Raw genomic sequence first — 244,362 nt, 5'->3', positions numbered from 1 at the left:
AAATAGAACCAAGTGAAAAGCAGAGCTAGTATAATTTAAAGTAACAGATTGTCTTCTTCTCGAACGCTGACATTCCATTCGGCATTCTACATGAACAAAGTAATGTTCCAGATTTTTTTTTTTATTGTACAGTTACACTTAACTGTATTTATGTGATGAATCTTATTCTAGATATAGGTATTAACGATTGGAACCATGCCTCAGTTACCTCCCTTATGAAAGATAACGTAGGAATGTTATAACAAATATTTAGTTAAAAAACTGAAAAGGGCTTTGAAAATATAAAAGTGTAATATAAATGCTAAATAAAGATAATATATTCTGAACAGCAGGCTCCTTTGAAATAGGGCCTATGAATTCCATTAGCACTCTCTGTTTACATGCTTTCAGGAACTTTTAGGAGGATGTTGTCCATGGGCACGCCTGTGACATGACACCTCTGGCCTAGTAACCAGCTGGGAAAGGGGCAAGTAAAAGAGTGAACCTAATAATTCACATGATAGTATTTCCTTAAGTCACTGAATAAATATTCATTGCATACTTAACTGTGTGTAGGTACAAGTCTGGGTGTTAGGAATATTGCAGGGAACAACTCAGGCAAAAACCCCCAACTCACAAGCTAACATTTATTGATTACTAACCACATGCCAAGGTTTAGTCTTCTATTACTCCATTAAATCCTAACAACCTCATGAGCTAGGTACTGTAAATATTCCCATTTTACAGACGTGGAATCTGAGGTAAGAGAGGTTCAGCAACTTGCTCAAGATCACACATCAGCAGCAAGTGATGGTGTTGGGATCTGATCCTTACCGTCTGGCCTGCATGTTCCACTAATGGGCACAAGGTGATTGGGTACTGGGCTGACTAAACTGACTTTCTAACATGACCCCTTTAAATCTGTAGGATTAAAAAGAAGAAGTCATACGTTCTGCTGTTGCTGGGGGTCTTTTGTTTATCTACTCAATTCAAAAAATGACTCAATTTTTCATAAGGGATGGGGAGCTATCATGGTGATACTAGTGAAGACAGAAATTCTAGCTATGTAGGTGGTTTTCATGATGTCCCAAAGTGGCCAGGCCTTTCCAAGACTAGAATGACGTTTGGGGATAGGAGGTCATGTAGAGCCCAGGGCGGCTCTAGCACCTTTATCTGGCTGGCTAACTTCTGCTCTGCCCTACCGTATGATTTCTACTTATGCATAGTTTCTAATGCCTAACAGCCAAGGTACCTGCACTCTACCTTTTTCTCTTTGTGAATCATTTAGTTTAGTTTTTGTAATGCCTATCAATTAATTTCATCTTCAATATTTCCGGTTCAAGCGTGAGAATAGACTGTTCCATTTCATCACTTTTACTCACATGGGGAAGCACTCCCTGCTGACTCATAGGCCACCCCTACTTGATTCAGTCCTTGGATTAAATGCCCACTTCTGGACCAGTCAGCTGTGGCCAGGAGGCCAGGTCAAATGGAAAGAACATTCTAGAACCAGGGTCTAAGTGTATCAGAGGCTACTGTCACAGACATGTTCTGAAGTCTGGCTTGTTCCTCTAATACTGTTTAGTTATAAGGCTCTTAAATTTAGGCTTTAAGTGAGTAAGTGTGTTATGGAAAATTATAAACTCTCTTTCCTTTTAATTTAGAAGTCAGTTTATAGTCCCATATTATTCCACTCTTTTGAATATGTCTGTCATATTTCTAACTTTACCTTTGCATCTAAACAAAATTATAATAAATATTCACATCTATCCAGAATTAATTTCCTCAAGATGTTGAGGATTTAAGATTTACGTTATGATCCTTTCCTTACCTGATGAGTAACAGATCCTTTTTCTTTTACTCTCAGCATTTCAATTACATCTCACTATCACAAGCTCTCTGCTAAGAATGTATACAGATGTGTCACAGTAAAGATTACCAGTATTACATTTCAGTGTTATCTAGAACACTAACAAGAAAATCAAACTCAGCTCTTATAAATAAATATCAGTAATAAGAATCTTGACCAAATCAATGTTAATGTCATTTTTATACTTGGAAAAACATGGAGCACACAATTATATAGGCTAAAAAAATAAATAACGTGACTCACACTTAAAAGTAAGATAATACATTGAAAGAATGATTTCAAGTATTGTTCATTTTAGAAAATTTCTGTGGAAAGATTCAATTTTACCTTAAGAATTGTGACCAATAGCACATGTTACAACATGGGAAACTGGGGTTAGGAAAGAAGTTTGTGGCTATGAAACAGATCAAAACTAACTAGCCATTAGGGAATGGAACTCATGACCTTCATCTCATTAGTACCGGGCCTAAACCAACTGAATGAGCTATAAACTGATAACATGCGATTAAGGGATGCTGGAAAGAAGGGATTCATCGTGAATTACTAACCAGTGACTGAATGGTGGAAGTGTGAAGGAACAACAAAAAGCTTCTACTAGGATATTACCATTTAGGGAACAGATGGAGAAAGGTTCTGTAAATACTACCAATTTATATAAAGAATAATGCAGTGTTATTTAGATTCTAATATCTTATTCTGCCTCTGTTTCAGGTGGTAACACTGATGAATTCTTTGTAGAAAAATCTGGTAGCATTACCCTTACATATGAGTACCTTCAAAATATTTCCCATCCAGAACCACATCTTGGGAACAATTTAGATTAAATCTTTGAGATTTTACTGATGATCTCTGGGGGAGAAAGACACATATTGTAGAGAGCCTCAACTAGACCTTATTTTTGTTAGTGAATCTCGACATGTGCATGGGTCTCAGGCAAGCCTTGCTCTCCAAACCCTTGGACCTTTACTCAGGCTTCCTCTGATTGGATCATCTTCCCAGAGAAAAAAGTAGAACCACATACCCTGGACACTTGTCCTTCACAAATCAGGTTAGTTACCACCTTTTCTGGAAAGCCTTTCCTATTGCCATAGGTGCTCCTCAGTTATAATTGTTCTGCATACCCCTAGTACCACATCTTCCACACTGTACAGCAATGCCCAGTGCACTAGACTGTCCCCTTTGCCAGACTGAATTCCTTGTTGCCTAGTTTTGACCATCTGTTTATCCCCAACACCTTGTAGCATGATTAGCACAAGGTAGGCCTTTAAGGTAAGTTTATGGACTGTGGAAATCTCTGAACATATATGTGAAGTAGAAACATCATCCAGAAATTATCTAGAGAGAACAAATCTAAAATGGATTTTTAGAAAGAGGAATCTAAAATTAATTTTAGTTTCTTTTGGGGTAAGGTCTTAGTTTTGCACATAGCCCCTGGCTTTGCTTCCTTTCTCCTCCTGTAGTCTCTCTCCCTTTGGCCATTTCACTGCTTATTCAAGGGCTAGGGAGAAAAGGAGAGAAGCTGAAATTCAGATCAGTTAATTAGGCTGTTTGGGAGCAACTCAGAAAAAGGTTGGATGTGGTGGGTGAAATCAATGATATTATCTATAGTTCCCACTAACCCAGCCTTCCCTACTTCACATCCCTAAACCAATTGTTTCCCAAAATATGAAGCATATTTTATGAACTCATTTCAGCTTCACAGAGTTTGTTCCTTTGTTTTGAGTACATGTCAAGCCATATATCCTGGGTTTTGGTTTGGAGAATTTGGTCACTATACCAACAGAAGACATTGTCGGGTAGTCTGCTTCTCTAGGGTAATTTCATGGTCCTAAGGAAAGAATTTAACAGTTTATTTTCTGAAACTGGTTCAAAGAACATTCTTTAAGTGAAAAAATTCAATCAAGAACATTATTACTTACATTTTGGAGAAGGATTTTTAATACAGAATTTCCATCTGTGATATATTTAAATTCTAGGCCTCAGGCAGCAATTTTGGAAAAGGGCCTCCTTTACCCTTTATTAGATGCAAACTAAATAGTCCATTCTGAGATGGGGGCATTACTTTATCTCCCTACCCCAGCAAAATGTAAGACCTGCTTCCACCACTCCTGAAGTGCTACTTTTTTTCTCGCGAAGCAAGCTCCGTTATTGACATAGAGGTGTTGATCACAATTTCAGTTTCTTTAATTATTTTCTAAGTACTTGTATCTAGTAGAAAAGGAGAATGGTGAGCGGCCCAAAAGGAGGCCTGTAGTCAATAAGTGGAAAGCCGTCAATACCGAAATGCAATACCCTCGCTTGATCTAGTTTTGATGCCTTAGCAAAGACAGGTTTTGCTATTTAGGACCGCTCAGCAATCTTGACTGAATACATTCAGAGGGTCGTCCTCGACCTGCTTATTGCCAGAGGACAGAGGACTTGAACACTGATTTCTAAGTTGACATACGTGTCCCAACATATTTCACAACAGAGGCCTAACACGTTTAAGCTGTCAATAAAGACCAGCACTTAAGAAACGCAAAGCACGTGCACACTTTATAATGTATTCTTCCAGTCCTAAAAGCGGGGGAGGTTCTAGGGCGTAAAAACTTCAAACTTTCTTATTTTTCATGACCTGTAGCATGCATTTAGCCTTTGGGTTGTGTTCCTATAAGACTAATCCCACTCTTTAATGGCTGAAAGCATACGTTTAACAGTATATGGTGGATTAGCTGCTCTGAGAAATGCCTTTTTAAAAAAGTAAAGTGAAAAATACACAAAGAAATTTATAACCTTAGCAGTCTTTCATATTTGTTTTGATTGTTCTTGAACCAGCCCCGAGCCGGTGACAAGGGTATTGAAAAGATGCACCTGAAACAGTGTCTGCGGGCTGCTGCATTTGCCAACCCGCTTTAATGCTGCTTTCCAGCGGCGAAGGCGCAGCAGCATTAACAGGGAAGCCAGAGCGAGCTTCCCCAGCAGTGGCGGCGGCGGCGGCGGCGGCGGCGGTGGCGGTGGCGGCGGCGGCGGCACCGGCACCAGCGCAGTTTCCCCTCTCCCCAGCCCTGACTCTACGCGCACATGCGCAGTGCGCCCGCAGCCCTGGACCATTTGTCAGGACTACTCGTGAGACGGAGAAAAAAAAAAGAGAAAATTTGGGGGTAAGAAGCGGTTGATCGGATCTAATCTCTTATTAATCTGAAGATTTGTCCGTGCAAAAGCCATTCATTTATTTTTCTGGGTGAGGATGAAAGTTAAGAGACCTATAGAGAGAAGGAAGCGCACCCTCGTCTTGTGAAACAGATCAGGGGAGGGGAAAGGACAGAAGGGGTTTCTCCCCCACTTCTCTGCGCCTCTGGGAAACAGAAGAAAACTTAATCCTGGGGAAAAAAGTGGGCAAGTGACTCGGAAACGGCTGGAGGGGGAGTCTCTGGGCATCTCACTCTGAAGTAGTGAGTGCGAGTGTGAAAGAGGAACAAAAGAGAGAGAAAAGAGAAAGGAAAAAATGGGGGGAGGAGAGACTTGTATTTTTTTCTTTGCGCGCACACGGGGAAGGGTGTGGGGGGCCGTGCGGAAAGGAGCCGGGGCGAGGCGGCCGCGTCGGGCTCTCGCCCGCGCGCAGGCGGCCAGATGCGTGTGTGCCCCCTCCCCCGCGCCCCCCGAGCTTGTCACTTTGGTCGCTTTCATGACACCGGGCGCGGGGTGGGGAGCGCGGCGGCGCCGGGCTCCGCCGGGGTGCGTGCCCGAGTGGGCGCCGCGGAGCCGCAGCCCGGGCGGCGAGCGCGGCGGCCGAGGCTGGGGGCGCCGGCGGGGGCGGCCGGGGCCGCGGATCGGTGCGGCGAGAGGCGCGAGCCCCGCGCGCCGCCCCTGCGGCCCCCTCCGCCCGTGTGGCCTTTGTGCCGGGCGCGCACCGGAGAGCGAGCGAGCGAGCGCGAGAAGTACAAGTACGGGAGACCGAGGCAGTGGGAAAAGAGGCCGGGCCACTTTCTACCCGCTCGGGCTGCGGAGAATGGACTGGTTGAATGTGCAGGCGCGTCTCCCCGGCGTGTGCTCTGTGTGTGTCTGTGTGTGTGTGTGTGTGTGTGTGTGTGCGCGCGCGGCGGAAAGGCCTCCCCGACTCCCACCGCGCACACGCACACTCACACGCACGCACACACTCACGGACCCGCGGCGGGCTCGGCGGCCGAGAGTTTGCGTTTTCTTCCTCGCCGCCTCCCCCTTCCCGACCGACTGTGTGAGAATTTCATATAGATCAGCTCCAATTTCCGCCATTTTGGGAAAGTTGCACAAAAATAAACCCTCCGGTTTATTTCTGCCCGAGGCAGGAAAGTGCTTCGGGAAGCGAGGCGGCGCGGGCCCGCGGCGGCCGTCCGCGCGGGGGAGGGCGCAGGGCGCGGGCTCGCGGGCCGGGCCGGGAGCCCGCGCCGTCGCTGCATTCGCCCCGCGCCGTGCCGCGCCGGCCCGGGTGCGGGCGCGGGCGTGTGTCTGGAGGCGGCGGCCGCGGCGGCGGTAGCGGCGGGCGGCGGTGGCCGCCGCGCCGGGGAGGCGGGCGGGGGTGGGGGGGTGGAGGCGCGGGGCTGCTTTTCCTGCAACTTGTTTACGCTGTGCTTATACTGGGGAGGCAAAGAGGGGTCCGAGGCGGGGCCGCCGCCCGCCTCGCGCCGCGTGCGTGTGCCGTTCCGGGATAATGGGTTTTGCACACTAGCGTCCTGGGCCCGGCGGGCCGTCCTCGCGCCGCGGCGGCCCGGCGGGGGGAAGTAGAGGCCGGCGGGGGTGGGGATCGGGAAGCGCAGGAGCCGAGGCATCCGCCGCGCGCCCCGCGAGCTGGTGGGGCGGGTTGGGGGGGGGGAGGAGCGGGAGGAAAACTTGTGAGCCCTGGCAGCGGGGGAGGGGGGCGCAACTTCTGTGCTGGTGGTAAAACTTTAATTACCTTGAAAGAAAAAGGCCCTCCAGTCTCCCCCACCCTTTCTGGTCAAAGCCCGGCCCAAGCGCGACCGTGAGAGAAAGTTTAAAAGCGGGCACTTTCCTCCCCGCCTTCCCCGCGGAGGGGTGGGGGTATCTGTTTGTCCGTCTGCGCTTGGAGAGAGGTGGGGGTAACGAGCCGCCCTCCGGGGTCGCGAAGATCGTGGCTGTTACCCCACCCTTACACGGGGAGACGAAGGTAAACGTCGCTTCGGTTTCCCTCCTACCTCCCCCCTCCCCGCTTCCTTTTCCTCCCCCTCCCTGCCGATTTTTTGAGGGGACCCAAAAAACGGAGTCTCTTTCCTTATGCAACTTCCTCGGGCGCTGTGAGCACGGCCCTTCCCCCTCCCTGCATCCCTCGGCCCGCTCCTCTACCACCTCGGGTCTACCGCCAGAAAAATGCGTTAGAGATCCTTCAGAGTGCACCGAAACAAAAATAGATTTTTGATTGTTCTGAGTTTAAGTTCAGGGAAACTGAGATGAGAAATAAGAATGGGGCGGGGGGGGGGAGCGGCTGGAGCGAGTGCGTCGAATATTAATTTTGATTTTCCTAGAGGGTTGTTTGTAATAGCTTTATCGGTTTGGGGAGCCCGAGAGTCTCTGTACTGGCTAGCTCGGTCGCGTGGATTTTTGCGCAAGTTTTTAGAAAAACACTGACTCGAGTAGAGCATTTCTCCGGAAAGTTTCAAGTGCAGCAAAATAGCGAACGTACAAAACTGGCCAAGGGGAGACCTCTAGTGGTTAAACGCATCTTTTTAAGTTCGGAAGGCCGAGAGCAAACTTTGGCCTTTACTTTTAGCTACGTAGTCCGTTCAGACGTGGAAGTAATTAGACGACCCGAGCGAGCAGCCAGATGTTGTATGAGAGGATGCTGATCAGAAATAGAAAGTTTAGTACATTGGAGAGCAAATGAGATCTGAGGACCCAGACTCTACAACTTCCACTCTTCATTACTTCTATGGGAAAAAACACTTTGCTTTTATGCTGGGATTTGAGATTGGTCACTCTCTGGATTAGAAGCAATTTGTTTGTTTTTTATATTTATCGTTGTCTACACATTTGATCTACTTTTAATCAGGAGTCACAGCAGATAATTTCATTTGAACGTTAATAAAAATGCAAAGTGCAATTTGTGTTTAAAACTTCGAAAAAATGAGAAAGACCTTTGGTTGAAATGTGCCTTTTATGTGAGCTGATCATTTTATTCTCTAATAAATATAATTTAAGGCTGATACTTAGTTGCTTAAACATACAGTTATATATAGTCATAAAATAAATGGCCCCTTTTAGTGCTAAGAGTGTAATTTTGTTTCACTGCAAAATACATTATTTCTGAACGCTTTGTATAGTTTGTGATTTAAACGCTTAAATATTTGATATACGGACAAAACTTGCTTACATAGAATCTATTCTTTTGCCAGTGTGTGTTCTGCGTAGTAACTTTAGTTTTAAGAAAAGCAATGAGAGAAATGGAAGTTGAACCAAATGACCCTTGTAACTTTCATCTGCTTGTCATACAATGGGAGAGACTTTAATGGGGGAATTTAGGGGAGGGCAATGATATAAATGATAAAATCTAGTTCATCTCATCCAGAACTAGTTTTTTTTTTTAACATATCAAGTGGTAATATATGAAATCATGCAATAAATCAGCAATTCAAAATTTATACATATTAGTTGTGGGTTTGAAGGCTTTTTTTTATGACAATATTTTGATTTTATTTGTCCTCCTTTTAAATCAATGCTAGACCTCCGGAAGAAGTCTTGAGGGTGGACGACAGTCTTAAAGACCATCAGACAGTTATTTCTTCACTGCAACTAGGTAAGAGTTGCATGTTGAAACAAATTCCTTGATATACTTGCAAATGTTAAAAGCTGCATTTGGGGATGAGGGAGGAGAGTGTGGAACAAGGTTGGCAGAAAAACATCATTTTGTGAGGGCCGCTTTGAATGCATGGAAGTCTTGACACTGAGTGGGCTTGAGGCTCTACTTAAAACATCAGGAAAAGTTAAGAGATTGTTCTGGATAACCTTTGGACTGGCTTTTTGCTAGATTCTTAATTCACGCTCCAATTGCACCTGTTTTCTGCTGAAAATAAATAGTTTTATTCTTTGGAGTTGAGAAAGTGGGAAAACTAGAACAAAGCAATTGTGAATTAATATAACTGTTGTATAAGTACACAGTGATATGGAAGGTTCTGGAACTTGGTAAAATTTTGTAGGTGAAATTCACAACAAGATCTTTGGGGATATTTAAGTAACTTATATTCTGTGACTCAAGTCCAACGGTGGTCTGACTTGTGCCAAATATCGAATCATAGGTTATAGTGAGTTTCCAGTGTGTTAGCATAAACTTGTCAACTTTTAAGCATATCACCACAGGGAAGACAGCTGTTGTCCAGTAAAGATCCCTTTGGTAATTTTGGAGGGTGCTGGTTTGTCTCCAATAATCCAGGGCCTACTTTCAGGACAAAGGTCATTCTCAGGCAAAGGGGGGCCCTCTCTGGGTAGAGCATCAAAGTACATTTGTGCTACTGTAGTGCTTTCTACTATGTATACCTTTTTTCTTTTGATCTTTCCCTTTCTTTTTCTGCCTTTCATTTTCCTTCTCTGTCTTGAGTATTAAAGGAGTTACTAATTCTTGTTTGGCAAAAACAAAAGAAAACAAAATAAATTAGCAGAACTAATAATCCCTATTGAGCCACCTTATAACCAGGGTAGATGTGGTCTCGATGTCATAACTGAATAAATACCAATATAAAAATGATTGTTAAAAGGGAATTTATTGTCATTTTCTGCTTGTGGATCATCTTGAGTAGTATAATTTAGCAAAATAAATAGATGTCTACGTAGGTGATGCAGCAGAGACAAGGGGGCAAGAACAGCTCCAAGAAGATCACCCAGACAGAAGTAGAGTTCAGGCAGAGTGAAATGTGTTTCCTAGGGTGGTGAGTTTCATGTTTAGATGTGCTGAGTGGAAGACAGTGATTATTTTTTCTTCAATTGGGGAATCACCGTGAGTGTAGATAGAGTACTAGAATAGGAATCAGAAGACAGTTTAGCCACTGAATGTACCACTTTGTGTAAGTCACTTTAACTCTTTCAGCCTAGATTTCCCCATCTGGAAAAGTGGAGCAACAATGCTTGCCTTGATTTCTTTGTTGAAGGGATCAAATAAAATAAGGTTTTGAGCGCTATGAAGAGCTATTCAGATGTTTGAAATGGTTGTCATATTACCATTTCACCTTAACCACGTTTTCTGGAAAGGGCAGGAGGTAGGTTTTTAAGAGCCGAACAGAGTGATTTAATTCCTGGCTAAAATTATTAGATTAGTTTTTGGTGTATATATTATACGGACTTGTCACAGTACTTCTGGGGGATATTTCTTTTCTATAGGAAATTAGTAGTTTCTCTTTTACAACTTTGGCTCCTTGAGAGAAGGGACCATGTTTTTAACATGGTGTTGAATACGAATTGATATTTATTTATCCCAAACTAGTCATTTGCTAGGTAGGAGTAGATGAAATAAATACTTTTAAATATAAAATGATGCCAAATTGTGGAAATGGTAGGGTGATGAAAGTAGAAGGGTTGGTGTGAGGGGAATTCATGTGCTGTAATTAATAGTTTAGTTGTGTGAATCTGCTGGGAAATGAGGATGAGAAAATAGGTAACTGGAGTAGTAAGTATTTAAACTCTCGGGGCCAGAAAATGGGTACTGCAAATGACTGGATTTAGGGGAAGCTACCTGTAGGGCTTCCCCCCACCCCTATGTTTTCTAGACCTCTTTGCTGCTTTCTTCTAATTCTAATCAACTGTTATCTAGATAGAAAAAAGAAAACCACAAGTACTCTCTGTCATTGTTTTCAATTTGATGATACTGAACTTGACAAACTCTGAAAAGTTTTAGTTTATCTCACTTCTCTTGTAAATTATCCTATCAATATGCTAAGAACCCAAAAACCCAATAGTGAAGGAAAGAAAAAATATATGTCCTGTTTAATTCATCCCTGAGGAATTGAAGGTTGGTTCTTGAAAAATTCCACTGGTTTGTTTTGTTTGGTAGTTTATTTCTAAGAAATACATATATCAACAAAAGCTGTTTATAATAGGATGAGAAACTTACAAAAGAAGTTACTTTATGTGGTGTGGACAAGGGTACCTTTGGGGTCCCAAGGCTGGGTAACCTGAGTAATCTCTCTAGTGATGTTTCTACTAGTTAACTCATTTTTATTGAGCTCTTACAGTGCTGAACACTGAAAGACTAGGTCTTTGCCCTTGATGAGTTCCCTACACGCTTACCCCAGGAGTTTGATTTATGAAGTCGAATTGAAAAAAGCCTTTAAGAGAAGTCCTTTTGTAGGAGGCAGGGTGGTTTGAAGGAAAGAACAAGGACTTTTGAGAGGAACTTGTATAAAGTTGGGTGATCCTGGATGTGGCTCCAGTTTCTTCCTCAGAAGTGGACTTATAGTTAATGACTTGGGTAGTGATTAGAAGAATTACATGTGTATTATAATAAAACCTTTTTATTATTATCTACTATTCTTTCTGTAAGTCAGTGTTTTATGTCAGTCCACAAATATTTATTGGTATCTATTTTGTGTAAGTCTCCATTGGGAAGTGCTTCACATAATGAATACTGAGAATAGGGTGAAGTGAATGAATTTGTTGAGGCTACAGAGAAAGCAACAGTCTTTGGCCTCAGTGTGTTCATAATCTAGTTGAGGAGATGATCTATACACATACAATGGTAATTACCAAAACAAAGCCATGGTTCAGTGCCAGTGAAAGGTAGATAGAGGTAAGTACTGTGGTGGTACTACTGGGTGTGTTTCCTAAGGTAGCGTCCTGGAAGGTAGGGTGTCTCTGCAAAACACTGTGAAGTGTTGATATAGTCAATGTAATTGTGTATCGAGTGCCTTCTGAATGTCAAGCATTAAGCTAGATATTTTATATTCATTCATTGATTCACTCATTCATTCATCTAACAAAAACTTAGCGAGTGCCTTCTGTATGCCTAGGTATTGTTCTAGACACTGAATATTATCCCTAATACTTTCATTAACCTTGAGCATTTGGTATTATTAATTCTCTTTTAGAGCAGACTGGTGCTCAGAGATACTTAGTAACTTGTCTTAGTTCATATCATGTACTTTGAAAGGGGTGGGACCAGGGAAAATGACACTAGCTTTTGTTTTGTTATGTCTTTAACTTTCTAATATTCCAAATAGTAATTCTTAGAATATTTCTAAGAAAACACATTTCCAGATGAATGTATTTGCTCTTATACGTTGGTTCACTAAGATGAGCAATAGCAAACTGGTGTAAGAAAAAATTACGGGAAGAAAACACTATCTCTTCACTTTCCTCTTTTTTTTTCCTTTTTTTAAAAGTTGGGGAAAGACTGAGTTATACTGAAAAGAACACCTTGGTCTAGTTCATGGCCTTGAAATGATCACTAACTGTTAATAAAACATTACTCAGATTAGTTTTGGGAATTACTAGGCTTATATATAAATAAGATTTCACTTGTTCTGTATAGGAAGAGACCTGATAAGGCAGTAGGGTGTGTTATCAAAAAGTGTAAATCAATCAATCATCAATCAAAAGATTGGGACCTAAATTTACCATTTTGTGAACTCAAAACATGATGGAATTTATTGTGATTATAAAAGAAGAAAATTAAAATGAGGGATAGAGATAATGGTGGTGAGAAGCTGGGGGTAGGGAGGAATGTAGTGTTAGGATCAAAGTTTAATAAAGATAACAGGGAATATGACTAAGAATATACTCACCAAAATACGATAACTACTGACATTATACTCTTTAACCAGAAGAGTAGGCCCATTTACAAAATGAAGTGAAGAGCTTTTGATTCATTGGGTGGTTCTGGATTACAGTGGGAGTCACATAATATTTCTATCATCTGAGTCGTGGTCCATCATGCAGAGCTTTTGTCTGACTTAGAAGGATGCTACTGCAGGCATTGATTATAGGGTGATGGGCTGTTTCTCCTTTGTTTTTCTTTGTTTGTTTTTGTTTTGTTTTTTACATTTGTATTGGGGTATAGTTGATTTACAATGTTGTGTTAGTTTCAGGTGTACAGCCTGTTTCTCCTTTGTTGAAACACTGTCATCCAGTACCTTTTTTTGAGTACCTGCTGTGTGCCAGGCCTTTTCAAGATTGGACTATAGCTTTATGTTATGTGAAATTTTATAGAATTAAACCAGTTCAGTTCCTAAAACACTTTTGGTAGGATGGTTCAGGCACCAAAATCAGTTGATTATTTTTCTCCCATCTGTTAACACTGCTTGAACCCTGAACTGTGAATTGAAATCCCTGGTCTGGTTGTTAAATGGTCTTAGATAATTTCACCCCATTGGTTTGTGGTCTTATTTGGTAGATTGGAGGCCTAGCTGTTCAATCTATTGATAAGGAGTTTAGCTACAAATGGCTATCAGGGTAAGCCCTGTAGACATGACTTCTGTGACAGAAATAAAATCTGGTCAAATCTAATTTATCATATACAAAAGAGAAATCAAGTGTAAATCTTTTAATTCTAGCTCTATGTTCTATAAAAATATGAAGCAGAATAAGAAAACAGATACTACTTTTAGCATTTAAAAAATTACGAAGTGAAATAAGAAAAAAGAACAAGATACTACTTTTAGTTTTCTTTTTTAATTTAAGTTCATGCATATTTTGCATAAGCAGGGAAATATCTGTGTGAGACAGGTTCTTGCTCTTTTTATTCCCCTGAATCCCTCTAATGGGTGTAAAATTTCTGTTATTACGCTACTAGTGTAATATGTTGATGACGTGATAGCACTTTTCAGGATATTTTTGCCTCAAATTGAGATATAGTCTGTACACTGAAAATGAACTTCAAATAAAAGCATTTGAAGAGAGTGTATTAAATATGCTGTAAGACTGTTAATGTCAGTTTGTGATTTCATTTTCTATGTACATTTTTTTTTCTTGAAAGGCATTTTTAATTTTCTGTTCCTCCTTCAGAGGAAGTAAGTAGGTTAGGCCACAGACTCTCAAATAATTCATCCTTCTTACAGTAACAAACAGAAGGGCAGGAAGTTGAGATTTCGTAAAGGTTGCCTTCAGTGACTACCCCTTCACATGTAATCTCCGTGGCAGAAAAGGTAGCATATCAGAGAAACCGTCAATACGTTATAACTAGGGTCATTTTCATTAAAACATGACCAGTAGATGACTACTGGTGGTGGTGGGGTGTTTCTGAAAAAGTATCAATAAGAAGGAACTGTCCTAATAACTGATTTCATATTTAAAGGAAGGCATCTACTATATAAGCATATATATGGACAGGAGACCCAGATTCTCAAGGATTTGTTCTTGATGCTACCGAGATTTCAATTCTCACATTGAAATGATCTAGAGTTTTACCTGCCTAAAAATCTATGAACTTGGGCCCTCAGGGCAAAATTTCACATCTCTCCTCAACAATCTCAGTTCCAGTATGTGTGCGATTCAGAGTTCTTGCCAGTCAGGGTGAGTAGAATATCAAAGCTGGTATCTGTCATGCTTGATTTGAAAGGAAATTTTTTCTTTGTAGCAAAATGTGTTTGTTGAGAGATGCTTCAGGTGTGAGTTTAGATTTTTCTCTTATCCTTATTGAATAAGCCTGTTTAAGAGGTTTGAATTTAACTTCTTTTCATGTATTCTTCACTGACACTTAAATAAGGAAGGTTTCTTGGAGCAGGAATGCTATCCTTCTGCCAAAGAGGTAAATAAATACTTAGCAGCCTCGTTGTTAGTTAGAATTTTCACTGGAGAATAAGAGATAGATGGACAAATGAAGATCGTTTCCTGATTTCCTCTCTCCCCAGTGCCTGCCCACAACTAGTCTGTTATATTTTTCCCTTCTATTTTATTCATTCATCTGATAAATTTTTATTGATTCCTACTGTGGATAATCACATGGGATAGCGAAATGAAGAAATCCAGTTTTCTTTCCTCCAAAACCTCCTGTAAGTAAATGATCATGATATGATGTAATAAGTATTATAATTGGGGTATAGATTCTGCCTTTCCAGCCCCTCTTCTCCTGGCATCTTACGTACACATATTCCAGTATTTGTACAGAGAAAGACTCACTGTAGTCATTTGAGTCCCCTTTGGAGAGGATCCATAGCGTTCATCACTCTTTCCTCCTGGCCTCTTGCTGCGATCTCTTACGGTGCTTTCTGTTGGCCTCTACACTAGCTTTCTTGAAAGCAGGTCCTGGAACCACAGTTGGTATGCAAGGAAGCTTTTATGCCTCCTCAGCAAAAATGTCACAGTAAGGTTGCCAGTGGCTTAGTCTTGGGTCGCTGTTCAGAGATTATGTCCTTCATACTTTGTTCCTTGTTAACATGTTCTTTGTAAGAGCTTGGGAAAACTAATACTTATTGACCTTTCATCAGCTTCCCAAATTCATTTTGAAATTTTATTTGTCCATGAAATCCCAGAATCCTACCACAGTTCTTAACTTCCACTTTTCTCCACCTTCACCCCTGGACTCTTAAGAAATCAAATAGGACTTTGTGGTGCAAAGGTATTGGCTTTTGCAGAGTTATCAACTCCTCTGCCCTGGGATACTTCAGACATCTGGTAAACCCATGTTTGGAGGGAATGTGGACACTGGAGAGCAGCTTGTTTCTTTTCTTCAAAATAACCGTAACTGTTGTGGACTGAGTGTCCAAAAAGTACAAACCACTTTAACATGCATGATTAAAACATTTTTTAATCCATATGAAGTAGATATTTCTATTTCATTTTTTTAGATGAAGGAGCTGAGGCTCAAGAGAGGTTGGGTACCCTGCCCAAGATTATACAGCGAGTAAACTGTGAAGCTAGGATTCAACCCAGGCACTCTGGCTGCTGTGCTTTGCACCTTTACATTAGACTGGCTTCTTTATTGACTAAAATACAATGTGTTGGGCAGTATGGTATAGTTTGAGGGGCACTGTCTTGGGAGGTAAAAGTCTGTTGATTGGTTGGGTGATCTTTTCTTATCTGTAAAATGAGGCTAAGAATTCTTGGCCATCTTAAAAGGTAGCTGTGAGGGTCAACTAGTCTAGTATTGGTAAGAGCCTTTAAAATGGCAAAGCATAGAAGAAAGCCTCCGGCTCCAGTATGTTTGTGTCTCTGGAATGGGTTAGGCCTATTGGCTTTGTGTGACTACCCCTACATGGCCGTGTACTTGTGGGTATGTGAGTTCCCCCGTTACAGGCTGTGTACGTCTCTGGTGTCATGAAAGTACATAGGAGGGCATTAGAGAATAAATCAGAAAACCCTAGATAGACCTTAGGAGGCAGAGGTTTTGCCTGTCTCAGGATCACTTTCTCCAGCCTGGGCTCTAGGTCCTGAGGGCATTCCCCAGGGTTAGACACTACAGATCTCCACACATGGGTGCAGATGGCGAGCTCAGCCAGGAGGTAGCACCTCTGTAGTCGACTCTGACCTGAAGATGGATAAATTCTACCCTGTAAAATGCTGCCTGCTCTCATGTTGTTTCTTGAATTTATTTTCTGTAACTCAGCATCTTCCGAAAAGGGGATTCCATGGACCTCGCTATACTGTGATAACAGAGCCACAAGGCTAAGTGACTGTGGGAAACTTGGGCTCAGACAGCACTACACAGATTGCTGCGCTGCTGCTGACATGCGCCATCCTCCTCCTAAAGACCCCGGGGGGGTTACACATCTCCCTCACCACAAAACTTTTATCACGGGACATGCAGAGATGGTCTAAACGTTTTAAGGGTCAGACTTTGAGAAATGTGGCCCTAGCCTTTCATCTCGTCCTGTTTACATGCCTTAGCCTGGTGCACAGTGTGGTGCCAGCCCAGCATGGTGGCCGAGAGAGCCTGGCCTTGGGGTCCAACTCCCTGCGCACACAGCAAATCCCTCTCCGTTACTTCAGAGGTATTGTTCTATGAAGAAAGCTAGTCATTTCTGGAGCCATGTAAATATAGGCATTATTATTATTAACAATGAAACATGTACTTTTATGTAGTGATCTTGACATCTTCTGATGGAGCTTTGAATACAGGTGGCTTACTATAAGAGATGCCATTGAAATAAAATGAAGGGAAAGGGGAAAAAAAAAGCCACTGACTAATCTTTTGAGGTCACAGAGCGACTCTCATGAGCGCAAATAATTGTTAGACCAGGTATTTAGAGCAGAAAGTTAAGATTTTATTGGCTGCTTACTATGGGATGGGCACTGTGCTGAGGTATTACCTGGCTTCTCTCATGTAATCCTCACCATTGCCCAATGAAGAAAAGTTCTATTATTTGCCACATTTTACAGGTGGGGAAATTGAGGCTTCAAGGGATTAGTTGGTCTTATGTCACAGAATAGGTAATTGTTAATCTTTGGAAAGTGAATTGAAGGGAGGAAAGGAAGGCTGTGGTTTGTTTAGGAAAGGGAGAGGGATGGAAAGAGGAACTTGAGAGAGTGTGGCAGGTTTTGAGGATGATACATGACGTGTTTGATTTGCGTCTGTCTATGAAAGGATGACCAGGGGCAGGGTGAGTGGGGATGCGGAGGCCCAAAACAGTTTTATACGCCACTTTAATAACGTGTTTAGCAGTGGGCAGAGGCCTTCTTGATGATATTACCGAAGACGACGCTTAGGACGTTTTTGAGAACGTCACAATGTGCCGACGGCGTTTGGTTAGTGATCGATGATTTCTACAAAGTACACCAAAAGCCAGCTTCAGTTGATGGTATTAATGTGGGCATCAAAGCAACAAGGCATTGGATCCCCACAGTGAAGGCTGACTTTTCTTATTGCCGTCTTACTCTTCTGCATAGCTCTCACTTTTGTTTCTTTCATGGTCATGGTTTTAGGGTTAACATTCCTGACTTACACTTCACAAAAGATAACATTGCCCTCTTGAACCCCAAACTGATGAGTTTAGTCCGTTGACACCAGGCACTGAGATCTCAGCCCCGGCATCTCTCTGAATGACAGAATTTAAATCTGATTCTCAGATGCTGCTTCTGAGGTCATGTCTACCCCCGTTTTACAACTACTACCAGCTCTTGGCCTTGTCATCTCTTTAACTTATTTTTGAAAAATGCACCTGTTAACTGTAAAGCTGTAAAATGGAATTCTAAAAAGGCAACTTCACGTAAAATTATTAAAACTATTTAACTGGTCTTAGTGAACAGTAACTAGCCGTTCTTTTAAATACTGTAATATTTTGAAAACAATAGTTTGAGCAGGCATGGCCAGGCTACAGTTAGTACACTTTCTTTAGTAATCTTTAATTCTCACCTTATCTGCAGATCCAGACTTTTGGTTTATAGGCAAGGCCCACTCTCTCACTTTATGTTGGGACGTACTAGATTGGGTTGCTTATCTTTCAGGGGACTGTTCTCTCCATCACAGCCCCAGGAGGCCTCTTCACCTTGAACTCGCTATAGAAGTGCAGCCCTGGGGGAGTCTCTGCTCCCACTCTGAGCCACCATTTTATCCTCTCCTGGTAGATGTGAGGGAAGGAATCATATGAAGGGAGGATTGTGAAGGACTCTGTTTATCTCCAGTCAAAATAAGATACAGTAGATTCTTGACATTTGTGAGGGATACAGCCCAAGACCATCGCCAAGCCTCAACCTGAAAAAAATCATTGTAGCGTGTAATTCCTCCCTTCAAATTACTAAAGTATAACTGAAAAATGTAAATGATCTCTCTAGACCTTAAATACTTATCTCACTTGATGAGCAAATTTTGTACTGTCGAGAGCACTTGTGGAAACAAATTCACACATCTTTTCTACTTATTTCCTTTTGGAGCATTTGGTAGTTTTGTTCACATAGTGTGTCTGAGTCATCATTGCATTTGACATTTCAGCCTTTGATTTATCCGAAACTTCTGTTTTGTGGCTGGGACCTATCACTTTCATAAACATTTCCGTATTCTCCTCGTTGTGTCATCAACACTAGAATCAACTAGCACTTGCTTTTGTTTCATTTCTTAACAAGAAACAAAGTTTTTATCACTTTATTTAAAGTGGTCATAGCACTCAGACAAAGCACGGTGACTCAGAGCACACCTGGACCTTGGCCGGGACTCCCAGTTTATGGAGTGTTATTCAGAATCATGTCTCTGCAAAATGGCAAATTACTAAATGTCATGGGAACTTCAGCTGTCACTCAGGAATGGTAGAAACCATAAATAGTCTGTGAATGCCAAGGTTCTACTGTATGTTTTTGATACCTCAGTTGTGGAGAAGTGAACCCGACCCTTTCTCTCTTCACCCATCTGTGGAGCTGATACATTTGCATATATAGTTAAATACCTACTAGTTAAATTACCCAAGAGCTTTGGGGAAGTTGATTTTCCTAGCACCTTCTAGTCTATAGCTTCATTTGTTGGCATCAGTAACAAGCTAAGTATTTTTCGTAAGAAGACATGCCTTTCAAAACATGGAGTACTTTAAATAAATGTGAAACAGGATTTTAAAACATTTTTTTTTAATGTAACTTTTTTTCTTCGAAAAACCCCACACGTTTAAACATTCAACAGGTACTAAAGGGTACACTACACAGAGAGAAGGTTCCCTCCCTTGGTTGTCTTTCAGTCAGTCGTTGCTCCTTCCTGGATGCAGCCAGTGTTACCAGCTTCTGACAAATCCTGGCAAAGAGAGGCTATGCATATATAAGCAATACACGTATTTATATATGCCCCATTTGTTTTACACGAATGGTAGCACACAGTTTTTATACCTTGCATAAAATTTTAGTATTAATAGAATCTTGGAGCTCTATCTATATCAGAATGTGAAGAGTTTCCTCATTGTTCTTTGGGGTTTTTTTTGGTTTTTGTTTTTTTATTTATGGCTGTGTTGGGTCTTTGTTGCTGTGCGCGGGCTTTTTCTAATGGTGGCGAGTGGGGGCTACTCTTTGTTGTAGCGCACAGGCTTCTCATTGCGGTGGCTTCTCTTGTTGCGGAGCACGGGCTCTAGGTGCACAGGCTTCAGTAGTTGTGGCGCGCAGCCTCAGTAGTTGTGGCTTGCGGGCTCTAGAGCACAGGCTCAGTAGTTGTGGCGCATGGGCTTAGTTGCTCCGTGGCCTGTGGGATCTTCCCGAACCAGAGCTCGAACCCGTGTCCCCTACATTGGCAGGCAGATTCTTAACCACTGCGCCACCAGGGAGGTCCCCCTCATTGTTTTTTAACCATTGTATATGGCTGTACCACAACTGTCCTTTACTGATGGACAGTCAGGTTGTTTCCAGTTTTCTAACATTACAAACAGTGCTGTAGTCCATGAATCACCTTTTACCTTTTTTTATACATGTAAGTATCTATAGGATAAATTTCTAGAGGTAGAAGGGCTGAATTGGAGGATATGTTCTTGAAAATTGATCTCCATGGAGGTTGGTTCAATCAATAGCGCCACCATCGGTATATGAGAGGGCTTGCATCTCCATATTCTTATAACATAGGATGTTTAAATGTAAGGAGTTAACTAATTTCATCACCGCCTAATGTTTCTAGATTACTAGTGGTACAGGGTAGGCTAGGGCTTCCAGAGATTTCTTTGCATGAGAGATGGAGGAAGTGCATCCATTCGATACAGGATTCCCAGGGAGAGCCACGTTGCACAGCTTTGGTTTAGAGACAAAGAGCGGTGCAGGAGAGAGAGAAGAGGTAATTCTGAGGACAGTGTTAAAATGTCATTTAGTCTGTCCTCCATCCCTTTTGCTGAATTCTTAGGGCAAGGAAATTGTAATAAAAATGAGTAAAAGCTAAAGTGAACTGTTTCACAAAAGAGGGACTTTGGGAGTATAATACATTTGCATTGGTACCAACAGTAATGGTCTTCACCTTCAGTAAAATTATCAGCTCCTTGATGAGGCCTCCGCAGTGGGCATTGGTGGGAGCACATTGGGTGTCAGTACCCTTGATATTAGCCATTGTCAGCCATAACATAGGTGAGTGGGAATCAGAAGCTGCGTGGATGCAGTTGCTGGATATCTGATCTCGAAAGCTGTCGCTTTTGACATCAGCAGTGGCTGGAGACCATTAGCCTTTAGAAGAGGTTAGGAGAAAAGTGGTAGATCTTGGCTAATAACACAGAGGACCCATCATGGTACATACTTAAGATACTTCCTTAGGAAATCTCAGCAGCATTAACAAGAGATTTGGCATATGATTTTCTGCAAATGAGAAATACTGTTTGTGACTTGTATTGTGAGTGACGTTATCTACCTGGTTTTCAGGCCCGTGGAATACAGGTTACACGTGGGATGATGGAATAGTACCAGGTGAAATTTAAAGAAAATATAAAGCATAGCATTTCTAAGTACTAAAAAAAAAAAAAATTGCTTAACTCTTAGAAGCACAATTTGTTGAAGTGAAAAGGCTTTGTATGTTTGTATACAAGTGCACACACTTACAGAAGGTGAAAAAGGAGGACGACTTAGGGTGTCATAAAACCAGCTTCTGTTCAAATAATATTGGTTGCTGGTTGTTCTACCTGATTAGGAGATGGTGGGAAAATGCCTAATCTATTGTAGCTGTTCAGACTTCATGCGATAGTGAAAGTAGCCAGTGGCTTCAAAATTGGATAAAGGAAAGGAGAATGTAGTGAATATTTTTATGCTATAATATTTTATACAAAATGTCCACAAGCCTTAGAATGAAACAATGGATGGAAACAATTTTTATAAATTTTAGATATGTGCTTGCAGGCAGAGCATACTGTGTAACATTACCAGTGTTTTGTATAGCAAAAGCATATTCTAATTATTTCCTAAAATATGTCATAAACATTTTCTGCAGCTTTTGTACAGTGATAGCTTTTAGATTACCCCGATTTTCTATTCCTCCTCCTGGTCACAGACAGCATTTTTGCTCTTGTAAATTTCATACCTTTATGGTTTTTAGGTAGGAAAAGACCAGAAATCTACTTGTGTTGAGTATGTGTCTCAATGACATTTTGTTAATGAGCGTGTATTTGATGGCACTTAACTAAAAAGGATACGTGTTGTACTGATGTACATAAATCGAGAACTTGGGACCTAGTAAACTGCTTTCTGGACTTGCTGTGTTCCAAGGAGTAAAATGGGGAAAAGTAGGCTTAGCCAGATTCTCGGAGGGGGTAAGACTTTGAGACAGCACAAGACGGTGGTTGAGAAAAAGCCCAGGGTTGGAATCAGACTGACCTGGGTTAAAATCCTGGGTGTGCCACCAAGTGTGGTTTTGGGTGAGTTACTGAACTCTGCACTTTTTTCAGTGTCGACTAGAGGGATGATAGAACCCATCTTTCTGTGAGAAACAAATAAATGAAATAGTTTGTGTAAGTTTTCTGATGTTTTGAATGCTTTTCTGGAAGAAGATGCGATTGAATTAATAAATGAAAAATTTTTCTTATTAAAGGATCACTCAGGTTTTACCTGGTTTATCCACCAGGGGGAAAATTATTCTGTCACTCTACTATCTATCAGGAAAAGCTGCCACTCCTACCTTAGAAAGTCAGGTTTGTTGCTGATCTTTATGTATTTAGTGAGGTAGGAGTCATAGAGAACTTCAGTATGAGTCTTAATTTATTTCATATTTTTACTGTTTCTTAGATTAATTCTTCCTCAGGCCTTTACAACCTATTTCCTGTTTTGAGGATTAAGTCTTAATGATAAAGGAAGAAAGAATATTGAAGCATCTAGTAAACTCCAACAGAAGATAGCTGTAATTCAAAGAAACACAGGGTTTTGTTTTGTTTTTTTCCTATTGACTATTTAAAATGTGGAATGTAGTGTAATAACCACCCTGGACCCTTCACTCGTCTTTATCTTCACAGTTCCAACATGTTGCCAGTCTTATTTCACCATTTTACCCCTTAATTAATTTGTAGCAACTTCCTCACCTTATATCACTTCATTTCACAATTTCAGCTTGTATCTCTAAAATACAAGGAAGACCTCCTCTCTTTAAAGTATGTATCATCATCATCCCTCAAAATAAAGCAATGGTATTTCTCTAATATCATCAAATAGTCAGTTGGTATTCATATTTCTCCTCCTGTCGAATCATCTTTTTTTTTTTTAAGATTTTTTGATGTGGACCATTTTAAAAAAAATTTTCTTTCTTTCTTTTTATTTTTGGCTGCGTCGGGTCTTCGTTGCTGCGCATGGGCTTTCTCTAGTTGCGGTAAGCGAGGGCTGCCCTTCGTTGCAGTGCGTGGGCTTCTCATTGCGGTGTCTTCTTCTGTTGTTGCAGAGCACAGGCTCTAGACGTGCGGGCTTCAGTAGTTGTGGCTCGCGGGCTCTAGAGCACAGGCTCAGTAGTTGTGGCACACGGGCTTAGTTGCTCTGTGGCATGTGGGATCTTCCTGGACCAGGGCTCGAACCCATGTCCCCTGCATTGGCAGGCGGATTCTTAACCACTGCGCCACCAGGGAAGCCCGATGTGGACCATTTTTTAAAGTCTTTATTGAATATGTTACAGTATTGCTTCTGTTTTATGTTTTGGGTTTTTGGCCCCGAGGCATGTGGGATCTTAGCTCCCCAAGCAGGGATCAAACCCACACACCCTGCATTGGAAGGCGAAGCCTTAACCACTGGACTGCCAGGGAAGTCCCTAATAATCTTTTTTTTTTTTAAATAATTTAAATCAGGGTTCAAGCAAGATCTATGAAATGCAGTATTGCGATTGGTTAATATGTCTCTTAATCTAAATTTCAAATTTCCTCTTTCATTTGTTTATTAGTTATTCCTTACAATTTTTTGTATGTGCCGAAAACAAGTTTTTAATCCTGTATAGCAGTGGCTTTCAGACTTTTTGGTCTCAAGTCTCTTTTATGCTCTAAAAAGTGAAAAACCCAAAGATCTATTGTTCGGTTATATGTATCAGTATTTACTGCCTTAGAAATAAAAGTATATTGGTTATTTATTATGACTTATAACATAGTAAACTAATTACCTTAGTATGTATAAGCACAATTTTTATGAACTATAATCACAGTTTCCAAAATTTAAAAGAAACGGTGAGAGAAGTAACACTGTTTTACATTTTTGAAAATCTCTTTAATGTCTGCTTAATAGAAGAGAGCTGGATTCTCATACCTGCTTCTCATTCAGTCTGTTGCAGTATTTTGTTTTGGTTGACGCATATGAAGAAAATCTGCTTCACACTGGTATGGGGTTGGAAAATGGAGGATTATTTTAAGTTTTTCATTTAATGATGGACACTCTTCTTTAATATTACACCAAAACTTGACATGTGGTAGTTTCTTAAAGGTTAGTTGCAGTGTGCAATTTGAAATCCTATCAGTGAGCTTTCTGTACGCTGTCACATTAAAATCCATCAGTCTGTGTTGCACTTTGAATGGATCCTTTGGCCATGCATAATTTTGTAACTGTAAGCATTGGTCATTTGGAAAAATCACTTCACTGAGTTATGTAGATCTTCCAAATGTTGACATATTTCATTATGAACTATTTTAAAAAATCATATTCATGAATATCACCACCCATCTCCTTAGAAAAGTCTATAGCTTTGGGGAAGCTGTCAGGCTCATGGTGGTGGATACAGGTTTTCCAAAATGCTGAAATTGTATCGTTAGTAACGAATGCTGTCAGTGTGACAGAATATTTTCCAAATATCCAAACTTGAATAAACATCGTTTTTTAAGTAAAAGTGGAATTCCATAAAAAAAAAAGCAGCTTGTTCAGCTTGCATCTCAAACAGTTCACAAGTGCTTTCCCTTGAGGCAGCCTTGGTATTTTGCCATGCCCGAGCACTTTGTGCATACTTCTGTTTCATCACACAGAATATTAAAAAGATATATATTCAAATATCGACGTAATAAAATTTATTATTTTACTTCATCACAGGTGGTTCTTAGTGAATCTGACATTTGTTTACTGTGAGTGCATGCTGCTGAAGAATAAAATGACTGCTACTGCAGCTGGGTACCACAGCTTCAGCAGTTTTATCCACTATTGCTTTGCACCATCAGTGTAAATATCAACATAGTGAAGAAGGCAAATAACGTGTTAATATTTTCATGAAAGTAATTTTGACTTCTTGGACCTTTTGGGAAGGTCTCAGGGTTCCCAGTACAATCCATGTTTTGCTTCTTATGTCTTTATGGTGTGATTTCACATGTTCCTTTGTCTCTGGTATTTCCTGTAAATAGACTTGATCACAACAGATTTGATTTAGTTTTTTCCTGGCAAGAATACTTCATAGATGGTGTTGGGTTGGTAGATATTCTTAGAAGGCATTGATGATCGTTGCTAGAGTCATTATTTTAATGGTTGCAAATGGCTATGTTTCAGTTCTATCATTCCTTCTCTATTTATTAGCAAGAATTTTTTTCTGAAAGGAAACTTCTTCTCACCAATGATTTGGTTACCCTGAGATACACTTTTTATCGATCTCATGCAATATGGGCAGGATAAGTCCTTGTTTATTTTTCCAAATAATAAGTTGGTTGGTTCCCTTGTATAATCAAAAGGTGATCAATGAGGTGTTCTTGGTTGGTTTGTTTGTTTTGAATATCGTTGTGAACTCATAATGATTTAAACTTATTTGATGTGTTTCAATTCACTGCAGCTAATATCCTTACTTTGGCCAACAGAAGCCTCTTCAAGTTTGCTTCTGAGTCCCTTTGGTATGACCTCTGCTGTCTTTGATAGCTTCCTTGCTTTTTTATTTGACAAGATGTTCCAGGCTCACCTTGCACATTTCCTGCCACTTCTGGGAAGGCCTGGGAGAAATGGTATTTAGAGACCACAATCTGAATACTAGGCTGTTAATTACTATTGATTGGTGGTTGTTTCTAGAGTTTGTCAGTGGGCAAAGCTAGAAAATATGCATATTTTTTAAACATAAAATGCATCATGAAATTATACAGATACTTCCATTCAGATTTAGGACCCATTGATCTTCGATCACTTGTCAGTGACACCAACATAATTATTTATTTGTTTTATCCCATACCACACAGACAGCAGTTTCAGAATAACAATACTACCTCCAATGGATATATGATTACGAAAAAGTTTGTTTTGAAAATGAAAATTAAGAGCATTATCACAGTGTAGCTAGCCAAATTGGTTATCTTAACATAGCCTAATTGTGTTTGCTGTACATTTTGAGACTGTTTTCCTGTTTCTCAGAACATCAACTTGGCAGATATTTCTACTGAGTTAAATAAATCAATTTCATGAAAGAATCAATCATACTGTATATTCATTGTATTGATAGAACAGACTTACCTGTCAAATTTAGTGTAGATGGCATTCAATAATGGACTGAATTTTCTTGTTTTTTTAAAGTCTAAATGGCCTCTTTTTCAACATTTTATACTGGATACTATCCTTTAGCCACATCTACTCTCTTTTGAATGTCTTGGGGTGGGGGGAACTCCTTAGAGGGTGAAGAATTCTATCCATATGTCATCATGATTTTTTGTTCTAAGTGAATATGCTATGAAACAGTGAATTCCTCTTCTAACAAAGCAAAAATTTACCACGGCACTTTTTGTTTAACCTAGAACTTTTATTTATATTTTCTCCTGTAATTTACCATGGATTGCACTAGGAAAAATATGTTTGAAGCAATTATTTCTAAATCTCTGGGTATGGGATATTATGATCAAGAAAATTATGTAATTAAGGGAAATTGAAGCAATGACCACTAAAATAAAAACTGATTTGTATGTAGAATATTTAAGTGATATGCCCTTTTTTCCTTTTCCAGGTTAAAAACAAATCATGACTGAATCTGCCTCTAGCACAAGTGGTCAAGAGTTTGATGTATTCAGTGTTATGGATTGGAAGGATGGAGTAGGTACATTACCAGGAAGTGATTTAAAGGTAAGCTGTCTTTATTACATAAAATTGTGTGTGTGTGTTTATTATTAAAATGAATTTGAGCACATATGTGAAATAAGGATTAAAAGCATTAAGCATAGTGGCTGTAGTTTTTATATGATGCTTGGTCCTCAGCATCTCAAGATGATAAACTGCTGGTGGTTTGGCAGAAGCCTTTGTCAACTGGAGTAGGGGACTTAGAAGTATTTCTGCAGTCTGTATGCATTTTGTAGAAATTCATGTATAGCTTCAAGGAAGATGGTTTCAGGTTTTAGTCTATCAGGATGGCCAATAAATGTAAAAGTGGTAGACTTAGAAGGTCTAGCTTTGTATATTTTTTGTAGTAATGGGCTTTGTAGCTTGAAGTGAAAAACCACACTCCCTGTGTCCTAGTTTTCTTATTTTAAAACTGGATAATGTTAGAATGTTGAATAAACAGGACTGTTCACCTCCCTTAAATTATTTATACTGTAAACTGTAAATATGGATTTTTGTGTAATCACTTGTTCAGAAGCTGGTCCTTCCTGTAAATGAGACTGCTTTTGTATAGCTGAGAACCCTCCTCAGAGAGCACTGCTTCAGTCTGCTCCTTTTCTAGGTGCTCAGCCTGCCCCTTTTCCCCAGCCCCCCAAAGCCACTCCAGGACCACATCTGCTGCACCCTGGGACAGGGTTGTGCAAGCACCCACCTGGAAAGTCAGCCACCCCACCTCTCATTTCTAATTTGCTTTTGCTCTGATCCTGTCTCTGGGACCTTGAACCTGTCCATGGCCCTTTAGACTTTGTGTTTGTACTTAGTCACTCAGGTGTTTGAACATCCGACCTCCCTAACTGGCCGTCTCTTGGCTTGCCTTGCTGATGCTTGGCGTTCTGGCCTGTTCTTGAATAGAAATTCCTGCCCCCTAATATTGACTTCTTGGAATCCAATCCCTTTTAGTGGCCACTTGACAAGTATCTGAGCCAAAACTGTTCTAGTCCATCCTCAGTGGTGAGATTTGGACAGTTCACCTCTTGTTGGAAAAATACTTAGATTTTAGTTGGTTTAGGTTTAATTAAGTGCAGTGTGCCAACACATCTATCTGAGTTTAGTTTAACAAAAATATTGCAGTGAGGTTTAGTGAAATATGGAAAGGAGATTCGGTTGTTAGTTTTAGTTCTATGTGACCTTGAACAAGTCAGTTAATCTCTTTGGGGCCAATTTCCTCTTTGGTAAAATAAGGAATTAAATGAATGCCAAGGGTTTTATCTTCTCTAACATTCTCCAAATGTTCATCTGGATTAGATATGATGGAAATAGAGTGCTGAAATTTTTGAGAAAGAAAAACTCTTCAAGATTCTGTTAGTGTCAGCCTAAATGAGCTTTGTTATTTAAATTCTAAGTTTCACAATCTTTATCTGTAAAATGGGGTTATAGGATCTATGTCATAAGCTGGTTATAAGGATTGAAAAACATATATGTAAAACACTTAACAAATTGTATCTTTTCTTGCTTTATGGTATATTATGTAAACTGCCTTTTTTTTTATTGCTTCAGTGTCTTATTTTTCTTGTACATTTTTATTCCTTCTGAATGGCTTATTTTTTTTCCCATGTAGGTGGATGATGAAATTTATAATTTTTATTCAGTTAGATTTTGACAATAGAGTGAAGTCTCCATCCCTAAGAAATTTAGATTGCCTAAAGGTTTTCTAAGCAATGGATTTTAGGAATTAACCTATTACTTTTATAAAGGTAATCAGATAATTAAGCCACTTAGTGGGTATTATCATCTGGGTTATTTGATTTGACTTTTAGACTCATCTAATTACTTGGGTAATTGCCATGTATCCAGTTCACTTTATCTGCTGTTGACAGATACCCTATTTAAAAAAATAATTAAAAAAAATTTTCTACTTTATAACCCTTTTTATCCGAGGAGATTCAAAGACTAGCCAGTTGATTATATTGCTTAGGATATCTGATTCATTTGCTCCTCGTATTACAATTTGAGCTGCCTAAGAGAACTGATTAAGCAATTGATTTTTCATAATTAAGTTATTGGAAAGAACTTTGAATAAATCATGCAGTTTACTCTCCCGCATCATGCTCTGCCTATTTGACACTGGAAGCTTCTCTTTTTTAATGGGCGAAGGCATGTGGCTTTCTTAGTGTGCGATCCCTAAGACAACCCAGCTGAGGTTAATTCAGCTAATACGTAGAAGTTGGTTTCTTATCATGGGAACAGGTTTTAATATGCTTCAGTTTATTGCCATTTTTTTTTTTATTGCCATTTTGAAAGAACTTTTCTCTGTAAAAGCCTCATGACTGCTGGCCAGTCAAGTGATATCGCTCTTCTGCTTAAAATCCTTTAGCAGTTTCCTGTATCCTTCGTGATAAAGTTCAAACCCCTTAAGTTTACCACAAGAATTTTTTGGTGGTCTAGCCCCTACTTTCCTCTCCAGCTGCATCTCATTTCACTCCTCTGTGCCACCCTGTTTCCAGCCCAGCCAACTAGCTCGCACCTTGGTCCCTTTTTACTGGTCCCTGTTGCTGGCATCCCCATTCCCCCCTTCACACTGGGCTAACCAACCCTTATATAAAACAGAGCACAAAATCTCCTTATTTGGGTGCAGTAGCAGAAAGAATAGAGAATTTATTCTCTGGTGGGCACTTAACCTATGTCTTTTAATTCTCTTATTTAACCCATTTGGGGGAGTTTCTGTCACTGTTGTCAGTTTACAGATGGGGAAACAGAGGCCCGGAGTGCTTAAGTCACTTGCTCAAGCAAGGTCAGACAGTGCGTTACTGGGAGAACTGGGTCTTAAAACCAGGCTTTTCTGATTTTAAAACTGATTTACTTACCACTACTATTCTACTAACAAGAGAAACGTTTTCATATCAAAAGAGATGAAAGGGAAATGTTACAGCAATTTAGAGGAGGTATTATGTTAGCTGGAGGGATCAGGAAGGCTTTGGAAGCAGATGTCATGTGAGGTTTAGGTGCCTGAAAATAGGTGGGAAACTGTGTGAAGACTTTTGGGGGCAGGGATGGGAGGAGGGAGAGAAAGGGGCATATAGAAGAGGGGCTAGCATCCGAAAGTATAGTGTTAGGGAAGAACAACAAGTGTCCACCGGACCTCTTGAAAATATTGTAGTCATTAGCAAGACATTTTTACTTAAACAAACTTTGTAAACTTTACCGTTGCCTAATTTGTTCCTTTAAAATGCAAATCTGTGTTTGTAGATTAATATCTCAGGGCCAGCTGTAAGAACAGGCAGGCGACTAAGTGGTAAGGCTTGTGGAAAGATGCATGGTAGGGCTTGCTGTCCCTAAGCGATTCTCTGCCTAAACTTCTTATGATTTCTGAAATTTATCTGCAGAGAATTATTCCTCTGGGTTATAAGGATTTAGTCTTCCGGAGTCCCTCAGTAAAATGTCAGTACACTCCTGAGAGTGATAGCATCTTATCTCAAAAGAATAGTTGCCACTTAACCAAGAGCAAGACCCAGCACCAGTGATGCAGAAACCCAACTGGAAAATTCACTGCGCTCTTATTGCAGGGTTTTGCCTTGTCTTGTTTGACGTTCAGAACAGTGTAGTTACTAAATATCTTTGTCCTTGAAACAGATTGCTAAGTAGAACTCCTATTTCAACACTGAAAGTAATGAAAACAGTAATCTCAGCAGTGTCTTTTAATGATCTGTTATTAAAGATAGGCACAAATAGGCTAAAGATCCTTTGCCTCTATAAGCAAAAATAAAGAGAATGAATCAAATAAAAGGTAGCTTAAGCCAAGACAAACAAACGAAACCTTTTCAACCCCTTATATACTTCAGGCGTAATTGTTTTCTGATTGACCTACATGTATCCACTAACAGAAGTTACAGTGTCAGCTGATATGCTTGATTTGCTTAATAAAGCCCTTTTGTAAAGTTTATAATTTTGACATTCTTGATTGTAGAATGGAGTCAGTTGCTCATTTTTTATAGTGCTTTTTAGATGTCTAGGTTAAAAGAACTAATAACTTTTAAAAAAGTGATTATATCTAGTTTCTATAGTTGCAGCACCATTCATAAAAGCATTACCAATTTCAGAATTTGAGTATTTTATTGGGGAAAAAAATGTTAGGAAATGTGTCAGCCTTTCTGGAATTTCATCAGTGGAACTCAGTAATGTTAGCAGCACCTAACTAACAGCCTATGCTGTCCAACATTTTTTACAGTAGGAATATTGTGGAAGACAAAAAAATTGAGATGTCAAAAAATTGATCCCTGTGTCTTTTTTGCATATGATAGGATACTTTAAAAACACTTTGAGGTTAATTTTTTATTATAAGTTACAGGTGTACACTATAGTGATTCACAGTTTTCAAAGGTTATACTCCATTTATAGTTAATATAAAATATTGGTTATATTACACATGTTGTACAATATATCCTTGTAGCTTATTTTATACCTAATAGTTTATACCTCTTAATGCCCTACCCCATGTTGCCCCTCCCCCCCCCCACTGGTAACCACTAGTTTGTTCTCTATATCTGTGAGTGTGGTTCTTTTTGTTATATTCACTGGTTTGTTGTATCAATATTTTTTAGATTCCACATATGAGTGATACCATATAGTATTTGTCTTTCTCTGTCTGATTTGTTTCACTTAGCATAATGCCCTCCAATTCCATCCATGTTGCTGCAAATGGCAAAATTTCATTCTTTTTTATGGCTGAGTAGTATTCCATTGTGTGTGTGTGTGTGTGTGTGTGTGTGTGTGTGTTATATATATAATATATAGTATGTGATATACATATCTCTCTCACATCTTCTATATCCATTCATCTGTTGATGGACACTAGGTTGCTCACATATCTTGGCAATTGTAAATAATGCTGCTATGATCATTGGGTTGCATGCATCTTTTCAAATTAGTGTTTTTGGGTTTTTGGATATATTCCCAGGAGTGGAATTATTGGGTCATATGGTAGTTCTATTTTTAGTTTTTCGAGAAACCTCCACACTGTTCTCCACAGTGGGTGCGCCAATTTACATTCCCATCAACAGTGTAGGAGGGTTCCCTTTTCTCCACATCTTTGCCAACATTTGTTACTTGTATCCTTTTTCATGATGGCCATTCTGACAGGTGTGAGGTGATATCTCATTGGGGTTTTGATTTGCATTTCCCTGATGATTAGTGATGTTGAGCATCTTTTCATGTGTCTGTTGGCCATTTGTATGTCTTTTTTGGAAAAATGTCTATTCAGTTCTTCCGCCCATTTTTTAATTGGGCTGCTTGTTTTTTGGTGTTGAGTTGTATGAGCTGTTTATATATGTTGGATATTAACCCCTCATTGGTCATATCATTTGCAAATATTTCCTCCCATTCTGTAGGTTATCTTTTCCTTTTGTTGATGATTACCTTTGTTGTGCAAAAGCTTTTACGTTTAAATAGGTCCCCCCTTTTTTGGCCTTTATTTCCTTTGTTTTAGGAGATAGACCCCCCAAACTATTGCTATAATTTATGTCAAAGAGTGTTCTATGTTTTCCTCTCGAAGTTTTATGGTATCCAGTCTTACATTTAGGTCTTTAATCCATTTTGAGTTTATTTTTATATATAGTGTTAGAGAATGTTCTGATTTTTGAAATAAAGTAACTTTGGTTAGAGTAGATTTTTAAATATTTTTCAGGGTTATAGGATGCCTTTGAGAATATGATAAAACTTATAAACTCTATCCCCAGATAAATATATATGTGCCCTTGGGCTTCCCTGGTGACGCAGTGGTTGAGAGTCTGCCTGCCGATGCAGGGGACACGGGTTCGTGCCCCGGTCCAGGAAGATCCCACATTGCCGCAGAGCGGCTGGGCCCGTGAGCCATGGCCGCTGAGCCTGCGCGTCCGGAGCCTGTGCTCCGCAATGGGAGAGGCCACAACAGTGAGAGGCCTGCGTACCGCCAAAAAAAAAAAAAAAAAAAAAATATATATATATATATATATATATGCCCTTAACCATAATTTTGCATATATTTCCTGAGATTTATCAACCCCTTAAGTCCGTCCATGGGTCCCTGGCTTACGGGAGTTAACTGTTTCCCTAAGTGCACTGCATCTTTACTTTGTGCTTAGACTGTAGGTCAGTTACTGGCAATAACTATCACGAGAGGGAAAAGATAACTGGAATTAAGTGTTGTGATGTGGGAATATTACCTTTTAACTTTGAAAGTATTGGAACCTAAAACTCCCAGGTGTCATAGGTCTGAATTTTGATTTGAAGATTCCACTCAGCTGTGTTCTCTTTCTCAGTGTTTGAAATGCCAAGGTATAGTTTAGCAGCAATTTGGAAATTTAAGCCACAGGACACTTTCTGTGTAATGTAAATGTTTTGTGCTATTTCCCACATTTTGTATTTGTCAAAAAAGTTTAAATTAGCATCAGCATATAATAAAAGTAAACTTACTTACCTGGGCTGATGCCAGTTTTTAAAAATTTTTCATTCAGAATTGATTTTCTGCCATAGTTTTTAACATCATCAATTAATAATCATGATGGCTTGGCTTTTCTACTCTTGCCCAGTAGATGGTACTGTCAGCTTTATTTTGAAATATTCTGGTTTCAGAGTTGGTCATTTAAAATTTTATTTTTTTTCAAAAAGTAAAGTTATTTTTAGCTCTTTCCCTTCCAATTGACTTTTTACCACCTCCTAAACAGACATTTTTAGGTGAACCCACTAGGTTTAGTATATACATGTTACCTGGGAACTTGTATCTGGAATATGAAATAGGGAGAAAACATTTTCACCTTCCGTAAGTATGTCACTTGTTCAGTCTAGAAAGCTTTTAATAATTGTAGACTATGTGCAGAAAATTGTTTAAGGTGCTATTTTCACCTGGTGGAAAGAATAATTAGTTGTAAATTTTGCTTATGATGTTTCTGACTTGTAGTCTGAATCTAGTTTGGTAAAATAAATCATTCTGTTGGCATGTTGACCAAATAGATTTTTAGATTGGGAAGTGGAAGGCCTTATTTAAATACTTCATATTTGCATGCTCATCTATATTTCTGTGAGAGATCTAAAAACTTTAAGCCGAAAGTTTTATAATCCTTTTGAATTTTGAACTTTCTGGGCTCTTCATCCCCTGTCAAGATTAGTGGATCCCTAATGTCATTCTGTTTTATGGAAAAACAGAAGGAATACAGAATAACTTTGACCTTCATGAAAGTGAGAGTAAACCTAGCTGTTTCAAAGAGAATGGGGCCCCTGCACACAGGTAGTGGTTAAAAGTCTTCAACACGTAAACTGTATGTCCAGGAGATTGCAGAAGAACACTTGGTTTGAGGCTCTCCATGAGGTGAGAGGAAATTTTCAATATTTGGGGTCAAAAATGCCCATGAAATCAAGATGCCCTTACTTTTTAGTGATAAAATTGGCCTGAAGCTAGTAAGCTTGTTCACATCTCATAGATATTACCAGTGGTTTAGTTTAGGAGGACTAGAAGTGAATGAATATAACAGAGAATTCTGAAGAGCGGTGAAAGAAAGAGGAGGTATAGGGCCGGGGGTCCCATGACTCATGCTTAGCCTTCCTTCCTCATATCTTGGAATATGGGGATAGGGACATGCAAGTCACAGTTTCTAGAATGATGATATTCCTGCTCTTTGAACTAGGTGAACTTGGGTGAGACAAGTTGATTGCTGGGAAAACAGTAATTCTCCTTTTACTAACTTTGATCATCAAATAAGCAGTAATATGAAACAAGAAAAACAGTCTTAGCAAAAAAAAAAAAAAAAAAACAGTGTTTGAAATTATAAGCCATATAAGTGAGCTGGCAACTCCATAGGACAGTGCAGGGGTGGTTGTTTGTATCCTTAAGAAGTTCTTTGTTGCATTGTTCTGTTCCCCCTTCCTGAAATTCCAAAATTGGTAAATGCAAAGGGCTTAATAGTGGTAGTGGGCTTTTCTGGATATAATTGTTGAAATTAACTTTATAAAAACGTAGTTCATTTGCTTAAAGACTACATGTGCCAGCCATTAAATGTTGACTTTTCTGAGCACTTTTGTAAATTTTGCCTCTTTCTACTGTTATCACTAGTTCCGTGTAAATGAGTTTGGCGCCTTGGAAGTTATTACAGATGAGAGTGAGATGGAAAATGTTAAAAAAGCAACAGCTACCACAACTTGGATGGTACCAACTGCTCAAGAAGGTAAGAACAGGTCATCTGCATTGTCCTTTCTTTTTTTTTTTTTGAAGAGTTTTAATGTAAGAATATCTAAGGTTTTATAATAGGCTGGAACTTTGAAAATCCTGGGTGATCTTTGTGTCACATATTCTTAGGTAAATTTCTATGACGAAACTAATATGGAACCAGCTTTTATATTTTAAAATAACTATAAAGTGTCTTCTTTCTTTATGCCAGATCTGTCGTAGCATTAGGTTAATTGGAAATTATCAAGTAAATCCATGTTGTGATAGCCTACCCAGGTGATTTAGCCAAAAGCCTGCCACTTTTTTCTCATCTACTCCGATGGTTGTAACTAACACCTAGATGCTGATGACTCCTAAATCTATATCTCCAGCCCCGACCTCTCCCCCGAGCTCCAGGCCCGTATTTCCACCTGCCTACTGGACATCTCCACCTGGATGTCCCACAGGTACCTCAAACTCCACATGTCTGAAATGCGATTCATTTTCTATTTCTTTCTCCCCTCCCCCCAACCTGCTTTTTCTTCTGTAGCCCGTAATATCAATTGATGGTAGCACCATCCACCCAGTGGACAAGCGAGAAGTCTAGGAGTCATCCTGAATTTGTTCTCTCCCAGCCCCATAGCCTGTTACCTAATCCTCTTGGTGTTTATTTCCTAAATACATCTCAGATCTGGCCTTTTCTACCTATCATCACTGCCACTGCCTTAGTTGAGGGCCTAATCACCTCTCACCTGAATTACTGCAGACGGGCTCCTAAAGAATCACTCTGCTTCTGATTTCCCCCAATTTACCCCGCACACCGAAGTCAGAGGACCTTGTGTAGATTGCTTATCTGACACTTCACCAACTTCTTATTGTCTCTTTAGCAAAACAGACAAAGATCCGGGTGACCCGCACCCACCTGCTTGCTTTGTGTCTTTGCTCTCTGTTCTGTTCTTTGTATGCTGTGTTCTGACAGGGCCAGCAGCACTGAATGACATAAAATTCTCCCAACGTATCATGCGGTTTCATACTTTCTTGCCTTTTGTGCTCATGCTGTTTCTTCTGGCTGGGATGCTGTTTCTCTCTTTGTCCAGTTGGTAAATTCCTCTTTGGCCTTCAAAACCCTGTTGAGGCTTTATATCAGAAAATCTTTCCTTGACCTCCCCCCGGGAAGGATGAGTCACTTCTTCCTCTGTACTACTTCTGGAACTTGTTCATGCTTCAATTATTGCATGTGTCACATTTTATTATAAATATTGGTTTTCTTGTCTGTCTTCTCTTCTAGACTGTGAGCTCTCTTGGGCAAGGTCTATACTGTCATCAGTGTCTAGCGTAAATTGGTGCCTAATAAATGTTTGCTGAATGAATGATTAGCCTAACGATTCAAGCAAAAGGAAATGTGAGCTCCTAGACAATATGGATAATTATGATTTAGGAGATCTTCTGCATTAAAAGTAAAATAGAAAGATGTTGATTCAGCCCATTAAGTAAAAGAGTCACTCATCAAAAACACGATAGAACATAGATAACCCTTTTAAAATTTTGTCAGAAAGATACAGCTGTATAGGAGTCTATGGATGGTTGGTTTCATCTTCCGAATTTAGTGACTAATGAAATTTTCTTCATTTTACTTTGAACTCTGTAGAAAAGGCCTTGGACAAGCTTTTGTCTACCTGTTCTGAAGAATTTTTTTGTGTGTTATGTAAATAATTTGAGTGATTCCTGTCAAGCCCATCCTCTTCTCCCTCCCAAGCGCTGTGTGGTTTGATCATGCATTCATTCATTCAACAAACATTATTCTTTTATTGTGTTGCTAACAAAATTATTAGAAGAAAAAGTCTAAATGTGTTTTGCAATGATTTCTGTCATGGTTTTAACTTTTTTTTCTTCTTTTCGTCTTCTAGTCTTTTCCGAGAAGACTGGGATGCCTTTCAGGTTGAAGGATCCAGTGAAAGTAGAAGGGCTTCAATTCTGTGAGAACTGTTGTCAGTATGGCAACGTAGATGAGTGTCTTTCTGGAGGAAACTATTGCAGCCAGAATTGTGCTCGGCATATCAAAGACAAGTAGGTTTTTGCCCCCATTCCATCTATAATATGAGTTTTAGAGTCCAAGGTCCTGGTGCTTGGGAATACAGAGGTTTTGTGCTCTCTGATGTCTGTCATCCAAAAATATCTTTTTTCCCCCAGAGACTTTCCCTTTGGAGACACTTGGACCCTGATCCCACTACTGGACTGGTGTCTTTGGTCATGTCTGAACTGAGTTGTGCTGTTCACGTCCTAGCTGCAATACAACCTCTGCCTCTTTCTTTATAGCCTTTTGTTTACATTAATTTTATCGCTCCCCAGCCAAGAGTATTTAGATTTCTTTGGGCTACATACACATTTTAATGATACTCATGTTTGTGGAAACACACTTTTGTTTATATTTTGGGAGGTCTTAGGTAATTCAACTAAAACTCCACAAATGGACTGAAGCTTCCCCTGACTGAGAATCCGCTGAATGGCCATAGTGAGTAGTGTGGTAGTTGTGTTACTGCTGACCTCAGGATGGACTGAGGATTCCGAGTCAGGGCCGTCAGCTGTGACTGACGGTGGTGTGACTGCCATTGGGAACTGTCTGACGAGGTCAGCTCATCACCAACAAGGTGTATTTCCTGTGCATACTCGTATACTACAAGTAAATGACTTGGCATTTTATGTTTGAGTGGAGTTTCCCATGTGTTTCAGTCAGAACAGGCTGGAGAATTGTCTGTTTTCGTTAGCCACCTGATGTTTTACAAAGTTACACTTGGCCTTTTTCAGTTGGACTTGGCATTCTTAATAATTGCTAGATCCTTGCTTTAATTGCCCCTGAAGACTAGAATATCTCTAAATAATCGATTCTTTCATTAGTATGGATGGCAGCTGTGGAAGACAAATAATTTTAAACTTGTTAGAACCTGTTTCACCTGTAGTGCTGGTGCCCTTTTAAAATTATATCACTAATTACATAATTATAATAATTATATAAATTAATACGTAAGCTGATTTCCACTTTCTGTCTTGACAGTGTTATACATGAGGGTGGTTTGAAGTGTCTCTTATCTATGATATGTACACCATTCTCCTGGTGGTTAAATATTTTTTTAATGAGTTTTGCGTTGCTAATCAGCATGCAGATATTTGATGGGTATTGTCTCCTGTCACTTTTTTGGGTTTATAAATTCAGCAGAGATCAGAAGGAAGAAAGGGACGTGGGAGAAGACAATGAGGAGGAAGATCCTAAGTGTAGTCGGAAGAAGAAGCCCAAGTTATCTCTGAAAGCGGACTCCAAGGAGGAGGAAGAGCGAGATGAGGAGACGGTTAGTACCCACAGGGCCGCGCCTTCGCGGGTAGCACCGCGGCCCAAGGCACCGGCTCTGGAGCCAGTTACCCGAGTTCACATGTTGGTTCCGTGACCTTGTTTTACCATCAGGAGGTTACCCACCTACCCTCTCTATGTCACTGTCCTCATCTCAAGGTGGGAGTTATAAATAGTAGTACCCCTTCCTCAGGGTGAAGAAGTAGGATGTTCTGGAATTTACTGCTGCAGTGAGAGAGGCACCAGGAGAACCTTCAGTTGCGCGAATGAATTTTAGATTCCTCTTGACAGCAAAATGCCAATCCCATTTTGGTAAATTGCAGACAGATCTCATAAAACGATGTGGGTAGGTATAAAATGGCAGATGAATGTCAGGTATATTTAGCTAAAACTAATTCACAATATGCTAATTAAAACATAAACATCCCCTCTCTAAAATATTTATTAGTAACTCTATATGAAAAGAGAGCTTTGAGGTCTCAAAGCATTTTCCTTAAGATCAATATTGAGCAACGATGATTGGCTAGTCACTGTTTTAGGAGTTGGGAATGCAGGGATGAATAAGACAGCAGGAAGACAGGGTTTCTTTTCTCAGGGACATTACATTTTTGTTAAGGGGACATAAAATTAACAAAATAAACAAGGGCAGTATCAACCTGTGCTGAGCGCTATGCCGAGAATTACAATAGGGCATTAAGATGATCTGACTGCTTTAAGTTGGGTTATCAGGGAGGCCTCCTAGGGAGGGTGGCTTGGACAGTGTGATCTGAATGATAAGAAGGAGCCTGATGTAAAGTTGGGAGTGAGAAGCCCCGTGGGGCAGTGGAATTGCTAGGGAAAAGACCATAAGGTAAGAATCCGTGTAGCATGTTTTGTTTAAGGAAATAAAGAAGACAAGGTAGTTGAGCCTTGAGGGCTAGGGGAGAATGGAGTAAGAGGAGGCTGAAGAGTTCTGTGTGGTCCAGGGCTTTATGGTAAACCAGAGTAATGGGTTTGCACTTTATGCTGAGTATGATAGGAAGCCATTGGAAAGTTGAAGGCAGGGGAATACTTTGATACGATTAATGTTTTAAAATGATCACTGTAGCTTTGACATGTGAGAGCAAGAGTAGAATCAGGGAAACCAGTCAGGAGTTTATTGCAGTGACTAAATAAGAGGGCTGTTTAAGACAGAAGTCGGCGGATTTGAGATAGATGCTAAAGGTAGGGTTGTCGGGGTGTATGAGGGAAAGAGAGGAATCAGAGATAACCCTTAGCTTTTGGGCTTGAACTACGGACTGGCTAATCATGCCATTACTTGAGACTGGGAAGGCCAGAGTGGAGTATAGCGTCTAGAGTCCTTTGGCCGTCGTGAGTTTGAGATTCTTATTAGACATCCAAGCGAAGATCCCAAGTAGGCATCTGGATACATGACTGTGGAGCCAGGGAAGAGGTCAGGGCTGGAGATATGGATGAGGGATGTTCGGCAGACAGACGATCTTTAAAACCTAGGGAGAATGATTAGATAAAGAAGAGAAGGGGATTAGGTTGCAGGAGATGTCAGCAGGGGGACTGCGAAAGAGGGGCCAGTGAGGTGTGAGGGAAGCCAGAACAGAGTGGTCCAGGAGCTGAAAGAAGAAAGTGTTTCAAGGAGGTGGGAGCTGTCTCTGTACTATAACAGAGTGTAATTCTTGGAAATGTTCTTATTTTGTAAGGACCTCAGGCCAAAAGCAACACAGTTCTCAAGTGACCTATATTCTTACTTTCTTTTAAAAGTTATGAAGTGAAATTGAAGAAGAGTCCAAAAAAAAAATAATGCTTTCTGACAGCTCTCTAACTTTTCATCGGTGCCAATTTCATGAACTTTTTAAAATCATAAACTTTTCTTCCTTATTGTAGGAAAACAGACAAGATGGAAGAATCCTGAGGGGTTCGCAGAGAGCCCGAAGGAAAAGGCGAGGTGATTCGGCTGTATTAAAGCAGGGTGAGTTGATGAAAGGAAGGTTTTATTTGTAACTTTATGAAGCTGAAAATATTTCACACAGGTACACATTTTAGTCTTAATTGTAATGCACACTATGGCAGTTAAAGGATCGTTTGGGGGTTCTCTTTGATTAAATTGTGTCAATAAAAATTAGAGTTTAGAAGAAGTAGATAAGGGGGAAAAGTGGAAATTAGCAACTTTTGAGTAGTGTCAGGGCAAACTTGAGACCACTTTCCATTATTTATTTTTCCATCCAGTAGATATCTTTCACTTACGCACTTTGACTAAAACCTCTGTTCTTATTCATTTCCTAAGGTTGTAGATTTTTAAAGTTTCCTCTCAACCATGACCTCCTGACGTGGTACCTTTTTTTTTTCTTTGTTCCTCAAGGAACACTTTATTCTCATGAGGAATCTAGTCCTTTATGCTCATGAGGCCCTGCCCTTCAGTACTTGGTGGATGAACTCGCTGCCTTATTCATCGTGGACCTTGGGTCATCTCCATAGAAGCCTCCGTGTGCCCCACTAGGCTGTATCCAAAGGAAGGACCTGCCACATCTGCCTGGCCGGTCCTCCACGTTAGGTCACTGTACTTTGCACAGTCCAGTTCTGACCTGCCAGTCACATTGTCCCTGCAGATCAAGGCCTGAACCCAGCGCTCCTCTTCAGGGTTTGGCTGCGTTCCTTGCTCATTCTGCTCTTAATTCCTCAAAAAGAGTTTGAGATATTTCTACCTGCGTCAAGCACACAGCCTAACTTTTACATTTGGGGGCAGATGACCTTCTATCTTATGTCACTGAAATTAAAGGGAGTAAATTCTCAGTTACTCTGCACTCTGCCTCAAAAGTGTCTTTATCCTGACTCTCCCTTCCCCTTCATTTCTACTCTCAGGGCTCTGGCCCTTCTGTGACCTTGTTCCTTCAGTCATTTCCCCCTCTTAGGTGTTCCTTTTTTTTTTCCTCTTCATGAGCTTCATCATTGCCTGTTGCAATCTCATCCCCAAAATACCATTCCCCCAATTTTAATACCCATCAAGCTGTTATACCCTTCCTTTCATTTTCATTTTTTGTCAAATTAATCCCAAATAAATTTGATATTAGCCAACTCCGTATGTTTATCATTTATGTATTCTTTTGCTACTTCAATTTGGCCTTTGGCACCTTGATTCCCCCCTCCCCTTTTTTTTTTTTTAATCTTGGAGAAAGATTAACAGTCAGTCCCTAACCACTCAGTGCACTGACCTTTTCTCAGTCCTCAACTTCCTGATTGCTTAGGAAAAAGAAATTTGAGCATCCTGCTTCTAGAAGAAGCTCTTACTTGCTATAGCTTCCATGGTACTATTCTTTCTTGGCTTCCTACTACATCTTCTTCATTAACCTTAAGTTCTTCTGCTTCTTTTCTCTACACTCATACCTGGATATACACACAGTTCACTTGTTAGCTCTCATTTCTTTGGAAGAGGAGCCAGGAAAAGAGATTGAGAAATACCAGCCATGAAAGTAAGAGAAGAGCCAGGCCTGGGGATAGTTAGGGAAGTGAAAGTTCATAGCGTACCACTCTGATTTCTTAGATTTGGAAATTCTGTCATTTTGGTTTCATTCGCTTTTCAGGTTTGCCTCCTAAAGGAAAGAAAGCTTGGTGCTGGGCGTCCTACCTGGAAGAGGAAAAAGCTGTGGCAGTGCCAGCAAAGCTGTTCAAGGAGGTACAGGCCCTTCTAGAAACACTGTCCATAACGCTTCCCTGGAATTGGTACTGCCGTTTCTACTGTCTGTTTAGGAAACGTGACTTGGGATAATTTCTCAAACATATTATTTTTCATATGTGGAGGGGTGCCTCCGAGGGCAGCTAGCATTTATACGCACACCTTCCCCAGTGCCACGTGCGTGAGCACACCTCATGCACGCACACGCGCGTGCGCGTGCTCTTTCTTCTCAATATTTACCAGGCTTTCTCACTGATTTTAAAAGGGATGTTTCTACTACTACTGAAAAACTAGTAGATGAAGAAGAACTAGCGTAAAATTTCATGTCAACATCGTGTCTTTGGGAGAATAAAAATGAGTTACTGTGGTTTACGTAACATCACAACAAAACATTGAAAGAGGGGTTACTGTATAACTATGGAAAAATATTTTATCATGAGTGAGTTAAAATCAATAAAAGTAGTTCTGAGTGGGAACTGCTGTCTCTGGGCTAGACCACGGGTCAGTAAACTTTTTCCATAAAGGACAATAGAAAATATTGTAGGCTTTATGGGGTATGTGGTCTCAGATGTAACAACTCAACTCTGTTCTTGTAATGAAAGTAGCTAGAGACAATACATAAATGAGTGAACATGGCTGTATTCCAATAAAATTTTATTTACAAAAACAGGTGGTGGGCTGGATTTGTCCCTTAGACTGTAGTTTGCTGACCCTTGGTTTAAATGATTTAATTATATAGAATCATGGTATGTAATAAATCTGCCATCAATACTTTGTTATATATATGTATGAACACAGAGTTTTTAAGAAGTGGTGAGTATTCAATAAAATTTTTTTTAAAAGTGGTGAATAGTAAATGTTGGGATGATTACATCTACATTAAAATATTTAATATGTAATAGTAATTGCATATGACTTGTTCTGTATAATTATTTTCTGCAACTTTGGTCCTTTGCAGAATAGACTTTTTTATAATTTATTTAAAAAAGCTTAAATACAGCTAATTACTTGAATCAGTAATACATTCATGTGATTAAAACACGAAGGCGCTATAAGAAAATTGTATGCACATATAAGCAATATATAGACACAAATCCTCCCCTCCCTGTCTTTAACCAAATGATAACATATGTCACATACTGTTTTGGACTTTGCTTTTTGTCTACCTTAGCTTGGAGATTATTCCATCTCAGTTCATCTAACCACTTCATCAGTCTTTTATACTGATGCATCGTATTCCATCTTATGTTTGTTCCATAATAATGTAAGCTGATCACTATGGATTGACATATATGTCATATATGTATGTCATATATATTACATGAGTATGACACACATATATGTGTCAGTCGGTAGGGACCACCTTAAATTATCATGGAACAGATATAAGACGAAATGCTATCTGTATGTATGGACTATATAATATATATACATGAGTCTTTTGGTAAGTAAATGCCTTGGTGAATAACCTCGTACACCTCTCCTTTAGCACATACGTGGCTATCTCTGTTGGATAATTCCCCAGGATTAGAATTGCTGAGTCAAAGAGAATGTTCTTTTTTATGGATATCATGAGATTGCTAGAGGTCGTACAAGTTTATGTCCCTGTTAGCGATGTATGTGTGCATCTCCTTCCCTAGAGCCTTGCCAAAGCACTGCAACCAAACTTTTTGCTCTTTATCAGTCTGACGGGTGAAGTATATTTTACTGTAATTTTACTTTGTATGACTCTTATGGGGGAGATTCAGCATCTTTTTAAGTCGATAAGACATGTAAATTTCCTCTTCTGTCACCTGTTTATAGTCTTTGTGCATTTTTCCATGAGATGACCCAGTGATCCTTTTCTTCTGGATTTTTAGGAGTTGTTTATGTATTTGGTTATATAGTCTTTATTGAAGAAAGGTGATCACTCACTGAAACTGCTGTCATTTTGCATTTTAGTATCAATCTTTTCCATATAACAAAAATGGGTTTAAAGTTGGCATGAAATTAGAAGGCGTGGACCCTGAGCATCAGTCCGTGTACTGCGTCCTCACTGTGGCTGAGGTAAGCTTTGCCTCATCTTTATTTTTAAAACAAAATAGTGATTATAGGGATTTAATAATGGGAAAAGGTGCCATTTGTTGAGTGCTTACTTTATGCCAGGCGCGGTGCTTAGCGTTTTGTAAACATTACCTCATTTAATCTTTGCAAGAACCCCTTCTCATCCCTGTTCTATAGATGAAGGAACTGAGGCTCAGAGAGGTTAAGTGAGGTATACAAGGCCACACAGCTTCAAAGTCGTAGAACCAGGATTTGACCCCTGGTCTGTCTGACGCCATAGGCTTTACCATACCATGTTCCTTAACATAAGGAACAGACCAACGGATATTTATATTAATTTCAGTATTTCAAGGTATCTCTTTGAAATTTTTCACGAAAAGATGTCCAAGTCAATTAGATATATCTTAGTCCAATATATTACTGAAAGCTCTTAGAATTTTTTTTTCCTTTATGTGCTTCCCTCCTTGTTCTCTTCCTTGAGTCAGGGGTATGTATCTTTTAAAATTTTCCTCAAAGAATAAGACCATCACGTGTATTAGTTTTAGTTATCATAGTTTTCCTGCAGTGACTTAGTGGATTTGTAAGAAGTTTGGCTCCTACACAACACAGTCTCATCTGATAGCTGGATGATGACAGTCACCATAAATAATAACATACCGTTACACAGTGTGTACCATGGGACAGATGCTGAGCTGAGTGCTTTCCATGTATTAGCTTATATGGTTCTCAGAACAATTGAGATTTATGAAAACATTCAGTAAGTATAGACTACTTTTAAGAAGTTGGCTGTAAAAGACAAGGGAGACTTTTTAAGGGAGGGGTGTGTGTGTGTGTGTGTGTGTGTGTGTGTGTGTGTGTGTGTTTCAGCACTTGGTTTTCAAGGAAATTTATTTTAGTTTGTCTAGTTTTTTTTTTTATCATTACAGTAATGTTTGCTCATCCTGGAAATGTCAGCTGGTGTAAGAGTATATATAATTAAAAAACAGAAGTTCTGTGTCCACCCTGTTTTCCTCATTCTGTATTCCAAAGATAACGACACTTATGAGTTCATGGTGTTCCTTCCAGATGTTTTCTCTGCATGTAAAAATATGTATAAATATATTTTTCTCTTTTTTACATGTAAGTGATATACATAATATTATGCAACTTGCTTTTGTGACACTGTATCTTATATATTATATTATACATATATAATATTTTTAACCAGTGAGTAGTATTCCAGTTCACGAATTGCTGCAGTTTACTTAATTGTTCTCATATTGATGAACAACTGAGTGGTCTTCACTTTCTCATTATTACAAACAGTGCCTCTGTGAGCATCCTTTTATATTTCGGTGTTTTTTGTTGGCTTTTTTTTTATTTGTTTTGTTTTGTTTTTTGCATAGTGAGTATGTCTGTAGGAGCCATCCCTAGAATTACCAGGTTGATAGTTAAGGATGTTTAAATTTTGATGCATATTGCTATTTTGTGCTCCAAAAAAGTTTATCAGTCGTTAGATTGTCACCAAGAGTGTACAAGAATTTGTCTAAGCCTAAAAGATAGTTTTTTCTTTGCTTTTTCTCGCTCTCTCCCTCATCCCTCCCTTTTTGTTGTAATGAGAAGAGACTGGCTAGAGAATGCTTGAATTCTGAAGAAGTCATTGGGGAGCAGAGGATTGGAAGGCTCAGAGAGAGCAGATAATTGACAAAGAAGGGATGGGAGAAGATGGGATCCAGAGTATATGAGGAGATCCAAGCCTTCGCCAGCAGGGGGAGTCTCTCCTTGGGTTCTGCAGGGGAGAGCAGGAAAGGATGGGTGTGGTGGGCGGGGGCAGGTTTGCCAGTTTGGAGGCAACTTCTGGAAGTAAAGCGTCAGCTGAGATTGACGATAGAGATAGTGGGATTGGTAGCTGAAAGAGAGGGAGGAGGTTTAAAAAGGCCATTGTGAAGAATGGGAGAGGGAACTGGCCAGGCACGTCTAGAAGGATTGCTGTGCAGTAGGGAGAGTGCGGTAAACAGGTACATTTGATTCACGTTATTTATGGTAGTTATATTCCGTAAATACTACTGAACCATTGCGCTTAGGGGAAATACAGGGTTAGGTTCCTGGGAGCCTCTGGTCACAACATTCTCGTCAGCCGATCAGCACTAACCTTGTTTTATGTTTCTGTGTGAAGACAACCTGTATGTCTATTGTTGATTCCGTAACATTGAACTCATGGCCACCAGCGCTGTAACTTATGCCTGATGAAGCTTATCTGTTACACAGATCTTCCCTGTCAGGCACTTGCCGGCCTTCCTGTACTTAGAAACACTTCCTAGCACTTCAGTACTAGGCTTATGGGCGGTTTTAAATAGCAAAATCACAACAAAAAGCACGAAACATGAAAAAACGTGACACTAACTAAGTAGGTAACATAAAGGACACTTGCTCGTAGGGTGAGGTACGAAACACGAAGGCAGAGCATCTTGCCTTGTTCAGCCTCAGCTGGAAACTCGCATGATGGGTGAGTCAGAGTTTTCACCACTCTGTGCATGCCCATGTCCCAAGACCCCACAAATATTATTTTGGGGTTACAAATGTATGTTATCAAGGTGAATTTGCAAATACGGAAACCATGAATAATGAGGATTGACTGTGTGTCATCTTCTTCCCTTAGCACCAGTTCCTAGACCAGGTATAGGTGCAGACTGGGTGGATCCTTGAGATAATGGAATTTTGTCAGACAACATTTTAGGGCAACAATTTAAAATGTTGATAAAATATTTTAAGTGACTGCGAAGGAAGGAGGCTCCACAGAAAGGAGGATGCTAGGGAGAAAGTAGAGGAATCAAGGTGAGATGCTAGAGTTTTCATTGAGATTCAGAAGGAAGTGTATCGGGAGTAACTGGGTTAGCAAACTGAATGGATGTGTTAATTTAATCGTTGAAAGGCAACGCAGTTTCTGATGGGACAAGATCCATGGGAGAAGAGGAAGTGCAGGGAGAAAGAGCTGCAGTATTGGCTGAGTCACCCATGTGCCTGGTGGAACTACTCAGGATGGAAAGGAAGAGAGTGAGCCAATGCTTAGTGTGATGAGTGACAAGGGATGTGTGGGAGGTAGTGTGCAGGATGATGAGGGCGAAGTGGTGCAGCCACAGGGCACAGGCCTCAGAGGAGCAGGGTGGAGAACAGGCCCAGGAGTGTGGTGTGGCCTGAGGCAGGAGGCCACGCTTGGGCCTCGGAGGGATGGAGAGTAGGAGAAAGAGCAGCCTCCACTTGAGGGAAGGCTTCAGAGGGAAGAAGCAGATGTGCCTTTGAGCAAGGAAGTTGAGGTTGGAGAAGGCTGTTTACCAAAGGGTTTCGGAGGGCGTGAGCTATAGTAGAGAGATTACAGGGGGAGTAGTGGGAAGTTGACAGCGCATGGGGCAGAAGCTCAGAGCAGTATGACCCTGAAGGATTGAAGGGATAAATTACTGAAGGGGCTTGTTTCTTAGGCATTGACCAGAGACAACTGAGGGTAAGGCAGGGTGGGCCTGCCTAGCTCCATGGATTGTAAGAGAAGCAGCCCCTGAGCTCCTCCTTGGCATGGGATGGGTGGGGGGCAGCCACCTACCCTTCTCGAACGATCGTGCTTCTAGAGACTCCAGTCTCGGCTCTGCAGGGTGTTCTTATCTCTCTGGGGGGAGTCAGCTTATTTTCACTTTTATATATGTAGCATTAATACCTTCTATTTTTTAATTTTTATTAATTTTTATTTTTTTTTTGCGGTACGTGGGCCTCTCACCGTTGTGGCCTCTCCCGCTGTGGAGCACAGGCTCAGTGGCCATGGCTCACGGGCCCAGCCGCTCCGTGGCATGTGGGATCTTCCCGGACCGGGGCACGAACCCGCGTCCCCTGCATCAGCAGGCGGACTCTCAACCACTGCGCCACCAGGGAAGCCCTACCTTTTATTTTTTTTTAATGCTAATATATAAGATAAAATATTTAAAAATCCATCTTTCCCTTTTGCCTCTTCTTTCCCACTTCTCAAAACAAATCATTGTTAATATTTGGCATCTGTCCTTCCAGACTTTTTTTTTACTGTGAATTTACATATATATGTAAGTATTTATATAAGTGTGTGTGTCTAAATACATATACTTTTGTGTGTGAGTCCATATATGTATTTATATATGTGTGGGCATATGTATATATGTATACACACATAATAACATACATATACCCACAGAAACACACAAATACATACATGGACTCACATGAATATCATTTTTCTCACAAACTGTGACTCACTCTGTAAGTTTGTTCTGCCACTTGAACTTTAACAGTATGCCCTAGAGAACTCTTCATGGCAGTAACTGTACAGCTTCCTGATTACTTTGGGATTGTGAATTGCCCTGGCTCCGTGCTCTAATCTCAAGCTTCTTGTTCAGACTTCTGCAAGGCAGGTGCCCTGGAGTGGTTAGAGGTCTGATGTGGCGTGTGGTTCCACTTGAACACATCTGCTGTGCTAGTGGGAAGGAGACTGAGAGGCTGAACTGTCTTGAGAGCCCAAGGCCAAGTGTGACCCAGCAAAGGCCCCAGAAACCCACATAACCTTTTTTTTTTTCAACTGAGAACTCCCCCGAGTGGGGCCCTAACTTAGGCAGATATGTGGCATCAGCATTCGGCATGCATTACACAGAGTGAGTTTTCACTGGATTCCAGGGAGCCTGTCTCATCTGAGTATGAACTGGGGAGGCTTTTCTTTCTTTCTCCCCACTCTGCTACTAGTGGAGAGGAGAATAAGTTGACTTCTCCCCGTGTCTGCACCAGCCATGGTCTGGCTGGATATCGCTGTGTGTGGAGCTTTATAAAGGACAGAGAGCTAGCACTGAGCCAGTGCACGGCAGGGCACCCACTCCGGCACCCTGCAGGAGCTGTGCGCCCTGTGCTGCCAGCTCCCCTTGGTAGCATGTGCTTGTTCAATGTAGGGAGTGAACAGAGGACTTGTCTGCATAGGAGAATTGTCACCCAGGATGCATGTGCTCCTGGTGGAACTGAGGATGATGCCAGAACACTGTAGCTCAGCTCTTCCCAATGTAATAGCCTTTGCTTTTAGATTTTGTTATTTGTTCACTTGTTTTTGTGGCTGTTAACAAGGGTGCTTTGATTAACATAATCCATATCATACTTGATATCCATGTTAATGTATTTTTGTACATGTGCAGAAATATTCTGGGCTTTTTGTTTTGTTTTGTTTTTTAATCGACCTCCTTTACCTGTTTCAGGTTTGTGGGTACCGGATAAAGCTGCACTTTGACGGATATTCTGATTGTTACGACTTCTGGGTAAATGCAGACGCTCTGGATATTCACCCAGTTGGGTGGTGTGAGAAGACTGGCCACAAGCTCCATCCTCCAAAAGGTATTGTCACTTTTTAGTTTCACATTTTATATTCTGAAACACTTATTTTCTTATATCTTAATTTAGATTTTTAAGAATTCAGACTTTATGATTATTCAGGTGGGCCCAAATTTAAGCTTATTGTTAATGATGAAAAATGTTTATTAAAGTGAAGGAAATTTAGGGCTTCCCTGCTGGTGCAGTGGTTAAGAATCCGCCTGCCAATGCAGGGGACATGGGTTCGAACCCTGGTCCGGGAAGATCCCACATGCTGCGGAGCAGCTAAGCCCATGCGCCATGACTACTAAGCCTGCACTCTGGAGCCCGTGAGCCACAACTATTGAAGCCCACGCACATAGAGCCCGTGCTCCGCAACAAGAGAAGCCACCGCAATGAGAAGCCCATGCACCACAACCAAGAGTGGCCCCCGCTCGCCGCAACTAGAGAGAAAGCCCGTGCGCAGCAACAAAGACCCAACACAGCCAAAAATAAATAAATAAATTAAAAATAAAATAAAATAAAGCGAAAGAAATTTTAAAAATAGGATCCTACTTAAGAGAATAAACTATGTCCATGTACTTACTTGCATGTCACATAACATCTGCTTGATACTTAATTTTGACTACAGGTTTTAGCTACAGATTTCTATTTCATACACACACACAACACACGCACAAATACATCCTTGAAATATGATTGAAAAGTTAGTTCTAACCTGTTTACATAGCTAACTGTTTACTGACATTTCAGTAAATAAAAAATCTTGAGAAATTATGCATTGAACTTACATATCTGAATATTTAGGAGACTGGAAAGGAGAATATAACACTGAAAATCAGTTCAGCTGGGGGCTGGACTAATAGCAGTTATTCTTTTATTATTAAATTCTTTATATTACAGTCTGCCAATGCTTCTGTCTGTTTCATGTATACAAAACATCCAAGAATAACAGATCCTATCTTTTTCAGTTCATCCCTAATATATTTAATAATTTCTTATTTCCTTCCTTTTCATATTACATTCAGTATTTTTTGCTTGATGTCAAAGAACCAGGTTACTAGTTTGATATTTTTGGCCTGTCTCAGGGTTATTGGGTTTTAATGGACAAGCTCTCCTTTGGTTTTAAGTGAAAAATTAATGGCAGAATGGCATTTTCAGATAACTGAAGGATCAAACAGAAGCACCTAGAAAAGTTAAGGATGAAAAAGAGAATCTGTAAGCCTTTGTATAAATTGGCCTGTTATACATGGTGAATTATTAGCTGTTCCTTTCACACCAGCCTCTGGACTTTGATGGAAGTAGAAGCGAGCACATGAGTAGATAAAATTAAATGCTCAGTTTCCTTTTTGAAGAAAATGTTGGTTTTACCAGCATTAAACATGAAATTGTGAAAATTAAGACAAGGACGTTTCCATTGTTGTAATTTGCCAACATGCTTACTTCATAAATCTTGAATTGTCCTTCTTGTGGTGACAGGCCAGAAAGATTTTATCTGTTGTTATTACCATTTTTTCCAGCTTCCCACTTGTTCCTACAAGTTAGTCTCCCAGAGTAGAACGGGTGAGGGAAAAACAAAGAACTCAACTACTCTAGCTCACTGCTGAGGAATTCTACCTAAATACTGGTAGAAATGGTCTGGTAATAAAAAGAAGTCCATCTGAGTACAATATATGTTTGCTTTCTTACACCTTTTCTTTTCATCCATTACCATTCATTCAGAATTGAAAAGCATAATATAATTTGTTGGAAATCAATGCCCTGTGTATAAAAATACATAGATATAAATTATAAGTTAAATACTGTCTATTTAAAGAGTCACCTGATTGCTTGATTTTGGCATGTTGGAGTTACAGATAAAAGTAGGAAGGGAAAGCTAAAGTGTGAAATATTTTGGTATTTTACTGTGTGTTTATATGTGCTTACCCTAGGGTATAAAGAAGAAGAATTTAATTGGCAGGCTTATCTCAAGACATGCAAAGCTCAGGCTGCTCCCAAGTCATTATTTGAAAATCAGAATATAGTAAGTACCTCCAAAATACTTCTCCTTTCACAGGAACTGGCTTTTGAGTGTTTCACTAGATAAATTACAAGGGATAACAAGAAACTATAATAAATTTTATAGCTTTGGTAAATACAGTGCTCTTATCTTAATTAAACTTTAAAATTAGCTTAAAATCATCCTGAATAAATATCTGTTTTTGGCCATAACATGGCTGTCTTTTTTTGTTAAATAATAAAAGGCAACATAGTATAAAACCTAGCTATAATTTACAATTAAGGTGCATAAGAAAAATTGTGACATTTCATTGTTATTGTCACTCGGCTTTAGGAGTGCTGTTCAGATGGGATTCACATAGTGAGATGCATGTAGCCCCATTTAGGTTTGCATGCTAGGGACTATCATTTAAATCTTCTCTCCAGCTTCTAGCTCTGTTCCGCAGTGTAACAGAAGCAAAGTCTGGATGTGTTTGTATTTTCCACTTCTTGACCTGTTGGCATCTCTGAGGAGGCCTGATATGTTAGTCTTCTTCCCTGCCCTAGTTCTGATCTCATTGGAAAGAACAGAGAGCAAGCAGGTGGAAAACCAAAGTCTCATCTTCATAGTTGGTAAGGGCTCAGTTGGAGTACATGCATGGCCTGTATCTGCTGGCAGATGCGTTTCTTGATTCTGAGCCCTGGGGTTGAAGAGATTTACTGGCCCTTCCCGCCTCACCAGCCAAGCCCAGGAGCACTGGACCAGGGCAGACTACCCTCTTGCAGGACAGCTCTTGCTCCTAGAGGGGCAGAGTGGAGACTGTTATGTCCTGTAGGCCAGCTTACTCTTAAAGGTGTGACCAGTTCCTCTTTCCAGATTCACCAGTTAGGGACAGTGAGTGAGAGCGTAGAGAGAGGCAGCCATGTTTCACTAGGGATTCCCTCCAAATAAATATCAGGAGTGGGGAAAACCTTCTCACACACCCCAAATACCCTCATTTGGGAAATGACATTAACCGGGTGTTTTGAGGGCATCAGTCATGGCTGAAACATTCTCTAATCGAATTGTGAACATAAGCCAGGTTGAGTTAGAGAACTGGAGAGGGAGTGTGTGTGTGTGTGTGTGTGTGTGTGTGTGTGTGTGTGCATTTAGGTAATTAATAGAGATAATGAGCCAGGCTATTATTTTTAAATGTCTTAATTGAGAGGATAACTTAATTGCTGAAATGTAAATATTGCGTAGTCATTCGGCATCATTCTCTGTCAAGACAAGGGAGGAAGATCAGTCAGGTGGAAAACTCAGCAGCCTGCTTGCTGTCACTGCTCCAAGTTTCCTAATCCTTGTCTGGTTGTCTGGTGATGAGTTCAGTCAGGGATTTGATCCACTGCCTTGAACCATCGTCTTAAATTCTGTGCATTGCTAGCGCAAAACTTAATCTTGGGCTGTGTGTTCGGTATCTAAGAGGCAATTAATTTTTCTATTTCTAGATTCCTCTACCTCAGAATACTCAAATATTTATGGTCAGAACATTGATAAATAATTTCGGGGTTAAATATGTAGTAACAGTATCTGTGTAGCATTAGTGCCTGATCCTTCGACTCAGACAGAACTTCACTCTAACATATTCAGATACATGGCTGTCCACGTTTTTCTGATGATAGCTGTATAATTATAGTAAAAAGAGAGATAACATCTACTTTGCTTAAAGTGATTAGAATAGTATCTGTGCGCTTCAGTCTGGACAGAAGGATTTTTTTTAGAAGGGCTGAAGTGATTTGTAATGTGTTGTGATTGATATAACTGATATTCAGGTACTTCTCTGAGATTCAGATACTTTTCCTCACAAAAGATTGTAAGGAATGTTTACACCTGCAGCACCTCAAGCACTAAGTCTTACTGAACTTATTATTGTCTTAGTCTCATGTCCCAGATGGCTGATAATCTGTGGATTTCCATATGTTACAAACTATTTTGAATGGCTGTATGTGTTAACAGCCAGTTCTTTTCGTGCTATTGTGAATAATATCTGTATTGTTGAATCAAAGTTGTAATAATTTGTAGCCTTTTGTATAGGAAGATGACCTACTTTCAATAGAGTACTCTTTTGAAAGACCTTTTCAGAAGTGGGAGTGAATTTATACTGACTTACACACATTTTTAGCGTAAGTGCTTATTTTGTGTGAAATAATTTTCATTGTTAAGTCTGTAATAAAGGAAAAGAAAAACTGAAAGTAAACTCTACAGTAAATAAAACTTGCCTAACTTGTGTAGTAATCTAAAGTATCAGGACACATGTTAAAATTAATTAACTTTGTGAGGTTATGGGTGTGTAAGTTTTAAAGGTCCAGATAGTTAATTGGGTGTAGCAACAGGACACTTCTCTTATTGCTACTTGCTGGAAAGCAACTCTGCTGTAAAAGTGGTTCTTGATTTTTAAATTATGTGAATACGGTTGATGGATGCTAGGCCTTCAGGCAGAGGTGCAGAGAGGGTGCAGGTCCTTGCTGTTAAGTGTGTGCTTATCTCTAATTAAATCTGTATGTTTCATAGACAGTGATCCCATCAGGCTTTCGAGTTGGAATGAAGCTTGAAGCTGTAGACAAAAAGAACCCTGCATTCATCTGTGTTGCTACGGTAACAGATATGGTGGACAATCGTTTCCTCGTACATTTTGACAACTGGGATGAGAGCTATGACTATTGGTGAGACATTTTTTCCATTGCTGTGTGCTTTATTAATTGAGTGTTTATCCAAGTACATGATTTAAAAACAGTAATAATGCAAAGCTTATGACTAAAGTAACAGTGCTCTGTCCCACTCTTTCCCATTTCAGATTTTTAACTTTTTACCTGTTCCATATGGCGTATATTTCTAAATAACATCCTTTAATTCTACTTCGTGATTTGTATTTTAGTTGACTTCCTCCTGTGGAAGTGCAATTCATACCACACTCCCAACAGATACTCACACGTGAATGTATGCACGGACTCACACTTCCCCTTCATCTCATTTTTCAGGAAAATATTTTAATCTTCCTTTCATGTTTTCATGCCCAGTAGCTAACTTAACTATTTATAATTGCTGAAATACAAATTATTAATTGAGGAATATTGTTTTTAATCCTTATGGGTGTTGACTCTACTACATAAAGTGGTGGGAGCAACATAATTCTAAAATTACATAATCATAAAATAATTATAATAAAACCATGAGATTTTGATTAAGCAATTGAAATAATGACTTTTCATACCAAATTCATGTTCGTTGATGAAACTACAATTCAGTTTGCTGGTGAAAGTCATTTCTGCACTGTTTGGTTCCTTCTGGAGAATACTTACAACGAGAAGTGACAGACATCTTTATAAAATAAGGCTAATGTTACAGTAGCAAATGGAGTTTAATTTTTATAAATGTAGCTCAGTTTCAGGAAAGCTTGTTTCCTGTCTTTTTCAGTGTGTGTATATTTAAATATTCAGTAGAGCCATCAATAATTTCCATTAATCCTCAAATTGGATTCTCAGACAGGCATCAGTTTTACTTGCATTGTTTTAAAAAAGGAGAGACAGTGAAAGCCATTTGCTATTCAGACTTTTAAACGGTGAATTTTAAAAATCTGAATTACATGTTACATATGGTTTTCACAGAATTTTTTAAAGCAGTTCCATGATCACATCACATAGAGTCAAGTACTTGTCAATATTTTAGTATGTTTAACCCAGCTTTTTTCTGCAAAGCCTAATTTTCCTCATAGGATATCTTTTTATTCAGTTTGCTATCAAATTTATTATTGAAACATAAACCATTTCAAGTATATACAAAAGTGAGAATAATAGCGTGACCCTCCTGCAGCCATTAACTACCACCAGCAGTTACCAGTTTACATCAGTCTTGTTTCCTGTGTTTTCCTACTCCTAAATTCCCAACACCAGGATTGCTTTGAAGCAAATTCCAGATACCATGGCATTTCATCTGTGAATGTCTCTTCTAAAGATATTCTTTTTCTTTCTTCAAATATATAAAGTTATAAATGGCATAATGTCACTAACATACTTAAACATTCTCCCCCAATTGTCTTGGTTTTCTTTCTTGCTTGCTTTAGGTCCAGATAAGATGCACATTTTATGATTGCTTTGATGTTTCTCTTGATCAGTTTTAATTTATAGATTCCTATTCCTCCATCATTTTCTTCCCCTTGTAACTTTTATTGAAGAAACCAGGTGGTTTTTCCTGTTGAGTCTCCCGCATTCTGGGTTTGCTGATTGAATCCTCATCGTATTGCTTACCATGTTCTTCTCTTTCGTATTTTCTGCAAACTGGTGGTTTTTGTTTCATTTAAAATTATGTGTACCTATCTTGAGTGAGTGAATAGATGAGAAAACTGTAAATTTAGAAATATTGTAATCTGTCCTGGGAGGAACATATTTCTCCCTCCTGTGTTTGATGTGCTGTGATGGTGGCAGTACCAACTTGATGACTAGGATCCAGTCCTTTTATTAATAAATGATACTTTAAAACAGTAGTTAGAATTTGTTGAAATGAGAGCTTTTTGTTTTTAAAGTTCTGATTCATTTAGGGAGAACTTTTTTTAGAGCTTTTGCCTGATTTAAACAAAATGGGTGGATGTTAGTTCCAGTTATTTTTGTGGTCTTATAAGTATTATAGGGTTTAAAAGTTAAGTTGCTTATTTGACGTAAGATGCATTTCCTTTAAAAACATTCTTCTGGAAAAAAGTAATGAGGAATTCTAGAAGAATTTGTCACATTTTTCTTTGATGGCAAATGCCTAGGGACTAGGAAGCATCCTGGGTTCTTATTAGAAAGAGCAGGGGAAAAATTGATCTCTTTCAGCTCTGATTTTGCACTCTTATGAGCACAACCAAATTATTTTTAGAATGGAATGTACTTTGAGGATATACTTATACTTCTAACTCTTGAAGTTATATTTTATTAATTGTCAGAAAAGGAATAGCGGTGTGTTCTCTGCCTCAATATACAATTAAGGCACATTGAAAATTGCTTAAGTGCACTGGAATTTCTCCAGCCTTATTAAATATTATGTTCTTTGATCTTCGAATTTTCGAATGGTTAGTATCTGCATAAATTACTTAGGTATGTAATTGAGGATACAAATTGGATTGTTTCCCAATTTAAAATAGTTTGGAAATGAGATTTTTTCCCTTATAAGTGATCTTATCTCTTTTTACCTTAGTGGGAATTTGAAAGCGCTCACGCATGCATGCACACACACACACGTGTGCGCGCACACACACACACATTTGTGGTACTGCATGTTTAATTGCAGTAAAACATTTCTTCCTTCCAAAGAGGAGTGCTACGTGGGATTTAAATTTATGTAGGATTGAAGTAGTTTTTAATGAAAGGAAATAATATACATATATTAGAATAATAATTGGTTTACCTCTGGGTTTCCTCTGTGCTTTTATTACTGGTAGTTGGTAGTCGTTTAATTCTATCCCCTTGACAGTGATTAGACTTAGGAATAATCCTAAATATCACAGAATATTGGAATATTGGAAAGAACTTTAAGGATGGCAGAAGGAAAGCCCTCCCAGTGAGGATGCCACCATCCTCCCGGCGCAGCGTGTGGCCTCTTTCCCTCAATCATCTTCCGATGCCTGAGGGCTGGGCTCCACAATGAGGAGTCACCCCCTCTCTTCCCTCAGGCCCTGGGAAGGAATCTTGCTTTTAAGAAATGTTATCTTCGGAATAGATACATGTATTTGTATAACCGAATCAGTCGCTTTGCTAGCACAACATTGTTAATTAACTATACTCCAGTATAAAATAGAAAGTTAACAAAATGATAATATTAATAATAATAATAAATAATAGCAATATGTGACCCAATCCCACCTCCCCCAAAAAATGTTATTTTCACGTGACCTTGTCTTTTGGGAACCAGGAAGCCATGACAGCAGGACTTAGGCGACTGTGGACTAGCGTGAGGTTGCCACTTCAGCCGTCTTTGAATTTCAGTCCAGTATCCCAGTGAGTTAGGCTGAAAAATCATCAAACAGATCTATGAAAAAGAGAAGCATTGAGTTAGTGAATTAGAACAAATATGGGGCTGGGACCTTTTACTGTTGTTTCCAAGTGGATTGCACACTTCTTCTATTTTTTTTTTAGAGATGGGGCTCTTTCACATTTGTACAGTGAGAGTAATATTAGTTTTATGTATCTGCCCAAAATAATGTTGAAAAGCTGCATTGCGTTGTCAGTTTCTTAGAGCGTTGTCAAAGTTAACAGGTTTGTCATCAACCATTAAATTTGGAAAGCAGCCCTTGATGGTGGTGATGAGTCACAGAGATGACAGGGACCCAGGTAGCTCTGCACTTCAGTCTTGAGGGGCTCAGTGTCTGGGAACGGAGAGAAACGCAGCACTACTGTCTTGGCTGCTGGAGAGAAACGCAGCACTACTGTCTTGGCTGCAGAGTTGATGGTGGTTAGTGCTTAATGGAACCAACTGCTTGCTGTCTCTGGTGGCAAATGGAAGGAAAGGCTGACTGACTCACTGGAGTGTTCTCAGGGAGGTCTTCCTGGGGACATGGGATTTGAACTGGACCATGAAGAATGATAGGAATTAGTACTTAGATGTTGGGATGAAATATTCCCGGAAAGCGCTGCTTATGTTTAAGCCCATGGGGCAAAAATGGTATGTTTGGGGTATGGCAGCCCCGGGGAGTCAGTAAGTGACTTAACTCCTCTAAGCTTTAGTTGCCCCCTTTGCAGAAAGGATTAAATAGTCCCTATCTCACAAGGTGGTGTGAGGATTAAAATAAGAATTTTAGAAACAGAAACCAGTTTGCAAAAGGTTAAAGAGATAGCTGTAAAGGACATCAAGCACAGAAGTTTGGCCATGAAGGTGAAAGTGGATTATTGCCTGAGGGGGAGTCAACCCTTGAGGAGGGTTTCCTGCACACAGAGAGTGTTGAGCTTAGTTGAAGGAAGGAAGCCACCGTAGAGGGAGAGAGGAGATATCTGAGACTGAATAATTGAGGATACCGCGTCCTGTAGGAGGGGCTAGCCTTGGGAAGAAATAAGCTTTATTCTCACTCATGGAGGAAATGAAGACAGGAAAGGAAAATTGACGCTAGAGTGATGAGGTGGTGGGACCTCCTTTATCTGTTCCTAGTAGTCACTGTGTTAGTGAAATCAGGTTTTAATCTTGAAGCAAATTACGAATATTGAAAACAGCCACTGTGGGGAATGGGTTTGGAAATGAGTTAGGGATGAAAAGAACTACGATGACTCCGTATGATGAGGTTTGGGGTTTAGTAGTAAAACAGAGTGTTGGAAGCCCTGAAGAGTGAGCGCAGAGTGGGAGCCAGGAAGGTGGGCCCTGGGAAATAAATTGACAGTCGTCATGCTCTGGATTTAGGGATTGAGAGAGACCAAGTGTGCTGTATTGCTTCAAAGAATCTAAACCATAGCTTGAATGAAGACTTTGAGGTTTTCCTTAAGTGAGCGTCTTGAAATGTTCTTGTTTGACTCTCTGCCGAGATCTGGGGAGCCCAGCGTGTGCACGTGACTTTCGTTTAGCTTTTGGCTGTGACTGATAGAACCAGGGTCCCTTTCTTTTTAACCCCAAATCGCTTAACCTCTCAGTGTTTCCATAAAATGAGGATCTTAATGTTTGCTCGCTCTATATTACAAACATGGATTTTTCATGAATTATTATTTCTGTTATTATCTACCAGTCTAGGTCTGATTAGATCTTAGCAGCCTTCATAAATAATTTGCACTTACTTGTGAAGTGGACTTAAAAAAAATATTTTTTGGAGATAGAGTTCTTTAACAATACACAGAAAAACCCCAAAGAAAGAAAGGAAAGGCACAGGGAGCAACGATTTGCCAAACTTTTCACCATTAGTTGTTCTTCAATATATCTTTTCTTGGTTACATTTCTGCTTCTGAACACTAGATGGGACTAAGAGATGACTTGTGTTTCAATAGTAACAAAGGATTTCACAGCCTTCCAACTTCTGAACGAAGTGGTGTTTGTTTATTGAGGAGCTATAAGTAAACTAGATAAAAATAGGGCTATTTTTATTTTCATCATTGAGACAGTTTCCTGGTTTATTTTAGACGGTGACTTTGACCAATATTTAAATAATATTAAAACCTTATATAAGATTCAGGCAGTACAGGAATGAGTGGCCAAAATACGCTACAGTATTTTCCTCGCTTATAATTTATAGAGAAATCCAGTAAAATCAAAAGAGTTAATTATGTCTAATGCTTGTATTTCAATCAACGCGAACCTGACAGTTAATTAGAAGTACTTGATAGTTGTCTTAAATTGGGAAGGAAAAAATTAAAGTATCATATACTTATTTTTTCATTTTTAAGGATCCCTATATCAATTAACAGCTTTCCCTAGAATAAAATAAAAATTTCCCTAAAATAAAGGCTGCATCATTACTAATAATGCATAACCAAATACTTGTCTAGGAAAGAATAGTACAGCTGGAAATCGAGCGCCACAGTTTCGCTTATACAATTTATAATAATGCCTCGGAAGGAGTTGGGTATTCAAATATCTTTTATGACAATGTATAGTGTAAGAAATGTACCAATTGCCATATGAACTGGGCAGCATTATGTCTTCCTTTCACATTTCTAAAATAATGACATACACATACACATGTAACCCTATATAGATTCAGAAAAATAATAGTGTCAGGGAGGGTGGGTAGGAGATATTCAATAAGTGAATAAAAACCTTCAACTATAAATTTAAAGGTATTTTCTACTGAAATAATTTTGAGAAAAATCAGCATTAAGCTGGGGTTCCATCAGCTCATCTTGTGTTACTGGTCAGAGCTGCTCACTTGGAAAGATTGACTTGGAAAGTGGTGACTGGATGTTAGTTCACTTGCAACATTTCCTAGAAAGTTCTCTGTAGTCTGTTAAGTGTGCAATAGCATTATGTCTAAAAAAGCAATGTTGTATATACCTTAATTTAAAAATACTTTACTGATAAAAAATGCTAACCATCTTCTGACAACACAGCATTGCCACAAACCTTCAATTTGTAAAAAAACGTGATCTTTACAAAGCACAGTAAAGCAAAGTGAAATAAGGTGAAGTATGCCTGGTGTAGAATAACTTCAGTCTTTAATATGCCAATGATGTATTTTGTAAATCTCTAAGAGGGAGATGTGTTATTTTCCTCAAATATTTGATCATAGGGTCCTGACTTTTTTTTTAAACTCCATGATTCCTATCATCTTTGAGAACACAGATGGGAAATGTTCTACCAACTTTTTTTTTTAAGGTTTTAATTGTAATATGCCTCTAGATGCTTGTATATTTTGCAATACTGTTATAACTACTCCCTTGTAAGTATAGCCTCTACTTCCTTATATTGTGTTTGCCTGGCAAAATCCCAATTCTGGTTGAATCTGACGTTCTGCCTACTCTCTGCCTGTGCCTGAGCGGTTGAATATAGCTGGAGAAAGACGCAACATGCTGACTGGCCTAACTCACTTTCATGACTGCTAACCTCAATGGGGCCCTTGGTCCTGCCCCATAATCCTGCTACATGTCCTTGTCTATTCTTCCAGTAAATTTCACTCCCCTTTTTATTCCCTCAAATCTTTCACAGCCCCTCTCGTTTTCTCCCACTCAGTTGATAGGTGTGCTTCCTGTATCACTGACAAAATAGACATGGTCAAAAGAGAGGTCCACATGCTCCCACCATGTTGTCTCCCCACCTTTCTGATCTCTGTGGAACCTTCTCTCTAACTGTGCGTGATGTCCCCCTGCTCTCACGCTTCTCTGTTCCCTCGCACAGAGTGAGTTCTCTTCTGCATTGATAGGTCATCCCTCTCTTTTGAATTATTCCTACGGTACCCAAGCAGGAGAAAGGATTTTTGTTTGTTTTGATAGTTGTTGTAGCCCTAGCACCTAGAACAGTGCCCTGATCATGGTAGTCGCTCAGCATATATGTCTTGAATAAATGAAGTAATATTTCCCATCTTTTAAAAAAAAGTTTTATTTTGAAGTAATTCCAAACTTAATGTACAGAGATTTCCACATATGCCTAATCCAGCTTCCCCTAAGTATGTCCCAAATTTTAAAAAACGAACAACCTCCCTTTTTCTAATTTCTCATTTCTCTGCTTCCTTTTAAAACACAACCCCTTAAATGTATTTTCTGAGTTAGCTATTCCCATCTCCTTCCACTCTCTTTTTTTTTTTTTTGGCTTTCCATTTTGTTTATTTATTTTATTTTTTATACAGCAAGTTCTTATTAGTTATCTGTTTTATATATATTAGTGTATATATGTTGCTCCCAATCTCCCAATTCATCCCATCACCACCACCACTGCCCCCTAGTTTTCCCCCTTGGTGTCCATATGTTTGTTCTCTACATCTGTGTCTCTGTTTCTGCCTTGCAGACTGGTTCATCTGTACCATTTTTCTACATTCCACATATATGCGTTAATATACGATATTTGTTTTTCTCTTTCTGACTTCCTTAACTCTGTATGACAGTCTCTAGATCCATCCATGTCTCTACATATGACCCAATTTCGTTCCTTTATATGGCTGAGTAATATTCCATTGTATATACGTACCACATCTTTATCCATTCATCTGTTGATTGGCATTTAGGTTGCTTCCATGACCTAGCTATTGTAAATAGTGCTGCAATGAACATTGGGGTACATGTGTCTTTTTTCTTTTTTTTTTTTGCGGTACGTGGGCTTCTCACTGTTGTGGCCTCTCCCGTTGCGGAGCACAGGCTCCAGACGCGCAGGTTCAGCAGACATGGCTCATGGGCCCAGCTGCTCCACGGCATGTGGGATCCTCCCGGACCAGGGCACGAACCCGTGTCCCCTGCATCGGCAGGCAGACTCCCAACCACTGCGCCACCAGGGAAGCCCTACATGTGTCTTTTTGAATTATGGTTTTCTCTGGGTATATGCCCAGTAGTGGGATTATGGGTCATATGGTAATTCTATTTTTAGTTTTTTAAGGAACCTCCATACTATTCTCCATAGTGGCTGTATCAATTTACATTCCCACCAACAGTGCAAGAGGATTCCCTTTTCTCCACACCCTCTCCAGCATTTGTTGTTTGTAGATTTTCTGATGATGCCCATTCTAACCGGTTTGAGGTGATACCTCATTATAGTTTGGATTTGCATTTCTCTAATAATTAGTGATGTTGAGCAGCTTTTCATGTGCTTCTTGGCCATCTGTATTTCTTCTTTGGAGAGATGTCTATTTAGATCTTCTGCCCATTTTTTGATTGGGTGGCTTGTTTTATTAATATGGAGCTGCATGAGCTGTGTATATATTTTGGACATCAGTCCTTTGTCTGTTGATTCATTTGCAAATATTTTCTCCCATCTGAGGGTTGTCTTTTCGTCTTGTATGTAGTTTCCTTTGCTGTGCAAAAGCTTTGAAGTTTCATTAGGTCCCGTTTTTTTATTTTTGTTTTTATTCCCATTACTCTAGGAGGTGGATCAAAAAAGATCTTGCTGTGATTTATGTCAAAGAGTGTTCTTCCTATGTTTTCCTCTAAGAGTTTTATAGTGTCTGGTCTTACATTTAGGTCTTTAATCCATTTTGACTTTATTTTTGTATATGGTGTTAGGGAGTGTTCTAATTTCATTCTTTACATGTAGCAGTCCAGTTTTCCCAGCACCACTACTGGAGAGGCTGTCTTTTCTCCATTGTATATCCTTGCCTCCTTTGTCATAGATTAGTTGACCATAGGTGCATGGGTTTATCTCTGGGCTTTCTCTCCTGTTCTATTGATCTATATTTCTGTTTTTGTGCCAGTACCATATTGTCTTGATTACTGTAGCTTTGTAGTATAGTCTGATCCTTTTAATGTGCTGTTGGATTCTGTTTGCTAGTATTTTATTGAGGATTTTTGCATCTATATTCATCAGTGATATTGGTCTGTAATTTTCTTTTTTTGTAGTATCTTTGTCTGGTTTTGGTGTCAGGGTGATGGTGGCCTCATAGAATGAGTTTGGGAGTTTCCCTTCCTCTTCAGTTTTTGGAAGAGTTTGAGAAGGATGGGTGTTAGCTCTTCTCTAAATGTTTGATAGAATTCACCTGTGAAGCCATCTGGTCCTGCACTTTTGTTTGTTGGAAGATTTTTAATCACAGTTTCAATTTCATTGCTTGTGATTGGTCTATTCATCTCTTCTGTTTCTTCCTGGTTAAGTCTTAGAAGGTTATACCTTTCTAAGAATTTGTCCATTTCTTCCAGGTTGTCCATTTTATTGGCATAGTGTTGCTGTAGTAGTCTCTTAGGATGCTTTGTATTTCTGCCTTGTGTGTTGTAACTTCTCCTTTTTCATTTCTAATTTTATTGATTTGAGTCCTCTCCCTCTTTTTCTTGATGTGTCTGGCTAATGGTTTATCAATTTTTTTTATCTTCTCAAAGAACCAGCTTTTGGTTTTCTTGATCTTTGCTATTGTTTTCTTTGTTTCTATTTCATTTATTTCTTCTCTGATCTTTACAATTTCTTTCCTTCTACTAACTTTGGGTTTTGTTTGTTCTTCTTTCTCTAGTTCCTTAAGGTGTAAGGTTAGATTGTTTATTTGAAATTTTTCTTGTTTCTTGAGGTAGGATTGTATTGGTATAAACTTCCCTCTTAGAACTGCTTTTGCTGCATTCCATAGGTTTTTGATCGTCGTATTTTCGTTGTCATTTGCCTCTAGGTATTTTTTTATTTCCTCTTTGATTTCTTCAGTGATCTCTTGCTTATTTAGTAACATATTGTTTAGCCTCCATGTGTTTGTGATTTTTTCGTTTTTTTTCCCGTAATTGATTTCTAATCTCATAGCGTTGTGGTCGGAAAAGATGCTTGATATGATTTCAGTATTCTTAAATTTACTGAGGCTTGATTTGTGACCCAAGATGTGATCTGTCCTGGAGAATGTTCCATGTGCACTTGAGAAGAAAATGTAATCTGCTGTTTTTGGATGGAATGTCCTATAAATATCAATTAAATATATCTGGTCTGTTGTGTCATTTAAAGCTTGTGTTTCCTTATTAATTTTCTGCCTGGATGATCTGTCCATTGGTGTAAGTGAGATGTTAAAGTCCCCCACTATTATTGTGTTACTATCGATTTCCTCTTTTATAGCTGCTAGCAGTTGCCTTATGTATTGAGGTGCTCCTGTGTTGGGTGTATATATATTATAATTGTTATATATTCTTCTTGGATTGATCCCTTGATCATTATGTAATGTCCTTCCTTGTCTCTTGTAACATTCTTTATTTTAAAGTCTATTTTGTTTGATATGAGTATTGCTACTGCAGCGTTCTTTTGATTTCCATCTGCATGGAATATGTTTTTCCATCCCCTCACTTTCAGTTTGTATGTGTCCCTAGTTCTGAAGTGGGTCTCTTGTAGACAGCATATATATGGGTCTTGTTTTTGTATCCATTCAACAAGCCTGTGTCTTTTGGTTGGAGCATTTAATCCATTCACATCTAAGGTAATTATTGATATGTATGTTCCTATTACCATTTTCATAATTGTTATCAGGGTCTTTTGTAGGGTCTTTTCTTCTTTTGTGTTTCCCACTTAGAGAAGTTCCTTTAGCGTTTGTTGTACAGCTGGTTTGGTGGTGCTGAATTCTCTTAGCTTTTGCTTGTCTGTAAAGCTTTTGATTTCTCCGTCAAACCTGAATGGGATCCTTGCCACGTAGAGTAATATTGGTTGTAGGTTCTTACCTTTCATCACTTTAAATATATCGTACCACTCCCTTCTGGCTTGTAGAGTTTCTGCTGAGAAATCAGCTGTTAACCTTATGGGAGTTCCCTTGTGGGTTATTTGTCATTTTTCCCCTGTTGCTTTCAATAATTTTTCTTTGTCTTTTATTTTTGTCAGTTTGATTACTGTGTGTCTCGGCGTGTTTCTCCTTGGGTTTATCCTGCCTGGGACTCTCTGCGCTTCCTGGACTTGGGTGGCTATTTCCTTTCCCATGTTAGGGAAGTTTTCGACTATAATCCCTTCAAGTGTTTTCTTTGGTCCTTTCTCTCTCTCTTCTCCTTCGGGGACCCCTATAATGTGAATGTTGTTGCATTTAATGTTGTCCCAGAGATCTCTTAGGCTGTCTTCATTTCTTTCCATTCTTTTTTCTTTATTCTGTTCCACAGCAGTGAATTCCACCATTCTGTGTTGCCGGTCACTTATCTGTTCTTCTGCCTAAGTTATTCTGCTCTTGATTCCTTCTAGTGTATTTTTCATTTCAGTTATTGTATTGTTCATCTCTGTTTGTTCTTTAATTCTTCTAGGTCTTTGTTAAACGTTTCTTGCATCTTCTTGATCTTTGCCTCCATTTTTTTCCCGACGTCCTGGATCATCTTCACTGTTATGATTCTGAATTCTTTTTCAGGAAGGTTGCCTATGTGCACTTCATTTAGTTGTTTTTCTGGGGGTTAATCCTGTTCCTTCATCTGGTACATAGTCTTCTGCCTTTTCATTCTGTCTGTGAATGTGGTTTTCGTTCCACAGGCTGCAGAATTATAGCTCTTCTTGCTTCTGCTGTCTGCCGTCTGGCGGATGAGGCTATCTAAGAGCCTTCTGCAAGCTTCCTGATGGGTGGGACTGGTGATAGGTAGAGCTGGGTGTTGCTCTGGTGGACAGAGATCAGTAAAACTTTAATCCGCTTGTCTGCTGATGGGTGGGGCTGGGTTCCCTCCCTGTTCGTTGTTTGGCCTGAGGCGACCCAGCACTGGAGCCTACCCGGCTCTTTGGTAGGGCTAATGGTGGACTCTGGGCATGCTCATGCCAAGGAGTACTTCCCAGAACTTCTGCTGCCAGTGTCCTGTCCTCACAGTGAGCCACAGCCACCCCCTGCCTCTGCAGAAGTCCCTCCAACACTAGCAGGTAGTTCTGGTTCAGTCTCCTATGCGGTCACTGCTCCTTCTCCTGGGTCCCAGTGCGCACACTACTTTGTGTGTACCGTCCAAGAGTGGAGTCTCTGTTTCTCCCAGTCCTGTTGAATTCCCGCAATGAAATCCCACTAGACTTCAAAGTCTGATTCTCTAGGAATTCCTCCTCCCGGTGCCAGACCCCCAGGTTGGGAAGCCTGATGTGGGGCTCAGAGCCTTCACTCCAGTGGGTGGACTTCTGTGGTATAAGTGTTCTCTAGTTTGTGAGTCACCCACCCAGCGGTTGTGGGATTTGATTTTATTGTGATTGTGCCCCTCCTACCATCTCATTGTGGCTTCTCCTTTGTTTTTGAATGTGGGGTATCTTTTTTGGTGAGTTTCAGTGTCTTCCTGTAGATGATCGTTCAGCAGTTAGTTGTGCTTCCGGTGCTCTCGCGAGAGGAAGTGAGAGCACATCCTTCTACTCTGTCATCTTGAACCAATCTCCTCCTTCCACTCTCTCTTAAACCCACTCTATTCAGGCTTTTGCCCTTTCCCATTCCCAGCTCCACCAAAACAACTCTTTTCAACTATACTAATGACATTTATGTTGGTAAATCCAGTGATCAGTTCTTGTTCGTCTCTTCTTTGACCTAGCAGTAGCATTTGACCCAATTGATTTCATCTTTCTTTCTCTCTCTTACTTTACTAGTCATTCCTTCTTGGACTTCTTTGTCTCTTCTCTTCTCTTTTCTGTTCTCTGTACTCATTTTCTGGATGGTCGCATCTCTGCTCATCTCTGCTCATCTCAAATGCTCATGACTCCTAAATATGTGTTTTTAGCCTTGATCTTGCCCTTGAACTCCAAATTTTTGTGTTCATTATCTACTTCTTGACCTGTTTATTAAACATGTTAGTAATAGAACTCTTCATTCACTGTTTGGAATGTCAGGCTGTGTTTGCATTCTTCGTGTCTCAAAAAATGGTAAGTATACTCTTCTAGTGGCCATGCCCAAAACCTTGCAAATGTCCTGGACTTCCCATCACTCACACTCACACAAATTTATTATCTTTTAATTTTTGCTATTTTTGAAGTTGCGGAATATAACACAATTTGTGTGGGAACAAAAACTATTTCCCTGGTATCAAGTTTATACGATATATATGTATCTGATAAAAATCTACTTGGTACTAATATATTGGAAGAGTGAAAAATCCTTTGGTATAGCAAATATTTTTTTCAAATTAGATAGATTGTAAAAAATAGAACTCTGTATAAGGTGTTCACAATCTCTAACATTTTTGAACTTTTACTAGTATTTGAGAATTTATCCTGATAATTACGATTTTTAAATTTATATAACCTACAGGTGTGAAGCCTCTAGCCCACACATTCATCCAGTTGGTTGGTGTAAAGAACATCGAAGAACCCTTATTACTCCTCCAGGTTTGTGTTGATTATGGGTCTACTGTTTGTTATGTCAATTTGAGTTTATTTTCATGTGCTGAAGAGCAGATTCTGTGGCTTTCATCATAAGGCAATGAGTTTTTGAGCATATCACTAATGTGCCGTGGCTGCTGCTTATATGAAATGATGGGGTGGTTAGCTAACACAGAGCATCACTGTGGTATATGTGGTTGCTTGTGGATACTCCTGTGAGTGATGAAGACTGTCATTATCACAGGGAAAGGATGCCTCCTTGGTTTGTTACAGGAGCCGTTGTGTGGTTGTTGCCTGCAGCATGTAAGCATAAAGACTCAGCTTGGAGCTTCAAATACTTGTCTTATTCCATTCTGCCAGCTGGTGTCAGTTTTAGGCTTGTCCCCAGTTCCTTGATACTGCGTCTCAGTTAGTACCTGATCATTTACTCACTCAGGGCACCAACCATTCCTGTGACGGGAGAGGCGAGTCCCTTCCACTTTCTGAGTTTTCTTCTATGTTCACAGATAAAAGCTCCTGTCCTTTACTGATTTACAGAGCTGTTTTGAAGATGAAAGAGCATTTACATAAACTGTAAAGTGTTAAAGCAAGGTATTAATGGTTTTGTGGCCCACATGTGTTGCTGCCTGGAAGATTTCTCCCATTCAGTCCTCCTGAGTCCTGTGGCTTATGTCATATTAGGAGTGGTGAATAGTGATTGCCACTATCACCATCTGAATTGCTGTGAGGATTCTTTTGGATTTCCCAGTTTGATAATGATCTTTTTTTTCTTATCATCCTTTTAGTGATCATCAGGGATCCAGTAAGTAAACAGGACCAATGAGCAACAGGTTCCTGGCTGTGTTTTCACAGCACTGGGTTAGGTACCCTGGGAAGGGGTGGTGTGAGGCATTATTAGTGACTTCTGATGTGAGGCAGATTACCAAGTCTTCTGTCTCCTTTCATGGACTTTTATAATTCAGTAGAATGAACAGAAAAGTTGCAAGAACAGTAAATGGCCCATCTATACCCTTGAACCAGAGACCCATTCAAGTTTGGCAGTTGTACCAGTGATGTCATTTATGGCCAAAGGATCAGGCATGTTACTCGGTTGTCATATTTCTCTGGTCTCCTTCACTTGGCTCTGCTTGACTTTTATGACCGCCATATGCTTGAGAATTAATGACTACAGAGTAGTTATTTTGTAGAATATTACTTAATTTGGGCATGATTGGTGCTTCCTCGTGATTAGACCCGGGGTATGCATTTTTGGCAGGAATATCCCAGAAACAGTGCTGTGTTCTCATCGCATCCTCTCACGTGGCAGCTGATGTCCGTTTGTGTCATTACTGGTTGACTTTTACTAGTAATTGACCAAGGTGGTAGTTACCAGGCTTCTTCACAGATGTCATTTTTTTTCTCTCTGTAATTGATAAGTATTTGGGAGAGACACTTTGAGATTGTATAAATATCCTGCACTTCATTTCCATCTCACTCACTAGTTGTAGCATCTGTTGATATTTCTAGTGTGAATTATTATTCCGACAGTTGCTAAATGGTAATTTTTCTTATTCCATCATTCCTTGTACGTAATTAGTTGACATTCTTCTGCAAAGAATAGTTTTCTCATCTTCCTATTTATCATTCAGTTTATTTATATCAGCATGGACCCATACATTACTATTGTCATCAATGGGTTATAATCCATTACTATAGTACCTTATTTATTTTTATGGCCAGATTTTCTCAGATTTGGCCAGTGGGAGCCCTTTTAAGCTGGGTTCTGTGTCCTTTTGACATGTTTTTTTTTTATCATTTTTTGGAGAATTTCCTATTTTCTGCTACAGCTAGGCTTATCTTGTGCTTTCCCTGACCCAACCCTGAAGTCACCCATTTCTCCCAGACTCCATGGTTCCTTTTCATAGAGAATGCTATTTAGACACTAAGACCTAGACACTAGGTGTGCTCACTGCTACTGGACTAATGCTGCTTCTGGCCTCTCAGTAGGCATAGGAAATACAGTTATGTAAACATATAAAAAATTTATTTGTATTTCTATATCCATTTGTAGATATTGAAAACCTTGAATTTATACCATTAGCTTCAGTTCACATCCAACACCACTGAATTCATTCTGGTTTTCCACTTATCATATTTATACCTCTCTTTTTAGCTATTGAGAAATCTGGCTTCTATTGTCTCCAGTATATTTACTTATTTTTTCAGTCCCCATAAAGGGGACTATATAAAGTAGCCAATTTCCTACCCTGCTGGGCCAACATTAATTCCTACTCATGTCTTCCTACTGGGTTTTGGACTCTGGAGGAAGCAAAAGGAGGGTGGGAGGGAGGAAGGATATTTGTTTTTAGACATTTTGTTAATACTGTTCCATGATTTATTTTAACTTATTTGTTTGGCCTAACAATATGACTATCAGGAATATTTCACATATTGATATATATAAACCTGCCTCATTCTTTTTAATAAATGCTTTCTATTTTACACTTACTGTATATATATATATATTTTGCACATTTCTGTATTGATGGTCATTTAACTGATTTTTACATTTTCACATTTACAAACAATGATACATTTTCTTTGTATACACATATGAAATTTTTCCTAGATTATTAGAAGTAAAATTGCTAGATTTTTTTTTTTTTTTTTGCGGTGCGCGGGCCTCTCACTGTTGTGGCCTCTACCGTTGCGGAGCACAGGCTCCGGACGCGCAGGCTCATCGGCCATGGCTCACGGGCCCAGCCGCTCCGTGGCATGTGGGATCTTCCCGGACCGGGGCACGAACCTGCGTCCCCTGCATCGGCAAGCAGACTCTCAACCACTGCGCCACCAGGGAAGCCCAAATTGCTAGATTTTAAAGGGTAGTTATGTTTGTGTGTATTTTGTGTTGTAAGACTCTCCTTACCTGAGAATGAAAATTGTATATATTAAATTTTCATTTAAAAGTTGATAAAGAAATCATGGTCTAGATGAAAATGATTTCATTATTACAAGTAGCTCTGAATGTGTAACCAGTTTAAAGTTATTTTGTGTAATATGAACATAATTTTATTCATTATAATGATAACAATATCTCATAATTTTATAGGTCAGTTTGTGGTTCTCACTATCATTTTGGTTAAACCTGACAGGATTTACTGTTTTTATTCTTAGGTTATCCAAATGTGAAACATTTTTCTTGGGATAAATACTTAGAAGAAACCAATTCTTTACCTGCTCCTGCAAGAGCTTTCAAAGTGGTGAGATATTATATTTTACAATATTTGATTAATTTGTGTTGATGATAGTGTTCAGTCATTGAAATTTAAGAACAGAAAGAGTATTGGTGAACAGGAATAGGAGAGAAACAGAAGACCAAAGAAGTTGTTTCTGAATTTTTACAATTTAGAAAAGCAAAATTGTTACTGGGGGTTTTGTTGTTGGCATCTAAAAAATACTTCCATTTTGGACTTTAAAGTCTCCTTGGAAAATACTTACATTTGAATTGGTTTGCAGTGAGTTGGTTGTACAGCACACTTCTGTTTTTCCAGCTAGATATTCTGAAAGACCAAACAGGACGAGATATTGCTTTATAATGAAAATTATATTTGATCATTCCTTTGGGTTTGTTTATGGCAAGCTGAGATGCTGGGTTTTTTTTTTTTTCTTTTATTGCTATAAATCAGCATGTTTGACTACCAAAATGCAAGGTCGTCTGTTTTTATAATAGTAACTTTCTAACTCAGGGTCATTGCTTCTTCCATATTAAGATTCAGAGTTAATCTCAGTTGTGTGCAAGGGAGGAATAAGAAATGAAATGTATTTAAAAAATTTTTAAATCTCATATATCTTTATAATTTGTATTTTCCCATGAATTTAAAGGGAAAGAAAGATATTTTAAATACTTTATTTAAAAAAAATGTGAACAGTCTATCATAAACAACATTTTTATTTAATGGATCCTTTTGTGCATAAATTTCTAGGATGTTTAATGATAAAATTAATTAGTAGGCATGGACCCAAATACATAAGAAAAGAACATCAAAATTTTTGAGAGAAAAACTATATTACATGAAGAAAAGCCATATCAAAGAATATGTATGATTCCATCTGAGAGTAAATACTCCATCTGAGAGTAGATTCAGGATTTATAAATGAGTAATGTTTAGAGTCATGTCATATTTATGGATTTTACCTGACTCTCTGACTTTAACATAGCCTCGTACAAAGAAGAGCTTCTTTGCACTTTGCTTTGAACTGGATAAAATTGCATCAAGCTCAGTCTGCATATCTAGTGTCACAGTGATATCAGAGGGAAAATTAAGATTTCTCTCGTTTGGTCTTTAGGTACCTTGCATTAATTGTTCTGCATCCTTTACATAATTTTCACACTTGATTTTCACAGTAACACTTTTATTACACCCATTAGCAATCACCTTGCCTTCTGCCTGTAAATTTTTCAGAGGCTGATGGGTTTTTGCTGAGTATTGAGGTGTGGGTAGCTGTAGGTCCTCATTCTCATTCTTGTTCTTAGTAGAGCAATTCCATCTTGCATGTCTTGATTGCTAATTCTCTTCTTAAAAAGACATCTGTTGCTTTTTGGTCCCACTACCACCTCTAATCTCTGTGTCTCATCTTTGCCACTTGAAGCTTCTTCCCTCTTTTTTAAAAATAATTTTCATGTTTGTTGATTTTTGCCCAGACACCTCCGACCAATGAGAAGAAACTCGTCATCCCTGTGGCTAATCAAAAAAACCATAGTATTTTGAATTTCATCTTAAGCTCTTTGGCTTTCTGTTTGCTCCTGTGACTAGTTGCTCAGGCTGTTGCTATTGCCTGTGGGCTTGACCATGTGATTTGGGATTATGTTTTCAACAGGGAGAGTGAGGTCCAAAGCCATTCTAGGAACTTGAGTTTGAAAAGCTAGTTCCCTTAATAACTCGTCTTTTTTTTTTTTTAATTCTGTCTTTGTGACATAGAGCTCACCTTCCCTTCCTCTGAATCTCACTGTATAAAATTTTCTGTTATGGCAGAAACCTCCACATGGATTCCAGAAAAAAATGAAGCTTGAGGTCATAGACAAAAGAAATCCCATGTTTATTAGAGTAGCAACAGTTGCAGACATGGATGATCACCGAATAAAAGTAAGTGTTCTGTTGTGGTTTTGTTTGGTCTTTTTTTACAAGAATCTTAGACGAAAACTTTAGCAGATATTTAATTTGTGAAGTCCGAGAATTAAAGTAGGAAAGCCATAGAAATATGCAAATTAAGTGGCTGCGCACATCCTTGTGAGTCAGTATTTTTCCACTTTTTCACTTTACATAAGTATTCTCTTTAATTATGACTGACTTTTAATATTTTAAGTATATATTTGGAGGAAAAAAGTAGATACATCATATTAAGGTCATCTATTCAGGAGAAGATATAATACTTCATTTTCCAGTAGTGTGTTCTTTTTAAAAAATATTTAAGGTCAGTGTTTTCTTATGGGGTATAGTGCATGTCGACTTTTCAGAATATCCTGTTTTTTAATACAGGACAAGTTAAGAGAAATATTTTTATAAATAAAGTCAGATTTTATTAGAGTTGGATTAATAAAAGTCAAGTACCTCTCATAAAGTAAACAAACGTGTAAGAAGATGGGTTCAGCCCACGTCCAGATGTGATAAAGTGAAGTGTAGTAGCGGTTCCCGGTGAGGAGCCTCAGGCTCTCGTCTCTGTTTCTGGCTTCAGCGTTAACTTCACTCTCGAACCAGAATGATGTGCCTTCTACTTACCTCACAGGATCATTTAGAATTTCTGTTAAGAATAATACTAGTTATGAGAGCAGCAAGACATTAGATTTACATGGAGTTTTACAGGGTAGGAGTATTCTTCCATCATCTGATATTTGTGGTGATAGCAGTGTGGGAGATGTATGTTATTGTCATTACTTTATCAGTGAGGCTGAGGCGCAGAATAAATTACTTATTAATTATGGGCAGTGGCAGAACTAAGTCACGGTCCTAAGCTACAGGAGTCTAAGTTCATGTTCTTTAAGTAATAATAAATCAGATCTTCATGTATCTCTAATGAGATAATATATAGGAAAATAAATTATAAAATAACATGGAAAACCTGTACAAATGTAGTATTTCCATAAAATAGAACTTTTAGCATTTAATTCACTGTTTTTAAGATTGTGTAATCATATAACATTTTAGAAAATTTTATAAGTAATGGAAGACCTGTGTTAATCTTTTTCAAGTGTGTTTTCTTGTTAGTTTTCCTTAGAAATTTAGAATTAAGTAATACATTATTTTCATAAATCAAATTGGTCAGAATTGAAAAAAAAAGTGTTTTGGCTTGGGTGCAGAAAGTTTATTCCCATATACAGCTGGTGAAGGTATAAAGTGTCTCAGCCTTTCTGGAGAGCAGTTTGGTGATAGGCATCAAAAGTCTTAGAATGTTGTTTATCCTTTAATTCAGGAATTTCAGTCCTAGGAATTTATGTTAAAGGAATAACCAAAAGGAATATGCAAAGATAAAAGCTGCAAGGAGGGTATAACAGAGCCAGTGGTTTATGGTATTTAGCATTGAGAATAAGCAGAGTGGGAGATGGGTAAATATAAATGACTATATGTCTACATGCTGTTTCATATTTTAGAAAAATATTTAATTTTGGCAAGTGAGAAATTCGAGTTTAATACTATATATAACGTCTGGTATTGTCTTTTAAAAGAATATATATATGTATGTGTGTATATATATATATGTATGTGTATATATATGTGTATGTGTATATATATATATATATACACACACACATAAGCAGTTATGGAAATAAACAAAGCAAAATAATGACAGTGATTTTCTGTTAAGATTATACGTGATTAGGTTTTTCTTTTTAATTATCAGGTTTCAGGAACACGTATTACTTTTGTGATTTTGATCCAGAGGGGTCAAATACTCTAAAGTGGATGGTTCAGTTAGTTAATGAGAAAAGTTTAGACTAGAAATCCAGCTCTTTTTGCTTCTGGCTGAATTCTCTTTCCAGTGCAACATCCGGGTCAATCTTTACTACACAAAAAAGAACTGGCTAGTGAGGTATATAGTTGACAATCATCTTTTAGAATACTGGAATGAATTTCATAGCTAAACATAAACCAGTGGACAAATATCTGTGTTTTTATGAAGTCCACAAAAGGTTAGTGAACAGGTGACAGTAACTCAATTTGAGGATTCATCAGAGACTTGTGAAAATACAGGACGCTTTCAACAGTAGAAGTTTTTCTAATAATATGGGAGATGATGTAGCAAGAACGCTTAGTTTTTCTTTTTCAGGAAGGACAAGAAAGCGGAAAATAGAGACGAAGTCATTAGCGTAGTATAATATTTTAAGTTTCTCAAGAATAAAAATCAACTCTTAAGTTAAATAAAATCAACTTTTTAAGTTATGTAATACATAATATTTCACACTGAGTTATTATGGTTAAATTTTTTTAAACCTGGTATATTTTGCTGTTGAAGAAAAATGACGAGAATATTTTTGCTCTTGCCTTTTATGTTTTCGTGACAGAACGTGAGATTGTTCTGCCCTCCCCATCCCCACCGCCAGGTCTGGTTCCCCAGAGGCAGGAACTTCCACCTCTTTTGGCTGTTGCTTATGACATTTGATCGGCAGTTTAAAAAAATAGTAGCTGCATTCTGCTGTTTTCTGAATCCATCAATTTTAAATATATTTATTTCCTTCCTGTTTTGGTAGTTCAGGATTTAGATCTTGTCATCCTTCCCTTCCGCTTATCCTTTCAGTAATTATTTCACAGTGTTTGTTCTTTTTTTTTCACTCTTCCATGTTTACTGTTGTAAACAAATCTTGTCCACTGCTGAGCAAAGGAGTCTTTTTCTTATGATACTTTGTTTTTCCTAGAGTCAGTAATTAATTTCTATTTTGATTTTAAATTGTCTGTGTTCTTACTAGATTTTAACAAATGCTCCAATAAATCTGACAAGTCTTTTGGTCAAAAAGCTCAAGTGTATTTTTGAATCTTGCATCTATCTTTCTTTTTTTCCTGAACCCTTCTTCCCACAGCCTAACAGCCACCTATTCTGATCAGCGTGGTTACCCTCTCAGCCTCACACACAGCTTTCATCCTGAGACTCCTCTTTGCCAACACACTATATTGTATATTCATTTTTCCTGAGTCTCATGCTTTATACTTCTTTGTATACTCGTTACCTTGCTGAAACACATCTTCTGTAACTTTCTGAGGAAGGGTGTATGAAAGGCATATTTTTCGACTCTTTGCATATCTGAAAATGTCAATATACTAGCCTTTCACTTGATTCATACTGTGATGGGGTAGAGAATCATTTCCCCTCAGAAACTACAAGCATTGTTCTGCTGTCTTCCCACGTCAAGTGTTAGTTTTTTTTTGTTTTTGTTTTTGTTTTTGTTTTTTTGCGGTACGCGGGCCTCTCACTGTTGTGGCCTCTCCCGTTGCGGAGCAACAGGCTCCGGACACGCAGGCTCAGCGGCCATGGCTCACGGGCCCAGCCGCTCCGCGGCATGTGGGATCTTCCCGGACCGGGGCACGAGCCCGTGTCCCCTGCATCAGCAGGCGGGCTTTCAACCACTGCGCCACCAGGGAAGCCCAAGTGTTAGTTTTTGAGACATCCAAGGCCACTGGGTTCCTTCTCTCTGGGTGATGTACCTTTTCTCTCTGGAAACTCTCATGACCATCTTTGTCCCTGATATTCTGATGTTTTGTGGTGACGTGCCTTGGTGTGAGGGTCTTTTTTCATTTATCATGCAGGGCACTAATACCCTTTCACTGTGGATTTTCATATCCTTTGGGTTTTAGAAATGTTCTTACATTATTGCTTTGATGACTTCCTTCTCTCTCACTGCTCTCTTGCAAGTCCTGCTACACTCTGGTATTAAACCTCTGAGATGGACCCCCTATTTTTCTTATATTTTCTTTCTTATGCTTCTCTGATTTTTTTTTCCTCTTGCTTAGAGATATCCACTGTTTTTTAAATCCTGTATTGCACTTTTAATTACAACTATGTTTTTTTTAATTTTCAAGAGTTTTTTCTTATTTTCTAGTTTTCTCCCTTCCCCCCTTTCAAAATGGCATCCTCTTTTTATTTCCTGAAGCAATATTGTTTCTTATCTGAGGACACCAGTAATAGTTTTCCTTCTGTTTCCTTTTATTGTCTCTAAATTCCTCTTTGAGTTAGTTTGGCTTCTGCTTTCACATTAGAGCCTCTCTTCAAACGTCAAGTCCTTGGTTGGCTGTTCACAGTAAGAAAAGGCGCTTAACATTAGTTGTTTTTAGTCAATAAGGTGGGCTTTATTGGCTGTTGGGCTTCATGTGGGAAAAGAGAGCAGAGAGTCAGCTTTTTCATAGGGAGGTCCCCATTCTTCAGCGTCTGGATTCTTGGTCTAGAGCCTTTCCGTTTCTTCTAGTCTCCTCCCTAGGGAGGGGCAAACTTGGTGGCCACTGTGTGAGGCAGGGAGAAGGATGGGGTTGGAGGATACAGGCTCTCACTCAGTCCGTGTGCTTTCTGTCCTGCCCGTCACCATTGTCCTGGAGTTTAAAACCTCCATGCTTATGTCTCTAGAAAGTAAACCTCTACTCTTGCGGGGTTGCTGAAGGGGCAGTTACTTTGGTGGGTGGCATAGAGAATCAGACCTAGAGGTCTAACCACTCCATATTCAGAGTTTGAGCCAATCCTGTCATTTTCCAGACCTCCTCACATACCTGCTGCCTCCACATTGAGTCCTTCTGGGTTCTGCACTGTGAGCCAGTTCACTCTGGGCCTGCATTCCCTCTCTAGGCATCTGGGTTGCAACCCACCCACTCTCTACCAGTGGGTCAGCACTCGCTCATCTGCTTCTGCCCTCCACATACATCATTGCCACTTCTCACCTATCAGCTACTTTCCTTCTCCATTTGTCCTTTGTTCTTCTGGGTTTGTACCTTTTCAAACATAACTTTCATTTCAGAAGAGCGCAGAAATAAGCACCTGGGTCTAAAATGTGTTTTACTGAGTTGCCTTTCACCTGAACAGAAAATACAACCAAATCATTTTTTTAAAAAAGAAATAGTGTGCTTTCTAAAAATATTATCTGTCTTAATCTTGAAATTTTCAATAACGAGTATTAAGTTTTTATAAAGCGTCCAAATTACACTCCTAGGTTAAAAAATGTATTCAGTTTTCTAAACTATAATTTTAAATATGTGTAAGTTAAATCATCTGTACTATGCTTTGATACATAATAGTCTATTTTCTTTAGAATTTTAATTAAATTCAGCCTTGTTGCTGAGTTGCTTTTATATTTAATTGTTTTTATACTGGGACATTTCTATTATAAATATTTTTGGATGTCTTTTTATGTTCTGTACAATGTTTAAATATTTCGTGTTGTATGTTTATGTATCTTCCTCTCTTGCTGTTTGTCAGGCATTTGATTTCATTTCAAAATGGGACCCAGCAAGAGAAAAGCTATCAGTTACCATTACTAGAGTGTCTGATTTTTTTGTTTGTTTAAAGCCTCTTAATGTGCCAGGGACTGAAGTAGTAAAGATGAAATGAAATTATATAAACTTTAATAAATTTATTTCATCTGGGCTTCCAGAGTAAGAATATTAATTAGGGCTAATATTAATTTTGTATATATTATTAATGTTCGCATAATTTCAGACAGCAGTTTTTTAATTGAAGTATACTTGACTTACAATATTTTATTAGTTTCAGGTGTACAGTGTAGTGATTCAGTATTTTTGCAGATTATACTCCATTAAAAGTTATTACAAGTAATGGCTATAATTCCCTGTGCTGTATAATATATCCTTGTTGCTTATCTATTTTATACATAGTAGTTTGCATCTGTTAATCCCATACCCCTAATTTGTTCTTTCCCCCTTCTCTCTCCCCTCTGGTAACCACTAGTTTGTTTTCTATATCTGTGGGTCTCTTTCTGTTTTGCATATATATTCATTTGTATTATTTTTTAGATTCCACATATAAATGATTAGGTAGCAGTTTTTAAGTGCATTTGCTACTTAGGGAATTGTATTGTTACCTCTGTTCATAATATCTAAATTAAATTTTAACTCTGAAATTTAACCTTAAAGTACTAGGATTCTCCCGATTGCCGGCCAACCTAGTTTGTAGGAGATGTTAGACTTATTTACAGTAGTAACTAAGGTATATCTGTCATCTAAGATAGATGACTTTTCATTGCCAAACTGAGAGGTCAGTTCTAATGAAAAGTAGGAAGGGGTTATGGTATCGCCAGATATAGTAGCTCCAACATATTCTTGAAGGTATATGGGAGGCAATTTTTTAAAGAACCCTGTTATTTATGATGATATTAAGATTTTTGGAGTCTATATTGCTGTACAGTAGTGTCCTGTTTAGTGTCAGTGGGACTCAATTCTGAGTGCATAGCAGAGTTACTTAGAAGTTAAATAAACATATAGGTGCACAGAACCCAAGCTATAAGTTCAGAACCTCCTTGGTGGGCTCAGCCATTTTTGTATTTTTTTTTCTTCTTTTCAATAATCATGAGTAATTCTAGTGTATATCCAGGTTGGAGAACCACTTACTTGTTAGGATTGAGTTTGTTTGCTATAGGAAGATAGCTAAATTTTGTAAAATTTAACAAATGGAACATGAGATATGGGGACATTGATTCCAGTATAGAAGAAGTGAAATTCAGGAACAGCAAGATGAGAAAACATAAGAGTTTCGTGTATCCAGTAAAATAGAGCATTATCACTTGATGTTTAGTTGAGAATTAGAATGCTTAAAACTTAACTATAATGCTGTGAATTATGACTGCTCATTTATTGGTGGCATTGATAGCATAAACTTTGGAAAATTACCATGAATATCATTCTGTGTTATTTGAACATTATTTTTGATCAGAGGAAAGGAAAGCGTTGTTTCAAGTTAAACAACTTTAAGTGCTCCTTTAATATGCAATGTATGTGAATGATGAATCAGTTTATTTTGGATCCATGAATTTTAACCTCTTACTCCTCCTAACTAGCTCTGTGATCTTTTCTCCTCTTTAAAATATTATCCATGATTTCCTGCAGGTGTGGAATTCTGTGGGATTTAATTCTAGGATTAATTAATTTCTAAGCTTGAGAAAGTGGAGTCATTGCAATGGACATTATATTGAACCCATATATACATACCTTAGTAACTCTGTACTATTCCATCATATAAATATACCATAATTTATTTAACCAATCTCCTGATGGTAGACACTCTGGTTGCTTTCTACTACAACGAGTTGAGTTATTTAGATTATCAAGTCAAAGATGATATATTTTAAGTGTTGATCCATTATTGCCAAATAACTCTCCAGAAATATCTCACCAGTCAACACTCCTGTCAATGGTCTATGAGAACGTCCATTTATTCTCATACTTATCAGCTCTAGAAGTCACCAAAATGGAATATTTTGGCATATTGAAAGAAGAATTTCATCCTGTGATTTTAATTTGTAGTTTTTTAGTTATAAGTGAAATTGATTGCTTTTTCACATGTTTACTAACAATTTATTTTCTTGTTTATGAGCCATTTATCTTTTCCATCTTTCCTGTTGGATTTTTCATCTTTTTATACTGATATATGGTGTTTTTACAAATTAAGGAACGAAGTACATTGTCACATGTTAACAGATGTGTTTTTCAGTTTTCCTTTGGGTTTTCCATCTTGCCAGCAGTAATATTTGCCATTGTGAATATTTAAATTTTGATGTATTCGAATTGATACCTCTTTTCTTTTATGGCTTTTGAGTTTGGTGTCTTCCTTACAAAGGCTACTGCACTCTAAGATAAATATATTAATGTACGCTTTCTTCTAGAACTTTTATTGTTCAGTTTTCAGTGTTCGGATTTTTTTATCCATCTGGCATCTATTGTGTTTTTAGTAGTAAGAGATTCATAGACTTTAAGAAGGAAATCTAGCTGGCAAACTTGATCTGAAATACAATATATATAACATTTTAGTATATCCTTTCCTTCTAAAAGATAAAAACTATGTGATACTTGAAAGAGATGTAGCTGATCCTTCGTAACCATGCCTGAAAGACTAACTGCCCTTTTACATGGTGGCCAGTAAAGTTGGTAGCCCTGACCACCCTGTAAAATCTCTTTGAGAGATATTGTAGTTATTTATGAGAAAAAATATTTTAAAATGCATTTGATGGAGGCATATTTTGTAAATTGGGTGTCCATCTGCTGAATTTTTTTAAGTCTTCTTTAGCATAATTCTAGGAGACTTGACATTTATATGAAAGGCCCTGCCTCTCTACTCTCCCTCCTCCTCCCTCCCTTCCCTGATTTATTCATCACTCAGTAATATTTATTGGGTGTTTAGTGTTGCTCATGTGAAGATGTTAGGTACTCAAACTGCTTATAGTAGTGGGAGATACATGTAATATGTCTGTAGAAGTATTACCCAAAAAGTGCCCTTGGCAAGACATTTAATTATGGTTAGATAATGTAGTTCAACAGCACCTCTTTTTTTTTTTTTGCGGTACGCGGGCCTCTCACTGCTGTGGCCTCTCCCATTGCGGAGCACAGGCTCCGGACGCACAGGCTCAGTGGCCATGGCTCACGGGCCCAGCCGCTCCGTGGCATGTGGGATCCTCCCGGACCGGGGCACGAACCCGTGTCCCCTGCATCGGCAGGCGGACTCTCAACCACTGCGCCACAAGGGAAGCCCCAACAGTACCTCTTTTCTCATACTAGGATGAAGTAATTTGGATAATTTATCTGGATATTAAATGTACTAAATAAGTTAGAAGAGAATGAAGATGGTTATGGTGGGCAAAACTTTTACTGTAGGAATTCTCGTGACCTAAATTATACTATTAATTTCTTTTTGTTATCCAGGTTCACTTTGATGGCTGGAATAGTTGCTATGATTACTGGATAGATGCAGATTCTCCTGATATTCACCCCGTCGGTTGGTGTTCAAAAACCGGGCATCCTCTTCAGCCTCCTTTGAGTAAGAGACACAGTGATGACCTAAAGAAATGTTTCCATTTTCTTGTATAGTGTGCTTAATATTTTCTTTTCCTCTACCTTCTCGTTCTATTGGGTTGGCCAAAAAGTGCCTTCAGTTTTTAAGTAAAAATAAAAGACACATTTTTCATTTTCACCAAGAACTTTATTGACAGTGTATTCACCCTTTTTTTCCACTACCTTCTGCCATTTTTCAGGCAACTTCGTAATTCAGTCTTCCCAAAACTTAATTATCTTTTTGAGCAAAGAACTGTTCCAGGTGCCTTTTACAGTCTTACAGTGAATTGAAATTTTTTCCATTAAGAGAATTTTGTAAAGACCTAAAAAATGGAAATCCGAAGGTGCAATGTCTGGTGAATACAGCAGATGAATCAGAACTTCCCAGCCAAGATGTAACAGTTTTTGCCTGGTCATCAAAGAAACATGCGGTCTTGCGTTATCCTGATGGAAAATTATGTGTTTTCTGTTGACTAATTCTGGGCGCTTTTCATCGAGTGCTGCTTTCAGTTGGTCTAATTGCGGGCAGTACTTGTTGAAATTAATCATTTGGTTTTCCAGAAGGAGCTCATAATAGACGACTCTCTTCCAGTCCCACCATATATACATCACCTTCTTTGGATGAAGACTGGCCCTTGGTGTGGTTGGTGGTGGTTCATTTCACTTGCCCCACGATCTCTTCTGTTCCACATTATTGTACAGTATCCACTTTTCATTGCCTATCACAGTTTGTTTTAAAAACGGAATGTTTTCATTACGTTTAAGAAGAGAATCACATGCAGAAATATGGTCAAGAAGGTTTTTTTCGCTTAACTTATGTGGAACCCATACATCAAAGTGATAAACATAACCAGGCTGGTGCAAATGATTTTCAATGCTTGATTTGATATTTTGGGTATGTCAGCTATCTCCCACCTGGTATAATGTTGATTGTTCTCAATTAATGTCTCGATTTGATCGCTGTCAGCTTCAACTGGTCTCATGGAGCATCGTCCAGTGAGAAATCTCCAGCCCGAAACTTCACAAACCATTTTTGACATGTTCGATCAGTCACAGCACTTTCTCCATACACTACACAAATCTTTTTTTGCATTTTGGCTGCGCTTGACCTTTCTTGAAATAATAAAGCATAATATGCCAAAAATGTTGCTTTTTGTCTTCCATCTTCAGTATTAAAATGGCTACACAAAAATTCACCAATTCTGATGTCTTTTTTTAAATACATGCTAATATGACAGCTGTCACATAAAATCTAACAAAATTGTTTTGAAATAAGTTAAAGACAACTAAGTACTACTAGAGCCATCTTATGGGAAAAACCGAACAAACCTTTTGGCCAACCCAATACTTCTCTACTGTACATTTCTTCTTTGGTTAATCCTTTTGCCTCTTACTGCATTTTTAGTTACCTGATAGTCAAAAATACATAAAAGAAAAAATTTAATATTTGAAAAAGTAGAGTGTTTCTAGACTTTAACAATATCATCATCTTTTAAAACTAGTACTAAATTTTGGAAGACAATTTGTCAGACTATCAAAATTTAATGTATCAATGTCAATATCCTAATAGTGATTTTGTCTTGTAGTTTTGCAGAATAGTACCATTGGGAAAAACTGGGCAAAGTGTACAAGGGATCTCCCTGTGTATTATTACTTACAACTGCATGCGAAGCTACAGTCACCTCAATAAAAATTTCAGTTAGCTTCAATTTTTTAAAAAAGGTACACTGAGAACTTGACATGCCAGATCTCAGTTTTGGAGGAAAATACATACATTGTAGAAAGAAAAATGTAGCAAATACATTATTGTTGGGTTTCTTAAAAATTTCACATGCCTTCCCCACCTGGTGGCTTCACTTCTGGATGCCACATAGAAGCTACATAAGGGCACCAGAATACACAGACATGGTATCGGTTACAGTATGTTTAAAGTAATAAACCTTGGAAACAAATATTGGTTAAATAAATTATAGTGCACTCATGCTACAGCTACAATGCAACAGTCATAAAAATATTACTATTGAGATGGAAAGATTTATAAGACGTGAAGTTAAAGACCAAAGAAGAATGTTTCAGAATCGTACGTATCTATGTTGTGCCTTTTATGTGGCAAAATAAAACAAAACCAAAAACTTGATACATGTATATATACAAATATAGATACATGTGGGAATGCTTGGAACATCTAGGAAGGTTACACATTAACATGATTAGTCAGGAAAAGGAATGAAATGTGAGGAGAGTTGCTTGAGGGGATCTGTAACTGTTCTGTATTCTGGTGTATTCTCTGAAGTTTTCACAGTGTGCAGGTATTCATATATTAATTATGTTATTTACTTGATCAGAATGTTCAGAATCATCTCATTATTTTAGATTTCGGTATCTCTGGAATTTGTGACATTTTGGAAGAGGGTTGGATCAAAGGTTACCATTTCACTGTTGAAGTGTGAGCAAAGTCCTAGGGGAAAACCTTTAGAAGTAGAAACTTTAGACATATTTTTAATTTTGTAGGACCTTCTTTTTCTGTTTATACATGTTGATTGAAAAATTGAATTTTTTTCCCTATTCTGATCCAAGACATTTGACTCTTATAGCCTTAAATTTTTGCTTTTTTTTGGCTTTTTAATAGGCCCCTTAGAATTAATGGAAGCCTCGGAACACGGTGGATGCTCAACCCCAGGATGTAAAGGGATTGGCCATTTTAAGAGAGCAAGACACCTGGGCCCTCACAGGTATGTGGTGCTGCCACTCAGGTGGAGATTCCTGATGTGGTCAGAGGGTGCCTGTCCCTTGTATGTGGAAGATAATGATTTCCATGTATACTAAATAGATATTAACTAATTCTGCATTCAGATCCATATGAAATGTAGTTACCATGGTGACCATGTAAAAATGTAGCGTGTATCTGTAGTTAAGTTTGCCTGGGAAAGAATGCGTTCATGATTTAAAATAGATTTACTCTAGGTACTTGGCTTTTCTTGGCAACCTGATTAGTTTTATAGATACTGAACTTCTGAGATAGTCATTTTGGGTTGATTATTAATAATGAGAAGGGGGCAGGCCTTGTTGAAAGTCTTTGTTTGGTAGAATATTCTATGATTGGGTGACTCAACAATTTGAATAACAAGAGGTGAGATTATTGTAGATTAGCAGCAAAGATCACAAAAGGCACAAATATAAGTAGACAAACATCAGAATACATTGTCAAAAATAAAGTTTTTCAATATTTTTCTCTCACATCTAAGTAACTTAAAAGAAAGAAACCAAATTTGTACATTTGAAATTTGATGTATTGTTTAGGCAATTTGGGATCTTTGTAGACACGTTAAAATATTACTGAAATAGTAAGAAATTTCTGTGATTTAACTGGGATTTTTAGAGGACAGAGGTATCACCTAATTCACGTACATATTAGAATAATAATTTGTTGGTATAAGTATTCTAACTGTATGTTAATTGGATGGCCCAGTAATAATAATGATTCCTTGTTTACCTAGTTTATACAGGTTGTGAATCTAGGTCTTTAAAAAATCTGAAGATTTCACTACCTGTTCCTCTAAGAATTAATAGGAATTGTTAAATTGGTGTGATTATTTTATCTTTATATAATTTCCTCTTTCTTAAATCTCTGCAGCCTCAAATGCTGCTTATCTTCCTTTTGCAACACTCCTGACAAGTTTTTTTAGGTTTTTTTTTGTGTTTTTTTTTGCGGTACGCGGGCCTCTCATTTTTGTGGCCTCTCCCGTTGCGGAGCACAGGCTCCGGACGCACAGGCTCCGGATGCGCAGGCTCAGCAGCCATGGCTCACGGGCCCAGCCGCTCCGCGGCATGTGGGAACTTCCCGGACCAGGACACAAACCCGTGTCCCCTGCACCAGCAAGCGGACTGTCAACCACTGTGCCACCAGGGAAGCCCATGCCAAGTTTTTTTATGGGGTTCAGTGTGTTCCAGAGTAAAAGTCTATGCATAGACAGAATAATGATTCCATTTGCAAATATCCATTTAAAAATCCTTTTCATGGCTTGTATGACTGCAAACCAAAAACTGTATGATTAAAGGGACATAAAAATACTGCATCTTAGAAGTGATTCAGTATTGGCAAGTGAAAGCAGCTGGATTACTTTTAGGCATTACAGTAGTATCTCCCTTACCCCCCTTATCCCTGTGGGAGATATGTTCCAAGATCCCCAGTGGATGCCTGAAACCTCCGATAGTACCGAACCCTACATGTACTATGTTTTTTCCTATACATACATACCTGTGATAAAATTTAATTTATAAATTAGGCAGAGTAAGAGATTGGCAACAATAATAATAAAATAGAACAATTATAACAATATATTATATTAAAAGTTATGTGAATGTGGTCTCTCTCTCTCTAAATATCTCATTGTACAAATTTAATGCCTTTTCCAGTTTAACTCAATGCTTATTATACACTAACTTTCGCAGTTTGAGGTGTGACAGCAGTACTAACATGAATTTCTTTTTCTTTCTTCAAAATTTCACAGATAGAAGATTTGTTCTTACTGTAGAGTTTAGCAACCTCAGCATATGACTTTTTCTTTCTTCATGAAGTCAAGAACTGTCACTTTTTCACCTAAGGAAGCACTTCACGGCTTCTCTTTGGTGTACCTGGATTGCCAGCATCACTACTGTTGCACTTTGGGCTGTTATTAAGTGCAGTAAGGGTGACTTAACACAAGCCCTGTGATACCTCGACAGTGGATCTGATAACCTAGGTGGCTACTAAGTGACTAACGGGCAGGATACACTGGACTAAGGGGTGATTTGCTCCCTGGCAGGTCAGAGTAGGACAGCGTGAGATTTCGTCACACTACTCAGAATGGCGCACAGTTTAAAACCTATGAATTGTTTATTTTTGGAATTTTTCGTTTAATATTTTCGTACCTTGGTTGACCTCAGATAAGTGAAACCACAGAAAGCAAAACCACGGATAGGGAGTGACTACTGTATATAAGTCCAAAAACTCATTAGTATGCTAAATTTCCATTATATATCTATAAATTCTTCCATTTAGTACATATTTTTGAGCAGTGGGTTTTTTTTTTAGTAAGATTTATTGAGCATTTATTTACTCTCTCTGAGCTTTGCACTAATTGTTTTACATGTATTGGATAACCTTCAAGCGACCCTATAATACAGAACTATTATTTCCGCCATTTTTTTGATGAAGCCACCATGGCACTCTAGAGGTTTTTCTAACTTGCCTACTTGACTGCTGGTGACGGGGGAGCCAGGAATGGTGCCCAGTCTAACTGTGCCCTTGACCACCCCCTCTCACTGACTCTCAGGGCACGGCTCCCTGAATTAGTCACAGATCCAGCCTTCAAAGAACTCAGGGACTAATGGACCTATAAAAGCTGTACATAATTTTATTAAAATATAAGATACAAAATAGTAACTAATATTGAAACTTTGACATATGTACCTCTCTACTGTACAACCCCAAGATGTTCACTGAACCAAAGGCAATTTGCTCAAATTATGAAGGAAAAAAAGAAATCTTAAAAACGGGTGAATACTGACATTATGTTTTGGGGGGTACAATGAAAAATGTACAAAGAATTTTTTTTTTTTGGTCTTCTGGGAAGAAAATCCACCTTGTAACAATGTCCATAATCTCTTTAGGAGTGCTGTAGGTCTGAGCAGAGAGGTTTGCCTGTCACAGCGAGGTCAGTGGTGACAGTCCTGTCCCCTGCCTGATGGCAGCAGCCATTCATTAAGGCTGCCTTTCCCTAAGTGTGCTGTGGACCTCTGAGGGTCCTTCACCTGGTCCACACCCATTTCACAAAGTTTCAGTGACTGTCTCTGGAATCTTTTTTCAAAGATGCAGTGTTGTATTTGCTAAATGAAGGGAGAAATTATGGGGAGGATCATGAAAGATGTTATGGAGAAATGTGATCCAAAAAAATCTACCAGTATAATTGGAACCATAGTGGAGAATGACTCATTGTTTTCTGGAATGAGAGAGGAAGAAGTATACCTCATGGCTTAGAAGCCATGCATTGATAAAGAAGTCGTGTTCATTGTGTTCATTTCCTTGTCACGTATCAGACATAACCGGCAGATCTGTATATAACTCTGGGGCAGGGATGCGATCCAGAGAACTAGTGTCAGCTCCTGCCTGTGTCCTATATTCCCTTCTTTTCAGCCCTCTCAGCTGGCTTTTCTTAGTCTCCCTGAATATGCTGTTCTCTTTTCAGCACTCAAAGCTCTTTATCTGGCAGGATATTAATCCTTACCAGTCACAGCCTGTTTTCCATTTCCTTGGTAGGCTTGTGGACGAACTGCTGCATCATGGCTGTTCTTTAAAAGGTTCATTTCCCTGGCGCTTAGTTTTGTCCTTACTGAGAATGCTGTGCTTAGGAAAACAACGAGAAAATTCTGCTTGGATTAATCTACTGAGAAACCACATAAATCAAAACATGCATTCTTTGCTTAGATAACAAGGAAAGTTGCTCTTTGGGCACGAATAATCAATTTTATGAACGTGTAAGCAAAAGCCTGTGTTTTGACTAGCATGTGTTGTTAGAGTCTCCAGAAATTACAATAGTTGAATTTGATCTAAGAAGTGTTAGAAACAGAAATGTGTTCTCAACAATGAAATGTAAGAATGTGATGTTTTTCAATGTTGAAATGTAAACAATCAGTGAGTGAGTTGGATGTGGATACGGTGTTCTCATTTCTAGGGATGTTCAGGAGCCAGATGACTTAATTCTGTCTCTAGCAAGGCAGCATTAATATTGGTTGTGTCATGGTGTTTCCCTTTGTTGATTCATTCATTTGGCCTACCGAGAGGTCATAATGGGAGGAGATTAAAGGATAACTAAAGTTATATAAAACTAAATGTTCTACATACCTAATGCCTTCAGAAGGAAATGTTTCCTATGTAAGGTTTATCTTGGTGAAATTAAATAAGAAGAGAAAAAAACAGAGAGTACTTCCTGCAACCTTAAAGGATATTTATAAAGTCCATGGAGAGTTTTAAAAAATTAGTAACTCTGGATTTATACCTGCAAACTAGAGTCATCATGTTCGTTCAACATCCATCCATTTGTGGAACAAACACTTACTGAGTGTCTGCTGGGTTAGGTGATGGGCTGTACAGAGGAGAGGGCCCCTACTTCTAAGGAGAACAGTGTGGTACAAACAGATTTTTGGAGAGGCATGAATGAGTAGCACTCGGAGGGAAGCATCAGCTTTTCCTGAGGGAAGCAGAGAGCCTCCATAAATGGGGCATATCATGGAGTTTTTAATGCTATTGTTTATTTTTGCTGATGGTCTTTTACACAGTAGGGGTTAAGTGTTACTCTTCTCCTTTTAAAATAATAATCCTAGGCAAGATTTTTTTTGTGGCTTCCTATTTGTGAGGCACTTAGATCTGTTATCTCATTTAATTCTCTCAGCAGTTCTGTAAAGCTGGCACTGTTCTAATCTCTGTTTTACAGAAGTGGGAGGAGAGATTTAGAATGCTTGAGAAAGTGCCCAGGATCAGAGAGTGGCAGACCTGGGATTCAGCCCAGGCTTTTTTTTTTTTTTTTTTTTTTGCGGTACGCGGGCCTCTCACTGTTGTGGCCTCTCCCGTTGCGGGGCACAGGCTCCGGATGCGCGGGCTCAGCGGCCATGGCTCACGAGCCCAGCCGCTCCGCGGCATGTGGGATCTTCCCGGACCGGGGGCACGAACCCGTGTCCCCTGCATCAGCAGGCGGGCTCTCAACCACTGCGCCACCAGGGAAGCCCGCAAGTTCCCTTTTTAAAGCCTCAGTTTCAGCATCTATAAACTGAGCATTAGAATAGGAGTGACTTCCCAGGAGTTAGACGAGGTCATGCAAGTAAAGCACGCAGCCCGGGTAACGCGCTCAGTCTGTGGTAATGTTTGTCGTTGTCATCTTCGTTTTACAAATGAGAAAACGGAGTCCTCCAAGTTGTGCCTGCTCGTTGTGGATAAAGCTGCAGAGCACATCTAGAATCCTGAGTGCTTATTCTCAGTTGTAAATCAAACCATATCATTTCTTTATTCAAAGGTCCTCCAATGGCTACACATTGAACCTAAAATAAAAATATGAACTGGTGACTAGGACCTGCTAGGACCTACATAATACTTCCCTGCCTGCTTCTACACCATCTCCTGCCCTTGATCACTTCACTCTAGCCTAGCCGGTCTGTCTTTCCCTTACTCATGCCTGGCTTTCCCTGTGTTGTATTACTCTTCCCATTTCCTGGAATGCCTTCTTCGGAGAGGCCCTTCCTCACCGCCCCCCCTGCAGCCCCACAGTCTCTCTTACGTTATATTCTGGCTTTTGTCACTATGTGGGGTTGTCCAGTTTATTTATGTAGATCATGTATAGCCCATCCCCTTCTAGAATATCAGCTCCATGAGAGCAGACAGCTTGTCTTTTTCATTTTGACTGTGTTTCCCATGGCTAGAAAGGTAATTAGCACATCGTAGTTACTTGATAAATACTTGTCGATCAAATGAATGAAATAATTCAAGAGTGAAGTTATCTAACCATTTTAAACTTAGTTTGTCATATGAAAAGCCTTCCTTGTGGGTTACTGTAAAGATCAAGTAAAATACTGAATGTAAAATACTTAGCATGGTGTTCTATATATAGTAAATGCTCCGTAAATATCACTGGTTTTGTTTTTGTTATTGTTGGGTTAACATTATATACATTTATGTCAACACATGATCAAATGTTATTTACTTTCCTCTTTTGCATAGATATCAAAGTAGCATGTAAGTAAAGAAAATAAAGATTGTACTTTTGCTTACAAGGTATCTGTGATAAATTTTATAGACCATTATCAGAATCACTTGGGAGCATTTGCAGACTCTTCTCTCCTCCCAGGAGGATGTGTCAGATTCTCTTGGTAGAGGGCAGAAAGTCAGTGTTTAAAAATTTTCCCTAGGTGATTATCAACATTCCAAATAGTACCTAACCTGAGGAAAAGAATATGCAAGACACTAATATAATTTACCTAAGTCCCAATCATTTCCAGATTTCAGGAGGCTTCCTAAAAACCAAGGGGCAGGGCTTCCCTGGTGGCGCAGTGGTTGAGAGTCCGCCTGCCGATGCAGGGGACACGGGTTCGTGCCCTGGTACAGGAAGATCCCACATGCCGCAGAGCGGCTGGGCCCGTGAGCCATGGCCACTGAGCCTGCGCGTCCAGAGCCTGTGCTCCGCAACGGGAAACAACAAAAAAACAAAACAAAACAAAAAAAAACCAAGGGGCAAGATAGGGAGTTAGTTGGAGGGGCTGATTATGTATTGAGATAGAGGCTGCCCAGTTTTTCTGGAGACTGGAAAGCTGAGGCCCAGGCACAGGAGTATGCTGACTTAATGCTGAATTAACAGTTAGTGACCTAGATTCCCTTTGCTTGGATAACAGGAGTGATCCCCCCATGGAATCTGAGAGACGAACCAGTGGTCACAGATAGAAGGGAAGGGAGCTAGATGGGTCATTATCCAAGTTGGCTTCTGGTCCGTTTTCATATTAGGGATGGGAATAGCTACAGATTGATTTTTTTTTCCTAGGATATCAGGTATACATATGGGCCTGGAGACAGGAAATGGGGGGAACCTCCTTCCTTTGTAGGGTAGCAGCTGTTATAAAGGAAATTAAACAGTTTGTGATGGCCCTGGGCGTGGAAGATCACTTTAGGAAGGGATCTGCTCCATCTGTCAATCACTCTGTCTCTGTCCCACCTCTGTCACCCACCCTTCTATGTTAAGCATTTCTCTCTTGGGCTGATGGTTCCTAGAGATATGCACAGGCCCTGCCCTTGGACAACACAGGAGGGAGTCCTTCGGTGACCATCGCACACTTCCAAAGACTGCATTTAAAAATCTAATGCAAAGACGTATTTTCTATCAGAATATACTTAAATTATGTTTGTTTGTTTGTTTGTTTGTTTTAATTAATTTATTTTTGGCTGTGTTGGGTCTTCGTTTCTGTTCAAGGGCTTTCTCTAGTTGCGGCAAGCGGGGCCCACTCTTCATTGCGGTGCGCGGGCCTCTCACTATCACGGCCTCTCTTGTTATGGAGCACAGGCTCCAGACGCGCAGGCTCAGTAGTTGTGGCTCATGGGCCTAGTTGCTCCGCGGCATGTGGGATCTTACCAGACCAGGGCTTGAACCTGTGTCCCCTGCATTGGCAGGCAGATTCTCAGCCACTGCGCCACCAGGGAAGCCCTTAAATTATGTTTTAAAGATAAAATATTTCATACTGTATGTTTAATCTATGTAAATATATATATCCAGTTAAATTTTTGCATTTTATATTTTTAGCTTGTCATTTTAATTGGAAGAAGTAATTATACTCTAACAGGAGTGTTCTTTTCTTTCGTTTTTTTAAAATTTTAATGTTTTAGTGCTGCCACCTGTCCCTATTCAGAAATCAATTTGAATAAAGACCGAATTTTCCCAGACCGCTTAAGTGGTGAGATGCCTGCGGCTAGTCCATCATTTCCAAGAAGTAAAAGGGCAGACACAAATGAAATCTCTTCTTCTCCTGAAACCAGGTAATTAAAGTGGAAATATTAGCGTTATTTAGAGGTACTGTAGTTGGAAGATTTTTTTTCCTTAGGTGATTTATGTTCTGTAGTGATGTCTTCTAGTACATTATTGAAAATGCACCTGACTTAACGTGAGGCCGATGGTACTTATAAAAGTATGTCCAAATCAGGCAGGATATCGTATTACTTGTTCATCTTTTAGTTGAACTTGCTTGATGTTAGAAGTTTGGAAATCCCCTTTTTATTTCATGCCAATTCATACTCTGAATGAACGGATCAATATTTGTATAAAAGCATCCTTTACAAAGAAGATGGTAGATTCCCTGTGAAAAATGGACACTATTTCTTTTTAGTGTTCATTATATGCCAAGTACTTGCATCTACATTATTTCATTTAATGATTAGGATATTTGTTGTACTGTATGCCCAGTCATTTGGTTTTGATATCACTTGTAGAGTTGAGTTGGAATGTTTTAACCTCCGTGGATTATTAGATAAAGAACCAAGTTTTGTTTGATGTTTTAAGTAAATGGCCTCTGCCTTTATATTAACTAAAGATATTACTAAAAGAAAGCATTAATAGAAAGATGATCCTTAGGTTTTGGGGCTTTCTTTTATGGAGAGTTTTTAAAATCTAAGACACTGTAGTTCTTTGATTAATATTTTGTAACTTTTGTTCTCATGGATGAACCAAGTGAACATTTGAATTAATAAAACATTTGAATTAATAAATTCTTGGACTTCCCTGGTGGCCCAGTGGTTAAGAATCCACCTGCCAATGCAGGGGACATGGGTTCAATCCCTGGTCCGGGAAGATCCCACATGCCACGGAGCAGCTAAGCACGTGCACCACAACTACTGAGCCTGCGCTCTAGAGCCCTCGAGCCACACTATTGAGCCCGTGTGCTGCAACTACTGAAGCCCGCACACCCTAGAGCCTGTGCTCCACAAGAGGAACCACCGCAATGAGAAGCACATGCACCACAACAAAGAGTAGCCCCTGCTTGCCGCAACTAGAGAAAAAAGCCCGCGCACAACAATTAAGACCCAACACAGCCAAAAATTAATTAATTAAAAAAAATTTTTTTTAAATCTTATTCTCAGCTCACAGCAGTGTTATTGGAGTAATGGCACTTAAAGTATCAAAATCCTTAGAGAAAAGCAGTTTCGCCCTATGGATCGGGGAGAGCTGAGAGCTGTAACTTCTTTAATTATCAACAACAGTGGTTTTTTTTTTTTTTTTTTTGGCTGTGTGGGTTCTTCGTTGCTGTGCAAGGGCTTTCTCTAGTCATGGCGAGCGGGGGCTACTCTTCATTGGGGTGCATGGGCTTCTCATTGCGGTGGCTTCTCTTGTTATGGAGCACGGGCTCTAGGCGCGTGGGCTTCAGTAGTTGTGGCTCAAGGGCTCTAGAGCGCAGGCTCCGGTTGTGGCGCACGGGCTTAGTTGCTCCATGGCATGTGGGATCTTCCCAGACCAGGGATCGAACCCGTGTCCCCTGCATTGGCAGGCGGATTCTTAACCACTGCGCCACCAGGGAAGTCCCTGATGATTTGTTTTTAATCCTTAAAACCATGACTAATGTAACATAAATTCATTTACCCAACTCAGTGCCCTGTAATGATGGCATATCACTTGAGGAAATTTACTTTAAGACAAATAAAGTACTAATTCACATAGTAATAATTGCAGAAACAGAGTTCATTGACTCACAAGGAGGTAAGGATATCTGAAGTTTAGATTTCAAAAGCTGAGATATTGTTTACAATTTTAACAGGATACTCTGAAGGGCTAGCAGTTTCATCTCACAGGCTTTTCAGTAACTTTCTGGGCTCTGGGCTGGATACCTGGGTCCAATTTCCTCACAGCAGAAAGACCTAGTTGGTTTAGATGATTTTTGTGGTCCTTTTTAACTCAAAATATTTTTAAGAAAAGTAATTTTTTTCTTTCAGTTTTATTGAGATATAATTGACATGTAGCACTGTATAAGTTTAAGGTGAACAACATAATCACTTGGCTTACGTATATTGTGAAATGATTACCACAGTAAATGAACATCCATCACCTCACGTACATCCAGAAAAAAAGAAAAAAATGTTTTTTTCCTTGTGATGAGAACTTTTAGAATCTACTTTTTAGCAGCTTTCAAATACACCATCCAGCAGTGTTAACTGTAGTCATCATGCTATACATCTTTAGGACTTATTTATTTTATAACCAGAAGTTTGTACCTTTTAACTGCCTTCCTCCAATTCCCCCTCCCCCATCCCCTGCCTCTGGTAACCACAAGTCTGATCTCTAGAAAAGAGTGACATTTATAGTGGCTCTAATGATTCCAGGGATCTGTCTTCTGTGAGGATGTGAGCATGGTTCTTCACGTCATCACCCGTCATTAAGGAGACAGTCTTAGAGATTTTAAGGTTTCTATCGTAATCCATGGCACATGTTTGATATCTAAATAATTTTTACATAGATTTTTAGCCCATACTGTCTTTTGATTCAGTGAATTTTAACTTGCCATTACTTCTCTGTGAATTAATATTTACACTTATTTGTGTTAAAGTTAAATTGCTTCAGGGGTACCAGGGTTTGGTAAATGAGCGTTATGTTATTCATGGTTTTGAAGACTTTGTTCAGATTTCTTCTCGTCTTCAACTTTCCAGGTTAACTATTTTTATTTTATTTATTTATTCTGACTCATTTATTTATTTATTTGGAGGCTAGTAGTAACCGGAGAGATTTGATTAGTTATACGTTGTCGAAGGAAACATGAGGGAGACAATCCCTTAATGATCCCAGACTTTTTAAGGTGAACATTTTTGACCGAGATTTTTTTTTGCTTTACTTTTTATGCTAAGTATTTTTAAGAAATGATTACAGACATCATGATATTTCAATCTAAGCACTTCATTATGCACAAAAACAACATTTCCAAAATAGCCAAAATAACATCGATTTATTTACTTTTCTAAATATAGATTTTATTCTTTTAAATTTTAAAAAGTTGGCTTCAGATTATTTTATTTTTTTTCTTCTCCAGGCAGTCACTAGTTCTCAACAACAATCAAAATGATACGTGGTATTTTAGGTATAAATGATCATGGGGTAGCAGCACAGCAGATGTTAACAAATGAAAGGTTGTTAACAAAGAAGCCTCATCTTACGGCTTGAGGATGGTTGATTTAATGTAGAATTAATAGAGTTGCAGTTATCTGGCTTCTTTGCTTTAAGTGAATCTGTATGAACATATTTAATTACTTTTTTCCTTTTTAAAATTAAAAAAAGTTTTTTATTGAAGTATAGTTGATTTACAATGTTGTGTTAGTTTCAGGTGTACAGCAAAGTGAATTAGTTATACATAGATCCACTCTTTTTTAGATTCTTTTCCCATATAGGCCATTTCAGAGTATTGAGTAGAGTTCCCTGTGCTGTACAGTAGGTCGTTATTAGTTATCTATTTTATATATAGTAGTGTGTATAGCAAACATAAAATTTTTTGATCACTGATTCTTTCACCTGGACTTAAGAATGAAATCGTGAGCTGTGCAAAGCTCTGAGAACAGTGACTGATAAGCAATAAGCCCTCAATAAATGTTAGTTTTTATTAGTGCTGTTGCAAGAGGAATAGGTTGCTTATTTGTTTCACAATATTTATTTCAGAGGAGCAAAGTAAGGCTGGCCCATTTTTTTTTTTTAATATTCCTAGGTTAAACTTTGAGTAGAGAGTACTCAAACAAGATGATTCTCGTAATGTCAGATTACGGTCTCTCCTCTTTTTCCATAATCATTGCTCACGTAGATGGAATTTCCAAGTCAGGTTTTAACACATTTTCTTTGCATCCTTCTTAATAACTTGCTAAAAATTGGTTGCCAGACTCTACTTTTTTTTAAAAAAAAAAAGGCATTTGGCACAGCAGGAGACAGTTGCACCCGCAGAAGCAGACCTTGAGACAGAGATTTGACGGCAAGTGGTTTACTTGAGAGGTGAGGAAAACGCCACTAGGGGAGTGGAGAGGTGAGACCGGGAAGGAAAGGCAGCCAGTAAAAGCTTCATTGTCACCCCAGCTACCACTGTGGACAGCGGGAACACAGCCCTGCTGGGGGCACTGTGGGAGGCTGTGTAAAACACACATCTCAGGTTTTCCCACCATAGGGATGAGGGAGCTGAGCTATTTTAAAACACGAGTTCCTCTTCGGTCACGGAGCTAGGCTTCCAGGGGAGGAAGGATGAGTTAATTTCCCCAGCACGTCCCCTGCCGCACAGCAGGCAGAGCGGTCAGAGCCCCAGTAAATCCTGTGGGAAGGCAGAGCAGGTGAGAGGTAGGTAGGAGTCGGCCGCTGTGCACTGAAGGGGTAGCGTGTGGCTAGGAGATATGGGCCAAGCCCTGACAATGTCTGCCGCACCAGCCCATTCACCCATTTCAAATGCCAGCCGGTCCCCAGAATGAAGTATGCTGGCGTAGCTTGTGATCCAGGAGCAGACATAATAGGGCCAGATAAGTGAACAATGCAAGGAATATGTATGTCCTTTCCATACCATAAATGGTATTTTAAGGGCCAGTTCACAGGCCACCTGCTTGGGATAGACCCGTGGACAACCAGTGTTCCATAGCAATGCTTCCCAAACCTGACTCCACGTCTGATTCCCTGAGATCTCTAAAATTCAGATTACAGGGCCCAGCCCAGGCCGCCAGAATCTTTCAGGCTAGAGCCTAGGAGTCTGCATTTAAAAAATTCACTTGGGAGTATATCTTCCTGCTTAAAATTTTCCACGACTTCCCCTTACCCTTGGAATTAAGACCCTAATTCTGAACATGGCCTACAAAACCAGTGTTATCTGGCCCCTGCCGAACTCTCCAGCTTTTTCTCTACTAGGCTGTTTTTTTTTTTTTTTTTTCACGGTACGCGGGCTTCTCACTGCTGTGGCCTCTCCCGCCGCGGAGCACAGGCTCCGGATGCGCAGGCTCAGCGGCCATGGCTCACGGGCCCAGCCGCTCTGTGGCATGTGGGATCTTCCCGGACCGGGGCACGAACCCGCGTCCCCTGTATCGGCAGGCGGACTCTCAACCACTGCGCCACCAGGGAAGCCCTCTACTAGGCTGTTTTTAAACTTAATGCTTCAGCCACCTTGGTCCTCAAACATTCTTTTGTCTCTACCTCGAACCCCCATTCCTACACTTTCCTAGCGAGTCTCTTACCTCTCAGGCTTCAGGTTAACTCCCGTTTCCTTAGGGAAGCTTTATCTGATCCTCCAGACTGTGGGTCAGATTCCTCATTATTATGTGCTTTTGTGTCACACATCCCAACACAACTGACACCTCTGCGTAAATACTTTCTCTGAGTCTGTGTACTTTGCTCGATGATAAGCTCCATGAGGGCAGAGGCCACGTCTTCTGTGATCTGAGATGCCCTCAGCACCGAGCACACTACCTGGCACTCAGGTTGGAAGGCCACCATGAATCACCCACCAGCCTTCAAAGGAGATGTTATCAGTCACATAGCCTAAGAGGCAACTGCTTCATAACCTTCTTTTTATTCCAGTAGAACTTCCTACTTTCTCAACTTTGTAAAATCCCCACGCTGGATATCTAAGAGGTAAATCCCCCAAACACATACCTACACTTGTATGAATTAGGGCAGTGTTTCCCAAACTGTTGTTTAACTACCTGCCCACGGAGAAAATGCTACTGCGGAAATGACCACATTTGTATGACACAGAGGGCTGCCTCTGGCTGTCAAGAGCTGGGGCCACAGGCAACAGTATCTCAGAGCACTGGTACCCAAGTGTCAGGGCATCCTAGCTGGGAAGCTCTGCCTCACATTAAGAGGGCTCTACCTTGAGTCCTTTTGTGGGTGTGCTGAATGTTTGAGTCTATTTTCCTACAGAGACTCGTCAGATGGGTGGTCAGCTGATGAATGAATTCCCAGTGTGTATTTAGATAGAAATGTGAGGATGTAATCCTCTCCCAGTTATCCATTCATTCATCAGACGCATAAGAAGTGTCTGTGCCGCATCTAGAGCTTTCAGTGAGATGTTCTTACTTGGGAGAGCAGCAGCTCATCTCTGCCCTTGCCGTGCTGCTGGCAGCAAGGTGGTTAGTCTGGGCTCTGCCAATCAGTGGAGGAGCTTTTCCTGGGGACCAATAACCTTAAGTCTCTATGTGTCTACAGCTGAGTAAAAGAAAGTTTATTTTTCTCTGTATAGCTGTATAAAACCTGTGGGTTTCAAACTTTGTGTTGCATCAGAAGTATCAGATGCTTGTTAAAATCCAGCCTTGGACGTACCATCTCCAGAGATACTGATTCAGAAAATGTAAGCTGCATCCCAGTTCATTTTTAACAAGCATCCCCAGGTGATTGGATGCAAGTGATCTATAAACCAGGCCTTGAGAATCATTACTGAATATAAAGATCCTTTTGCGGAGTAATGATTCACAATGTGTTACCAAATAGAGAACATCGGCGTCTATCCCACATAGTCTTGTACTCATGAAATATATTCTAGAGGTGCTTGTAATTGTGTTTCTAAATTAGGTGCTATCGCAATTAAAAACCACATCATGTTTTAAGGTTCCATGTTGTTTATGCCTGCTTAGGGATAACCACAGAAGTACAATAAAGCATTTTAAAAATACCTGCTAATGCTTGTATTACCTTGCAAGGCAAAGGTAATTACTAACCTATATCCAATGAAAAAATTCAATTCACTTCTTTATAGGCCATTAAAACCTACAGCTTTTCAGGTTGTAGGTCTAGTGTTTGTACTCTCAGAATTACATGGAGCAGTGACAGGAATTGCAGCTTCAATCTAATTCATATATTTAGGATGAATCAGATTTGCCCATCTGTACCCCATGAGAAGGGCCCTGTGAAACAGATGGGAATACAGGCTAACATAAAATATGGAACTATAAGCATATATACATCTCTTTATTTGCAAAACTGTAAAATCTAGTAGTATAAAATTAATTTAGAGCCAGAAGTTCTAAAAGATTACAAAAGTTAATTAGGACTCTTCAGAAACTTTGTTTTGCTTCCTAAGGTTTTCTGGTCCTGAGGGCTTGATGTTGACTACTCAGAAAGTTCCTTTAATGATTGGTCATTCCCTGCCTATTGTAAAGCCTCTTCCCCCCTTTTGTTGATGGGCTGCCAGATATGGATTAGGAGCTGTGGAAATTTTCAAATATTCCAGTTCTTGGGAATCTGAGTCAAAACTATGTAGTTGTTTGTGTGCACCAGGGAGAAGCTGGGTTTTGGTTAAAACACTCACAGTCCTGATGCCAACGGCTGTGACACAAGGCAACCATTCAGAGTGTAAGGAAGAGATGACTGTGTTACTGTTGATGCCCGGGAAGTTGTTAGAACAATATTGTAACAGAGTCTGATTTTCTCTCCTTGAATAGCACTTATTCTTGACTCAGGAGACTCTTTTATAAATAGTAGAAAAGCAATGATATCTGTTCTTTTTCCTATGACAGCAGCGTGAAAGCAGTGCAGTCCTGCTCTTATGCTACATGATCTTTATGTCCCAGATCTCACCTTATTGGTTAGGGCTTTTCATTTTATAAGAGAACTGATTAATTAATTGATGAATTCATTTTACTGGGGAGTTTCCTTGGCATCTTGATAACATCCACTATTATTTACTTACTCATTATATCCCTTTCTTCACTAACATATGTTCCTTATGCTAAATTTTAATTTAGTAGCCTTATTAATCAAAATGTTTTATTTGTAGTCATTAGATAAATAGTAAACTATGCTTATCTCTCCTGGGCTGTGTTTATGAAAACTCTATTAAAACTATTGTTCATGTATAGTCTCAAAAGGGATTTAATTATAAAAACTCTTTATTCGAATGTTACCTGTAGACATGGAAGTTTTAATTGCACTGGTTCTATTTGCCATCTTTTCCGAATCCCTTTGAAGATGGTGACCTCCTTATCCTGAAGCCATAAAGCACAGTCTTCTCTTTATTTGTAGGGGGCATTTTGGAGACAATTCAGGTTCTCTTTTACAGTACCTCTAACATACAACCTGGAGATTCCCATTCTCTGATTTTTTACCTGTGAGTGACCTCAGCCCAGAATTTTTTTTTCCAAATGCTGGGGGCACGCAAAGAGACATCATTTTAACATTCAAAATAGGAAACCCTACATTTTTTATAGCTCTCTGTACATTCACTGTGTCCCCACGTGTTCCTGGGGAGTACAGGTACTCTGCAGCTCTGACAAAGCCCCTGTGAGACTAGAATAAGCTCTTCTGGAAAGAGAAGGATGGGGAGGTTTTAAGGTACGAGCCAAGCCAAACTCATGCTGGAGTCAGAGAGCTGGCTGCAATCCCTGAACTGAAGCAAAAGAATTGTTTCATATTGTTTCAATATTATTTTTAACAAACTGATGACTGATTGAAACATAACGGGCTAGGGATTGTTTTTAAATGAAAAATAAAATTGAAGAAACAGCTGTTGGCATTCAAATGCGATCCTGTTATTATGTATTTACTCTTCTAATGTTTGTTTCACTAATATTTACCACAAATCTCATTTGAGTAAGATAGTAAGACATCTAAAGCATGACACATAATTACACAGAAAAAGAGAATGCTGACTCAAAAAGAAAACATTTTTCCATTTGAGTGTATTCCACTGTCTTAATTAAAAGCCTAAAGAGTATTGTTGAGTAAGATTTTAGTTATGATCATATTTCAATTCAGGCTAAAGAAATGCTGAAATAAATTGGTTGTTGAAAATTCTAAAATCCCAAGAGAAATTGCTGTGTTCCAGACACTCTTCTAGGTGCTTTTAGCTATGTTTAGATCATTTAACCCTCATAATGCCTATGTGGGGTAGGCGTTATTATTACATCCCCATTCAGCAGACAGACCTCTCTCGGTTACAGGTTACACAGCTAGTAAGTAGCAGCCTAGGCAGTCTGACTGTAGGCTGGCTCATAACCATTACTCTAAAGGCTGTTTTAAAACTTGAGGGAAACAGGTTACTTAAAGAAAATAGGTGTCAGTAGATACTTTTATCCTAAAATATAAGTAATTCTTAAATAGTAATAGCTGCCACTTATCATGCTCCTACTTACGTGTCTGGCTGTATGCTAAGCACTTCCTGTACTTCGTTTTATTCAGTCCTCAAAAAGCCTGTGAGGTAAAGGATTTATTATCCTTGTTGTACAGAAGATGCAGCTGAGGATTAGGGAAGTTCAGTAACTTGCTGAAGGTCATATAGAACTTGTAAGTAGCAGAGCTGAAATTTGCACCAGGACTCTTCACTTTCAAAGACCATCAGCGTCACCACTGCTGGGCTGCTTTCTCCATGTTATGATACACTCCCCTGTGCCTAATCAGCTTGTATTCCCTTCCTAAACAAAATTGTTGGTAATGAAAAATGTCGATCAAGAGGAGAAGATAAAGGAGTTTTAAAGTAGAGGAAAATTGTCATATTAAAATACAACAAAAATATTTTTGGTTGTCATTAAAAAAAAAAAATCTGTCAACAAGCATATCTTGCACTCTGTTCCAGAGTGTTACAATATTATCACAGAGTTTTGACATTGTGATATGAACGTGTTTTGTTTATAATTGGAAGACTGTGCAGCTAGAATAACTTTTTGCTTGGGAAGTCGATATCCTAGATAAAGCATTTCATTTTTGCACAGAGAAATTAATCACAGTACCTATTCAGTGAGAATTAGCAGTGAAATTTCTAACCTTATAGGTGAGAGAAATATTGGTTGCCCAGTTGAGAAAGTGACTTTTATTTTAAATAAAATATAAAACAAGTAAGAATATTAGTGAGTCAGATTCCTCATTCCTGACCTTATCAATAAAAGACGGTTTGAAAATAAGATTATGACACCAGAAGGCCAGTTCCCTTTAACTGCATGTAACAAGGATATGGTACTGTATTCTGGAAAAACACAAGGGTAAAAAAACAAATAATAATTAAATCTAATTATAGATTTTGGTGTCAGTAAGACCTGGTGCTATACTTGCCCTGAAAATTTGGGATTAACCTCTTTAAGTTTCAGTGGATATAACAACAGAACCTTCTTTCAGTGATTGTTATGAAATAATGGACATGTAAAGAACTCGGCCAATCTTTGGTGCATAATATGTTCTTAAGTATATTGTTTTCTTATTATTACTTCTTATTAATACTGTTTCCACATTTCTGGATGTGCTTGGTCAGGATTCTGTTTCCTTCAGGGGTTCTGTTCATCCATCTGTTTCGTAATACCCCTTCTAAAAGACTATTCATATTGACCCCGCCCTGCCAACCCTCTAGCTAAAGGAAGCATCAGAACCCAAAGGGGCTTAGTCACTTTTAATTTTAAGGAGTTAGCAAAATCAATTTATTGATTGGAAATAAAACATTCAGTGAACATTTCTTGTGGAGTCCTGCATTGGAATTGTTTCTCGGTGAAGATAAATATCCATATGTATATATTCCCAAGTGATATGGGTTAAATTTAATGAAATATCACGAGTTAAAGTAAGGAAAGTAAGAACTGAACACGCTTCTATAATGCAGGAACACGAATATACAAGCAGAAAGCTGCTTTTGTGCTTCTCTTCAGCGATGGATTATGGCACATTTAGGATGAAGAAACTTTTGGGGTCAATCATCTTATTTTCCTTTTCTATCTCTGTTCCCTCCTAGAAAATGATTCTTCTCCTACATTTCATAAAATAAGTCATTGGCATTGTATTTGGGCATAAGAATACAGAAGAACTTCCCTCATACTTAGGTCTTATAGCTTTAGTTTACTAAAGTTTACTTTAAAGGAAAATATAATATGCATTATGGAAACCACAAACATGTAACTGTTAATTATCAGTGGACAATTTCAATCATGAAAAATGAAATATACAGAAAATTCTAAGATATAATTTTAGCCTTTGGGCTCAGTTTGGTTTTTTGTTTGTTTGTTTGGGGGGTTTTTTTGTGTTTTTTTTTAACCATTCATTAAAGCTTTTAGGCAATCTACAGTAATTAATTGGGAATTTATTTTCTTTGACTCTGAAAAATGCCAATTTTAAGTTATGTCACTCTAATGTGTGATTGTTTCTAATAACTATTAATATAGCCATCCACAAACCACTTATTTCAGTGGCCACAGTACTTACTGGGATAGATTTGTGGGCTCAAAGGTTATTATTTCCAGTTTAATATGAAACAAATTCAGAAGATCACATAAGCTAATTTTAGCATAATAAGCTGATTTTAACATGTTGTAATTACCAAGTCTAACTTCAACACTGTTTTTACAGAGAAGACAGTTTTCTACTATCACTTCAACTAGTGTCCTTTCTCCAGTTATCAGCAATTTTCTTATTTTCACTCTACCTCCATCTCCCCACTTTCTATGGAGTAAGAGCCTCCATAGTAATTAATTGATTTCTCTTGGAAAAAAATTTTTATTGCATAATAATGGTGATTCTTCCCATTCTCAGATAAGCAAGTATTCTTCAGCAGTTGTGATAAGTTGTTTTTAGTATGAAGTAAGCCAGGGAGCTCAGATTCCAGTGAAATTTCATGTGTCCCTGGAAATGATCTTTCTAAGAACTAGTGAACATTTTATTTATCTCATGCTTACTGTGTTGGCATCATTGTGTTAAATTATTATTGTTACAAAAAGGGAGTAAATTAGTGCCTTGGTAATTAAGACTATAGAACTCCTTTATATTTTGTTGGGATATTTGGTTTCAAAGGTATTATCCCTTTTCTTAACACTGAACAGAAGTGTGGTCTGAGTCTTCAAGAAACTAAGGATATATTTGTAAAGGTAACAGCATTTGAAACAACAGAACATCATAAGTACAGAGTATTATAGAGTATTATAAAGGATTTATTTTGAACCCTGAGAATGGAATACATTAGGTTAAAAATTTTAAATCCCTGAAGTTTAGTTTTAAAGAAAATATAAGTAGCCTGTGCCTGGTTTCCTTTAAAGCCATTTTTGTCACTGACTTCAGGGTAAAGCTCTGAATTAGGATTGGAATGGGTCCATTCCACTTTAGAGCATTCTTGGCATGGTTAGATTAGCATTAGTTCATTCCTGGTGAGAAAGAGGTAGAATCAGTTCAGCCTATGAATTTGACCTGATTAAGCCAGGAAAAGCTTCCTAGAATTGAGTTTGATTCTCCTGGGCACTCTCAGCCTCAATCTCAAATTCTGGAGCTGAGTAGTATATAGTGACTTGATTAAATGGTATGGACTTTAAAACCATTTTCCTACTTAAAATTGTAGTCTTACCGTACAGTACAAGTAAAATTCCTCATGGATACATGTCCCAATTGGAAGTTGAAATATTCAGTGGCCACATTTTCTGGAATAGTTAACCTTAATACCATTCTTAGCTTTAAAATCTTTCTGAACAGTAAATGAAAATTGATAATGAGGAAAATGAACATTTATAGGTGTTTTTATTTTATTTTATTGTTTTCTTTTTTTCTTTTTTTGCGGTACGCGGGCCTCTCACTGTTGTGGCCTCTCCCGCTGCGGAGCACAGGCTCCGGATGCGCAGGCTCAGCCGCCATGGCTCACGGGCCCAGCCGCTCCGCGGCACGTGGGATCTTCTCGGACCGGGGCACGAACCCATGTCCCCTGCATCGGCAGGCGGACTCTCAACCACTGCGCCACCAGGGAAGTCCCTATAGGTGTTTTTAGTATTAATTGCTTCTTAGTAAAACTGAAAATCCTTTCTAACATTTTAATGGTATCATTTGTTTTTAAATTAAAAAAAAAAAAACAGTTGCTGAGGTGCAGTTTTGAGCCATTCCCTTTTTCTTTGTACTTCAATTTTTATTTTATTTTTTTTATATACATCAGGTTCTTATTATCTGTTTTATACATATTAGTGTATATATGTCAATCCCAGTCTCCCAGTTCATCCCACCACTACCACCCACCCCCACTTTCCCATTTCTTTAAACGTTTCTATTACAAAATATTAAAACACCTGTTTTTTCTCAGAGACCAGCATGCTGATGATGTCAAAGAAGACTTTGAAGAGAGAACAGAGAGTGAAATGAGGACATCACATGAAGCCACAGGTACCCATAATAATCTCATATTATTGATGGGTATTGATGGGTATTGATGGGTATTACTATTAATACTCAACAATCAAAACTTAACTGGAATGTAGCAGTCCCTTTTATATATTAAAGATAAACTTCATTTGGTTGGTTCTGTTAGCACAGGCAATAAAAGTTTATTGTTCAGGATAAATTTGGTGTATACTTCACAATGATATGGGTCCATCTGTGACCTGTATTTACAGTCTGTTTCACATATCTGTACAATATTGTATATAAAGTTTGGATAAGGCATTCTGTTTGCTCCTTGTCGTAAATTTTTTTGATATTGTTGATATCATTTGCTTCATATGTTTCAGACTCATCTCAGAATGTGTTGAAATTCCAATAGAACTAATATGGTCTTAATCTAATACCACAAAATGAAAAGGAAATTGCTTGAACAAAAGTTTTAAGTTGTATTGGAGAAAGTAATTTGTCTTACATCTTTGCTGAATAGATATTACAGTGGTTTAACTGAACAATGAAGTCGTAATGACTGTTACTCATAGTAAAAATGGTATTTATAATTTATGCATAGTGTTATAATTATTTTTTATAAGAAAATGTTGTCCCGATTATGATTTTAATGATTGTCCCTGGGGACTTTGCTTGTCATGTGCTTTATTTGGTTTAGACTGTTTATAAGATTGTAGAATGGCACCTAAGGACTGTTTGCCTATAATGACCTATTCCATAAGTGATGCTTTGATTTCCATATCTGATTGTCATAAAGCGGTAATTTATGATTAATTTAAAAGTTATATTCTCTGCTGTCCTCAGCATGTTTTATGGTGTTTAGTCTTGCACCACATACAAACCCTTCAGATGGCCAGGGTTTGCATCCCTGATCTATTACCACCTGCTAGCTGTGTAATCTTGGACATTTCATGGAATACGTTTCAGTGCTTGTTTCCTTATCTGTCCAGAAGGTTGATGATGGTAACTCCCTCCCACAATTGTTATGGGCATTGAGTACAGTAACATTTGTAACTTGCTTAGAACAGTGCTTGGCACATAATAAGTGCTATAATGTTTCTGGTCATTTAGAAAGGAAGAAAAACATTTAATTTACGAAGCTTTTGTCATCGGGGTATATCGGGTTCTTAATCAAAGGCTTCAGCCTTTCTTTGTGAATGGTGGTTAGGAGCACGGCCTTCATTCTCTTCTCAGCTCCACCAGTACTAGCTGTGTGGCTGGCTTTGGGAAAAGTATTTAACTTCTCTGTTCCTCAGTTTCTTAATAGTACCCACATCACTGGATTATTATGAGGAATAAATGCATCAGTGGCCAAAGTATTAGCTGCTAGTGGTAGTAGTAGTAATAGCAGAAGTAGTAGTAGTATTGTGAAATGAGTGTCTATTGCATGGAATTAGCTGATCATTGCAAGGTTTAGATAGATTCATAATAAAATCCTCTGGGCTCTGAACTTTTTGAGGGAGTAATAATTTGACAACCTTTTCAGTTTCTTCCTAATTTCGTGATGCAATTCACTTTTCATTTTATTTGCTGAGCTGATTTTGATCACTCTTTTCTGAACATAGTCTAATTAATGGAGAATTTCAGGTTTATTAACATGATATGCATGGTGTTCTCTCTTTTTCTGTGATAGTTTTATGTCTTTTCAAACTTTGTATATTTTTATCCTATTTTCAAAATTTGAATTGCCTGAGTTTTTCTGTTTTACAATTCTTTCCAAAGAAACATTGCTAGGATCCATATATAACTCTGTTATTTTTGTCACCCATAAAACCTATAGTTCAATATGCGTATTTTACTTACTGTCTTATTTTTCATTAGTGAAAGAGAGCCTCATAAAAACAAGCTGCTTTGAGAATTTTTGCACATATGTTCCTAAGTAAGGTTCGCATATTAATATCTCATCCAGTTTTAGCCTCCTAAAATGAGTTTGATGACTTCCCTTCTCTTTTGAAACATTTTATATAAAACTTCCATAAAGTTAATTTTTACTGTAGTGAAATCATGTTATTATGATTGTCAGCTTTTATTTAACTGCTTTCTCAGCTTTAGATTTCCTTTTTTTTTTTTTTGAAAATTTTTTCCAGATTCATGTTGTATGGAAAAGATTTGAATTTCACTTCCTGACATTACCATTTAAGAGTTCATTGGTTGTCTTTCCCTGGACCCCATGATCCTTCAGTCCAAAATGAGATCTTATGGTGTCTGAGGGCTCCTGTACCTTGGTGATGTTGGTGATATCTCAGATCCTAGTCAGTGGGTAGATGCGTTTAGTTTTTTCTGTCCTCCTGCCTCGCAGGTCTCAGTAGAGCCATGACCTAGTGTCTCAGATTGGGCTCTCTGGAAACAGACATTGGGAGTGCTGTGTGCAGAAGGTTTTTGGTGGGTACTTTTGGGAACGATACCAATGAGAGAGTGAGAGAAGCAACAGTGGGCAGAATGAGCTGTGATGCAGTTATAGCAGAAGCCTCAGTCGATCCCACAAATGAGCTCCAGATGACCCTTCCGAGTTATCCCGAATTTAGGCATGAGGACCAGGCCTTTGTATTGACCAGTCCTTGGATGTTGGCTGAGACGGGCCGTGTCCTTGGGCAAGGAGCCTCCCTTTGGCTTAGGGCAGTTCCTGGAGAGGGAGGTAGCTCTGAGGCATCAGCAGTCAGCAGGTAGGAGAATGAATCTCTGGGTTCCGAAGGGGGAGCCCACCACAGTGTCCACTACACTGAGCTAGTCATTTGGTCTCTGACTTTCCTTTAAGAAAAATCAAACAGAACTGAAAAAAACTGAACAACAAACCAGAACATCCTTTCACATATGTGGGATTAGGCCCAATTCAATCCAATCTTTTTGTTTTAGACAATGAATCTGGCTCCTAAATTCAGTCTTTGCATTATTTTGCCTGAGATGTCATGCGCTTTATTTACTTTTTCTTTTTAGATCCAGGATTTTTTTTTTAATCCAGAAAAATTCCTTCAGTTATTATTTTTGTTATTACTTTTGTTCTTTTCTCCTTTTTGATTGGTAATACCTTTTACTCTTGGGTTAGATCCAAAGGATGTTATTCAAAATATTTAACAATTGGTTTGACAGCCAACATTGCACAGGACAGTTAAAACAAACACCAGCCTTAGTGCTGGAGCAGAGTTTGGAAGCTCCCTGCTGTACTTCGGTGCAGCATCTGGAAGTCCCGCAAGGGCCTGACTGCTGAGGATGGAGGGGACTGTTACCAGCCATTATGGAAGTATTTTAATATTTCAACAGCTTATGCATTTTTTGATATTCTAGACATATTTCTCAAGTTGAAATGTCTTACTCTAGCTCTGTCAAGTCTACTAGTTACTGCCTTTAACGTGAATTTTAATAGTGGTTTTTATTTTCCTTTAATTTCCTGCACTGGCTTGTTTTTTTCTTTTCATAGCCTGTTTTGTTTTGTAGACGTCATGTTCCCTTGTGCCTTACTAAAATCATGAAATGCTTCTGTCAATAAATCAATGGTCCTCTCCCAATGTTTTGTAGAACTTATCAGAGGCCCCTGGTGATTGTTTTTTATTTTATCACTTTTGAGTGCAGAGAAGTTTCCCCAGGTTTTTTGTGAAGAACACTTACCCCTCAATGCTCCCATTCGGGTGCCAGTAGAATTCCTCTTTCACCCCTGAGCCTGAGGGTCAGGTAGATGTGCTGAGCCTAGTAGGTGCTCACCAGTGTTCATTCACAATATCATTCACCAGTGGTGGAATAGGGGAAAGGAGAGAAATCTTCCTGCAGTTTGTGCCCTATTTAGTATAGAGGAGTCTGAAAAGAAGCCGCCCTGTATTCCTTATAGCTAGTAGGATTTAAGATTCAGTAAGCCCATGAGAACTATTTTGTTTGGAGTCTTAGAGCAAATTGATTTTTAAAAGCACTTCCCCCTAGAAAAACATCTTCCTACCTTGTTTCTTCAGTTAATTCAATTTAATTCCATACAATATGTGTGATTATGAGCCTTTTTGATTTTTTGATGATTGCCACTATGCTACCGAATTTGACCTTTGGGGACCTTTACTGAATACAATGCATCACTTTTTCTTCTTTTTCTTTTTGTTGGCTTCTGTCTCCTTTGCCTGAAAGATAAACTAATTCATTTCCTCCATTGTAGGAAGGTCCATTAATAAAGGATCCTGTAAATTGACCTTCAAATTTAAACTCCTGTATTCCTGGGAAACGTGTAATTTTCTTTTCCCTTCTGCAAACATTCTCTCTCAGGGGTGCTGATATGCAGAAAGAGTTGAATTTTATTTTGTAATGTACTAGATTCTCACTTGAAGAATCAGGCTTGCCTTTTGCTTCCATAGCAGTTGGTTTTTATTTTGGTTGTTAACCTTGAAATGATCCTCAAATATTTTTCACGCCTGCGTTTAGGATCTTGGAGCTAATTTTATCCACATTCCTTGATGCTGTGATCCATTTATTTTACCCAATCATTGTTATTGTTCATCCTTTTTATATTTAGTCACCAGTTAGTAACTCCATTAAAAAAAACTTGGTTGACAGATGTATCCCATTTCTCCTGGCTTTTTTCCCTTTCACATTAAGAGCATTTTTCTATAGGCTCGTGGAATATTAGCTTAAAAGGGTCACTGATTCCTTTTCATCTTTGCCTTTTTATATTCAGGATACTCTCAGTGGCATGCCTTTCTTTCAAGATAGGAATAAGTTTTCCCACTTGCTGAGTCTTTACTATATGTCAGACACTGGAATAAGCATTTTTAAAAATATCATGTAGTCGTTACAGTGATCCTGTCACATTGATTTAGCCAAAATTTAGAGCTAGTTAGTGGCAGAACAGGGACTTGAATCCATGTATATCAGACTCTTAAACTCACCCCCTTGACCATGACCCTGTACTTTCTTATTAGGAGACAGAAGATCCAGGGTCACTTTCTGATGCTTCCCCTATCTCACAGGGTGGCTTTGGGCTTTGCCCTGTCTCACAATGTGTTTTCCTCATCTTCGGGTTAGCTACCTCCTAGCATTGTTTTGAAACTAAAATGAAACAAGGCAGTTGGAGATTCTGGTCTCACTTCTGTCACTGGCTTCAAGGGATAAGGAATGAGTCAGGACAAGTGGAAAGTCATGCTGTGGCTTGTTGATTTAGCATTGTTCAGACTTGGAAACAGGAAGCAGAATGGGATCTGAGTCCGAAAGCAGCAGGGAGCATGAAGAGAACTTTTCCTTTTCTCTGGATCTTGCCCTCCCTGTGGTTCTACTGGGCCCGAATGGGAACAGTCCTGTAGGAAGCAGGTTCTCATGCTCCATGGTAGTGAAGACATCTCTTTCTACTGGGAGATTTCATGTTTGGTTTAGATGGTGGTCTCTATTCTGAAGATTATTGTCTTGATTCTGCATGAAACATTGGAGGATATATTTCTTCAGGATCACCTTTATCAGACCTGTCTTCTCACAAGAGTTAATCTTCTCCTTCACTTTTTCCTACCCTATGCCAAATCAAGGATTTTAATACCTCTATTCTCAGCCAGAACTGAGAGACATTTGTATTTGCAAATATCTGCTTTGGATAACTACATTATTATCTATTAAACTTCATTTCAAGAAAGTCTACAAGAATATGCTGTATTGATGTAGCCTTCCACATTGCATTGTAAGTGCTGAATAAGTAATTGCTGAATGAGTGATTTCCATATTATAAACAATATATGTAAATGGTAGAGGCAGGGCTTTACTATCCATCCATAAAGTATCAACATAAGAAAAATATTCCTCATTTGATAATTGTCTAGAGAGATGAAATAGCAGTAAGACCAAAGATCCACAAAGTTATTTCTCTTAACGCTACTCCCATCTAATATTTTCTTGCTTCTGTTATTAAGGGAGCCCAGCAATTGATGTTTTAATAATTATTTCCAAAAATGCATTAAATTGCTTTCCAAGTCACCAAAGTGAGGCTTTCATTTTTTTGTTATTATTTTTGAGTAACAATAAGTATCTTATCCAATATCAGCTTCTGGTTTTATATAACTTATTGTTAAAATAACATATTTATTATAGAATAATTAGAAAATACAGGGAATCAAATAGCAGAAAATCAAAATTATCTGTAATTTTATTTTCCAACACACCATTTTCTGAATTTTGGGGAGTTTTTTTGGGATTTTTTAATATCTGAAATATTGTACTAACTACTTTGTAACCTGCAGTTTTCTAACTACGTAATATTACAATCATTTTTACAAAACTATTTATACTAATTACAAAATAATATTAAATACTCCCTCTGTGGATCGATGCTCAATGCAGCATCATTTAATGGACCAATCTCTAGTGGGTATCTAAGCTAGTTATTTCCTGTCTCTCACTATTATAAACGCTCTTGCAGTAAACCGTGGTAGTGATTAGGATTAGCGGGTGTGTGTGTGTGTGTGTGTGTGTGTGTGTGTGTGTGTGTGAGAGACATAAAACCCATACAAGTGGTTTATAGCAGGAAAAAGCAGTCTATCTCTCTCTCACATGGAGGAGGCTCAAGGGTAGGTGCTCCAGGATTTAATGGTGCTCAACAGTATTAGGAAGTCAGGTTCCATGTATCTTGTTGCTCTCCTTTGCAGAGTGTCTTTTCCCAAGGTCTTATCTTGGTCAAGGGTGGTTCTGGGGGGCTAGTTATTCAGTTACTGTTCTCCCCCAGGAGGAAGGAGAGTCAGGGTGTGGGAGTAGTGAGAAAAAGTTTGACCATATACCTTGGGTAAATTTTCTTCTTGGGAAACTTCGAAAAAATACATAGAACTCCTTAAAAAATATTATTTTTCATGCAGCTAAATCATTTGAGAGGAGGGTGGTGAGAAATCTGACCCTCATAAAATGCTATTGGCAGAAATGTCTTCCAGAATAAAAAAGCTTTGTTTTCTAAAGCACATTATACACATTCAAACCTACCCTTCCCTACTCTTTGCACTGAGCCAGCTACTTGAGCCAGAGTCTCTGTGCCTTTATTTTAGTCTATATCACATGTTAAAATAAAAACCTGGAGTCACATTTCTGTGCATTTCAAGGGATCCAATACATATCCACTCAAGTGAAGTTGTTTTCTTTATCCTTTTTGGATTGGGAGCGTGTATCTAACATCTTCTGAGGAGATGGCATATTCTATGGTTGGTAAATGCTACAGTTGCCCCATTCATCAGAAAATAACACTGGGCATCAGTCAACATGAAAGAATCAGCAAGAGGAAGGGGGGTCTTAAGGTGAAGGATGCAAAGTTGGTATTAGTATTGGAGTGGTGTATGAGTCTAGGCCTGTATATGATGTCAGCTTCGAAGACATGCACACGCTACCAGAAATATAGGAGCTTTAGGGTTTTTAGTCACTTCTTTAGAATGGCTCAGTTATTTTTCTAAGGAATAATGATGTAGGAGCTTTAGAAATGAACTGTGAATAATACAACTTTAGCAGGAATAGAATGAACATAGAATGGAGCTTCAGTGAAGGAGGAAACAGTGCCAAGTGTCAACAGAACATAAATAGTTATAGAAGAAAGTGTATGGCTTTGGAAAAAACTGACACTCTGTGGCAGGCAATCCAAATACAAGTTACAAAGTAGACTGTGTTGTTTTACTCTAGTGTGGAACTAGAACTCTTACCATTTCATGTAAGTCCGTCTCCTGAAGGATTTACAAATAATGTGTTGCAAATAATTGCTGAACTCTTGGGACTGTCTGAGATTAAGGAATGTTTTAAAGTTACCCCATATTTATGCAAAACAAAGCTTTCTTGAACTCTGGGCAATTTTAAAAGAATAAAAACAAACTGGTACAGGTTTGTATATTTGGCTCATAATAGATTTTCAGTAAAATAGGATGAAGACCTAAAACCTTAAAACCAATTATATGAGATTCGGTGGATGAAATGTGGAAAGAGGGACCATGAAGGGTTTTTTATAAAATATTTGAAGCATTGGAAGGTTTCATGGGGAGCAGACACAGTTTTCTATATGAGCTCACTCAGGTAGAGCAAGGACCAGTGGGTGTTAGCTCCAGTAAGATAGATTTTTTTTTTTCTTTTAATTCAGTATAGCGACTTTTCTAACATTCAGAGCAATTCAAATTTACATTAGGCTAGTTGAAGAGAAAAGTTATCAAAGAGCCACAATAAAACAGTAGGAAGTAGTTTTTAAAAAACTATTCCACTTATAATAGCAACAGAAAACATCAGACACACAAAAATAAATTTAACAGAAGATATGCAAGACCTCTACATGAAAATGACAAAACATTGAAGAGGGGTATTTTAAGATCCAAAGAAATGGAGAGAGATTCCTTGTTCTTGAATTGAAAGGCTTGATATTGTGAAGATGTTCTCTCTCACCGAATTGATGTATATTCAGTGGTTTTCCCAATGTAAATCCTAGCATTTTTTTTAACGAGCAGATCCTAAAGTTGGAAACGCAAAGGGGTAAGGATAGTCAAGGAGTCTTGAAGAAGACCTAGATCACAGATATCAGTACACTCACAAAATGAGAGTAATTAAAGCCTGTGGGTCGGTGTGAAGAGACCAGTGGGACAGAAGAGAATATTTGAAAACACAGTTAGATTTATTTTTAAGCTGGCACTGCAGTACAGCAGGGAAAGGATGGTTGGTCTTTTTCATTAAATCATGGTTGGGCAATTAGAAATCCATGTGGAAAAAAACCATGAATATTGATCTTTACCTCATACCATAACAAAAATAAATTTCAGACGGATTGTGACCTCAACGTGAAAGGTAAAACATAAAGTGTTCAGAGGAAAACAGAGGAGGCTATCTTCAGGACCTTGGGGTGAGCAAAGATTTCTTCAAAAGTACTATCCCTAAAAGAAAAAATTAATAAATTTTACTACAATTAAGAACTTCTGTTTATCAAAAGACCTTTTTAAGAGAGTAAAAAGAAGACACAGAGTGGGAGGAGATATAAGTAATACATATTTTCAAGAAAGGATTCTTACCCAGAGGATATATATATATAGATAGATAGATAGATAGATAGATAGATAGATAGATAGATAGATAACTTCTACAAATCAGTAAGAAAAAGGCAAGATGGCCTCATGGAAAAATGGGCATAAAATAGATAAGTACTTCACAAAAGAGGTTCTCCATATGACCAATGAACTTACAAAAAGATTGTCAACTTTGTCATCAGACAAATGCGGTTGTAACCACAGTATGATGCCATGACACCCGCACCAAAAGGGTTACAGTGAGCAAGATAGACAGTACCACATGCTGAGAAGAACATGTATGGAGCATTTGGAACTCTTATGCTGTTAGTAGGTGTGTACTACACAGCTGTTTTGGAAAACTGGTGGAATTTGCTGAGACTTAATGTACGCAAACGTCATAACCACAAAGTCCCACTCTTCAGTATGTATGCAACAGCAAGGCATACATATATTCAAGGAAAGATATGTACGAGAGCGTGCACAGCAACACTGTCGGTCTTAGCCAAAACTTTAAAACAACTCAAATGTCCATCAGCTCCAAATGAATTGTGAGATATTCATAACAACGAAAAACCACACAGCAAAGAGCAGGTGAGCTACAACTACATACAGCAATGTGGATGAATCACACAGACACTATTGAGAGAAAGAAGCCAGATACCAAGTTTCCATCAAACTTACAGTTCAGAACCAGGGCAAAAGAAGCGAGGGTGTTCGAAGTCAGGGAAGTGGCTTCCTTGCTGGGTGGGGTGTGATTGGAGGGGGTTCTAGGTGTGCTGCCACCTTCAGTTCTTAGCTGAGCTGGTGGGCAGAGCGGAGAGTAAGTGTGGGGAGGTGCCTTCTTCTGATGGGCTTTGAGTCAGTAGTTTTCAGAAAAGATTTCCGTTCTAAAGGATCCGATCTTACGGAGATAATGATGGACAAACTCTAAGTCAAGAGTCCCAAGGAAAAAAAAAAAACATTGGCTAGAAAACAGCTGTTTTAGAAGAGCAGCAGGTAAACTAGGTTTGGATTCAGAAGAACTGGCAGATAGATAGAATATTCTGTAGTTTTAACTTTGATCTTCACAAGTGAAGAATGACAAAAGCATTTGCCTTTATGCTATTTTATCTTTATTTCAATAATTTCGTATCCCCTTTCAAAAAATATAAGTTGGCTATTTGAAAAATCGATGTGATTAGTAAATAGAAATTGGAAGAACAGAACAGGGCTGAAGTAAAAGGAGAGAACAGGTATGGTAACTGCAGGGTAAACACAGTGGCTGGACTTGAGCCTGCAACTTGGCTCTTACTTTTAGGACATGCAAAGCCAAAAGGGAACCAAATATAATCTCGTAGGGTGAGAGTTATTTTCCTTGTCACTAAAGCTCGGGGGCAGATTTCTTATCTGAAGCATTAAAGAGGGAACGTTGAATGGTGTGATGATGCATGTCTTCAGTGATGGGTGATGTGGCAAACGTGTCGGTTGAACTTCAGGTTGTTTCTTATGGTGACTTTCAGTAAAGATGAACGAGAGTGTAATTATTCAATGAATGTAATGTTGAACCAATGCTTTACCTTGCTTCCATGCTACTCATTGTTTGGGGGCGACACATGGCATTGGGGGCTTTTTTGGCTGCTTTTCAGAGAGTGAATTCCTGATTGTTTCTGTCAACCAGGTGCCCGGGAAGAACCCAGCGTACAGCAGGCACAGCGGCGGTCGGCGGTCTTTCTGTCCTTTAAGTCCCCAATTCCATGTCTGCCCTTGCGTTGGGAGCAGCAGAGCAAACTTCTCCCAACTGTAGCCGGCATCCCTGCCAGTAAAGTTTCCAAATGGAGCACAGATGAGGTATATTTTATTTTCTTGGTCTGCCAGGGGCCAGACGTAGGAGTACTGGCTTAAGGAGAGGGCAACATGAATGCATGTGGGATTTAGTCTTTTTTTTCTGAAAGAGAAGAAATTATTCTGAGAGAAACAATGAAAGTATAGGTTAAATATTTTGAACCTGTAGCATTTAGATTCTGGCTTCTTTTTTTTTTTTTTTTTGGCGGTACGCGGGCCTCTCACTGTTGTGGCCTCTCCCGTTGCGGAGCACAGGCTCCGGACGCGCAGGCTCAGCGGCCATGGCTCACGGGCCCAGCCGCTCTGCGGCATGTGGGATCTTCCCAGACCGGGGCACAAACCCGCGTCCCCTGCATCGGCAGGCGGACTCTCAACCACTGTGCCACCAGGGAAGCCCCCGGCTTCTTTTTTTAAACTGGAATTTTAATCATATTTTTAACAGGTGTCAGAGTTCATACAGAGCTTACCTGGATGTGAAGAACATGGAAAGGTATTTAAAGACGAAGTAAGTATTCCACTAAATTGCAGTATGTTACTTAAGGGGGGACAAAGCACTGAATGGCAGTGAATGGTGAAATGTTCTAAATTGGCAGAGGAAGGAAGAGACGGGTTATGTTGAAACTGACAAAGTGATATCGAGTCGTCTAACAAGCAGCATTAATCAGTTGTATAAAATTGTGTTTGTATAAAATTAGATGCAAAGGAAATTGTGCTATTTTATTGATGCCCCACAGCAGTAGCACTAAGCTCATTATTTAACAAAACAAACACAAAACTTAAAAACATGCATTTATATAGTGTATAGCACAGAAAGAAACCAACGCAAGAAAGAAGCAACATTTCATTTTTAACAAAGTAAAATTAGTTCCCATTATTTTATTTTCAAACATCATTTTAACACCAAAATTAACTTCATTTGATGCTGATAGTTAATATTACCATTATTGCTAAAACAGTCCCTTAGATCTTATATATTTCTCAGTGATATTTATTCTAACTGATATTCATTACATCTATTACCGTCTGCTGTTGGAAGATGATTTTATTAGTTGTTTTCATCTGCCTGTCCAAAACTTCAATTATAAGGGATGATTAATAATGATACTACCTCTAGTGAGCATTAGGACAAAAAGGAATTCTACTTCTAACTACACTAGAAGCAGGAGACTCTTTTCACTAGAGACCTTTAAAAATAAGCCACTTGCCTGTCATCTCCTCCAAGCAGACCAGTCAGTTATCACCCTGATCTCAGAAGGTACAATGAGGACTAAGTCGTCTCAGAAGGCTTTGTCCAGCATCTGCTGTCTGCAGCTGTAAGATACCTTGTTTGCTCCTATGCTCAGCCTCCACTGTTCAAATAGCACACTTTCAGTTAAGAACACTGCAAGAGTGTCGGCACAGCCAAGAATTGAGCCGCCGGTCGCCAATGTCATTATACTGTTAGGTATCATTTATGCTTTATGTGGGTGCCTGTTAAAATGCACAAGGATCTGATTGTCATCAGCCCTTTTCTGATTTATGGTCTTACTTTCAGAAATGTTCTCTCTTCTTTCTAGTTGAAGGTCAAATTAAAGGATTTGCAGTTATTCAGATTTTGAGTTTCTTAAAGCCCAGGTCCCAGGTGTCTTTGTGGGTTACTCTCAGTCGATTTTCGATCCCTGAGCAGACGTAGATTCCTGCAGGGAGCTGTTGCTCTTTCTTTGAAAGAGCCATGTAGTAACATTACCTTTGAAAATGATGAAACAATTTTAAAAATAAATTTCTAGCACATCTATTTTATAAATTCTACTTTTGCTTCTGTTGATATCTAGCCAATCCGTATAGATTTGCTCTGTTATTTAGGTTAAGTAGGATTCAAATTCAAATGATACGTTATTTCTTTGAATAACTTTTTTCTTCATATTATCTTTGGAGACACTCCCCAGGCACCTAATATCCTCAAAGACAGAGCCTTCTTTTGAAGAATGAGGCGATGAATGTTCTCTGTCAACATGTATCATTCATATGTTCATTCCACTATTCATTCACCCTGTGAAATCTTGTTAAATTCCTACCATTTGTATGATACTCCATGTAATGCTCTAGTAAGAGGGTTAATGCAGAGATAATAGGACATGATCCTTGCTCTCACATGTCTCACCAGGTCAGCAGGCGTGGGTTTTGAGTCCTAGATGAAAATGAGAAAACAAATCTAGCTAAAGTCTTGTAAGTCATCTCTGAAAGGCAAAGTGCAGGTGTGGGCTATTATTTGAAACCATCCCAGATGACTCCTTCTCTTACATACTCCGCATTTAATCTGTTGAAAACCCTATTGGATGTATTTTGAAAGCATTTAAGGGTCCCAGCTCCCTCTCCCCCCTCCACTGCTACGTGTGGTCAGAGCCACCATCCTCTCCTGCCTGGATTAAAGCAATAACCTCCTAGCCGGGCTCCCCGCTTCTATTTCTGCTCCTCTATGATCTTTTTTTAAAATAGTATTTTATTTATTTATTTTATTTTTGGCTGTGTTGGGTCTTCGTTGCTGCGCGCGGGCTTTCTCTGGTTGTGGCGAGCGGGGGCAACTCTTTGTTGCGGTGCGCGGGCTTCTCATTGCAGTGGCTTCTCTTGTTGCGGAGCATGGGCTCTAGGCATGTGGGCTTCAGTAGTTGTGACTCACAGGCTTAGTAGTTGTGGCTCTTGGGCTCTAGAGCACAGGCTCAGTAGTTGTGGCGCACGGGCTCAGTAGTTGTGGCTCGTGGGCTCTAGAGCGCAGGCTCGGTAGTTGTGGCTCGTGGGCTCTAGAGCGCAGGCTCAGTAGTTGTGGCGCATGGGCTTAGTTGCTCCACAGCATGTGAGATCTTCCCAGACCAGGGCTCGAACCCGTGTCCCCTGCATTAGCACTGCACCACCAGGGAAGTCCCTGCTCCTCTGTAAGTTATTTCCAGCATAGCTGGGCTGATTCTGCTACAAGATAAAGTCAAATCATGTCACTCCTCTGTTCAGGTCTTTCCGGTAGCTAAATCAGAGCAAAAGCCAAGAGCCTCACAAGGGCGACAGTCTGACACCCCATCACCTCTCTCACCGCCTGACCTCTTCGTCCACTCTGTCCCCTGCTTGCACTGTTCCACACACAGACCTCCTTGCCATTCCTCAGATTATCCAGGTACACTCTGGCTCCCCCCTCTGCCTGGGATGCTCTTCCTCTAGGTGCTCACGTAGCTTACTCCACTTATCAATATCCTATCCTGACTATCCTCCTTCAATCTGCCACCTGCCACCACACATCCATCCTGGCCCTACTGTCCACTCATCTCCCCGACTCGCAGTTTTTTCATACCACTAATCACCTTTTAGAATTAGTTACTAATTAATTTGCTTATTATGGTTTTTCTTATAGTCTGTCTCCTACTACTAAAATGTAAACTCTACAAGGAGTTTTTATTTGTTTGCTTAGTTTTGCTTTTATCTGTTTTAGTCTGAGCTATATGCCCAGGCCCAAGAATAATATCTAGATTCTAATGGGTATTTAATAAGTTTCTGTTTAATGAATAGACTCATACCTTTACACTCTGAGAAAGACATTCAAAGAGCATATCGCTGTGATTTGCAGAGTTACAACACTGGAAAAGAACCATGAGTGCACAGTGGAAAGAGCAATGAAATGGAAGGCAAGAACCCCAAGTTCCAAATCCTCCTTCAGAGTTTTGGGCCTTTAGCAAGATACTTAATCTCTGGAGCTAGACCAGTTTATATACATTACAAAAGTATAAACCAAAAATAAACGCAGCAATCCATTGCAGTAATTAGTTTTCAGAAAGTACTTTCTTAAATTATTTACTTCTTTCCAGGTGAGGCTTATCCTTATGGCTACACATCAAAGCAGCTTGTATGTCATATACTAAAGTTTGGCTCTAGCCTCAAGATGACTTTTTTCTTCCCAGGTTAGCTTTAAAAATAATAATCTACCAAAACTTATCCTTCTCATCCCACTCCTAGCTTTTAGACTCCAGCCTCGTTCTCTGCATGTTCCTTTTCATCAGTCATCTGTCACTTTAAATTCTTACTTAGTCCCAGAAGAAGACTCAGTAGGGCCCAAGGTTATAATAAACCATTCACTCTTTGTAGTGAGCTCTATGGGAACCCGGTATGTTGACATTTTAGTTAATGTCTTAGACGACTTCTATCAGACCCTTCATTCTACCAAGGTCTGTCTGGGTTGAGTGAAGTGTTAGTAGATCTGCCTCTCTGCTTGGACTTGTTTATCAGAGACCTGTCACAGCACAAGCAAATGAGACCAAAGCAAATGTTTCCAAAAAACAATAGAACATTTCTCATAGCTGCCACTTAACTTGTCTTACACTTAGAAATTAACACTGCAGTGTCTTTACTTCTAGTTTATGACAGCAGGGTGTTTCCTTGCTGAAAATTAGCAAACTTTTTCCACATGATTGTTACTTAAAGTTGTATAAGATGACTCTTGTTCTTACTGATTAAGCATATAAGCAATTTAGACTTACAGGTTTTTATTTTTAGAGGAAAGGAAAATTTCAAGAAAGGGCAACTTAATTACATTAGGCTTTATTTAGTGAACTGCTGACAGAATTTATAGTAGTATTTGTTTGCTAGGGCTGCTGTAACAAAATACCGTAAACCAGTAGCTTGAACAGCAGAAATGTAATGCCTCCCAATTCTGGAGGCTAGAAATCTGAACACAAGAAATGATGGCGTTGGCAAGTAGCTTCCTTCAAGGTCTGTGAGGAAAGGAGCTGCTCCAGGCCTCTCTTTGTGGCCTGCAGATGGTGTTCTTTTGTTGTCTTCTAAGTGTGTCTGTGTCACAATTTCCCCTTTTTATAAGAACACCAGTCATCTTGGATTAGGGACCCACCCTACTCTAGTATGACCTCATCTTAACTAATTACATCTGCAGTGACCCTGTTTCCAAATAAGGTCACATTCTAAGGTTATTGGAGGTTAGCACTCCAACATAGGCATTTGGGAGGAACACAGTTCAGCCCCTAATAGTACACTGCTGTCAAGGTTTCTAATGTCCTCCAAGGCAGAGAGCAAAAGTGTGTTTTCCTTTTTGTACAAAATGAGAAGACTGAAAGAGAAGTGAATTAATTTTTTTAAGATGGTGGACTCCCCAAGAGCTGAAAATCATACAAAAAGACGACTACTCCTTTGCTCTACCCACTGAACCAGACATCATCTTCACAGAGTTGTATCTTTGAACCTCATAGTATCCTATTCTGTAGAAATGTAGACTTTTAGTCTTAGAAGGGAACCAGAGAGAGGAAGGATGCTTCTTACCGTTACCCAAGTAGTAGAAGAACCAGCCTAGAGTGTACACCTCTTCCCACCAGGCTTACATTCCTTCAGCTATACTGGTGGTTGCCATTGTTGGTTGTTAGTAATTCCTTTTCTTCTGTATTTGAAAAATAACTGTGGCTGCTCTAAAAATGAATGTTATCACTGATTTTCTTTTCTTCGTAGTGGAAGGCATGTAGCCGATGTGTTTGCCTGAATTCCTTTGTTTATCCACAAGTATTTATGTACTTATTCTCATCTCTCATTTTAAAACCTGCCCTGATAAGGACTGGATTTGAGGCACCCTGGATTTTCCCAAATTATTCTTGACTCAGCGCCTACGTCAGAATAATCACAGAAAGATACGAGCTCCTTCCACTTTCCTATGAGCTGATTCTTCAGATGAGTGAACTTGACTTTGTTCCCAGTCCACATTTGGGGGTGTTGTTGTAGATAAGAAAGGTCCACTTATGAGGAACTGTTGTTTGTACACATGAACTGCCCGTCTGTGCCGTTTTAGTGTTACTGTGTAGAAGAGAGCTGATAATTGAACCTTGAATATGTCCCATAACCCTACATCCGATTAACTCACAATCTTTTGTGTTTTTCCTCCCATTTTAGCAAATTGATGGAGAAGCATTTCTGCTTATGACCCAGACAGACATTGTGAAAATTATGAGCATTAAGTTGGGCCCTGCCCTCAAAATTTTCAATTCTATCCTGATGTTCAAAGCCGCAGAGAAGAACTCCCACAATGAACTTTGAAGGTGGTGAATTTTGAGCACCATCAGCTTTCTGCTTTAAAGCTCATGTTTTACTCAAAGCACAAAGACAGCAGTAACTCCTAAGCGAGAAGTCTCCAAAACTCTAAAGAGCAACGCTGTCAGATTGTTTATATTCCTTAAGAGACAATATATACGAGTTCTTACGAAAGTGCTTGAGCTTTTAACCAGGTACTGTCTAACAACAGTACAACAGTCGTCTTTCGGTTCTGTTCACTGAGCTAAATTTATCTTTGTAAATCTTTTTGAGGCTGGGGGGGTGGGAGGGAAGGGGGACTTCATTAATTATTTATGGAAAAAGCGGGGGTGGGGGAGGGCAGAGTAAGAACTTTTGGCATTTTGTAAACATTGTTGAATTCTCTTTCATGTACACTGTTTCTTTTTCAACACTTTCAGGAACCTTTTTATATAATCAAACTTCAACTTAAACCAAATTTGTGAAAACCTGGCTAACTTTAGCCAGTGGAACTGTTATCTGTCTTGTTAATTCTGTGCCATATTTTGAATTGCAACATTATGCTAAGTATAACTTCGCAAGTCATGATATTGCCTAACTGCTTGTCATAATTTGTTGGGGCTGAATAGTTGTAAAAATTACCTTTCTTTAAATCAGTGTTTTTACTTTTGCACGCAATTATGAAATGTTAAACAAATTACTTTTCACCAGCATCTTGACTTAATTACCAAAAACATGTATATAAATAATGGAATTGAAAAATAAAATATATAAACATAAATGAATTAGGTGATGTATTTGAATGACATCAGTCTCATACATCGTGGTGCCCTGTGTGTTTACAGGACTCCAGTGTTATCAAAGGAATATGCAGTTATATTGGGGGGCTGTTTGTATGATCTTGAACTATTTATGAGATGATCTTGAGCTTCTAATTGTCATTGAAATAACTGTGGTGCTCTTCAGAGATGAAGGGCTCATTCTATTGATATAAACACTAACCTGGAAAGAGCTCTGTCTCAGACCTTGCAGTGTCCTCCAAACCCAAAGGTTTTTTTTAGGATTGGCTGAAGAGAGAGTGTATAGATTTTACCCAAGAGGCAAGATTTGAGGGAGCAGCGCCAGTCAACACAAAGATTCTAAATGCTCACAGATGAGGGAGGCGACCTTCCCAGAGCAGTTATTCAAGGAGCTCTGTTTTGGAGAGACTCTTTTCTCCTCAGTATAGAAGCATACAGATGCACTTTAAATGAAAGCCCTTGATGACCTATAAACTGATAGCTGGTAGTGTTACTTTTGCAAGAATGCATCTCCAACGCAAAAGGTAAATTATTTTATCAGCCTATGTATGTAACTTTTAATTCCAGGATTGGATATTTATTTAAGAACTATTTTAAAAGTAGAAAGTAAGTTTGTAGCATGTTGTCTGAATTCTGGGGAAAGGTCCACCTCTTTCCTTAGTTGCTTTCATTTTTTCTCATGTAGGATTCCCTTGATATTCCCCCCTGCATTGGAAGTCTATGAGTGGTCCTTTGCTTTTGTCATAATTCAAGGTAAAACAGGGCCCATGACCCCCCCCACTTCATTTCTTTGCATAAATCTGCTTTAAAAAAAGTTTTTTGTTGTTAGTTCTTTTCTCCTTTTTTGTTCAGAATTTGTACATTCAAGTTGCACTTGTTATACCTGACATGAATGAAATAAAATCTTAATTGCAGATACTTTTTTATATATGTATGATTCTTAAGAAACCTTGTCAGATAGGAGGGGCATATGAGAGCAGGAACAATATCAAACATATGGGCACTAGATACCTGTGTAATGAATGAATCTGTAGGATTTGGAATTGTTTGTCAAACTATGTCCCAGATGATGTGAAGAGTGACAAAAAGGAAAAAAAAATCAATTTTATGGTTATGTCAAGTAGGATTCACACGCATTGAGAACTTTTCCCTTCTAGTTTAAAGCACATATTGTAACAGAGGAGCCTTTTAAATCTTACTGAAAACATCTACTCATTCTAAGAAGCATGTTGTTGTATGTTAGAGGCGAGGCATTAACCATCCCTATTAGGGTGGAAGAGTCTTCCACAAGAAGAGGAAACCTTTCACCATTCCATCCCTGGGATATAGTCTAAGTATAGTCTAAGTTTTAACAGAGGAAACAGGGAGCCGTGATGACAGGGAGGTCCCTGAAATGAGAGAAGCAGGCTTGGAGTAAGACAAAAGGGAGGGATGGGGAATGTGGAACTTGACAGAACCTTCCCATCTCTAAAGGCATTTTAAAAAATTACAAACACTCTGCAAGCCAAAGGAGTCCGTCCTGTCTACCGGTTGAAATATTACCCCAGGTTGCTATTTTGCAACTTCTAGATTCAGTGGACTCAGCTTCCAAAGAAAATAGGATTAGGTTGGTCAAGAAATATTGAATATTTGCCAAGTGGCATGGCCATGCTGTCCACTGGAGACAGATACACCATTGAAAGAGACAATAAAGCTCATGGTCAGAAGGAGACAATAAAGCTCATGGTCAGCGCATGTCTGAGCCAAACTTCACTGCAGTTACCTTGCAGCTCCACCCCTATCTCTCCGCCCCCGCCCCCCGCCCCCCCCCCCCCCCCCCCGCCGTCCAAAGGAACAAAGAGAGGCTTTCTTTCAAGGCTAACCCTAAAAAGAAAGATGATACAAATGAACTTATTTACAAAACAGGAACAGACTCACAGACTTAGAAAACAAACTTATGGTTACCAAAGGAGAAAGGTGGGGGGAGGGATAAATTGGGAGTTTGGGATTGACATATACACACTATCATATATAAAATAGGTAATCAACAAGGACCTACTGTATAGCACAGGGAACTCTACTCAATATTCTGTAATAACCTAAATGGGAAAAGAATTTGAAAAAGAATAGATGCATGTATATGTGTAACTGAATCACTTTGAGGTACACCTGAAACTAACACAACATTGTTACAACTGTACTCCAGTATTAAAAAAAAAAAAAAGCCAGCCATAGAGACTGTGGACCTCCAAGAGAAAGGACTCTTTAAGAACTTGGTAAATTCATTTGGGAGAAGAGAAGTAAGATTTTGAAATTTAAAAAAACAGGAGGGGGAAGTGTAAGCTGGGACGAAGTGAGAGAGTGGCATGGACATATATACACTACCAAACGTAAAACAGATATAGCTAGTGGGAAGCAGCCACATAGCACAGGGAGATCAGCTCGGTGCTTTGTGACCACCTAGAGGGGTGGGATAGGGAGGGTGGGAGGGAGACGCAAGAGGGAGGAGATATGGGGATATATGTATATGTATAGCTGATTCACTTCGTTATACAGCAGAAACTAACACCAGTGTAAAGCAATTATACTCCAATAAAGATGGTTTAAAAAAAACACAAAAAACGGGAGTGGGGAGAGAATAATTGGAGGAAATAAAAGAAACTTTTTTTTGTAAGGAACTAAAGGCACATTGTAGTGAAAGGGAAGAAATGGAATCTGTAGAATTGGGACTAGTTATTCGAAAATGAAATGTACCAAATTGTTATTGCCTGTCCATTCTCATGTAAGGAGCGAATAGTCATTGCAGAGGTGGGCAACTGATCTTTCATTTTCTTTTATCTCACTGACTTAAGCATTTTAATGAACAGTTAGATAGTATTTTGCAGTATTTCTAGAGACGTGCTATAAAAATATTTCTTCAGTAATTCATATGAGCCCTTTTCTTATTAAACTTCAAAAAACATTTTATTTGATGAAGTAACCCAGGAAATGTCCATCGCATTGTGGTGCAATATTAGCACACTTAAATTCTTCAGTCTCTAAACCCACCAGTTCCGTCAAAACTAATGTTGAGATTGTGATGATGACAAGGGGCACCTTAAAACTAATGTTGGATGAATTACAACATGGGGCTTTGGGCTGGGTAAGGCACCAGGACTAGGGCTCCTGAGAGAGGCTGGAGAGCCAGTCTAGGAAGGGTCCTAACCTGGAAGCTAGAAGCTGGGGCCCAAGTGGTGCTGGGAGTGAAAAGCAAGATCCTTATCACAGATCAAAACAAGCCCAAGGGGCAACCAGGGCAGATGAGGTCAAGGTGAAGGAAAACCGGAAACCGTGTGGGGAGACAAGAACCAGGCACATCACTGTATCTCAAGGGAGGGAAGCAGAGAAAGATGAAGACGGGTCACAGATGATCAAAACCTGTGCCAGCGAGATTGGCCAGAAATGAGACCTCAGGAATGCAGCAGCCCGGGTTCTCAACAGGTATGAATGAAGGAAACCAAAACACTCCCCAGGGCGGGTCAGCTGAGGGAAAGAGGAACTGGGGAGTGTAAGCATCTTCTTAAAATGCTCAAAATGTTTCCAAGCAATGTTCAGACCAGAGGCAGAACCACAGGCCCCAAGTGTGCAGCTCCTGGACATTAAGTCTTTCAAAAGTGGGCACGTTGACTTAAGTGCAAGGTCATATCCTAATCTGAAGGATTTAAGAAAATGTGAAGCGTAGTGTCTTTTAAAAACTAATGCACGCTTGAAAGTGTTAACTTGGACTGGAATTGCTTAGAACTCAAAATAAACATCTCTTTAAGTAGTATTTTATTACAGAATTTCAAGAAAGAAAGTATTGAAGATGTAAAGATAGAAGGCATTGATATTCATTCAAATCCTAGAGACAAGATGATTTTCTAATACCTACCTCTACTAAATCAAAACAATTTTTAATAGTTTCAGCCATCCCAGAGATCAATTCTGATAAAATATTTGGCATGCTATTAAGTGACTGGGTGTTGAAATCCTACTTCCTTTTCCTTTCCTTTCACAGAAGGAAAATATGGACTGTGCGTGTCAAAAATCAGTGTCTCTAGGAAGTTGAGGGTGTGGGACAGTCTTCTTGGACACTCGATCCCAAATACATGGAAGGCAGCTATGAGAGTGGCCAAGGCTGTAATACAGTCATCCACCTTTGTGAGTCTCTCTTTTTCTAAATACAAAGAAAATTCACAGACATCCATGTTGAAAGCGTTCTTAACCTCTAACACGGGTGTGGACACTTGCACCTGAAAAAAAAAAGATTACAGTAGTCACCACCCCATGATGTGTAAACTAGCTAAATAATACAAGATGCCTCAATCTAACCATGATATTACAATATATGAGCTTGTTGCAATTTAGCATTATTTGTAAATATGACAAAACATAACTTCAAAATAGGCCACCATCCTGCTTCAAATAAATAATCATATAAAGATATGAAATCTCAAACCAGTGATCATTGAAATACCGCATACCTTCTCATTCACAATGACAAAAAGGCTGGGATCCTCCCCGAAAACATCTGGTAGGAGTAAACAGGTGGCTGTCATCTTCATATCTGTCAAAGCAAACAGGCTCACAGTCCAAGTAAAAATAAGCTCTTACCAATTGTTGTAAGTAAAGCCAGTATCAAAACATGTGGATTATTTTTTGTTACCTTCTACAGAGAACAAACGAGACTTCTTAGATCAGTGTTTCCCTACCATTTTTTAAACCAACATCCCCTTCTAATAAACATTCAAGATCTCCTGTTCTACCCTCCAGATCACTGCCAGGAGAAGATAAGAGTTCTGTACTCTCTGTCCCTCAGCCAGGGTGATATCATTGTACTCTTGTGTACCTTGTGGCTTGTAAATTACCTTGTGTATGAAATTAACAGGTTACTAGTTTCCTAAATATAATTTTACAATATCAAGTGTACTTTTAAAATCTACACCTCAACTCCTCCTAGTTGAGAAATTCTTTTTTCTTTCCCACATGTTGTTTCACTGAATTCTACAAAGCATGGCTTTCCTAATTACCCTGAATTACACAGATAACTGAGACCAGATCACCCTATCCCTTAGGTTTACTAACGTTTCAACATGTCTTCATCCGTGTGCTGTTTCATTTTTTCTTGCAATGCAATATTGATTGGATTGTCCACCAAAGAAAAAGAAGCCAGTATATTTTCTGAATAGGATTCCAAAATGTGCCTTGTTTTCTTATAAATATCTGTTCTTGTAAGAAGTTGGAATTCTCTGAACAGCTGAAAAAGATCACAAGAAAAGCTAATGTATAGAATGTAAGGAAGTAAATTACTCTTTAGAATTATATTAAGCTCTGAATGTTAGTTTATATACTAGATATTTGATTAGCTTTAGTGGAGAAGTATAAAGACTTAGGACGGAGGAGGAGAAAAGAACGAAAGCTGTCAGATTTCAGGAAGCAAACCTTGAAAAATTCCTGACCATGGTATCCTAAAGGGAAAAGAGCTTTAGAAACTCTGTAAGATCAGACAGAAATAAAGGGTGAAAACCAAAATGAGTCTAGGAGATTTGACTACAAGGTGAAAGCAAAAACAGTTTACCTGTGTGGAAACCCCTTTACTCAAAACCACCTTTTCTTGCCACTGCCTAAGTTCTTCCCTGCGGAGAAGTCCACCACCACTGTCCCCCTCCCAACTTTTCTGACAGAGTGGCATTATAAGAAGACTGTTCGTCACCCACACTAGTAGGAATTATGTAATTATCACTTTCCTTAAAACACTGTAAGGAACAGTTATATGCTACCCACTGGGTCTCATCATTTCCTGAGTATCTTGATGGATCCTAAATTGCCCAAAGATTAGGTCCAAAAGTTAAGTTATTGGAAAACTGGCATTCACATTCTCATGAAGACACAGCGGCTCTACTATCAGGCAACACTCAGTGGACGACTAATTTAGATTAATACCCTACAAAGAACCTCTCTCAGCAGGGAGATGTGAAGTGAGGCATGAGGAAGGTAAATATTGTCCACTTTCCTGGGCGCACAGCTTAGGAATTTTTTTAACCTTTTTCAAAAAAAAATAATCTCAGGTCGACCTTAAAGTTGCAGAAAGAGTAAACAGAGCTCGCAACTTCCCCCAAGGCTAACCCTTCTGATCCATTTGAAAGTACGCTGTAGATATGACGCCCTCTTACCCCTTAATTCTTCATTGCATATTATTATTCCTTGTACTTAGCTAGAAGTACAAGGATGCTTTCCTATATAACTACAGCATAACCATCAAAATCAGGAAAATCGAATCCATTCAAACTTGCCAGTTGTTGCAGTCATGCTCTTTATAAATCCAGAACCTAATCCAGGAACACGTGAGATTTAGATATCATGTTTCTTTAGTCTCCTTCAATCTGAAGCAGCATCTTGGTTTTCTTCAATTCCCTGACATTTTTGAAAAGTAGAGGCCGGTTACTTAGCAGAGCGCCCTTCATTCTAGGTTTGTACGATGCTTCTTCATGATTTATGAATCATGGCAAGAATGCTGGCACCCCTCCATCAGAAGGTGGTAACTGGTGCCAGTACTGACGACACTAACTTATCACTCGGTGGAGATGGAATCTGACGGGTTAATTAATATATGTTATTAACATATAGTTGTAAGTGTTTTAAGGGGGGTTTCCCTTGAGTTGATGTAAATATATTGTTTTTCCTGTCTTTCAGCCATAAGATTTCACATCCACCAATGATTCTTGCCTGAATCAAGTATTACTATTGAATATGATAGTTGCCAAATGGTGATTTTCTAATTCCATAATTCTTTCTAAATTTATTGGCTTTCTACTCTACGGTGTAGCTTTCTCTTCTCCTACATTAATTTATTCATTTATTTGTATCACTACAGAATAATAAATCCCTCTTTACTCAAATGATCATAACTCTAATCCTTTCATTATTTACATTAATGCTCAGATTGTCCACATTCGGCCAGTAGGAGTTGACCCCTGAATCCTCTTGACACAGCCTCTTGGTCTGTGAGCACTTCCTTAGTTTCTGGCACTACACAATATTTCAGGCTCATCTCGTATTTTTTCTGCCTCAGCCTTGGAGTCAGCTATTTCTCCAAAAGCCCCGGGTTCCTTTTAATGGAGAATGATATTTAAAAACTAAGATTTCAGCCCTTGATGTGCTCATTGCTTCACTGGTGTTCTAGGATTTCTTACAGAACAAAGCTAGGAAATACATATTTGTATATACATGCACACATACAGACATACATCTATCTGTTTAAATATCTATATATACGTATTAAAAACCATGAGTTCACACTGATACCTTCAATTCCAACCCAGCAACACAGGCCTTATTCCAACCTCCCTGCTTCCCATACATCCTCTCTCAACAGCGAAAACCTGGCTCCCATTATCCCGGATGTATTGATATTTACTTATTTGCCCAAATCTTCCCCAAACATCATGTAGCCAAACCCCCAGCCACGAATGGTCAGTCACAGAATGGCCAACCCGATATTTACTTATTTGCTCAAATCTTCCCCAAACCTCATGTAGCCAAACCCCCAGTCGTGAATGGTCAGTCACAGAACAGCCCCTCTTTCTACAACCCCAGGTTTTGTCCCAAAGGTTATTAACCTTAATCATTTTTCCTTTTCTATTCAGATTGGATCATTTCTATCTTCAAGTTCACAGACCCTTAGTTTGCATTTCCCAATAAGCATTTCCCTATCCAATGATGTTTTCATTTCAGATAAATGTTCTTTTCAGTTCTGAATTTCAATTTGGTTCTTTTAAAATATATATTCCATTCTCTGCTAAGATGCCCCGCAGTGCTGCTGCATGGAATTCACTGGTTTTACCGTGTTCCTACCACCCTGAAGCAGCTGGCTTGATAGAACGGTGAAATGGCCTTTTGAAGACTTCGTTACAGCACCAGTTAGGTAGCAGTTCCTTGTAGGGCTGGGGAAAGGTTCTCCAGGAGCTGTATATGTGCTGAGTCAGAGCCCAATATATGGTGCTGTTTCTCTCATAGCCAGAATTCACAGGTCCAGGAATCCAGGGATAGAAGATGGAGCGGCACCACTCACTATTACCCCTAGTGACCACTAGTAGGGAGTCTGGATTAAACTGTGTTCCTTTCAAGGGTGTTAAATTTTGTTGTAGCAGGCAATTAAATTTCTGGTTGATCCTTCTGGTTCTGTCAGACTTAATCTTATTGTTTGTTTGAATGAGTTTGTTTCGGTTTATTTTGGGGTTTGTCCTTAGTTCTAGTCAATGGCCCCAACTCAAATCTAGGACATAAAGTATGGACTTCCTGGAGTCTCAGATGGACGCCCAAGACTCTCAGCAAGGTCTTCCCACTCTGACTGGGCCGGAATTCTTATTTTTCAACACCGTGTCGCCTCTGCTTTCAGGTTGCCGTCCTGTGGCAGCCCCTCTTCGCAGCTTTGTGGGGTCTTGTCCTGTGCAGTCCAGCTCTCAGCCGAAGACCTCTGGGGGATCCCTCCATGGACTTCTGCCCTCCATCTTTCCTCTAGGACCTTCTCTCGCAAATACCAGCTACTTCATCATTCCCAAACTCCCACCTCTAACTATTCAACTCTGTGAGACCACCATTCTGCTTGGCTTTCACCTTTTTGTGCCATGATCTAGAAAGTAACCCCAAGGAAGAAAACTGAGGCACATCCTGTATGTTCCCCTTTAATCAAGATCAGAGTCCTACGGATACAGAGAACAAACTAGTGGTTGCCAGAGGGAAGGGGATGGGGAATGGGTGAAACACATGAAGGGGACCAAGAGGTAAAAAATTACTAGTTATAAAATAAATAAGTCACAGGGATGTAAGGTACAACACAGGAAATATAGTCAATATAATTGTAATAACTTTCTATAATGCATAATCTATAAAAATATCGAATCACTATGTTGTACGCCTGAAACTAACATAATGTTGTAAGTCAACTATAATTCAATTAACTTATTAAAAATAATCAATTTCATAGAACAAACAAAAAAAAGAGCAGAGTCCTGCAATGCCTACTCTCCAATGCCTGGAAGCAGTTGCCTCATAGATATTTTTCCCAGTTTTATCCATGTTAATGATGGGAAGTAGGTCCAGGACCAGTTTCTCCATCATGGCCAAAAACAAAACTCAGATTCTCTTGTTTTCCTTTGAAACTTTATATTAGCTGGTGATTCTTAGGCACTTCACTTAAGTTTTAAACAATGATTGTTGAAATAGTTTCTCAGTAATGTGAAAACTATAGCATTTCAAAGGATTTACTGGAAATTTGAGGAATTATTTAAATTTGTGTTTGGTATTTTCCCCTCTTCAACTTTTCTTACTTGTTTTGTGCCACATCCACTAGGTCCCAGTAACAAATTCCTAGTTGATAATATTCTACTCTCAGGAAGTACATTTTAAAAGTTTAAATTTTTAAATTTTCTGTTGAGAGAAAGTTTTTTGAGAGGAGGACGTTGATGAGTACAGGTGGTAATTGAGGGTCCTGGGACCAGCTTCCCACACTGGCTGCTTCTCTTCAACCAACCTGCGTCCACCAGCTCCCTAAGCGCCAAGTGTTTACACATTGGCAGTAGAAACAAACAGGTGATGGGGGAGGTCTGAAGCAGAGGCAGCTGTCCTACTACAGGGATTGTTTGTTAGCTGGGTATTTGTAAGCAAGGTCGAACTTGCTTTTATTTTCAGAAGCACCACAAGGATTTTATGAATTGTTAATCCCAGCTAGCTACCCAAGGCTGAGTTAGGGACGTACTTCCTGAAGAAGCCTAAAATGTTTAATCCTTTTTTTTACAACAATAAATAGGGCAACTTTATTCAGTAAGTACAGCCATTACCAAAACTATACCCCAATCCACATTTTGAATATAAAGGTGAAAGACCTGAGGGAATAGGAAGAAAAGACTTACAGATGCCACAATGGGAGACTTAAACAAAGCAGGAGAGATACAGCCTTAGGTCTGAAATGTCTCTACTCTTCATTAGAGCTATAATGAACCCCAGATTTACTATCAACTATAGTTCTTTGAAAGGCCACTGAACCATAGCTCATCTGTTTTAATCACTAAAACTTTGTAGGCTGCAGTCCAGTGAAAACCTCAAAGGTTGCAACATCAGTGACCAGAGTAGCCTTACCAACCACTGTTGTAAGTGGGGAATGGGGAAAATACATGAAGGGGACCAAGAGTCCCCTTGGTTTGTGTCCCCCACCAAATGTTTGTGTCCCCCACCAAATTCATATGTTGACACCTAGCAGTGTGATGGTATTAGGAGATGAGGTCTTTGGGAGGTGCTTAGGTCATGAGGGCAGAGTCCTCATAAATGGGGTTAGTGCCCTTATACAAAAGCCCCCAGAGAGCTATCTTGCCCTTCAGCCGTATGAAATTACAGCTAAGAAACACCATCCATGAACCAGAAAGTAGACTCTCACCAGACACTAAATCTGAAGGTATCTTGATCTTGAACTTCCCCGACTCCAGAACTGGGAGAAATAAATTTCAATTGTTTATAAGCTACTCAGTCGATGGTATTTTTGTTTACAGCAGCTAGATTGGACTAAGACACCAACCATCTACTAACTCATCCAGCATTCAAAAAAATCAATACTTCATTTGTATTTTACACACAGTACTCTGCTAGGTACTTTGGGAACTACTACAATGTTCAGAACATGCTCCTTACATTTAAAGAGTTTACAGGCTATCAGTTTAACAGTTTTTTGCTTTAAAAGTATATTTTGTACGTGTGTCAATCTGGCATACTCTTCTAACAGCTAGAGGCTACCGTATATTACTGTTCCTAGCAACCCAAAGATTAAGGAGAAAGCAAGCAATAAATAAGGTAGGGTTGCTGAGAAAAAATTAAATAAAATAATCCATGTAAAGCACTGAGAACATAGCTGCTATGTAGCAAACACTCAGATGTTTGCTATAGACATTATGTTTAAAATAAAGCATGTAGGCAAATTCTTATTTCCGTTTCTTTTGGAAGAAGAAAAGCCTGTAAAACTTTTCATTTCCAGTTTGGTTGACTGCACCTACAGAATTCCTCCATGAAATGTATTCTCAGATAAAAACATTGAAGAGTCTTTCATTATACACTACAGCCAAAATTACACTAAAATTGTACCAGGACCCTTTAATGTCCACCTTAAATAAACTAAATGGCAGGGTGTCTGATCTACCCATAAACTTTGTGTATTTTAAGACCACTTTATGAAATGATTTAGGATCATAAAGGAAATAGATTTTGAGTAATGTTGCATGCTAACAGTTATCTCATAAACTATCTTGATTGTCTAAATGCATGCAAAGGGAGAATGTTGCCCACTGTCAAAATACCCCAAAGTAGTGGTGCCCCTGCCTCCACAATGTGTCCAGTGATGGAGAACGCTTCAAAGCTGAAGGCAGCCAGTGTCCGTTATCAGAATATGATTCCAGAAATTTTTACCAAATGGTCCTACTTGTACCCCTTGGACCTCGCACATTCTCCTGAGATTCATAACCACCATCTTGCTGCACAGTCTTGTTACCACTCCAAGAGGAAAGAGACAAAAATCAGTTTGGACATTATAATCAGACTATGATAAGCAAATAAAAATACCTGATAGGGGCACTTCAGGAAAGGAAACATTTTAAGGATGTCCTTGAGAGGTGTTCTGCCGCCGATCAACTTTCTTCTTATTTCCAAAGTCTGGCTCATCCTCTTATCAATTTCACTCCAGTCCTTTTCTGTTTTCACATATTCTTGCTGGAACCAGTTAATATGTTCATCTACCTCATAATCTAAACAAACAGCTTCCTCCTACAAAATATTTTCACAATATTAATATGTTCCATGTTTCAAGTGGCAGTATAATGCTTCATGAGAACCTGAATTATGGGCTGTATGACACACTCAACGATTCACTCATGTGGTGAGCACTACTATGTAGCATTACGCTTGGCTTTGAATGTGGTTAACAAATGTCTTTGATGCTGTGAACAAATCAAAGAGTTAATTACTGACTCTGGAATTATAATCTGTTCTCTTTTTTAAAAATTTTATTTATTTGATTTTTGGCTGCATTGGGTCTTTGCTGCTGCACACGGGTTTTCTCTAGTTGCTGAGAGCAGGGGCTACTCTTTGTTGCGGTGGGTGGGCTTCTCATTGCGGTGGCTTCTCTTGCTGCGGAGCACTGGCTTCTAGGTTCACGGGCTTCAGTAGTTGTGGCACATGGGCTTCAGTAGTTGTGGCTCGCGAGTTCTAGAGCTCAGGCTCAGTAGTTGTGGTGCACGGGCTTAGTTGCTCCGCGGCATGTGGGATCTTCCCAGACCAGGGCTCGAACCCGTGTCCCCTGCATTGGCAGGTGGATTCTTAACCACTGCACCACCAGGGAAGTCCCATAATCTGTTCTCTTGACAGATCTAAGAGTTATTCATTTCCTACATATCTTTTTATGTGGAAACCTAGATTACCCAGAATGTTCACACTGAATAGAAATGTCATTTATTCCTATGCATTTAAATTTTAGAAGACAAAATATTAAGAAGAGATAAAAGGTTTTAAATTAAGTTTTTGTTATTGTTATTGCTTGTACTTTTCCTTCTTAAATGCTTTTTTAGGGCTGCAGTACCATGCCATATAATCCAAATTCAAAATAATTATGGTGGGTATTTTGTGATGCTGAATCATGAAGCTGTCAATTATATTCGCTATGCATTTGGGTACACTGGATGGGGTGGGGTGGCTAAAAGTACCTCACATATTCTCATTAAAAATCTAAGGTAGGGACTCCCCTGGTGGCACAGTCGCACCTACTGCCCGCGAGCCGCAACTACTGAAGCCCGTGCACCTAGAGCCCGTGCTCCACAACAAGAGAAGCCACCGCAATGAGAAGCCCATGCACGCAATGAAGAGTAGCCCCAGCTCACCGCGGCTAGAGAAAGCCCACGTGCAGCAAGACCCAATGCAGCCAAAAATAAATAAATAAATAAATGTATTTTTTTTAAAAATCTAAGATAATCAACAGGCTTTGAGAAGACAAGAAAAAAAATCTTTCTAGAAAAGTTAGTTGAGCGGACATTTGGCTGAACTATACTTGAATCAACAAGTTGACAAACTGTCTAGCTGACATGTGAGCAGATGTTACCTGTAAAAGATGGAAAAATGGTAAAGAGCCTAAAAGGCTCCTATATCAAGACTTTTACAAGCATTTTAGGAAAGCGTCAGGTAGATCCACTATCTGTGAACATAGGATGATTAGCAAGACATAGACCAAGTGAACAGATTCCTAGAAAAATATACAGACTAAAAAGAAATTCCTAGAACCTTACATAAATTTAATTAGAAGACAAAAGTCTTTCCACAAAGAAAATACCAAGACCTGAAGTTTTCATAGACAAATTCTACTAAACTTTCAAAACAGAGGGCATACCAAATTTACGCAAATTTTTTCAAGGAGTCAAAAAAAAAAAGAAATTCTATGAAGAATTCCAACCCATTTTATGAAGCCTCTATGTCTACGACATTGATTCCCAAACCTGAAAGAACTGTATGAGAGAGGATAATTACAGGTCAATCTCATTCATGAACAAAGCTGCAAATATTAGGAACAAGGAACAACTAACTTGGATCTATCCCAGAAATGCAACAAGGGTTTGACGTTAGTAACTGGTCATGCTCCCTGCTAACTATGGTGTTCCCCAGAGAGTGTCTTTAACCGTCTAACTCCTCTAAGGGGGTATTTATCTGAGTTATCCGGTCTAAAAGCCACTAGCCACATATGGCTACGGAGCATTTGAACTGTGGCTAGACCAAATTAAGATGTGTGCTGGCAACACTGAATTTCAAAGACTTAGGATGAAAAACAAGAATCTAAAACATCTCATTAACAATTTTTCATAATGATTACATGTTGAAATGATAATGTTGGGTTAAGTAAACTATACTCTTAATGTTATAATTCCGCCTGCTTCTTTTTACGTTTTTTAATGTGGCTGCTAGGAAATCTTAAATTATATCTGTGGTTTGTATTATATTTTTATTGAACAGTGCTGTGTTAGATGCTAGAGTTTTCTTCATACCAAATTCCAGTCATCCCTGTTTCCACTTCTATTGTCATCGGAAACGATGTTTCCCTGTGTAACTTGAACAGTCTCTTTCCTTAACATTCAGTCACGTGTCTTAGTCAATCAGCAGGGAAACTGCTTTGACTTTGCCCCGTGTTTCCAAGTGCACGGCTGACTTGTAAAACTTCACGGTATTAGCAAATGTGCCACCTGCTGATGGCAGTAATTGCATTATATCCAGAATGCAATTAACTGTCAACGTTTTTCTTCAACTTTTGCTTCTTGTTCAGTTTTGCACCATGAGAGAAACATCTGTGGAAAAGGCTGCAAAAATGATTAGTATTTATACAATAAATCATTATGTCAGGTGCAGTAAGAAACAAACAGTAAATGCCCTAAAAGAAACCTAGTGTTATGTCCTTAGCATTGACTAAGCAGTTTTTGCATGACTTTCAATTCCATTGTATTTGTAAGCCAAAGAAAGCTAACACACAAAACTGTTTCATGACTTTCAAAGTCACTGGGTACATATATACCCAATAAGTAGGAAAAGAAATGTTTTAAGAGAGAAATGAATTACAGTAGCCCCCTACTTATCTGCGGGGGATACGTTCCAAGAGCCCCAGTGGAAGCCTGAAACCACAGATGGCACTGAACCTTATATATACACTATGTTTTTCCCTTAATACGTACCTATGATAAAGTTTAATTTATAAATTAGGCACAGTAAGAGAGTAACAACAATAATAAAATAGAACAATTATAACAATACACTGTAATAAAAGTTATGTGAACTCTCTCTCAACTTAAAACTTATAAATTCTTTATTTCTAGAACTTTCCATTTAATATTTTCAGAACACAGTCGACTGAAGGTAACTGAAACCCCAGAAAGTGAAACTGTGGATGTTGTGGGGGGGGGCTACTGTATAAGTATAGTGTTAGTAATTTAACACCCGGCAGTTTGTTTGTTTATTTATCTATTTATTTATTTAACAAAAGTCTGGAGGACTTTGGATGCAAGGACACCCCACAATCATTTATTAAATCCCTGTGTTCCTGTCCTAGATATAGCATAAGTTTAAAAAAAAAAAGCATAAATTAACCCCTCTACAGAAACTGCTGCAACATTCCCAGTATATGTTTGATAAGATATTTCACATCAGAATCGGGCAAAATATTGTGTTTTCTTCATGTTTCAGACTCTGAGAAAAGTCCATAATACTCCATCACTTGATGAAGCCTGCCCTGGAACAGGAGAATCACTGAGATGTGGATCCAAAACCTGACGTGCTGTACTTGGAGCCGCTGGTATTACTAAGAATAGGCAAGATGCTGCTGCTCTATCTAATAACCCCCAAATGTCAGAGCAACAGACGTTTATCACTCATGTGAACGTCCCTCTCGGGGCCCAGCTTCTCATCCTCTTCACCCAAGAAACTGGCTCCACCAGCTAGAATGTCAGTCATCATTGCAAAAGCAAGGGGAAAGATGGGGCACTGCATACTGGATCTTCAATGCGCTTGACATTTCTTCTCACGTTCCATTGATCAGTCGGTCTCATGGCCGCATCTCACTTCAAGGGAGGGGAGATGTACCAACATGCTGATTGTCTGGAGGAGATGAGCTGATTAAATTGGTGAGCAGCAATCACATCCACACTCATCCACCTCTGCGCTTCTTACTATGTGAGAGCACAGCTCTCCTTGTAGCTTTAGCCAATTTCAGACAGGGTTTTCTGGTAGCTATAGCCAAAACCATAATAATTGAACACTGGAACACCCAATTCTCAAACCAGAAATCAGTTCCCTAGATGAATTCTATGTCTAGCAATAAATCCTTCAAATACCAAGGAGAGATTTAAGATATTCGCAGATAAATAAAAAGTGAGAGGATTGATCACTAGCAGATCTGCCCTACCAGAAATGCTAAAGATGGTCTTTCAAGCTAAAATGGAAGAACATTGACTGTAACTCAAATCCACAAGAAAAAGAGCAGTGGTAAAGGTCACTACATAGGTAAGTACAAAAGACAGTATCAATGTATTTTCAGGTTGTAACTCCTTCTTTCTCCCATCTTGTTTTAAAAACAATTGCATGAAGCAAGAGTTATAAATTCTGTGTTGATGGGCATACAGGGTATAAAAGGAAGACAAGTGTAGTTATACAGGGGCAAAGTTTTTACATGCTGTTATAATTAAATGGCTATTAATCCAAACTAGATTATTATAAATCAAGATGTTAGTTGTAATCCCCAGGGCAACCACTAAGGAAATAACTATGAATGTTTATTTACTAAAAGAAACAATAGGGAAATTAAATTAATACACTAGAATATATTTACTTAACACAAAATAAGGCAGGAATTAAGGAATAAAGTAACAAGAAAAAGAGGACATATAGAAAACAAATAGCAGACATAAATCCTAACTTACCAGTAATCACATTAGGTAACTGACAAAATGGATTTTAAAAAAATGATCTAAATATATACTGTCTACTAGAGACACACTTTAGATTCGAAGACATAAGTAGATTGAAAGTAAAAAGATGGGAAAAGATATACCAGTAAGCAGTAACCGAGAGACAGAATAGCTATACTAATATGCAACAAAATAAATTTTAAGACAAAAATTGTTCCTAGAGACAAAGGAAGATATTTTATAATGGGAAGAGGGCCAATCCATTAGGAAGATATAACAATTATAAACTTATATACACCTAGCAATGGCATCTCCAAAGTCACGTGGCAAAAACTGATAGAATGGAAGGGAGAAAGAGACAATTCAGTAATAACAGTAGCTGGAGATTTTAATATGTCACTTTCAATAATGAATAGAGCCACTAAACAGATGGTAAACAAGGAACTGGAAGACTAGAGTGACTGCTATTCCTGGAGAAGACATGGATGGTAAGAACTTGAAGCTGGATGTAATAAATCATGCATGAAATGAAAACCTCCAGGAAGATGGTATCAAAAGGAATTTTGAAGAAACTGATTGATAGGATTAAATTATTTACTTAAAACTCTTTACAAAAACCAAAATATAGACTACATTAACCGATAAAGATAACATAATCTGTGCACTTAAAGATCACATTAATAGCCTCCAAACTGAGAGAACTTCATTGCAATTAGGAAAAAAAAAAAAAAAAAAGAAAGAGAGAAAAGCAAAAGCCCCTGTGGAAAATTCAAAGTCCTTCCTGTACTGCTTCAAGAAACCAAAATAAATGTTCACCACATATCCATGTCAGAGTTAATCTACTCCATAAAGACAGAGGAGAATCTTTTCAAAGTGGATGAAAAGATCAGGCATAAATGTGAAGGACTGGACACATGAAAGATTCAAGCCAGGTTTTTATCAGAAAAATTTGAAAGAAGCAATGACTATTATTAAAGTCAGCTTATATCCCAAGAGTGAAAAGTTTATGGTAGTAAGTCGAAGCCTCTACTGGCTGAAAGAAACCTCAATAACTTAAGAAAAGAAAATGCGTGCATTAGTCAAAAAGCATTAAAGACGAGTTTAAGCATTTCAAAGTATGTTTGCATCCTGATGTTTCAAATGGGGCATGGAGGGGGGAGGGATAAATTAGGAGTTAGCAGAGGCCCAAAGGGGCCACCAAGGAATCCTCTGGATGGAGAGATTTCTGAGAAATGATGTGCATCAGGCTGGGTGAGTGTGAAGATCGGGGTCCAGGGCCCTATGTCAACCGGCTGCCATCCCCACCCCACCCCAGGGTCAGGATGACAGGAGCAGGATGCCTCCACAGGCCCTCTCCATCCTGCCACAGCAGGTTCTCCACAAGGGCAAGACAGAGCTTATCCTGGTGCTCCTTGCACTGGCAGAGGCTTGGAACCTTCCTTTGGTCCTACCCTCCCACCTGAGCTCAGCACCCCTAGGCCAGGCTCTAGTTCTCCTATGAGAAGGCAGGTGCTACAAAGGAGTCCCAGGTTGGTTCTTGAGACAAGGACTCCCTGTCTTTCCCCTTATTCCAGAAACTGAGGGTGAACCACCCCAGAAATGTCTGTACACTAAGTGCTAAGTGATACTAAGTAATAAACACTAAGTAATCAAATGTAATGTGACAATGGCATAAGAGTAGACTGAGAGACCAGTGGAATAAGGGACAGTGCCCAGAACACACCTAAGTCTTTTGGGGGAACTTAACATACAATAAAAGTACCACCATAAACAAATAAAAAAAGGATGGATTGTTTAGTAATTGGTGTTGTAAGAGCAACTCACCCTATGGATATCCTTACTTAATAGCATATACAAAGACAGACTCCAGATGACTTAAAGATCTAAACATGAAAATGCAAACTATAAACTTAATAAGAAAGAGTAGGAGAATATCTCTGTGACTTAGGGCATGGGAAGGACTGCTTCCTACAAATTAACAAGAAAAAGATGCCAACCCATTAAAAACTGGGCAATGGATCTAAAGAGGTAATTTTCTAAAAGAAGAAACTCAAAAGTCTAACAAACACATGAAGAGATGCTCAGACTCATTAGTTATCAAGGGAAATGCAAATCACAAGAATCAGATTGCACTTTATACCTATTAGACTTGGCAAAACTCACAAGGCTGGCTAGTGCCAAGCAATGGCAGGAAGACAAGGATATGCAGTATTATGGGAGTGAGACTAACAAAATCATTCTAGAAAGTAATTGGTCAGATTAACTACATGCATGCCCTCTGCCCCATCAGTTCCACTTCTTGGTGGACAAGCCAGAGGAATAACACACAGGTGAGTCCATAACCAGACAGGTATAATGGCGTTCTCTGCAGTACAATCCGTTGAGGGGCTTGAGGCAAGGGCTTGTAATAATCGTTACAATCATGGGCTAGAAATATACATAGTAACGTGAATGAGTCTTAAAGAGTGTCGGTGAAAAAGTGAAACACGAATGAGGTATAGAGTCAAATATGTATAAACCCAAAATCACAGTACACATTTTAGAACACCTTACAAACAAAAAGATACAGATGAAACACAATAGGAGGATTGCCCAAGAGCAGAGGTGGGGAAGAGGGCAGAGAAGAACGAGCACAAAAAGAAGTGAATAGGGCTTCCCTGGTGGCGCAGTGGTTGAGAGTCCGCCTGACGATGCAGGGGACGCGGGTTCGTGCCCCGGTCTGGGAGGATCCCACATGCCACGGAGTGGCTGGGCCCGTGAGCCATGGCCGCTGAGCCTGCGCATCCAGAGCCTGTGCTCCGCAATGGGAGAGGCCACAACAGTGAGAGGCCCGTGTATCGCAAAAAAAAAAGTGAATAGAACAAGAGAAAGGCCTGGCACAGAACAATGACAATAATGTGCCATGAGGTGAGGAGTTTGATTCACTCAACTTTAACACCTGAGGTTTTGCACAAAACATAATACAGTACAAAGTTAATTCCACTACTCTGCATGCAGCTCCACACAATTCCTGTAAGCTTTTATTTAAAACCAGTGTGTCTTCATCATTTAAACAGGACAGTGTTTTCAGCAACTTAAGAAATTACTCAGTTAAGATACAAATGAACTTATTAACAAGACAGAAATAGATTCACAGATATAGAAAACAAACTTATGGTTACCAAAGGGGAAAGGGGGTGGGGGAGGGATAAATTAGGAGTTTAACAAATACACACTACTATATATAAAATAGGTAAACAAGGACCTACTGTATAGCACAGGGAACTATATTCAATAGCTTGTAATAAACTATAATGGAAAAGAAACTGAAAAAGAACATATACATATGTGTGTATATATACATATATAAATCATTTTGCTGTACACCTGAAACACTGTAAATCAACTATACTTCAATAAAAAAAGAAATTACTCAGTTAATTCTGTTTTGAGAATCTAATTATGTCTCCATTTATAAATACTAGAAGAAGTATAATAAAAGGCAATTAAGCAAAGGAAACAGATTTATCAATTCACAGGGCTACAAGTTGCTTGGACCTAAAACTAAAAGTCAGATGCATAAGAAGCAATGTCACTTATGTTGCATTTGACAGCATGATTTACAAGCAGCAGTGACATGAGGCCATGAGGTTGGCAAAGGATTTTTAAACATTGCATTTAAAACCAGTATTTTGTAGGACTGATCTGGAAACAGTCTGGTATTCTGACAAGTATAGCCATCTGCATACCATGGTTGTAAGTTTTTTAAGAGCAGAATATGAGGAACCCAGGCATTTTTAAGACTCACGGGTGGATGCTTTGATGCTGCTGAAGCTTTGGGTTTTGTAGCACAGTTTAAGCAGTGCCACGCTGACCTTGAAGACTGAGGGAGGAGGAGGGTTGGGGACAAAAGATCTGTGACCTAGGCTCAAACTCACACAACTTCTGCAGCTGCTTGGTTATCTGCAGAAGCCCACGTGACAGGACTAAGAAACACACTGTCCTTCGCTGAGGCATCTACCATCAGTTCTTTGGTAAATTCCTTCCAACCACCAAAGGACAAACAACAGAAACAAAACAAATGAAAAATCTCTTCCTCTCCCTTACTCCTTCCCAAAACCTTCCTCCAGTTTAGCCAAACCCACTTCCCTGCCTTTGAGGGAACGGCCTGCCTCCTGGCTTCTTGCCTGCATCAATATTTTCCATCTCTACAGCACAGGAGATAACTTTTTTCTACATTATGGAAATGCTGTGCCCAGTCAAGAAATTTTAAAAGATGTGAAAGTTGTCACAGTGTATCTTAATCCAACTATCTTTAATTTTCAGAAATCATAAAGACATTAAAAAGGAGCTATCAGAAATTCAAAATGAAGCCCAAAATAATTTAGGCAATTCATCTGAAGTCTAAAATCCCATGAGATAAGTGGTATATTCAATGGATTTGTCCCTCTACTCTTCTTAGTGTTTTTCCATTTGCTTAATCACCATGGAGGGTACAAAACACAGAAACACACTGTAATGTAATATTCTAGTGTAAAATCTTCTCCATCCTGTAAAGCTTTTGGCTTTACAGAACATGAGGTCATAAACAGGGATGCTACAGTGTTTAAAAGAATCAGCAATTTGTAGCTCCATTTGTAAGAGGGAGGAAAGTAAATCCTTACGAATTAGATTTGCTTGGCAGGAAAAATGTTGCCTCTTCAGATGTGAACAAGGACCTCTTTTTGCCCCAGTTGGCAGGAAGGTCAAAACTAAATTCTGTTGCAACTTAACTCATCTTGGGCCCTGGTACATTCAATCCCTGTTCTTTTTGTAGCAAAGACCCCTGCATGGGCCTTAGTAGGATTCAATTTAGAATTCTGGCACGTCTGCGAGACTCCAAGATAGGAACAACAAAAGGTGCAGTTACATGAAGAATTGAGGTGGTTTTGAGAAAGAACGGAAAGATGATTGTACAAACTGGGTCAGTGATGATGTGTCAACATAGGAGAGGAGCTGCCATTTAGCCTGTGTCCCTCAGGGTGGCCTGTGACCCCCTGGGCTCACCCTTGCTGGGGATACGTGCTACTTTTCCGATTTTACCATTCATCCATTCCAATGAATTTTGGTGGGACGTGCATCAATTTTGGTGGGATGTGGTGGGAAAGAAAGAAAACTGAATTTGTAAAATTTTAATTCATTTATAAAGGAACTCCATTTGTAGTATATGGAAAATCACATATTTTGAAAATATGCACAATATAATTATGTTCCTTTACAAAGTGGCTTTTTATTTTAAGAATATAAAAGATATTTTAAAATGAACGTAATTCTATCTTATCATGATTTTAGTTTATAATTCCAATATTGCAGTTAAAGTTTCTATAAAATTACACTAAATTTAGGTAGCTTTCATCTGTCTTGTCTTTTCATCAAAGAGCAGACATAAAATTATATTATCTTAACTGGCTGTCATTTGAAAATCTCTTTGATTTTATAATTATATATAAAATTATATAAAAAAACTATAGTAAGGTATTTCTTTTTATTTATTTATTTGGATCTTTTAGTTGCAGCATGTGAACTCTTAGCTGCGGCATGTGGGATCTAGTTCCTTGACCAGGGATTGAACCCGGGCCCCCTGCATTGGAGTGTGGAGTCTTAGCCACTGGACCACCAGGGATGTCCCAATAAGGTATATCAAAATACTCCTTCATCTAAAATTTTTCTTACTTCTAATGTTGGGATGAACGGTTTACAAAATATGTTAAAAAATATTCCCGTCCCCTGGTGCTTATAAGTAGTGATAATAAAATTGAGATGATCTGACAGGTTGCTCTATTAATATCAAATAACTATACCAGCTGAAGAAGAAAATAGAATATTTACACCAAGTACATTCAGTAACATAAATGTGTCTGTAGTGAAAAATTATATTTACATATTCATGTTCGATTGATGTGAAAATAGATTTTGGGGAGGACATGAGATTTAGCTTCTATAACTTGATAGTTTGGACATCCTTCCTAAGGAGCTCAATCTACTTTATTAGCAGGGGACATTTTTGTTTCTGAGAACACTTGGGGGCTGTGAGGTAGATAAGGAATATTTATAGAATTTCAGATAATTAGGACCCACGTGAACAGTATGTACAGCAAACCCACTGCAGAGGGAGGAATCTCCAGGCCCTGCCTGGGGCCCTTTGCCTGTAGCTCCTCATGGCCGCCTCTGTACACAGCGAGAACAGTATGGGGTTTTGGACCCATGCATGTGGAGTAGCTTCCACCCTGAAACCTTGAAACCAGAAGCAACTTGACCCCTACAATATGAGTATCAAAAACACTTTCTGTAGCAATAAGAACAGCAAGAATACAGGATACATTTTAGGATGAGAGGAAAAGAAATTATTCAAAGATCCAGAACTTTAGGGTTTCTCCAGGTTTTTTGAAGATTGTGAAAGAATAAACTTGCGATGTTCAATAACACTCTCTGCTCCGTTTTTGGAAGTCCTCTTTTGGAAATATTCTCATTCACAAAAACAAAACAGATTTTTTTTTTTTGGTTTCTGACCCACACCTCAAATTTTCAAAAGGATATTTTATTTTGTTTTAATTCTTTTAAATGCTAGTATTTATTATCCCTTAATCAATCAACCAACCAATACATTGTCAGAACAATTAAAGATTCAATCTTACTTTTATCTGGACAATTTTAATTTCATCAAATCTTGTATCAGCAAGAGATTTCCTTGTCTGGCCTCTTCGGTGTCCAAATTTACACTTATTTCTCATCACTTGTTCATCATCTTCTATGGGTCTTCGAACATATTTAAAACGATCTTTGAGGGCTCGTTTCCATAAAAACTGTGTAAAATTATAAAACAGGGCAGTTAATCTTCAAAGAGATTGGAATAATCCTATATAAACAAAATCTTTGTCTACCACCTTTGGGCTTGAAATTATTTTCCCATCACAGTAATAGAAATAATATATCTATTCTTCTATTTATCCTCACAATAATCTTGTGATAACACTATAAATATATACATATATTGATATTTTGTATAGTACATAGCTATATATGTGTGTGTGTGTATGTGTGTAGTTATATAAAATGTCATATAGCTAAATATACTAGCTCTTGAGTCTAGATTTCCTAATTCCTAAAATTGGATACCTTCCACTTTAGTGTCTCCACAATGCACTCCACTTTCCCGTCGGATTCTAGAAGAACTGGTACTGGCTCATGCATATATGGACTGACACGCTTTCTTTAAATGCATCATCAGATGAAGCAGCCTGTGCAACAGAGGAGAGGAAGAGATGGTGCCATTTGGGGAACTGCCAAGAGTTGTGCATGGCAGGAACAGAGAGCTCAAGATGTGGAAGGGTAGAAGACGCAGAAAATAGAGAAGTCAGCCCCATCCTGAAGGGCATGGTTACCCCAAAAAGAGCTTCAAGGTAATCGGGAACCAGATCCTTTCAAACCCCTCTCTGTGGACAGAGAAGTTCTCTTCTAGAGCGATGGTTCTCAAACTTCCGCCTGAATGACAATTCTTGGAGGATCTGTTAAAACACAGGTTGCTGGGTCCTACCCTCAGAGCCTCTAATTCAGTAGGTCAGGGGCAGGGCTGAGGATCTGCATTTCTTCCAAGTTCCCGAGGGGCGATGCTGACGCTGCTTACCCAGACTCTAGAGGTTCTGCTTCAGCAGGTCTGAGCGGAGCCCAGATGTCTGTAGCCTTTAAAGCTTTGTAGAAAATGGCTGCAGAGCTGGGTTAGGAAGTCCTCTTAGGCCACATTGAGTGGGAAGTGTGGATGGTCAGACTGTGCTCTGGGAGAATCTGTCTGGCATGTGGACAGCTTGGAAGACCAGAGACATGTTTAACAACTTGGGGACACACCTGGGCTTCTTCCTCAACACACCAACACTGCTAACATTCTTTCCCTCTGCTGGGCCTTTGGTTTTGGCCTGAAAAGCTCTGTCCCTCTCCTCACCTACCCTGCTGGTATCTAGGTAAAGCTTGCTCTGTTTCCAGATCTCAGCTCAGCCATCACTCCCTTACAGCCTCCCTAACAGTTCACTTCCCTTGGTTTTCAGGCTCACCTTTCCTTGTCAACACTTATCACACTGGTAGTTTACCCTCATCTATGTGATGTTTTTGTTTCTTTTCTTTTTTGTTCTTTTCATTCTTCCTCTATTCAAGTTTCGCCTTCCTTTCTTCCTTCCTTCCATTCTTTCCTTCCCCTAGGCTGCGAGCACATGAAGAAGGTCTTGAGTCTACTTTGCTCACCAAACCCAGCACAGTGCTTGGGGCATCTTGGAAACTATAAACACTAGATGCCTTGTGTCTGTCCTCTGTGAAGCACATGGGCCCAGGTGTTGAGCAACAGACTAGAAGCAAGACTCTGAGTCTTGGTCTTGCTTGGTAAGTATTTCACTGTGTGAGGAGTGGCCAAATCTAGCCTCAAGGCTTCTTTTCAGCCCCTCATCTTCCCTGCAATGCCATGCACTTGAATAGGCCCAAGAGTGGGTGCAAGGAAAGAAACGGCCATTTGTAGCTACACAGGCCCATATTTGCCTCCTAGTCTTGGCCACTAGATGGGTTAAGTCACTGGGTGACTTTGGGCATATCTTATGAGCTCGGGCAAATGGGAATGCCACTGAGATCATGTTAGTCCAGCGTCTGGCACTTAGATTTTGTCATTCCCGGTTCCTCGGTTTAAGTCTCAATAAGAGCTATTCCCTGCCCCTGAGAAAGCACTGGGACCTAAGTTGGAAAGACCCAGGATCCTGGACTAGCTCCAGTACGTATTAGCTAAGAAATCTTCAACAAGTAATCCCTCAGCCTTAGTTTCTTTAAATATAATGGAATAAGAAGATTAGTCCTGTCAACTGCACTGGGTTAGGGGGAGACTCAAATGAAGAGCTACTTCATGGAAGACATTTCTAAACTAGAATGTAAAACCCTTGGCAGCCCTGGTGAGGAGGACTGGGGCTTGGGGGTTGGGAAGGCAGCTTCGGCCCCAATTAAGCGCCTTGGTGTGTATGAGTCAGAGATGCTTCCTCACCTCCCACAGGCTTGTGGGTCTGGACACTGACGCTGCTGTTTTACAACAGCACAGAAATAATGGATGGCTTGTGTTTTTCTTAGCCCTGAAATCTGAACTAGTACAAATACATTTTTTCCCCCTCATGTTTCCCACAGCTCTTAAGGGCCTCTACACCTGCGGATTTGTTGGGAGGTATCACAGCAATCAACTGCTAGGACAGTTTTAAATTGCCAATGTCTTCTTTCCAGCCCCTCCCTTCTCTCCTTAGCAAGTATCGGATAGGAACAAAAAAAGGGCCAGTCAATGCAGTGGTCTACATGAGCACTCGATCAAGGGGTGTGCCCTGAGCATCTGCTACCTGCGTGGCACAGGGAAATCCTGACACAGATGCCACAATAGAAAATCTTTTTGTCATTGAACAGTCATCCTTCTTCTCCATGCTTTTCCAGCTAGAGAGGGTGTGGAAAGAGCTACATAGACACAGCTCTCCTCCAATCACTCTGAAATAAAACACAACCCTGAAGTTATGGCCTCCTGAACGGATATGTGAGAAGTCCACATATCACCAGCAGATCTTCCCCTAACATTGTAAACCCAAATATAATCATTAGGAAATATTTAGACAAACCCAAAATGTGAATCATCGTACAAGGCAACTGGACTAGGCTTGTCCAAAAAAAGAAAATATCATGGGGAAAAAAAAAAAAAAGGTAGGGAAACTATCCTAGAGACAAAAAGAAATTAAAGAGACATAGTAACTACATGGAATGCATAATCTTTGATTAGATGTTATAGCCAAAAATCCATTTTAAAACTTTGTTTCAATAATTGAAGAAACAGGGATATGGATTGTATATGATATTATGCAATTATTGTTAATTCTTTTGGTATAAAAATGGTATTGTGGTTAGGTAGGAGATTGTCCTTATCCTTATAAGATATATGCTGGGGTATTTAGGAGTGGCAACTGTGACTTGCTTTTTTTCAGATGCTCCGTCAAAACAAACAAATAAATATGAGAAAGGAAAAGTAAATGTGGCAAAATGGTAATACCTAGTGAATCTAGATCAGTGATTTTCAATCATCGGAGATTTTGCCCCCCGCCCAGGATACATCTGGCAATGTTTGGAGACACGGCTGGTTGTTACATCAGTGTGGGTGAAGGGGTGCTATTCACACTTAGCGAGTGCCAGGGATGCTGCCAAGTACCCTACGAGGCAGAGGACAGCCCACACCACAAAGAAATATCCACCCAAAACGCAACACTGCCCAGACTAAGAAACCCTGAGCTACATAAAGGGTACATGGCTGTTCACTGCAGCAGGCTTTCAACTCCTGTGTAGATTTGAAAACTTTTGAAATAAAAAGTTGAGAATATCAGTATCTTGTAATAACCTATGGTGGAAAATAATCTGTAAAAAATATATATACATATAAATATAACTGAATCAGTTTGCTATACATCTGAAACTAACACAATATTATAAATCAACTATACTTCAATTAAAAAAAGTTGAGAATAAAGTTAGTCCTAAAAATGACCAAATGCTTCCTTGCTGTGTGCATGCTCTCTCTCTCTCTCTCTCTCTCTCTCTCACACACACACACACACACACACACACACACACACACACACATAGTGTGTATCTTGAAGACACACACTGTGTCTTCAAGAAAGTACAGCAAAAAATTCTTCTCAGAGATATCTGCTATAATAAGGTGCAAAAGACATCTATCTTATTTAGATAAGACTACCAATGTATGCGCATACAGCATATAGAGATATAAGGACTAATAGACAGCAAATCTTATGTACACAAAGCTATAATTCCCCACAATTGTCCCTTAAATCATATAGTTCCAGTGTCACAATACACTCAATTTTTTTAACCATCTTAACTATTTTTAAGTGTACAGCTCAGTAGAGTTAAGCATACTCACATTGTTGGGCAATGGATATCCCAGGCTTTTAAAGCCAAGAGACTTGCAGACCCAGAGAACAAAGCTTGTATTGAAACCTCTAGAGCAGTGTTTCCCAGCCCTGACTGCACATCGGAATCATCTGGGGAACTTTAAGGTGCCAGGGTCTCTTCTCCAGACCAACTAAACCAGAATCTCTGGGGATCCTGATGTGCAGCCCGAGTTGAGAACTGCTGCCCCAGAACACCTCCAGGATCTGTTTTTGTCAGAACAGCAGAGATGTGAGAGGGCCAGGTGAGGCTGCAAGTCAAGACCTCAAAAGCAGACCACTTCTCCACTGGGTCTAAACAAAGGCAAGAACCACTTTATTGATGAAAGCACTGATGTAGGTGCAGTCACAGCCTTCTCCTTCCACGCATCGCATCTCTTAAAACCCTTCCTAGAGACTCATCTTTACACATGAGATTCCAAACAGCTTTCAGAGAGAGACAGAACGATGATGACAGAGAGAGAGAAAGAAGATGAAGAAGGATGAGGAGGGATGAACAGGGGCACACAGCGGATTTTTAGAGCAGTGAAAATAGTATAGATATACAGGATACAATAATGATGGATACATCTGTCTAATGGCAGAGAATGTACTACACCAAGAGTGAAACTTAACGTAACCTATAGACTTTGGGTAATAACGATGTGTCAGTATAGGTTCATCTACTGTAACAAATGTACCCCTCTGGTTGGGGATGTTGATAATGGGAGAGGCTGGCATGTGTGGGTCAGGAGGGAGATGGGAAATCTCTGTACCTTTCACTCAATTTTGCTGTGTACCTAAAACTGCTCTAAAAAATAAAGTGTTTTTTTTTTTAAAGAAGACAAAGGAACACAGAGAGACACAGAGAAGTCATCAAAAAGAACAGAGCTAGAGGGGATAGAGAGAGATAGAAAGAAAGACCAAAACTTAGAACAAAACAGGGACTGACAGCAAGAGACAGAAGAGACGGCCAAAGGAACAGAAGCAGAGAGAGACGAGACACAGTCAGAGAAATTGACAGAGAAAGAGAAACAGATAGACCCAGATAAACAGACAGAAAGAGACTGAGCAAAGGGGAAAGAGGCATGAGAATACTGGACAATACAAGGTTCTTATTTTAAGAAAGGTTGAGAGAAACAGAAGGGCCCCACGCTGTCACTTACAAAGCCACAGCCGTCCTCATCCAGGAAAGGGTGGGCCTGCAGCAGGGCGCTGACCACGTCGTTATACTGCTGGGTGGTGGGGTACCTGTTCGGTGCGACAGGGAGGATATTTTTCATTTCAAGAAGCCCACGTTCCTCCTCCTAAGATGAGTCTAAATTACATTCACTTTTCTTCAAATCGTTCTATATGACAATGTAGACATTCAAATGTTGGGCCATGTTGGACTTACTACCAATATGTCATGCAAAATCTGAAGAGAATTGGTTCCAAAGGAATTCAAGTCTACTCTGAAAACACACCCTCTACCGAAGCAGCAAGTCTGCCCTGTTATTACTCACAGCGAGCCTTCCAGATACTTCGTCATGTCAGCCTGGAGAAACTCAATGATCCGTATCCTCATGCTGTGATCAGGACACTTCTGTTCTGCTAACATGCATTTGACGTCATAAGGAAACTCTGGTAAAACATAGGACTTAGTCCATTGTAAGGCTTTATTCCCTGTTAGAACCTGTTTCACATTCCTTCTGTTAAATAAAAACACACAAAGAGTGAAATTCTGCTTCAAATATATGCAACTTATTCTCTACACCCTGAGAACTTATGATAGAAACCACATTCTTGAGACCTAAATATATGGAAGTCATCAATCCATCTTCCATCCAATCATCTACCTGCAAATGTTTGAGGCCTCATCGGGTATCTCTGTTTTCTTTCCCTTTGCACACACATGAATACTTGTCATCCTGGAGAAAAATGTCATAACAGTATAGACTATAGAATAAAGTCTGAAGTTGGAAAGAATATTGATCCATATATCTTGAAGAGTTAATACGTAATGCATAGCTCAAAACTAAACAAGGTATCTAACTAAAAGAGTAAATTGCAATTCAGCAAAGCAAATGAGGCATACGATAAAGTCTTAGCACCTGATTCAGAAAATTCTAACTTATTTGGCTTCTGTTTGTAGTGAAATACAAGAGTCACTTAATTTAGTTTTTCTTGGCTATTTTAATAAGGTAAACTTGGTCTCTAAATTTAAAATAAGTATCAGATATTCTGATCCATTCAGAATAAGTTGCTACAAAAGGCTATAGAAAATGATAGCTACAGAAAGCAGATCATTTTGCAATCCATGGTTGCCTGGGGCTGGGAATGGAGTGAAGATTGACTGAAAAAAGGACACCAGGGAATTTTTAGGGTGATGAAAGCATTCCAAAATGGATTGTGACAATGGCTGCACACCCGCATAAATCTGCTAAAATTAACTGAGCTGTATACTTTAATGGGTGAATTTTATGTTATGAAAATTATACCTCAATAAGGGTTTTTATAAAATTAAATATCAGAACCACTTTAAAACCTTAAAGTTAGTGATTGATCCAGTGTATAAAAAGTAAAATTTCCAAGCAAGTTACCAGAGACAATAGATAGCTTTTAATCCATTTCACTAATAGGATTGATTGGAATGGAAGTGAAGTAATAGAGGCAAACCAAGCAGAAGACAAAGAAAGATTTCCTAAGTTAACTTGAGCAGGTTAATTTTCTGGTACAGGCGTGGAAGCCTTAGTAGTCCAAATAAAATTCAGATGAGCTTTGAAAGGCCAGGTTTCCTTTAGAATTTTAGGTCATATTTTGTAAGAATGCAAGAGGTATAATGAAACATGGGGAATAAAGAAAAGAGGAGAAAGAACTCTCCTCTCTTTTCATGATAAGCTCTTTCTCCTTTTTTTCCCTCTTTGGCAGTAACTGCATCAGCAATGAAAATATGTCCTGGCTAAATGAGCACACCGATAATTTCAACGCTGGCTTCAGTACAGCAACAGGCCGTTCCCAGAAGAAATTTTTGCCTCAGCCCAAATTATTTTCCAGTGTTCCTCTCTCATTTCATTCATTTACTCAACCAATATTTATTGGGGTGTACTAGGTGGCAAATACTCTTCTACAATCCCTATTTCCTTTCCTATTCTATTCTATTCTATTATTTCTTTCTCCCATGATCTCTCCCTTATCTACTTAAACCGAGGGTGTAACGTAATGGCAAGTTTTGTTTGCTGTATTTTGTGCCTTCCCAAGATTTTTGAAAGGTGCTGCAACTGTGCAGGTGTTAAACTTGGCTTCAGTACAAGATTTTAACATCAGTACCACATCAATGGATAACTTCCACATTCCAATGCTATAAAATAAGGCTGGAGGCAATTTTTACCTTCTTGTTCTATATATTTTTTCTGTATGTCTTTTCAACATCAGGGTAGGCACTATATAGCATGGTCTTATTTCTGTCCAATACCTAGAATGTAACTAGACACATACAAGCTCTATCAAAGCCCGATATTCCATCTTGCTCCTAATTAGACAAAATCAGGGGCATCAAATTTTCCTTTTCTTTACATTAAAACAATTTAACAAGATATTTGGGGAGTGAATAGAATACAAGCTATGCTAACTAATACAAGTCAAAACTAGTATTATACAGAATACTAGAATCAGAAATTAAAAATACACTCTAATTTAGCTGCAGATAACTGCAGGCACAATCACTTCCCATCCATAAAACAATATTTGCACTGGATTTTAAAAACTTTACTGTGAGGTTAAGATTATTCATATCTTTATTTAGGTAGAGTTGGGCAGAACACCCTAGAAGTCAGCTTAAAGTAAGTGCACAGAGCGGAAAAAATTCCCAGACTAAGAGGATGCTGATATTTCTGTTCCTACCTCAGAACCAGTGCCCTTCAACAAGATACCACCACAGAACAAAGATCTTTAATCCAGTGGGTCTCAACCCTGGGTACACAGTACAATCATCTGGAGAGCTTTTAAAACATGTTAATGGCTAGGACTGATCCCAGTCTAACTAATCAGAGTCTATTGCACTAAACACTCAGTATGTATGTAGAGTTTATATTTGTAATAAAATAAAACTTACAATAAGGTTAAGCTGACACATATGATAATTAATAGTATTATTACTGCAGTATGTGCTAATTAAAAAAATTATGAGGTGGAGGTTCTCATGAAAAAGCTCATTGACTGAGTGGAGTCAAGACAGTGTACTAGGAGGACGTGGAATTCGTGTCTCCTCACAACTAGGGCACCTACCAGGCACCAGTGGGGGACCACAGACACCTAAAGGGATGGGAGGAACCCCCAGTGTCCGGGTAGGATGTAGGGCGTGGGGGGAGTGCAGGAGGAGGAGAAGTGGAGGCAGGATTGGACTGGTGCCCCTGAGGGGCGGCTGGGGGAGGGGAAGGGATCCCATGCCTGCAGGGGGAAATTCGGGAACCACTGGGAGGGCAGAGGATCAAAAGGGAGCATGGCCAGGTTTCCCCTGCCCACTTGGACCCCCAGGAACCTGCTAAGATCCCAAGCCTGATCCTCTGCCCACGTAGACTCCCTCCAGCCACATGGGTCCTAAGGGAATGGGAGGGAGGGAAAGGGGAGCAAAATTAAAGGCCGGACCTCCAGGACTGGCACCCTGAGGGGTGGCTGGGGGAGGGGAGGAGTTCCTACACCCAGCGGGACCCACCCATGGTTAGGGGTCAGGGTCGACAGGGGAGACCCTGGTGGAGACTGTGGGGGAGGCGTGTGAAGAAATGGAAAGGAATGGGGCCAGCGCTTTCCCTGTCCACTTAGGCTCCCGGGAGCCTGTTGGGTCTAAACCCCACCCACACACCCTCACCCAGGGCCCTACCTCCAAACTCGGAACTCCACACTCCAGAGGCCCTCCTTTCCACGCACTGCCTCTCCCCTCCCATTCTGAGCAGTTCCTAAGCAGAGGCCTGGCCCCACACTCAAAGGTCACCCCCCACCTGCCTAGGTCCCGCCCCACCTTAAACCCCACCCCCTGCTTAAATTCCCCGCCCATAGCCAAGGTTTTCTTTGTTTCTTTATTTTTTCTTCTTTTAGACTGGGGTTCTGTTTTACCTTGTTGATTCATTGTTGTTGATACTTTTATATTTTTATTTTTCCTAATAAATCTCTTATTTTTCTAATTTTATTTTATTCTTTTTACTTTGTTAGTGATCTCTCCTTTTGGCTTGTTCCCCGCCCCCCCACACACACCTTTTTTACTTTTTATTTTTCCTTTTTTCTGTTGTGGTTTTATTTTACCTTGTTGTAGTTGTTTCAATTATAGTTTTATTTTTCCTGATATATCTTTTATCTTTCTGATTTTATTTTTATTCTTTGATATTGCACTGGTCCTTTTTTTCTTTTATTTTTCCTTTTTTTTTTTTTTTTTTTTTTAACCATGCCAGGAAGCTTGCAGGATCTTGGTTCCCAGGCCAGAGGTTGGGCCCGAGCTCCTGTGGTGGGAGCTCCGAGTCCAAACTGCTGGACTAACAGAGAAACTCAGACCCCAGGGAATATCAGAGTGAGGCCTCATGGAGGTTCTCGTCTCAGCACCAAGACCCGGCTCTATCCAACTGCCTGCAAACTCCAGTGCTGGACGTCTCAGGCCAAACAAGCAGTAAGAAAGGAATACAGTACCACCCATCAAAAAAAAAAAAAAATGAAATGACAAAAAAATTTGTAATAGATGAAGGAGCAAGGTAAAAACCTACAAGACCAAATAAATGAAGACAAAATAGGCAACCTACCTGCAAAAGAATTCAGAGTAATGATAATAAAGATGATCCAAAATCATGGAAACAGAGTGGAGAAAATACAGGAAACATTTAACAAGGATCTAGAACAACTAAAGAGCAAACAGTGAGGAACAACACAATTACTGAAATTAAAAATACTCTAGAAGGTATCAATAACACAATAACTGAGACGGAAAAATGCATAAGTGAGCTGGAAGATAAAATGGTGGAAATAACTGCCAGGGTGAAGAATAAAGAGAAAAGAATAAAAAGAATGGAGGACAGTCTCAGAGACTCTGGGACAACATTAAACGCACTAACATTCGAATTACGGGGTCCCAGAAGAAGAGTAAAAGAAAGGGTCTGAGAAAATATTTGAAGAGATTATAGTCGAAAACCTTCCTAACATGGGAAAGGAAATTGTCAATCAAGTCCAGGAAGCACAGAGAGTACCATACAGGATAAACCCAAAGAGAAACAAGACAAGACACATATTAATCAAACTAACAAAAATTAAATACAAAGAAAAATATTGAAAGCAGCAAGGGAAAAACAACAAATACCATACAAGGGAATCCCCATAAGGTTAACAGCTGATCTTTCAGCAGAAGCTCTGCAAGCCAGAAGGGAGTGGCAGGACATATTTAAAGTGATGAAACATAAAAACCTACAACCAAGATTACTCTACCCAGCAAGGATCTCATTCAGATTTGACAGAGAAATCAAAAGCTTTACAGACAAGCAAAAGTTAAGAGAATTCAGCACCACCAAACCAGCTTTACAACAAATGCTAAAGGAATTTCTCCAGACCAGAAACACAAGAGAAGGAAAAGACCTGCAATAACAAACCCAAAACAAGAAAATGGTAATAGGAACATATATATCAAGAATTAACTTAAACGTAAATGGATTAAATGTTCCAATCAAAAGACATAGACTGGCTGAATGGACACAAAAACAAGACCCGTACATATGCTGTCTACAAGAGACCCACTTCACACCTAGGGACACATACAGACTGAAAGGGAGGGGATGGAAAAAGATATTCCATGCAAATGGAAATCAAAAGAAAGCTGGAGTAGCAATTCTCATATCAGACAAAATAGACTTTAAAGTAAAGACTATTACAAGAGACAAAGAAGGACACTACATGATGATCAAGGGATCAAGAGGAAGATATAACAATTGTCAATATTTATGCACCCAACATAGGAGCACCTCAGTACATAAGGCAAATGCTAACAGCCATAAAAGGGGAAACTGACAGTAACACAATAATAGTTGGGGACTTTAACACCCCACTTTCACCAATGGACAGATCATCCAAAATGAAAATAAATAAGGAAACAAGCTTTAAATGACACATTAAAGAAGATGGACTTAATTGATATTTATAGGACATTCCATCCAAAAACAACAGAATACACTTTCTTCTCAAGTGTTCATGGAACATTTTCCAGGATAGATCATATCTTGGGTCACAAATCAAGCCTTGGTAAATTTAAGAAAATTGAAATCATATCAATCATCCTTTCCAACCACAATGCTATGAGACTAGATATCAATTAAAGGAAAAAAACTGTAAAAAATACAAATACATGGAGGCTAAACAATGCACTACTAAATAACCAAGAGATCACTGAAGAAATCAAAGAGGAAATCAAAAAATACCTAGAAACAAAGGACAGTGAAAACACGATGACCAAAATCTATGGGATGCAGCAAAAGCAGTTCTAAGAGGGAACTTTATAACAATACAATCCTACCTCAAGAAACAAGAAACACCTCAAATAAACAACCTAACCTTACACCTAAAGCAATTAGAGAAAGAAGAACAAAAAAACCCCAAAGTTAGCAGAAGGAAAGAAATCATAAAGATCAGATCAGAAATAAATGAAAAAGAAATGAAAGAAACAAACTGAAAACTCGTTCTTTGAGACGATAAACAAAATTGATAAACCATTAGCCAGACTTATCAAGAAAAAAAGGGAGAAGACTCAAATCAACAGAATTAGAAATGAAAAAGAAGTAACAACTGACACTGCAGAAATACAAGGATCATGAGAGATAACTACAAGCAGCTATATGCCAATCAAATGGACAACCTGGAAGAAATGGACAAATTATTAGAAAAGCACAACCTTCTGAGACTGAACCAGGAAGAAATAGAAAATATAAACAGACCAATCACAAGCAGTGAAATTGAAACTGTGATTAAAAATCTTCCAACAAACAAAAGCTCAGGACCAGATGGCTTCACAGGTGAATTCTATCCAACATTTAGAGAAGAGCTAACACCTATCCTTCTCAAACTCTTCCAAAATATAGCAGAGGGAGGAACACTCCCAAGCTCATTCTACGAGGCCACCATCACCCTGATACCAAAACCAGACAAAGATGTCACAAAGAAAGAAAACTACAGGCCTATGTCACTGATTAATATAGGGGCAAAAATCCTCAACAAAATACTAGCAAACAGAATCCAACAGCACATTAAAAGGATCATACACCATGAGCAAGTGGGGTTATCTCAGGAATGTAAGGATTCTTCAATATATGTAAATCAATCAATGTGATACACCATATTAACAAATTGAAGGATAAAAACCATACGATCATCTCAAGAGATGCAGAAAAAGCTTTTGACAAAATTTAACACCCATTTATGATAAAAACCCTCCAGAAAGTAGGCATAGAGGGAACTTACCTAAAAATAATAAAGGCCATATGTGACAAACCCACAGCCAACATCATTCTCAATGGTGAAAAACTGAAACCGTTTCCACTAGATCAGGAACATGACAAGGTTGCCCACTCTCACCACTATTATTCAATATAGTTTTGGAAGTTTTACCCACAGCCATCAGAGAAGTAAAAGAAATAAAAGGAATCCAAATCGGAAAAGAAGTAAAACTGTCACTGTTTGTAGATGACATGATACTACACATAGAGAATCCTAAAGACTCTACCAGAAAACTACTAGAGCTAATCAATGAAATTGGTAAAGTAGCACAATACAAAATTAACTGCACAGAAATCTCTTGCATTCCTATACGCTACTGATGAAAAATGTGAAAGAGAAATTAAGGAAACACTCCAATTTACCACTGCAACAAAAAGAATAAAATACCTAGGAATAAACCTACCTAGTGAGACAAAAGACCTGTATGCAGAAAACTATAAGACACGGATGAAAGAAATTAAAGATGATACAAACACATGGAGAGATATACCATGTTCTTGGATTGGAAGAATCAACACTGTGAAAATGACTATACTACCCAAAGCAATCTACACCTTCAACGCAATCCCTATCAAACTACCAATGGCATTTTTCACAGAACTAGAACAAAAAATTTCACGATTCGTATGGAAACACAAAAGACCCCGAATAGCCAAAGCAATCTTGAGAAAGAAAAACAGAGCCTGAGGAATTAGGCTCCCTGACTTCAGACTATACTGCAAAGCTACAGTAATCAAGACAGTATGGTACTGGCACAAAAACAGAAATATAGATCAATGGAACAGGAGATAAACCCATGCACATATGGTCACCTTATATTTGATATAGAGGTAAGAATATACAATGGAGAAAAGACAGCCTCTTCAATAAGTGGTGCTGGGAAAACTGGACAGCTACATGTAAAAGAATGGAATTAGATCACTCCCTAACATCATACACAAAAATAAACTCAAAATGGACTAAAGACTTAAATGTAAGGCCAGATACCATAAAACTCTTAGAGGAAAACATAGGCAGAACACACTATGACATAAATCACAGCAAGATCCTTTTTGACTCACCTCCTAGAGAAATGGAAATAAAAACAAAAATAAACAAATGAGATCTAATGAAACTTAAAAGCTTTTGCACAGCAAAGGAAACCATAAACAAGACGAAAAGACAACTCTCAGAATGGGAGAAAATATTTTCAAATGAAGCAGCTGACAAAGGATTAATCTCCAAAATTTACAAGCAGCTCATGCATCTCAATATCAAAAAAACAAACAACCCAATCCAAAAATGGGCAGAAGACCTAAATAGACATTTCTCCATAGAAGATATACAGATTGCCAACAAACACATGAAAGGATGCTCAACATCACTAATCATTAGAGAAATGCAAATCAAATCTACAATGAGGTGTCACCTCACACCAGTCAGAATGGCCACCATCAAAAAATCTACAAACAATAAATGCTGGAGAGAGTGTGAGAAAAGGGAACCCTCTTGCACTGTTTGTGGGAATGTAAATTGACATAGCCACTATGGAGAACAGTATGGAGGTTCCTTGAAAAACTAAAAATAGGGCTCCCCTGGTGGTGCAGTGGTTGAGAATCCACCTGCCGATGCAAGGGACACGGGTTCTTGCCCCGGTCCGGGAATATCCCACATGCCGCGGAGCGGCTGGGCCCGTGAGCCTTGGCCACTGAGCCTGCGTGTCCGGAGCCTGTGCTCTGCAACGGGAGAGGCCACAACAGTGAGAGGCCCGCGTACCGCAAAAAAAACCAAACAAAAATAAAAAATAGAACTACCATACGATGCAGCAATCCCACTACTGGGCATATACCCTGAGAAAACCATAATTCAAAAAGAGTCATGTACCACAATGTTCACTGCAGCTCCATTTACAATAGCCAGGACATGGAAGCAACCTAAGTGTCCATCGACAGATGAATGGATAAAGAAGATGTGGCACATATATACAATGGAATATTACTCAGCCATAAAAGGAAATGAAATTGAGTTATTTGTAGTGAGATAGATGGACTTAGAGTCTGTCATACAAAGTGAAGTAAGTCAGAAAGAGAAAAGCAAATACTTTATGGTAACCTACATATGGAATCTCAAAAAAAAAAATTGGTTCTGAAGAATCTAGGGGCAGGACAGAAATAAAGATGCAGACATAGAGAATGGACTTGAGGACACGGGGAGGGGAAGGGTAAGCTGGGACGAAGTGAGGGAGTGGCATGGACTTATATATACTACCAAATGTAAAATAGATGGTTAGTGGGAAGCAGCCATATAGCATAGGGAGATCAGCTTGGTGCTTTGCGAACACCTGGAGGGGTGGGATGGGGAGGGTGGGAGGGAGACACAGTAGGGAGGGGATATGGGGATATACGCATTCGTTTAGCTGAATCAATTTGTTGTACAGCAGAAACTAACACAACACTGTACAGCAATTATACTCCAATATAGATGTTAGAAAAAAAAAAGTCATTGACTAGAAAAACTTTCTTTAACCTTAATAAGCAAGAAAATTCACCTAATTATTTTACTCGCAAGGAACAGACAATATGGGGCTCGCCTAGGATAAAGAAGATGGCCCTATGCAGAACAGGGCCAGTGGAACTCCAGCTCTCCTAAGAAAAAATCTCAATGTACGGAAGGCAGATGTTGAGCCATGGCAGGGAGCAGAAGAGACATACATGAGGGTAGGGATTACTTGTTTTATCTCCAGTTTCATAGCTTACTTAATAATTAGGACATTTCATAATATGGTCCAATTTTGTGTGCCGTTTTATTATCAGCTAGTATCCAATGTGAGTTCTCAGATCCAGCCGAGGTTCAAGCCTACTAAGTCTCCAGGCCACACTATGCATGTTTAGCAGTTGTTTCTCTCACCCCAATGCCCTAAGTTTCCCTCGATCTTCTAGGCTCGTCTTAGCCCCGTCCCCAGGTGGATTCTCTTCCCCGCTCTCCTGCCTCTTGGGTGGTCTTTCTTGTCTGAATCTCCCACAGGGCCTGGTCCAACACTGGCCCTGTGAGTAGTCATCTTATGTCTTGGCTCCTTATCTGTTTTGATTTCCCTGTGTCATTGTTGAGTGGAACAGTTTGTAACAAAAATGTTGTAGAAAGTTTCAGGAACATTTGAGAGAGATATAAAACATTAAATGTAACATTTAACATCACCAAGTCCAGAAGTTTGAGATATGAAAACCAGTGGGACCCAAATGCAAGACAGGCAGATCTAGAGATTGGAGTAGAGTCCTCTGTATACACAAAGCGTACCTAGGAATTAGACTGTGGCTGTTGAGAATTACAAAATGATCAAACACCACCGAAAAAAACGTCCCAAAGATGTTTTCTCAGTTTCTCACCAGGCTTCAGCTGCATCGCATGTGGATTCTTTACAGAACAAAGGGCAGAGTTCACATCACACTCAACTGACTTCTGGTTGACTTTTGGAGTCGTTATGAATCATGCCTGCTTTCCTAGAATTTAGGTAACAAATGACACCTTTTTCTAGCGGCCCCAGCTTGGAGATAATCTGTTATCTTGAGGGATTGTGATGCTTTTCTAGTCTTGTAAAATGGTATTGCTTTCTGGTCCTCAAGGAAGAAGGGCAAGAGACAAGTGAGGACTTTGCTGTGAAGAACAGCCTTTCTTGCTACTGGTCTGAGTCTTCACATCTAAAGTACCACTACCATCAGCAGTAGTACTCCCACCCCTGGAAGAGAAAGCAGCGACAAATACCATGCTCTCCAGGGACCTAACTGAAAGACCGTGTTCCACAAGCCTACATTCATTTTATTCTTTTCCACACCCAAGCTTGCAGACTTTATACACTGAAAATGGTATATATTGGGATGCCCAGTTTTTATATTATCAACTCTGGAACTAAATGGCATGTAACCACAGCAACATCTAAAAGTTTCAGTGTTTTAGGAACATAGAAGAAGAGAAAGGAAGCTACAGGAGGCTTAGACATTTGTTTAAAGAACTTGCTATCATCTTACCATAGGACAGAAAAGGACCTCATCATACATATCTTCAAAAGAGGGACCAAATTTCACCAAACTACAAAGTTAAACAGAAATATTGCTTCTGTGTTCTGATGCCAGTACTCTGAGGATTACCCGCTTTGTTTTACCTAGGCAAGACTTTCCACTGCTAAGGAAACAAAGTAAACAAGAAGTTCTGAAAAGCCCAGTAAAGAGATACATGCCAATGAGCAGGGTGAGACGCCATCTCTGAAAATAGTGAACAATGTCACTGCAAGACATGCAAGGACCATGAAGGAAATGCTGCTTTCTTGCTGCAACTGATGGTAACGACCACTACTTCAGACAATGTTAGCTCCTCATTCTCAGCATTTTGATGATTGCTTTTAATTTATGTTTTACAGCTCTGGGCTATCACAGCTGCTATTTAATCTATGAGACTTCCAGAAGAATTTAGTTTCTGAAAGGCATGTGTGAACACATAATCAGGCACAAAGTAGAGGTAAAGATGTGGACGGCATCAGGCACTCTGCTGTGGCACAAACAGGCACCTCTCAAATCCTCCCGGTCCCTGCTTGCCAGCGCGAGATTCAAGACCCCAGGAACTTTTTGGGCCCTGACTAATCAAGCAAAGAAGCATAAAATACATAAATCTTTTATTTCTTCCTATTCCCCAATTCTTCTTGGTATTGAGAGATGGACAAAGACCCAGAAACTTCTGGCCTTTACCCTCAATATTTACACTTATTAGCATCAGAGTCACAAAAACAGATCTCATGGAGCTATCATGTCTGAGTCCCTCTTTCTTTTTAATTCCTCATTCATGAAAAGAAAAATTAATGAGACACTACCTACACAGTTGTTGCAAAATGGTTGAGTACTACTATTTTGTAGTTCGGATTTATCAAAATCTGGTAGTTCAGGGTTGAATGGATCTAGGGCAGCTTTTTATTAATCCACCTGTATACTACTAGATTTTGAATCCTGATCTCACAGTGAACAGCATACATCCTCAGAGCATCTTCTAAACGGAGATGGAGGTGTAAAATTCACTTCTCAAATCTGGCCCAGAGTGCTGGTTTTATGTGCCTCATGGAAAAAAAAAAAAAAAAAAAAGACTGACAGTCTTCTCCCAACTGTGTGTCACCTAGGCTGTGGCTTGCCAGTTCCTCCACTATGTAGCATCATAAAAATAAAAGTTTCCTATTTGTAAGGATTCAAGTAACTTGATTTATACCAGATTACCATTAAACTGGGCAGCTTAAACCATAAACATTAATTTCCCACAGTTATGGAGGCTGGATGTTCCAGATGAGGGTGACAGCAAAGCTGGGTTCTTGATAAATGCCCTCTTCCAGGTTTACAGAAGGCTGTCTTCTTGCTGTGTCCTCATGTGCCAGAAAGAGAGCTAGCTAGCTTTCTGGACTCTTCTTATAATGACACTAATCCCATCCAAGAGGGGTCCACTTTCATGACCTAATTACCTCCCAGAAGTCCTCTCCCTCCAAATACCATCATATTGGGATTAGGGTTTCAACATAAGAATTTTGGAGGGACACAAGCATCCAGTCTATTGTACACCTCCAGAAATGACTTGCTACTACTACACAGGGTAGTCCTAGGACAGCTTGGCATTTCTTAGGGGGTCTGTTAGAAATGCTGAATCTTGAGGCCCACCCCGACCTACTAAGTTAGAATCTGCATTTTAATAAGATTCCTAGGTAGCCTTTAATTACCTTTGAGTTTGAGGAACACTGGTCTAGGGCCCTGCTATATTTTGCTTAAGTCCTCCAGGAGAATCTAATGTACAGTCACAGCTAAAAAGCACTGTCTTGTCCATTGACACAGCACTGAGGTTCCTTACCTCCCTAACAGCACCTCTCATCATTCCCAGAAAGTCCATTTCCTCTGCCTCTGTCTCTCACATTCCAAAAATACTTATTCCAAATAGAATGCCCTATTCCGTTTCAGGTGCCTGTACCTTTGCACATCCTGTTTGCTTTGCTGTGAATGTCCTTTGCTTATCTTGCTCCATCTTCCTTCAGATGCAATTCTAATCATGTTTCAAAATCCTCCCTCAGTTTTTGTGCAGACTTCCCCCAGGGGCCTTCTCCATACTCACTTCCCTGAAAGTCTTATTTATCCTTCTTCTGTGCTTTTTCTGTACCCTGTGCATATCTATTTCTGCATCTCTTTCTCAATATCGCAGTTATTAACTTATGTATCTTTCTTGTCAGACTCTGAGTTCCCCTAGGCAAGGATAAAATTGCCCCCGCTTCACCCACTGTCTATATAATACCTAGCTCATGGGATATATTTAGTAACTTTTGGACTGAACGAAAGGGAAAAAGAGACTAGAAATCCAGCTTATTTTGATCTCTCTGAAGACGTCCCATTAGATTTAATGGGAATGGGCAGCAGTCAGAGAGTTATTTAACAGTCATGTCAGCCCAACTGTCCCTGATTTTGTAATTGCTGTTTGGCTGGGTCCACAGATATCTTCCACTGAAGGAAATTTCGGTTCTAGCTCATTTCATTTGAGTCTCTGCTCAAGCATTACTTAGTCAAAGTTGAAGGACTTAACTGAAAACCCCATCTGAAATAGAACCCTCCTGTAGCTAACACACACATATGCACAAACACACACTGATCACTCTCTATCCCCCCCCCCTTTTTTCTTGGCATTATCGGCCTTCATAGCACTTAAACATATTTACAATGCAATATCATATGTATTTGTTATTCCCCCCACCATTAGAACGTGAACGTGAACTCTGTGAGCTGGGAGGCTTGGTCTGCTCTGCTCACCCCTGTACCCTCTGTGTCTACCACTGCCTGGCACAGAGTAAGCACTCAGTAAGTATCTACTATGGAATGAATGAATGAATCCTGACTTAAGTAAGACAGCTTTAAGTCGGTATTTCCTAAGGTGTTTCCTGTAATGCTAACAGTTGTTACACAAATAAAGAATTCTGGGCCAGACACAGTGAAAGGGGTTTTCTTACTGTAGGACTCCTCATAGCATTTACTATGTTAATATACACTGGGAATCTCCAATCAAGGACTAGAGTTACAATATAACACTTCCAAACACACAACCCTTAGGTGTGGGGTGTTCTATACACCTGTGGGGTAGGAGATGTGGGATCCTGCACTTCACTCTGAGGGATCCTTGTTGTTTCACGGACCTGGGATTCAGCATCTAAATGTGACAATTTATCACCTGTGTTGTCTTTGGTGCAATTCACTGAACCTCCCTTTGTTACCACGTGCTGGATAAGACGTGCTGCCCCTTATCTGAGCTGTGTGTGTGGCAGTGACTACAAACAATACATTAAATGCGGACCCACTGACATTCTCCCTCCTGAGCATAGGCGGGCGGGTAAAACCACTCCACAGCATCTTACAGCAGTAGCCAGACCCAGAAAAAAATCATCCTTAAAATAATGTTTAAATAGGAGGGAAACTGTGACTTATTTGTAATTACACCCAAAGGCTGAAGCAAAATCTCTGCATGCATGTATTTAAAGTTCAAGCCAAGTGTTTTTAAAGTGACACTTAGGAAACCTCTACCTCTACATTTATCTGATTTCATGCCTTACTAGGTACTAAAAGGGGAGCAATCAATTTCAAATAGTGTAGAGGAAAAATGAAGCATAGCATGGAAAGAAAGTCCTTCTAAAGGACTGCCAACACATGCTGAGGATGGGACCTTATAAGCCTTCCATCAAGAAAGGGCATTTAAGCAATTCAGTAAAGAGCACGGGATCACCTATCACCAAAGAAAACGGCACTAGGTCACAGCACCGTAGTGTTTCCTTGGGACTCGGAATTCATCCACTGGGACACGCACATCTTTTCAAGGGCCAAAGTCACGTGAATGTCCTGCCTCTAGAGCCTTCTTTGACTTCTTGTCTGCAAATAATCTGGATGGAAAACACATGTTCATTTTAGGGAACTTGGGAAAAAATATCACAAGAATGATGACGGCCACCTTGTAAGGTGTGATAACAGCTGCCAGGTACCTTAATTGTCATCTCACGAGCAGGTGGGTGTCCCCATCACACACTGTTCAGAGACCGCCTGGAGAAAAGTGAAGAGTCGGGATTCCCACCCAGGTGTGTGAGACCCCAAAGCTGGCACTTGGTCCACCATCCCTCCCTGCCTCGTGCAAGCAGTAGCCAACCATCAGCTTTCTAGCCTGTTATGTGTGAGTGGCATAAACTCCTGGAGTTTAATTCTGCTTAAAAAATTAGCATATTCAGCAGGAATTGTATCAGAAAGGTCTAAAAAGAAATTGATGCTATTCAAGTATTTATCCTGTCCCATGAAGATACGTTCAGTCTTTCACTGGAACATGCATCCTCATTTCAATTAAAAACGCCTATTTAGCCCCTGTGTGTCAGGAACTACGCCAAATGCTGTGTTTACAAGGACAAAAGGGTATGGTCTTTGCCCAGGAGGTGCTTCTAAGGAAGGAATACAAACTTTAAAGTGATCAATTCCATTATCTAGTTTTACAAGGGAAGCAAGAGAAACGTAGAGGATAGAAGAGCTCCTTGCCTGACCTGGAATATCAATGGAGGGGCTTCCTTCCAAAAGAGGGATTTTGCGCAGAGTCTTCAAAAATGAGCAGGTAGGGAAGGGAAGGGAACAATACAGCCTGACCCAGGAGCCATGCAATAGGCTCTTAATCAACACCTGTTGAATGAATAGCACCCTAGGCAGAAGGGCAGGACGAGGGGATCAAGGGAGGCTCCAGTGATTTTTTTTTTTTTTTGTGGTACGCGTGCCTCTCACTGTTGTGGCCTCTCCCGTTGCGGAGCACAGGCTCCGGACGCGCAGGCTCAGCGGCCACATGGCTCACGGGCCCAGCCGCTCTGCGACACGTGGGATCTTCCCGGACCGGGGCACGAACCCGTGTCCCCTGCATCGGCAGGCGGACTCTCAACCACTGCGCCACCAGGGAAGCTCGACTCCAGTGATTTTTAATTCACACGGCTGGATGATGGAGCCACTGTGTGAGATAGGACTTGGGAAGGGAGAGAATCTTCTGTCCCGCTCCATTCCGCAGCCCTGGACAAAGGGCAGGACCGCAGTGAAAATATTTAAAACAGGTTCCCCTGCCTTGTCCTCATCTGCCCACACATAGCTGATTGCCCAGGAGGGGACATCTGATCCACAACAGACCCCTCAGGTCCTCTTCCCCAGATGCTGAACTAAGCAACACTGAAAGGCTGAGTCTGTTGGCTGGAACGACCTGCGCTGTTTTCAGGGAGAACTTCCTCTGGAGGCAGTGCTATGGCCAGCCAGTCTGAACGGGGCAGAGCAGCCATGAGTAGTAGGGTAACCCATCCTCACGGGAAGAAGCAAGGGACTGAAGCAGGTGAGGAAGGCAGAAGGGAGACGGAGACAGCCATCGTGTGGATCCGTGAGAGGCGGGACGGCTTCACCCCCGGCTTTCTCGCCCCAGTGCTTCTGTACCCAGGGCACTGGGTTTGCGTACATTTGCATTTCTTACGCCTATATATATATGCTAAGGCGAGGGACATGAGCTCATTTCTGGGCATGTTTAACTCTGCGGTGCTTGTGGATAGTGATGGGTAGAAGGGGGTCATATAGATTAGGAGAGACTTTAGGATTAGAAGAAAGATCCCAGAGTATTGGCTCTGGTTTCCAAACCCTCTTACTTCTCTCCATTTCTAACCCAATTCTGTTTTTTTCCATGCCAGACACTATAAAGAATGAGAAATACCCTGAAGCACAGGCTGTGTCTTTGATCAGCCTCGTGAAAAAAAGGGGAATAATAACCCTGCCCGGCCAGCATCGCAGGACCGTATGAGAACGGAACACCATCAGAGGGCTGAGGAAGAGAAACGACCTAGAGAACTTGTAGAAGGTGGCATCCTCATTTCCCACAGGCAGCAGCAGGGAGAGGAAAGAAGTCCTCAGGCAAGTGGGATTACTGCCTGGAGGAGTGCTGTGTAGATGGCGGTACACTGAGTGCTTTCCAGGTGCTCCCACTGTGCTTAGCACCGAGCAGGTATTATCTGTTTTCAGGTAATGGTCCTCACAGAAGCACCATGAGGCATGCACTGTGTTCATGATTCCTGTTTTGCTGTTTGGATGCTGATTCACAGCGGTGTTAGGGCTGGACCACTGGGACGAATCATCACTCCTCCCGTCTCTGCAGGACAGTCAGAGAAGGCCCGGCTGCTTTGGGCAGCTTCCTGAAGGGGTCGCTGAGGACGCGTGGCTGACTGCACACCTGGATCCACGTCACAGACAGCACTTGGGACCAGCAAGCAGCCATGAGTAGAAAGGAGGTGAATGAAGCCACCACTGAAATGTATTTACATCTTCTGAACCATAGTTCAGACCAGGAAGACCACGTAGGACATCGCCCTCTACCTCCTTGCTCACCACCCCAAATGGGAACCAACGGCACGGAGGAAGATGGACCCTAACACTGGGACATCTTGGGCAGCTGGAGACTTTGAGCCCGGGGGTGAGAGTGCGAGGTTGAAGGTGGTGGAGAGAGAAAGAGAACAGAGAGGACGCCCAGAGCTGAAGCCCATTTGCAAGAGCTCCTGATCAAAGGTGCGGTGTTTCCTGCACTCACGGGGCCTCTGGGGGCAGGCAGCCAGGGGCTGAGGCTGCTGCCGCCTTTGGTCCCCTGAGCTCCCACACTGATGGCGGTAGATTCTGTGCTGAGGTGAGAACAGCCCATTTGGGGAACCTAGCTAGAGGCCCCTTGACTTCTCTAAATCTCAGTTTAACTCATTCACATAAAAGAGAATATTGCCCACCTTGCAGGACTTCTGCGTGGGCTAAACGAAATGATAAACTATAAAGGACCACACCCTGGCTTGACTGTTGCCTGACTATTCTTCTACGGCAGCTGACATCTCTCCTTTCAGTGACAGTACATTTAACAAAAAGCATTTGCTCATCAGCTGCTGCAAACAATAGGTATCACGAGTGATGCATGAACTGCACAGGCCAGGTGGCTGGAAAATGCTGTATAGGCCACCATGACTCTCGGACCGTATCTTACCTACAGTCCCCCTCAGAACTTTGTCTGAGCGCTACATTTCTGGGTCTGGTTGTCTAGGTCTATAGTTTTCCTCTGTTCCAGCATAGCCCGTATATTGAAATACTACAGCCCAAAATCCCAGTGTAGGAATATGAGGAAATGTTTACCAAAGCAGTGCTTCCATCAGGAGCCGTCGAGTTAAGACACCAACTACAAAATTCAAATCCGAAACAGACTCCACAAAAGGCATATTCTATAGGACACTATTTACTGAATAAATTCCATCTTTGTGGCTACTGCCAATCGCTCCGGACAGCGTAGGGCAGAGAAATCATCTTTTTCCTTAACAACGTGTAATTGAAAGATGCATGATATCATCTCAAAACTTTACTTTTTCAATGTGAAGATCAAAAAGTTTAACCTTCATCTCTTACCAAATATCTTCATCACTTGATTTACAAAAATCCCTTCCAGAAAAACAAATAGCTTCCACTCAGAAATACATTTAAACACACGAAACCTCGTAAAAATATAGGCAAATATTATCATTTGGATTTCAAGTGTTTAGAAGTTGTCAATCCCACCTCTGTTTCAGTACTCTTTGGTCAATCAGATCATTATTATGGTTTTCAACTGGATAGAAAGATGGCATCTGCTCCCCACGACTGGCTGGACTGGAGGACTGTTCATCCCTGTCACCAAGAAAGAAAAGGTGGGTCAGGGGCTATTCAACAGGGGTCACAACTACTGCTTTCACAGAGAGTAGGAGTCAGCCCGTAGAAACACTACGATCTGTGTCCACTTTTGTGTGTATGTGTGTGTGTGTGTGTGTGTGTGTGTGTCCACTGTTAAGCTCCACTTTAGAATCCTGACTAAGAGAACTGAAAGAGAAATCCTCTGAGGTCATCTCACTCAGTTCATACATGCCAGGAGAGAGACAATGCCAGTTCACAGTGCTGTTTTCACCAATCCGTCACATTTATAAATGGTGTTACGATAATCCTTTCCTTTATGAAATAATAATGATGACAGAATGTACTTTTATTGGTTAATATTCTTATTTGGCAAAAAAAAAAAAGGGAAAAAAATGAACTCTATGTCAGATCCTTTCTCTATTCCCTGTCATTTTGGGGGACCTTTTATTATCTGTAAAATTTCATGATCTTTGAACCACACTTCACTAACACCCTCATTTTCTAAGTGATACGACTAAAGCCCTGAAAGGAAAACAGCTTGCTCACCACTGCAAACTACTCAGTAGCAGCACCAGTTGAGCTCAGTTTTCCAACTTCCAACTTTCCAACTTCCTGTCCAGTGATTTTTCTACCAGCTTCAACAAGAACGACACCAAAAAGCAACTGCAGATACTCCTACCTATTACATATTCCTATCATTTGCCTAAGTCTGAATAGGATGCCAAATAGCCTGTCCAGATGTGGCCTGTAAAGTTTTTTTCGAAATAACATACCAGGCAGCCATTAGCCATTAAATGAAATTTACATGCAAGTTGAAACCCATCTGCAGTCTCTGATCTAGAATGCCATTTTATAAACCATTTAGAAGGAGGAGTCTTAAGCATCATTTATTCTACTCACTTCATTTTACAGTTAAAACTAAGAAAAGTCAAGCAAATCTCCAAGTTTAGATGACTAGCTAATATCAGAACAGGGATTTAAAATCAAGTGTTTTAATACCTAGCTTCAGGGTTCTTTTTACTACGCCAAGTTTCCTACCTTTATTAAGCACTTCCTAAAAGGGTTTAATTAAGTAGTATATTAAATAAATAGCATATTCTCATACCTTTTTCTATTATCATGATTCCCATAGGACAATATATTTGTCAAGTGACTATATATTTGACAATAAGCAAATATAGCCAATAAACATTTTAACAAACTATAACCTATAAACCCACCTGCAATTGTGATTTTGCACCAGAATAATTTAATTTGAATGCAAGACAACACAAACCTTAGAGTCAACTATTTACTGGGTGAAAAGCCCTCACTCGGTCCCTGGAAAACCAGTGTTCCAAGTCTTGGTTACATTTGAAAATGGCTTTCTTAACCAGGTTAACAAAGCTTAATATTTAGCAAAAGACTGTTTTGGTCTGGGAGAAGGAGGAGAGGTTTTCTCAAAGACTGTGATACTCCTAAAATCAGTGTGAATTAACAGGGAGTTAAGTACTGTATTACTTTTCACAACCTACAGATGAAGCAACAGGAGTGTCAACATTTAACATAATCAATCCAAGTCAGTGGTGGAACCAGGAATGATGCCCGGGTTTCCTGGCAGTCCAGTTAGTTCTCATTTACTAGAGAACATTATAAACTGATTTGCAGTGGAAATAAGGGTGTCTGTTTTCTTCCAAGCTCTGCCTAAGGCAATATCAAGATTCCAGTCAACTGAGGAGAACTTCCAGCTCAAAAGTCCAACTCATCCAAGAATGCTGGGAAATTACTTTGAGCTCTATTTGAGGTTTACACCCTCCCTTTGCTGGAAAGGAGTAGAAGCATACAATGTGCACTTCAACAAAAGTCACGTATCTTTTACATAGATATGTCAAAACAATGTTTAGAAGAAATCCTCCAAATAAATCAAGTGGTAGAACCTCCAGACCAACTGTGGACCATTCCTTCAAGTCTACCCATCCCCCTCCTTGTCCCAAATATCCTAGAAGTCAAATTACTTAAGCCGGGTCACTCTAACATTGTATTACTTATAAAAGAGCAAGACAGAAATATATAGTTTGGCAGATAGAACCTGAAAAACTTAAAGTAAAAACTTAGAATGAATTTCACCAAACATCATAATCTTACTTTAAAAATTAATAATTGGTCTGCAGTAATTATTTAAACTTAGAAACCTTGCAAAAAGTCTCAAATACGGAAAAACCAAAACAGAATGCCGGAGATGATCCTGGGGCATAGAATTGCAAAGTGCAATTTTTAATTTTATAATTCCTGTTATTATTCCTTTTTATTGCAGAAGTCAGTGATAAAAAACAGAAACATCACTAAACCTCAAAGCCATCACAAATTTTTCTACATGACTTTTGTGGGATGCTATCATAGCATTCAGTACTCCAAGAATACTCTTGAGAAATTAAAAAATCCATCGCAGCAAGAGTCTTTAGCAAATTATATTATGAAGGCCTCTAGAGGAGAATATAAATTAGTTACTATAAGGAATCCTTGGCAAATAAATAAATACACAAATAGCTTTGGGAAAAGCAAAGGAGCAGAAAAAGATGCCTTTCTCAAACACTATTTTTAAGACCTAAGCTGCAGGAGTTCATTTCTGCTGGTGTTATATGTGCAGTTTAACTGCTTGTTATAGAGCTTTCTATGTAGGAACTCTGGGCTTACAGGTCTTCCTTAACAAACAGAGTGTTTAAAAAACTGGTGCATCTAAAAATAAAAGTATCTTGACTCATAAAACTTTGCAAAAAGTTACACTGCACACACAATCTGCAAATGGCCACAATTTTCAAAGAGGTTTAAACCCCAGATGTCACGCTACAGCCATCATCAGGAAAACACAGCAAAAATGAAGCCATTCCTGAACACTTACTCTGGCGGTGCTTCTGTTTGCGTGACCGGGGCTGTTTCTCCAGGGGACTTCAGTTCTTGACTCTTCTGCTTATATTTTTTAATTAAATCCATTAGAACAGCCTGGTGCCCAATTTTCTTTACTAGTTGCTGAACCATCCGATCATTAAGCGCTAGAAGAGTGGCCCCACTTACTTCTTCCTCTGGGAAAAAGAAAAAAAAATGTCTCTACCTGTCTGCTGGGTAAAGCACTGTAAAACACAGCACTCTGCGCAGGCAGAATTATCTCCGGTATTAAAAGATGCATCTAAACTTGTGCTTTGCAGTTATAAAATTATCTGTGTTTTTGACAAAAATAGAACACTAATATTGCATAATTCCAAATACATGTTTGCTCCTAAGAAAGTACCACAACCTAGAGTCACAATAAAAACTTTTTACTTCCACATTAATGCCTCCCCTCTCCCGATTCGTTCTAACAGACACTGTTTTGATAAGGAAAAAATATTTTCGGAAAAGTATTCTTCATGCTACCTACCAGGTAACATTCCATACTTGTAAATCCAACACTACGCAAAACTGCACAAAAAAATGCACAAGCTGCATATTTAAAGACAAAAGCAGTATCAAATGCATATATCAAATATGATTTTAAGTTACTCAAGATTTATCTTATTTGAGATCTTTTTGAAATACTAGATTCTCTCGTGGATACCAGGTCAAATGCAAACTCTGCTACAGTCAGTAGAGAAATGAGTTTCCCACTGCAGCAACTCCACATCAATGTTCACATGCATTAGGAAAAAAAAAAAAATCAAGAACACAGGACACTCAATATCTAGGCTGCTCAATTAACATGTTTGAAAGTAAACAACTCACCTTGAAACCTATGAACTAGCTCTCCTAAGTGTTTCTCCACCAACCAACTGCAGACCTGATCAACTGACCAAGTTTCCATTGCTGTAGCCTGTAAATACACCTGTAGAATAAAAACAGGAGTCTTCAGTTTTTCTTTCTGACTGTTGTTCTATTTCTTTATTTTTACCAGTCAGCTCTCTAATCTCAGCCCTTTCTTTGCCAGACTCTTTGAGACTCTCAATACTAAGCTTCTTTAAGATTATTCTTTTCCCAATACACATGTAAAAGTTGCTAATAAAACAAACACTCTTTTTAAAGATGAGACCAATCTGAACCTATTTCCTCGTCTCATTTCTCAAATGTCTTCACCTTCTCCTACTTTTTTTCCACAGGCATCCCTCAGCTTTACTCACAGACAGCCACAGAGTCATACAATGGTACCCAATCCTGTACCATTAACACCCAAGTTTCTTCACAAAGAAAAGGAAGGTGTGAAATTCACCTCTACCAGGCTCATCAGGAAGTTGTTGACATTTACAAAAGGGGTGGGCAGGGGAGGAAGGGAGGAAGGATCAGATAAAAGCCTGACAGATACTTAGTAAACCAAGACTGGTTAACCCCTTGCTGCTCCCCACGGAGGAGAGACAGCTTGCAGTTGCTTCTGATTGCTTTGCTTTAACAAGCTTAGGAAGTAGGAGCCAAATTCTCAGGAGAATCTGTTTCTCTCCTTCCTTTCAATAATATTCTTACATATTCTATTCAGTTCTAGAACTTTATTGAACACCATTATGATTGGTAAAATAACTTGTACAAACTAACGAGTTGATTAAAACCATTAGTCGGTAGATTCAAAATGTGAAGACAGGACTTCCCTGGTGGCGCAGTGGTTGAGAGTCCGCCTGCCGATGCAGGGGACACGGGTTCGAGCCCCGGTCCTGGAAGATCCTACATGTGGAGCGGCTGCGCCGCTGAGCCTGCGCGTCCAGAGCCTGCGCTCCGCAATGGGAGAGGCCACAACTGTGAGAGGCCCGCACAACGCAAAAAAAAAATGTGAAGAAAATTCAGTATGTCAATAACTGTAAGTGAAAGTAGTATACAAAGATACTAGAAGTATACAAAGCAACTAGTATATGTGAGGCCAACTGGCCCGAGGCAGGGGAATGCAATCAGACTCACAGGTTGCATCAGATCGAAACTTTCCGGACCACCCAGTTCCAGAAACTGACCTGGAGACTTTCCGGACCACCCAGGTCCAGGAACTGACCTGGGGACTTTCCCCCGGCCCAGCCTTCCCGCCTTTCGAGGGGCGGGACTAACGGTCCCAAGACTGATGCAACCGGCACCGGATATTGCCACGATACCCGAAGAGACCACCAAATAAGGAAAACCCTGCGCCCTCCCGGATTCACCACACCCCTTTCCCTTCTTCCCCTATAAATTCTGCCCAAACCTTCGCCCGGGCGCGACTTCTCTGGCCCCTTTCTCTCGGGCCAGTGAACCTCGCCCGGGAGCGTTCCCAAACAAAGCTTGTTTAAGCTCTCCTCCGTTTCTTGGTGCCGTTCCTTACATTTGGTGCCGAAACCCGGGAAGGGTACCAAGCCCCGCGGGTTACGGCGCGGGCCGCTCCTCCCCTCCCCCAGGAGACAACCAGGGAACCTCTACTCATCCACCCGATCCGGCAGAAAACGGGGTAAGTCCCCCCCCTTGTTTCCTCCGACCCCCAGAATCCCTGCCCACCGGACTCCCTGTCCCTAATCGCGGCAGCGTCAGGGACTCCTCCGTCCTCTCTCCGGGCCTCGGGCAACTGTGGAGACGTCCCAATTGCCTGACCGCTCTCCGACCCGCCGGGCCTCGGGTGATTGTGGAGACGTCCCAATCGCCTGACCGCCCTCCGACCTGCCGTGAATTGGAGACTGATACCAGGGACGCCTCTCTCGCTCTCCATTCACTCAGAGACAGACTGGGGGTCATGGGAACCTCACAATCGAAACCAAATCCTAAGACGCCCCTGCGGTGTCTCCTAGCCAATTTTACAGCTCTCGGTTTCTCCCAAGATCTCCGTCGCCGACGGCTCATATTCTATTCCACTGAGGCCTGGCCACGATATCCTCTAGATAATCAATCCAAATGGCCTCCTGAAGGGACTTTCGATTTTAACATCCTCCGTGATCTAGATAATTACTGCCGCAGGACGGGCAAATGGTTCGAGGTCCCCTATGTCCAGGCCTTCTGGCATTTACGCTCCCGCCCTTCTCTCTGCGTCAATTGTTCCACTTCCCAGATCCTTCTTGCCAAACAGACATCTCCTACATCCAAGCCCCTAGTTTCCTTTGACGATGACCCCTCTCCACTAGCCGACCCACCCGAATCTCTCGCCTCTCCCCCCTCCAGAGCTCCTCTCCAACCTCCACCCTACACTGAAGCGGTCACTCCTCCTCCCGAACCCGCTCCAGCCCCTCCCACCGCTCCCCCGCCTCCCTCAACGGTTTCTCCTCCCACACCCCTTGCTTCTCCAATTAGTGCACATACATGCTCTCACGACTCCCAAGATCCAAATCTCCTCTGCCCTCCGAGGGAGGTAGCAGGAGCGGAAGGATTAGTTAGAGTTCATGTTCCCTTTTCCCTCCAAGATCTCTCTGAAATAGAAAAGCGATTAGGCTCCTTTTCTGCCGACTCTTCCCGCTACATCAAAGAATTTCGCTACCTCTCTCAAACTTACGATCTAACCTGGCACGATATCTTTGTGATTCTATCTTCTACTCTGACCCCTGACGAGAGGGAAAGAATTCAAACTGCTGCCCGAAACCATGCAGATCAGGTTCACCTTACCGACAACTCCATGTCTGTCGGAGCGACTGCCGTACCTGGCACCGATCCAGGCTGGACTTATCAAGATGGCCGTCGTAAACGCGACCTCATGATCCAATGCCTCCTGGCTGGCATGCAGGCTGCCGCCCATAAGGTAGTCAAATTTGAAAAACTAAAAGAGATAACCCAAGAACCTAACGAAAATCCAGCGATCTTTCTCAATCGCCTTACAGAGGCCTTAACTCTTTACACCCGGCTGGATCCCGACACCCCGGCGGGGGCAGCAGTCCTAGCCACCCATTTTATCACCCAATCAGCCCCGGACATCCGAAAGAAATTAAAAGGGGCAGAAGACGGCCCTCAAACCCCTATTCGAGATCTGGTAAAGATGGCCTTTAAAGTCTACAATGGCCGTGAGGATTTGGCAGAATCCAGCCGACAGGCTCGGATGCACCAGAAGGTGGCCCTCCAAACCCAAGCTCTTGTAGCCGCCCTAAGGCCGTACATCTCCCATGGATCACAGCATCCGCGGGATCCGCAAAAGGCAACCCCGCCAGGGCCCTGCTTCAAATGCGGAAAAGAAGGCCACTGGGCTAGCCAATGTCCCAATCCCCAACCTCCTTCTAAGCCCTGTCCCAGCTGCGGGCTAACGGGCCACTGGAAGAGTGACTGCCCTACGACTGGCCCTCCCTCAGCGTCTCCACGCTGGGGGCAGGCCGACCCAACGGCATTACCACCCGAACTGCTGGGATTGGCTGACGACTGACGGCGCCCGGACTCGAAGACCCCCATCGCCCTCGCCGAGCCCAGGGTAACGCTACGGGTAGCGGGTAAGTCCATCTCATTTCTGGTGGACACGGGGGCTACCTATTCGGTCCTGCCTACCTATTCCGGGCCAGTTTCTCCTTCCCAGATCTCAGTCATGGGTATTGATGGCAAACCAACCTTCCCACTCCAGACTGGTCCACTCCCGTGTCATATCAAAGGACTCCCTTTTACTCATTTCTTCTTAGTCATACCATCCTGACCAGTTCCCTTGCTAGGCCAAGATGTCCTTTTCCACTTAGGGGCCTCCCTCCAGCTGGATAGACTTGACTCTAAGGTCCCCTCCTCCCAACTCCTGCTTCCTCTTCTCGGCCTGTCTCTAGAACACTCCCCCTCCTATCCCGCTCTTCCAGTCAACACCGAACCCAATCAATCCCCAAGTCTGGGATACTTCTAAGCCCATAATAGCAACACACCATTCCCCCGTCCTCATCCACCTAAAGGACCCCTCACCTCTCCTTCCGCCGTTTGACAGGCCTTTCTCACCCTCCGTAACACTGATATCTTCTCCTCCCTTTCTCTGCCCAACCCAAACCGACCTTTTCACCTTTTCGTGGATGAACGGGCCGGAATAGCCACTGGACTCCTTGCCCAGCCTGTAGGGCCTTCTTACCGCCCCGTGGCTTACCTCTCCAAACAGCTAGACCCAGCCATTCGGGGATGGCAACCATGCCTTTGGGCCCTAGCAGCGGCAGCCGAACTGACCAACACTCAACTGACTCTGGCCCACCCACTGACCGTGTTTTCCTCCCACCGGCTGGTCGACCTTCCAGGCCACAAGTCTCTCTCCCTCCTGGGCCCCTCCCGCATCCAGGAGTTCCACCTACTGTTCACTGAAAACTCTGCTATCTTCCTCGACCTCTTCCCCCGCCTAAACCCGGCCTCCCTCTTGCCTATCTCCGATACCGGGACCTCCCTTTCCCACTCCTGCCGCCAAGTCTTAGAGGCCCTCCGCCCGCCGAGAGAGGGACTCTTTGACATCTCTCTTTCAAACCCGGACCGCACCCTCTTCGTAGCATGCTTGCTCCCTGTTTTCTTAGGTTTCTTCGCAGGCACATGGAGGAAGTCTCTCGGGTGGCCACAAACCATAATGCTCCTCGGCCCTTACACCTTGCTTCCTACAGAACCCCCCACTGATCTCCTTAAGCCTCGGACTTCTGGTCGCCCGACTCCCCTTTCGACGCCCCCATTCAGCAAGAAGTAGCCAGAGATCAGAACGCCACCCCATTATACCAAAGATGTCGGGATGTAAGGCCAACTGGTCCGAGGCAGGGGAACGCAATCAGACTCACAGGTTGCATCAGACCGAAACTTTCCGGACCACCCAGTTCCAGAAACTGACCTGGAGACTTTCCGGACCACCCAGGTCCAGGAACTCACCTGGGGACTTTCCACCCGGCCCAACCTTCCCGCCTTTTGAGGGGCGGGACTAACGGTCCCAAGACTGATGCAACCGGCACCAGATATTGCCACGATACCCGAAGAGACCACCAAATGATGAATAACCTGCGCCCTCCCGGATTCACCACACCCTTTCCCTTCTTCCCCTATAAATTCTGCCCAAACCCTCGCCCGGGCGCGACTTCTCTGGCGCCTTTCTCTTGGACCAGTGAACCTCGCCCGGGAGCATTCCCAAATAAAGCATGTTTAAGCTCTCCTCCGTTTCTTGGTGCCGTTCCTTACAGTATATATTTGCAAGATATATTCTTTAACTATGCACTTATGTTTGTATGGCCCTATTCGTCTCTACCACTTAGAAAGCTTAAAACAATATGCCAATTACAATAATTTTTCTAATTTCCCTTAGGTAGCTCATCCCTGTGTTTTACAATTCAATCCAAATGAGTTTCAGTGGACTGGGGAGAAACTGAAAAAACTTAAAACATTTAAATCTTTGTAACATTACTTTCAATTTCATCTTTCAAACTAAATTATATAGATTTACTTGTACAGTAAGATACTAACTCTCCCATAAAGACAGAGGGAAAAGCTACTCTTAGAGAAATGGAATCATAAGGAAAGCTAAAAACACTTATTAAATCATATATTTAAATTTTATTGCTAGAAGTTCTCAAAATAAATATTATTGTATTTTTCACTTTTGTGTGTTTGAATGTCACAATTTCCAACAGTTAGAATGGTGGAAAGGGAGAACCTGTTTACCTTTCATTATTGACAATCTGAAAAAACAGACTTCAAAAATCATTTCCTAAAAAAAAAAAAATTTCCTAAAAAACAAGGACACTTCAAAGTAATAAGACACATTCTCATAAGTATTCACAAACACCAAGTTGCAAAATTGAGAACAGGGTTAAATGTAGACAAACGTCACCCCAAATTACAGCAGTGGATTTAATTTGCTACGACAGTAGCCTCAACACTCCTCCCCTAGGCTAAGCAGCAAGAGCAGGGTGTGAAAAGTCATTTGCAAGACTCTGGTGTAAATTAAAAATCACACCTTCCTGTCACACTTCTGGCTTCCTTGCAAAGAGTGGGACTTACAAAAAAAATAGAAGAGGGAGAACAAAAAGACAACAATTTTCTAAACTTCAAGATTAAAAGGTATGCAGAGCAGAAGATACTGCCCTGCAGCCATCGATGGATAAAAGGAAATTTGAAAATGAATCCTTGGAAACCTTTTGGATTTTTTAATTCCCAGATTTCTACAAAATCTACTGGGTAAAACAAAACAGTTATCAAATTATAACCTCATACAAAATAATAAAATAAGTATAGTATAACCCATTTGTTTTTCTGAATATTTCATAAAATAAAATATACACTGCCTAGGCAATGTAACATCTTTAAGTACCAACATTAAAACTTCCTCTCACATAAATAATGGATATATTATTTAGGATCTTATACATCATAAAGGAATAAAAGATATGGCAAATGTGGAAAATTGTATCCAGCAGCTTTACTGCGTATCAAGCAGTTTCAGAAACATCTGAAGATTTTGAAATGTGAGGGCAAGTATGATCACTAAATATTTTAAGACACAATAATAAAAAAAGAATAAAGATAATAATAGTATTCTGTTGGGATACTCCAGCCAAACCAGTCTTATTATTTTTTTTTTTTTTTTTTTTTTTTTTTTTTTTTGCGGTATGCGGGCCTCTCACTGTTGTGGCCTCTCCCGTTGCGGAGCACAGGCTCCGGACGCGCAGGCTCAGCGGCCTTGGCTCACGGGCCCAGCCGCTCCGCGGCATGTGGGATCTTCCCGGACCGGGGCACGAACCCGTGTACCCTGCATCAGCAGGCGGACTCTCAACCACTGTACCACCAGGGAAGCCCCAGTATTATTATTTGATTAAATTATATTTCAATTAAATAAATTGGTATTAAATATTAAAGGATCTCATCTAATTAAAGCCAGGAGAGGCAAGACTTTACCTAAAGCAACCTGAATGTGGGCAAGTCTTATTTAATAAGTTTGTTAAAACTCCAAAGGAAGATGATAATGCAAACTGTTGTGGATGTGATTTATAATCTTCAAGAGCAATGTAACATACAACAACATCAGCCACAAATAAACACTTTTTAAGAAAATGTAAAAATATTTTGTCTCTTTCCTTTTTGTTTGCACTTTTATTTTCCCAGAGTTCAAAAGCTGAGACAAAACAAAAAGATTTTTAAAAGCGCTAACTCTCTTGGATCAATTCATCGTCCTGCTCTGGGAAAGGACATCTCCTGCCATGGCTGTACTTGAAGGAACAAGACATCTAGCAAAAATCAGGTCCCGTTGGTGAAAAAGAAGGAAAATCGAGGGACAAAAATAGGGATGTGGCTGTCACATGGAGCGATGTCCAGACAGTTCTGTAGGGTAGCAGCCTTGCTTTGACATGAAGCAATATCATTGAACTCCATTGGAGCATAACATCTCATCTGCTTTGGGCAGTTGTTCATTCCAACTATCACCAGACCAGGAGGAATGAAAACTGGAATAGTCAACTAGAATACCTTGCATACCTTAGTCATCAAAAGGTTTACTGCCTAGATAGCTCAGAGCTAGGTGAATGGTGATACACCAAAGAAGTTAGAAGCCTTACCAAGAAGATAAGACATGCACATAAGCAGAATATAAACATAGAGTCAATTATAATGGGTGCTGTAAATAACTCTAGGGGCTGAATTTTCCCACTCTCCTGGAAAGGAATGCATCTTGATTTGGAATCTGAACAAAAGATACAGTTTAGGTAGTGAAAGAGCCAGAAGAAATGGGGTCAATAGAATGAACTACAGGTAAAAGATCAGAAATAAGCAAGTTATGTTTTGGGACCTGAAAATGGACCACACTGCAGAGAATGGTGAGCACATCGCAGAGAATGGTGAGTAGGGAGTGACAGCAGAGAGGGTCAGAAAGATTGCTGGAGAGCTTGGAATACTGAGTTCAGAGTTTATAGATATACTTAAGCTTTGAGAAAGAAGTCATTGAGCTGATCATATACACCATGTTTTAGAAAGATTATTTATGCAGCTGAGCCAGATAAATTACAGGAAAGGGTGTTCTTTCTTGAAGAAGTAAATTGCATATGAGAAGGAACGGTTTAACTTTTACTAAACATTCCCATATGGACCAATTTTTCTTCATTTTAGAAAGATAGATATTTATATTAGTCTTTCCAAAAAATTTGGAAGTAAAAGTTTTAATTTTTTTCATACATCGTGGGCAAAAAGAGAGTGAGATGTACAAAGCTAGCTGATACCAAGCAAGTGAAACACACCAAAAGGAACTGTCAGTATACATTAAGCTAAGCCACATGAAATTGACATTTTTGTACATACAAGAGTCTAAGATCAGTAATTTCTTATAGTTGAACTTATTGATTGAATCTTGATTTTCTGAAAACTACTAATCTTGGTTGGTTCCTTTTGTTCAGCAAATCTTATCAGAGGTCTCTGTAATTCACACCACCTCCAAAATTTGAGGGAGAGGAGAAGTGGGGAGCACAATAATAGTCATTTACATTTTTTGTTTTTACACTTATAAAGAAAATAAACAGCAATCTATCTGAGAGGCTTAATTAAATTAATGAACAAAAATAGCAATGAATCAGAGTTTCAGGTCTTTGGGGACTTTTGAGTCACAAACACCCAGGTCTTTTGGCTTTTGAGTCAGACTTCTCTGGCATCCTTGCTTCTTCCTAGTTGACTGTCAAAGCTCATGGATCAGCAACATGAACTACATCCTCTGGGTTCTTGCCAGAGAGGGTAACTGTGAGCTGTGCTGTCAACTTTTATCAAAAACTGAATCTGTAACTGAGAAAAGTCTTCCAGAATTAATCTATAAATTCCAATTAATATTTAAATGTGTTTATATCCTGTTACTTACTATAGTAGTGGTACTGGATAAATAGACAGAAAGAGCTAGAAATGCCTGGCAAAAGGACTTGCACTCCCAGATGTTCAAAAGTATAAAATTATAATAAATATAAAAGCATGCTATTGGAACAAAAGAGGACAGATTATTGAAACAGAATAGAAACCTGAAAACAGAAATATATGGAAGTATTAAGATGTTTTCTCAAGTTGGTGGTGAAAGAAGGGATCATTCAACAAATTTTGTTGGGACAGTACCTTATATCACCTATAAAATAAATTACTCGGATGAGTTAAATAATTAAATATGAAAAATTAAATTTAAAAATTAAATGAATCTGAAATAAGTTTATAAAATAAAAATAAAAAATTGATAGATTTGACCACAAAAAATGAAAAAGTGTATATATACATATGTCATATAAAATTGTAGAGGCTATAATAATTCCTTAAAACGAACAAGAAGATAAATATACCAATAGAAAAATAGGAACAGGCACTTCATGAACAAAATTTTAAGTAATTAAATATCTAAAAATGTGCCACGTTGTTTGAAATAAAATAATTAAATTAAATATCATTCTTATTTATTCTACTGGAAAAGGTGGAAAAAAAGATTAGCAAGGGCTTCCCTGGTGGCGCAGTGGTTGAGAGTCCGCCTGCCGATGCAGGGGATACGGGTTCGTGCCCCGGTCCAGGAAGATCCCACATTCCGCGGAGCGGCTGGGCCCGTGAGCCATGGCCGCTGAGCCTGCGTGTCCGGAGCCTGTGCTCCGCAACGAGAGAGGCCACAACAGTGAGAGGCCCGAGTACCGCAAAAAAAAAGAAAAAAAGAAGAAGAAGAAGAAAAAAAAAAGATTAGCAAGAGGTCTAACATTCTCTTACACATTGCTAAGGGAAGTATAAACTGGTACAATTTATTCTGACGTATTATTCTCATTTTATAGATGAAAACCTTGAAGTTTACAGAAGTAATTCACCTAAGACCTCATAGATGGTGAGGGGAAGAGTAGATTTGAACCCCAAAATATCCAACTTTAAAGGCTACTAATATACATCAAAAATCTTCAAAATACTCTAACGCTTTGACCCCAAAATAACATTTCTAAGAATTTACCCTGAGGATATTAACAGAATGAGCACAAAGATGTTTGCCAAAGCAATAGTTAGATTTGCAAAGAAATCAGACAAACAAAGTTTCAGCAATAGGAACTGACCAGTAAATTGTGGTCATTTATATTTAAGATGGAATATGTAGTGATTAAAGACTGTGTTTTAGAGAAATAGTTGTGAAATATATATAAGTGAAAATAGGTTTAAAATAGTATGATTCAACTTGTACAAAGAATAAAATAAAAATAGAATAACACACAAAGGTACCACAAAGACTGAGAAAACATACCCATAGGTAGAAGTGATTCTTCCATTTTGGTGGAATCAATGTATTTTATTTTTTGATTTGCTACTCTCAAAATCGTTCCCATTAAAGAATGTTACTGTTATTTTCAGGAAAGTTAGGGTTTTAAAGATAAAAGGTAAAAAGTGATATTTATAGATCATTGCTGGAGAGGCCTCAGTCCATCTGTTCTACACCAGAAAATTAAAAGAGAGAGCACTGGATCAGATGCAGCCCATCGAAGTGGTTTTGGTTCCTTTATTCCACTTTAAAAATGGAAGATTTCACCTATAAATCTGGAATCTTAGTTTCTTTTGAAAAATCAGATGTTCTTGCAACACTGAGTTCATATTTCTGAACGGCAAGAATTTGGGTAGAGGCTGCTCCCTTGAAAGAAGAGTAAGACACTCTCTGAGGAGGTGTAGGGTATAGGAAGCATGTAGCAAGTTTGAAACAGGCTGGATCTCGGAAAGCTGATGACTGTCAGCTCTTGAAGGACAAAGATTTTGAGAAGAGTGATAAATACCTATATATACATGTATATATATATGTATGTGTATACATATATGTGGGTACATATATGTGCACAATAGTTATCTTTGAATACACTTAGTTCTTAATTAACTTTTTGTTAAGTCCTAGAAGAAATAATACCTATCAGAAAAACATGTGTCACAGCAAACTTAAGGCGGAGATGATAATACATATATTAGAATTTAGGCCTTGAATCAAAGACAAGGACTCAAAGCTTTGTGCTTCAGGAAGCCCTGGTATGTTGGGGCTTTTGTTTCCTGGTAACTATACTCTTGAAGTAAAAGGCACTTTATTGATCATAGACCCTGGCTTACTGTAATTCTTCTTACGTAGCTCAATGTGTATGCAAAAGTATGGGTGAGAACTGCTTACCTTATAGCTCTGTATGGTGGCAAGAACTGATGCTATTAAAACATTACAGTTATTAAACTGTTTCTTCGGAGCCACTCATCTGTTAGAGCACGTGACAGTTGATTTCTGCAGCCTCCTAGAAGGTTTAGCTGGTAGAGCCAAGCTGGGCTCTCTTGATCTGTCACACCAAGCATTGGTCTGACTTTTTAGGTCCCTTCTGGAGGAAGAGGACACAAGGTGGAGGGTCTTCTTAATGCGTTGTCACTGCAACCACAGGTGGGAGGTGTGGGGATGAAAAAGGCACAGGACTCTGTAGCTCTCCTACAAGATTTATGCAGGTTGAGAGACCAACACTCATGCTTCTGTCACCCCTGGGTTTCTCCGAAGACAGGCTGGAATGTTCAAACATTTTGCCGATACCAAGCTACTCTTCCTAAAAAATTGGCCGAAAAAGCCAAAGTGGTACCAATTGGTAGTTGACTGGCTAGTCTGAGTGTGTGTGCTTGAATTGTGTGTGAGGTGTGTGTGTGAGAGACAGAGAGAATGAAACCAAAACTGAACAAGGGAGCAAGCCAGCCTAGGGGAGAGAGTAAGGAGGAGAGGAAGAGATTAGCGTGTATGATAACAAATAAATGATAATGTTACCGAACCAAACTTGAGTCCGCTGGCTCACTCACAGTAAAGCCAATCTACTGACACCGGGTTGTGGTGAAGGCAAGTGCAGTGTTTATTGCGGGGCACTAAGCAACGAGTTCAGGGCAGCTAGTGCTCAAAAAGCCTGCACTCCCCATGGGTTTCATATATATGGAATCTAAGAAAAAAAAACAAAGGTCATGAAGAACCTGGGGTAAGACGGAAATAAAGACACAGACCTACTAGAGAATGGACTTGAGGATACGGGGAGGGGGAAGGGTAAGCTGGGACAAAGTGAGAGAGTGGCATGGACATATATACACTATCAAATGTAAAATAGATAGCTAGTGGGAAGCAGCTGCATAGCACAGGGAGATCAGCTCGGTGGTTTGTGACCACCTAGAGGGGTGGGATAGGGAGGGTGGGAGGGAGGGAGACGCAAGAGGGAAGAGATTTGGGAACATATGTATATGTATAACTGATTCACTTTTCTAAAGCAGAAACTAACACACCATTGTAAAGCAATTATACTCCAATAAAGATGTTAAAAAAAAAAAAAGCTGAAAGACAATTAAAAAAAAACAAAACATTTTTTAAAGGCCAGGTGAGGGAGGGGTGTCCCAGGTCGTGTGATCAGCTCATGCACATTCTCTGATTGGTTGATGGTAAGGTAACAGGGCTGTGTCACAGGGATTAGTTATCAATCTTTAGGCTCCAGGGGGCTTGAGGGCTATGTGCTCATGGTCATCAGGTAGTTAGCAACTTCCAGTTGGTGGGGGGGGTTTCACATCTCTAAAACAACTGGTAAATGTGCATCAGATAGTATTATCTAGGTACTTCAGAGAGGAACTAGAGCAGAGGATATGGGGCAAGGGTCTGTCCCAGAAAGGGCCCATAGGGTCCTGCTCGGTTACAATAAGACAATCACAATAAGATAAGATAAGATAATCATATTGGAAATAAAGATTGTAGGAATATAATAAAGTTTTCATGTTAAACATGGTAAACACGTTTTTAAAATTTGTTTCATGGTAAATTTGTAAAACTCTCTACATTTTAGTCTTAACTCTTATCCTACTCACTTTTACCATTCTTTGATTGCATTTGAGAACAAATGTGGCACACCAGAGTAACGGTGAGAGTAGTTTGGGGGAAGAGGAAGAAAAATAAATTGGATTCAGAAATTAGGTCTCCCCCAAAAGACTAAAATATGAAAAAACAATCCATATTTCTGCAACCAGGCCTAAAACTAATTTGTCATTTCAAATTTCTTGGCATTTAGAATACAGCTTAAAAAATGCTTGCCTGGGCACTTGTTCCTAGTAAAATACTAAGAGATGCCTAAGTGAATTAAGCTGTCAGTCTGCTATTGGTTTAATCCTAGATTCATTGTCTACTGATCACATTACTCTTTTAATCCAATTGCCCAAATCCCCTGTTGAGTTATTCACATCAGGATGTTCTCTTCCTAATACAGTTTTCCATCCATTGTTGCAGAAATATTTGCAGTTATTCAGCACAGCATCAACTTTCCCGAGAAAGAGTATTAGTGAAGCGGTCACCTGGTGGGGTCTGACAGGCAGACCAGGGACGGAGAGGGGTAAGAGGTGCTGCTGAGGGGTGTCTAGGTGCTGCTGGTAACCTGCTTCTGTCTCAGTTGAACTCAGAATTTGATCTCAAAAATGTATTTCCCAACTTATCTAATATAGGATTCAACCAGGGGGACTTCATGAACATATTGACTCCCAAGCTTTTTCCCAGAAGATTCTGATTCAGGTGGCTTGGGGTAAGACCCAGTAATAAGTATTTTGAATCATTTCCAGTGGCTCTTCTTATTAGACAAGTTTGAGAAGCAATTGAAATATGCATTATGACTTATTTCCAATTTTTAGGGCACAACAGGTCAAAGTTTACAAACCATCCTAACATGTCATTAGGCATAAATTATATCATAGAAAAACTTTTTAGCAATTTATAAAAATAATCATGTAAATATCACTGAAATTCATGTAGTGCTATTGTATTTACAAGGATTTTTCATAAAACTAAGAATGTAAAATAAATGTAGTAACCTCATTTTAAAAATTATTTTTTGTTGTGGTTAAATATATATATATATATATATATATAACATAAAATTTACCATTTTAACCCTTTTTGTGTGTGCAATTCAGTGGCATTATGTACATTCACACTGAGCACAATTACTATGATCAATCTCCAGAAATGCTTTACCATCCCAAACTGAAACTCTCATTAAATAATAACTCCTATCCTTCACCCTGATAACCTCCATTCTACTTTCTCTCTCTATGAATCTGACTATTCTAGGTACCTCCTATAAGTGGAATCATAGAATATTTGTCCTTTGTGTATCTGGCTTATTTCACTTAGTATAATGCTTTCTATGTTGTATTATCCTTCCTTTTTAAGCCTGGATAATATTTCTTTGTATATTTATATCACATTCTATTTATCCTTTCATCTGTCAATCGACATTTGGGTTGTTTCCCCCTTTTGGCTGCTGTGTGTAATGCTGATATGAATATGGGTGTACAAATATCTGCTCAAGTCCCTGCTTTAGTAACTTGATTTTCATGGTTTTAAACATCAGAGGAATCATTCAACATACTCTGATTTCTTTCTACTTCATTAGTGGACATGGAGACCTGACAAGGATCATCCAGATCTGGCAAAATCCTCTCATTTCCTAGATGGAGAAAAAAAGCGTTTCAGAAATGTTAAAGGACTTGCCCAAGGATGCACAGCTAGTTGAATGAGGATGCACTTTTTATCAGGCCCAGTAAGGCAAGTAAAATGAATTTTATATATATATATATATATATATATATAAAATTTATTTTATTATTATTACTTTTTTTTTTTTGCGATACGCGGGCCTCTCACTGCTGTGGCCTCTCCCGTTGCGGAGCACAGGCTCCGGACGCTCAGGCTCAGCAGCCATGGCTCACGGGCCCAGCCTCTCCACGGCATGTGGGATCTTCCCGGACCGGGGCACGAACCCGTGTCCTCTGCATCGGCAGGCGTACTCTCAACCACTACGCCACCAGGGAAGCCCCCAGGACTCTTTTTGAATTATGGTTTTCTCAGGGTATATGCCCTGTAGTGGGATTGCTGAGTCGTATGGTAGTTCTATTTTTAGTTTGTGAAGGAACCTCCATAGTGTTCTCCATAGTGACTGTATCAATTTACATTCCCACCAACAGTGCAAGAGGGGTTCCATTTTCTCCACACCCTCTCCAGCATTTTTTTTTTTTAATATATTTTTTTGCGATACGCGGGCCTCTCACTGCTGTGGCCTCTCCTGTTGTGGAGCACAGGCTCCGGACGCGCAGGCTCAGCGGCCATGGCTCACGGGCCCAGCCGCTCCGCGGCATGTGGTATCTTCCCGGACCGGGGCACGAACCTGTGCCCCCTGCATCGGCAGGCGGACTCTCAACCACTGGGCCACCAGGGAAGCCCTCCAGCATTTATTGTTTGTAGATTTTTTGATGATGGCCATTCTGACTGGTGTGAGGTGATACCTCACTGTAGTTTTGATTTGCATTTCTCTAACGATTAGTGATGTTGAGCATCCTTTACAATAGACAATTTGAAGCCTCACTAACCTTATGAGATGTGTTATAAAAACATATGAATAATTGAGATACTTCTCAGGTAGCAATTTTCATTAGAAGGCAGCAAGTATAGTAGTTCAGAATGGACTCAAAACTCAGAATGTCTAGGTTTGAATCCTGGCTCCTTCATTTACTATATAATGTATATTTAGCCAAGTGCTCTCGAGTAAGTATTTAATATCGCTGTGCCTCCTTTTTTTATTCACCTGTAGAATAGCACAGTGGTATACCAGCTTTATAGGATTGTGTGATTAGCTGAGTGATGCTGTGGAACTGTGTAGGACTAAACTGAAGAACTGCGCCCCCAGTAAATATTCACTGTTTTTACTTCCAAGCCATGTTCTAGGGGAATACAGCTATGAAGAATGTTAGCACCCATGCTTGGAGAGCAGCATTGTGACTGAAATGCTCTGACATTCTCATGGGCTACATGATTTCCTCTACAGGGTGAATCTCTGTAGAAGTTCCCAAATTCATTTGAATTTGGAATATTTTGGGTACATGCCTACAAATGCCCACAGGAAAATGTTCTACAGAACACTGGAAAAATACAACCTAAGGCATACCATCTTCTATAAAAAACTAAGATTGTGTGGAAGGTGCTAGCCTAATTTGAAAAGACGTTAAAAGGTGTTTCTGCTGCCAAAGAACAAGGAGAGAATACACAACATGATCAGAAATGTCTAGAAACTTTTAAGACGCTTAGCATGGAAAAGAGCCAAGTGATGCTATTTTGATATGACATCTCTATATTTCACCAGTAGGTCACAGATTCACAAAGTTCAAATCTCTCACTTTTGTCAGGGCACCATGTATGCTCAAGCATAGTTGAGAGGAAGTTCTCTCTCTCTCAACTACTTCTCTGTGATAACGTCTCAATTCAGACTTACACTGGACTCAAACAGAGGAAGTGATATTCCATTTAGATCAGAGGTCACTGCATTCTGCAAGGAGGATGGACGCCACTGCACTGTGTGTTTTATAATCATAAAGGGAATCACTCTCCAAGAGCACATGGGTGGTCACAACACAGTTAAGTGGAGACTCTTGAGAATATAAGCCTCTCAACCTCCTTTGGAGCAGAGTCATGAACAGGCCTCAGAGAATACAACAATCCTCTTGAAATGTGTATAAGACTGTACATAACAGAGTAAGGCAGAAATGATACAGAATGCCAACCGAGGTGGATACCTAAAATTTATGCCAGCCTCTCCCATGTCTATTTTGTGGCAAAGCACTTGTGTGGTGTCTCTTAGTTACATGAATATAGGACAAGGTAGGAGGGTGGTAAAGGTGTAATAGACACTTTAATAACTTTCAAATCGACATATTGAGATTTTGTTCATGCAAAATTAGTCTCAGGAAGTGTAGATCAATCTGCAAATGGACTCGGTTGCCCATCCAACAGCTATTCCTGCAGTACCAGTTAAGCTTCTTAGTTGAAAGCAACAGTAGCCAAGCCTAGTAGACTAAGGAAAAAAAAAAAAAAAGAGTTTATTAAAAAGACATTCAGTATCTCAGCTCATAGAACCACTGAGAGTCCTGGAAAACCAAGATCAAAACTAAACTTCTACAGGGAGATCAGCTCGGTGCTTTGTGACCACCTAGCAGGCTGGGATAGGGAGGGTGGGAGGGAGATGCAAGAGGGAGGAGATATGGGGATATATGTATAGCTGATTCACTTTGTTATAAAGCAGAAACTAACACACTATTGTAAAACAATTATACTCCAATAAAGATGTTTAAAAAAAAACAACTAAGCTTCTAGAAAATATATAAGAAATCATGACACACAAAATTTAATATATATATGTATATACACATATATGTATACCACATTTTGTACATTTAACGTTGAAACCATGTAAATATGTTACATAACTATAAAACAGAATAAAAATTTTAAAAATCATCCCTACAAACTGAAAGCAAAGCAAAATGAAGCAAAGGAACACAATAGTATGTCAAGTTGGCAAACTGCACAGAAGAGAAATTATTTCAAATGACTCTAAAATACCTTAATTTGACTATATATCACCAGTGGATGGACTGTAAGGTCAAAGAGAGCCCCCCAAAATTATAAACTATTTTCAGTAATCATATCTTTGGTGGTAGTGTTGGTATTGTTGGTATTGAGACTGCTATGTGTGTATTAAATGGGTAATTATGTTGATTTTAGAAAGTAGAATTTTAGGTGTGGGAAAAAGCAGATAAAAATATGAGATTGGAAAAGCTAAGTAAAATCCCTCTTCTGTAAATTTGAGCTTGAAATTCCAATACGAACTCATGATTTATTTTAAATATACATGATTATATTATATATTTATATATTATATTTACATATATATCATATTTTATATAATTTTGACCACCGAAAAGGCCTAGAAACGTTGACTGCTCTTAGAATGCAGATTTTATCTCTAAAATCTATTTCCAAAGGAACCAGTTCTCCTTGATGAAATGACTATGTTCCAACCGTGGGTGAGAGGTAACTCAGTAAATCTGAGTCATCCTGTCATATCAGAAATTGAAGGAGAGGTTAAAGATTCTTGTTATCATGTGGAAAGGACTCAGGAATCAACTTGAAAATGCTCCTAGTGAACAAAGATGGGACAATTTGAATGTCAGTGTGAATAATACCTTTACTGGATCGAAATACATCAAGCATATTTAAAACCATGAGTTCATAATAGAATAAAACAAAATCATGGGGTCAATCACCTTTGGAAGATGCTCGATGAACCACCCATTATTTTGCAAACTGGTAAGTCAGACAACAATAATGAAGTCAGGAGTCTATCCTGTTTTTCTGGTATGACATGTATCTCAGGATAAGCACGTAGTTGATGAGAAGTTCCATTTTTTAAAAGTATTTGGATAAAACATGAAGAAACTACTAGGTTATTTAGTGTTTCTAGTTCTCACTCATTTTTGGACCATTGATCCATCATAGTCTGAGTGAGTTGCATTACAATTGTCTATTGCTCGTGCTTCTGGGTATTTCTGTTTGTATCTTGTTTCTTTTATGATTGTTGTTACAGCATTTGGTTTGTAAGTATTCATAACATATTGAGTATGAAGTATATCTTGTAGCATTATAAACTGCCCCTCATTTTGTTGTTTGATATTTTGTGCCATATTTCCACCTTGCTGATATTAAGAGTCACAGACACACTTTCCGTGTGTTAACATTCATCTGGTATACTTTTGTTCCCCTCCGTTATTTTGAACTGCTATGAATCCTTTTGTTTAAGGTATCTTTTGTGTTCCAATCTGAAAATTTTGATTTGTGTGCTTCTTTGCCTTTATTAACAAAAATCGCTTACAGCATTTCAAAATTTATTCAAATACTGTAGCCAGTGACTCCAACAAGGGACCACATAGTGTCTGGATCAAAGCCGCACTGCAGGGAGCTGTGTCCTCTCCAGTCTGCCTCATAAGCATCTTCATCTCTTCTTTTCTTTGATCTAATATGCCTGATAGTTAGAAAATGTGCAGAAACAAAATCACAGTGGAGGAGTTGGGGGTCCACCTCATTAACAAGGGAAAATGTTAGATGTCTGATGGAGCAAACAGGAAAAGAACTGCTTGTCACCCAGGGGATGCCAGTCTACCCACTGAATCCAGCTGCCCCATGCTCAACCTGTCGATTCCCTTGGTCCCAGTAGGGACCCAGCCCAGAGAAAGAAGCAAGGAAGATACTCCAAGTGTGGCATTATCCGGCACTGAAGAAGTTAATGCTGATCCAATCAATGGACAGAACTCTGCAGTAATAAGCCAGCCTCTCCTTGAGAGGCAAGGGGTAGGGAGAGAGGCTTTAGAGAAAGGACCTGGGCTTCATTTATCAGCAGCTCAGCTAAGATGCCTCTTAGAAATCTTAATGATGAATCCTGCCCTTATTCTTGGGGCACTGGGAAATTTTAAATTAATATTAGATGGCTAGCAGGATAAAACTTGATTAAAACCATCCCTCAGGGGTAGAAGTATCATCAATGTCTGTCTCACAGAGCATCTGGTATAGGGCTCAATACCAGGTTTTAAAAACAAGATTGTAGAGGACTTCTGAAAAGACAAATAAAATAAAATGTATCAATGAGCTAATTGTTCTTATATCTGCTTTTCCAGACCTCCTTTCCCTTTCCTGGAAAACTTGGTAATATAACTTGGGTAGGGACCAGATGCATACCCCCCAGCCATGAGTCTGGGCCACCCCAGGAAAGGAAATAAAAAGGTTGGGGTCTAAACAATCAGAATTATTTGGACACATGGCCCTGAATGTAGCTTCTCTTTGTCTTCATGACTCTAACATTACTCACTCTAATTGTCCTAAGAGTACCTCTTCCAAAGCCATTTGTCTTATTCTAGCAGAAAGAGCTTTTTAAAAATTTTTCATTTTTTTCTCAAATACGTCGAAACCTCATTTTTGAGAAAGAATGGTGTCTGGGAACTTTTAGGAAAGAGGCGATGATACTCTCACTCTAATTTATCTAACATTTTGCAGCTACGAACATCTTGGGCATTGGCTGGAGTTTTGCCACCCCAGCATCTATAATTTTAGTTGCTTGTATACATGTACGTGTCATCAGACATAACTGTACTCCAAGGTATACGTTTTTATCCTATTGTACAGGCTTAAGGAAACAAGGAATGAAAGAGAGAAACCAGCAGAAGAGAGTTGTGCTAACTGGGCAGAGTAATACAAGAAGCTCAAAATATATTTGACATAGTTTATACTAGTTTCTAAAAATGATCAGTCTAGACCCAACTCATAAGCACATGAGCTGTGGGATATGGAGAACCATTGATATAAAGGTACTCAGGAGGACCAGTCTCAGGGCAAGTCTTTCATCAAAGAAGCATTCCCCAGAGAAGTTATACTTCTGAGTAGGACTTGACATAATACTGGAGGTTATCCAGGAAAAAAAAAAAGGTTCTTTCGTTATTTCATGTTCAAAACAGTCTCACTGAGACCCATAAGCTCTAAGAGAAAGTCCAGAAACAAGCTCTATGTCACAATCTTAAGGATGGTTTACGATTTACATCACCCAACCCTGGTCAAGCACGAGGTTTGATGCTAAAAACAGGGCGATCCCAGGAATGAAGTGATGAGCATTAGGTGGGGATGGAAATGCACGTGAGCCCTCAGACTGCTGTGCAACACATACATACAGTTATGGGTGTAGACTAGAATCATCAACACCACAATGAGACAAGTTTGGCCAAGATTTGTAACCAATAGGAGGCACAAGCATAGTACATTTAATAAAGGTACAGTCGACACTTGAACAAGAGGATTAGGAGCGCTTATCCCCGTGCAGTCGAAAAGCCACGTATAACTTTTGACTCCCCCCAAACTTAACTGGTAGTAATAGCCTACTGTTGACTGAAAACCTTGCTGATAACATTAACGGTTAATACATATTTTGTATGTTATATGTATTATATACTGTATTGTTACAATAAAGTAAACTAGAGAAAAGAAAATGTTATTAAGAAAATCGTAGTGGGACTTCCCTGGAGGCGCAGTGGTTGAGAGTCCGCCTGCCGATGCAGGGGACACGGGTTCGTGCCCCGGTCCGGGAAGATCCCACATGCCGCAGAGCGGCTGGGCCCGTGAGCCATGGCCGCTGAGCCTGCGCGTCCAGAGCCTGTGCTCCGCAACGGGAGAGGCCACAACAGTGAGAGGCCCGCGTAATGCAAAAAAAAAAGAGAAAAAAAGAAAATCATAAGGAAGGGAAAATACATTTACAGTATGTACATGTATTTAGTGAAAAAAAATCAGTGTATAAGTGGACCTTCGCAGTTCAAAACTGTGTTGTTCAAGGGTCAAGTATATTTCCAAAGACAGTCACAGAAATAACACCATATTTTAGACACAGCAACATAACACATTTGACACCTTCCAAAGCTTTTCGCCTCTTGCTCTAAGCTATCAAGAGAAGGCCTACCAAGTGCCCTTACCCTTGGTCTAGCCCAAAAAGACTGGGAAGAGAGGGGGTAAGGAAAGGCTGTAGGAGCAGTTATACCTGCTAAATAAAAGCTTCCCTCCTATTACATCTTTACTGAGATAAATTTCACATAACATGAAATTTATCCATTTAAGTGTATAGTATAGGTGTTTGGGGTATGTTCACAGAGTTGCACAATCATCACAATTTAATTTGAGAACATTTACATCACTACAAAAAGAAACTGCACACATATTAGCTGTCATTCCCCAATTCCTCCCTCCCAACTGCTCCAGCTGGAGACAAGCACTCATCTACCTTTTATCTCTTTGGATTTGCCTATTCTGGACATTTCACATAAATGGAATCACATAGTGTGTGGCCTTTTGTGTCTGGCTTCTTTCACTTAGCACAATGTTTTTAAGGCTCATCCACATTGGCGCATGAATCAGTAATTCATTCCTTTCTAGACTGCATAATATTACAATGTATAAACAGCATATTTTGCTTATACTTGTTCATCAGCACTGGCGTAAGTTATGGTGCCTTTGTTTCTTCTCAGACAATGGAGAAAGTCACATTAATCGACATAAAGCCTCCTCTTCCTTCACTGCCTCAGAGTCAGATTGCTTCCTGAAAACATGGCTGCCTGTGTGAATTTGCCATTTTCCTCCACCTCCTTAAAAACCAAAAAGAGCTCAGGAATGCTCCTGTCAACAGCTATTGCACTTCACTGGGTGTCTTTTACCTTTAAGAAATGTAACTTTCTAGGCCTGCTGATATCTGAAGCTAATGAGTTTTCTTGCCTGCAAATTATCTTTGGGTGTATCTTCTCTCCACTTCTTTCCTTATAATTCTTGATTTCCCTGTTCAACCTCAGCTATTTTCAGTAGCCCTGGTCTCTACTGGAAAATTCAGCTTCTTGCAGTTTTCATTTTTTTTTAAAAAAAGTGGTTTGAAGATCTAAGGGGATTTCCAAGAGTAAGAGGGAAGAATTTTTAATTAATGCCACCATGTATACACAAGAAGTCAGCTAATAACATTTTACATAGGAAACTCACTTTACCTCACTAGGCTTTATACATTCACTTGTGATTATTACATGCCTACTGTGTATGAGGTCCTTTCTTAGTAAAATGAGGCTGTGAATCTCTATCACTAATGTTTGGACACATTTTGATTTTAATATTAACTGATCTTACTTTATAAACATTTTTCTATATCACTAAACAATTTCATTTTAAAATTCCTGTCAGTCTGTAAAAAACATTAGCCCTGGAAATAAAGGAATAAAAGAATGTGAAGATGAACCTATAAAGAATAAGAAAACATTTAAATGTATAGTTGAACAGAAACCCTATCCTGTTAGTAATATTCATGTGCTAACAGAGTTGCTTTAATATAATAATGGGTATCATTTATTCAGTGTGCTATATGGATCAGATAACACACAAGGCTTCTATATCCTTTATGTCTAATTTTTATATGAATTTTACAACATATACATGATTAATCTTTTTTATGTATGAGCAAACTAAGGATCAGAATGGCTAGCCTAGGCTTACAGAACTAGTTGACAGTGCAGAGTGAGGATTCTAATAAATTCTGTAAGATATCATAGCTATGCCTATCAATTCAACTATATTCTTTCACTTACCCTACTCTTCAAATTTTTAAGTGAGAGTGTAGCAGTCGTATTCCCAAGAGTTATTTTCCCTCCTCAACTCTGTTCCTTGATAACAGAATTTTCTTCCTATTAGGAAGGCTGATAATATCAGATACTTCCCTTCCTGCCCATCCTCCTCTTGTAAAGAACTTGGGGATGTGGCTTAATTCTAATCAAGGGGACTGAGGAGGAACCTGTTGTTTCTTCTTCAACAACCAAAAAATGATGCCTAGAGGAAGTACTCTTATTTTGTTCAGCCAAATTTGTGTCTATAAGTCTGAGACTGTAGCAGCCACATTGTAACCATGACAGCAAATGTAAGTACCAAGCAGGTAAGCTGAAGATGGCATACTGGAAAGATGGAAAGGGTTTGAATCCTTGACTTCATTGATGAGCTGCTTAATGGAATTACTGCATAACCATGGAATTCCAGGCTTCATGTACTTTAGCACAATTAGGAATGAGATCCTTATACCAGAACCTCTTCTGTAGCTAGTAGTTGTAACATTAAAATATAGAAGAATTTATTGTTTAAACTATTTATATGCCCTTTATATTGAAATGTAAGACAATCATTTATAATTGTACTCCAGAGATTTTTCTGTTTTTTAAAATTAATTAATTAATTAATTTTATTTATTTATTTTTTGGATGCATTGGGTCTTCATTGCTGCACGCAGGCTTTCTCTAGTTGCGGCTAGCAGGGGCTACTCTTCCTTGCCGTGCACAGACTTCTCATTGAGGTGACTTCTCTTGTTGTGGAGCATGGACTCTAGGCACACAGGCTTCAGTAGTTGTGGCACACAGGCTTAGTTGCTCCGCGGCATGTGGGATCTTCCCAGACCAGGGCGAACCCGTGTCCCCAGCATTGGCAGGCGGATTCATAACCACTGCACCACCAGGGAAGTCCCCAGTGATCTTTCAAGACTTTTGATGACTCTGTAGTAAACCTTGACTATTTGCTGCCATGTAAGAATGAAGGATTGTTTTTTCTTATGCATACCCATTATTTTTTTAAAGCCACTTTATTGAGGTATGATTAACTTGCAAAAAGCTATACATATTTAATGTATACAACTTGATGATGAGTTTGGAGATAAGTATACACCTAGGAGACCATCACCATAATCAAGGCCTTAACCTTATCCATCATCTCCAAAAGTTTCCTTTTGCCAGTTTTATTTATTTACAATGTTTTAATTTTCTTTTTTGATGTAAGAACATTTAACATAACACATACCTTTTTGTAAAATTTAAGTTTACAATACATTATTGCTTATTGCATAATCCGACTTTTATGAAGAATTTAAAATAGTCAACTCGTAAAACCAGGGAGTAGAATAGTGGTTCCCAGGACTGGGAGGATGAGGAAATTGGGAGCCATCAGTCAAAGGAGACAAAATTAAGATGAATCAGTTCTGGAGATCTGCTGTATGCCATTATCATTCTTTGTAGAGTATTTCCTTGCCTGCTATGATTCTTCTTGAAAGCAAATCTTCTTGCTCGGAGATCCCTCTAGTTTTTACTGCTTCATATCATTCCCTTTTCATACCAGAAGAGTCTTTGTCTCCTGACTCGTCTGTTTATGATTATATGTTTTGTCTATATGCACTCTTCTCCAATTTTTAAGGAAACAGATGTCGCCTAAGCTCTTTCCCCAATGTAGTAAATGAAACAGGATTGGAATAAAAAACAAAACATTTTCTGATTTCAAATTTATTTTAAACATCCAACCCAGATGTTCCAGCTGATCCAGATGTCATTAAATGGATGAGTTCTCTTTTCTATCACTCTGTAAGACGCTTAATTCAGCTTTATGAAATTGCATGAAACAAAGGTATTTTACAAGCACTCAAAAATCATTAGTTAGCTAGCTCACATTCTTTGGGGAATAGCTACTCTGTTAATAATTCTCTAAAACTCTATTTTTTCCCCCTGGTGTACAGGTGTTTTGGCCTCAACACTGCATTGGCCTGATCTAAAGTATTTTTAAAATAATAGAGAAATTGAGTTAATAAAGTAGTTGTCATTCATTTAATCTATTTTTAAAATAAACTAAAAGAATAACTTAACTGCTGATAGATTAAGAAAACCATCAATTTTCTATCCCTCAACCACTGTTCCCACCACCTCTTAACACCAACTTTCCCCCAAGTAGAATCAAACTTTCTAGCAATGACTCATATCTCATTTACTCAAAATGTTATAGCATTAACTGAGTTTTTAATTTAAAATTTTACTCACTTTTAAAATATTTTTAGTTATAACATACATACAGCAAAATGTATGCATTTTAAGTGTATACCTTGATGATTTTTAATGTAAGTATATACACCCAGCAACCTGGCTTTCGGATCAAGATATAGAATATTTCCAGCTACCTAGGAGACTCCCGGTGCCTCTTCCTGCTGATACCTGTGAGGTAATCATTATTCTGACTTGTATTATCACAGTTTTGCCTCTTCTTGAACTTCATATAAATGGAATCATACAATCTATGTTATTGTCTATAGCAATGCATGTTATTGCTTGTTCATGTTCATACAATACGTGTTGTTGCATTGTAGTAGCTTGTTCTTTTTTTATTATTGTTAGTATTCTATTGAATGAATATACGGCAGTTAATTTTTTCATTCTGCTGTTAATGGTCATGTGGGTTTTCTAGTTTTTTTCCTATTATGAATAAAGATGTTTTGAACATTCTTGTGTATTTCATTTGGTCTACTTTGCCTGATATTAATATAGTCATGCCAGCTGTCTTATTTTTATTGTTTTCATGGTATATTTTTTCCCATCCCCTTACCTTTTATCTGTCTCTCCTTAAATATTTAAAGTTTCCCTCTATTCCTTACTCACTAAGAGCTTTTATTGTCAATGGGTGTTTTATATTATCAAATATTTTTTCTGTATCAGTGGATATGATCATGTGATTTTTCTTCTCTAGCCTGCTGATGTAGTGGGTCACATTGATCAATTTTCAAATGTTGAACCAGCCTTGCATACCTGGAATAACTCCCACTTGGTCATGCCATATCATTATTTTTATATATTATTGGATTCAATATGCTAACATTTTATTGAGAATATTTACATTTAAGTTTATGAAAGATATTGGTCTGTAGTTTTCTTTTATTATACTGTCTTTGTATAGTTTTGGTGTTGGGGGTAATAGTTGCCTCATAAAATGAGTTTGGAAGTTTTCTTCCTCTTCCATTTCCTGGAAGAGATTATATAAAATTGGTGCTAGCTCTTCAAATGTTTGGTAGAATTCTCCATCTGGCTCTGGAGAGCTTTTAAAAAATATGACATTGATTTCTTTCATTGTTATAGAACTTTCCAGATTATCTATTTCATCTTGGTTGAGTCTGAGTAGTTTGTGATCTTTGAGCACTTGGTCCATTTTCCCTAAATTGTTTCATTTATAAACATAAAGTTGTTTGTAGTATTGCCTTACTATCTTTTTAATGGCTGAGGATTGGTAGTTATATCCCTGGTTCCAGTCCTGACATTGATGATTTGTGTCTTCTCTCTTTTTATTTTGTCATCTTGCTAGAGTTTTACTGATTCATTGATATTTTTCAAAGAACCAGCATTTTCATTGATTTTCTCTATTGTCCTGTTTTCAATTTAAATAACTTCTGCTCTTAACTTTATCATAGCCTTCCTTTTGTTTGTTTTGGGTTTATTTTGCTCTTTTTCTTCTTTATTGAGGTAGGAACTCTCATTGCTTGAGACGTTTCCTCCATTCTAATATAAGCAATTAATGCTGTAAGCTTCCCTCTTGGTTTTGTTTTACCTGCACCCCACAAATTTTAAAATTTCCATTGTGAGTTCTTCCTTGACCAGTGGACTATTAACAAGTGTGTTGCTTAACTATCAAACATTTTCTAGGTATTCTTCTGTTATCAAGTTTTATTTTAATTTCATTGTGGTACAAAAATAAACTCAAATGATATCAACCCTTTGAAATCATAACTATGGAATTTTTAAGGCTATGAAAATACTTTAAAATAATTTTGTGCAACTCATTTTAAAAATGAGGTAATGCATTTTTATAACTGAAATAAGAGATAATAATGGAGATAATAATGGAGATAATAATGAGATTGAAGTAATTTTCTGAAAGTCTCACTAACTGAATAAAGTTGTGATCAGAACCAGAACGCAGGTTTTCTGAATCTTTAGCCATTTTCTACAATCCCGTGCTTCCTCTTCTTCCTGGTTAAATTCATTCATTGACTTCTTCCTATTCTCTCCATTAAAGTGTATGTGACTAATTCAGCCTTTCTTAATATACCTTTTCCCTGAAATCTTATTGTAGACTTTTAATTACCATGTGGGTTAGCTCTTATTATTATTTTTAAATTTAATCTTAGCTGTTTTATATATATATATATATATATATATATATATATATTTTTTTTTTTTTTTTGCGGTACGCTGGCCTCTCACTGCTGTGGCCTCTCCCGTTGCGGAGCACAGGCTCCGGACGCGCAGGCTCAGCAGCCATGGCTCATGGGCCCAGCCGCTCCGCGGCATGTGGGATCTTCCCGGACCGGGGCACGAACCCGCGTCCCCTGCATCGGCAGGTGGACTCTCAACCACTGCACCACCAGGGAAGCCCTGTCCTATATTTTTTAGAAGGACTGGCCTCAGGTGTTTTAATTCTTCTGTTTCTCCTACCGTACTGAGTTTAATTCTGGGCAGATAACACTTGGTATATATTTATTAACTAATTAAATCCCCATGCTAGTTTTTCATTTTTCAAACAAACAATTTACTTTTAAGTTTTTTCATAGCCAAGAAGTTACAGTTAAAATTTTTGTAAAAATTTTGGATTAGAAAGTAACTCCCTTAAAAGTCCTTAACTTGAATATAGATGAGCAGAATTTGCTTATTTTCCCCAGGATAGAAAAGGATGCAGTAAGAAACTAAATATTAAAAAATATAATACATTGATACATTTTAAAATGTATCAAAAGAAACTTATATTGAACATAAGATACTAAGTAACAATCATCTTAATTAAATCATACTAATATAATAAAAAGTACCATATACTACTACTATTAGTACTAATAGCTAACATTTACTGACTGCTTTCCGTATAATTGGTTTAAAATTCCAACAACCCTGTTAAGAAGGTTGTAAGAGATCACAAGTCTTATAATTTGGGTATGACTATATTTATTTTGTGTTTGATGGGGACTTCACTTTGAGCATAGGCTGTCTACAATCATGTCAGAATATAAGGCAAACTGGTTATATGGGCCAACACAGTTCTATTTTCACGGAGGCTGAAGTGTGTTCTGCGAAGAGCAATTTTCTAAGGGAAGGAAGAGCCAAACATATTGAGCAGAAGTTATAAATAGAAGAAGAAAAGGAATTCTGAATACAATATGAGATTTATCACTTTTCATTAACTTCTAGAACAGCCTCTATGGAAGGCTTAGTCTTACAGAAAGTGGGTGGTCTGTAAATTAAGGAAAGGAAAGGAAGAAGAAAAAGAGAGAATGAGATGCAGACAGGGAGGAAAGGATGGAGAAAGAGAAGGAGAGAGAAGAAAAAGGGAAAAGAAGGAAGGAGAGAATGAAAGAGCTCTGTCACTGGCACACAAAATCATCACGTTTTTGGAAACTCTAACAGAAAGTACTGCCCAGGGGAGGGGAACCTCTTCTCTTCAAATCCCCAAGCAACTTTGAGCCCCCGAGTGCAGTTGTTTGGGATGGCATCTAGAGGAGCAGCAGAGGTTGCTGCCAGGGCAAGAGGTCTAGTGGCGGCAGGTAGAGTTAGCACCAGGGACTTACTGTCTCATGTGGAGTATTAGTGTTACTCAGGAATCCACTGTAGACAGAAGCAAGGCTGGAACCCAGGGGAGTAGTAGGGCACAGTGGAGAGCTGCAGTGCCCGTGGAGCAAGGTAGTACCCAGAAGGAGCAAACTTGAAACACCTGGGGAGAAGTGTACAGGATACTGAGGTTTTGAAACTAGCATGTGGGGAAAATGAGCCAGTAAAACTGGCATGATCCTTATTAATGAGAATTCACGTGTGCCCAAAATGGCACTGAAAAATGTTGGCAAAGCCTGGGGGGAGTATAGTTTCTCCATAGATGAGAACATTGACTTGCTCTAAGTCACACAGCTAGTGAGTAGAAGAGCCAGGATTGGAATCCAGTCTGTCTCATTCCTGAGACCATGCTCTTGGACCACTCTCCTCAAATAATTAATTAATTCTAATATTTATTGAACAACTATTAAGTGCAAGACTATGTATTAAACTCTGTGAGGGAAGTCCCAGTCTTCAAGGAATAAATGATCTGCCTTGTGGTTTTGAAGGTTTATTTGTGGTCCTGAATGGAAGCAGATGGTTAGACTAGAATTACTTCTATAAGTGCCTTGAAAGCATAGGTTTCTATATTTCCAGATAACTTGGTGATCTTGAGATTCTACTTTATCACTGTTATTCATAAAAGAAATCTCTTTAACAGCCATAGCAACTTGGACAGTGTACAAAAAACTGTTGCCATTTTGTTCAGAATAACCTGTAATTATGAACAACAAGTCTCTGATCATTTAAACAGCTCTTCTTCAAGATATTAATATCATTTCATGGCAAAATGCAAAGCATTCCATGAATTATACATATGATACTGGCTTTAAAGTCAAATTAAAATTGCTTTGAAGTCAAATTAAAATTGCTTTGAAGTATATGGCTTTGAAAATTTGTTAAGATGCTATATACTATGCAAATGAGCATCAATTATGACTGGTTCCATAAATATTCTTGGACCTCCAGTTCCGTATCTGTAAAGCCTGGAGCTATAGCTGGATATCTTAATAGTTCCCATGAAACCATGACTCAGAGGTTAGCTCTAGATCTCATGATGTTTGCTGGGACTTTTTTGGCCTGAAGCAATCTCTTCCTCCTGTTTCAACTTCAACATCTTTCCCAGGGATTTTAGGTAATAGGATTAAACAAATGAGAATTTGCCTATGTAGTTAAACCTAAATCAAGATGTGATGACTTACAAATGTAAACCATGGACAGTCTAAAAATCACTTTTTCAGAAATTTCCTCTCCAAAGTATTTTCATATGGTCTTCATCTGATTTTGTAATACGTTAATACATAGAGTTATTCATTTTAATAATTATACAATGTTTCTTTGTATGAATAAATAATAATTTATTTAGTCAGCATTTTACTAATGGGTTTTAAGATATTCTCAGGGGTACAGCACAGGGAATACCTCCAATATTTTACAATGACTTTAAATGGAGAATAATCTATGAAAACATTGAATCACTATGTTGTACAACTGAAATTAATGTAATGTTGTAAATCAACTATACTTCAATAAAAAGTTTTTAACAAATTGAAAAAAGATTCTCAGGGGGTTTTGTTATTATAAATAATACTACAGGAAATATTCATGTACATATTCCTTGGAATATTGTATGAATAAATCTGTCAAAAATTCCTAGAAGTAGAATTGCTGGGTCAAAGTACATGAGTATTTTAAGTACTGTTAGATACTGCCAAATTACCCTCCAGTCAAATTGTCACATGGATTTCGTTCCTGCATCTCAAATTTAGTGTGTCCCAAATTGGATTCAGTGTCCTTTTGGCAAGTGTTCATGCTCCTATTTTGACATGTATCCCACAGTGTCATATTGTGGTTATTTGGAACATTGTATTGCAGGTTACGAATTCCTTAGGACATTAATTGTTCAGTCAATAGTTTTGCTTCTTTTTTGATTCCCCTCTCCACTTTTGTATAAAGAGTCTGTAATCATTCATCTCTATGACCGTCAAGCGTCTATTTGATAATTATAATATGTGCAATAATATACTTGGATATAACTCTTCACACTAAAAATGTGGTCTAACATAACTGAGCACAGGAGGAATCATCAGAGTACAAGATGATAGAAAAAGACTCTTGCTTATTGATTTTATAGTATAAAGTTATTATTTCCCCTTTATTTAAATTTCAGGGCTATCAGGCATGCACCACCATGGATACTATTTAATTGGGGTTAGAGGTGCACTGCTGCCAAGATGGAGAAGACGCAGCTTGCATTTCCCAAAAGAACATAAAAGCTAGATAACAGCAGCCGCATCCCTGGAGCGTCACCAGTTAGAGCTCATCATCTGGGATAAAGTGGGTTTTGTTTTAAATTTAGAATATCACAATCGTCATGCTGTTTCTCTCCCACTGGAGTAGGAATAGAGTGATAAACACCTGCCAGGCTCAAGAGCTTTGCCAGATTCGTCTTTACAGACAAAATGGGAAATCAAGACAGCCCAGATTGTTTCTTCTGGCAGGAACGCTGCACTTTGCCCCATATGAGATTTCTATCTCTGTACCCACTGAGATACAGCTACAATTACATTAAAGAATTACTTCTTTCTAGTCAAAGCAGTGTAAAGCATTAATTACATATCATTATGTTTGTTCATCCTTTTTCTTGTTGACTTTATTTAAGGATGAATTTTCAGTGATGCTGATGTATCAAAGAGACCCAATCAGAAAGGTAGTAGCAAGAAGCAGGGGGACACGTGCATCTGTCATGCGAGTGAGTGAAAATGGACATATCTAAAAGCTTTACCATTATTGACCACAACATATCATAACTGATAGCACCAAACTTTTATCCCTGTTTCAGCATTTCTTTAGCTTGGCCTGCATTTTTCTGGTCTAAATTTCTTGGCACTTTAACCAAACTTGGATACTGGCCTATGATCCAGTTTTGGCAACCTCATGATTCCTCTTCTGGCTCTCCTGGACTTCAGACCCTCTGCCCAGCTTCCCACCTGATCCTTCCTTTGGCTTTTGAGTCCTTGATATCAACTATCTGTCCCTGGCACTCTTTCTCTTCATCCCTTCCCTTCCTTGACATCATCTGCCCCCAGATGACTCTTTATGGCATGGGGAAAAGACACATGGATTAGTGCCAGGGTCTCTTGTCACCCTGCATCTGTTCTTCATATTGGCTCTCTATAGAGGAAATCTAATCATGTCACTCTTCTGCTTGAAATCCTTCAAGGGCATTCAATTGTCTTTAGGATAAAATCTAAGCTTCTTGGCATGGAATTAAAATGGATTTATATCATGCATCCCTAGAGTTCGACCATTTCCCCATGTTCAGCTTATGCTTTTATTGAATGGACCTACTTACAGATCACCAAATAATCCATGTTCCCTTAAGTCTTTGTGCACTTACAAATGCTGTGTCCTCTGCCTGGAGCAGTACTCCTGTGCCTCTTTAGCAAATTTTTCTTCTCCCCACTCCTCAGAACAGTCTTCTTTGATGGAGGCTTATTTTCACACACTTATCGCATTCATACAGCCATACTTGTGTCTACTTGTACACACACACACGCACGCGCACAGGCTTGACCTTCCTCTTTGCCCTAATGTTGGCTTCTATACCTGGGGAAATGGCCTTGTTTTCCAGCCTTACAGAGGTTGCAGCAGCTTTAAAGAGATTGGACAGATGGGGAACAAAGAGAAGCAGGAATTCTCCTACTATCAGCACCTATTAAATGCTGGATACATGTTATAAAGAAAAAGTTTTAAATGCATAGTTGAGCATACAAAGGAAGAGCAGACTACTCTGGTGGCAGAGTGAAGTGTGTGAGACCACGAGCTACTGTGGCTGCCCTGAGGTATTCTTTGTCTCCGTAATCCAGAGTCTCAGAGTTTAACATCCTCAGAGGGACAGAAATTGAAGCTTTGTATTCAAAAGATGAAGGGGATTGAAACTGAGACCCTCGAATAAATATTGGACCCTCAAAGTACTAAATCTCAGGAAAACTCTCAGAGAAAGAGTATTCTCAAAAAAAAAAAAAAAAAAATCCACCCCTTGGTGTAGAAAGAAGATAAAGAAGCTGAAACGGAAGAGAATTTTCTGCGACGCCAAACCCTAAACTTGCATTTCATGCAGGGTTAGGGTTCAAAATAATATTTCTCACAAAGCTTGGAACTCTCAAAGGAAAGAAGTTTGCATAAAAATTGGAGCCAGCAGGGTGGTACCCTTGGGGGCACCTGGAAGAAAGAAGCAAATGCAAAACTGTTCTAGAGACAATCCTCAACCTAGGCTGTAGAGATACAATTCATCTTGAGCAAAAGACAGCAGATGCCACAATGAGGAGCACTGAAACCCCAAGAATTTCAGCTCCTGGAACACTCAGGTAGAACCTATAAAATAAGTTTGTTTGAAAAGAATACAGCAAAACCTGTGGAATATCAATCCTAAGAAAACAAGAGGACACCATGAAAAATTGTACATTTGTAAAAGAAGAAATAGAATTTCTAGGAAAAAAAGTCAATAGGTACACTAGATAGAAAAAAAATACAATTAAAAAGAGGATTAGTGAACAGAGAGATTGGAGAACATTACGCGGACTATAGTACTGAGAGAGAAAGAATTGGAAAACAGAAAGGAGAAATTAGGAGACGGATGAGAACACGAGATGGTAGGAGTTGTAGGAGATGATTGAGAGAAAGAGAGGGGAAACGTACTGAAGTGATGACTGAGAGTTTTCCAGAACTGGTGAAAGATATGAATCCTTTGATTAAAGAAACACTATGAGTCATGAGCAGGTTAAATAGATGTAAATCATACCTGAAACTTTATTGTAAAACTGTAGAAAACCATAGACAAAGAGAGGATCTTGAAGTGATCACAGAGACAGGATATATTACTTAAAAAGAAACAAAAATTATTCTGGCACAAGCTTTCAAGAGCAAGAATAAAAGCTAAAAGACAATGGTATTTTAGAATACCATTTTTAAAAAGAATATATATATATTCTTTTTTCTGATTTTTTTCCATTATAGGTTATTACAAGATATTGAATATAGTATCCTGTGCTATAGAATTATTAATTTTAGTCCCTGTTTAATCAAGTATATATGTTAAAAATTTCAACATAATTAAATAATAAAAAATTGATTGTATAATATCTAAATACTTAGAGGATAAAAAGGAATAAACATACCTTGGTCAATATTATAGAAGGCAGGGAAAGATAAAAGAATTTTAAAGGAAAGAAAAAGAATGAGAAGATAGAGATAAACCTCCCAAATTTCATTAATCACAAGAAATATCAAAATTCTCCAGGTAAAGGACAGAGGCTATAAATTGGGTTTTAAACATCCAATAAAATTCTCTTTATAAGGGAACATAAATATATTGATGCTGAATAATTCAATGTAAAAGGATGAAAAAAAGGAGACCAGGTAAATAATAATCATAAATAGGTTAGTGTTGTTATATTAATATAAAAAATGCACTTTGAGGGGAAAAGCATTATGAGGGATAAAGATGTTTACTACACATTGGTATATTTCAGGTCACAAGTAAGTAATAACATTTCAAAATGTATATGCCTCCACAATATATACAGAGAACATTTTACACAATTAGAAGGAGAAATGGGCAAACCCACAATTATACTGGGAAGTAAACGCTCCTTATTCCACAGTAGCAGACATGTGAAAATTCTTTATTTGCAGCTCTGTAATAGAAGTGTAGGAACAACTGCCCCAAGTCAAGGAAATATACAGCTAAGCTGTGGTTTATTTCTACATTAGATTAGCATTCAGCGGTTGAAAATGGACTAGATCTCATGGATAAAAGAGATAGTTCTCTAAAACATGATACAAGATGACAAAAGATAGTTGAAAAATATCACAGTATGATGCCAAGTGGAGATATGAGTTGGTTATGTGGACAATGGAACTTGGAGATGAGATTTGGGTTGGAATAGTATAAAGTTGACAGTTGTCTGCATTTATCTCTTTAAAGCATGAGAAAGCATAAACTTGACAAGGAGAGTTAAGTAGAGAAGGTCCCTAGAGCCAGGCTTCCCAGCTTTTACAGAGCAAATTGAGAGGAGGAGACTCAAGCAAATGAAATCCAGAAAAGCAGCCTCACTGATAAGGTAAAGAGAGAGACAAATAAGAAAAGTTCTCTTGTTGCTTGTCCTCATGGCTTCCTGCTTTGAAAGTGGTCCTATGAGGTCACAGGATGCCCAAGGCTACAGTAGCCATTTGGCATCGTGAAGGAGAAAAGCTTGAAGGTGAAAAGTCAGCACACTGGGGATGGTGGATTAGGAGAGAAAGAATTTGACATCACAGAGTCACTTGACTCATCTGGAAACTTACTACCTCTAGAATTCTGTTACATGGGATAAGCATCTATTTTGTGAAGTCACTGCTAGCTATATTTTCTGCAACATGAGGCCAAAAGCATCTTATTCTATCCTAGTGGCAATGTAACAATTCTATTTCCTAAATAAAGAAAGATTGTGTTGAATAAATGTATTAAGCTATTCACTGGGGTTACAAAGATGACTACGACAGTCCCTGGTCCAGGGGAGACAGAGTCTAGGAGAGAGAAATCTATGTTTAAAGTAGTAAGAAATAGTAGGGCCTTGAAGGCTTTTGGTCATGGATGTAGAATAATAAAGGCTGTGTTCTAGGAACATTAGCTTGGTATCATAATAAAAATGATTGAGCACCTTGTGTGCATACAGGTGTCTATATAACACATTTTATTTCATTCGAACATTACAACAAACCAATAAGGAAGTCTTGTCTATGTTTTAGGGATGAAGAAACTGAAGGCCATGGAATTTAAATAATTGGCTCAAGACCAGACAACAATAAGATTGAAGCCAGCCTTCTTCACCTCCAGACACCAGGCTCTTATCCACTTTCTTTCATGTTACCCTGTCCCTCCTGTGGCACCCGCTGCCTTTAAACTCCTCATTTCATCATCCATCCACACAGAATGGCCTGGAGGGAGGAGGAATGGCAGTCGAGGTGACAGATTAAAGCAGGACAGAGGCAGGTATAGAAAGGGAAAAGAAGGGTCAAGACAGATGGCATCTGTAAGAGGAATAATGAGCCTTAGTGACGGACAGATGTGGGATGGAGGGAGTGAAGCATCCCAGGGACATCAGAGGTCCTTCTCAGTACCCTTCTTCCTTGAAAGAAGACTTAGTATTCCTTGCTTCCATTACTTCACACATGTCTTAACACATGAGAATCTAGGTTCTGCCTCAACTATTTTTTTGGAAACTGTTCTCTATATATTCAGCCTTTGCCTAAAAAATTGAAGATATATATACATACATCTTTTTTCTTTTTTTTTTCCTATTCTTCTTGACACGTCTTTACTTTCTTTAAATGTTCTTCATAGGTCTCTCCACAAAACTGGGTTTATCCCTAGAGAAACTCACTGTCTCCTTTAAAATCTCTCTATCCTCCACCTTTTGCTTTCCAGAATTATTGGTGGTTGCCTCATATCTTATCTATCTTCTTACTTGGCTCCAATTTTTTTCTTTTGTCCTCTAAATGAGCTCTTGGAATATGTCCTTTACTACAACGATCTTTATCTACATTTTTGTCTCCTCTTGGAAAACTTCTAAAGAATCCCAACCTTTGGATGTCCTATCTCCATACCTCCTTGCCTATAACTATCACGTGGCTTTATATATGTTTATATGTACATGTTTATGTGTACCAATTTATGTTTTGTTTAAGGAGTAATTTTTATATTTTTCAGTAGCCTTCATAGTGCCTTGCATTTTTGCATCTAGAAGACGCTCCATTCATTCATTTCTTCACTCATTTGAACAAGTGTAAGAATAGGAGGCACAGAAAAGAGAAAAACAGAATAAATAATTCTAAAAAGTGTGAAACAGAGAAGAGAAATAAGGTGGTAATCTGAAGATGCTGCAGAATTCGTATTCTATTTTTTTTAACCTGATGGCTTACTCTTATTTAAAAGCCAAGGAGAAGTAGAACATACAAGGGAGAGAAGTAAGCAAAGAGGTAGGTGGGCAGGACCTCCCTCGAGGAGTGTACAGCTAAAAATTACAGATGTGCAGCTTTTTAGTATAGCTAAAAAGCCACGGTGTCTTCAGCTCCAGGTAGGAGGAGCTTCCAGCCATGAGCAGCCAGCGTGTTATAGAAATATTATTGTTTTTATACAAGCCATTTTGTAGACGGTAGATGGGGACTTTTATTAGTCAGAGTTCTCCAGAGGAACAGAACTAATAGGAAGGATGAGGGGGCGGATTTTAAGGCATCGGCGCATGGGATTGTGGGAGCTGGCAAGTTTGAAATTTGCAGGGCAGGCTGGCAGGCTGGAACTTCTGGCAAAAGCTGATGGTCTAGCCCTGATTCTGAAGGCAGAATTTCTTCCTCATCTGGGGACCTCAGGCTTTTCTATTAAGGCCTTCAACGTCAGTTGGATGTTGGATAAGGCTCACCAGAATATGGAAGGTAATCTGTTTTGACTCAAAGTCTATTGATTTAAACGCTAATCACTTCTAAAAACTACTTTCACAGCAACATGAAAACCGGTATTTGACCAAAAACTGGGTACCATAGCCTAGCCAAGAGATATAAAACTCACCATCATAGGATGGAAGCCGAGGAACCAGGGGAAGGTTCAGCTCCTCCAATGTAAATGGGAAATGAGGGTGTACTGATGTGGGGTTAGGGAGTTCGCATCAGATGTCTCCCATTTGGCTATGAAGTAGTTGAGATCTGGGATTGGAGGAAGGGACTGAAGGTCTGAAGGTAGTAGATCAGGTTTGCAAAATTCAATGAAGTAAGTGGGAGAGTGAGTTTCCAAGTGAAATAGATTGCTGAGGAGAACTAAGGGCTGGCAATCACAGTCTTATGTGTAGTACAGTCTTCTTAATAAATACTCATGGCATAACTATTTCACAGAAGATGACATATTTATGAGTGTTTACACAGTATTGCTCTTTCTGCTGGCAAACACCACTCTTCAGTTAAGTACTCTGCACTATGGTCTCCTACTCCATCTATTAGACCTAAGTAGTGTCACCTGTGGTCTGCTTGTTTGGAGACCTTATTATTGTTTGCCTTGTAACACTATGCATATAATAAATATTAAAATTTAATATTTTAAACAGGTGACATGGTGTATCAACTTAAGGAGAAGGATACAACTATAGACACTATTTAAGTGCCAGAAGTATTTTATAGGCTTTTAGCATAGACCCACTGCCCTGTAACTCGATACTAACACACTCCTCTTGCCATCTTTCAAAGGACAAGCTTACATACTGTGTAACAGGCACTCCATAAGTATTTAAATAAACAAATGAAGATATTAGTTTTCTGGATTCTATTTCCTACATCTTTGCCTATTTGCATATCATGCCCCAGAAACTGGCTAGAAGGCAAAGTATATCTAAAGCTTTTGATTCAGTGTTCTCTTCTGCCTCTGTCTGAATGATCTGGTAAGTGGTACTTGTTTATTTGAGAGGTAGTGTGAGGTAGAGGAAATATTTTTAAACCATGGAGTAGGAAGACCTAGGTAGGTGGTGGAAAACTCAAATCCCTACAGAAATATAACACATCTGCTGCAGACAGACATAACACATCTGCGGGCAGATCTTGTAATCTTTGACTCACGTTTTAGTTCAGGCTTCATCACTTACTAGTGCTATGATTTAGAGAAGTAATTCACCTTCTGCTGGCTTCATTTTCTTTATCTCTAACATGTTAATATTACTCGTTTTACCTAGGGCATACGGTTATAGTGAGGGTTAAATACAATTATATAACACAACTTTCAGGTTATAACAATACACATCTATTAGTTCAAGACAGAGAGAGAGATTGATTTTAAGGAATTGGCTCATGCATTTATGAAGGCTGGCAAGTCTGAAATCTGTAGAGCAGCCTGGCAGCGTGGAAACTTGAAGAGTTGATCTTGCAGTCCTGAGTCTCATACCTGCAGTTTGGAAACTCACACACGGTTTCTACATTGCAGTCTTGAGGCAGAATTCCTTTTTCTTCAGGAAACCTCTGTCTTTGCTCTTTGGGCCTTCGACTGATTAGATAAGGCCCACCCACATTATGGGTGACAATCTGCTTTACTTAAAGTGTACTGATTTAAATGTTAGTTACATCTAAAAATTACCTTCACAGCAACATTTAGACTGGTGTCTGACCAAACAACTGTGTACAATAGCCCAGCCAGGTTGACACATCAAGTTAATCAACACAATACAGCACTAATACTTGGTTCTTGAGTTAAGCTGCTTAGATTTAATTCTAGTGTCACCTTTTGGGGGCTGAGTCCCCTTGAGCAAATACTGTATTCTCTCTGTAAGTCACTCTCCTTTCCTGTTAAAGCACCTTACAGAGTTGTTATGAGATTAGATGATACACGTGATGTGTTCAGAATAGGGTAACGCAGACTAAATGTGCAGGAAATTATGGCTATTATTATTAAATATACATCACTATTATCACTGTTTTTAAAAAATATTTATTTATTTATTTTTGGCTGCATTGGGTCTTCATTGCTGCATGCAGGCTTTCTCTAGTTGCGGCGAGCGGGGTCTACTCTTCTTTGCGGTGCGTGGGCTTCTCATTGTGGTGGCTTCTCTTGTTGCGGAGCATGGGCTCTAGGCGCGCGGGCTTCAGTAGTTGTGGCACTGGGGCTCAGTAGTTGTGGCTCACAGACTTAGTTGCTCCGCGGCATGTGGGATCTTCCCTGACCAGGGTTTGAACCCGTGTCCCCTGCATTGGAAGGCAGATTCTTAACCACTGCACCACCCAGGAAGCCCATCACTGTTTTAAAATATGGAACTATACCAATACAAAACTCTGAAATGGAAAATAAAATTTCACGTTTATTAATCCTATTGCTTTCCTTCCCCAGTAACCTATCATCCTGGATTTATTGGAACAATCACAATTTCAATATTCTGCTCTAATATCTCCTTTAGCACACTCTGTTTTTCAGAACTTTCATTGTGATGTTTGGCTTACAAAATATTTGTGCTATAAAAAGCAATTGACCTTTGTAAGATGGTAGTTAAGCCTGGCTGCTCAGACTCATGGTTTATTCTATAGTTTAAGAGAGAACCAGCAAATCAGTTAGCCATCTGCCAGATAAGAAGCCTCATTGCTTTGCAGGCAGTATCTTAGTAATTGATTCTTAATTTCATGCAAAGTTATTCATTAATTTTTTGCCATAATCTCAGAGGGTTATAGTTTATTTATTTCTCTGCATCTGAACATACCAGCATCATCTAAAACAATTTATTGATATGTGATTTTATTTGCTAATACTCATGTGGACTTACCATTTCCAACTCTTATTGGTTTTTCAGTTACTTAATTAACTTTGAGATTTCCTTCTGTCACATAAGTGTATATTCAATAAGTTCCCCATTCCATTAGAGTAACTGTATGTAGGCAGATCTATGGGTTCTTAATGTGTCTCTAAACCAGTTCTCTTTAGATGAAAAATAATTTAGCTTAGAAAAAGAAACTAGAAATTAAGAAAGGAATTCAAAATTTTAAAAGGTCAGTTAAATGACCTTTATTATTAGAACTAATCTAATACTTACCTGTTTTTGAGACAAAACTTTAACATGGATTTACTAAGTTATGAATGAATAAGAAGTCATTTTCTGTTGCATTTACAGAGCTGAGATCAAGAACTGGCCACCAAGGAAGGCTATCACAGGCTGGCAGCGAGTTGGCAATGCCACTCTGACCCAGGGCCTGGATCCTCAATTTCATCAGGTCCTCAGTCGACTTGATTCTCAGGAACAACCCGTAAAAATCAAGCTCATAAATGATTGCTATGTAATTTAGAACGTTGGTTTATCTATTTACACTGGAGGCTGTTTCTATCGAAAGATTAATCTAAGGTACTGCCCTCTTCTGGTATCAAAGTCCCTGAAAACCTGAATTAGCATTTAAAATTATATTTAGAGAATTCACGGTTAGGGTAAAAGGACGTGAATAGTCGCATCTATGTTAGAGGAGCAATTTAGTTTTATGTTATGACCCATCTCTACTTCCTTGGTGTGATGGGTTGAAAAGTGTTTTGAGACAACACTTGATGCCAGTGAAAAAAGAATGCTATGCTTGAACGACAATGCCTTACGTCTGTCCAAGATTTCTGGTGTGAGCCCAGTGTGCCATGTATCTGTCACCTTTGATCTAAGCTATTTTTTTTAACATCTTTATTGGAGTATAATTGCTTCACAATGGTGTACCGGCTTCCACCTTACAACCAAGTGAATCAGCTATACATATGCATATATCCCCATATCTCTTCCCTCTTGTGTCTCCTTCCCACCCTCCCTATCCCACCCCTTTAGGTGGTCACAAAGCACCGAGCTGATCCCTGTGCTATGTGGCTGCTTCCCACTAGCTATCTATTTTACATTTGGTAGTGTATATATGTCCATGCCACTCTCTCACTGCGTCCCAGCTTACCCTTCCCCCTCCCCATGTCCTCAAGTCCATTCTCTACATCTGCATCTTTATTCCTGTCCTGCCCCTAGGTTTTTCAGAACATTTTTTTTTTTTTTAGATTCCACATGTATGTGTTAGCATACGGTATTTGTTTTTCTCTTTCTGACTTACTTCACTCTGTATGACAGGCTCCAGGTCCATCCACCTCACTACAAATAACTCAATTTCATTTCTTTTTATGGCTGAGTAATATTCCATATGTGCCACATCTTCTTTATCCATTCATCTGTCGATGGACACTTAGGTTGCTTCCATGTCCTGGCTACTGTAAATAGAGCTGCAATGAACATTGTGGTACATGACTCTTTTTGAATTATGGTTTTTTCAGGGTATATGCCCAGTAATGAGATTGCTGGGTCATATGGTAGTTATATTTTTAGTTTTTTAAGGAACCTCCATACTGTTCTTCATAGTGGCTGTATCAACTTACGTTCTCACCAACAGTGCAAGAGGGTTCCCTTTTCTCCACACCCTCTCCAGCATTTATTGTTTGTAGATTTTTTGATTATGGTCATTCTGACTGATGTGAGGTGATACCTCATTGTAGTTTTGATTTGCATTTCTCTAATGATTAGTGATGCGGACAACTTGTTCTTTCATGTGTTTGTTGGCAATCTGTATGTCTTCTTTGGAGAAACGTCTATTTAGGTCTTCTACCCATTTTAGGATTGGGTTGTTTGTTTTTTTGATATTGAGCTGCATGAGCTGCTTGTAAATTTTGGAGATTAATCCTTTGTCAGTTGCTTCATTTGCAAATATTTTGTCCCATTCTGAGGGTTGTCTTTTTGTCTTGTTTATGGTTTCCTTTGCTGTGCAAAAACTTTTAAGTTTCATTGATCTAAGCTATTGAAAAAAGGCTCCCAAATATCCTTGACCCATAATAAAATGCCCCATTCTACTCATTTCACTCTAGTCATTAGAATGCAGATATCTTCCAGATGCATTGCCCATTTCCCATAGGCAAATATTGAAAAAAATCTTATTATCCAACTAAGTACTCTCTTTCACAGAAAACAATATGACCATGTTTTTCTGGCAGGTGACAATATCCTTAAGTAGGATATAGTTTTCTTTAGTTATATCAGAGTCCTAAGAATAGTCCAGAATTGTGATGTTTCCATGGTCTCCATAAACAACATTTAAAAAATCACATTCTTTAAAGATTAATATATGATATAGACATATTATTAATTCAGCGTGGACTGACTCTATTAGAAGTGAGTTTGCTCTATCCAAGTTTAAGGATACTCCATGCCTCCTTATGCGGACAACTTGTTTTTAGTGCTTCATACTACAGAAGACTTCATAGTTTGTCTCTTAAGTCTTCCAACTTTCCTGGATAAGGACTGAATTTATTTTCCCTAAGTTTTCTGCTAGGTAGACAAGGAGAGAAGCTCACAGCCTCGGCTTTGAGTTTGGTTGAGCATGGTTTGGCTTCAAGACTGACCAGAAGAGGGCAGGCAACCTCTTGGGTTGCCTTAATTTAAATGATCTTTCATATTCTGTAAGGAACACAGATTTCCCAAGACATTTTTTTTTTTTGAGGAGGGGGGCAGGAGTAGACATTGAGGGATATGGATTTGAAGACCTGGTGTGTAAGAGTAAACTATTTATTTTTAAATTGTAGCTCATATATATATATATATTTTTTTTTTTTTTAAGAAACTGACTGCTTAAGAGAATACTTTTTTGGGTTTTTTTTTTTGGTATTTCAATTGGGATTAGCCTAAAGATGACATATAATATATATACACTAGACTTCAAAATGGTTTACACATTCTGCATGACTCTAAAAATTACTTCAGAGAGCTGTGAATAAATTTTTCTTCAGGGTATTTCAGACTAATCTAAGAAAATCTTTGCCTGAACAGTCCTTTGCGTGTAGTTTTTTAGAAAGAATTCTACTCTGTCTCCAGTTATTAATGTTTATTTCTTTTGTGAATTTCTTTAGATGCTTCAAAAAGAAAGATTAATGATTAAGTACCAAGGTAAAATGTTATTATTCCTTTTTCATTCATGCATTGCATTTTCTAATACCACATTAATCATTATTATTACATATTTATTAATGTTTCTACTTCCAAGAATTTATTTTAATTTTTCCGATGACATTTATTTTTCAATATGACTGTGAGGATGGTCTCAAAATTATATAACTCCCTGATTTTTGGTTCTTCAGAAGATTGTACACTTTTGAGTATCCTGACTGTCCCAAACATCTCCAAGTCCTTCATCTCTAAGGTCAATTTTCTCTTCAATATCTAACAAACACAGTCCAATCATTCATCTAGATTTTTTGCCGGTAGTTCATCTCTTGTTACTGGAGTTTCTTCCTTTCATATTTTTGAGCTCTGAGAATTTTAATTTTCCCATAAATCCTTCTGATTATTGTGTACCTACATTAGTTTCAGTTAAAATGTTTTCAGCTTCAACCAGCATGAAATCCAACCTAAACTGGGCTCAAAAAAGTAAGTGTTGACTCATATCAGACGATCTCCAGAGTAAGGCATGTCTCAGAGCCAGTTGTTTGATGAGAAGGACTGAGTTCTTGCTGTGTTTCCCCACTACATCCTCTGGATCAATTTCATCCCAAATTTTTCTTGTGATCATAGGATGGGGGTTGATAACAATTGAAACTACAGAGTTCCATTTTCAACCCTAGGAAGAAGGAGGTTGAACTTTTATAGCTTTCTCTTAAGAGGCAAGACACTTCTTTCCCAGAAGCCTATAGCAAAACTCTCCTCACTTCTCATTGGTATAAACTGGCTTAAGCATTTCCACCAACAACCTCCAGCAGGGAAGATAAAATAAACGTAATGGGTGCATATTAATCAGTGAGTCTTGCTGCCTCCCCCAGCCCCTGCCTCAGACAGGAAATGGGTACTGAGTAGTCAATCATTCCACAGCATGCTGCTATGGACTAATGTTTTAGGTTTTTCTACTGGTTTCCACTTACTACATTATACCTACTTTCCCAGACTGCTGTTACTTCTCTCCCTGCTTGGCCCTAGCCATGGACACAACAACAAGCTTAATTATCCCCTACATAGGCATTCAGTGAAGACATTAGAAGACTACTGCTTGGGTAATAAAACTTAATACTATCATATATTACTGTTCTTGGAGCTGATCGACTCAGTGCCATCTCTGCCCATTGAACATTACTGTCTTTAATACCTTTCTTGTCTTCATCATCTGGGGAAGCATGTCTCCTCCAAGGAGGGGTGCTTTTCACTTTTTCTTTCTTCCCCAAAATCAAAACCCACAAAATTCTGTCTTTCAGGTCACATTGGGGTTGGGGGAGGAAAAGGTACACTTATACCATACAAGGCCATTGACCTCCAAATTAATATTTTAAGTTTGATCTCTCTGTTGTGTTCTGAGCTAAAGCAGCCAATGTCTATTTTAATGGAGCCACTGTCTCCATTTAGATATCGAATGAGCAACTCAAACTTGACATGGCCAAAAGTGAATTCTTGATTCCTTCTCTACCCTACACTTTTCCTCCCTCAGGCATCTTCATAAATAGAAAGACAATTTCTTATTTATAGAACCCCATTTATCCAGTTTAAGAAGCCCCAAATCAAAGTAGAATCATATCAGTTTTTTTTCTTTTTCTTCCAAACACACATACAGTTTGTCAGCAAGTTCTATTGGCCATATAGGCAAAAACATATCTTGAATCTGTCTACTTCTCTTTTCTTCACTGCTACTACCCCAGTCAAAAATTACATCATTATTCACCTAACTTGCCTCTTAACCTTTCTCCCAGTTTTCACTTTTGCACCTATACAATTTATTGAACAAGCAATGGCCTAGTGAGCTTTGAAAACCTTGTGTAATATCATGTCACTTCTCTCCTGAATATATTTTAGATTTTAATTCTTACTATTTATATGTGTTGCAACTATACACTCCCAGTTTCTGTCCAGTTTTTCATCTTCTAAAAATGTTTTGATAACATAAAACTTTAATTTTAAAGTGGTTGAATATATCAATACTTTCTATTAAAGTTTGTCATCTCTGTTTTTCCTTAATAAATGCTAACTTGAGTTTCTTAGCATAGTTCTCCATATTTTCTCCTGAAAATTCTTAATGTTTCCCCTTTCAAATTTAAGTTTTTAAACCTCCTGGGATGGATTTTTGTGTATCATGTGAGTTACATATCAATTTTCAAGTCCCTCTTGAAAGAGTACCGGAATCACAACTAACTGCTAAATAAACATCAAGAGGAAGACACTGGAACTCACCAGAAAAGTTACCCCACATCCAAAGACAAAGGAGAAGCCAAAATGAGACAATAGGAGGGGCGCAATCACAACAAAATCAAATCCCATAACTGCTGGGTGGGTGACTCACAAACTGGAGAACACTTATACCACAGAAGTCTACCTACTGGAGTGAAGGCTCAGAGCCCCACGTCAGGCTTCCCAACCTGGGGGTCCGGCAACAGGAGGAGGAATTCCTAGAGAATCAGACTTCGAAGGCTAGTGGGATTTGATTGCAGGACTTCAACAGGACTGGGGGAAACAGAGACTCCACTCCTGGAGGGCACACACAAAATAGTGTATGCATCAGGACTCAGGGGAAGGAGCAGTGGCCCCATAGGAGACTGAACCAGAACTACCTGCTAGTGTTGGAGGGTCTCCTGCAGTGGTGGCTGTGTCTCACCATGAGGACAAGGACACTGGCAGCAGAAGTTCTGGGAAGTACTCCTCAGCATGAGCCCTCCCAGAGTCCACCATTAGCGCCACCAAAGAGCCTAGGTAGGCTCCAGTGTTGGGTCACCTCAGGCCAAACAACCAACAGGGAAGGAACCCAACCACACCCATCAGCAGACAAGCAGATTAAAGTTTTACTGAGCTCTTCCCACAAGAGCAACAGCCAGCTCTACCCACCACCAGTCCCTCCCATCAGGAAATTTGCAGAGCCTCTTAGATAGCCTCATCTACCAGAGGGCAGACAGCAGAAGCAAGAAGAACTACAATTCTGCAGCCTGTGGAAGGAAAACCACATTCACAGAAGGATAGACAAAATGAAAAGGCAGAGAACTTTGCACCAGATGAAGGAATAAGATAAAGCCCCAGAAAAACAACTAAATGAAGTGGAGATATACAACCTTCCAGAAAAAGAATTCAGAATAATGACAGTAAAGATGATTCAGGACCTTGGAAAAAGAATGGAGGCAAAGATTGAGAAGATGCAAGAAATGTTTAACAAAGACCTAGAAGAATTAAACAACAAGCAAACAGAGGTGAACAATACAATAACAGAAATGAAAAATACACTAGAAGGGATCAATAGCAGAATAACTGAGGCAGAAGAACGGATAAGTGACCTGGAAGACAGAATGGTGGAATTCACTGCTGTGGAACAGAATAAAGAAAAAAGAATGAAAAGAAATGATGACAGCCTAAGAGACCTCTGGGATAATATTAAATGCAACAACATTCACATTATAGCAGTCCCAGAAGGAGAAGAGAGAGAGAAAGGACACGAGAAAATATTTGAAGTGAGTATAGTCAAAAACTTACCTAACATGAGAAAGGAAAGAGCCACCCAAGTCCAGGAAGTGCAGAGAGTCCCAGGCAGGATAAACCGAAGGAGAAACATGCCAAGAAAAACAGTAATCAAACTGACAAAAATTAAAACCAAAGAAAAATTATTGAGAGCAGCAAGGGAAAAATGACAAATAACGTACAAAGGAACTCCCATAAGAATAACAGCTGATTTCTCAGCAGAAACTCTACAAGCCAGAAGGGAGTGGCATGACATATTTAAGGTGATGAAAGGGAAGAACCTACAGCCAAGATTACTCTATCTGGCAAGGATCTCTTTCAGATTTGTTGGAGAAAGCAAAAGCTTTACAGACAAGCAAAAGCTAAGACAATTCAGCACCACCAAACCAGCTCTACAACAAATGCTAAAGTAACTTCTCTAAATGGGAAACACAAGAGAAGAAAAGAACCTACAAAAACAAACCCAAAACAATTAAGAAAATGGTAATAGGTACATACATATCAATAATTACCTTAAATGTGAATGGATTAAATGCACCAACCAAAAGACACAGGTCCACTGAATGGATACAAAAACAAGACCCATATATATGCTGTCTACAAGAGACCCACTTCAGACTTAGGGACACATACAGACTGAAAGCTAGGGGATGGAAAAAGATATTCCATGCAAATGGAAATCAAAAGAAAGCTGTAGTAGCAATACTCATATCAGATAAAAGAGACTTTAAAATAAAGAATGTTACAAGAGACAAGGAAGGATACCACATAATGATCAAGGGATCAACCCAAGAAGAAGATATAACAATTATTAATATATATGCACCCAACATAGGAGAACCTCAATACATAACACAACTGCTAACAGCTATAAAAGAGGAAATTGACAGTAACACAATAATAGTGGGAGACTTTAACACCTCACTTACACCAATGGACAGGTCATCCAAACAGAAAATTAAGACAGAAACACAAGCTTTAAATGACACAATAGGCCAGATAGCCTTAATTGATATTTATAGGACATTCCATCCCAAAACAGCAGATTACACTTTCTTCTCAAGTGCGCCCAGAACATTCTACAGGATAGATCATATCTTGGGTCACAAATCAAGGCTCAATAAATTTAAGAAAATTGAAATCATATCAAGCATCTTTTCTGACACAATGCTATGAGATTAGAAATCAATTACAGGGAAAAAATGTAAAAAACACAAACACATGGAGGCTAAACAATACGTTACTAAATAAACAAGAAATCACTGAAGAAATCAAAGAGGAAATCAAAAGTACCTAGAGACAAATGACAATGAAAATACGATGATCCAAAACTTATGGGATGCAGCAAAAGCAGTTCTAAGAGGGAAGTTTTTAGCAATACAAGCCTACCTCAAGAAACAACAAACAGCTCAAATAAAAAATCTAACCTTACACCTAAAGGAACTAGAGAAAGAAGAAGAAACAAAACCCTAAGTTAGTAGAAGGAAAGAAATCATAAAGATCAGAGCAGAAATAAATGAAATAGAAACAAAGAAAACAATAGCAAAGATCAAGAAAACTAAAAGCTGGTTCTTTGAGAAGATAAACAAAATTGATAAACCATTAGCCAGACACATCAAGAAAAAGAGGGAGAGGACTCAAATCAATAAAATTAGAAATGAAAAAGGAGAAGGTACAACAGGCATTGCAGAAATACAAAGCATCCCAAGAGACTACGACAAGCATCTCTATGCCAATAAAATGGACAACCTGGAAAAAATGGACAAAGGTTTAGAAAGGTATAATCTTCCAAGACTGAACCAGGAAGAAATAGAAAATATGAACAGACCAATCACAAGCAATGAAATTGAAACTGTGATTAAAAATCTTCCAACAAACAAAAGTCCAGGACCAGATGGCTTCACAGGTGAATTCTATCAAACATTTAGAGAAGAGCTAACACCCATCCTTCTCAAACTCTTCCAAAAAATTGCAGAGGAAGGAACACTCCCAAACTCATTCTATGAGGCCGCCATCATCCTGATACCAAAACAAGAGAGAGATACTACATGCTGCGGACCAGCTGGGGAAAGAGGATCTCACCACCCAATGTCAGAAAGGAAGGGGTAAGGAACTGAAATAGCACTGATGGATGGGGTCAGAAGGACCAAGACAACTGATGGTTGCAAGGCAAATTTTATTATGTTACAGTTGCAGATTATATAGACTAGTAAAAGAAAGGTTGCCAGATGGTGGTATACATTATCTAAAGACTGTCTCAGCTCAAGGTTAACTTCCCTGGGAGAAAACCCAGAAACCCAGAATCATCAAAAATAACCTGCACGTGCAGGGGGGAGACATCTTTGCTTGTCTCATTTTACATTCTTTCTGATCTCTGGGCCCTGGTGATTTATCTCCCATGGAATGGAACAAGGAGGGTAACAAGTAGGGACAGTCCCTTCGAGCAGCGGCAGCATGCCTGGCGTGTCCACAGCCTGCTCTCAAGGCTGACTGCTTCCCACAGCTACAAAAAAAGAAAATTACAGCCCAATATCACTGATGAATATAGATGCAAAAATCCTCAACATAATACTAGCAAACAGAATCCAACAACACATTAAAAGGATGATACACATTGATCAAGTGGGAATTATCCCAGGGATGCAAGGATTCTTCAATGTACGCCAATCAATCAATATGATACACCATATTAAAAACTTAAAGAAGAAAAACCATATGAACATCTCAATAGATGCAGGAAAAGCTTTTGACAAAATTCAATACCTATTTATGATAAAAGCTCTCCAGAAAGTGGGCATAGAGGGAATATACCTCAACATAATAAAGGTCATATATGACAAACCCACGGCAAACATTATTCTCAATGGTGAAAAACTGAAAGCATTTCCTTTAAGATCAGGAACAAGACAAGAATGTCCACTCTCACCACTATTATTCAACATAGTTTTGGAAGTCCTAGCCACAGCAACCAGAGAAGAAAAAGAAATAAAAGGAATACAAATTGGAAAGGAGAAGTAAAACTGTCACTGTTTGCAGATGACATGATACTATACATAGAGAAATGCAAATCAAAACTACAATGAGGTATCACCTCATACCAGTTAGAAAGGGCATCATCAGAAAATCTACAAACAACAAATGCTGGAGAGGGTGTGGAGAAAAGGGAACCCTCTTGTACTGTTGGTGTAATGTAAATTCATACAGCCACTATGGAGAACAGTATGGAGGTTCCTCAAAAACCTAAAAGTAAAAGCACCATACAACCCAGCAATCCCACTACTGGGCATATACCCAGAGAAAACCCTAATTCAAAAAGACACATGCACCCCAATGTTCATTGCAGCAGTATTTACAATAGCCAGGACATGGAAGCAACCTAAATGCCCATCGACAGACAAATGGATAAAGAAGATGTGGTACATATATACAATGGAATATTACTCAGCCATAAAAAGGAACGAAATTGGGTCATTTGTAGAGACGGGGATGGATCTAAAGACTGTCATACAGAGTGAAGTAAGTCAGTAAGAGAAAAACAAATATCATATATGAATGCATATATGTGGAACCTAGAAATATGGTACAGATGAACCAGTTTGCAGGGCAGAAATTAAGACACAGATGTAGAGAACAAATGTATGGACACCAAAGGGAGAAAGTGGCAGGGTGGTGGTGGTGGTGGTGGTGGGATGAATTGGGAGATTGGGATTGACATATATACACTAATATGTATAAAATGGATAGCTAATAAGAACCTGCTGTATAAAAAAAATAAAAAAATAAAATTCAAAGAAAAAATAATGAAAAAAAATTTTTTTCTTTTTTCCCACGTGGTTACACAATTGTTCTGTCAATATTATTGAATATTCCCCTTTCCCCTCTGATCTAAAATGCTAAATTTGTTCATAAATCAAGTTTCCATAAATGTGTGGATTAGTGGTAGGGACTCTCTTTTTAGTTCCTCAGCCAAATTCTCTATCTCTGTGCTAATATAATATTTATATCTTAATTAATAGACCTTTATACATTTTTACTGCAGTTAAAGCAAATATCCCTGACTTATTCTTTTGCCTCAGAAGATTTTTGGCTCTTCTCAGGACTCTTTGATCTTCAGTGCATAGAATCCCCTTGCTAAGTTCCACACACAAAAAAATCATGCTGAAGTTTTCATTCTAATTCCATTTAAACTTTAAGTTAATGAGAGTAAAATTGATATATCTTTTTGATTATGTTGAGTCTTTCTTTCCAAGAACATGGTATGTTGATCTATTTATTCAGGTATTTAAAAATATCTTTCAATAAAATTTTATTATTTTTCTACAATGCTTACACATTTTTATAGTTTTTTTTTGTTTGCCATTATAAATAGTAAAATTGCATTGTCTATTTGTTGCTGGTGTAAAAAAATAAATAAGTCTTGTTTTCAGCAACTCTGGTAAACTCTTAATCCTAATAATTTTTCTATAGCTTCTTGGGTTTTCTGAGTAGACAATTAACTATATCATCCATGTCATCTAAGTAATGACAGTATTCATTCCTTATTTTAAATACTCTATCCTTTTACTTATATTTTTCTTGCCTTATTTTCCTGACTGTGATCTCTAGAAAAATGTTAAATAGAAATTGTGATAGTGGGAATCATTGTGACTACTTTAGAATCCTGATTCTAAAGAGAAGGTTTACAGCATTTCAAAATTAAGAAAAATGATAGCTATGTAGGCCTTTGTAGATTCCCTTTATCAGGTTACGGACATCCCTTTTATTCCTAGTTAGATAACAATTTTAACCATGAATGGATACTAAATTCCATTAAACGTTTTTCCTGAGTCTATAAAGAAGATCATATGGTTTTTCTACTTTCAAATATTACTGGTGTGAAATGTGTTGATTGATCATCCCATATTCAACCAACCTTGAAATCTTGGAATAAACACAACTTGGCAATCACATATTATCTTTTTAAATACATTGCTAAATTGATTTGCTAATATTTTTTTTAGGACCTTTACACTCATACAAAAATGTTTAATTCTTTCTCAAACTATTCTTGGATGATTTAAGCATTAAGTCAGTATTCAAGCAGGAAAATACAGGACTATTCTAGATATTTCAAGAAGTGGAAACATAATATAGGGCATTAAATTCGTTACAAAGTTATTGGGTGGGTTAGAGGAACACAAAGGGAAAAATTAGTTACTCAATGATACCTAGTACCTATGATTGCTATGATTCTGAGGCTGCTACAGTTGAAAGGGAGTTGAAAAATCACGTAACCCACTCTTAAAGGTGGCTGCCACTGCCCAGCTGAAGCTGCCATTGCTGGAGGAACTGCCAGAAATGAGAAATCACTTCATTTTTCTCATCTTTCAATCTCTTGTCAGTGCCTCAAATCAGCAGAAATTAACAGAAATCCAGATGACAAGGAGACTATGAGATATAGTTTGCAAGCTTCTAACCCCAGAGAAAAGTATAAAGGGCAAGTACAGAGTAGAGGGAGAACATTATCCAAAATAGGTATCAAGATTCATACTAACCTCATAAAATGAGCCAGGAAATGTTCTTTCTTCTATTCTCTGGAAGAGTTCATTGACTATTTGGTAGAACTAGCTGATAAACCATCTGAGCCTGTTTCTTTTTTGTAAAGATTCGAAACTACTGGTTTAAGTATTAACTATCGATTCACTACTGGGGTTCTATTTCTATAATGTGACAAAGGATATGCATGATCTAACTATTGTTCCGACTTTCTCACTTTCTCTGTCTGCTAAGTTCTTTGAATTATTTTAATCTATTTTCCCTGTATTTTCTGTGCTTTTGAACACACTTTCATGTATCTAAAATATTTTGTAATATTTATAAAATCACAAAGCCCAAATTTTATACACACATCTAAACTTACACATGCAGTGAAAAAGGAAGCATTGACTAACTGTGAGAGACCGTATATGGGGTGAATACAGCTGTGAGCAGGGCTGGCTTCATGCACATGTGAACTGTGTATTGCACAGAGCCCCATGTTTGAAGGGCCCAGTCTTGGTTTATTGCTCTGTTGTTGCTGTCTTGAAATTCTTAATTTTTGAAGGTGGTGAGTATTGGAGGATAGGTTTGGAGTTAAGCTTTCTTTTTTGTTTTTGTATTTTTCTGTTTTTGGTAATTGCTAAAAAGTATTCAATAACCATGAAAATAAGTATTCTTCTAAGGCCTTATTAAAAATATAACTCAAATATTCTTTAAGGGAGGAATTAGAGTATTAATTTAGGAAACCCAGGTTTACAATTTAATAAGGGAAAAATGGCTTAATATTCAGTTGGATTGTTCCACAAACAGTGGGAAGAACAGAGAATTTACTTTTGAAAACTGAATAACTGTGATCCTCAATGTATTTTTGTAGGATTTTATTACAGAGTTAATTTAGGTCAATTGGCTGTTAATGATTAGTCCACAAGTTAGAATAAGTTTTAAATAGCTTTGGTTATAAAATTAAGTAGGCCAATGCTTTATTTAATTTGATCATTCTAATCAATTTTTAAAATATGAGCTAGTTATTTAGAAATGAAGATCTGTAAAAAGTCCATTTCCACATTGCCAATTGAGACCTGTACTTTCATAATGTCTTTTGACATTGACATAAGTGGCTGACCATGAGGGAGATGAGTTTCATCTCATAGGGAGCCAAGCGCTTCCCATCCAATATTTTAAATTTAAGTTTTTAGGGAACATAAAGAATTTGTTGAGTTATATGTGATAAAATCCTAGGAGAAGCATGTGAGAAGTCTCATATTCTGCTCCACATTAGGCCTCCCCAGTCAAACAAGATTTTGTTTGGTTTTTACTTTGTTCCTTTGGGTTTACTTGGTTTAGCTCTAGGCTAGTTTTTTTTTTTTTTTGCGGTATGAGGGCCTCTCACTGTTGTGGCCTCTCCCGTTGCGGAGCACAGGCTCCGGACGCGCAGGCTCAGTGGCCATGGCTCACGGGCCCAGCCGCTCCGCGGCACGTGGGATCCTCCCAGACCGGGGCACGAACCCGTGTCCCCTGCATCGGCAGGCGGACTCTCAACCACTGTCTAGGCTAGTTTTGATCAAACCAGGAACTGGAGTGCATGACCAACAAATTCCTGGGGGAGTCTCCCTCAGAAAGTGAAGATAAAGTCCCAGAGGATTTTGAGATGTCTATAAATTCTGGAAAGGGCCAAGAGGCCTTCTTTCTATCTCAACCTCCTTGATTTGGCAAGTTCAAAGATTCATGCTACTTTATATATACATATATGTGTGTATATATATATATACATATATATATATATATGTATATATATATATATATAGTAGAAAAGGTCCTAGGAGAGAAATTTCATCTGTAAAATGACCTGGAAAGATTCCAAGATCCCAATTTTGATGGTGACACAGCATACCTTGTAAAAGATACAAGTAGAATAAATTTGGGGGCTGGTGGGTAGGTCCTAGATAACTAGATTAAGACTCTGGAACAAGAGAATGATAACGTCTGCTTCAAATCAAGGCAAAAGTTCCTTTTCAAAGAAGCAGAGTTACTTTGATGTAGAAGAAAATCAAGGTGCTGAAAATTCTTCCTAGATACTGATTCACAATGGCCATTTGACTTAGATCCAAGTAAAGGTGTCCCAACGTACTTGGGAGAGAAATTTGTGAGGCTATCTTTCAGGAGAAAAATACCAATATTAATATTAGGATAGCCAACATTTATTGAGAAATTAAAATGAGTATATGTTGTTCTTTACATGTTATAATTTTTAATTCTCTTAATAACTCTTGAAACAGATATGGCTATTATCTTTATTTTAATGATGAAGAATCATAGGCTTAGAGAGTTTAAATAACTTTACAAAATTAGGGAGTGTCAAAATCAAGACTCATATTCTAATCTCTGGTGGTAAGACTCGGCTACTACTACAGCAGTCTTTTTACGTAATTTTGACCTCAGTGAGAAGAGATCCTTCTCCAAATCTACTGAAGGAGGGTCAGAGGATTTTAAACACTGTGGTCACAAATGGGAAGATGCAGGTGGAGTACTTGATATCCTGCCTGGCATTTTGTAAACTGTCAGAAAATATCATTTCTCATGATACAGGAAATTAGAATGAAAGGCATAAGAGGTTAGGTGTGAGATTCTAAATTCTGGGTTTGTAACCCAGCTTGTTGTGTGACTTTCAGAAAGTTTCACATTTCTTTTTTTTTTTTTTTTTTGCGGTACGCGGGCCTCTCACCGCTGCGGCCCCTCCCGCCGCGGAGCACAGGCTCCGGACGCACAGGCTCAGCGGCCATGGCCCACGGGCCCAGCCGCTCCGCGGCATGTGGGATCCTCCCAGACCAGGGCACGAACCCGTGTCCCCTGCATTGGCAGGTGGACTCTCAACCACTGCGCCACCAGGGAAGCCCGGTTTCACATTTCTTACTTGTAAAATAGGGACAACAGGATTCTCCATTTTGGAGGGTTGTTGTGGTCATCAGATAAGTCGGTGCTAGTGTTAGCACTCTGCCTGGCACACACACACGCACAAATGCTCAGGAAATGGTAGCTATTGTTGTTGAATGTTGTTGTTGTTGTTTCTTTTAATATTGGAGCTACAAAGTTAGTGTTAGTGCTTTTAATATCGTTGACATCAGAAGCCACAGAGTCAATAAATCAGACCGAGAGGCACAGGTGAAATCCTCAGAAGCAGCAAGGCTATAGCTCACATAGCCACCAAGCAGTGGAACTGAAACAGAGTAGCAAGAAGTCTAAAAGGCACCAAGAAGTATGAGCTTCCTTGCACCCTCCCAGAGGAAGGAGGAGACTCATGGGATTAGGGGCACCAATTATTGTGTGGAGTGGGGAGTCAGAATCCAGACCATTTTCACGGCTATCGCGTGTGTTAACGACGTCCTTGCGCGTTCTCTTCTAAGCTCCTGTACCATTGGAAAGTAAAAGCCCCATACCTGACTCCTTTTTAATTGTATACATCACCCTTCCCAGATTGCTCCTTCCGGCTCAGAAAGCAATCACCTAATAATATCATATGAAGGAGAAAAACCTTTCTGCTATTTACAAAATTGCAGGTAATTCTGTTGTTCAATTAAGATAATACCGTTTCTGAGCGTAACATCCTGTCCTAAATTGAAACCCTAAATAGACTGCAGACATATAGAAAAATTAGAGAGTAGTGTACCCATAGTTTCTCTCTCCTTTTTTTTTATCGTCTTTATTGGAATATAATTGCTTTACAATGGTGTGTTAGTTTCTGCTTTATAACAAAGTGAATCAGCTATACATATACATATATCCCCATATCTCCTCCCTCTTGCATCTCCCTCCCACCCTCCCTATCCCACCCTTCTAGGTGGTCACAAGGCACCGAGCTGATCTCCCAGCGCTATGTGGCTGCTTCCCACTAGCTAGCTATTTTACATTTGGTAGTATATATATGTCCATGCCACTCTCTCACTTTGTCCCAGCTTACCATTCCCCCTCCCCATGTCCTCAGGTCCATTCTCTACATCTGCATCTTTATTCCTGTCCTGCCCTTAGGTTTTCCAGAACATTTTTTTCTGTTTTTTTTTTTACATTCCATATACATGTGGAATACAGTATTTGTTTTTCTCTTTCTGACTTACTTCACTCTGTATGACAGACTCTAGTTCCATTCACCTTACTACAAATAACTCAATTTCATTTCTTTTTACAGATGAGTAATATTCCATTGTACATATGTGCCACATCTTCTTTATCCATTCATCTGTCAATGGAACTTATGTTGCTTCCATGTCCTGGCTACTGTAAATAGAGCTGCAATGAACATTGTGGTGCATGACTCTTTATGAATTATGGTTTTCTCAGGGTGTATGCCCAGTAGTGGGATTGCTGGGATGTATGGTGCTTCTATTTTTAGTTTTCTAAGGAACCTCCATACTGTTCTCCTTAGTGGCTGTATCAATTTACATTCCCACCAACAGTGCAAGAGGGTTCCCTTTTCTCCACACCCTCTCCAGCGTTTATTGTTTGTAGATTTTTTGATCATGGCCATTCTGACCAGTATGAGGTGATACCTCATTGTAATTTTGATTTGCATTTCTCTAATGATTAGTGATGTTGAGCATTCTTTCATGTGTTTGTTGGCAATCTGTATATCTTTGGAGAAATATCTATTTAGGTCTTCTACCCATTTTAGGATTGGGTTGTTTGTTTTTTTGATATTGAGCTGCATGAGCTGCTTGTAAGTTTTGGAGATTAATCCTTTGTCAGTTGCTTCATTTGAAACTACTTTCTCCCATTCTGAGGGTTGTTTTTCGTCTGCCTTATGGTTTCCTTTGCTGTGCAAAAGATTTTAGTTTCATTAGGTCCCATTTGTTTATTTTTGTTTTTATTTCCATTTCTCTAGGAGGTGAGTCAAAAAGGATCTTGCTGTGATTTATGTCATAGAGTGTTCTATGTTTTCCTCTAAAAGTTTCATAGTGTTTGGTCTTACATTTAGCTCTCTAATCCATTTTGAGTTTAGTTTTGTGTATGGTGTTAGGCAGTGTTATAATTTCATTCTTTTACATGTAGCTGTCCAGTTTTCCCAGCACCACTTATTGAAGACGCTGTCTTTTCTCCATTGTATATCCTTGCCTCCCTTGTCATAGATTAGTTGACCATAGGTGCATGGGTTTATCTCTGGGCTTTCTCTCCTGTTCCATTGATCTATATTTCCGGTTTTTTGCCAGTACCATATTGTCTTGAATACTGTAGCTTTGTAGTATAGTGTGAAGTCCAGGAGCCTGAATCCTCCAGCTCTGTTTTTCCTTCTCAAGATTGATTTGTCTATCCGGAGTCTTTTGTGTTTCCATACAAATTGTGAAATTTTTTGTTCTAATTCTGTGAAAAATGCCATTGGTAGTTTGATAGGGATTGCATTGAAGGTGTAGATTGCTTTGGGTAGTATAGCCATTTTCACAATGTTGATTCTTCCAATCCAAGAACATGGTATATCTCTCCATCTGTTTGCATCACATTTAATTTCTTTCATCCATGTCTTATAGTTTTCTGCATACAGGTCTTTTGTCTCCTTAGGTAGGTTTATTCCTAGGTATTTTATTCTTTTTGTTGCATTGGTAAATGGGAGTGTTTCACTCCCATTGGTGGTGCTGAATTGTCTTAGCTTTTTCTTGTGTGTAAAGGTTTTAATTTCTCTATCCAATCTGAATGAGATCCTTGCTGGTTAGAGTAATCTTGGTTGTAGCTTTTTCCCTTTCATCACTTTAAATATGTCCTGCCACTCCCTTCTGGCTTGCAAAGTTTCTGCTGAAAAATCAGCTGTTAACCTTATGGGGATTCCTTTGTATGTTATTTGTTGTTTTTCCCTTGCTGCTTTTAATATGTTTTCTTTGTATTTAATTTTTGATAGTTTGATTAATATATGTCTTGGCATATTTCTCCTTGGATTTGTCTTCTATGGGACTCTCTGTGCTTCCTGGACTTGAATATTTCCTTTCCCATATTTGGGAAGTTTTCAACTATAATCTCTTCAAATATTTTCTCAGTCCCTTTCTTTTTCTCTTCCTCTTCTGGGACCCCTATAATTCGAATGTAGGTGTGTTTAATGTTTTCCCAAAGGTCTCTGAGACTGTCCTCAATTCTTGTCATTCTTTTCTTTTTTATTCTGCTCTGCATTAGTTATTTCTACTATTTTATCTTCCCAGTCACTTACCCATTCTTCTGCCTCAGTTATTCTGCTATTGATTCCTTGTAGAGAATTTTTAATTTCATTTATTGTGCTGTTCATTATTGTTTGTTTCCTCTTTAGTTCTTCTAGGTCCTTGTTAAATGTTTCTTGTATTTTCTCCATTCTATTTCCAAGATTTTGGATCATCTTTACTATCATTACTATGAATTCTTTTTCAGGTAGACTGCCTATTTCCTCTTCATTTGTTTGGTCTGGTGGCTTTTCCCCTTGCTCCTTTATCTGCTGTGTGTTTCTCTGTCTTCTCATTTTGCTTAACTTACTGTGTTTGGGGTCTCCTTTTTGTAGGCTGCAGGTTCGTAGTTCCCATTGTTTTTGGTGTCTTCCCCCAGTGGCTAAGGTTGGTTCATTGGGTTCCTTAGGCTTCCTGGTGGAGGGGACTGGTGCCTGTGTTCTTGTGGATGAGGCTGGATCTTGTCTTGTTGATGGGCAGGACTGCATCCCATGGTGTGTTTTGGGGTGTCTGTGAACTTATTATGATTTTAGGCAGCCTCTCTGCTAATGAGTGGGGTTGTGTTCCTGTCTTGCTAGTTGTTTGCCCTAGGGTGTCCAACACTGTAGCTTGCTAGTCGTTGAGTGGAGCTGGGTCTTAGCATTGAGATGGAGATCTCTGGGAGAGCTTTCGTCATTTGATATTACGTGGATCCGGGAGGTATCTGGTGGACCAATGTCCTGAACTCAGCTCTCCCACCTCAGAGGCACAAGCCTGACCCCCGGCTGGAGCACCAAGATGCTGTTAGATGTTAGATGCCACATAGCTCAGAAGAAAAGGGAGAAAAAAAGAAAGGAAAGAATGAATGAAAGAAAGAAAAGAAAAGAAAGTTATTAAAAAATAATTAATAAAAATTAAAAAGTAATTAAAAAAACAAGATAGAAAGAAAGAAAGAAGAGAGCAACCAAACCAAAAATCAAATCCACCAATGATAACAAGCACTGAAAACTATATTTAAGAAAACCCCCAAAATGGACCAACAGAGCCCTAGGATAAATGGTAAAAGCAAAGCTATAGAGACAAAATCACACAAAGAGGCATAAACACACACACTCACAAAAAAAGAAAAAGGAAAATATATATATACCTATATATACTAAAAAAAGAAAGGAAAAGAGCATCCAAATCAATAAACAAATATACCAATTCTAATAAACACTAAATACTAAACTAAGATAAACATAAAACCAGAAACAAATTTGATGCAGAAAGCAAACCCCAAGTCTACAGTTGCTCCCAAAGTCCACCGCCTCAATTTTTGGATGATTCGTTGTCTATTCAGGTATTCCACAGATGCAGGTACATCAAGTTGATTGTGGAGATTTAGTCCACCGCTCCTGAGGCTGCTGGGAGAGATTTCCCTTTCTCTTCTTTGTTTGCACAGCTCCTGGGGTTCAGATTTGGATTTGGCCCCGCCTCTGCGTGTAGGTCGCCTGAGGGCATTTGCTCTTTGTTCAGACTGGATGGGGTTAAAGTAGCAGCTGATTGGGGGCTCTGGCTCACTCAGGCCGGGGAGAGGGAGGGGTACGGATGCGGGGTGAGCTTGCGGCGGCAGAGGCCAGCGTGACGTTGCACCAGCCTGAGGTGCGCCGTGCGTTCTCCCGGGGAAGTTGTCCCTGGATCACGGGACCCTGGCAGTGGCGGGCTGCACAGGCTCCCGGGAGGGGAGGTGTGGATAGTGACCTGTGCTCGCACACAGGCTTCTTGGTGGCAGCAGCAGCAGCCTTAGCGTCCCATGCCCGTCTCTGGTGTCGGCGCTGATAGCCGTAGCTTGCACCCATCTCTGGAGCTCATTTAGGCGGCGCTCTGAATCCCCTCTCCTCATACACCCCGAAACAATGGTCTCTTGCCGCTTAGGCAGCTCCAGACTTTTCCCCAGACTCCCTCCCGGCTAGCTGCGGCGCACTAGCCCCTTCAGTCTGTGTTCACACAGCCAACCCCAGTCTTCTCCCTGGGATCTGACCTCCAAAGCCCGAGCCTCAGCTCCCAGCCCCCGCCTGCCCTGGCAGGTGAGCTGACAAGCCTCTCAGGCTGATGAGTGCTGGTCGGCACCAATCCTCTGTGCAGGAATCTCTCCGCTTGCCCTCCACACCCCTGTTGCTGCGCTCTCCTCTGTGGCTCTGAAGCTTCCCCGCTCCGCCACCCGCAGTCTCCACCCGCGAAGGGCGTCCTAGTGTGTGGAAACCTTTCCTCCTTCACAGCTCCCTCCCACTGGTACAGGTCCCGTACCTATCCTTTTGTCTCTGTTTATTCTTTTTTCTTTTGCCCTACCCAGGTACGTGGGGAGTTTCTTGCCTTTTGGGAGGTCTGAGGTCTTCTGCCAGCGTTCAGTAGGTGTTCTGTAGGAGTTGTTCCACATGTAGATGAATTTCTGATGTATTTGTGGGGAGGAAGGTGATCTCTACGTCTTACTCCTCTGCCATCTTGAAGGTCTGCCCCTGTCTTCTTATATCAGGGAATAGCATTCTACGAGAGTTTTCTGGCAGGCCTTTCCATTTGAGTCACAGAATCAGTTTCAGTGTGTTTCTAAGAAGGTAAAACACCATCACCATAATTGCCTCCCTACCTTTATAAATATTGGAACTTTTTAATATGAATGTAATCTTAGTAAAACCTATATTGCCTTTTGAGAAGACTTCATTTCATATGCAAAACATTTTAGAACCCTTCATGGGTAGCATTTGTATTAGTAGAAATATTTCATATATGTTATCTCATTATTGGCCAAAGGAATGATTTGTTTTACAAGGTTAATTATCTTTGTCTTCTAAAAGTATTGTTGGTTAATAAAACTATTTAAATTCTTTTTGTTTAAAAATTAAGTCACAATATACCACACTGTAACAAAATTCCTATACATTGTGCATATACATAGCTCTGGTTTTGATCTAGGGAATACAATTTTCTTGAATGTTATAGTTTTCTATTCTATTTTTAGTATTATAATTTTTCCTGGCAATAAATAATGTGCTTCTATTGAATTCAAAATTACAGTAAATGTGCTCACTGCAGATAATGTAACACCTGTAAATTCCCAAGCCCTACAATTGTAGATTGCATATCTCAAGGGCTTAAGGATCTGAATTCTATTGCAAAAGTAATGAGCTGAAGATTGATTGCAAATGTGTATCTGTTAAGACAGCCACTAAGTTTTTCTACTGCTTTGGATAGATCTGAGCATGAGGCATTCAAAAGCCACAGCAATGTTTTGGATTTAGCAGGTTTAGACCTTTAAAAAATAAACTAAAATCATAGCTAATACTCTTCTCCCAGGGATTGAGAAGGGAGAGTCGGTCAGTGGTAAACCCAATGGTAGGTACTAGCCAGGAGTACCTTCTGTATATGATCTCACATGGAGCAGTGCAGGGAGGATGGAATAAAGGCTGAAGCAGAGCCAGGAAGCCCTGACAAAGAACCACACATTCTGTGCTCCATCTCACCTCTTCTGCCAAATCACGCAGCTGCAGAGAGGAGGAGCTATATTTAAAAAGGAAAACCAATAGAATAAGCAAATAGAATCGACCTCCTCCCCATTCTTCTGTTTTTCATACTTTCAGAAGTGATGTTAGAATTATTTGATTCGAATCTTTTCTTGTAATTGAGTCTTTTCTACTGAGTATTGATTTTATTTATCCAGTTATCAAAAGAGTGTTTTATTTTATTGTCAGAATCACAACATATTAGCCCTGGAAGTTTATTTAGAAATCACTTACATTTGATTAAAGATGAATTTGACAAGACATGAGGGAACTGGGGCTTGGAGAAGCTATGTGCTCAGCCAAAGGCCAGAGGCAAGGGCAAGCCCGACCCCAGCCCACTGATCTGCCCTGGACTTCCGTGCAGCCACTCTCATGGTACTGGGTGCCTGCACAGCAGTATTCTGAGTCTTCCTGAAAAAGTGAGGGAAGCGTCTTCCCGGGGCTGACCTTCCTATACTTTTAAAAATCAGCTGAAACTTAGAGCAAGGGGAATGCCTGAAGTGTTAAAAATAAAATTTGTAAAGACAGTTGTTGGACTACTGCTTTCTTTTAGGCTTTTTCCTGATTCATCTCCTAGGTTCTAGTCTGGAAACATCCCATTGAGAAGGATCAAATATACATAAAAGGAAATACTTTGCTGAATACGCATTTCCTATCCTAAGGTTTGGATTCGGTCACACACTGGTGGGCTGACCCAGTTTATGGGGCTTCCAGTCCTAGATCCTTTTTCTCCCCAGACCATGACTGAGTTTTTAAAAGAGCAAACTACTCAGTCTTTAGCCAAGGAAAGTGTGGGTAGTTACAACCTGGAGTTGGAGGAGGGGATTTTTTAAATTTATTTTGGGGGCTGACTTACCACACAATTCCTTGTTGGAGCTTCCACTTTCTTCCATGTGTATGATTGTACAAGTCTGTAAGAGTAGGATTCAATCTGCCTCATTGTCAACTTGGGCATCAGTACAATAGGTGTCAGATATAAAATGATTGAGGCAAATCCTCCCACGCAGAATTTATGAAGAAAATGTTTGAGAACTGATTCAATATTTTTTTGACCTCTTTGCCAACTTCAAATGTAAAAGGGCTGAGAGCAGGGCAACTATGAGAAATTCTTAGAGAGAGTTGTTATACTGTCCCTTCATCCCCACCAAACACAGTGGGAGTCACTGACCTCCAACTCCACACTAGGTGAGTGAGGGGGCTGCTCAGAGAGCTTGGTGTCTGAGTCAACCTGAGAAAGTTTAAGCAGAATGGAGGTGGCTGTGTTGAGGACACAGGCTATGGAAGGGTTTTCTGTGGCCAGAAGCCAGCTGTGTTAGAGAGAGGGAGATGAAGAGCCAAAGGGAACTGGTCTGGAGCAGAATTTAAAGTCCTGTCCTAGAGGAACTTCTGCTTCTACTTGGTTGGACAACCAGAGGACCAGGAACCAAGGTTGGAGAGGTAGCTAGAGGAACGGATTCTATCTCCCATCAGGAGAGGGGCCTCTGATGAAACCAAGGAAGTGCCCAGTGAGGAACAAGCCTGTTTGAAACCTCCATTGAGCCCAGAGAGTGTCTCTTCCCCTCTTCTTCCTCACTTCCGAGACCTCAGGTGCTAAACCACTGTTAGCACTGGTGGCAGAAACAGAGCAAAAGAGAGGAAACCAGAGCTAACAAACACCTCTTCCTAATGAACACCTTCTTGCCTTTGTGAGTTGTAGCTGAAAGAGAGGGAGGAGGATAAATTTGGAACAAATAAATATGGAAGTGTTGATTGATATACTGGGCTGGACATTTCTCATGTGAAAATTGAGACTGTGTTTCATGACTCTAAGTGATGGTGGGATATTTTGTTAGTTTAAGAGTGAGAAGGCATGAAACTGCCGAATGTTTTTTCCGAAGACAGGAGACGACAACTTTCACTGAACAACTTTGAAAACCACAGAAGGAAACAAAAAGTTAAGTAGGCACTGATTCCCAAGTCATACATGCTCAAGATATTGTTACAAAATGCTCTTGCCTTGTCAGGAAAGACCTTCCTGGTCTCTAAGTTCTGCAGCTCCCCTCAGTCAGAGCTAGTGTCTCAACGTTTGAACCAACTATCTGTCCAGAATCAATTCAGTCCTTAGAAGATAATAAAGTCATTTAACTCTGTTCACTCTGGGATTCAGTATCAAGTTATCCTTGTTATAATTTGGGACCTAATTTTGAGGCCCCTGTTCTGATTCTGTGCCTTGTTTTTGAACCCCATCTTATTTTGTTGAATATTCATGTATTAATATTAATTACAGGTATACCTCATTTTATTGCACTTCACAGATACTGTGATTTTTTACAAATTGAAAGCATCAAGCAAGACTATCAGCGTCACTCTTCAAACAGCGTTTGCTCACTTCATGCCTCTGTGTCACATTTTGGTAATTCTTGCAATATTTCAAATGCTTTCATTGTTGTTATATTTGTCATGGTGATCAGTGATCTTTGATGTTACTACTACGACTCACTGAGGGCTCGGATGATGGTTAGCAATAAAGTTTTTGTTAATTAAGGTGAGCACATTGTTTTTGTTAGACATAATGCTACTGCACACTTACTAGACTACAGTAAAATGTAAACCTAACTTTTATATGCACTGGGAAACCAAAACATTTGTGTGACTCACTTTATTGCGATATTTGCTTTTTTGTGGTGGTCGAGAACCAAACCCGTAATATTCCGACGTATGTCTGTATAAGATTTCAGTGTGTGTGTATGTGTGTGTGTGTGTGTGTGTGTGTGTGTGTGTGTGCAGCTGACCCTTGAACAACATGGGTTTGAACTGCATGGGTCCACTCGTACATGGATTTTTTTCAATAGTACATACTACATGATCCATGGTTGGTGGAATCCGTGGATGCAGAACTGCTGATACGGTGGGCCAAGTTACATGCATACTTTCAACTGTGGGAGAGTCAGCATCCCTTACCTCCCTGTTGTTCAAGGGGCAACTGGACATATATGCACACGCATAAACCTTTTGTTTGTTTTGGTGGCTGACTTTCTCAATAATCTTTTGATGTATCTTGATGTTTGTTCTTTTTAAAGGGTGAAGCACTAAAAAGCTGATGGTTCTCATGGGGTAGGAGTGGGTTTCGCATGTGATGAGAATATTGAGGAAGTGACAAGACTTTTGTGTGGAGGATCACCAGCTCTCAGCACCTGTAGGACTTTTTTCTTGGGTTGCAATTTCCTTAGAGCATTGGTTCAGCAATAGTTGTCATACTGTAGCTGGATCAGAATTACTCGGAGGGTCTGTTAAAAAGGAGGGCTGAGCTTCACCTCCCTCACCGCCACACGCACTGTCCTCAAAGTTTGTGATCCAGTAGATCTATGGAGACATCTAGGGAGAATTTGCATTTCTGTCAAGTTCCCAGTCATTGCAGATGCTGTTGATCTGGGGACCACACTTTGAAAATCACTGCCTTGGTACAGAGTTTCTCAAACTCAGCACTATGGACATTTTATGCCACATAATACCTCGTTGTGTGGGGCTGGCCTGTGCATTTGTAGGAGGCTTACCAGCATCCCTGGCTTCTACCACTAAGATGCCAGTACCAAACATGTCTCCAGACATTGCCAAAAGTCCCCAAAGGGGCAAATCACCCTGGATTGAGAACCACTGGCGACCTTATGCTTTTCTGTCCCCTGCCTGGAAAAGAAAAGCCCAGCTATAAGCAATCTGGGAGACAACGGGAGCCTTGAGAGTCTCACCATTCAGTTAGGACATTCAGTTAAGACATTCTGTTTAATTCCCTTAGTTTTGGTTTTGCCTTTCATCAATACCAACACACTTTCCATTTTCAACTGTAAGTCTCTCCAAAGATAAATCTCTTCAGTAGAGGTAGAATAGGGCCAGACTCTTGGAGAGGGAACCTGGGGGTCTAACTGACTCTCACACAAACTTTCTACTTATCCTCCAGGTTGCAGTTTTGCTCTCAAGTTCTGCTTTCAGAAATATCTACTGTCTCTAGAATTTGTGCCTTTCTGACGTTTAGCAGAGCTAAGCAACTTTCTCTCCGGCAAGCTCACAGTTCTGTTATCTCTGATCTGTTAAATCAATTACTTTTCATCCATCTGCTTCCCTGAGCCCAAAGTTTTGTTGACATCTTTCATCTGCTGTTATCTGTTCTTCCATTCTTTTTGTTTTTGTAGATTTATGCCCTTTTATGCATTTATTTTCATTTTGCAGTATTAGAAAGGATCGACAGTAAATGCGTGTGTTTAATTCACTCTGTATAACCAGAATTCCCAGCTGCTTTTTTGATATTAGCTTTTGGTGAGAGGGAGGGTAGAAAGGGCATAAAAGTATGTGAATTGAGGAGGTATTATTAATGACTTTGGTTAAAGATGAAGAAAAGAAACTTAAAGATACAAAATACAGTCTTTTCACATGTTTTGGCCTAAAGTCCTTAGTGTTATATTTTGTTATCATCTGTTCAATAAAAAGAGCATTCAAAGTGGAAAATATAGGCCTTCTGAAATGGCGAAACCCAAAAAGCAAATATCTTTGAGCAAGACAATATTTATTAAAAACCTTTTATAAATTTCAAATATACACCTATGTTAAGCTATAATTCCTCATTTAAGAATATAAAGATTATAGGTCTTAATTTACCCACAAAATCAAAGCCATATATTCTTATAGTAGACTCGTTCTCTACTTTGAAAATAACACTGGCAGTAATCCAAGTGGCTTAAAAATGAGTTTAAAAGCCCCTGAAGAATTTAGAGGTTTTTAAAATTTATTATTGTTATTAATATTCTAGTCAGCAGAACCACTTGGCTGCTTCCCCCCAGATATTAATAATCTGAAATCTGAACACAATCTGAATGTGTTATTTAGGTATTAGTCATACTTGCTCATGTATAACTCCTCTTATTGTTGAGAGAGCCCAACTTGTGACTTTTGGGGATCAGGTGGGATTTAGTCATAAGTAACCAAAGAGGTTATTGAATTTAAATTCAGTGATTAACAAAATGACAGGTGGAAATTCTTTATAGATACATATCTGGCTCTGGGAAAATTACTGGATCCCTCAGAAGTAAATCTCTCTCAGTAGGGGAACTGTACGAACATCACGACTGAAATAGACTAAGTGTCCCATGTCTAAAGCTTTGACCTTGCATTTGACTTCTTTTGAGCTTTCTGCAGGTATAGTTGTATGTGACAAAATGCCCTCCAGCTACTTCTGGGAATGATCAGTGCTTTTTGAATACTAGCACTTTAAAAAGTTTGGTTAGCACAGAGTCATTAAATATAAGTGAATAGTTCCATGGCATTATGACTTATTTGGATCTCAATATATGGACAGACCAGAGGGCTCCATTAAAATTGTGTAGTATATCTGCAGGAATTCCCTGGAGGTCCAGTGGTTAGGACTCTGTGCTCTTACTGCCAAGGGCCCGCGTTCAATCCCTAGTCAGGGAACTAAGATCCCGCAAGCCGTGCTGCGTGGCCAAAATAAATAAATTAATTAATAATAAAAATAAATTTATGTAGTATACCGTGCTTTCAAGCTAACAAGCATTGAGAAATAATACGGTGTTCTTGTCCTTGATTTTCACAACATCTGTTGACTTACAATGGCATGTTGTATAACTTGAATGTGCTAGGATGGAAAGTCAATAGAAAGTGTGGAAGGGGAGAGAAGAGGTCATTGCCATCCTACAGTGTGCCAGAAATATATATGGAACATTTATGTATTCTCTCTATATACATATATAATATATACATGTATGTAAAAACAAATATAATTATATGTGTATCAAAAAGAAGTCAAATGCAGAGATAATTTAGAATGTCGATGAAAACTTGGAATGGAGACGTCATATATGGGAATAATTGTCGTAAGAACCAGTGATATATGGTGGTATATTCACTGGATTTGACATTTGGAGACCCAGGCTTGTGAGTTCAGATACAAGTCATCTGGCTTCTCTGAAATTTCATCTTTTCATCTGTAAAATGAAGATAATATTTGTCTTTCCAGGCTCTCAAGAGGTTTGTGAGGATTTATTGAGATAATAGAGGTGAAATCACTTTATAAACTATATATATTACATGAATGTATGTTGTTTTTTTTGAATTTTATTTTATTTTTATACGGCAGGTTCTTATTAGTTATCTATTTTATACATATTTTTGTATATATGTCAGTTGGGAGATTGTACGTTGTTGACAAGAATATAATCATAGAAAAAAACAGAACTGCTAGTATCCATAAGAGATTGCTCGGTTTACTCACCTGCCAAAGCCATTCATGAAAGCAACTTATCTGTATATTCCTTTATTTATTTTGATGATATTTCAATTTTCTCCAAACATTTAACAATTGTATCTATTAAAACTGGGCACAGTATTTTTTTAGTATGTAATAGTTTCAAAAATAATTTTAAATTATTAAAAAAATAATAATCTATCACGTGAATGGGATTTTTCTTAGACATAAAGATGAGCTCCCCAAAGCAGGATCCCTTGATAGACTCTGGGGAAATTTGTGGCTTCCTTGAAATGCATGTAAAAGTGTGTGTACGTGCTAAGAGGCAACTTCTTGGGAAGAAGAGCCATATCTTTCATCATATTCTCAAAGAGATGAAAAAAATGGGATATTAGAGGGGAGAAGAAGGAAGGAGAAGAAAATGTAAGAAAAAAAGAAAGAGAAGAGAGAGGGAATAGAAAGTGTGAACGCATTGATGGGAAGAGTGTGCTTTCAGTTGTCTGTGCCCATCCAGGACCAAGAAAATGTCTTTTATTTAAAAGGAGTGAAAGGCTTCCCTGGTGGCGCAGTGGTTGAGAGTCCGCCTGCTGATGCAGGGGACACGGGTTCGTGCCCCGGTCCAGGAAGATCCCACATGCCACGGAGCGGCTGGGCCCGTGAGCCATGGCCGCCGAGCCTGCGCGTCCGGCGCCTGTGCTCTGCAGCGGGAGAGGCCACAACAGTGAGAGGCCCGCGTAACGCAAAAAAAAAAAAAAAAAACTTCCAACAAACAAAACTGCAGGACCAGATGGCTTCACAGGCGAATTTATCAAACATTTAGAGAAGCGTTAGCACCCATCCTTCTCAAACTCTTCCAAAAAATTGCAGAGGAAGGAACACTCCCATACTCATTCTACGAGGCCACCATCACTCTGATACCAAAACCAGACAAAGATATTACAAAAAAAGAAAATTACAGTCCAATATCACTGATGAATATAGTCGCAAAAATCCTCAACAAAATACTAGCAAACAGAATCCAACAACACATTAAAAGGATCATACACCATGACCAACTGGGATTTATCCCAGGGATGCAGGATTCTTCAATATACACAAATCAATCAATGTGATACACCATATTAACAAATTGAAGAATAAAAACCACATGATCAATAGATGCAGGAAAATCTTTTGACAAAATTCAACACCCATTTATGATAAAAACTCTCCAGAAAGTGGGCATACAGGGAACCTACCGCAACATAATAAAGACCATATACAACAAACCCACAGTAAACATCACTCTCAATGGTGAAAAACTGAAAGCATTTCCTTTAAGATCAGGAACAAGACAAGGATGTCCACTCTCACCACTATTATTCAACATAGTTTTGGAAGTCCTAGCCACGGCAACCAGAGAAGAAAAAGAAATAAAAGGAATACAAATTGGAAAAGAAGAAATAAAACTGTCACTGTTTGCAGATGACATGGTTCTCTATACATAGAGAATCCTAAAGATGCCAACAGAAAATTACTAGATCTAATCAATGAATTTGGTAAAGTTGCAGGATACAAAATTAATTGCACAGAAGTCTCTTGCATTCCTATACACAAATGATGAAAAATCTGAAAGAGAAATTAAGGAAATACTCCCATTTACCATTGCAACAAAAAGAATAAAATACCTAGGAATAAACCTACCTAAGGAGACAAAGGATCTGTATGCAGAAAACTATAAGACACTGATAAAAGAAATTAATGATGATACAAACAGATGGAGAGATATACCATGTTCTTGGATTGGAAGAATCAATATTGTGAAAATGACTCTACTACCCAAAGCAGTCTACAGATTCAATGCAATCCCTATCAAACTACCAATGGCATGTTTTACAGAACTAGAACAAAAAAACTTAAA

The 244,362-nt window shown here is 39.3% G+C and overlaps 2 protein-coding genes across 8 annotated transcripts; one reads left to right on the top strand and one right to left on the bottom strand.

Moving 5' to 3' along the window:
- Positions 1-4,917: 4,917 nt before the first annotated feature.
- Positions 4,918-122,676, top strand: L3MBTL3 (L3MBTL histone methyl-lysine binding protein 3). Of its 7 annotated transcripts, none has more exons than XM_060029973.1 (23): positions 4,918-4,989; positions 8,539-8,612; positions 26,523-26,638; positions 34,692-34,803; positions 35,177-35,251; positions 36,692-36,851; positions 37,996-38,128; positions 40,006-40,090; positions 41,700-41,791; positions 43,733-43,837; positions 49,063-49,198; positions 51,106-51,197; positions 53,703-53,854; positions 67,396-67,472; positions 70,620-70,705; positions 72,479-72,589; positions 81,347-81,461; positions 84,105-84,207; positions 91,875-92,024; positions 105,005-105,084; positions 115,708-115,877; positions 116,314-116,376; positions 121,779-122,676. In XM_060029973.1, exons 3-23 carry the CDS (start codon positions 26,537-26,539, stop codon positions 121,920-121,922), a joined length of 2,343 nt encoding a protein of 780 aa, XP_059885956.1. In that variant the 5' UTR covers positions 4,918-4,989; positions 8,539-8,612; positions 26,523-26,536; the 3' UTR covers positions 121,923-122,676. The 7 variants fall into 7 exon arrangements, with proteins under 7 accessions (XP_059885956.1, XP_059885957.1, XP_059885959.1 ...); XM_060029974.1 differs by lacking the exon at positions 4,918-4,989 and adding an exon at positions 5,755-5,772; XM_060029976.1 differs by lacking the exon at positions 4,918-4,989 and adding an exon at positions 6,724-6,989 and having other exon boundaries at positions 37,999-38,128.
- Positions 122,677-126,660: 3,984 nt separating this feature from the next.
- Positions 126,661-174,164, bottom strand: SAMD3 (sterile alpha motif domain containing 3). The gene is made up of 11 exons (XM_060030533.1): positions 174,071-174,164; positions 173,214-173,394; positions 172,856-172,861; positions 170,225-170,332; positions 151,628-151,813; positions 151,289-151,373; positions 145,818-145,985; positions 134,297-134,497; positions 127,778-127,949; positions 127,177-127,259; positions 126,661-126,945 (listed from the first exon to the last, which is right to left on the bottom strand). Exons 1-11 carry the CDS (start codon positions 174,147-174,149, stop codon positions 126,661-126,663), a joined length of 1,554 nt encoding a protein of 517 aa, XP_059886516.1. The 5' UTR covers positions 174,150-174,164.
- Positions 174,165-244,362: the final 70,198 nt, after the last annotated feature.

The sequence above is a fragment of the Delphinus delphis genome, chromosome 14, assembly GCF_949987515.2.
Source record: "Delphinus delphis chromosome 14, mDelDel1.2, whole genome shotgun sequence".
NCBI lineage: Eukaryota > Metazoa > Chordata > Mammalia > Artiodactyla > Delphinidae > Delphinus > Delphinus delphis.
The sequence above is the reverse complement of the archived record's forward strand: the minus strand, read 5'-3'. Positions and strand labels throughout refer to the sequence as shown.

Bases quoted from the DNA above. Each gene is read 5' to 3' on its own strand.
- SAMD3 (XM_060030533.1), bottom strand. From the start codon at position 174,149: ATGGAAACTTGGTCAGTTGATCAGGTCTGCAGTTGGTTGGTGGAGAAA. The intron at 151,374-151,627 runs GTGAGTAATAAC...CGCACCGAACAG, and splicing joins AAGTATCTGGAAGGCTCGCT to GTACCCCACCACCCAGCAGT. The intron at 134,498-145,817 runs GTAAGATTGAAT...AATATTTTGTAG, and splicing joins TTAAAATTGTCCAGATAAAA to GAGGAAGCTGTTTGTTTAGA.
- L3MBTL3 (XM_060029973.1), top strand. From the start codon at position 26,537: ATGACTGAATCTGCCTCTAGCACAAGTGGTCAAGAGTTTGATGTATTC. The intron at 35,252-36,691 runs GTACCTCAAACT...TTCGTCTTCTAG, and splicing joins TCCACCTGGATGTCCCACAG to TCTTTTCCGAGAAGACTGGG. The intron at 70,706-72,478 runs GTGAGATATTAT...CTGTTATGGCAG, and splicing joins CTGCAAGAGCTTTCAAAGTG to AAACCTCCACATGGATTCCA.